Genomic DNA, 248931 nt, shown 5'->3' with positions numbered 1-248931 from the left:
CCACTGGGGGCACAGAAGGAATGAGGTCCCTGTGCTGTGTCGATGGAGAACCATCTCTGCAGGGAAAAGCAGAGGTGAGAGCAGGCAGGGTGAGCTGGCCTCTGTCTGTATACTTGCACCTGTGAAGAGATGGAAGGAAGCCTCATGATGCTGAAGGCAGCCAGGAATGGGGAATCCCTGGGACGTGATGACTCCTAACACATTGGAATAAGTAGAAGATTTCTCTGGGGCAGAGGTTGTGTGTTGACCTCCTAGGGGAAACAAAAACTAAGTGCAAACAAAGCAGACAACAAGCTGAGACGTGCTGTGAGCTAGAACTCAGCTATGGAGCTTAATTATTCCCCCACTTCCCTCTTGTAGGACCAACATATAAATTCCCTGCCTTCTCCCCAAGCTCTATAAGCAGGGATGAAATTGCCTCTTTGCAATGATGACCAGGGGACAAAAATTCCAGTGCAGATATGTCTGCCCCTACCAGCAAAGACAGTAGAATTAAATACCACCAGGGAGCAGAAGAGCAACAAAAAGCACTGTCAGATTTCAGATGTTTGAAAGATGCTTCTGTAGTGTGGGATGTTTTTTTCCTCTGGGAAGATAAATATTGAGAATCCAATGGACTGCATCTTCAGTTTGTGTGCATCATGTTCTCTGCTTCCACCTTGATGGGCTTCACACACATTCTGGGAACAGCTTGAGATGATAGAATTAATTAAATGAAATGAATCAAAACAACCTACCGGAGACAAAACTGGCATCGGTGAAATGCAGAGTTGGACCAAGAAAGGATTCTGTAGTTCAGGCTGATGCCTGCCCTCATCAATAGGTTCTGTTTGGATGAAAGCCCGTGTCACATACAGCTCGGTCAAACATGAGGGGCTCTCAGGAGCTGTGTGCCTCATGCGAGATCACGTCTGTCCGTGCAGTGCAGTAATTGTGCTGGGAACAGATGGAGTCCTGCTTTGCACAGAGCCAGGCACAGCGTGGAATCACAGATCTTGCTTTGATGCTGAATGAAGCTGAACTCCAAATTGTGGTGTGTTAATGCAGAGGACGCAGGAGAACTGGAGCAATGGCTTTTAGAGACGTGATCTAAAAGGGTTCCATGGGTCCAGTGGATGTGTCCCACTCTGCAGACCTGGAAACAGGAAACCTGAAAATTTGCCCAAATGGATTACAGAAATTGGAGATTCCCTTCTGATTTAGTCTCTGCCCATTACCCCAGCACATGTCTGCCCAGCTGTTCTTATGCCAGGTACCAGTTTGGAGGCATTCTTTTGGGTCTGTCCCAGTAATTTTTGTTCTATGCTTTATGAAAGTATTTCTCTCCTCCCCAAATCACACTGCATCATCTTGAGGACCTAAGAAATTGTGTAGGCAGGGTTTCTATCTATTGAGCAAGGATAACAGCACAGTCATAAGAGAGAAAAAAAAAAATCTATTTGAGTGTGAAGTGGTCAGATATATTGTGGGGATGGGTCCCTTATAAATATCTGAGACTAGAGAGAGAGACCCAAGCAGCTTTATGAAGTGCTGTGTTATTGGGGCCACAACCCTGTGCCTGAGTTTATTCTGCAGCCAGCAGAGGTGCATCCATCACAGGGACAGGCAGCGTGATGCAGAGGCAGTGCAGGTCCTGCGGCTTGCCTGGGGAGTCACGGGGAGGGAGCTGTGCATTTCTGAATCAGGGCATGGCTGAGAACAGCGTGCCCTGCTTCTAACACTTGCCAAGTATCAGGGCAGGGAAAACGTGGCCATCACAGTTACCCCAGACAAGTTTGCTTCTGATGTGCTTGAGGGATGTTGGAGTGTCTCTTGAGGAGAACCCCCTGAGCTCCCCTGCCAGTTCAAAATTGGGTGACTTGGCTTTATACAATATTTTTAACTTGGAGTCCCTCAGCTATGTTCAGAACCTGAGCCCTTTCTTGGAGATTTATACCCTTGAATAGGCTTCAGGGAACCAGAAAGTACTTGGCAAGTAGGCTGCAGAGATTTAGGGTGGCAAGATGGGCCTGGTGATGCAGAGCTCACACACTGCATTTGTAGTCCTGTGCTGGGGGTCTGGTTTCTAGCCCAGTCACCTGGTGCACAACGTCTCTATTACTGCCCTTGTCACCCCATTCTCACCTGCTCTATTTCCTTGCCTGTCTCTTAGGAGATAATGGGCAGGTGGCAAATCCTCCTCTGTTCCCATCTTGACTTTTCCACTCAATTTATGTGTGGCATTCCCTCATCTCCTTGTCCCAGGGGCATTAAGATCTCTGGTTTTAGATGACAGTGCTGTAAAAGGCATGAGGAAGCTGAATCACATCTGCTGTTTGTCAAAAGCACCATATTCTCTATTCAGATCCCATGGGGAACTTGTCCTACAAGGTTCCAGGTGCTGTTAGAGTAGTGAAGTGTTCAAGGATTCTGTAGTCTTGCTGACAGAGGCAGGAGAAACCAAATCTGTACCTCTCCCCACATTCTGCAGGCCTGTCATGTGGCAGAGAGGCTGCTGAGTGCTGTGGCCAATCTTCCCAGAGCTGTCAGTTGTTATGAGAGAGGACAGCCATGTAAATGTATTCCGTGGCTCATGCACCTTGCTGTGCAGTCAGACTGAGTCCATCCTCGTCTGCAGGGACAGTGAGGGACTTGTCCTCTAGTGTGCCCTGTGGTTTTCTGGACAGTGAGATGTTTTTTGAAAAGAAAGTGCCTAATATTTATGCTCAGCACTGTCCTTCCCAGACACCCTCCTGCTTCAAAGCCCCTTTTGTTCATCCTGGTGGTCACCAGGCCCCTGTACTCCTAGGAGAACATGGGTTGACCCTTTGCTTCTCTTTTTCCCTGGGTAATGGGAGAGAGGCTTGTAAGGACAGGGGGTGCTTCGGGCTCCCTGAGGAGGGAGAATAGAGAAGTTTGCTCCTACACAAAGATGTCTGCAAATGGGAGATGACAGCCCTGTGCATCCCTGCATGCTCTTGTCTTGTTTAGGTAGAAAGAGAGTGATTAGATCCTTCCAGGTCTTTGCTGAGCTCCAAGGGAACGTGCGGCTCACTGCCTCTGATCAGGAGGTTAGTAGGGAGTCTGAAAATAGCATTATTTCTCCTGGTATCATTTCTGCTTTCTCAAATGATTTACTGGGTGATTGGTGGAGACAAATGCTCCAGAAATGGGAACCTGGCAAGAAATCTGAATGCCCCCAAGTCTGAGATGACCAGAGAGCTGAAATCAGACAGACAGACACGCGCACACATCATTAGCTGCTAGCCTGCATGTGAAATCAATTGAGATTTCCTGAGCTGGGATCCAGCTGGCACCCTAATGAAGACTTCCTTTCATTCTTGCAAGCAGACAATAAAAAACAACCCTGATACACCCCCAGCTTCCCCAGCCATTTCTGTTATATAAGTAGTCTGGGTCTTGATCAGTGGTTCTTTAATTATCTCTGTGCACCCACATAAATATACTGTGTGTGTGTTCACACAAAATCCATCTATTTATCCACCCCACAAGCCATTTTGCTGGAAGACAGCATGGTCTCCTGAATTTTTTATGGCTCTGCTTAGGTTGGAAACAATCCAAAGGTCAAACACTGTGCTGTATCTCCAGTCACCTTGTCAGTCAGCACTGAGCATGGGTCTCTGATACTTTCTGAATCTCCGGATCGCCCACAGGGCACTAAATTACAGCTATTACACTGCAATTCACTGTACAATTTTATTCTTTGATGCACTACCTGCCTTTGTCTATCTGCATAGCAGCGAGAGCAGTATGCATTATTTACCAGGCTAAGTACACTGCTGCTGCTACTGAGGGGAAAAAAATAAGAGAACAGGAACAGGCTTGAAATATAAAAAGATGGCACAAATACAGCTTCCTGGGAAATGGTTTCACAGTTATGTAAAACTTTCTGAAATTTTGCACTGCCTTTTGCTCCCTTCACAGAGGTGTCAGTGGCCTCCCAAAGTTCTTTAGGAAGAACAGGTTCTATGGCAGATGGGATGTCCAGTCTCTCCAGTGCCCTGGCTTCAGGAGGACCCATGGCAAGTGCTGTGCCTGATGGGGAAGAATACTGAAAAGCACACAGTGAGGAGAGCAAGATGCTGCTCCCCTCCTCATGGGATACTCCAAGCCCTTAAAGTTGCCCTGTGTTTCTTCTGTTTTGGTCAGAAATTCTTCTGGGCACTAAGAAGCCATTCCTATGTTACTTCAGTTGATATGTTCCAGCCTTTCTTCAACCTAGTTATGGTTTGTATTCCCTCCAGCTTGTCCCTTTGCACCTTGAACCTACTGGGGTAGGGATCTGGAGAATAAAATCAGTTTCAGAAGATTTCCATTTAGTGCAGAGATCATCAAAAAAGTGCTTCCTCTACTTTGACAGCCTGAGAAAATCAGCTTTTGCTGCCCTGCATTGGCTGCTGTGTCCTTCGGGCTTCATTCCAGGGCAGGAGTCTGTCTGCCAGGCGGCTTTTGGAACGTGCCTGGGTGGAGCTGGCTGGGTGATGCTGCCCCTGGCTGACCTGCTGGGAGGCAGCTCCAGGCTTCCCTGTAGTGTAAACAGCTGGTGGAGGTGACAGGGCAGAGCTGGCCAAATCCTGGCAGGAAGGCAGGAGGGAGTGGCAGAGCCAAGGCCAGCCCAGAAAGGGTAAGCCTGGGGATATGGAGGTTTGCTGTTTCCACCTGGTGAGAAGAGGTGGGATGTGCACGGTTACCCACTTGTTTCTCTTCTTCCCGACAGATGTTCCTTTCATTTTCCCCTCATCAGCTGGCAGCAACAGCCTGACCAACTTGCTGTGTGTCTGGTTTAGGCACAGAGCAATGGTCAGATATCACCTTATCCACCAGATTGTGAGTACACTGGGTGCTAATCCTGCAGGGAGAGTGAAAGCAGCTCTGCACAAGCCATCTGAAGGAAGAATTGAGTGAAGTCATGCACTCAGGCCAGCTCCTGGTCTTTTATTTGTTGAGATAAGCTGCAGACAGAGTGGTTTTAAATCTAGTCTGTGGTCAGGAGTTTGCTTACTGTTTGAATGTCTTGAGGTAGATTTGGAGGGGAGAGATAGCTGGGGCTCTGATTAGTGCAGAGCTGGTTGAAACAGCATCATCCTGTATTGTGGCAGTCACTGTTCTGATTGTTTCCACTCTCCCCAGTGACTGGAGCCTTATTCACTTTCTTTCTATCTGCTTTTCATCTCACCTGGTCCCATTATTGCTCAGCAATATGAAGTAGATTGCAGGTTGCTTTCTCTCTTTGGCCCCCAAAGCAGTCCTTACAGGAGATGTATTTCTGATTGAAATTCTCCCTGTCAATTGCTGCAGGGGTGGTTCCTACACAGCATGAAGACAATTCTTGTGAAATTGCTAGGAAGGGACGGCTGTGTGTTTCCATGAGGCTCAGGCTCCCACTTCCTTCTTTTTCCTGGCAATGCAATAGTGTCCCCATGAGATGTTTTGCACCCCTTTCAGCTTTTGGAGGCTCCTGAAGTGGGAGCATCAAAGCAACCCATGGAGGAATGTCCCCAACCCTCTCCCTTCAACAAGCAAGACTGTAGGCTGGGACACCCCAGATAGGCATCATCCTGAAATCACTGCTGAGAGCTGCGTTTTCCCTTTCCCTGACGAGATAAACTAGTCCTGGGTGAACCCCAAAGCCTGTGTTTCTGAAACACAAACATTCAATTGTCTTCATGTCCCTTGTGGGGAGCTGGGCTCAGGCCAGCAGCTGTGCTGGGCAATGTTGCTCTTACTTGAGCCTGAACAGTTCTGACTATGGGAACAGGAATGGAATCCACACCTGGATGAGCTACAGCTCCCTTGCTGAGAGCCCATTCCACCCTCTCAGCATTTGTTCCACATTGACAGTGTATTTTTTAGCCCAGTCAAAATGTGTTCAGTTATGGGAATTCTTACCATGTGAACCTGTGCATACAGGTTAAACACAGTCTGAAGTTGGGATGGGGTCCTGTGTGCTAGCTGTGCTGGAGGAATGCAGGAGGATCCTTTTTGTTGCTGGTTCTGGAGACTGCTCTGGCAGAGCAATGTGGATATAGTCCAAGAGATTCTTTAGTTCAGCTGGGAGGTGGTTCAGGAACAGTTTTATGTGTTCCTGCCTTGTTTCAAGGGTGACATTTCAACTATGAGGATGCTGGTGTGAAAAGGGACTTCCCTGGGCTGTGACGTTTTCCTTCTGGGCACAGCAGAGGCTGTAGCTGTGTGAAGCAGACTAATAACCTTATTACCTTCTCCTCTCAGACTGTCTGTCTGATGAATGTAAAGAGGTGAAACATCAGCATCATTTTCTCCATCCCATCCTTCATCTGACATTATCTGCTTGTGTCTCAGACCTGAGAAAAGCTTTAGGTGTCCAAAAGCTCATCTGTCTTTTCCAGTTAGAGCAGCTGGAAAACTGATTCTCCAGCCTCACTTATTAGGGATAAAGCAGCTGTCCTGGTTGGGCTGATTCCTCTCCCAGGAAAAATATGGCACCTCCATGCTCTTCTGATGGTTCTGAACCTGAACCAAGCTTGCACATTGAGAAGAGGCCAGATACAGCTGCCTGTGCTGCTCCAGGTTGTGTCTCACAGCCATTGCCTTGGCTGGGGATGTGGCATTGGCAGGCAGAAGGGACACCAGGGTGTGGGGGAAAGAGGCCACAGCACAAGGTTTGCATTTTCTTTTCTAATTTGGAATTTGAGCTGTGTGTGGCACATGCAGGTGGGATTTAAATGCTTTTGATAACTTTACAAAAGGACTCCACTGTTCCTAGATTTCACTACCAGGAAAGAGGAAGCAAATAGACAGGCAAAGCTGTTTTGTGTACCAGCTGCTGCTAAGACTGACAAACATGGCTTAGCCACATTTTGCTCCCAGGTAGAGAGGACTCAGGTGTTTTCCACACATATTCATTCCTGCAGTTTAACTCAAGAAGAGAGTTCTTTCTCTTGGCTGACATGCAGCCCAGCAAACACCATGCCTCACTGACCTCACTTGCATTCCAGATGCTCTTTTGAAGGCTTTATGGATAAACTGACCTGTATCTTACTGGAACATGTTGAGATCTTGGCCTGGAACACCAGTCTCTGATGTTTTGAGATTGATGTAAATTCCTTTAAAGAAGGACCCATTCTGGGGCTGAAGATGTTGAAGTACCATGAAAATGTGAGGCCCCAGAGCACTCCTGTCACTTTGCTTCTGTGATGTTTCTTCCCATGCAGGGCAATTTGAAGATGGAGGTCATGTTGTTCCCTCACTGAAAAAACATGCTCTTCCCCTGTTTCACATTTACTCTGAAGGTCTCTGCCAGCAGCAGAACTTTTAAGGAACTAGAGACAAGGAGCCTGAGGAGAGATCCTACTTCTGGAATTTCCCACATGCATTTCCTACACTTCCCATGGGAGTGTGCTGAAGGCAGCACTTTATGTGCAGGCTGTCCTGACTTTGGGCAGCCCTGGCAGCTGACAGCTTTGTTCACTCTGTTTCATGACACTTCGTCACCCTCTTCCAAGAGCTCTGTGCCCACTGGTAACCCAGTGTGTGGGCAGAAAGAGACTGTGAGACTGTGATAGAGAATCCAGCTTTTGGCAGCCCTAACTCTGTGTGGAGCCTGGCTGCTTTTCCCTGGCTGTCCTGAGGGACTGTGGGGGGTAGTGGAGAATGCAGTTGACCTGATGGTAGGGTGAGAGATGGTCAGGGACGTCAGTGGCCGTGAACCCCTTGGCTCTGTGCTTCCCCACCACAGGGGCAGAGGACCCCTGTGGAACAGTGGGTGCTGCAGAGCCTGGCTGCAGGAGTCCCTAACACCCAGTGCCAGGTGCCTGGAGGAGCCTAGGGTTTGGTTGGGACCTTCTGTGTCTTTGCCTCTGCTGAGAGAACTGCTTTTTCCCCAGCAGACATATATTTGGCATATGAAGGAAGCAGGTACACGAGCAAAGACCCATTCCATGAACTGCATTGAGGCAATGCTCCTTCCTACTTCAAAAATGCTCATCAGGAGACCTGACTTTTAAATTAGCAAGAACAGTGGTTTTGTGACTTCTTTCACAGTCCCTGAGTGGTTGTGAGCCCTGAAATCAGCAGGGACCCCAGGCTGTCATTTGAAAGCCCTGACAGTGGCAAAGTGGTAACAGAAACACTCTGGATAATCTTATTGGAGAAACCCTCAGAACAATTCAGTTCAGAGACTGGTATTAGCTAATTTCTGCTTTCCTGTGCCCTTTATTAGGAGCCTGGAAGCAGACACCTCATCCCTTTGAAATGTCTCCTGACTCTCCCCCTCTAGTCTCCATCTCCTGTCACCAGCAGCCCAGGTACCTCCAGGGAAGTGAACAGAAAAGCTGTGCATGGCAGATCAGCAGGCTTGGTAAGAGAGCAGACACCAGGAGCTGGTAGCAGTTCAGTTCAGAGGTTAATATTCCATATGGGAGCGCTCCAGGAACACAATGTGCACAATACCTGCCATGAAAGAAAAATTTACTCAGCAGGATGGTAGTTGCAGTTCAGGAGGAGCCAACCCCTCATTAATTTTGTGCTGTGTGTAAAATAAAGCTGTTAATGATATTTAGTCCTTCTTTTGCACCTTCCCTTTGAGGAGCTTGAAAGCATTTTGCAGGCACTAATTAGTAATGGGCTGCAACTCCTTGGGAAAACACAGCAAAAACTTAATCTTTTATACCTGGGGAAACTGAGGAAGAAGGACAAGACATTTCCTACGTGAGCCCAGGAGAGCACAAAGCAGCAGGTAACTAGGCTGGAGACACAGTGGGGGTGTCTGTGTCTGTGTATGTGGAAAACAGCCAGACCTGTTCACTCAGAACAGGCCAATGTGGGAACACAGGACAGACAGCACAGGGCAATCTGCAGCCATTGCAGGCTTTGCAGAAGCAGCTTGCAGGACTGTAGGAAATCCTGACCCTTGCTGTCTGCCTCTCAGCTTGAACTGCAGTAGCTCTGTCTGCCTGGCTCTGGCAGAAAGATGGAAGCAGAAATGGGTAAAACTGTTTTGTCTGTTGAAAGGCAGGCTGAACTGAGTACCTACCAGAATGCTTTGGAAGCTTCTCTGCTGAGGGTCAAAGAAGAAAAGGGGAGTGAGGAACTGAAGATGCCCCCATGTCACTGGGTGGCTGATGCCTCTCCAGAGTTTGTTTGTGCAAGCTTTTCAGATCAGAAGATCATGACTTTCCAGCGTGTTTCTATTTGCTGGGCTGCAAACCCAGCACATTCAATAGCAGACAAGAAACAGTCAAATTTCCCTTGTTTTACCCAGCAAAGACACCAGAAGGAGTGCTTTCAATTGGAAGAGGTCTGGGAGAAGGACTATCCTCCAGGTGACCAGGCTCTGCTCTTTAGTGGGGTTGGGTGTACTTGAGTTTGACTCAGCCTGTGCTTCAGCCTGCGTGTGAGAGGGATGTGTGGATGGGTCACAGGCAATGACTCTTTTGTGGCCACACTGGAGATTGTTCTTTCAGAGCTTTACAGGCACAGACAATAATTTTTAGGCCTGGCAAGCCAGTAGCTCATCCCATCTGCATAAAGCAGGCTGTAGAACTTCCTGCTGGTCCCTTCTCTTTTGTCCAGCTGTGGAAACAGTCGCACACATTAGGCATTGAAGTCCACTCCCCTGCTCCTCTCCACTAGGCTCTGTTCCTCACTGCCAGCTGGGATGATTTATGTCTCCTGCAGAAATATTCCCAGCATTTTATTCTTGGTTTTCTTGCCTCTGCAGTGACAGGCTTGGTGTTTCCCTCCTGCCCTTTTAACAAGCACTGCTTCTGCAGGAGCTGTTCTCCAGGGGTTCTGCTCCAGTATGCTCAAGATGCAGCATAAACCCTGCTATGAAGGACAGTGGGATTTTGAACACAGAAGGAAGATGGGAAGTTATTTATTTTACTTTTTTTTGCAGTCTTATCTAAGTTCAGTAAAGGTGACTTTTAATCCAGGGAAAAGGCTAGCTGTCCTCTACTTCATTCAAGTGAGAAGAGATTCTCTTGGAACAGTGTATTTTCTACTTAGAAAAATATTTGTCAATTATTGTTATTAAGGCCTGGTGAATGCATGGCAGCTACTGTGTGAAATGAGTTTGGCAGGCTTATTTCACGTCCTAGACTGTAAAGTATAGGTGTCAGAATCCAGGAGCTGTCTCTTTCCTGGCTGTGGCCACTAAAGAATTCAACAGCCTTTGAGATCTGGGACCTTAAGAACTGCCAAATCAATTGCAAGGCAAGGCAGAGGGAGAGGAGCAGGCAGTGTTCTTTTTCAGCATCTCTGCAGAAAAATTACAGGCTTTCTGTGGGTTTCAGCTGGCTGCCTTTGTCTGGGGCTACAGAAGAAAATGAGGAAGAGGCATTTCAAGGTCTGACAGGCACAATCTGTAAGCAGTTCACTGACACCGTGCCTTTGCTACCGTTTTAAAAAGGTTGACTGACTATGGGTTAATTGCTGCTGAAAAGCCTCCCCCAGGCAGCTCTTACCCTGATGTAGCGACAGCATGGCTGCAGTATCCTCTGATCCATTAGAGCCTTATCTGGAGTTCTTTATTCATCTTCTAAAATCCCTCTAATTCATGTCTTCCCAGAAGATGATCAGCCATCTTCTGACTTCATCCTACTTAGCCATGTGTATAATCACCTAAAGTAATTCACAAAAACAGTCCTGATACCTTGCTGCATGGGTAATAAAAATCCACTTTATCCTCCACAGGAAGAACTTTTTTATCTCTTTCTTCCTTTTTCTTCAGACAGATTAATAATTTCCTGGGTTTATCACAACCCCCATGGGTGTCAGACTATTCCTCATGCCTGGTATAGACTGTACTGTTCTTTGATGCTAAGTTCAGCATCACTTCCAGTATTTTAGCACTCCATCACAAACAGTTGCTTACTATTTGCTGTGTATTCTGCTCTCAGTTCTTTCCTATTTTTCCCCATAGATTTGATTTATTCCCTGGGGGTAGCTGTGGGATGTGACTTGGTGTATCCCTCAAAAATGCCTGAGAGCAAGGGCTACTGGGTGCAGTTGTGCATGGTGCATGAGAGTGAGCAAGCATCTGCCCACTCACCTGGACCTGCAAGGACAAGTTGACTGGTACCTCCCTCACCTGGACTCACAGGGCCCTGGATTAGGCATCTTGGCTTTCTGATAGGGGGAAAGTCTCAGCCAACACAGCCTTTTTTTGGACTAGTGCATTCACTTCAGCCTCTGCAATCGTCCCTTGAAGGCAGGAAACACTGCCTGAAACACAGCCTCTCCTCTCACCAGCTTCTCATTTATCACTTGTCCAACGCAAGATCCAGGAGCTCGTCAAGCTGTGCTGATGTTCAAAAAAGAAGCCACGTGTTCTTCACACATTGTGTAGCTAAGCAGTAGAAGTCCTTGTCACAGGGTGTTGTGTATGATTAAACTATACTTATGTTCAGGAGAGAATTTGATAGGCTTCTGGTGGCTAGATGGGCTTTGGTGGCACTGAGACAGTTTCAGGGTGTTTCTTAGAGTCCTTGACCCAAAAGGGTTCAGCTCCTTGTGGTGTGCTTGGGATGATCAAGCCCAAATCCCAACAGGAGACACCTGGCTGAACACCAGGGGTGGTGGTATTCCCCAGGCCTTCTCTGGGGAGGGGAGCAGAAGCCAGATGTGGGCTTGCCATGTCTTGGCTGTGCCTGTGCCTGCTGAGCTGAGCTAAGGCATTGCAGCAGAGCAGCAGCAGAGTTTCCCCCAGCTGTGCCTGCACAGTGGCTGGCTCTGGCAGCATGCTCTGAGCAGGCCTAGCAAGGGAAGCAGGCAGCTGGAGGGTTGCCTGGTTGATGTATTGCAATGCACTTAGCTACTCAGGGAGCAATAATTGTGCCTTATAGGCCCTGCAGGGATGTTTTAAGCATTTGCATTTTGTGCTCACACAGGCTGCTTAATTCACATGTTAATTTTTCAGGTCCAAATGGAGATGGTTTTCACCTACCTGCTTCCTTGGTGTGTTGGGCTGCTGAGGCAATCTTAATGAAGCCTTTTGCATTCTTGGGATGAAGATGATCCACAGAGAGAAGAGTTAACGTGATAACTCCTAGGCAGGGGAAGGTGGCCGCAGAATGAAGGTCTGAGAGATTGGTTACAGGTTTTCCCCTTGGGACAGATGGCAAGCCACATTCCTCTGCCACACTCGCTTCTGCTGGGAAGAAGGGATAATGCAACATGCCTCATGGGGAACCATCAGTGCTATCTCAGTGAGCTGCAGTAAGTGAAGCTGAGCTCTTCTGAGTGAGAGGTAAATACTGAATGTAAAATGGCACTGAGACAAGGCTAGTCTCCTCTGTAAATCCCTTAAAGAATCACTCACACCTAAGTATTTACTCTCCAGCTTCAGGTTGGCGTAATTATTTTATAACTGGTTTTTCTATGAAAATACTGAAGTTATGGGTGATGTCAAGATGATTAACTGAAAACCAGCCAACTCTTCTGCCAAGGAGGCATACTTTGGTCAGATTTGCAAGAGCTAAAACAATAGCCTCATCTGGCAGAATGCAGAAAGCAGGCTGAATTCTCCTTTCCTGCAGAGAGATATTAAGCTGCTGCTTTGGCCTTGGGAGCCGGCAGATGGTTGAACAATGCAGGGATGGAAATGGAAAGCAACTAAAATCCTTTCTACCAGACTGCTGGAATTATCATACAAGAGCATCTCTGGTGTCCCTCTGACTAGTTTCTGTCCTCTCTCTCTTCCCAGCTCTGAGAGTTATAGAGAAGGTGGCAGCCACTGTGGTGGACATCCGCAATTTAGAACAGAAAGCATGCCCAGGAGACATCTTCCCTTTCCCTTCCTAGTCAAGCAGCAGAGGTTCTCACTGGGCCTGGAGGAGTTAAAATTCTTTCCACAGAGATTTTATTCTGTCAAGTGTAACGGTGAATATTTTCATTATTCATATCAATGGCTTTTTCTCTTCTGAACGCTGCTAAGCCTCTGTCCTCAGTAAAATCACACGGCAGTGAACTTTACAGGTTAAGTATTCATTGTCTAAAAATAGTTTTTCCTTTTATCAGTTCAAAATTCATTGCCTTTCATTCTAATTGCATGTCCTCTCTTCTGGTAATATTGGGCAGCCTATATGAGGGAACAATTTACTTCTGCCTGTCCAGGGGTTATTTTCTACCTATTTTTCCCATCCCTTGCATTCATCTTCTTTCTATATTACACCACCTCAATCTCCCTATCTGTCCCCATCAGAAGGCTCTACTGTCTTCTAATAGTTTTTGCTACGCTCTCTCTTTCCCACTGTGTCATTTGGCAGAGCTGTCATAGACAAAGCCAGAAGATGGGACTCACCCTTGTGTGTCCCATGCTTCAATCCCAGAGTCAAATAGGGCTGCACTTGGGTGACACAGTGGCAGAGCAGGCACAGCCCATTATCACAGAATCACAGAATCTTCTGAGTTGGAACTAATCCCAAGTTCCACGAGGATCATCAAGGTCGACTTTTAAGTGAATAGCCCATACGGGGATTGAACCAACAACCTTGGTATTTTTAATACCAGGCTCCACCAACGGAGCTAGTCTGGGTCTATCAGGTTTTTGTTGTTTGTATCTCATTCTCTATGCACCCAAACGCTGTCTTGGCCTTGACAGCACACAGCCCAGAGGGCATTTGCCTTGTGAACACCCTTTGGGGTCCACATCTGGCAAGGAACGATGATTCCTGTCAGCATTGCTTGTGTCGGTCATTAAGAGCCCTGCATCATCCCAGCTGTGATCCCCCTAACACATCACAAGGCAAGAGGCAGCTACAAAATGAGCTGGCTTCAAAGTTATGTTGCTATAATTACTTTGTTGTTGTTGAATTTCCTTTTATCTGGGCTTTTAAAATGCTTAGCAAATGCAACTTCCAGCTTCTGTTTCTGTAATCGTGTGGTTTGAAAATCCATAGAGAGATGAGACAAGCTGAGATACTCAGGAAATGGTATGCCAGCAGGAAGTGAGGATTTGAGACTCCCCCTTTCCCTGTCCTTTGAGTAGTATAACATTTATGGGAGAAATGTAGACTGATAGCACAGGCTCAACTGGCTTTCCATGGCTTCCTCCAGGACAGGTGAACACAGACACTTTTGTGTAATCTTGAAGAGGTGGCAGAGGTGCTCTTGTAATAGAGCTACACAAAGGGAGGAGGAGAATGCTGAAGACTCCTTGGGCTGTGATCATTTGTTAATTCTATTGCCCATACAGCTGCTGCTACCTGTGAAATCATTCACCAGATTGACCACTGATTGTGTTTCAGCAGTTCTTTGAACCTGTTTTTGATCTTCAATAGCTGCTTACATCTTGCTTTTGACTGCTTTGCTTTCAAATAGTGCCAGTCAGCTTGAGGAGTGTAGATGGAGGGGTTTTGACAGTCCAAATAAACCACCTCACTTTTCCTTTATCTGCTGTTTTGCTGACATGCACAAAGCATTCTAGAAGTTGTGTGAGGCATGAATACTTTTGCTGAAGCAGTGTTGGTTTGTTCCTGTTATATCACCACTGTCATCTAGATGTTTTATTCTTTGAGTTTTAATTATCTTTTCAGCTAATTTGCCTAGTTCAGAGTAAGGCTCATTGGTCTGTAATTCCCAGGATCATCACTAATGCCAGTTTTAAAGATAGGTATGCTTTTACTGCCCTCTAATCCTCCTTCTATACAGTAGCTTATTTTAATAAAACATCGTAAGCATTAGAAGACCTGGATAAAGCATTGGGGCTCTGTGCCTTCCTGGATGTCTGGATACATTAGGTTGTTCTGGCATCTGCTTTCTGAGCTTCTCAATCCTTTGCAATCCCTTTTCCATTTTGCTCAAAAAGAGTGATCCTGGGCTAGCCTCATCCTCTTACTCCCCGTCCTCTTAGAGTGTGCTAGGAGTGCTGAGGAGAGACCACCTTCTTTCCCTGCAGTGTCTTTCCTTGCTCTAGCAATCTCTCTCAGACTTTTGCAGCTGACTCCTGGTGGTGCCCCCTGCTCCTGGCAGTGCCTTGAACAGAGATTTCCCAGCCATTTTGATCCATGGACTGACAGCTGTGGTCCCTCAGTGGTGGTGCAGTGCCCAGCAGATGTAAGGCCTCAGGTGGCCAGTGTGCACTCTTCACCCCTCTTTACTTCCTCAAAGAGAGCACAAAGGCTCTGCGGGGAAACTGCCTTGTTGCAAATCTCATTTCTCCAAGGCTGAGTTTCTGCTGTCACTTCATGGTTCTCTGCAACATTTTGGGGTTAGCATTTCCTTGTCTCAACTCCCCCATGGCAGCAGAACTGCTGTGGGCTGGTCACAAGGCAGGATCTGCATTTCAGACAATGGAAGCAAAGAGAGGATAATCCTCTTTCATGACTTTCTGGGTCTTCAGGCTGCTGCTGTCTTGTTTCTTGCTTCCTTCAGTAGTGCTGATTTCTCATGAGTTGAGGTGAAGAGCCCCACACAAGAAAAGGCTTCATGATTTGAAGCCTGCAGGGTTTGGTGCCTGACTCATGTGAAGGGCTGAGGGGCTTGCTAGGATTCTAAGCCAGGACAAAGGCTGTGCTGTGAGTGCTTGGGGGGTAAGACAGAAGTCTTTCCTCCTGGGGACTCGAGGTGATCCATGGTACCTCCAAGCCCAGGTGCAGGAGGCTAAAGAAGCTTGGCATGGTTCACATCAGGGTTTAGCAGAGGCTGTTGTTGCCCAGCTTCCCTCAGCACACAAAGGAATGATACACATGCTGAGGCCTTGTGACTAACCTCACTGGTGAACAAAGCCTGAAGCAGATCTCTTAGTAAAGCTGGATCCTTTATGAGGCATAAGGGGAGGCAGGTACACTGCTTTTTTTTTCACCTCCTCCCATGCTGTTCTTTTCAACTAGGATTGATTTATTTACATAAGAATGACATTTAAGGGCAATCTGTTCACATTTGGTACATAGCAATTTATAACTCATATCTGCACCTTGTTTAATCTTGCTGCTCTAAAGCAAGTCTCTTTATCATCAGCTGGAAGGCTCAGTAAGTGAAATGATACATCTTTGCTCATTAAAAACACAACTCCCTTTCTTTGTGATGAGTATGTAGCATAAAATATTTTAGCATCCCATTTGCTTTTCATTTTCTCATGCTCACTATCTGTCAAATGGCTCTTTTGCCTTTTAATATACTGATTTTGTGTATGTAGGCATCTGCCTTTCAACAGCCTTCTCCATTTCTGTAAAGTGCTATGTCAGAAATCACAGATCTGATGGTGGTTTACAGGCAGTGACTCGGGTGACCTCTTGCTGAATTTTCTCCTAGCCTTTCCTGGTAATGTCACACCTAGGGACTTCAGTAAATGTGCCTGAGACCTGAGTGAGTGTGTCGTCTGAGGATGACATCTAAGCTTAAACTCAGTCTTGCTGGCACAGGATAAGCTGTGGTGACTAATAGCACATCTAAATCACACCCTGATCATCAGCAGTGTCAAACCTCTGTGTCCAGTGCTGTCTGGAGATGGGGCAAACGTGGTTTAATGGTATCATCTGCTGTTCCACAGGAGGCAACCTGCTGATAGCTTGGATTGTCTAATGATTAGCAGTGGGATGGAGAAGACACCAATTGTTCAGTGCTAAACAGGGGCTCAGCAATCCCATTTCAGCCAGAATAAGTGGAGTAAAGGAAGCCAGCACTGTCTGGAGGAAAGTGCCACTCAGTGAGCCATGCATCTCTGCAAGCTGCATAGGCAAAGGTAAGATTTAGTTGCTGAAATATAGATGGATTCTTGAGCTGTTTGAGACACCTTGGGGCATCCAGGCTGTTCTCACTGGACCCAGAGCCCCCTGAGGAGCTGCTGAGGGAGGCTGGAAGTTCACAAGTCATTGTGCTAGAGTAATGAATAGCTCAACCATGTGGGAAACATGTTAACTTGAACTCTTACTCTGGGTTCAGACTGATTTTGAGATGGGAAAATGAGTGGTCGTAGGTATTGATATAATGAGAGAAGGCATTCGTAGAATCTCAGGGTATCAACTCAGACAATGGTATCTGAACATCTCCACCCTGCTCCATTGTGTCAAATTGGTTTGGGTGTGGAGAAGAAAAGATTTTTTTAAAATTGCACATTAGGGAGCTCTTAAACAAGAGAGTCCTTATCAATGCCAATAGAAACACAGATTTTTGCAGGCACTGAACAAGCATCAGAATCTGCTTCTTTTCTCAACAGGATTTCTAGTTCAGAAGGGGGGGAAAAAGCCATAAAATAAAGTCATGTTCTGATATCCTCAGCAAAGTGCCAGATACCTCTTATATACCCATCCACCTAATCCCTGCACAGAGTCAGTGTCCTGAGGACATATACTGATGACACAGCTTCTGGAGAGATGGATTATTGCACAGATACTTTATGGACTTGCTTTCTGTGTGTGCATAGAAAATAATCTGGCAGCAACATGTGAGAAACCTGCTTGGGTAGCTAAGGGACAAATGAGGACAGTGTGTTTAATTTTAACTGTCGATGCTACATGCTGTCCTCATTTGTTCCTCAGCCAAGCTACTAGCATGTTTTTCTCTTAATTTGATCTACTACTCCTAACCTACTTTATTTCTAGTACAACCTTTTACCACAACAGTTACCCATCTGCCAGCTGCACAAACATTCTCAATGCAGGGAATAAAATAAAATAAAACATCTCCTTCTGTGCTGGAGCTCCTGAAAGGCCTAGACCAAGCCTGTGGGTGATGCCTGTAGGGAAAGCAGCCCTGATGCCACCTGGAAGAGGCTCTGAGCATCTTGCACCCTCTGGGCATAAGCCACTGGAGGCTGCTGCCATCTCATTCTCACTCTGGCCCTTCTCAATTTGCTTTTCAGCTTGAAGCAGCTGTATTACACCATTAGCATGTTCTCCCTCTTTAGATGACCAGCTGAGAGAGAGCATTAGGTACCAGGCAGTCAGTGATCACATCAGGATGGAAGCAGACTTCAAAGGCTGGATGTGGTCAGCGTGGGTAATTTGCATTTCCAAGCTCTGAAAGACTTGCATGCAAATGAAAAGCATCTGGCTTGGAGCTTTGATGCATCCTTCAAACTGTGAATAACACCTGATTAGAGATTAGCAAAGGTAGGATCTCTAGTGAGTAAGGGTGATAAGTGTTCTCTGGGCATGGATTTGGCCACGTCTTACCTCAGCAATATTTAAAACTTTTGGGCCACTTGTGAAGGATGGACAAATTAGCAGAGGTAAAGGGAAAAGGTCATATAATGAAACATGAGTTTTGCTTATGGCAGATCATGACAGATCAATCTGATACCTTTCTTTGAGAATACAAAAGAGATGTGGAAGATCTATTTATTCTTCAAATACAATTTTGATAGGATGCCACTGAGAAACCGGTGGAAATGAAGTATTTGGAAATCAGTAGATCTGACAAGGTAAAAAGCTAGTTCAAGGGGAGATGACAGCAGAGAGTATTTCCCAAGAATGTACTGACCAGGCTTAAGGGTCTAGAGATGTTTCTTAGGGATGAGTCTAAGGACTGGTCTAATGTTTTCATGAACAGAAACAGTGGTGTCCTCTGGTAGAACTTGATACTTATGGAAAGATAGGAGAATCAGCAGGGCAGAGAAGGATCAGAACACCATGCAGAAGAAATTAGGTTACTTTCAAGTCTAGAGAAGTTTACAGTCTGCTGCTACAAATTGCAGTGTCAGAAAGTCTGAGAAAATGCATATGAAAAGCTCAGCTATTGGCTGGGGTCTGTGTCCTTGAAAGAGTCATGGAGACAGAGATCCTTGGAGTGCTGCTGCATCATATTGGTGTCAAAAACGAACACTGGTTTCTCACATGTATCTGAAAGGAAGGTGCAAAAAAAGCAGAGCAAGGCACTTTTCAGTCATGCTCAGTGGCAGGACAAGAGTGGGAGCAAGCTGGAGCACAGGAGGCTCTTGAACTGCAGGAAACACTTTTTTGCTGTGATGGTGACCAAGAAGTGGCACAGATTTCCAGAGATGTGGTGGAGCCTCTATTCTTGCAGATGTTTAGAAGCTGTCTGGACAAAGAGCAGGGCCACTCTCTCTTCCAAACAGCCTTTCCATGAGTCTGTGTGAAAATGATACAGCCTGGAGAAAGGCCAATGGCAGTCCTCTCAAACAAGGCACTTCCTGCAAAGAGTGGGAGTTACTACTGCTCTCAGAAGGGCTGCTCGCAAAGAAGAATGGGCTGAAGGAAGGCTTTGTGGGCATCAGAAAGCAGTGACGCTCTGGAATGATTTCTCAGCTGGTGTAATGGGGAGAAAAAGTTCCAGTGGAATCCAAGAAGGATTTTGTCAACACATAAGAAAATTATGGTCATTTGCTTGCCAGGGGGGACAGGGGATTTGGCCCAGATACTACAAGTGCAAGCCTGTGTTTCTAAACTGCCCAGAAGGGCAAATATGCCTTTTAGTGTATTTCATCAAGCCCGAAACTTCAGAGAGGGTCCCTGTGTATCAGCAGGCAGCGTTATGTATTCTTTCACTTTCCAGACTATAGTTTTTAGGCCCTTGCTGAAAGTTCACCTCTTCTTGTTGGCTTCCTTGTGGTGTTTGTGAGGTCCCCAGGATGAGGTGAGAGACGAGAATTTGACTCCATGTTCTTAGAAGGCTGATTTATATTATATTATATTATATTATATTATATTATATTATATTATATTATATTATATTATATTATATTATATTATATTATATTATGCTGTACTAAAACTATACTAAAAAAAGAGAAAGGATACCTCAGAAGGCTTTGCAAGAATGATAATAAAAGCTCATGACTGACTCAGAGTTCAACACAGCTGGCCATGATTGGCCATTCATTAAAAGCAATTCACATGTTTGGATAAACAATCTCCAGACCACATTCCAGCACAGCACAACATGGAGAAGCTGAGGCTTCTCATCTTCCCAGGAGAAGAAATCCTGGTGAGGGGATTTTTCAGAAAATATCATGGTGACACTTCCTAAATCGGGAAAAGGTACAGGCATCACAGACTTAAAATACAATCTTCTGTGCTTTTCTAGGTTGTTGTAAGCCTAGGTTTTGGGAAGTCAAATATGTCACTATAATTGGCCTGGGCTGCCTCCCTGATGCTCCCTGCTCTCCACAAGAGATTTGTGCAGTATTTCCTATTATTGGAGGGTCATCCTTTATAATAATATTCCAAATATATTTAACAGTGCACTCTGGGAAAATTACTCCATTCAGCAGTTTCACATTTCTGGGACACCTACTAAGAAATGTCGCACTTTAGGGGCATGAACAGTGAGCTAAAGGCCCTCATTCTGCACATTGGATCAGGAAATGTTTGCGTTCCCACTTTGAATTTTCCTGCTCAGGCATGGTGGCTCACACCCCCCATGGATTGCTCTGCACCCACCTCTGCTCTCCTGAAGTTGTCACTGGCCTGCTGGGGGGCTAGGATGACAGGAAGAGAGGTGAAGAATGTAGGTCTGTGCCACTTAGAGGTGACAGACACTGAGGGAGAGGAGGGTCAGGGACATCTCTGTGAGCTGACTCCCAGCTGTGGTCTCTGATGTTCCTCCCTCTTGCTGCGCCTCTGTATGTGCCTGGCATGAGCCTTGGTGTTTGCCTTGCAGTGCAGGGCCTTCTGAGCACCAGCCAGCCTGCTGCAGTACTCAGAGCATTAGGGAGACAAGGTTTCCTGGAGAAAAGCTGATTCCAGACAGGTCTGCACATACCCACCCCTGCCTCTGCCATGAACTCTAGGCCAGCCCACTGTGTATTGCTAGAAATTTCTAAACACAGGAGGAAGAGAGGTGAAATTCAGGTGCCTTCATTCAGGCAGGCATGTGATGGGTGTGCCCACTGCCCAGCCCTGTACTCAGGTGCTGGTCAGTGAGAACATCTTATTTTGGGCTGATGGAGGAGCTGTGGCATAGACTTAGCTGCAAACCATAGGGAGCAGCACAGCACTGATGGATCTGTCAGTGGATTAGGATAAGGGGTTTTTTTTCTGTTGCAATGTATGTGTGTATTTTACTGACAGCTTCAGCTGTAAAAGAGCAGCAGAAAGATGTTTGTGCTACAAGTCCATCTCATCTGTGACATGCTGGGGATCTGTGCCTCTCTGCTTCCTGCATCATAGATAACAGCAATGTCACAGTGCATCTCCACAGCGCAACAGAAACAGCACCACAAAAGCTGCTGCAGCCCAGAGTAGTGATGCCATTGCACTTATAACTATTGCTCAGAGATATTCCCCTTTCTGTGAATATGCTGTGTGCATTCAGGCTTTCCCAGGTGGTTCATGTTCTGGTCAGCTGCTGAGGCAGGCTTAGAGAGGCTGAGAAACTGGCTTTTGGTTCAGCTTCCTAGTGCTGCTGGGAACACACAGAAACTGTAAAATGAGAAAGGATCTGGCTTGCATTGCTCCTGACACTAATGGCATTTTTTTTTCTGGTCAAAGTCCCACCTGGCCAAGCTCACATTGGTGAGAGATGCTGCAAGATGTACCATATTTTTAGCCAATGCTAAGAGTTTTTCCCAGCCTTGCCTTGCTCTGGGAACCCTGTCAAATCTGGGATTGAAGCAGAGGGGGCTTAGAGGTACCATTCTTTCCTGTGCACTGCAAGAATGTAGAGGAAGCAACCCAAGAACCTGGCAGTGTTTGCTTTCTGGAAAAAGCTGGGCCTTTTGAGATCTTGTGTTCCTGGGCTAATTTTTGTTCCCTGAGCAAGGCCTGACAGACACATTTGTTGTGCCAGACCCCCAGTCAGAAAAAAACGGAATAATGAGTCCACTAGCAAATACTCTATTTCCCCCTTGTTTCGCCCACACTGGTTCCAAGTTGCAGAGCTCACTCCTGCCTGTGTTGCTGACTGACTTGTTCAAAGTGCTACCCTAATGCAAGCAAGTGACGGTGACAGGCAGAAGGTCACCCAGCACAGCCACCCAGCAATCTGAAGATTCCTCTTCAGTGGGCTGTGACTGGAGCAGGCCTGGCCCAGGAAGCCTGTGGAGGCAGCAGGGCACCCAGTGTGGGGGTGAGGAGCTATCACTCCCTTGGGTGCTCCTCAGAAGATGGTTGCACACCAGGGCCATGAACTCAGCATTTCTCTGCAAGCTGCCTGAATCCTTGGCAGCTGCATAGGAGCACACTAAAGCTTTCCAGGTGAGAAAGACTGTGCAAACAGCCTATGATGCTGCTGCATCTCCTAGCTTAGCTCAGAAGGGGCTTAACTGAGGAACAAAGTTCACCCATGTACCCTGAGGGTCACTGGTGCTCACTAGAGCAGCACAGGAGCAGTGCCTGAGCTTCTCATTTGCACTCAAATCATGTTTCTAAGGATGGAGTCTGGAATTTGTCTGTGCCTCACTGAGCTGCAGCCCAAAGGCACTCCTGGCTTGTCCCCTGTCTGCACTGTAAACTCCAGCCTGGGCTGGGAGACTGCCTTGGCATAGTCAGCAGGCTGCTGTTACGTGCTGGATAAATGGACCCCGTGTTGGTACAAGGGGTGTCCCAAGCTTGGTACCTCCCACAGGCACTGCAGGTGTTTTAAGCCTGAACTACCAGCAGCACCATGAGAAAAGGCACGTGGATCACAGAGCCTTAAGGACTCATGACCCTCACAAATCTCTTAGCTGCTTTTCTCACAGCATGTAATATGGGCTGATTGGAGCGGGAGAAACCTCCTCAGGGATACATTATAGCTTCAGGTTTCTTCTGTTTCCCTTGGAAGAGTACAGCACCAACCAGTGCCAAGAACTGGTCACACTGAGCCCATCAGCTGCTTCTCTTTCTTAGAAGCAGGCTGAGCTGCTGCTTCTTAGGATTCAGGAGACTGTAGAGAATATTTCAAGACTCATTGCACCAAAGCCTCCCTTGCTTCAGAGCTTTGATACGCAAAATATAGAAACAAATCCAAGCTTCGCCTTTTCTAATTACTGCTCAGTGCCTGAGATGTGTCTCTCACATTTCTGTCTGTCATGGGAAGGTGGTGATGTGGAAAGCTGATGTATATTTAAAGAGCTCTGGTTTGGCTCCCTGTTGCTGCTGGCGGTGCTTCTCTGAGAGCCTGCAGTACACCCTGAATTTCTGTAGATGTTGCTGCATGCTTGCAGTCTCCCAGCAAAGCTTTCCACAGAGGGAAGCTCACAAGTCCAGAGTGTCTGGGGGGAGCTGCACTTTCAGAGGGGCCTTCTCTTTCCTCCCAGGGCTCCAGAAAGTGAAGATAAGGGTGTAGAGGCTGTTCTTGGATGGCTGGCAGTGGGCCTTGAGGAGCCAGCTAGCTAGGATGGAGTGGGATGAGTGCTGAAAGGTCACTGGGGTTAAACCTGGTGGAGTTAAGGATTTACTGAAAATCATTGCTGATCTGTGTGGCATCGCCTGTGCCACTGGGTTCCTCAGCACTGGCCGTACAATGGTGGGTAGGGCCTGGTGTGGAAACATGGCTGTTCCTAATGCCATCCTTCCATCCTGGGGAGTCAAAAGGTTTGCAGGTCTCAAATTTCCCAGTACATGTCCCAGAGCATCCCACAATTCTGAGCCTGGCCTTTCTCTGCATTGTATGTACCCACCCTCTTGTGTTACAGGAGCCACCCAGCTCCAAACACCAGGTGTCGGAGCATGGGAATCCCTGGTGTGACTTTAGGCTGCCATGGCCTCAGCAAAGTCATGTGCAGAGTTACCAGCTGAAACTCTTGATGCGCAAGCCCATGTGCTCCCCGCTGCCCTGGGGATATTAGCTGAAGTCACACTAGAGATTGATGTGACTACTCTTGATTGAGGATGGGTAGGCAGGAATCAGCTGGGTCCCAGGAACCTGGAGTAAATCCCAGCAGATGGGAAATACTCCTTTGTGACAGATGCAAGACCTCAGAAGCAAGGAGCCTTCAAAGATGATTACCCTGAGATGTGATCTGTGCCAGGCACACACAGAGTGACTGGAAATACTCACTGCCCTCTGTGCCACATGTCATGGGGCTCCTCAGCCCCATGGGATGGACACAGTGGGTTGGGGGAAGAGGGGAGGGAGTGGGACAGCAGGCTTGCAGCCAGGGAAGCAGATAGGCTGCTGCACAGCTCTCGTCCCCTGCTACCACCTGCAACAAGCAATGTGCAGGGTAATGGAAGCAGTTGAGCTCTGCCTCCTTTTTCTATGCCACTCTCAAGTAAGTCCACCTTGTTTTATTAATGCAAGTCTGTAATTTGCAAAGAAGGGAGAAATTTCTCATGGGAGAAATTACTTTGGTTTAAAAAAGCAGACAGAGAAACATGGTAATGGGTTTAAGGAAACAGACCTGACTGAAAAACCCATAGAGCTGGAACAGAGAACTGAGATATTCCTGTCAGGATCTGCTGGGGCTGATCTGCAGTACATTCTAGGCTTGGCATGAGATTTTGGCATGTTTGTTTTTAGGTATTGTTTCTTTTCAATGTTTATGTCCTGAAATGAAAGGTGCAGTGTTTTGGGGAATCTGACAAGTCACTTGTCACTTGTCACTGTCCTGGAGTAGGGGCAGAGCTGTGAGCCCAGAACAGAGGCCAATGGTACTCAGAATAATCAGTCAGTTGCAGTGGGGATGCTGCTATAAAGTTATGGCTCTGTCCTAAAATGGTGGTAGCCAAAGGTTTTAGCAGTAAATGAGAGGAAGTATCTGGAGAGGAAGCATCAATATGTTGAAGGGAGTGCAAATAGTTACAAGGCCCAAGGAGTGGGCAGTGCCACCTGCAGCAATCAGGACAAGGAAGAAATGCACCCCTCTGCCTCCCCTTCTCTCAGTCCTTTGCTCCCTGCCCATGGCAGAAGTCATGGATGTTGTGAAGGGTACAGCAGTGACCATGGGGCTGTCAGGCTGCCCAGAGCAAAGCTTGGCTGGTTTGATAAATTTGCCACTTTTTGTGGTTTGACCTTAGCTGGCAACTAAGCACCACACAGTTGCTGGCTCACTCTCAGACCCTCAGTGGGATGGGGAGAGAATTGGACAAGTTCATGCACTGAAGCACAGGCTGTTTAATAGGATGGAAAAAGAAGGGAAAAATAATTGGAATATACAAAACAAGTGATGCACAATGCAATTGCTTACCATCCCTTGACTGATATCCAACCAGTACCTGAGCAGTGGCCCCTGGCCAGCTTTCCTCCCAGTTTATATCCTGAACATGATGTCATAAGGTATGGAACATCCCTTTGGACAGCGGGGATCAGCTGTCCTGGCTGTGTCCTCTCCCAGCTTCTTGTGCCCCCCAGTCTCCTGACTGGTGGGGTGAGGTGGCAAACTGAAAAGCTCTTAACTCCTTGTAAACACTGCTTAACAACTTCTAAAACATCAGTGTGTTATCAACATTATTTTCATCCCAAATCCAAAGCACAGCATTGTACCAGCTACTAGGAAGAAAACTTTCTCTATCCCAGCCAAAACCAGAACACATTTCTGGCTCATCTCAAATCCTGGAGCATTTGTTTTTCCTGCCTGCCCCAGGCTTGCAAGGATGTGTGGTTCCTGTGGAGACTGAATGCAGGAGCAACCAGCAGAGCAGAACTGATGGCTGCTGTGAAGGGGGCACAACAGGGTGTTCATGCCCTACATAAGTAAGGGTTCACATGCCATGCAATGTGCAGGACCCAGATAAATGGCAGTCCAGCTTGGCATCTCACCAGCTGGTCAGGTGTGCTTGGGATAAGTGTGAAAAGAGACAAGTGTGTAGTGCAGCCTCTCCAAAATACTCCCTCAGATCCCAGAGACCTGAATTCAGGATTCTCTGATCAGGGCTGCTTGGTTAAGCCAGTGGTAGGTTTCTCTTCCTTGACTTTGGTCCAGTGTCATTTGTAGCCTTGTTGAGCATCCCCAACACCCTGTGGCAAGGAGTCCCAAAGCCTAAGAGAGCACTGCATGAAGAACCACCACTTCTTTCTGGCTTCAGACCAGCCCCTTCCCTCTGATGGTCCCCCTAGTTCTGGTAGCAGAAGGGACAGTGAACATCTCTGCCTCTGGCAGGTGCACTGAGATCTGCTTGGCTTTCCCTAGATCCTGGCAAGTCTAAGGGCTGCCTTAGGCTACATTCAGCTTGCAAGCTGTAGATTGCCCATCACTTTTAGAATTTTCAGTTTTTGGACTCAGATGTCACCCTACAGCTTGATCTTTAGCAAGGAAAGGGAGCCCTCATCAGACATATCTGCTGCCATGAAATGCCAGGGTTAAGGCACAGGCTGCTCAATAGGTCCTTGCTCTGCAGACAGAACTTGCAGGAGGACAGGCTGAGACCAAAGCTGTTCTGAGCTCCTGGTGTTGCAGCCCCCTTGCTCCTGCAGGCTCTCTGTCTGACTGACACCTGGTGAGCAGATAGGATCCCAGTCTGGCTATGCCATTCGTGGGGCTTGGATTCCTTGCCCCAGACAAGGTGTGATGCAGAGATAAGCCTGTTCTCATTGGCATGTGCATCAGGGAGAGAGAAGGCAGTGAGCTGATGGGACTGAGCCAGTCTGAAGGGCTGTGGCTGGGGGGAAAGCATCCTTGCCCTGTTCACAGAGTAGCAGCAGCAGCAGTAGCAGCTCATCTCTCCCGGGGTCTCCTGTCCTTTCCCTGCACACAAAGGGAGGCTGCTTTGCATGCCAGCAGGAGTGAGCCTAACCTTTGATCAGCACCATTGGCTCTTCCACTGATTTCAGCTGCCTTGCTCCTCTCTGTACTCTCTGAAGGGCTGGAAGCAGACCCTGGGGCACTGGGGATGGGGACCCCTTGGCCTGGAGAACTGCTGCCCTGGTTATTTGAAGCAGCTGCTTGGCTCCCTTCAGATAGGCAGCTCTTTCTACCAAGAGCTGCAGCACAGAAACAGTGACACAGCAGCTGGGGTCATTGCCTGTTGTCACCTGCACCTCCCTGTGCTGGCACCCAGAAGGCCAACAGGTGCTCAGCAGCCCTGCCAAGCCCAGTGCTTTGACCTGGCTGCCAAGATGTGGCACCCCCTGTTCGGGAAAGGTGCTCTGGTGTGCCATTTCACTCTTCAGGGATAGGGAACAGCGATCCAACCCCTCTCCCTGGCCAGTCTGTTATGTGACAGCCTGGCTCAGAAAGCACTGCTGCTCAGGACAACCCCTTCTTTACTCTTCCCTGTGTCTCAGGTTCTCCATTCACTCTCTTCCATCATTCATTTCCCTGCTTTGACATGTTTTAGAAGTTTGCTCTCAGTTTAGATGCTCCCCTAGAGTACCCTTGCTTCAGAGAGGTGTACCAGGGAGTGAGGGATGTGGGGAGCAGCTGGTGCCAGCATCAGTCAGGCTGCAGGGAGGGCAGGTCTTGGCAGCCAAAAGGGTATTTTTTTAAAAATAAAATTAATGAGTACCATAGAACCTCTAAATCCTAAATGGAAATCTGCTTTGTCAAAGGCCAGCCCTGCCTCCCAGAGTCTGCTGCTTTCAGTTTCTTTGTGCTCCTGTGCAATCTGCTCCTACATGTTAAGAAGTACTTAGTAAGTGACTAAAAGCCTCAGAAAAGGAATAACCTAAGGATTTAATAAACTGCAAACAAAATTATATGAAAAGATTTCCCAGGCAGTTGAGTTTTCAGTGATTAAGAAAATACAATTTCCTGTAATTAAATCTTAACAAGAAATGTTATTAAAAACACTCTGTCCCGGCTTTTGTAATAATTGCCCATTCCCCCAGAACAGTAAACAGAATTAGAGTCTGCAACACACACTCTAATCCATGTGTCATTTTGATCAAATTTACCTTAATAACTTTATCTGGAGAGAAAAGTTGAATCACAGCGTCTGAAATGGAAAGCCCTGCACAGCAAGTGCAGCATGTGTCTGCTCCTGGGGGCTGGGGCAGCAGCCAGACTCGGTGGGTGATGCTGCCACAATGGTTCTGCCCTTGTGTGGGCTCCCTCCACAGCTGCTGTGGCATCCTGAACACTGGGGATAAACAGGCTTGGTGCTTCTCTCCATGTCATGGCATGTGTATCCCTCAGGTGGCTCTAGCCCTCAGCATCCCCATCCCAAAATTCCTTGATGCCCCAGAATCCACCATGGCACCCCAAACCTCCCTCCTGGGAAGCTCTGCTCTACAAGGGTCATTTGTCCACATCTGTGGTTTCAGTCCCCTGCCACAATGTCTCTTGTGCCTCATAAAGCACTTCTGGTGCTCTCTTTCACATGGTGTTTGACAACACCATGGCCACCTGCATTTTAGAGCTGCTCTGGGGCTCTGTGCCAAAATGTCTCTGTCCCCGTTTCCTTGTGTCTGGCTGCTAGGGGGCTCTGGCTGTGTGGCTGCTGCAGCCTTGCCCATGCTGCTTGACTCCCCTTCCCTGTCCTTGCCCATGGCTACAGCCCGCTGTGCCATTTCTGCCCCTGCCCCCTTCCAGCAGCAGCTCCCTTCTTCCAGCCCTTGGCTATTCTGCTTTCCGGCTCCCCAGCACTCTCCTGTCACCATCTGGCCCTGGCTGCTGGCAGAAGGGAGGTTTTCTCCCTGCCCAAAAACTCTCCCCAGTGTAGCTGACAAGGTGTCATGCATCTCCCCTCCTCCAAAACCTTCTCCAAATGCCAGGTTTGGCAATAAAATTTGAGTGGAGCACAGCATGGGGAGCACTGGAACATCTTTCCCAGGCAGCAGAGACTAACCAGGAGCTCTGTCAGCTGGCTGACAATTTCCAGCCTAACCTGAAATCAGTCTGACAGCAGCTGGGCAACCCACTCACCTGGGGGGGGGGGGGGGGGGGGTAATTTTTTAAGCCAGTAATTGCCTGTCATTGCTGCTGTGCCAGGCTGTGCCATTGCCCCTGCAGCAAAGCCTGGGGAACAGATGAGGATCCTGCTTGCAAGAGGATGAATGTTTCTCGTGTGTGCCAAGGGTGGCCATGGTAGGCATGGGGCAGTGCCTGCATATGCTGGGTCAGGTTGTCCTGGCTGCTGCTGCTCTGCATCTTGCAGCACTGGGGAATAATACAGTCCCTGCTATGAAGAGGAGCTGTTTGAGGCAATGTGAAAGGGGCCTTGTGAGAGGCTTGCTGCAGAGAGATGCTAGAAGGTATTATAGGAAGGGCAGAAAGACTTGGAAAGTGATAGTCTGGTACAAAGGAGAGGGGTGTGGGACTGGATTCAGACTAGTCCAGCTTCAGGTTCTTCTCCCAGCCACAGGAAGAGGCTGGTTTCTCTTGGAAACATTGTGCAGATGTGCTACAGGGCTGAACTGCCTCTGCCAGCAGGAGCAGAACATAGCACTGAGCAAACCCTGGATCCAATAGCTGCTGCAGGGACTTCTAACATTTCAGTGGTTGCTTACATTACTAGGTGGAGGTGAGTGTAGAAACTGGGGAGATTTGAGGGGAGCAGAGAAGCTTTTGAACTACAATTCCTTTTTTTTTTTTTTTTTTTGTTAAGAGACAAAGCACCTGGGCATGCTGTACAGTTTTGTCCAGTAGGATATTGCATTTTCCCACCCAGCTTCATTGTCCATTTGAGCAGCAGTTTAAGATCCTGCTGTCTTTGCTCCCCTCTAGTGATCCATGGCAGGAGATGTAGGCTAGCCCAAGCAGACAGGATTCAGCTTCTCAAGGAGAATCTGAAGCATGAACTATGAACCCTGCCAGGGTCTCTACTTGCAAGGAAGAATGGGTTCAAACCAGAAAGACCTAATGAACCACTGTGTCTCCTGACCTAATGATTCCACTTTGTCTCCTTTCCCTGTCAGTAGATTCCTGGCTGTGAGAAAATGACAGATCCTGCCAAGGTATTGCTGGCCAGCCAGCATGGCAAATAGGAGAAGAAAAATTGTGGAATGAATGCTCTTCCCCCCCGACCTACTGACCTACCTATTTTTCATTCCAACCTTCCTTCTTCTACAGGCACACCAATCCATCCATCCATCCATCCATCCATCCATCCATCCATCCATCCATCTCTCTCTAACAGAGAAATTCCACATTACACTGTTTGATGGTAGCATGTCCCTCTTTGAGCAGTGTTTCTGTAGGGACAATCATTACAGTATCATGCCATCACCTACCTACAAAAGACAAGTCTTGGAAAGGCTCTGCACCTGTGAAATACAGTGATGAACCATTTTCTAGCTTGGAAAACCTCCAGACAAATATACAACAGATGTTGTATTTTTAAGCAAAGGTTTCTTGCAAAAACTAAGTTATTTGCTGTATGGGACACAGCAGCCCTGCTAGCCTGAAAAGATGCACGCTCCAATGGGACTGAGTCCTGCATTATTTCAGGGAGGTGGCAGGGCAGACTGCACAGTCCACATACTCCATCAATGCATTTTGCTGGCCAATTTCTTATCTTTCAGAGTCTAAAATGCCTGCTGCTGTCAGAGTGTTTGAACAAACTGCCAAATCCTCACTCTGTGTCTCACTGCTGGCATCTGTTGCTTGTTCTGGCAATAAACCAGTTTATACTGTCATGATCCAGCCCAACGGTTCTCCTGAGTCAGTGCAGCATGGCTCGGGAAGGCAGTTTCCTTTTCATAAGGTTTTTATTAAAAACAACATTGGAGAGTAGAGTTCGTGTGCTGAGATGGTGGAAACAGCTGGGGGATTGGTTTTTTTCCTGCACACCATGCAGCAAGTATTTTATGTGCATTCTTCCTGCGGGGGATAGCCTTGATTCTTCTCTTCCTTCCACAGGTGTAAAAGAGGAGCCTTTTTAATGGAGTTACCCTGCTGTGAAGCAGGTGTAAGTGAGAGGAAAATCATGCCCCTTCTAAAAAGAATTGGCAAAGTTAAAATCTTTGGAAGCATGTTGGAGATTGCTGCTTCAGTAGGTACTTGAGGAATATTCTCTGTCAACCCAGGCAGCAGGGCCTCTGACAGTAGAAGCCAAGTTTAAATAAAAACTTCCTCACTATTCAGAGAACAGCAAGGCTAGGGCAGGGCTAGGCTTGAAATACAAGGGCAGCCTCTGTGGGAATCTCTTACCTCTGAGGGGAGGACTCAGTGCGACCAAGCAACTCTGATGAGAAACCAGGGATCCTGAGGGTGGTTTGAGCACCAAGTGGAATTTGAAAACAGGCAGCTCTGAACCTTCCAGCAAAGGAGAAATAATTTCAAAAGAATCAGTGTCATGAGTGACTCAGACACGGTGCTTTGAATCAGAGCATCCTGTGGCATCTCAGCACCCGAAATCTGTTGGGAGTTGAGCTGTTTCATGCTTGATGTGTCCATAGCAGAGCCTTTAGCTGTGAGCCCTCAGAAGTACAGAGAAATGCAGCAGAGCCTTGCCTGGAAGTTGGGATCCAGAGGACTGGGAGAAGTTTGTTCAGAGCAAAATCAGTTTGTGGTTCTCTCATTACGTCCTAGAATTCCAACTCCAGGGGATGAGATGCTCCTGGTACTTCACCTTGTACCTCTATTTTTGGAAGTCTGGCCTCATTGCCTGCTGGGGAGAGAAGTGATTGGAAGCTATCTGGCTCGAGCCACTGAAGTACTAGGCTTTGTCTGTAGCAAAGGAAGGAGAAGGCATCCAGCTGGGCCACAGGAAGTGTTCCACAAGCCCTGTGGATGGATTATGAAAGCTGGAATGGTTACACTGAGACCTCAGATAGGACTTGTGAGGGAAGCAGGCACTAGACATTGTGCACACTTTTGCTGGAGAAGCCTAATGGTCACCAGCTCCCTGAGCTAAAACCCCCAGCACCTCTGCCATCTTTAAACAGGACAGTGAACATCTAGAAACTGATCCTAAATTCTTTTCCACCTAGTGATCCCACTCTTGGAGACCCAGCACTGGCAGATGTAGTCAGACCAGAGCTGTGCTGATACAAAATGTGACATCGGAGGCGTTTGTCCATCAGGAAATTGTCACACTGATTTCAGCAGTGAGGGGGTTTAACAGCACCTCTGTGGTCCTGCCCAGCTGTGTACAGGCTTCCCACCTCAGCTCTTTCCCCTGGCCCTGCAAACAGCTGGTGCCCAAGCTCACTTGTCTTACCTCCAAACTTCGGTGTCCATTGCTCTTCCTTCTTCTTGGCAACACAGTGCCCTCCCACCTCCACCTCCTCTAGGGAGGGAACAGCATGATGTGATTAAAAGCAGAAGGCTGTATGGGAATGTGGCTTTTCTGTAATAGCAGATACAAAGAAGAAAATCTACAGAGATGATGTGGCTGGCTCAGTTTCTTTAAGGCTTTGAGCTTTTGGCTGATGACAGGTGTTGAGTTAAATCACTTTGGTCATGTTTTATAGTCATTAAAAAAACACCCCAAAGATAAAAAAGTGAGAGACCATAAGCAATTTTCAGGATTTCCCCTTCCTGGTATTACTGCAAAATTTTAATTCTCTCTCTCTGCACTTTGCACTGATCTTTGGATGTCAAGAGTGAGATCCTAAGCTAAGGATCGTGATCTAATTTGGCATCACTCTTGCATAGTATTACAGCTCCCTTGGCACTTTTTGCAAATGTTGAAATCTTCTTCTAGAAGCTACACTGGCTGTTGGTACAGCAGAGCTCTCTGCTTTGGCCTTGGCTCTTTTGAGCATCATTCACTGCACCCACCTTGCCCTAGGAGACCATGCAATCAAAGTGACATTCTTGAAAGTCAGCCTGCCCTGCATTTGTATGCATGCAATTAGTAACCTCCCTGCATTTTTGGTATCAACCCTTCCTTCCCTCTCAAAACACCTCAAGAATGAGTCCCTGTGATCTTTATCACCCACATGAGGCCCTGAGAATGGTAGAGTCCAAAGAAATGTGAAAATGGCCTGTTTTTTCCTGAGTGGACCCAATGCAGTGAAGATCTGTGGGGCTTTGAAGATGAGGAATTTCTCGCCAGAGGATGTTAAGCTGCCAAAGTTTATATGGGTCTGAAAGAAACTGGACCCAGAGGCAGCTCCCAAGGAGGATCTGTGCTCCTCCCTGGTCCTGACACCCCTTCCTTCTGGCTGATGGGTGGGCTGGGCTGATGCCCACCTTGCAGACACAAAACTGCTGCATGTACCCATCTCCTGTGTCTCTGCCCATCTGAGAGCACGTATGTTTCTGCAGAAGGGTGAGATGAGCAGGCAGGTGCACGAATGTATAAAGTAGGAGCATGTCAAAATTACAGCACTTGCTTTCCGAAAGCCACAGACAGACGTTAAAGCAAAACTGTGCCTGTCTGCTTCCATTCATTTGAATTTTGCCTGGCTGTTTTTGGAAGGCCCTGGAAGGGCTCTAACTTTGTACTGTGTTATGCATGTTCAATAATGCATTCCCTGCTCACAATGTTTAAATGGTTATCTTCATTGTTATTTATTAAAACATCTTCAAGAATGTCTGGACATTCATGGCTCTGCATCTCAAATGATTCATTAAAATACCCACTTTCCCTGTCAGAAACTCCACTCTTGCATTATGTTTTTATCTCCACCACTGAGTGAGTGAAAGGCTCGTGTCAGATGGAATAAAATCTTTATCTGACTGCACATCCAAAGGACAGAAGTGTCTGCAGTTTTTTGCAGATGGAGGTGAGCACAGACGTTCAGCTCACCCCTCTAGGTTACAGAGAGCCAGCCTCCCCTCCTGCTAGCCCCTGCTAGCAAGGTGCTGGGCTGCACCTGCCCTGCCTGGCTCTGCAGCATGGCTCAGGAATTTCGGTGTCACACCTTGGTAAACCATCTACACTGCTTCTGGGTGTGAGCTGGCTGGTGCCAAGCTCACAGCACAGGCAGACAAAGCTGGCTGGCAGGCTGCACTGCTACATGCAGTAATCATGATGGAAAGCTCCTGCAAGTGTGAAGATGGTATTTGCAAGCCCAGGGAAAACGTGCTGCCTTCAGTCATCCATCCCCTCTGTCTGGCACTTGGAGAGAGCATCTGGAGCACCAGGTCCAGTTTGGGGCTCCCTAGGAAGAGAAACCAACAAAGTGGAATGAGCCAAGAGGGGGACATGTTGGGGGCTGGGGCACCTGGCATGTGAGGAGAGTCTGGAGATTCAGGGCTCTTTGCTATCCTCTGCTATGTAAAGAGCCATTGCAAATAGGATGCCAAGTTGTTCTCAGAGATACACAGCAAAGGATGAGGGACAAAAATAGCTCCCAGGAAAATTCTGATCAGATATAAAGGGAAAAAAAAATCTTCCCTGTGAGAGTGGTCTCAGCACTGAAAGAGGTACCTGGAGAGAAACTCACAGAAGGCTGGACTAGAAGACTTCAGAGCTCTCCACCATGAATTATTACCTTTTTCATTTATTGGTGGCAACATTTTATAACCAGCTGCTCTTGTAACAGTCTTCTCTTGATCTCCCGACAGGGCCTGTTTTTAAACAATACATTTTTGCCTCCTGTCACCCTTACACAAAACACAGTCAAGGAAGATGTGTCTTCCTTCCCAATGCCCAGGCTGCTGGCAGATTTCTCTTCCTAAGTGTTATCTCCCAGACTCTGCCTTGCTCTCTTGCAGGTAAGACCACCCTCACCTCAGCCAGGTGTCCCAGAAGGAGCTTTGCAGGTCTGGGAATCAGGTCACAATGTTCCCTAAAGTCTCTGGAGGAAGAGCAGTGCCACCAGATTTTGGCTTGTTCCCTCTATCCTCTAATTCAAGAGCAAGTATCATCAAATAAAGCTAGCGGGAGCTGGGCTTGAAAGAAGCAAAAAGAAGCATCTCTTCCCAAAAGAGATAATTACTTTCCCTGACTCTGCTGAAGGAGGTTATGATAAAGTTTCCACTAAATCCAAAAGAAGAGAACCCACAGCTAATTACTAAGCATGACAAAACGACCTCTGTTTCAGCAAGTCTCTGTGTTGAAACTGCATGGAAAATAAAGGGATTAGGAGCAAGTTTTAGTACATGACACTCCTGCTCTGCCCTGGGCCCCTGGTCCCTGACTGGATCCTGGAATCCTGTGGGATACCATGCAGATGTTCTTGTAGGGGGGGTATAGCATTTTCCTCACTGCAAAACTCACTTTATTGCAAAATGGCAAATAAAAACCTTCTGTCTTTTGTCACACAATTAGCTAAGACAACGAGCAGCCTGGGCTTCTGTGTTTCTTGGGAGAGTGTGCTGCTTCCACCAGCAGCTGTGCAGTCTCTGGCTCTTAACCTGCTCTATTGAGATTTTTCAGGGATGTAACATTTGACCATAGCTGTGCAAATAAGCACTGCTTTTGCTTGCTACAGGAACAGCAGCATTAAAAAACCCCAACAAAACAAGCCCACAACTGGGGGTCATTGGGAAATTCATTATTTTTCCGTTTCCTGCTGAAATGAAAAGCAGAAAAATCATCTTGTGTTGAGTAAATTACTCAGTTTGAAAGCAAATGTTCTGCTTAGGGATATATAAAGAAAGGTCTAATGGGCTATTAGAAATCTGTAAAAATAAATGGCTATTTCAAGAAGCTAAACCAGCTAATTCAGAAAATGTTGAATTGGAGTCTTTGAACTTCTCAGTTTTATTCCCCTAAGTTGAAATAATTCACTGATTTTTGCAGCCATGCATGACTTGGTTTGATCAATGCAAAGCAGAATTTTTCAGTGAGAAACAGTGACCCTGAAAGTTGTCTCCTTCTCCTCCTCAGGATCACCCCTAAAATGTCCTCCTGCTCCTACCACACTGATTTTCAATTGTTGCAGCTTCACTGCTGTCCTTGCCACTAATCAGCTCTCTGGCACATCCCTGAGACACTGCTTGCCTGGTGAAGGTCCTCTAAAAAATAAGCTGTTACGGAGTTGTCTGCCTCATTTCAGCCTTCTCCTCCTCAAGGGTCTCCATCATTTTTTTTCCTGAGGTGACTGGGTGGCTTTAGGTGTGCTTTCATCTGGACAGCACACAGCATTTACCATGGTCCCTGCTTTCCTGCTTGACATGGAGTGCAAAAAAGGCAAAAGCAGCAAAGGTTGCAAAACTTTTTTGGACGCCTGTGTTGTTTAAGAGGGGTGATAGTGGGTACATCATCTGGCTGAAGGTCCTAGGATGCTACAATGCTTATGTAGTAGATCCCCATAGCTGGGTTCAGCTGCTTTAAGGGAGGACAAAGTGGATGCTAAGCATTTGTTTTTAATCTTGCCGTGCCAGGTGGATATGGAACAGTGGGATGCATGGAGCTGTGGGTTTCACTCAACAAAGGAACCTTTCAAGCACAGGTAGGACTTCTGGGTATGTCCATGCCATCATGGTAGCTCGGGGCTTTACTCTGCATGCCAGCCCAAACTCCCTGGTTGTACCTTATCCTTGAAGCCTGGCTGGCATGGACACAGCCAGCTGGAGCCCATGAGGTGATGAAGGTGGGGGAGGTGAGCTGGGGCAGCATGAGATTTTGCATGCTCTGCTGCAGATGGGTTGCATTCCTCAGGAAAGTGATTTCCTCCTTTGTCTCCATCCCCTCGAGTGGGACAGGGAGGGTAACCTGTTTCCAGGGGCTGTGAGTGAGGCTGAATTCAGCAGTGTCCATGGGGAGTCCAGAGGTGGCTGTGGGGAAGGCTCTGGGGAGGGCATGGTGGTGATCAGTCACTTGTGAATGCCCCCATGGTCACAGGGATCCAGGCACTTGCTAAACCCCATTCCAGGCAAGCAGAGTCCCTTCTCTCAGCTGCTCTTCCTTCTCAGCCCCCTCTCACTGCCCAGAGATGAATGCAAAATGAACACATTTATCACACACAGTCTGAAAAAGCAGAGAGTGATCGGTTTAGAACAGGTTGTATTTGCAAATATCTGAGCCCAAAATAACACAAACAAGCAGTCTCATGACAACTCCATGGTTGCTTTTCATCTGAAGCCTTTCCCTGAGCTGGAGCATGCCTCTTGCTTTGCTTTTCACTGTCCTCTGGCAGGGGATGCAATACATTTCCACACTCAAATATGCAGTTAATCCAGCAAAAGCTCTTTAAGGGGCAACAAACAGGATCTCAGCCAGTGACCCATGCCCACTGCTGTCTGCCCCACCACTCCTGCCTGCTGCAGGCTGCTTCCCAGGGTGGTTTTCTCTAGGCAGCTGGGGTGTCCTTTGTGCTCTGATCCTCAGGAGAAGATGTTTTTGTCCACAGTGGACTCCCAGTCTGAACTGGAAGAAGCTGGGAGTAGCTGCATTTCCAGGCTGGGACACACTTTCTCCTCTGCAGTAAAAAGCAGAACCTGATTTTACCCACATTTCCCATTAACAAACAGAAAATGTGGTGGTCCTGCAGGTAAAGGCCCTACCTCTGTGAGAACATAAATTGCAAAAAGAACAGGCTCCTCTTCCAATATGGCCCTGCTGGTACATCTAGCCACACTTTCCAGAGATTCTGGCGTCAATGAGGAGCAGCCCGAGCTGCCATGGTCCTCAGAGCTCCCAGCAATGCTCTCAAGGGGCTGTGCTACCTAACATATGTTGTGGTGGGATTTGTTTTGCTATGGTGTGGGTCACTAGCCACATCTAGTTACCCTCTCCAGAGATTCTGGTGGCAATGAGGAGGAGCCTGAGCTGCCATGGTCCTCAGAGCTCCCAACCAATGATCTCAAGGGGCTCTACTCCCTACCATAAGTCGTGGTGGGATTTGTTTTGCTGTGGTGCGGGTCACTCCCATGGGGCTAAGGTCTGGTGAGGTATCTGCAGTGGAAGAGACTCTCTGTATGGAGATCTTGGAACATCTGTGTGAGGAAAGGCAGTGACTTGGGAAGGGAGGAGACCTGTGGGGTGGATGGGACAGTGTGTTAGACTCCATTCCCTGCCGTCACTGACCCATGCAGTGACACTGGAAGTGTCACTCTCAGGGGGTTGTTTGTAAAGACAGGAGGGGATGGAGGTGCAGTGACGTGTGGGAAGAGCTGTTTATTTTTAATCGATGCCAAGTTTTCAGAGCCAACTCCCTTCTCTATGCTTCTTTCTCAGCTCTCCTCTCATCCCACCTTTCCTCTTGTCACTGTCAGAGGCTCGCAAGGATGATGGATGAAAGGCCTTAAAAGCAGCTGGTTTCACTTTTCATCACTGTCACATAACTTGCTTTCCTCTTTGCCTGAAATCACTCCTGCTGCCAGAAATGCCCTTGGCATCCCAAGGTGTTTTCCCTTGCTGGTGCCCAGCCAGGGATGGCCTGCTGGAGTCAGGTGTCTCTGTAGTTTTGCAGGGGCCCTGGATGCCTTGAGAGGAAGGATTCATCACAGCCCTCTGCTCCTGACAGCATTACTTTGATTGAGGGAAGAAGGAAAGATTTGAGGTTGGCAGGATTGGCCTGGCAGAGGTGACTGAATAGCTCTGGTGAGGGAAGGAAGGGACCTGGCATGGGAAACCTTGGTGGTCCAGGGACACGTGGGAATGCCTTTGGGACTCTGTGTGCTTGTGCAGCCCAGCCTCCCGCTAGCTGTGTGCTGGGCAGCTCTGCTGTGCCCACAGGGAGGTGTGCTCCAGGTGCAGTGGGCATGATAGTGACTCCTCTGGGGATCAGCACTGGGTGTCTGGGGTCCCCTGTGGCACCAAAGAGGGTTCCTGTCACAGGCAAGAGCACCCTTGATGTGGGGAGCAGAGGGAAGCAAGTCCCAGGAGGACTGCAGTGCTAATGCCCTGATGCCCATGGATAACCACACTGCATTCCCATGCCATCTCTCAGTGCCTGGGCACGGCAAGACCTTGGCCTATATCCCCTGTGCTGGCAGGCTCAGGTCCAAAGCATGCCTCTCAGACAAGCCTGATCCTCAGGATGGATCTGGGCAGGGACTAGGTAGAAAATATTTATACAGTTGCTCCTCAAATTTGCTCCATTTACAGTGCAAGCAGGTGAAAAGCTGAGTTACAACACCTCCCCCCCACCCTTGCAGGCAGCTGTGATTGAATGCCTAAGGAGAGGAGGGGAGGGAAGGAGAGGAGGACAAGAAAAGAAATGATTGAATAAAAAAACCCCAAAGTAAAATAAGAATCAGAGTGAAGCGAGAGAAGACATTGTAAATCAAATTCTGCAAAAGGAGGCAGAGAGCAAACACTTCAGCCAGGTCTAAGCCACCACCAGTTATTTATTCAGATAACATATTATTAGTGAGGAGAGACACTCACATCTGATATATATCTCCCAGTCCTAGAGAAATATGAAAAGGCAGCTGGCTCTGCTCCTATCAGAACCATTCCAGATGTTTTCAGCCGGTGTCAGATGTGCTGCTCGGCATGACAAAGCAAAGGGGGGAAAAAAGCAGAGAGAAAGAAGGGAAAAGAAATGTCATCAAATTTTTTTTTAAAACACAGAAGGAAAATAAATCATGGCTTCACATATTAAATGTTTCCCCTGGCAGCTCCCGGTGTAGTTGTCATTAACAGTTGAAGCAGCAAGGGAGATAGCAGAACGCAAGGCTTCTATTTACCATTGTTAATCAAGCACTAATTGGTAGTTTAGACATTCTAAAATTATTGTGGGGAACATTTCAAAAGTGTCAAGAACCTAAGATCCAGTCTCAGAAGTGTCACCCAAATCTCATTTCCCCATCTGAGTCATTAAAATGCTTTTGGAAATTTTTACCTTAGCAGTCACAGCTGACACTGGAGCATAAATTCTGGTGCCATGCACTGCAGCATGGATCAGTGGCCGTGCCCCAAAGATTTTGACCAACATCCAGGAGGAAACTCAGGCACCCTGTTCTACATCTTAGGGGTTAAGTTATGCAGGGTTTAAGGGTGGGATCTATATTGCTTTCCTGGGTAGTCCTGGAAACCACCCAGGCTGGTGTGTGTGCACAAGCCAGCAGTGCCACCCCACCTGCCCTCGCAGCACGCCTCTCGTGTGGCACTTGCTGATGCCTGCTGGCACCTCCAGGCTCCTGCCAGGCCTCCAACACCAATGTTGTACTTTGGTAATTAACCATGCATTGTTGATTCACCATCTCTGCTGAGGACCCATGGGGACTCCCAGGTGATGAGCAGGGAAGGTGTTGAGTGAGGTAATGCTTTGTCTGTGGGGATCTGTTTGCCTGTGGATAACACAGTCTCTGGGAAAGGAGGCTCGGAGCTGTTACAAGACCTCACTTTTTGCCTTTGGTCATGAGAAAGAAGGAGTAAGCTGCAAACAGACCATGGAAGAGAAACACAAGCACTATTGAGGAGAGGCAAACATGGAGCTGGGATGCAGCCGGAGACAGTTACCATAGTTACTCCCCATCCCTGCGAGGAGGGAGGCTCAGGCAGCTGCCCACTGCTTTGGCACACAGAGCAGAGGGGGCTCCCAGAGCCCAGGGGTGCTGCTGGCAGTGGGAGTCAGCTGAGGGGAACATCAGTCTGCTTGTCCTGAGCTTAACCCCTTACCTGTGCTGTCCTGGGCAAGGGAAATGTCCTGACAGCTAGCAGCCTTGGGGGTGGTGGAGCACAGCTGGGCAGGCAGGAGCGGGGCAGGGGTTTGCTGAAGGATGGGCAAAGCTGCAACAGTGCAAAGGGCATCCAGAGGTTGGTTGCAGACTTAGCTGGGATGCTTGTGTAGATATGGGCCTGGGAAACTGAGGGGGAAAGAGGGCTTTCCTTGAGATTCCTGACTGGGATCAGGTCAGAGCAGGGCAGGGCAGGATAATTGACATCTCCCAGTCTGGTTGGGGGATTGAGTTTAGATCTCCTTAGGGCCATTGGAAGAGGTGCATGCAGGATGATTATGCAGATTGATGGTTGAGATGCATGGAGATGATTACACAGCCCCAGCTCAAGCTGTGCTTTGAGCTGTCAGTGGAGTGACATGGCATGGATAGCATGCTTTACTTGTATTCAGTATGAGCCTGAACCCCAGAAAAGCCAGCCAGAAGCTTGAGTCATGCTACTTGGTGACTACAGAGAAAGAGCAGTCATTTTTCCCCATCAAGAAAAAGCCTTTTAATCACATCAGCTGATGCACAGTGACACCTCATTAGCCACTAGCTGGCTTTTCCTCTTAGAAAGAGTAAAGAGAGAGATGCCCATGCAAGAGATAAGCAGCCTACAAAATGAACCACAGGGCCCTGGAAGGTGCCTGCTCAGCTCCAGCCTACCAGTGGCCATCCACAGCATGTCAGCTGGGGCTTGTCTGCAGATGGACAGCCCCAGCATCAGCCAGACCTGCTTATTCTGGCTGCCAGCAGTCCCTCTGCTGCTTCCCTTGGGTGCAAGGATCACTGTGGAGCAGGATGTGCTCAGTGCTTCGGTGCAGCAGAGATGTGTCTCAAAGCCAGAAGTCTGCAAATACAGGGAGCTGATGCAGAAATGGCAAGAGAGGTTGCCAGTGGAAGGTGGTGTTAGGCTGCCCTGTCCCCTGGGAAGAGGTCAGCACGGCACACAGGCTCCCAAGCCCAAGGCTCAGCCCACTCCGGAGGGAGCTCACCCTGGGAGCTGGATATTGGCTGGTTGGGACTGTAACCATGGCAGCAGCAGCTTCTGCATCACAACATGGCTTGGGGACCAAAAAAAAAAAAAAAAAAAAAAAAAGAAAAAGGACAAAAAAATAAACAGAAAAAAACAATTAGAAAATCTAATAATTGTGTAAGCCTGTTGGCAGATCAGGTTTGCTGAATGCCTTCCACCTAGGCAGGACCCACCCCTGGGCACCAGCTGAAGGAGTGATTTCTAGTGGAAGCCAAGCATGTGCTCTGGGAAATCAGGTTGTGAATGTTCAGCTGGTGCCTGGAAAGGGGCTCTGCTGGCTTCTGTGCTCCTGCAAGCTCTCATTACACTAACAGGGAGCATCGTGGGCAAAGACATGGGTACCAGCACCCTCACTGTGCTCTTAATAAAGTGCCTGAAGTTCCTCTACGTATTTTTATTAAAAAAAGTGTCAGTGCCTCAGTGAAAGGCAGGAGGGAATGACTAAATTGCTGTTAAGTGACATGTTCAGACACCAAATCAAGCAGAGCGCTACATTTTTTAATTAGTTTTTGACAGTCTTTTCCCCAGCATCTCACCAGGCTGCAGCTTCTGGGAAGATGTGTCCAGTCCCTCTCCTGTTCCCAAAGCACGCAGCTACATCTCAATCCCATTCCTTGATTGGGACCTGCAGTACCAGTTTCTCCTTTTGTGGAGGTGAGATGACCCCACTGCCTTATGGACCTGTGCTCCTGGAGTCTCAAGTGCCTGGTGAGAGCTGGGACAAGTGTGGTGGGTGCTTCAACACGTGCTGGAGCTCCTCTGGGCCTCCCCAGCTCATGTGGGTGCACAAGCAGCCGTGTGAGTGACCTGTGAGTGCTTCATGCCATCATGGATCTCATGCCAGGGTGATGGGCTCTCTCTGGGGCCCTGTCTCCCAGGAGCTGGCTGTGATGACCATGCCAGACTCCTGCTTGACCTGAGTGACTCAGTGATGATCCCAAGTTTCATGACTCCTCAGTATGAGACTCTCTCACCGCCAAAAGCAGCTCTTGGTCCATGCCAGCCCAGCCCAGGCCCAGCTGCCCATCCCTCGCCCCAAGCACATTTTGCCATGTGCCTGCTCTCCTGTATGGCATCAGGGCTTGGGATGATGGGTAAGATACTGCTAGGGAGAATATAGGTGTGTTGTACTCAAGCAGATTGAACTCTGCATGTGGAGAGGCAGGCTTGTTCATGTCACTCAGTACAAGAGAACACCCCCCTACCACCCTCTCCTCAGCAGAGGGGTGAGGGTTCAGCCCAAAATTCTTGAGCTCAGTTTGCTTCAGCTTGTCTGGAATTTTCATGTAGGAGATTTAGATTGCAAAAAAAGGGCTTTGCAGGAAGGAATCAGGGTCAGGAGCCTCATTAGCTGTTACAGCAGTGACAGAGTGGGGGAGGGTAGAGGAATGAAGAGTAGTTCAGAGAGAAGCTGTGAACCTGTGTAAAACACTGGATGTCTTCAGGGTCACTCTGTCCCTCCTTTCCCAGCCCAGCATGCTGCAGGGGTTCTGTTGATGTCTGTGAAAAGTAGGAGTTGTGAGCAAGGGGCTGTGCTGCTTTAGCATATGCATGCCAGGTAATGTGCTGGTGGATACCGAGGAAGAGCTGATGCGAATTCAGGGATGTGCTAATGCAAACTCAGGGATAGGCATGTACTTGGCCAACCAGGAGCCAACATGCTCATCCCCAGTTCCTGCATCTCAGCGTGTGCACAGCCATGGTACGTCTGCTGCAGTGGCACAGCGGGGCAAGGGGCTTTGTGGCACACACACCTTCATCCCTGGCAAGCAGTCCTGGAATTTAAACCTACTGAAAGCATAATGAGATTTCTCTCTGAGATTTTCCTAGAGCTCTTGGGCTGCATTTCTGGGTGCAGGAAGCTCATATGTAAACTCAAAAACTCACCTGCAGTGCATCTCTTGAAAGCCTCTTGTGTCAGAGATGTGAAGTCAGTCCATGGAGGGAACAGAGGGGGCAAGCTGTCATCTTGGATGGGCAGGGCATTGCGAAGAAAGGAAGAATTTCCTGTCTGACACCCGCTGGTTTCTCCAATCCAGTCCATCGCTTCTGTTATGGACTATTAAAAATTAAGCGAATCCTGTTCATCATTAGCATGCGCTGCCTTTGTTCTCCAGGCTCCTGGTACCCATTTGTAGGGCTTTTGTTATGTATTTTTCAGCACTTTGTCTCTTTAATTGCTCACTTCTCTCTGATGTGCTGGGCTGTGGTTTGCAAGTCAGCTGGAGGGAACAGAGGGGCATTTTTATTGCTGCAGACTGGATGTCAGTGAAAGGAAAGGCTCGGCAAGCCCCGGCTACAGCAGCCGAAGCTGCTACAGACCCTGCAGTCTCTGGCGCCTATGCACCAGATGCTCCTTGCTTCCAGGCAGGCAGGCAGACAGCTCTGGAGCCTTTAATCCATTACCGGGGAGAAGCAAGGAGGCTTTGCTGAAGCTTAGGCTGCCTTTGCTCCTTTTTTCCCCTTTCCTCCCAGACAGAGTCCTGCTGCTTTTCTCACTCTCTGCTCTCAAATGATGCAGCTGGTTTTGGCACCCTAAAGTGCGGTGCAGGGCTGGCTGCAGTTCTGTGGTGCTGGATGCCCTGGGCTCTGCTGCTGGCTGCGCTGCAGGGGCTTGCATGGCTGTGGAGATACCCCTAACCAGGACCAGGCTGGAGGTATCCCCACAAGCCTTTCCTGATATTAGTCTCTTCTTCTGAGCTTAAGTGCTGCCTTCACTGGAGTTTAGCTGGGCCAAGCAGGCTTCATAACAGCTTGTATGGTGTGAATCTCCATAAAAATGGATGCAGCTTGGTAATCCCACCAGTTGGGCTGAGACTGAGCAAATGCCAGCAGGAGGTGTGAGCTTCTGCCCCACTCTTGAGGCTGTGGTGTGGGCATCACCGTTGCTAAAGGAAGGTGGGCATGCAAGACCATGGTGATCGTGAATCCTGAGGTGCCTCCTCCTGCTGAGAGCTCCAGAGAGAAGGGGTGAAAACAGAGAGTGAGCTCAGTAGTAGGCACATAGACTGCTCTTGTTGTCAGGGGAGCTTTCTCCTTTGCTGACCTGGGAGGAAGCCAGGAAAAGAGATTATAGGATAGGGTACTATTGCTGAGTCTCCTGGGGCACCCGTCACTTGAAGCTCCAGTCATGCTGGCAGTCAGCTGGAGAGCACCAGAGATGGGTCAGCTGTTTGATGCTCATGCACACTGAGTCAGTCCTCTGCCCACAGCTCCCCAGTGGGATGCTGAGCAGAGCTGACAGGCAAAAGCAAAACATCTGCTTCCAGCCCTTGTTCTTTTTAAGCTCAGAAATTCTCAAACCAAGAGCTCACCTCGTGGAACAGAGGTGCCCAAGGGAGAGGTACCAGGACCTGGGGTCTCTGGTTTGGGAACAGGGGTCTGTTTGGCACTGAATCCTTCACTTTTGCAACTTGGCTGGGAAGAAAGACTCGGTTTCCCTTTGGGTATGGACAATTGAGACTAAGACTGGGACTTACCACTTTGATCAACAAAAAAAAAGCCTAGACAGTATGTCTGCAGTTCAACAAACCATGCTATTAAGAAAGGCAAAGATATTAAGAAGTTTCTTGTGCCCTGAACCTCTGTGTAACACCCTGAATGGAGGAAGATTTTGGTCTCAATTACGCTGGTTAGTCTCCTAATGTTTCTTACCAGAGAGGTTGTAGATCCCCAAATCACTGATGTGTAAAAGTACATCAGAAGGACTCAAGTCCTTCTGAAAATGATGTAAATATTTCCCTTGGCTTCATCAGTCTTTAGATCAGGATTGGACTCGTTGTGGTCTCTGCATGGCCACTGTGATTAAAACACCCAGCTGCAGGGGTGATGGTAGGAAGTGTTAGAAGGGGAAAGGTTGGTGTCAGCATTCCCTCTAAGAGCTTTCATGCCCAACATGTTGAAATTTAATAATTAAGGAGTTACTTTCAATTTTTCTTTTTCTTTTTTTTTTAATAGTCTGACAGCATGAACTAAGCCATTCAATAATTAATTGATAACTTTGAACTGCACATGCCAGCAGCCGAGCTGAGGGTGTGGGCTCAATCTTTGCAGACAAATGAAGTGAGAAGCAATTGCTTCATGGAGAAAAGGATGATATTAACATAGGATTTGTCAGGTCCCTCATAGGAATTCATCATAGTGGGTCTGGGGCTTCAAATGGGATTTGTGCTGCTAATTAATCACTAATTAACACTCTAAATTGGCCCAAACATGAGGGAGGGAGGGAGGGAGCTGGGGCGATTCTAGACTACAACAAGCGGAGGGAGAGAGAGAGAGAAATCTTTTCTTTGTATGGCGGATGATTCAGAGGGAATAAGGAGGAGATAAATATGGACTGCTCATGCTGGACAACATATGCACACGTGTGTTTGCTGTTGGGACGGATTGAGGGATGTCCACAGGGATGATCCCAATGTCTGGATGGAGACAGTCCTGAGGAAAGGACTTTCAGTTCCACTCCTGGCTGACTCCAGTCTCCTTCCTTCTCATGATTCTCAGGATATCTCTGCTGTTGCAGATGTTACATCTTCTCTGTCTGGGTGAGATTAGCAATTCAGCCTCACTCTGATGCTCTGCTGCCTGAGCCTCTGTCCATGTGAGCAAGCCTGTAGAAAGAGCAAGGTGCCACAGCAAGGGGAGGCACCTCTCCAATGCAGGCTCAATGAGGTGCTCCTGTAATATGGGAAATAACAAATCCTCCCAGCTGCCACCTACAAATGGCAGCTCTACCTACAATAGGACGTGACACCTCAAAGGTGCAGCAAAAATTTAAATCTGTCTCACCAGGCTATCTGTCTCTGTCTGTGTGCTGTGTGACTTGGGTCTCTCCTTGTTACCACGTGGGACAGCTCCACAGGGAGAGACACTGAGGGCTCAGTCAGTGTGCCTGAATCTGGCAGCTGGGTACTAACTAAACTTGGGATGCTCTGTTCCCCTCCATGTACTCTGATCCTCCAGCTATTAGAGGAGTGTCACCTCTCCTGTGATATTTTCTTTTTTTTTTTTTCCTTTATGAAAAAGCTCAAAAGCTTATTTCAACATGATAAAACCACAAAAACCTTGAAAAATGCTTCTAAGAGTACAACTTTCTCCTTCCCATCTCCCAGTTTATTCCCAGGACAACAGATTAGTAGCATTGAGAGCTACAAAGGATCACTGGTTTAATCAATAGATTAAAAAAGATCACAACTGTTAGCGCCAGACTTTGATTTTTACACTGTCACTACATTTTATGTGGCTGCCTCCCCCTTTTGTGGAATTTTATAGCACTCAGGATACCTCTGTGTTACCTCAGTCCAATTTATGCCCTAATTTTATGCTATTCATCTATTCCTTTGCTATCCCTCATCTCCTCAGATCTTCCTGGATCCATGTCCTGCTGTGTTTCCATCACTCACAGGTGGGAAGCAGTCCCTCGAGAGACTGGCAGCGTTTGTGTGACATTTCCAAGGCGATGCAAGGGCAGGCTCTGTACTGCCTGCTTTTCACTTCAGGACCAGCAACTCCTAATTTTGGCTTGAGGCTGACCAGGGACATGTGATTTGTGTCCCCAGGCACCACAGCAGAGTCCTGAGCTGAGCCTCTTCCCCTTGAAGGTGATGATGCGGACAGAGTGCCAGCCACGCTCAGAGCACCTGAGCAGGCTGCCGGCGTCCTCTGAGATGGGACTGCCAGGAATGAGGTCACTTCCAGTGAAGAAAAGGTATTTCTCTCCCCTTTTCACTGTTTACAGCAGCTGAGCTACTTACTCCCTCCCCACCCTGCATGTTTTTGATCTTTGTCTTGCCCATGGTGACAACTCTGAAGCATCCTTACTAAGGACAAAGGCTTCAGGCAAAACGTGCTGCTGTCAGCTGCTGCTGCAGAAAGGGCAGTGGCCAGAAGGGCCTCTGTGCCTCATGTTTGCAAAGAAAAATAAATGGGTATAAAGAACAAACTTGTTTCCTCAGAAAGTCAGCTGTGAAGGTCCCCTGAACTTGTGTAATCATTTTGCTGCCCGAATGTGACTAGATATGTGAGTAGATGGATTGAGGTGCTGCAGCAGCAGAACAGGCTACAGACAGAAATGAAGGCACTGACAAATTACAGTGATTCTATGGTGTGGTTTATTCCAGAGACCTTGCTGCAACTTCTAGGAAAGGAGTTACTCTTGAGGGAATGCAGCAAGTTTTCTAAAGTCTCAGGAGATAAAACCTTCCATAAAAATGCTATATTGGCTTCCAGCCAAAACCCCTCTAAAGAGTGTCTCAGTACCTTTTGGGCTTTGAGTTATCCATGGATTGTATGCACAAACATACCCCTTCCTTGTGTCATATACCCTGAAAAGGAAAATTTAGGTGTCAGCTGTTTTTATGACTTTTGGAAATTCTGAAAGATAGAAAAACATAGGCAATTTCATTGAAGAGAGCTACAAGTCCACTCTCTGACTTCCTTGTACAAGTCCCTGAATGTGTTTTCTCTAGTTCTGTTACACATGAATGGAAATTTCTATCTCAACCTTAAATTAATTTGCATTGTGGGTCTCTACTCCATTATGTTTACAGATGGGAAAATGAAAAATCCCCACATGAAGTCTCCAGCTCTGTATTTCTGTCTCTGGAGAGTCAATCTTCATGGCATCCCCTTGGACATTGCTGATCTAGTAGAAAGCCCCCCACAAGATTTTGTTTTCTGCTGATCATCAAAGCTTCTTCTTCACCAGATTTTCTCTTTGGGTTTCAGGGTGAGTTGGGAATCTTAATCTGAGCATTTGAGCACCATCTGTAAGCCCAGAACAGCTATGTCATCTGATCAAACACTTCTTGTTAGTCTTCTGTCAGCCACAGAATGATTTCTGCATTGGCTTGTGTTTGCCCAAGTGATGATGTGAGTTCTACCCTGTTTCCCACGCATGAATAATCAGACATTGATTTGAGGCGGGTTCCTGCAAACACTGCAGCTTTTGTGACAATCCTCAAGATTCTAGGAGGTCAACACCTCACTTGTACCTTGATGAGGACACTGAGGCCCTTTGTCCAGAAAACAGCAGAGGAACCTGGATGATTGTCAGCTATCAGTGCTGTAACTTCAGGAGAAAGTTTCTCTCTAAAGCTGATCTGGGAGGCACAAATCAGTACTTACCCAAAGGGTAACCTCATGGCAGACTAGAAATACCTGTTAGTGGATCCCCAGAAATACACATACCTGTGGCTTCTGGATTCTCCTGGAGGGTTTCCTGTCCCAGAGCCAGCCAAGGACTTAGCTGAGGGTGTGAGCATTGCCTCAGTGTGTACATATGCTCCAGATAGTGCAAGCTTCCTTCTTCAGTGAGAACAGCAAGTAGATGCAACCTTGGAGAAAAGATCAACTCCTTTACTTCCCCAGCAGGATTTTTTAGACATGAGAGCCAGAGGATGGGCTGTGCTCTGTGAAACTCCTTTGGAATTGTGTCTTGCCACAGTATTGAAGCTGGGCGCAAGCTGGGAAGAAGTGCTTGGATAGAATGGCTCTGCTTTTGGTGTGTGCCAGGTATATGGCAACTGGTGGAGAAAAGAATGACACAACTGTGGATATTCCTGTCCCTTCAGGTGGGATTTCTGCTCTTTGCCACATGCTGTGTCCTGCAGCGTTTGAGAAAAATGTATGAGGGTGAAGGTCTCTGATGCCTGGAAGGCAGAAGATTTCCAGTGAATGCTTGGACCAGACAGAATTCAGTCAAACTGGGGCCCGTTGCACCATAAAATACTCCAGATTATGAGGTGGGACTGTGCTGGCTAGCAGGGATTCTGCTCCCATGTCTTTCACACCCTGGAATATTTCCCTGGTCTCACAGAGTTCCAAGATGTATTTCAAAGTGCTATAAATCCTGAACCTTTTTCACTCTAAATGGTACAATTCAGATTTCCTCTTTCCTAGCAACATGGAGGCTAGAGAGTCCTGGTTGTATTATTGCTTCACTGTGCCAAGGACTCTGCATCAAACCTATTCCTTTTACATTCCTGCTTTCTGAAAAAGGGATGCAGGTAGCAGCAGAGAGTACCTGGAAAACACATCTGCAATGTTAGTTTAGGCTTGTGGCTCCCTGGGAAGTCCTAGTGAACTGCAAGCAATAGCAGTGCATCAGAGCATTGCAAGAAAAGCAACACATCAGCTCTGAACAAGCGACTGTTTTGGCTGCAATAGCCAGCTCAGGCAGCTCTAGCAGCTTTGCACTGACTTTCTGCTGGAAGAATGACTCCTGGCTCGAACAGCAGAGATGTACCTGTGGCCAAGGGTGGTTCCCTTGTACCAGCACCTGCTGGGAGCTCTGCGAGGGACACTCCAACACTTTCAAACCAGAAAAACCTGCAATCAAAATGACCCTAAAATACCCACTTCAGTGACATTGAAGAGAAACCTTACAGCTTCATAAATCAAACTGTGGTGAGGAAAGAAGTGGAGGTTCTGCAGTCTGAGTCTGGAGGGTATAAACAATGGAAGGAGTACCTTGAGCCAGAATGCTCGGGATCAGTTTTATCAAATGTTTAGGGGCAAGCAATAGTGTCCTGGCTGTGTCTGATAGTTAGAGAATGGATGGCCTGGTACAGTCCAGGACAGGCAAATCTACAGCTGAGCAAATAGAACTGAACATGCAATACATATCAGGCAACTCAACCTCTTTTCCTCCTGGGGGGAATGCCAGCCATCTGCCATTTCACTAAATCCTGTTAGCATACAAAATAATGGGAGTGACTTGCAGAGTGGGGAAATGATCACATTTTTTGTAAGTGACAGCAAAAGGACCAGCTGCGAGGGTCTGATCTGCCACAGCTTGTGGCAAGGCTCTGTAAACTTTTCCTGCCATCCTTCAGACACATGTGGTATCTGCTTTGCTTCTGTTGGCTACTTAGAAAATTGCCTGCCTTATATAACCTGTCCATCTGCCCTCCACTGGGGACTGGTGCCTTCTTCTTCCTTCCAGGATCAGGGGTAGAGCACAGTGGGGGGATGCTGCTGATACTACACAGAGCCATGGGGATGAGTCAGTAAGACGTGGAAGAACATCCCACAGGAGGCACCACAGAGCTGACACTGATGGGCAGACTTATCAGAGCAAGACCAGACAGGGAGAGCACAAAGGTGTCACCTGTTGTGGTGTTCCCTGGTCCCCTCCACAGCCCTGGCTGGTGCAGCTTGGGAGACATCATGCTGTGGGGTAAGGCACCAAGGGCAGGAGCCACCCAAATCTCCTTGGTCCATCACCTCTTTACCTCAGCAGAGCATTCCCTGTCCAAGAGGTGCTAAGGTGGAGCGGGACAGGGATGTGATGTGGGGAAGGGGTGACCCCGCTCCCAGCCATCAATGCAGTGTGCTGCCAGTGGCAGCAGGGCTGTATCTCTCCCCCATGCAAACACTCAGCGGTTCCTTCATTCAGGCAGATGTAAAAGGAAATCCAATGCCGTTTACAAGCTCCCAGTCCATTACCGAAGGGGTTCATAAAGCAGCGAACAAAGGCTAATCAATATGCTGAGTGCAGGGGAGAGGGAGCCTGAAAGCATTGGCTAATCAGGGGGTTGCTGCCGGCCTTATAAATAAGGAGGGTGTCTCTGATGGGGAATGGGCCCAGAGAGCAGTTTGGCACCTTTCATCTCCAGTCGCCTCTAAATGTCTCTCTCAGTAATGAGCCCGGCCCTCCCTTCCCTCCCCAGCGCGGAGCGGAGCGAGGAGGAAGAGGCAGGCGGAGCTGCCGCTAATGGTAACTTGCCACAGGGATCAATAGATGGGAAGCAAATTAACTAAGATCCCGTGGGAAGGGATTTGTTGATATGCGGGGTGACATCGGATCGGATGGCTGTGCCTTTTCGGAAATACCAGCCTGTAATGAACCCCCGAGGGAGGAGGAGGGAGGGGACCTTCCTGCCACTCTGGAATGCTGTCTTTCCTCACCTCATCCTTCCATTAGCATACACACCGCTTTGATTTTTTCCCCCTAACGAGTTCTCTCGCTGCCTCTCTCCTTCTCCGAAGTGCTGCTCTCTCCAACAAAACTTCTTCCCCAGATGGTCCTGGAAATAGGGTAGGATCCTCAGAGCCCACGGAGGGTGACCTAGGCAGCTTTGCCTTAGGATGTAACTGCAGCCCTTTCTAAGAGGCTTGCAGCCTTCCTGCCCTGGAAATGTGGCATGCGCCCTAGAAAAGCCCTGGTCTATTTAGCTTGCCTCACTGTCGTGTGGGGCACTGTGCTGTGAGGTGGGCAGGGGGCAAGAGAGGGCTCAGCCAGGTGTTGCTCACCCCTTCCTCCTCCAGCCCTGGGGAACGAGGCACTGCTTCTCCAGGCAGTGATGCTGGCAAACCGTGCTTCTTTTCCAACCAAGCCTGGCAGCTTGGTCAGTCTTTGATTCCTGTGTGAGCACTCCCAGAGATGGAGATCTCAGGCCCCTCTGCCAGCGCAGGAGGCTGGAGGAGGAGGCTGCTCCCAGACAGCGGCTCCACACAGCAACCTCATGGCTGTGCGACTGTGACGAGGCTGGGATTAAGGAGCAAGCATCTTCAGCAGAAGCTGATGCAGCCTGTCCAGACTGCTAGAATCAGAGAACCATTTAGCTCAGAAAAGACCTTTAAGATCATCAAGTCCAACCATTAATGCTGTACTACCAAGTCCACTGCTAAACCCATGTCCATAAGTGCTCCAGCTATAACATTAGGGTAGCAGCCCTACTTGTAGAGGACTTCTCCTGCCTTTCCACCTCTCCTGCACATGGGTAGTCCAGCACTGTGGGTGTTACACTTGTCGTTCTGCACCTCAGCTGGAGCCAGAAGAGTGGGCAGGAGGAAAGGTAAGGCTCAATTGCCTGCTGGACCAAGAGTAGCTGGGAAAGGGCAGGAGCTGCAAGTTGTGGCACCTGCTGAGATGGTTCAAACGGGAAATCTGTGTGCAAGTAGTGCTTTTAAGAATTGGAACAGCTTTCATTACCTTCATGCTCATTTAAGGGAGGCCTGGCAGAAGGGTGGGTGGATTGGAAGTGCAGTAGCAGGGGAAAACAGTGGGCTAAGAAAAGCAAGTCCTGAGCACACACAGAGGGCAGGATGACCCTGCTGGAGCGTCAGTCACATCTGCAGAGCAGATCCATTTTTAGTATCTCTCATTCACTGCATATCTCAAGGCACAGCAGAGAAAGGGATCAGTTGTTTGCTGAGACAGCCAGGACCTGGATTTCCCAGCATATTTGCAAGACAAACTGTGGCTTAACAATGCTGAGCATTCCTCCTGGAGCTGACCAAGGAGACCCTCTTCGTCCTGAAGCTCACTCAAGGCAGAAGTCATCAGCGAGCCCTGAATCCAGTGAGTTTTTTGGAGGACACCCAAGTTCCCTTGGAAGTCTGGGGATTGGGTAGCCTGGAGATGTATCCCCAGGCATGCAGAGGTGCCTCTCGTTCTCAGCACTTGGAGGTGGCAGCAGGACAGGGTTCATCAGCCTGTTGTGTGGCAGGCAGTGCGTTCTGGCAGCTGCTGCTCTGAAGGAGCGGGGGCGATCTCCTGGCTGCGCTGCTCCGGCAGGGAAAGCTCTCGCTGCGCTGGCGGCCCCGCCTCGCTGCCTGACAGCTTGTGCCCCGGGGGGCTCATTTGGTGCAGATCCAGCAGCGAGTTCAAACCTCATTTAATTTTGCCCACACGCACATAAGAGAAATTCCTGTTGTTTCTGCTGCTAGCTGCTTGATTGGCTGCCCAAAAAACAGGGAAGATAAAGTGACCCTGGGCATCTCTGCTAAACCATGGCCAAGGCTCGGTTGAGCAAATGAACCTTCAGAGAGAGAACAGAATATGGCATGAATTTGCTCTGCCTTGGCTGTCCTCCCCGCCAAACACTGCTGGCACCCAAAGGAGTGGAGTTTCCTGGGCATCTTTCCTGCTGGGAGTCTAGGAGAGCAGGAACAGCTTTCCAGGGTGGGGAGGAGTGAAGGGAGTCCTCATTTGGGAAACCAGAGCACTGAGTGATCAGCAACTCACTTACAAGGTCAAGAACAGAATTTCTTTGGGAGGTATGATCTGTCCAGCTGCTGGGACTGCAGCTTGCTCATCTGCCCCACTTCTCTGCTTTCCTCTCTGCTTATGGCTGAAGAGTCCAGTGTCTCTGGGCACACTTAGGAAGGTAGGCTCAGGGCCATGCTATTAAAAACTTGAAAATAAACCTTCCATCGCTCCTTCTATCTCCTCCTCACTGCCTTCTGCACCCTGCTTTCTCATACTTCCATCTTTCCCTCCTGATCTCTACCTGCCTTCCTTATCATCCTTCCTGTCTTTCTCTCGTGTTTGATCTTATCCTCCCTCTGCAGTGGAGCTGTGCCTTTCAAGCAGCCTATTGAAGGGACTCGCTGAAGGAGCCATTAGCTGCAGGAAAAGCGGAGGCCTGCGGTGGAGGGCGGGGAGGGAAGAGCTGGTCTGCACAATCCAGCTCTTCTCACTGCCAAGCCAGAGTGACCCCCCTCGCCAGGCATCACTCAGCCACGCTGTGACAGCCCTTTGTGAAGGAGTTCGAGCATTCCCATCTGCATTCCCTAATGAAGACAGAGACTCGCAGAGCCCGGGGTGCATCACAAGCATGGGTACCTGCTGGAGTTTCTGCTCCCCTGGAGGAGGCTGGCTCTCACCAGGAGGTGAGAGGAAGGTGTGTAACATGAGAAGGGACCCAAGAGAAATCTAGAGGTGACAGCAGAGGCTGGCAAGCTCCTGACTCTTTTAGGCTGTTAGAAACAGGTGACAATGACTGTATTGTCCCAACAACAACACATTGCCTTGTTGACTATCAGGGGCTGGCTGTGAAGCTCTCTTGCCTCTTCGTCACTGTTGGCAATGACAAAAGAAGGTCTGTGTATAGGAATGGAAAATGAGATTGGATTGGAGTTCTGCCTCTCTGTGCTAATGCCCTTTGAGGTTAAAATGATGTCTGGATTTAGGGACAACTTCTGTTGGAACTGCTTGGCAGGATCTTCTGGGTGCTACTGTTCTTTCTGTAGCAGTGAAGCCTGGCTGTGTCCCCAGCACCATCTGAGCACTTTCCCTGCACAAAGCTCTGCCCCAGCAAAGAGCCAGTGTGTGCCTGCAGGACTGCTTGCTCTTTCCGTGGCATCTGTGGTCATGGAGTGTCCTTGCTTGGGCACAGAGAGGGTGCCTGCAGGATGGCTGAGTTCTTGTTCTGGGCTTGTGCACTGCAGCCAGTAAAATATGGGAATGCTATAGATATAATTTCATGTAAGCAAATGCTAAGATTCCAAAAAGGCATCACTGTATCACTCTCCATCTGTTAAGTGCTTTGAGATCATTGGATGCAACGTTTGATATAAATGCAAAATAATTATTATTTTAAAAATTATTAATTTCTTTCCATTATACTCAAACGTACCAAGAAGTACATTGCCATTGCCAGGCATTTGAACACAATCTCTAGAGAGTGGCTTGTCTGATGTGTTTATTCAGTGTAAATAAGTTAAATGCTGGAGAATGAATGGTTCTACTAATTGAATTTATTCTTGTAAATTTAATATGTCATTCTTGCCAAATGTGCCATCAAAAATGTGCATTATTTGTTCATCTGCATGGTCATCATTGAAATTCAGAGAACACATTTGAAATCCTACTGCATGGTTGGAAGAAATGGTCTTTCCAGCAACCCATAGAATTACTGTGTGGGATTTCAATATTTGTATATCCAGAATGATGGCAATTGTAATGCTGAAATGTGCTCACTGTGAGGGAAAGTACAGTTTATCGGCTTTTCTTACTCCTTGCATATTGATTCCTTTTAGGCTTAGAGTCCCTCCTGTGCTTGGTCTTTGCCCAGAGAGGATTTTAAAGCACAGAGGAAAGGGACAAGGAAAAGCTATCAGTTTGTGTGCTTTGCACACATTGTAAGAATTATATCTGGATATAACTCAGCATCAGTAAGGCATCTTTTGCTCTAATTCTCCTGCTCTGTAGCTCTAATGGAGAACTGACTGCAATGAAAGAGCTGTTTGTGAGGACACAATTGGTTTGGAAGACCTGAGTGTAGGAGTTTCTTTTTGAATCTGAGTGCTAAGAGGGTCCTTTACATTTGTTTAAGCTCTTCATCCAAATCTTGCACTGCAGAAGGTCATGTAACTGCTGCAAACTCGGTATCACACTTTCCAGCCTGTTGTGTGGCAGTTCAATAAGATGGTTCAGAGTTGGAGGAAGCTCCTGCTAGCCCAGCCACAGGAAGGGAAATAAAGCAAAGCAGAGAATGTCATTGTGGCACTGCCCACATGCTGAGTAGGGTATACAGCTCTGGCTTCTCCAGCTCAAACGCCTTTTATATAGTAGAGCTAAAAACAGCTCAGAGCAGCAAAGATGACCAGAGGTGGGAAGTGACCTGGGTGTGGAAAATTATTAACTGGGCTAGGACTCCCCTGTGTGGGAGAGGCTGGTGAGGAGATGTGGAATTGTGAGTACCACGGAGAAGGAGAACAAAGAGCAGTTGTTGTCCCAGCAGCAGGACTGGGCTGGGGGTAGGAAGGAACAGGCAGGTGGTCTTTCAGAAGAGACCAGAGGATGTGACTCCATGACAGGGGCATGGATGAGCTGTGAAATGCCTGGCAGCAGGCATCTAGAGCATCCCAAATGTGAGTGGACAACTCTGTGGTGAAAAATCCAGGAAGTATTAAAGACAGGAATGACACATGTATGTCTGGAAGCCAAAGGTGGCTGGGAGAGTAATGTGGGTAAATCCTGTGGCATGCTTGCCCTGCCCTCACCTGCTGCTGTTCTGAGGCAGGCTGCCACCTGAGATGGGTCTCTGGTATTACCCAATATGATCATTATTGCACTTCTATGTCCATTGCCCAAAAAACACCCCGTAGTAGTCAGTTCAGCTCTCAGACCACTCAACTTGAGAAAGTTATGTGACTATTAACTGCTTTATCTTCATGCCATTAAGTATCACTAGGTCCCTACTATGGGTTTAGCAGAACCCCAATGAGCCAAGAGGGAGAAATAATTGCAGCCCATATGCTGAAATCATCCATCCCACTAAGGACTGCAATTCAGCTTATGAGCTGTAATCACATCAATTAACCTTTGTTCCATTGAACATTAGGAGGGCCATAGAATTACAGTTTTTGTAATTAACCTCCTAAATAGGGATGTATCCAAAACAGAGAGAGATCCCTATGTCTCCCAAGCCTGTGCAAAGACAGGGAGAGGAGGAGAAGAGGATTACAGAACAAAAAGAAAGAGGGATTAAAATGCCCACTGAGCTCTGTTGTTGCCTTGCAAAGGGAAGGGCTGCTCTGAGCCCTCAGGTCTTGTGAGCCTCCCAGACACGTGGCAGTTCTGCAACAAGGGCCTTGGATCCAGTGCCAGAGAAAGGAGAGATGTGGGATCAGGAGTGGGGGAAAGAGGAAGCACCCAGACCTAAGTAGGGGTGAATAAAGGAAACTCCTGCCTCAGAGAGCCAGCCCATGTGGCATCACAGCCCCCTGAGATCAAGTGCTGAGCTGAAGATGCATGGGATGCTGGAGACCTGGTCTCTGCTCCTCTGTCAGAGGGTCAGACAGCAGAGCTGGCCTCAAGGGGGAAAAAACATGGAACAGCCAGTTAAAAGAAAAAATGAAGAAGATTCACTGAGCAGTAATGGGAAAGTAATTGAGCTAAACTGAAATGTAATTGGAAAATAATCATGGTGAGCAGCAGTTGAACACATTTTATTGTAATCTGAACAGAAGGTGCTTTAAGAGTTTGTGTTCAGCTCCATCTTGGGGCTTGTGGTGTGTCTGTGATGTAGACAAAATACTTTTCCTGTGGCTTGGAACTGAAGCCAGAAAGAGACTCTGTTCCCTTATCCTCACTGCTGCCTCTGTCTCCACATTCAGCGTTGAGGCAGAGCAGGAGGAAGAACCTGGTTTCCCCAGCAGTGTGGGAAAAGGACGGTGATACCACCCACAGCAGACCGTGGCAGCTGCTGGCCTGGGGGGCAATGCTGGGAGACCCCACTCGCTTACTCCATGTGAGTCAAGAATATTTTCCATCCGTGCTTCACGTGAACTGCTCTGCTCCAAAGCTGCTTATATAAAGTGTTCAATAAACACCCCTGAAAAGTGGAGGAGATGAACAAAGTAATGTGAAGATTAATGAAATGTCCCTCAGCCTCTAGGGAAGCAATATTGACCAGCTGTGGAGAGAGCTCATAATGAGCCAACTTTACCCAGAGAGAACAAAAATAGCCTTCCTTTCTGTAGCCCCTGCTTGCCATCCCTCTAAATTGTGTTTGCTCAAGAAAATTTATTTGTGCAGGAAAGGAGCCAGGCAGCAAATGTGAAGTGGAAGGGACGGTGTGGAGGGAAGGAGAAAGGTTGCAGGGGGAGTCATGGCTTGGATAGGCTCTGCACAGTCACTGCTGCAGACAAGGTCTGCAAGGTGTAAAATGCTCCTCTGGACCCTGCTGGCCCAGGATCCCGGGGGAAGGAGGCTTTGGGGTCTGGGAGCCAGAAATGGCAACAGGGGGTGGATGCTGGGCTCAGTGAGTGTGACCCTCATCCCAGTCATGGCTTTTCCTTGCCTCATCCAGCTCTCTCTGTCCAAACCTCAGTTCTTTATGCAGGTGGTGTGATCTCTGCACTGGCCACACTCTGTCCTGACAGTCACTCCAGGTCCTGAGCAATGCCCCTGCTCCCAGCACCTGTCTGGATGGAATCAGGGAGCTTGCATCCTGGACTCACTGACCACTCTCCCCTGGCCCCTTTACCCACCACTGTGTCCCATGGAGATCTCCTGAGCTGTGGCAGAGCACCCAGCTGAGATTGTGTGTCTGGGCAGATGATCAGCCCCACAGGGTGTAACTCAGAGTGCCCAGTGACAGAGCTGCAGTTTCCCAACCACAGTGGCTCTTGTTTTCTAGCCCATGACCTGAGGTTCCTGGTGGCCTCTCCAGCACTACAATGTCTCTTGTTTCAGCAGTCATGGAGTTTTCTAGAGAGCACCAGCTGCTCACCTGGTTTTAACTGTGCTATCTGTTCAGTGCAGCATCCCAGCTACATTAACCTTGACCACATCATCCCTTCCATTCCTCATTTCCATTCCTTGCCCCCTTGTTATCTGGGGAGGCAACAGGTCTGTCACTTTGCCTTTCTGTTCCTCCTATTAATTTCTCTGCCTTTTACTGTCAGAGCTTCCTTTGCCCGCTCCCTCCTTGAGCAGCATGCCAGTTGGGACCAGCATCTCATTAGACTGCAATTCCCTTTGCCTTGGTCCGGTGTACAAAGTGCCAGAACATCTCAAATTGAGCTGGGACTGTTGCCTCACAGACAGCAAGGTCACTGCAACCCAAGGAGTTCCTAAGCTTGTGTGTATTTGAGGTGGCCCACATTCACACAGTGCAAAAGGCAGCTCTGCAAACTGTAGAGCTGTCTGAGTCCTTAAATGGGTGCATTAAAACAATGCATCATTTCTTTAGCAGATTTGGTTTTATTATCATTATTATTGTATCATTTATTTCCTCTCTAATGCCCAGAGGAGAGACTCCTTCCTGCTTCCATGGCAGCTGAGAAAAAGGGGCAGGAGAAATCCCCAAATGGTTGAGAGCTGGGATAAGGCAGGGAACTGATAAGGGTGACTGGTGATACAACACTTGATGTGTGGTAGATCACAGATACATGGTGATCTTCTCCCCTGCTGCACTCTGATGTGGCCCATTGCATGGCCAAACCAGGCTGGGTTTTTCAGCCCTTTTTGTTGCTCTCCATGGTCTCACCACAGCCTTTGTGACAAGGGGTTTCTCCCCCTGAGCTGTGCACAATCCCACCCTGGCACCCTCATGGTGTGTCCATCATCCTCTGCCAGGCAACAGAGGGGTTAGGCTTCACTGTGCCCTGAGGAAAAGTCTCTGGAAGCTGTCAGCCTAAAGCAAATTGGAAGAGCCCCCCTACTGTGTTCAATCTGTTGATTAAAGCATAGCTGATCTTATTGTCATTCCCAGCAGATCAGCCCGAGTTTTCCCAGGCTGCCGCTGAGCCCACTGTTAGTTTGGCTGGTTGCAATGATCTGAATTTATCCTAAGGGTTTTTGGTTTTCCCTTCTTACAATTTTGAGTCTGCTTGGAACAAAAACTTCTTTTTCATTTTGTGTTCATTGGGATTTCATGTGGCAGAACCTGCCAACCTGGCAAAAACCTTTGATAATGAGTTGCTGAGAGCTGCTGAAGCAAATCAAACTAAACCAAGCCGTGTGAAATCCAAAAACTCTAAGCTATGACCAAACCAGACCAGATTCAAAAAGACCCATCAGATCAGCCTCAACCAGAGCAAACCAGAGACCTACTTTACCTTGCCCAAACATAATTGAATTAGTATTTGAGTTAGGGGGAATAGAAAGGTTCTTGGGCAGAAAGGTGTTTTCTTTGCTGCATCTACTGACTCCAGGAAAAACTGCTCTGCTTTTCCCAGATAAATGGGCCTTCTGCTCAGGTGCAGAGCTCCCTAAGGTGAGAGAGTTCCTTAGAGAACTTGCCACAATGCCACAGCATTTCAGCAGGGATGTTTTTTCTATCCATAGTAAAAGCCAAATAAAAGCAGGGAATAGTCCTTACCCAGTATATACTTCCTTAGGAGTCTCCGGAAAGAACATAGGAAATGGTCTCTTGTTGTCACAGCACTGACTATGACTTTTCTGCTGTGGCTGACACCAGAGCTAACCTGGATTTCCTCCTGCCTGGAGGTGACCCACAGCTGTGATCGGAATGAAGGGATTAGGAAGCTTTGTGCCTATCCTTGTGCCTGTGCTACATGATCACAGTCAGCAACACCAACTCATGGCCTTGCTGCTGTCCACTCAACAGGTATCCAGCAACAATCCCAGTCAGGAACAGTAATTGTCAAATGGAACAGCTCTTTGGAGACCGGGTATTTACCAGGATGTGACTATCCATTGAAGTCCGTTATGATTTTTTTCTCATAAAAACAAGGAAACAAACAACCTAGAAGAAATAATTTTCTGCCATCTCAACAGTGAGGATAAAATGTTTGTATTTAGACCTCCTCTTCTTCCCCATGCCTTAGGTTGAGCTCATTACTCTCCCCAGCTAATTAGCATGCAGCCTACAGGTTCCACAGCATCAGCTAAATATAAACCATCCTTTTATTTTTTCTTTTTTGTTTGAGGGCTGTTGACAGAGCTTTTTGTTCACTTGAAAGGTAGAGGATTAGCCATGTGAGGTTCATTCCTCATGTCTGTCTCCTGTCATCTCATTAGCCAGGCACACATCCAAGGCAATGCATTGAACAAGGTGTCAGACAGGAAAATGTCACAGCCGGACTCAAGGGAGTGAGTGCCTGGGCTCTCATTTGGCCACAGTCTAGTGCTGAGGACAGGAGCTCAGCTCTCACCACTCCTGGCTTCTCTTGCCTGCCTCTTGGCTGTTACAGGCAACTTACCTCTCCTCCAAGTGCTTTGTGTTCTCCACATTGTTGGTCTGGAACAAGCCTGCTTGGGGAGAAGAGTGGCTAAGGTCTGTGGATAGAAGAGTTGGAGTGGGATTGATCACAGTCATCATCCTTTTGGTTTCACCAGCCAGTACCTGTAAAATTCTATGAGATTTGCTAAAATATTAGTCTCCAGCATTCATGGGGCAATGATATGTGTCCTCTCCATGTCCTTTCATGCTTCTACCAACAGAGCTGGCCCCCATCCCTCTCTTGTCTGCCAGTTTGTAATGTTTTAGGAGTGATGACGTTCCAGACTGAGGAAGAGTGAGCACAGTTTCTGATGTTAATTTCTCATCATTTGGTACCCCCTGTGTCCTTTTCATACCCCATTAGGAGGACAGGGTGACATTAAGGGAGCCGCAGACCGCATTTCAAAGCCTAAGGGATCCCATCTTGGCTGAACTGTAGCTGACATTTCACCCACCCTGGGCTTTAAATTGCAGCCAAGACCCTCTGGGCATGATACACAACCGTTTTATAGAGCACTGAAACAGCATTTTCCAGCTGGGATAATAAAGGAGGGGATTCTTTTTTTCCAATGGCTCCTGTTGGAACACATTATGAAATCCTTTGTGAGAGGCTTTGAAAAGTGCCTTTAAAATTAATTCAAATGGAGTGAGACCTGGCAGAGTTTGAAGTGGAAGAAAAATGTGGGGGAAGGAGAATCTCCAAACCAAGGGAAATCATTCCAGAAGCATGGAGAAAGCTTGTCAGCAGGATTAGATCTCTTTCCTCCTCCCAAACAATGAAGGAAGACTCAGATTTCCCTCCCTGAAGCTGACACACAGTTGTCCAGTTCATCACTGAGTCACAGGTTTGGTCACACATTTGCTACCCTACAACCACAAACAGCTTGGAGTGGATCCTCAGAATGTGCTTAAAATGTTAAGATTGGTAGAGCCAGGGCTGATGTGTTAGAGGCTTTCTGGGGCCTCACAGTTCTGCTGTGAAAGATTCCTGTCAGGAGAAAGTGGGTGCTTTCTGATAAGGACTCTGATTAAAGGGGTTCTAAAAGGAGTAAGGGATGAAATTTGAAGATAGGGATGAGTGTGAGAATCTGTATGGTAAGGTCTCTCCTACGTATTGAAAAATGAGAAAAGAGATGAAAATTAGTCCATGTTTGGTGCACGAGAGAGCTGGAGCTTTCTTTGGCCTTGGGAGAGGAAGGGAAGAAGGGAAGAGTGTTTAGGGATCTCCACAGTCTGCCAGTGAAGACTTCAGGTGCAATACAGGTCTTGTGTCATTGCTGTGACTTCCAAAAGCAGCATGATGGCACTCAAAACAAAAAGAGAAGCTAGAAATCCTGTGGCTTGATCGCTAGCTTGGCTCTGGTATCTTTTCCTTACATCCAGACTCATTGCTACACTAGAACCACTAGTTTCAAAACCTTGATTCCTCTGTGCCTGCTCCAAAGTTGATCCATATGTTAACTGTGCAAACTGGGGTTTTCAAAGCTGAAAATATGCCTTGGGCTGTTTTAATGTTTCATCTAAATTGGGTCATTCATTTCTGAAGAGAAGATTAGGGAAAAAACAAACACCGCTGCTCTGACCACACTGAGCAAAATTCTGACAGATGGGTGGTTGGGAAGTGCAAGCCTACATGCTGGAGACAGGAATCAATGTTTGTAAAATTCCGCTCAAGCTATCTAGAACTGCCCCAGTGAAAAGCCATGCATCTTTGCAAACTACATGGCCCATCTATTTTCTGTAGAGACTGGCTGTATCTGGACTGCTCTGTCCTCAGAAGCACTTGTGTTTGCTGAGCTTGCTCTGCCTTCCTATAGCTCCTGCGGCCCAATTTGACAGCACTTCCAGAGGGTGATTTTTCTGGTGCAGCTGCTACTTTGCTGTATCATGGTAAAGTTTTCAGTCCACAAAGCATCCTACAGTACTACTGCTGAAAGCTGTTTCCCCACTTCCCCTTTTTCTAGAGGAGTATTCCCTGGGATGCAGGTGAGGGTAAGGCTGGAGGAGGCTCCCCCTCCAAGTGCTGCCTTAGCTACAGCTCATGGTGAATATTAGGAAGGACTAAATGAGGGAAATGCAAGATGCAGAAGAATGATCTCATGCTGCCCACCCCAAGAGAGTGGCTTTTTTTCTTCCTCTGTCACTCTGCTCCTTGCTGTCAGGGAAAGGTGGCATAAGGTAAGACATTCATGGAGAGCAACTCATTTCTCCTTTCCTGAATAATGAGCCTGATTTGTGCTGTTCCTTATTATAACCAGATGGATTCATGCTTCAAACACATAAAATCCCATGTAAACCATGAAAAATCAGACTTCAAGATCTTTGCAAATCTAGCATCCCAAATTAATGATAATTTTGAATGAATTTGGCTTTTTTTGTGTCCGTCAGTTCATCAGGTGTGAAGATAATAAAGCCACCAGATTCAACAGGGGAAGCACTGATGGATAATTCATGAATACCTATGGCACTCAAATGCTGTAATGAGCAGAACTTGGGAAAGGCTTTGAGGAAGATCTTGACTCTGCTGAAGGCTGTGAATGAGCTGGAGCCAGAAAGGCAGAGGGGAAACTGGGGGGGTTGGAGCAGTGGGAGTCACCATGAGCAAAGAGAAATGACTGTCTGTCATTGTGATCCCTCAGCCTGGAAACCTTCTCCCTGGTTCCTCTGAGGGGAGAAGACATGGGGATATTTGTCTGGGTGTGCTTGGTGATAACACTGGAAGTGCTGAGGAATAACCATGCCCTGATAGTCAGGAATGGGATCCCCAGATGGGATAAGTGGGTCATCTCTGTTACAACATTCCATCATGCAATTCCCACCTATAAAGAAGCACCAAGCTGAAGAGACAAATGGGTGTCCTTGTGGGAATGTGGTACTAAAAGAGGAACTCCACCAAGCCCTGGCTGTACTCTGTGTGCCAAGCTGTACAAGGCAGGACTGTGTCAGCTGGCTTACCCTTCTCCATGCTGCTGGTCCTCATGGCTCCTGCTCCTGGCCACCGTGCAACTGGCATTGGGCTGGGAGCAGGCAGCTTGTGCCATCAGCCCAAATGCGACTAACCTGCAAGGGAAGGAAGAACATGTGTTAAATATTAAATAGTGCATGGCCATTAAGCACTTCTGAAAAATTCCTGCTTGGGTGTGCAAACTCACATAACTGCGAATTAGTGGATGATCTCCCCAGTGGTAGTTTGTGTCAACAGAGTGGATTAAATGCTTGTGCAAGGCAAAACCACCCCTAGAGTTCTGCTCCTCAGATGGGCTTCCTCCTGCTGTTTCTGACCTCACATACACAGTTTTCTCAACGCTCAAACTCTGTGTCTTTTCCCTTAGTGCCTCGAGGTGCTAAGGTATTGCAGGGTTTAATTTCAAATATCTGCACTACAAAAGGACAAGAGTTTTCTGAGAGATGGCTCACATACACAAAAAAAAAAATATTGGGTTCTTTGGCTGTAATGGGGTGGTTCTTCAGTTGCTGGGTAATTCAAAGCATCTGACATGGCACAGTGGTAGTATGAACTTCCTTTATGCCACAAAAGTCCATACCTTAAAAAAAAAAAAATCAAAGTGACCTAAGTGATGAGGATAATCCATCTGGAGGATTGGTGGAGGTAATACACATCCCCAGGTGATCCAAGTGTCTGAAACCCTGGTCACTCCAACTTCTTCCATGGTGTATCACCAGAACATCAGGACATGGGTCTGTGAGTGTTTCTTGACTGTCTTGGCTCCAGGTGGACAGGCTAGGTCAGGTCAAGAGGTGAGATCGTACTTTGCACTAGGTCAGAAGTTACCTGATTAGGATAGAAGTATACTTTGCAATGACCTGAGCAGTTTGAGCTAATATTTGATCAAGAAGTGCCACAGCAATGGTGTTTTCCACTGGAAAGATCCAGTTTATTGAAATCCAGAGTGTGCAGCAATAAGAGCTGACTTCAGTGATGGGAAAAAAAAAATATGTGCAAGAGCATACATTTGTAGCAAAGGAAAAGTTCCTAGACTGTCAAAACCACAGTGAAATATTTGTGGCTTTCAGTTTGCAGCAGCTTTCCATTCTTGAAATGTTATTTAATTCATACATAGAAGAAGAAGAAAAAAAGCCTTGAAAACAGTAAAGGTTGAAGAGGCTGCATGAATAGAGGTCTGTAGCCTTGGAGCTGCTGGAGAGGCACTTTTGCCACACAAGAGCCAGGCAGGAGAACAATGTCTCCCTGCCTGTCAGGAGAACAATATCTCCCATCCCCTCAGGGGAGTGCCTGGGCAGGCTCTCAGCCCTGGAGTGGTGGCCAGCAGCTGGCTGAGAGCTCCCAGTCCGAAGGGGCACCTGGCAGAAAAAGGACACGTTTCCACTAGACAAAGGGAAAGACACTGTGACTCCCTCTCCCTGCTGCTTTCCCCTCCCAAGCCACAGCTGGATCCATCCCTCTCCCTCTCAGGCTGAGGGGAGGCAAGGGGAAGATCTGGCAGCAAGGAGGGCTGGGTGATAGCAGTCTGTTTGTAACCCTCGATAAATGCCAGAGTGCAACCAGCGTGAAATGAAGAAATATTGCTTCTGGTAAATATTTATTTTATATCAGAAATTAGCATACCAAATGTAATTAAAAACAAATTTATGTGCACGTTCCCTCCCCCCTCCCCAAGTCTGTCAAATTACAGCTTAGAATAACTAGTCATAAAGAATGTGGCCTAATTAGCAAGCATCCCAGCCTACTGCTGCTGTTTGATAATTACCTTACAATGAGCTCCTGAAATAGGGATTTCATTCCTCCTTTCTGCTCTCCTCCAGACGAAACCAGCTCCTTTCTCTTGGTGAATACCCCAGTGTTACATGCCAGAGCTATCCTTGAAATCCCTCACTTTGCTGAGCTGGGGACAAGTGAGTGACACCTGCCAGCAGAGCCACCCCTGTGACATGGGGCAGTTTTGGCAAGGCAGGCACTGGGGTGTCACCTGCGCTCCTCAACTCTTTGTCCAGGCACCGGGGGCTTGCCTGAGGTGAGAAGAGTGATGGGATGGGAGGGCTTGGATGAAGGGAGACTGAAGAGAGGCATGGGGAAGAGCAATTAGAAAGGTCTCAAGACAAAGAGAGAAGCAGTTAATCCCGATCTGGCGTGTGGCTGCTTAATTGCTTATCCTGGGGCTGCTTGGGGAGTGCCTGCGTGCAGTGAGCCTGCTGCCTCTGTTCACCAAGGCATGCTGGAGAAAAAAAAAAAACAGTTTTAAAGTCTTAAATCCCCCAGAAGTGACCCGTTAGTGGCAGGGGAAAAACAAAACAAAACAGCACAATAACAGAAAAACCCCAAAACAGTACAAAACAAAACAACAAAATCCCAAAACTAAGAAACAAACAAACAAAAAAGCCAAACAAACAACAAAAAAAAAAAAAAACCCAAAAATATCCCCATCAGATGGTGCCTTGTGAAAGACAACGTGGTTGCCACGGTAAAACCAAGGCTGCCTTCCCCAGCCCTGCACAGGTTGAGCCTGTGGAGGGGGGCTGCTGGCTGCTGGAGACCAGAGGTTTGAGAACGTGGGTAGCTCATTTTCTCCTCCTGAGATTTTTTACTCCCAGTGATCCCTGCATCTTGTGCTCATGTGCACCCCTGTCTCACTCTGGCCCCTTCCTTGCAGATCCATTCTCCCCCCACAAGCATCCTCAGGCTCCCAGGGGCAGGGTGGATGGGGGACAGTCTTTGAGGCTGGTCCTCAGGGCACTCCCTGCCTCAGCCTGCTTGTCTCTGAGCCCCTTGCTCCCCTTCTCCCTAGGGCAGAGGACAGGTGCTTTTAGGACCTGCTTTGTCTGACGAAGTTTAAACACTGACCTTAGTATGAGACAAATGATGTCATGGAAGAGTCTGTTTTCCTCACCTGACCAAGCAGAGACCACAGGGTTACTTGCTGAGATAAGAAAAACAACAGTGAAATGAATCCTGTTCTGAGATGTTGTTTTCCCACAAACAGAGGCTAACCAAGACAAAGCAGAGGAGAGGGGCAGATAGGCTCAAAGAGCAGCAGAATTAACTCTGATGGGAAGCGTTTCCCAAGAGGCTTTTTGAAAGATGCTTTTCATCAGCACACAAGAGAGGCATTGCCTTTGTCTGCCTTTGTCTGGGACACTTTACTAAGAGGAATGAGGCCACAAAGAGATGAGATTTTGGAGAGAACCACAGCTGAAAGGGTCACACTGGAGCTGAGTTCTCTGGAAATTCAGAACATTCATTGGTGGTGGTTTTGATAGCTTGGTTGAAAGGAGGAGTTTTAATGGAACCAGAGGCTTTAGGGAGAAAATTTGTGCATGTCTGGGAAGGCCCTAGAGACTTCTGTTCAAGCCACCCAGATCTCTAAAGGCAGAAGAACAGTCTGGAATGGAAACATTGTCTTTCTCACTGCTTCCATCCCAAATGGACCAGAGACTTTGGATGCCCTCATGGGTTAATGGCTGCTGGGGCTCTTTGGGTGCGAGGAACACAAAAAATGCTGCACTGCTGCTGGGCTGAGACATGCTGAGGGAGGGCAGGAACAGAGGGAAAGGGACCTGGATGGCTCAGGAAAGCCTTCCTGAAACTCTGCAGTAGCGTCTGTCCCTGTGCTGACAGTGCTCCCAACTTTATGGAGACCTCCTTCTGTTCCTGAAGAGGGCAGAGAGGATCTCCATGCTGACACTGCAAATGCAGCAGCCCCAGGCATGGGTTTCCTAATTGCTGTGCACGGCAGGGTCCTCTTGGGGATCCAGCAAGGAAGGTTATAGGAGATAGTGAAGGCTGGTGTTTCATTTAGAGAGAATTCCTTAGGGAGCTGGAGGGAAGACAAAGTGAGAGGTGTGGTGGGGGAGAGAGAGGGAGAGGCAGCAGAAGAGAAGAAAAGGAAGGAATGAAGGAAGGTGTGGGCAAAACCTGATGGAAATGTGGTGAAGTATCTGGAGAGTAGAAAAAGAAGAAGAAAGATCAGAGAGACAAGAATGGGCAAGGGAGGTGGGGGGATGTGATGGAGGAAGAACACCCCCATGTCTGAGGATGAGGAAAAAAACCCTGGTACTTACCAAAGTAAGGCACAGGAGCACTGCAAATTTTTCCCCTGGTGTGTGCTCAGGTCCTGTGGCCACCTGCTTCTTCCACCCCTCTTCCCTCTCTTTTACCCTGCTCTTTGTGTCACCTTCTCAGTGTTTCTCTCCTCAGTTAGTGCTCTGCACCCATCTCCCTCCCCTGAATTGGCAGATTTTTAACCTTGGAGGTTTTTATTTTAATTTCTTACAGCAGTGAGAGCAGCATGGTCTCTTTCACTCACTCTCTATTTTCCTTCTTTCTTTATTTTCTTGTTACTCCCTTTCATCCTCTTTTCCTTTTTTTTTCCTTTTAGTTTTTCTTCCTTCCATTTTTCTTTCCTTCTTTCCCCCTCTCTATGTCTCTCCCTGCTTTTGAAATCCTAAAGTCTTTTCCATCCCCTGCTTCCCTACCCTCAAAGGCAGCTGCTTGCAGAGCAAGGAAAGGAGCTGACCAGCGGTGGAGTGAGCTTAGCATCACAGTCTGTACTCTCATGTAGTTCTAATTGGAAATAATTCACTTGTTTTCTTTGGAAATACTTTCTTATGAAAAAAAATAAAAGCAACCCACTTTCTTATGCACTTTTTTTTTTGAGGGGGGGCAAATTGTTTTTTCTATTAGATATCATGCTTTGTAGATGGAGGAAAATCACAAATTTGTATAACAAATATCTACTCTCTTCCTCTATTTCCACACAGGGAAAAATTACATGCCTGAGAAAGTGAAGTATTTTCATGGATTCTTTTGAAGAAAGTAATCTTTTTTTGTGTTTGTAGAGCAAAAGATAAAAAAGGATAGTTTTAACAAATTCTGCTGGCATTCTGAATAGACAAAGCAAAATAACCTCACTGTAGCTGTTTCACTGCTGTCTTTTAGCAGGGGAAACTGAGACATGCCCAGCTTCATGGGCTGACTCAAAGGCAAGCTGTGAGTCTGCAGGAAAGTGAAACATCATTCCTGGCTTGGAGGCAGTGCCACACTTGAAATGACTTCCCTGCTGGCCATGAATCCCGTTCAGCCCAGCAGCTCAACATCTCTGTGAAGCCCAGGAGGTAGAGGGAACCACAGTTTTGCTTGCCCTGAGGATGGGGGAATGGGAGAGGGGCTGGATTAAACTAGGCAGCTGTGCCTACTTGCCATACAAACAGCTACCTCCTCCCAGGCTGAATTGCACCGTGCTGTCTCCCCACCACCCTCAGTACATTTGACCTCACCTGCTCCATCTGCATCCCCCCCAGCTCAGCTGCAGCCTTGCCCTCAGGGCAGTGGGCACACTGGCTGAGAGCTGTCCAGCAAGGATGTTTCTGCAAATGAGGAGGCTGGGGAGGAATGGGAAGAAGATTTAATTGCTGAAACTCGGTATGTTTTCCAGAGCTTGCAACACGGACTTCTTCAAATACGGGATGCGTCAAACCTAATTGCTCTCCAGGCTGGCCTGCTCCTTAATTAGAAAGTGTTTTAAAGCCCCATGTCAACTCCCTGCTGATAAAACTGCTTTGCAGTGTGAAATGAGATCCAGCTGCTCCAGCACCTTGCAGCATTGCTAGGACAGAGGCAGGAGCCCAGGCTGCCCCCAGGGCTGTGGTGTTGTGGGGCTCAAGGGTGGCCTCTGCTTCTGGCTAACTCATCTTCCCTCAGCCTGTTTCCAAACAGAACTGTCCCACAGGATGTGTGTCCTTCCCTGGCATAGAAATTCTCCTACTAGAAACCCCAGGTCAGTGAGGACATGAGTGATTGTCTTGGGCTCAGTCTTGAGGTTGGACAACAGGAGAGCATCAAGGGGCAAGCAGGGGAGTTGCTCCCAGGCTTTCCCTGGCATGGAGATGCCACTGCATCAGCCCTCCTGTCTGAGCTTGTCCAAGCTGCTGCAGATCCATGGGAGAAAGAGGAAGCAAATAGTTTCCAGCACAGTTTCTTCCTTCTGGATGTGCCCCCCTCCTCTGCCTTTCCCCAGTCTGCCATTGTCATTTCCCAGTTGGCCGGCTCCACAAACATCTTAATTTCATGCCTGCTTGTCAGGGCTGCTCTGTGAAACATCTGAATGACATTAGCACAGTTAAGGAGTGTGACAGACTGAGGAGCAGCAGCCTCCTGTGATCTCCTATTCCAGATGGTTAAGTGACAAATCTCACTTCTGATATCTTAACTAGAGAGGTGCAGGAGGAAAATCTCTCCAGGGAACACCAACACCCCACCCCCAGCTCTGAGCCCTTACTGGGACCAGGCAGCGGTTAATCCAGGCAGAGGGAGACATGCAGCAGATGCCATGTTCTTTAGGGACCCTGGAAATATTTTCCCCTCCCTCTGACTTGTTGCTGTCTCATATCAATTACATGGACAGCCATAAACAGCTCATCCATACCCAGTGCTTTTTCCAAGTGTCTCTCACCCAGAGACTCTTCTCACTGGAGTGATACCCTATCACATTCCTCTACAGTCTCATAGGAATGCTCCAAGCCCCAAGCCATTGCAGGACATTTGGGGAATGAAACTGCATTCACAGCAAACCCTGCTGGGGGTGAGTTTAGAGTCAAAACTTGGGGGGTTTGTGTGTAAGGGTAGTGTAGCAGAGGCTGGTGAAACCCCTGGCTCAGAGCACCTGCTTGCAGCTTAACTGCCTTGCTGCTTGCAGCTTCACTTTCCAGCATAACCTCTCCTGGATCTCTCATTAGTGTGGGAGTTTCCTACTCCCACCACCTCTGGGAGTGATAGAAATGCACTGTGTGACTAGTGCTGGCAGGTTCAAACTCTGCCAGCAGGAAAAGCCAGAAGTTTCTGGGTCAGCACAACAATCGCGTGTGTGAGTGTGTTTATGGGTTGCTATTCTGACTCTTGAAATGCAGCTGACTGCAGCCTGGAGCACAGCATCTGATTTGGAAGGATAGGACAGAGGTAGCAGGGCAGGAGTGAAGCAGAATACTGTAAAACTGGGGAGGGCTACTTAATGATCTCCAATAGCTGGAGTTTTGTGCCTTCTCTGTAGTACAGCAGCGTTACAATGCTTCCTTTTTTCCATGCAATATAATGTGAATTCCCATCCTGGCTCAGGATCTGGATCCTGAGGTGATGCTGTTCTTTCTCATGCTGTAGCAACAAATGTATTCTGGGTCTGCAGGCCACAAAAAATTCAACACACAAGGTCAATATTGAGAGGCTGTGTCTTCCTATGCTCCCAGTTCTGTTCCCATTGCTATAGTTACAGCATCTGTGTATTTGCTTCATAAATGCCCTTGCCTCCCCTAATCCCTGCTACCCCCAGCCTCTACTCCCAAGCTGAGACACCTCAGGGGCAGAAACTCACAGAGCCTTTGCTGCCAGCACACCTGGCTTGCTTGTGTCAGTAACCTGGGCAGGGAGCTGAGCAGCTTTACTAGCCCCCAGGCAGGGAAAAGTGTCCATCCTTCCTGCCCTGATTCAGCCTCCCATCCCTGAAGAGAGGCCTCCCTGCCTCCTGAAGCGAGAAGCTGAAGTCATTAGCAATTGGTCTGGGCAGTGGGAATGAAAGACAGCAGCTGATCAGAAAATAAAACCAGAGACTCTGGGGAGAGGAACTAAATTTGGCTTTTACTGATCTTATACAAAATAGCAGCAACCTTGTAGTTAGATAATTGCTTTTGTAAAATACTTGGATTTGAATGTAATGGTTGAAGGTTTCCTGGTGATGCCACATGAATAAATTTGGAGTCAATGCAGGTACTGCTTTCGTCTTGATGAGATGTTTGCTTTTGGTGGCAGGTGACTCAAAATTGCAACTAATGCTCTGTTCTGTGCTTGCACTCAGCTGCTGCAGTCTGGAGGCAGGTCTGACTTGCAGACTCCTGGGAAGTGCTCACAGGAGGCATCCATCAGCATCCTGGTCTCTGCCTGCCTTCCTGCTGTTGTGATGGAGCACATCTGTTACTTCAGAAATATCCTTTGAGCCTCTTAGAAATAGAAATACTTGGGAATTAGTGTGTGCCGTTGAAACCCTATCTTCTGCCCTCTGCAGATAGGAGGCAGAAATGGGGTTGGATCCAGACAGGATTACTCTGGATGGCTGAAACCATCCCCAGTCTGGTCCCAGAAGAATGATGGGCAGAAAAATGAATGCAGGGGGAACAGATGTCTGAAACCTTGCCAGTGGAGAAATATTTCCAGTTAGACACTCAAGGAAGAAATGAAATGTTCAAGGGCCCAAGATAGGTGTCCTGGCCTGATTTAGTTCACCTGAGTGGCTCTGGGTGTAAGGAATCCCCTGCCCCAGCCTTGCCTGGGACATGGTGTTGCTCATTACCTGCAGCCCCTGCTTCCCTCCCCAGGGATCCTAGAGGAAAGTGACAAGCAGAACAAAATGAAACCTGTGGGACTCGGGAAGACAGCAGCAAAGTCCCCAGCCATGAGTAAACTGTGCATTTCTCAGCGCTTTTAATCTCCTTATTATGGTAATGGGCTGATAACTGATTGTGTAGTTAAAATGGAATTTGGCACCAGGGCTGCCTTTTCTCTGACTTCAGAGAGATTCTGCAGTAAACAACCTGGTAAAGAGCTATAAGAGCTGATGTTCTGCTTCAAATCTGTGCTAATGGGAATATGAAGAAGTGCAAGAGAATAAAGGGAAGCTGAATTTATGTGGATAGAGGCATCAAATGGCCCTGGATAAATAAAGCATTTCTTGGCCTAGAAAGGGGATGGTAAGAGAGGTCACCCTGTGGGTGGAGATGAAAAGGCACGGGAAAAGTGGGAGCTGTGCAAATAGAAAAGTGTGGGGCCACTGCCTTCAGTGTACAGCACCTGCACAATGCTGCTGCCATGGTTGCACACGTAGGCTCAGCAGGCAACTGCCTGAGCTGACATTGGTGGTCCCATCATCCTCTTAGCCCTGCAGGGGCACATCACATTCTTCTGATGTGGCTCCCCTCTGTTAGTCCCAGCTGCTCACCAAGTCTTTTTACTACATTTCTTTTCTTTTTCTTCTGCTGTTTTATTAATTCATAGATGCTGATTTTGTATTGTCTGCTGTATTGCTTGCTATCAGGTCCAGCGTGAGCCAGCATTTTGGCTAAGCATTTGCCTTCTATAGATTTCCTTTGAATTTTCCAAACATTTCAGGAGTTAACTCTATTGCTCGACATGATCTGAGAGCTTTGCTCCTATCCTATCCTATCCTATCCTATCCTATCCTATCGTTCTGCACATCCCACTGTTCAGGGTAAGACTTTCCCAGCAAAGCACAGACTAATGTCCATGGCTTGTGATTTGTTCTTGAATATTCACTCCTGCCATTGATTTGTCATCAAGCTGTGTTTCTGCAAAGGAGGAAAGGGATTTCTATCATGGTCCTAGCAATTAAGTTGCAGAGGATAAGAAACACCAAAGTGGCAGGGCTGCAAATCTATCTTTGCCTCTGTCCCTATAAGCACACTTCTTCCACACTACAGAAAAAGAAAGTGAAGAACTTCTTGCCACTCACCCTTCTGAAAAAGGTGACAGCTGATAAGGCAAACTGCAACCCCTTTGAACTGGTGGACTTCTGGTGCTTTTCCGGTTCCTTAATTCTGAGGGATTTCAGGTTGATGACTGCAGGGAAAATCCTTGAGCAGTCCTGCTGGGTTTACCCCAATGAAGATCTGTAGTCATGCTCTACCAATTACTTTGCCTGTTCCATTCTCCCTTTGAAAAACATAAAGGAAAAAAACATCATGATGAGGATCTGCTTTTACTTTTTTCTAAATTCACAGTCAAGTACATTTGTAGGGGACAAAAGACCCATTGAATTTCAAGGTCTTGGGCAGCAGCTATTTCCTCCATTAAGCAAGTGGACATGGGGAAATGAGGCAATGTGTATTGATTGATTTTACCAAGGTCCATTATAGGTTGTGTGGATTGAAATATCAATCTGACTCTGACATTAGGCAGAGAGGAAGCTGGACTCCAGAGAGGATGCTGTAATGAGAAGGCACAGCCTTGGGTTTTTTGGTGGGCTCAGCAAGAGGAGGACAAACAGCATCCCCAGGTGCCAAAACAGGCTGTCCTCAGATGCTGCAGGTAGTCATGATGTGTTCACAAGCAACCTCCCAGCCCATCCTCTTCCACCTAGAGAGCCATGGATGGTGTAGCCATGGGGCGTGTGAAGCCTCAGACCCCAGCATGAGCACACAGGGATGGGATGCCCTGGCTCCTCAGGCACTCTCTGCCCATATGCCAGAACTGAGAATGACACTAACACGGCTCCTTCACAAGAGAAGCTTGGGGACTGCACTCAGCCTGTCCCTGAGTGCTGGATGGCTCTGGTGCTTGATAAAATAGCAGTATTTATGGAGGAGACCACTGGAACCTCCAGCCTGAAAGGTGCTTCTTGGGGAAAGCACTGGCTGTCTGCTATGATTAGCTGGGAATGCCATATGGAGGCTTTTATCCAGCTGCACGTAGCATCCTCATGTAATGAGAGCAGGCCTGCAGAAACTCCTTGCTGGCCCTGCTCTGCAAGTGCTGGGAAGCAAGCAGGTCTGAGGGCATTACACTGTGATGCCCAACAGGGTTCATGGGCTAATGGATGTCTCACATTCACCTTTATTCTTGGCATGTGTAGAATAAGGAGAATGTACTGTGTAAATAAGAGCAAGTTCAGCTCCTTTAGGCAAAGTACTACCCCAAATCAAGCTGTGCTGATGCACTCAGCACATGCTAAGATGTGGAACTCCTTGACACAAGAAATTAATGGTGAGAATAACTTCACCAAGCTTGATGACACACACAGATAGGCAAACCAGCAGATGTAGTAATACAATATTTTGGTCCATGGCATAAGATGGAGTTTTTGTTCTAGCTGTTAGGTCTAGAGGGTTTTCCCAGCTGTTTTTTCAGCCTGCTGAACACATACATCTTTGCTATATGCATGCTATATGCATGCTTCTATTTGCACTAATTTTTCAGCAGGGGATTAGAGAGGTAACAAATGTTTTTAATCTGCAGGATACTGCTTGGCTGATGCACCCTGAATCAGAAATGCAGCTCACAGGAGTCTGTGTGATTTCTTTCCTTCCCAGAGCTGTCAGTAAATCCAACAAGACTGTCCTACAGGTCAAGCCCCTTAACCAGCCTGGCTGTCGTTTGGCAGAATTTGTGACCTTCTTCAGTTCTGACAGTCAAAAGTATGCTCTACCCTTGTGCTGGGAGACTCTCCTTGTCCTTTTTTGTCTACACCCCAGCTCCCTCATCCCAAGCTTTGAACTTGTCAGACATTGCCCATCAACTCAGAACAAAGAGAGGCTGTTTGCTGCCTGCTTGGCTGCCTTCTTCCTAGCCCTGTCACTGTGGTTGCACACCAGACTCAAGGCAGTGTTCCCTGATGGGAGCTGGACTCTCATCTTCTCCTTCCCCTCCACTGCACATCATTTGTGTCCTTGTCACCTCTGTGATGCCATGATGCCTTCTCCCTGGCCTCTCCTCATTAGATGCCACTTCCAGCCATCCCTTCCCTTGACACAGTCCAAGGAACACCCATTAGCATGAGACTTCCCCTCCTTTCAGGTCACCGGCAGACCCACTCCTTTTGGGCTTAGTGTCTAATTTTAGCATTACTTTTTCTTACAGCTACTCTTCCCACAAGGTCAGAAGTGTCCCTGCCCTGTCAGAGACATTACTCTCTTGGCAGCAAGCAAATATTTTGCCTTCATAAAAGCCAGGCTTCTCAGAAGCAAGCAGCCCTTCTTAGGCATTAGGGATGCTGTGTTGTAGGCTGGGCTGGCATGGAAAAGCTCTCACACAACAGCTGGGGGCCCCTCCCCAGCCCTGCCCTGGGCAGCAGAGGGGTCTCCCTTTCCTGCCTGGCACTGCTCTATGACTGTGCCTCCCAAGAAATTCCACACAGACCTGGACTAATGCCATCTAAGTGCTGCCCCTGCGAGTAGCTCCCTCTTTTTCTTCCCAGTTCCCAAGGTGTAGGTGATCCCTGCAGACTCGCCTGGGTCCTTGCCCAAAGGTTTTTACTCTGTTTTTGTGTTTCAGAGAGCCATTTAAGTGCTGGGGAGAGCAGAGTGCAGCAGAGGTCTCCCCTGGCTCCTCTGGGAGAAAGATGTGCTTTCCTAAGCAGGCATTCCCGGGTCATTGTACATCTCTGTGAGTATGGCTTTTCACAGGAACTGCCTCTGTCTCTGGGCTGACTGACACCCTCTGTGAAGTGAGCTGCCTTTTGGAAACACTGCACTCATGGTATGACAGGGCTGTGTATTGAGGTTCTTCGTGAAGAAAGGCAGCCCATGAATTATTTAAGCACCTCTGTTTCTGATTAGCTTATGACTAATGCTCATTGCACTAACCCCTGAGACACAGCACGTTAAAACTAATGCAGAAAATATAATGGATTTAATTGCTTTCTAGGTAACAAGGTACACACGGAGCTTCTGTGGACTCCTGTGTGTTTGTTTTGCTTTTAGTTTTAAATAGGTATGCTGAAAGAGAGCTCACAAAGTCTGCTCAGGGATTGGGAGTCCACAGTGGGCCTGAATCGTTTTTCAAGGTCAACAGGGAACAACAGGGAGTGAATACCACAGCAGACAGGAGAGAAATCTTCTTCTGATTTTACATTAAGGTTTTAAAAGCCTTAAGACCAGGAGCAAGGAGGAGAGATTGCCTTGAGATAGCCTAGGGAATGAAGGGTGCATAAGCAACACCAGAAAATTTTACATCATGTTGAAAAAGCACAGAAAATAGTGTTGGTGGAGCTCAGAAACCAGAGCCTGATGTTAGAACAAGTTAATAAATGCCTGGTGTGTACCTCTTTGTGTTCTGTGGCTGGAATTGGAGGCCATTTCTCCTGCTGGAGTGGATCTATGACAATCCCAAGTACTACCTGTTACCAGAGAGTGTGAGACTTACCTCACAGCTCAGCTGCTGACTGCTGCATGGATTGAAGACACCAGCTCAGGACCTGGAAATTCAGATATTTAACCAGCAGTTTCATGTAAGATTTGGATTTTCAGCTACAGTTTTCCAAATTATTCCTGTACCTATTAGCGTACCCCCTTGCCAGGCAGCAGAGCTATCTTTGGGTTGCTGGAGACCCCAGATATCTTTTTGTCTGCTTCCCTTCTTTCTATGCGTCAAATGAGTTGAAAACTCTCAGACTGTGCTTCTTTATTCACATGCACTGACTGTTAGCTGTGTGTCCCTCTGGATACCTGTGTGCTGGCTTATTAATCACCTGAGTTATATTTGCTAACTATGAATCTTCATCACAAAACCCAAGCAGCAATAAAAAAAAAAAGAAGACTTCATTATTCATTGTATTATTCCACAATTACAGAGCCACCTGTGCCATGTGTCCCAATGGTGTTAGTTTCCTGCAGACCTTTTCCTCAGCTGAGCTCCCAGTTGAACAAAAGCCACTTAGAACAAAAGTTTGGGGTCCAGAAGGAACATCAGGGTATTCCCTGCTGGGAACCTCAAACTCCTGCAGGCTCCTTCAAGACTTGCATCTGGTTCCAAAACTTCTTTTTTTCCCTCCATATAGGTCCTGTTTGGGTTCCTTCCATCTGAAGGAGCACTGTTTCTTGGGTTTAGCAGGATTGTCTGAGACCCCACATAGCATCAAGAAAGACGAAAAAAAGAAATAGGTTACCACAAAGAAATAGGTTACAACCAAACAAGGTCTCAATAGCACAATGTGCTATTCATTGAACTAAAGAGAATTTTCAGTGGGTGCTTCATCTGTTCTCTTCATCTGGAATACATAAGATTTTTCTTGTCCTTAAAATTGCTCTTCTCCAATGAGAGGATGCTGGGGTGAATATTTCACATGGAGGCATTTGCACAGCAGACATGCAGAGGGAGAGCAGGAGGGGGCAGATTTGGCCCCTGGTTACAGAAGCAGATCACAAAGATGAGAGCTGTCACCCAACTCTTCTACCTGCTGCCCTAATAAGCAGTAACCAAAGTGGTGTTTTCCTGAACAGACCCAACCAGTGAGTCCCTGTTTACACTTGGGAGCTTACAGCTTCTCCTGGAAGCAAAGGTGGTTTCAAAGTGTCTTCCAAGAGCTTCTCAGTGGCTCAGTTCATTTGAGGGATCGCACTCTGCAGTGGCTTGGTGTGCCTGCAGCTGACCCACAGCCCATTTCCCTGCCGTGGGTGCAGAGGGTGTGGAGCACAGGCTCTCCTATCCCTGCCCCCTTGCCTCAGAGGAGGCCAGCTGAATCCCAGCTCTGAATTCCTGTGGGTGCCTGTTGCCAGTGCTGCCTCACCCATCAAGGCATCTCCTCACTGTGTGCTGAGTGCTTGTTTTCCTGCCACTTTGCAGAGATTGCATATCTCAGGCTAAGGCAATAGATGTGGAATCTACTTATGCTTGCTCCCTTCTCTGTCTTTGGGTGGCTGACTAGGTCTTTCTAGCCTTCTGAATTCACCAGAAGGTCTTACCAAATCCTGGATTTCACCAGATTTCCTGAAACAAGTAGGATTTTGCCTGGTCAGTGTCCCTGTGGGAAGCCTGCAGGGCACGTGCAAGGAGTTAAACCAAACAGCAGTGGCTTTCAGCGTCACTGGCATGGTGTGACATGAAAGGAGGCATCATGACAAGATGCAGGATGGCCAGTCTTGTAGTTAAATCCTGAAATGCCAGCTGCAGTGATGCCTTGACAATTTCCAGCCCTGATTTTATGACCATACCACAAAGTTTGTGAAACTGCTTTGTGCACCATAGTTCCCACTGGGGCATTCATTGCTGCTTGCCTGGTTTCTGCAAGTGCTGCCCCCCAGCCCACCCCAGGGGCAGCTGCACTGCAGCATAAAGGGACCCCGTTACTTCTGGGAGTCCCTGGAGAGGGGAGATGCCACAGCAGTGTGTTGATGGTGGCACAAGAGGGGCTGTTGTGGAGGACCAGCTGCTCTCCCTCTCTGCCATATGTCTGTTTCTGTTTGCAGCCTGAGTGCAAATACATTTTATTAAATAAAAACGCCTTTAATTCAATGAAACTTCCAAAGCTGGTAGGACTCCAAAAGCAATGTCAGCTCCAGGCACTGCTTTCCTTTTGTCTTTGACTTTTACCCTCTGAAGTCCAAACATCTCTCAGATATTACCTCTTCTGCATTTTCAATTGGCAGGGCTCACAGGTTTAAAATATTTCTGTGCTCAGTTCAAGGAACACCATGGCCTCAGGACTGCTGCCAGCAGGATGCATGCATGAGGCCATTCTGCTTTAGGAGGTGTTGGTTTAGCTGCATGGGTGTCAGCACCACACCATGCTGTGTGCTCTCCTCACCAGAGAACAGGCCTTGGTCTCTGAGAGCAGGAGAAAGGGTGTTTTGTCCTAGCACTTCTGCTCTCCTGGTGCTCCCTGCCGCTGCTTCAGAGCATTGAAACTGGGCTGGCTATGGTGGGAGATACTTCATCTCCAAAGCCACCATCCTAGGAAAAGGATGGATAGAGCAATTGTTCAAGAAGATGAAAGCACTCAGAGAGGAGATGTACAGTATCACCCTCAACAACATCTTAAAGGCATGGCACCAGTGTGTGGAAGAGATTCCCCTTCTCCAACTGCTGCTACAGAAGCAATTTTCCACTCTGTAGTGTTATGATCACTTGCAGGAACATCATGAGTCTTGTGCATGCCTTGTGTTCCTTTTAGCTTCCTTCCCATAGTGACCTTGCTACACAACATCCTGCTGAACCTGTCCTCTCCTTCATCCCTTCAGTGTCAGCTGCTGTGAGAGGGTGCCTGTCCCTTTGCTGCAGCCCACTAGGGAATCTCTCCTCCTGGAGCCCTGATCCCCACTGTACACACAGTGTGCTGAACCAGCTGAAACACAGGCAGCTGCAAGGGACACGTGTCCTGGGGGTGGCCTTATGGGCTGGAACCCCTGTATGGAGACTTTGAAGGATGACCAGACTCCAGCAGGGCATTTTCTTCACTCCCATGTCAGTCTGTGGCCACCACACAAAACTCCTGGCTGTGCCCTTCCCACAGACACCCAGTGCTGGAGCATTACAGAGCGATGTGCTCAGGCACTGTGCATTAGGCAACCTTGACATACACTTAACTGTTGTTTCCAAACAAAGACAAAGGCAGTCATTAGTGCACAGACATTATCTCATCCATCCTAGCAGAACCCACTCTGGCTTCCTCGGCGTTCCTCATGGCAGCCTTTCCACCATGACAAGAGGATGGCTCATCTGTCTGATTCCTCTTCATTGCACTTAACTGCTGCTCCCTGCAGCCAGCACCACAAAAAAACCTGTTTTCTCCTCACAATACTTTCAGGTTTGGGATTAAAGCAGCAAGAAGCCAGGGATATTTCCCTTCTATACACTGAGGCTGTTGCCATTGAGAGCCTTCATTTGACTGGTTGAAACTTAAGAGCGGAGTTCAGGGATCTGCAATCAGAGCCAATTGCTTCTATCACTGGATGCTTTCAGCACTCACCTGGACACAGTTCCCAGCCATTGCTACCAGCATCATTTCTTGCACTGAGAGCACTTTGCTTTTGACAGTTGTCCACTCTAAGCTTTTTGCAAGACTCTTGCTTAATGCACTGCACAGATCATATGATACTATCACAAATCCCTGGCATCTTTAGTGCTTGTTTCTGGGGTATTCCAATTTCTTGAGCAGGTTTGGGGTCAAATCAGCCTCACTCTATAATCACTGGTTGGGGGTTGTTTTATTTCCCTGAACACAGAGTACCCAGTTCCTTCATGTATCATTTATATTCCCTGCACCCTGGCAAAGCTCTGGCCATTTCTCTATTCCAGCCACGTTTTCAGAAATGTTCATTTTCTTTCAGATTCTCTTTATAAAAACAGAGCTCCTCTATCATCTCCAATGACTCTGAGGATAGGTGATTTTATGAATTTTCCACAATCTCAGCAAATGCTTTGTCTGCAGATTTAATAGACACTGTTAAAGTATGCAGTAGATTATAAATTTTAGCCACGATTATGGTGAGTAAACTGCCAGAATTTTTTTAGATGTTATGCATTGTTTCCTCTCATAGCATAGGGAGAGCAGTTTTCTCCCAAGACACTGGAAAAGCCTGTTTTGCCCACAGCTGAACATATTTAATCCTTTCTCCTTTGCATGGGTGAATTCCTCACATCGCTGTAGCTGCCCTGTGAAGATCCTGCCCTGTGCTGTATGAGGGGGTTTTGTGGCTCTCCTCATTCACCAGTAGCCTAGAAACAGAATTGAGCTGAGATGCAAAAATGAGTGGGGAGAAAATGGCTGTAAGTCCTGAGGGCTGGTTTGTATCCACAGCTTTGCGAAGAGATGATTTTGTGCACCCATATGGGGGGAAGAACTGTGCCTTCACCTTTTGTGCTGCTACCCAGGTCTCCCTCTACCTTTTCTGTCTTGCAAAGTTACAGCAGAATCTCTGGCAAATCCTGCAATGGTTTTGCATGGCATGGACCATGTTGTGGTTTAACCCCAGCCAGGAGCCAGGCCCCCAAGCTGCTCACTCACTGCCCCACCAGCAGGGCCAGGGAGAGAATGGGAAGGGTAAAAGCTGGAGAACTCGTGGACTGAGACAGAGAGAGTTTAACAGGGAAAGCAAAAGACAAACACACAGGGAAAGCAAGACAGGGAACTCATTCACCAGTTCCCATGGGCAGGCAGCTGTTCAGTCAACCCCACGAGAGCAGGGCCCATCACAGGTGCCAGGGACTTGGGGAGACAAATGCCTTCACTGCAAATGTCCCCCCACTTTCCTCCTCCTTCCTCCAGTTTATATCCCGAGGAGGATCTCCTATGGGCTGGAATATCCCTTTGGTCAGCTGAGGCACCAGTCCCAGCTGTGTCTCCTCCCAGCATCCCATGCAGGCCCAAATTCCTTGCCAGGCATGGCAGCATGGAAAGCAGAAATGGCCTCAGCTCTGTGCAAGCCCTGCTCAACAATAACAAAAACATCTCTATGTTATCAGCCCTGTGTTCAGCACAAATCCAAAACAGAGCCCCATACCAGCTACTGGGAAAAAAATGAACTCTACTGTAGCTGACACCAGCATGGGCCAGCACCCTCAGCTTGGCTGGCACCCCAGCTGCCATGGCTCAAACACTGCCAATCTGCAGAAAGGTTGCTGTCAGGCTGCTGACACTTCTGTGCTGGAAGAAGGACAGCCTGTTGGGCTCTGTGCAGGCTTTGCCTCAGCTGGACTGTGTTTGAAGCAGAGGATGGCTGCAAACTGAGCAGGTGAGGCATTACCTATACCTCCTTCCCCAGGCCCAGGTTTCTTTCTGAAGGCTGGGTGCTGGCTGGCTCATGTGGCTGCTCTGTGAGCCTGGACATCTCTAGCCAGGACAGAGCTTCCTGCCTCTCAATTGTATAGGCTGGCTGATGAGGATCTGAGGATGCTCGGCCAATTAGCTGAGCTAATTAGCTCAGCTCCAGGAGAGCTTCCAAATCCTCTCATTCTCTTCTAACTCTCTGCCTTCTGATCCCTTTGTTTCCACATGACACTTCTGACAGCTGGATTTTTCTCCTGGTCAGCTCTTCTCCTCTTTCTGCTCTCTGCAGCTTGCAGACAGTTCAGTGGCTGGAGGCTTTGGGACAGGAGTGGGACAGGAGCAGGAGCTGGATGGACAGAGCAGTCTGTGGATGTGAGATCCCTATCCTCAGTGTCTTCTGCAGAGGGTGGGACCTAGGAGTTATGATACTGTCCAGCATCAAGAAGCTGGACACAAAATCCCTTCACTCCTGTGATGTAGGATGGAAGCTGGGGTGGCCAAGTGGTCTCTCAGGCAGAAGCAACTGAAGCAGGAGGGGAGGGCTTTACTGATGTCTCTTCAGACCGTGGTGCTGAGGTTCCACTGACCGTCCCAGTCCCAGTGCTCCTCCAGAGAGCTCTCTGCTCTGGGCTGAAGCTGTCTTTGCTGAACCATTCAGGCCCCTGGAGTCCTGGGAGAGAGGGATTAAAGCAGAGCACGCCTGAGCTGTGGGAAGCCCACAGGCCCTGATGCAGCTGAGCAGAAAGGCAGCTATTGAGTCTGCTGAATGTTTTATAGTGCATTCAAGTACTGAGACCACTCTCAAAGCTGGACATTATCCATTTAGAGCCTTGTCTTCAAAATAAATGATAACCCTTTCAGGATGAGCTCCTGACTAGTGAGGAAGAGAGGCTGTATGTCTGATATGGGAAGAGAAACTATACCAAGAAGGCTGAGCATTCTCACCTGAAGGGCAGAAGAGATGGAAAACGAGTTCACAGAGTGTAGGCATCCCTCAGATCATGGCATCATCCAAAGCAAATTTCCCAGCAAACAATATTTTTGTGTTAAATTGGAGAATTTTGAAACCAACACTCCCCAGAAGAGAGGGTTAGCATAGCACAGATGGCTTGAGAAAGAAAGAGGAAATCAAAAGGACTGTGCTGAATTGGGAATGTGATGCCATAGGCACTGGCATGCAAGGGAAGGCAACATGGGCCTGAGGAATGTGAGGAAGGAGCTGTGCTCTTAGGGAATTTACACTGGGTGAAGATGTTGTGGGTAAAATGGAGCTGTAGGTGTGGGGGACAGGTAATGGGGTATGGGAAGATTTGCAGAGATCTGCAGGGAGAAGTGGGACTCAAGAACCCTGGGAGGGAGGGGGACAGCAGTGGGAGAGGGCAGAGCTTCCTCCTGCAGGGGGTGTGTGGGGCAGGGGACATCACCCACAGAGCAGCAAAGCTCACTGCCTGCCCAGCCCTGCCCAGACACACAAACTGACAACTGCTGCAGAGAAAAACACATGAGCCATGAATCCAAGCAGTAAACAAAAGTGGTGAGGGAAGGGGGAACAGGGGGCCACTGTGAGCACAGGAGATGCCACACTGGACAAGATGAATGTCCCTTTAGGCCCTTATCTCAACCCTGACAATGGCTGATATCAGATGCTCCAGCGAAAGCTGCAAAAACTATCTTCACAACACATCTGGGCATCTGTGTGATAGCATCCCCAGAGGGGTTCTTCCTGCCAGACCCCATTTGCTGATCAGCCTACACATGGAAATCAGAAGACTGAGAGCTCTTGTCAGTTTTGCTCTGGCTGATGTTGCAGCCAGAAGGACTTTCACTAACATAGCCTGCTAGCCCAGCTGGTTTCCTTGCCCACTTGCTCCATTCTGTGTGTGGTCTGGGCCCCTCAGCCCTTGCAGCAAGCACAGACCCATGAGCTGTGTCCCTATCCCCATGGTCCTGCAGACAAGCACAGCCCAAGGTGGACTACACCCTCTCTAGCTCCATCTAATTGCCATGGGCTGGGGGCTCACCCATTCTGCATCCTGCTGTTTTAAACACCTTGCAGCAGCATGCCACCACTCTTTCCTTCTGTGGAGGGCCATTCCTGAAGGATGGGTTTGCAGGAGTGCGAAGGACAAACCAGGTGATCCAAATACCACTGCCATGGAAGTAATGGAAGGCCCAACAATGCTGCATGGCCCAACTGGGGGGTGTATGCCAACATTTCCAGGTGCTTGAAGCATTAAGTCTGCTGCCTTCATTCTGCACTTGGCAGGACTGATGAATAGAGGAAATAAATTTGAGGAAGGATCCCAGGAACACAGGACAAGCATCTGGGATTTACTGACAATTGCTATCTGGGATTTATTGGCAATTGCTGAGCAAGTTGATGGAGTGCAGCATTGTCACAAGAGATCTGTGACAGGCTCTAAGATGACATTCCGTAAGATACTAGAGTATAGTCTACAGACCTATTGTCCATAGATCTCCTAATGGAAAACCCAGACTATCTGTTCATACTCAAAGTACAAGGAGACCAAACAATGAGAGAGAAATAAAAATGGAATAAAAGAGCTTTAAAAGTTTTGTTTGGCTGTAAATGAGAGTTGCTCCTGGCTCTCTGCACATGATGCTCTTCTGGAAAATTTCTCAGCAGCTTGGGTGGTCACAAAAATCACAGGTGATGAAACACTGATCTAATAGATTTTCTGGGCTAAGTCCTCCCTATGGATGTTATTAGACGTGAGCCTGGGACTGCCTTCAGAAAGACCTTCCCTCTCCTCAGCACTGCCTGGGAAGTTGGAGCACAAACCACAGGGGACCTCCTGGCTCTCAGCTAATTCAGTTCCTCTGACAGAATGCTGGTGACACTGGGAGGTGTGGGGCTTTGTTTTCAGCCCTCCTGTCCCTTGCATGTGCACACGTGCATGCAAGTGCACAAGTGCCAGTGGTTTCCAGGTGCTTGAATTTGTGATTTCACCCAGCTGCAGGATTACATACCCTGCCAGCAGAAGTGGTTTTGCTCTATTCCCCATGCCCTCTCCCAAATAACTGATTTTGGGGAACACACTGCACCAATTCATTGCTACTCATTGATGTCTCTACTGTGCCATCCTTGACCATGGATCACGGTCAAGGGGCAGGGGCTGCATCTCACCGTCCTTGCTGTGCCCGCTCCTGGAGGAGCCCCAGGGAGGTGAGTGCTTGGCTGCTCACTGCTGCCAGCTCTCTGGACACCTGTCCCCATGTCCTCTCTGCCTTCCCTGTCCCGCTGCAGCCCCCAGAGGAGGCGGCTCTCGCTCCCTGACTGGCTGCATCGCGGGGTCACGGCTGTGCTGGCTGTGCCCTGTCACTGCACGCCATGTGGGACCAGCTGGGCACAGCAGGTCATTCACAGGAGTGCCAGCATGTGGGACTTGGCTGGCTCCTCCAGCTGCCTTAAAGTCCATGGGCAGATAAATCAATGCCTCTCCAGGGAGGATCTCTCCATGTACTGGCCCCTTCCCTCTTTTTTCTCCTGGCCTTTGTGGTGAACTCTCAGCATCACAGAGAGGTAAATAAGGACACTTGAAATCTATGATTCACACTTGTAGGCCTATGCTGCCTGATTTTTTAAGGCTCTTTTTTTTTTATTCACTGCTGGGACACCTCACTTGTACTGTCACAGTTTCTTTAGTGCAACAGTGTTCATCACACAAAGCACTGCTCTCCAGGGGTTAACACTGCCCTTCCTTGGGAGCAGTGGCAGCTCTGCACACTGCTCTTTGAAGTTCAAGGCGACAGCAATAGGTAACACTTCCTGAGCTGCTAATGGCTCCTGGTTCAGTTCATGTGAGCTTTGTGGTTTCTGGTACTTGGTTTGTAGTGTGGCTTATAAGGCCTAACAAAGAGCAGGGAGCAAAGCTTGCCCAGAGACCACATGAATGCTTGCACTTTCCCTTTAAATTAACACTTCGACAAGTCAACATGGAGCTTTCTAGTCCACAGAGATTCAGGGACTTTATCCCCGCTTTATTGTAATTTTTTCTTCAATACTCATTGTTAGTTTGTTGGTTGGTTGGTTTAGGGTTTGTTTGTTTGTTTTTTAGTTTTTGTGTTGGTTTGGTTTGTTTTTTAGAGGTAGCAATGCTTATTTCTAAGCTGCTTCTCAAACAAACAAACAAACAAACAAAAAAGCACCTTTAATCAGGCTGGGAAAACCCACAAATGATGCAAAGGCAGCTATGGGCTGACAGAGGTTACTGAAGCACACTGGACTTCACCACCCCTCCTTACAGGTGCAATGTCTGCTATTAATACAGAGCACAGATTCATGAGGTATTCCTTACACAGTTAAAATAATCTCCGCAAAATATCCTCCCCTTCATATAGATTATAACTACCCCTCCCTCCCTTGCCTCCTCCAAAGTAAAAGCCCAGTTTGGATCTAGGCGAACCCCACTATCCACACAATGCAGTTCCACAGCTCAGGGACTGCCCCAGCCAGCTCTGCACTGCTGCTCTCCAGGGTTTGCAGCAGGGCAGGGGTGCCAGGGGAGCGAAGGTTGTTTCTGTGAAATGAGCTGGGAACAAAACCTTAGATTTTGAGCTTGGGTACTCAGGAAGTCAGAAAAGGTAGAGATGGGAGAAGGGCATAATTGTGCCTCTGGCAATACAACCATGTAGAAATGTGTTTAGCTGAATAGAATAAGATCATCTCAGTGTTACAGAATATGTGCCTGTGTCCAAAAAACTTACCTCCAATGCTGCTGATGCACACCCCGATGTGGAGGACTGAATGATGGATTTGTAGCTCCCAAATTGCTCATAACAAAGATCCCAGTAGTGATCCATGCAGTGTCTGTTATTTATTCTGTGCATAAACAAAAGAATTCATCCTCCAGGGACTCTGAGTCTAGTTTCTTTCATTAAGAATAAATGAAGTATTAATAACAACAAAAAAAATTACAGAACAAAAATTTCTAAAAGTGTTTTTTTGATTGGAACACATTTCTGTAAAGCTCTGGCTGGAATAAGCAGATTGTAGTGCAATGTATTTCAAATAGATAGAAATAATGCCCTAAATAACTGGGCTAATTAGATGTACTTTCTCCACAAAACCACAATTCTAATGTTCCTGTCTCGCTGTAATTAAAGAAGCATTTACCATGCATTGGAACTTTTAATTAGGTCTAACATCTAATAAACTTGGAGTAAACTAACAAATATTTTCTCTGCCAGTGGGTAGTTTTTAATCAGTGTTTAGAGGTTTAAAATTTCAGATAACAGACATCAGCCAGCGTCTAAAGAGCTTGAAGAGGCATTTGAGCATAACCATTTGAGTAACTGCTGTGCTCACCCCTGTAATGTTGAGGGAACCAGTTCCCAGCTTTTTCCCTTTGGTAGTTTAATTTTTGTGGGGAGAATTACTCTAGAAACTGTATTTGCACAAGGTTTTCTAGGCTATGGAGTGGATGTGGGTACCTGCTGGGTGGCAAGTGTGGGTTCCTTCCCCCTTGCAACAGGTGTCCAGAGGCCAGACCAGCACTCCTGCTGTAGTCAGTGGAGGAAAAGTAGGCTCATTCCCTCCCAAACAGTGTTTAAGAGAGGTGAGGCCAGCCCCCTGCCAAAGATTCCTCTCTTCCTCCAGCAAGACAGAGCACCTTAGTGGCCATCCCAGATTAAATGTCTGAATTTTAGACATCTGAAGAGAGGTAAGAGGCCTGTCCCTGTCCTGTTCCCCAGGAAAGCCCTGCTAGTATGAGATGGAGTTGTGAGTTTGCAGACATGTCCCTGCACAGAAATCAGAGCATGGCCCACAGGAGAGCTATTGGGGAGGAGAAGACATCTTCTGGTGGCAATGGGGTTACAGGAATCCAGTGAGGACAGCTTGTTCTAGCCATGTAAAGAGCTGTGTCCCTTTCCTCAGGAGAGAGGGACAAGGCTGGGGAACTGGGACCTGGATGATGAGGAGGACAGGGGGACTGGGGGCAGAGCTGTATCCGTGTGCTGTGCCTGTATGGGATAGGGAAATGGACACGTCTCTGGGTGACCAGAGGCTGTGAGTAGGAGGGCTGGCAGTCCATCCTAGGCAGTTTGCCATGGCTGTGTTGAGGTTCACATGACAGTAGGAGAGAAAAGACATTGCAGTGGCCAGGCAAGTACACAGATGGACAGCACAAGTGCACAGAGCTGTCTGTGGCTGACAGGTCTGAGTCCAGGGAAAGAGGTCACCTGAGATCATTAGGACAGACTTCCCTGGCAGAGGAGTAGGGTTTGCAATGGAGGAGTGCATCCATCTGCTTTTCTGTAGCTGTTTCAGTGGGATCAGACAAGTGTAGATCCTTTAGGACTTGCCCTCTGAGGAAGTTTCCTGTGCAGCAGGACAACCGTTTTGAATCATAAAATACAAATAGTTTATGTTTTCCTCTGGAAGGTGGGGCATGATGCTAGAGCTCCAAAGCATAATCAGCATATTGTGTCTCTGCAGCATCCTAAACTGCCTCCAGGAACCAGGCATGCTATCTTCCCATGATGAAATAGCTCAGAAATTTCCACATTCTCTGCAGAGGAAGAACAGGCAGGGGAGCAGAGTATAGGAATATATATTAAAGGACCAACTGAGGAAACAAACAGAGAAGTCAGGAGGCACATGCACAGGGTAAAGACGGGGTATGCTCTTTAGAAAGAGAGTGCTATGGAGGATTTGTTACAGTGAAGAAAACTGGCAAGATGTGAAAGCGGTAAAGACTTTCAGATTTCGTCATGAGAATGGGGTTAGGACGCTTTGGAGGGGCAGGATGGAGCCCAGGAGCTGCTGAAAAATGGGCACACCAGACAGTGCCTGTGAAGGTAATACTTGCTTCAGCACAACTGACACGTGCCTGTACTTGTGGAACACAAGGTCATGCATTTTATTTTCTAAGTCTCCTGTGTGTAGGGAATTACTTTGATGTAGCTTGAAGTACCGATAAGTGGAATAAATATGTGCCATTACCAATAACAATAACAGCCCTGGAATATTTTCTATCCAAAGATCTCAAAGCACTCCTTTTTGTGATTTATTCATTGACTCTTTGTGTCCTCAGGGAAAGAGGGGATTATCATATTCACCCACTTTGCAGGTGGTGAAACGAAGGGCAAGTAGCTGAGCTGTGAATAGAGCCATGACTGTTATCTCTCAGCATCAAGTTCCCAAGCCAGTGGTCGGGAAGGAAAAAGTTACAGCAAGTGCCAGGAAAGGCCCCTGGCATCACAAGGAGCATGGTGAGAGGCACCTGTTGAACCTTCCTGATATGACTGTGATGTGAAGACAGATATTTGGACACCGTGAGGGCAGACCCAAGCAGGCTCAGTCTTGTGCCAGGCAGGTTCTCTGGTGCCCTGGCTCCTGTGGCCTGGATTCCAGCACCATTTGGAAGTGCTCAAGCTGAAGACCTGTTTTTGAAAAATCGATTTACATGGGTGAACCTCAGCTCTCTCTTCCCTCATTCCCAGATACCAGGCTGGTTTCTCACCCACTCACAGAGGACAACTCACAAGTCAACAAAGGTGTTTGGTGTGATCTGATAGTGTGGGGAATATCTGGGGTCTGCTATGTCTCTCTGGCTATAATTGATGTTCAGGCTGGATTTTAAGCTACAGACCAAAGAAAAGGGGCACAGGTCCATACAGCTATGAGTGACACAGTGTGTGTGCTCTATATGCTGTAGTGTGTGCAATACATACAGATTTAAATATAAATTTGATAGGGAATTTCCCATCTCTGTGTATATCTTTAAGAAGCCTACTAGGAACTTACTGGGAACTTCAATGCAATAGACAACTTCCCAAAAGGCAGCTTTCCACAGTTGTGCAGACGGTTGTCTCCAGGTGCAGAGCAGAAGTTTAAAACATTCCTGTTGCAGAGCGGGAAAGAGCTCAGACCCTAACTGCACAGGATACAGTTAAGTTGCTTGGCCACAACCTACTGGCCTAGTAGGAGGCTAGTGAAAATCTCTGTGTTGGTGAAGCCTTTGTCTTGCATCTGTCTTACCTCCTGACCCTTTCCATCAACATGACTCCTTCCTTCCCTTACTGCCTTTACTGGATCTGGCTGAAAACACACACAAGGAAAGCAGACCATCACAGCCAAGCTCCTGAAGAGGCTTTTCCAGTGGGGGCCAGCAGACCAGCTCACCCTGGGGTGGAAGGTGGCCTAACCTTGCTTACACTGGCTGGCTCTGTCTCTCAAATCAATAAAGGCTAAAGTGAAAAGCCTGAACTTGCCTTCTGCAGCCGAGGAGGGGCTGGGGGAGAAGTGTGGCAGCACTGAGAGTTATTGCTGTGGCATTTATGGAGCATGTTGCTATGAATCGATATCTCACCATAATTACCTCATTTGCCTGTTTTTCAAATTAGATAACAAGGTTCAATGCTTGACCAGATCATTCTTCATCCATTTGCATTTCCTGCTTTCCTTTGCAGTGGAGGGGAGCCCCTCCTATTAATCAGCAGACCTTGGGGTGAGTGGGATTACACCCTGAAAACTCCTTTTGTCTCTTATGCTGGAACACTGTCATCAGAAGGTGGGAGGCCAGGCCAGACTGCCCACTCTGGAGGACAGGGGGCTGTTTGTCCAGCTGGCTCCATGCTGAGATGGGAGGCAGACAGCAATGAGCTCACGCTCTGCTCAGACACTGACATTTCCGTGGGGCTGGGCTCATCCATCATGATGTGGTGACTGAGGAGAGCTGTTAACTGTTTCGAGCTGGCTGCCTGCCTCCTGTGCTGCTGCAGCTGAGGCTGCTCCCATAGGGAGCTCAGGACCTGCAGCATCCCTGGGGAAGCAGTGTATGGGTCTGGGGAGAACCCTCCTGAGCAGGGGACAGTGAGGAGGACAGGAGAGCCGCACCATGACTCAGTGTTTGGGGAACAGAGAGAATCCTTTTGTAAGGCAACTGCTTCTGTTTCACTCCCAGCTCTGAGATTTCTTTCCCCTTTGTACCCACTGTTCTCCTTGCAGAGGACAGGCAGACTCCCCCCAGCATGTTTCCTGCCTGTGCAGGAGCTCATGGTTTGTATCACAGACATGCAGCCTCTTATCTCAGGGGTGGATTTCTGGCTGAACCCGTCACCCTCCATGTTGTGGCTGGGACTTTTTGTTTCTTTTGCTCAGCAAAGCATAACGCTCATCTGGGTGGTGACTTGGCTTTTGTAAAAACAGCACTTGCTCAAAATCAGAAGATTATAATATCCTCAACCCCTCTTCATGCCTCATTCTCCTGAGCCAGCCTCCAAGGCAATACCTATTACCAGGTATTACAAGCAAAGCAAATTCTTGTAGTCAGATGGCTCATTAGCTCCTGCTTCTCTGGGGACGCCCCTGTGCCTTTCCTCTGCTCTCTCTCCCCTGTGAGGAGCAAAGGACTCCACCTTTGCCAGGGCAAAATAAAGAACAATTAGACAGTCATTAATCTGCAAGAAGGGAGGGCAGGAGGAGCAGCAGCAGCTGCTGAACTGCTGTTGCACAGCTGAAGTGTGGTTTCCCAGGGGCAGGTGGGAGTGCAGCTTGGATCAGAGATGGGAGAACTGTCTTGTGCCTCTCCCTTGCTGTCAATTAGTACAAGAGGTTGGCCTTACCTCCAAGTAGCCAGAGACCTCAGGAGCAGCTCTCAAAGCTGCAAGCAGACTCTTTGGAGACTAATTGGGGTCTTTCACCTCCTTTTAGCTGCTTCCAGCAATGCAGTCTGGAGTGCAAACAGGAGAACAAATGCTTATTTTGCCAGGGAGTCAGCAGGGCTTTAACAATTCCCTGGAGCCTGAGGGATGATAGAAAGAGACCTGGGAGACACAGCCCTGAAATCAGCAAGCCACTTTCAATCATTTACCAGTAGTCCTGGCAAACTGGGGAGGTCCCAGATGACTGAAGGTTGGCAAATGTGACACCCATCTATAAAAGCTAGAGGCATGATCCAGGAAAATACATGCCTGTAATCCTGATGGGAGTACCAGGGAAGGTCATGGAGCATGTCATCCCGAATGCCACCATGCAGCGTGTATGGGACACTCAGAGCCACCACAGGTTTCTTGAAGGTAGGTGCTGCTTAACAAACCTGATCTCCTTCTGTGACAAGGTGACTGCTTGGTGGACAATGGAAAGGCTGTGGATGTATCTGCCTGGGCTGCTGAAAAGCCTCTGACACTATTTCCTCCAGGAGAAACTGGCTGCTCATGGTTTGGGCAGGTGCACTCTTTTCGGCAAAAAACTGTCTGGATGGCCAGGCCCAGAGAGTGGTGAATGGAGCCACACCAGCTGGTGGCTGGTCACAAGTACTGCTCCCCAGGGCTCAGTGTCAGAGCCAGTTCTGTTTAATCTTTATTGATGACCTGGATGAGGGCATTGAGTGCACCCTCAGTCAGTCTGCAGGTGACACCAAGGTGGATGGAAGTGTTGATCTGCTGGAGCATAGGAAAGCCCTGCAGAGGGATCTGGACAGGCTGATTGATGGGCCAAGGCCAATTGTATGAGGTTCAACAAGACCAAGGCTGACAACAACCCATGCAGTGCTACAGGCTGGGAAAAGAGTATCTGGAAAGCTGCCTTGGAGAAAAGGACCTATGGTGTTTACCCTGGAGAAAAGGAGACTCAGGGGGCACTTTACTGCTCTCTACAACTGCCTGAGAGAAGGTTGTAGTGAGGTAGGGGCTGGCCCCTGCTCCCAAACAACAAGTGACAGAAAAAGAGGAAATGGTGATGAGTTCTGCCCATGAAGCTTTAGATTGGGTAATGGGAAAAAAATTTACTGAATGGGGTAGTCAAGCATTGGAAGAACAGACTGTCCAGAGAAGGGGTGAGGTCACCATTTCTGGAGGTGCTTAAAAGACATGTAGATGTGGCACTGAGGGACAGGGTTTAATGCTGGACTTGGCAATGTTGGGTTAATAGTCTGACTCAGGGATCCTAAAGGTCTTTTCCAGCCTAAATGATTCTGTGTTTCAATAAAGTGCTTTGTGGCAGGACAGAGACCCTTGCATAGCAGGGTGGTACCTGCAGTGGCAGCCAGCAGGGAGGCTCCCCATCCCCAGCTTTCCAACCCTGCATGAGACTCCCTGCTCATGTCCATCTCTGTGCCCAGGTCCTTGGGCTGATGCTCATCCAACCTGTAAGGGACCACCTGCCTTCCTCTGTACCTTCTCTGTGGGAACTCAGCACATCACTCCGGATGTCCAGAGTTACCAAGACAACCCTTGGGGAGCTCGGGAATCCTGGAATGTTGCCAGAAGTACCTGGTGGCTTGACTTTGACCCTTCGAGGGATGTGCCACCTGTTTGAGGACATGAGAGTCACTTAAGAATGAGTGGTGTAAGAATGATGTATTTACAGGGTGAACTATAGATTTTAGGATTTTGGTACAGGGGGGTTATGGAGAAAAGATGGAGGGATCAGGGCGTGTCTTGTCCTTCTTTCTTCTTCTTGTCTTCCATTTTCTGTGGTGATGTTGGCACTTTGGGACTGGTTCTTGGTGAAGGTGCACTTGCTAATATGGGTGAAAGGTGTTGGGAAATAAAGGTAAATATGATGTACGTAGTTTTTAGTATAAAAATAGACGACCGCCCAGTGGGAGGTCAGAGTACCCTTGGCTGCTTTGCTGGACAGACCTCTGTCGGGCAGAAAGAAAATTCTATAGATAAGAAATAATAAACAATTCGAAGACTGAAAATCTGAAGAGTCCAGACTCATCCTTTGCAACGTGGGCTGTCCCAGAGCCATCCTACGCGTGACCGGGCAGAGACAGACAGCCGAACCAGACACTTCTCCTCCATGTAAACATGTGTGGAGAGACCTTTATGCATGTGGGGGAAGCTGCTGTTTTGCCAATGTGCTGCAGAGCAGGAAGGTGTGCATCCACGTGGAGAGGCCCCCCCTTCTCCCTCCTGCTGCAGGCTCATGGTGGCTTACATGAAACAGTAACAGAAGCGTCCTGTGAAAAGGAAAGGGAAATGACTGCCCAGAGGTCTCCTGCAGGAAAGGTGTTTCCTCCTGGGGAGAGCAGAAAGGGATGAGTCCAGAGCCTCTCTGAAAAGATGCTCTGGACTGCAACAGAATCCGCCATGCAACGAGTGTGAATGGCGGCTGGTTATGAGCCCCAGTGGGGAGGGCAGCAGGATTCAGGCTCAGTTATTAAGACCATAAATCATGGAGACAGTCATGGGAAAGGCTGATGAGAAGAGGATGTGCAGCCAGGAATGCCAGGAGGGAGACAGTGGGCATCAGAGGCACAGAGCTTCTACACATTCTGTTATTTTAAGAATTTTTCTTTTTTATGGCAGTGCTGTCATTTTTATCAGAAGAAGGGACCAAATGATTTTAAGTTCCCATTTCCTGAAGACCCAGGCATGAATTCCAGGTTGCTCCTGATAAGAGCAAAGGCTTAAGACCCAGGCATGAATTCCAGGTTGCTCCTGATAAGAGTTGGGGGTGAAACAGCATGGGCAAGGGCTGCAGGGCAACAGTGAAAGGCAAGGACAGGGCTGGAGTGAGGCTCCAAAATACCAGGAATTTTTGAGGCAGGGGCCAGCCAGGATTTGGCACTGCAGTATTTTCCCTATCAAAAGCAGAAGGCAGGTTTTGGTGAGGTGGGGAGGTCAATGGACAGCACTGTCTGCAGGGGAAGGTGGGGCTGTTAGATGGGAGAGAAGCTCTGCACAGCCAGGTGTGCTGCAGCCCTTCCCCTTGGGCAGCCCGTGTGGCACCGATGGCTTCTCTGCTGCCTGAGCCCTGATGCTGGTGCTCAGCTATGGTATCTCTGTGCTGAGCTGTAGGTGTGATGCATAACTACCTGAAAGGTACAGCAGGCAGATCCTTGTCCACTTGCAGCTGTCCAAGCCTCCCATATCTCCTCAGGAACCTTCAGCTCTTTCTGTTTAATGCTGAGGTCTCTCAGCAATATCTGGGGCAAGGAGTGGCAGTCCCCCACAGTGTGCCTGGTGACTGCACTTTGCTGTGGGGCTGAAGGAAACTGCCTGGCTCTGGCTTAGCTCTGACTTTGGTTTTGGCTCTCACCCAGAACATCAGGCACAGCTGGAGCTGCACAGGGACGTACAGTGAGCTTTAGGCACTACTCATGTTCTGACAGCAGGGCTCTGGCTCGCTGCAAAGCCCATTCAGGGCACTGGGTTAGAAGAGGCTGAGTCTTGTGAGTGTAAATCTACTGGATGAAGGATACCTCAGAGGTTTTACTCTGCTGTGTAGCTCTTTTCAGAGGCAGATGAAGTTGAAATCATCCAGGGCAGCCCATGAGAACATAAAAACTGGTCCTGGTGTTTTGAACAGGTGAGATGCCAACCAGGCTGAAACAGGGCAGGAGCCTGTCCAGAGGCTGCAGCTCGGTGTTCAGGCATGGGATGGGGCCCCCTTCCTTCTCAGTAGTGTGGAGCATTTTCTGATGTTTGCACAAGCAGGAGGTGATACCTTTGACCTGCTTTGTGGTCTGCTGGCAGGCTTCACTTGCAGCCCAGCACCCTGCAGGAGCAGCCCTGGCCCTTCCTCCTTGTCTGCTCTCAAGAAAGGCCTTCAGGGGGATGTCAGTCTGGCTTTTGCGTGGAGCAATCTGTGATGCATCTGCCTTCCCTCATGCCCAGGGCCTCACATGGGATGTGGAAAAGCCCTGCAGGAATGGATAGGTCATCTCTGAGCTCCAGCTGCCAAACCCTTTGGCCTGCCCTGGCATTCCCCATCATAGCCACCAGCTGCAAGCCACCAGACTCTGAGCTAGCCTGTCTCCTCTCAAGGCAATGTGAAATAATTAGCTAATTAATCCCCATTCCCTCTCCATGGCAGGGAGCAGCACTGGCTCAGTGCCAAAGCAGAGCTACAGGAGCAGGCAGTGCTCTTGCCTTATGCTGCACGAGTGGAGCCATGCAGGAGGAGGGCACAGCATCCCCAGCCCTGGGTGCAGCAGTCACAGGGCAGCGAGCCCAGGGACCACACTGCACCATCCGCCTCTCTCCACTAAAAATCCTGAGTGCAGCAAGGAGGATCAAGATGCAGCCAAGGGAGGCTGAAGGGAGAAAAGGGGCTGTCCTCACACAAGGTGGGACAGTGCTTCCACTGAGGGAGGAGAGTTTCCCAGAGATCAGAGATGCAGCGGTAGCGAAAATTCAGGAACAATCTGTAGCTGGCATCAGTACAGGGCTATTGCTGACAGAAAAGGGCTGGGGTGGGGAGTCAGGCTCAGTCAGAGCCCTCATGGGGATGAATGTGTGCCATGTACATGGGTCCACACATCGATGGAAGAGTGTGACAGTGCAGAGAAATGCAGATGGAGGGAGGTGCCCCCTCCATCTCCAGATATCTAAGCATATTCTAATCCAACAGGTCTCCTCCTTGCTGTCCCCACTGAGCTGATGGACAAGGCTTTCCCAGCCAGACTCAGGACCCAGCTCTGCTCTGGGCTGGCAGGATGCTAATGTGGTGGGCTACAGCTGCAGCCTGTATCTCTAAATCTTCTCAGCTTTTTAGGTCACTTTGTTCTGCTTATAAATCCTGGTCTTGTCTTACAAACCATAAATCTTCCTCTACAGTCAGCACCATTTATTTTTTCCTCTGGTCTTAAATAACAGGGTCAGAATATTTAAAATCCAGATTGTTGCATTTTCTGTGGTTTTTGCTCATAACAAGTATTCTCTTCCATTCTGGGAAAATGCCACAGACCTGTGGCCAGATAGCCTTGCTTAGGAATTTGTAGGAAGAGAGGAATAGGGAAAAGGGCTTCCAAAGGACATGCTGAAATAATCTGCCACTCACACAGCCCTTGCATGTACGTACAATTCCATGCATGTGCTTGGCACAGCTGATGCACCCATGTGCAGGCATCCTTACCTCTCCTGCATTCACACACACACCCCCTTGCTGGCACCTGCCTCCTCTCTTCACCGAGGCACAGCCTCGCACAGATCAGAGCTACACCTTGTCCCTCCACCTCTAACCCTCATCCAATCCCAGGCATCTGGCAGGGAACAAGTGGTTCCCATCCTCTCCGTAACCAAGCAAGGCCATTCACACAAATCTGGTCTCTGCCCCCGCAGCTTGGTGCTCTGAGCCTTGACACCCTCCCCAGTGTCAGGAGCTACTTCTCAGCAACCTCCATACCCAGCTGTGCTCCTCACCCCTTCCTGCAAGGTGCTGGTGGGTGTTCCCCTGGCAGAAGCAGCACCTCTCCTCTGCTGCCTGCCCAGGGTGGGGAGAAACTCTGTGAGAGTTGGGTTCCTGTGTTGGCAGAGCGGTAAACGGGCTCTGCCAAGCACCAGGACAGCCCTACATGGGACCAGGAGCCTGCCAAAAAGTCGTGTGTGATGGTGCAAGGCCAGCATTCCATGCTCAACCAGCCTGGAGCCCACAGATATGCAGTGAAGCATCCTTGTGTCTGCATTACAGTTCTCTTCTTAATGACTGTACAGCTCCTGTTTCTGCAGGTTTCTCACAAAGGACTCCACTCACTTGAGCATGCAGTCAATACTCCTTTCCATCTTCATCACTCACTGTCTGGCTCCAGGCTTTATTTATTGCACAGCATCAAATCACCAAGCCAAAGACAAAAGTGGCTCGCTCCCTTGTGGCCCTTTTGGTGGGCATTCCCAGTGATCCAGCTTTAACAAAATTAGCATTGCTTCTACCTTTGGAGGTGATTTTTCTGTCTGCAGTGCACACAGGAGGGACTGAGCTGTAGCAGCTGTACAATCAATAGTACAGACCTTGCAGGAACAGCCTGAACCTCAGCCTGGCTCCTAATCTGCCAGCACATCCTCATCTCCCTTAGGGAAGAATTGCAACATAAAGCTCGGGAATGTATTAGTGTGTAGGTAGCCAGAGTGACCACAGATGGGGTGTCAGGCAAACACAAACTAAACAGTAAATTCTGGGTTATCAGGGGCAATCCCCAATGGTGTTGCCTTGTCTGAGAGAGCCAGAGCCCAGGCTTTTACAGTATGTGTCATTTTACAGCTGACAACACACTAAAAAATTTGAGTGCTTTTGTAAAGCAGACCTAGTGTGGGGACAACTAGAACAGCAAGAATTAACAATTAATGACAAAATGCAATGTTCCCAGACAAAAGGTAAGCAGCTGGAGTAGACTCCAGCTCTCTGGGTGATCTGAAACAATCTTACATCTTCCTTCTTTGGCTGCTCCCCTCTACCTCATTTCCTTCCCAGCCTGTGCCTGTTCCTTCAAAATGCAGCCTGCTTTCCTGCCCAGTCCCTGTGCAGCCTCAGACCTGCTCTGGCCTGTGTGGGAAGGGAGAGGGACTCTGAGGAGGAGTCATGGCAGAGTGGGACTCTGTGTCTCAACATGTGCATGACAAGGGTGGGCTGAACTTGGGCAGGAATGACAGAGATGAGTGCTATGTGCATGCATATATATGCAAATATAGAATATATATGTATGTTACATATATATATATAGACACATACACACACACACACACATATGTATTTGTTTAATAGTGCTTTCCAGTACTTTGACCTGAATCACCACAGCAACTCCAGTATCCAGCTCCCTTCAGACTCCCATCTGGAACAGTTATTTTTCATTATAAGAGGGAAAAAGGAAGCATTTACTAGGCATGATTACTTTCATAGACTCATAAAATCAAACATCCTCTTTGCCGGTGGGTTTCACAACTGCTTGCTGTGAGGGAAGCAGAAGAGGCAGAAATGCTGGGTTAGCTTGGAAGGCCCTTCTGCATTGCTTTGAGCCCTATCCCAAACTTTCTCCTGGCAGCTCAAATGCCACGGAGTCATCACCATTTACACCAGCTGAAGTGGTGTTAATGGCAGGGATATGGCAGGTCAGGGTAGGCACCTGGGTGCTGCTTTTGTTTTAGAGTCTGGTGAGGTTCAGCCGACAGCAGCTTGTGGCATGTAAAACAAAACTATGTTAGACTTTCACACACAGTTCTCTTGAGTGTTGCTCTTAAGGGCTCAGATGAGGCAAAGTTAACTTTGGGTCTGAGCTGAGTAGCCCTGCAGATTTCATGGCAGAGAAGATACATTCACCCAAGAACATCTTAGGCATCACATGGGTCATGGTTGGCATTGCCCATTCTCTGATGGCTCCATGGAGCAGCTGGACCCATGGGGGAGACTCTGAGGTGGAGAGGAGTGCCAGGAAAAGGGGCCCTGGCACCCCACTGACAGCCCAGGGCTCTTGGCTTGTTTCACACCTACTAGTTTTGGAGCTGCTGCCTTGGCTCATTTTCTTGAGGGAGAAATCAAGAGCAAAGGGCAAAAGAACCAGTTTTGAGTGGTGTCATCAGAAGCCAGCAGCCTCAACAGCTGCAGGTCTGGGATGGGAAGGAGAGGTTTAGAAAAGGCAGGAGTGCTGGGTAAGGGAAGGGGAGGGCTCTGAGGCACTCCCTTCACAAGGGTTCCCCAACACTCACTGCCCCAAACCTGCCTGTGCCATGTCCTAGGCCCAGCCCTTGTGGTGGGGTTTGAGCAAATCTGAGCAGCCTTCCCCAGGGACTTTTAATCAGATATTTTGGGAAAGACTCAGGGTCAAATGCTGCCCACACGTGCCTCAGTGCTGGGCAGCAATACAAGTTCCTCCCTGCCCAGACACTGTGAGCACCAATTGCAGGCTGCACCTTGTCACCCCAACCCCAGAGAGAGGGACACACAGGCTCACCCACTGGAGTACTGCAGCTTTATTTGAATGAAACAATCCACGCTGAGAGTCTGTAGGTTACACGGCAGGTGCACTGGGGCTCGGGGAGGTGGTGGATGAGGCAATGATTATAAAACATCTCACCCTGTTTGAAAGGTTCAGTTCAGTCCCTTTGTGTTTTGTGCTTTTTACGTTGTGGACAGCTTGGCATCATGGTGGCAAGAGGGCCCCAGCTCCACTCAGTGTGGCGATGGCACACTATGAGATGTGGGGTGGGGATGGGACAAGACATGGCGGCAATGAGGGGGTGGGTGGAGATGAGGCTGTGTCCCAGGATCCCCACCTACGACACTGATAGCAAAAAACCCAAGAGACACCAGAGGACCCCCCCTCCCTCTTCCACAGTATCCCCACACACACAGACTTTGTGGGGGCTGTTTCCAAACACTTCTGTCAGATCAACCAACACTTTCTTACTGGCCTTGGTAGGACGTGAGAGGTGATGCAATCCCACTGGAACTAGATCCCACTGAAGTGGCTCACTGTTGGGCCTGAGCTGGTTCTCCCTGCACCCCAGAAACTGAGGATGGGATTTTGGTGTGATCCCCTTCTATGGGATCCAGGGATGAAGTCTGCTGCTGTCTCTCCAGGCTGGAAATAAAACACTCAGTGAGGGTAAATAAGGGGGATGGAGTGAGGAGGAGTGTGGAAATCACTGTCTGATGCTCACTTCTGGCCAAAGGCAGATGCCACAGTTGTTTCCCCATGAACCAGTTGTATCTTGGATGATGGCTCCTTTCCTCTGCTGTGTGTATTGTGATACAGGCAGGATGGTTCTGACTGGGGAAAAGACCCCAGCAAAACCATGCTGGCCAAACCAAAGTTCCCATTCCATCCAGAGATTAGAGATTGTCTCCATGCTGTCAGGCAAGGGCTGTGAATAAAACCACAAAGAACCACGTATCTGCAGCATTCTCAGCTTTTAGGGAATGTCTTGAGATGAATGCATGCTGTGGAACGCCCTGCTGTGGAATGAGATGATACAACTAGAAGATCCCAAAAAGTGGAAAGCAGGCCAAACTCATCTATTTGAAAGCATTGACACTTTACCCAGCTTTAACACCAACAATTACATTAATGTGCTGAGAAGCTGGGGATGGGCAGCAGAGAACAAAGTTTGACGAGAGGAAAAGGTCACCTCTAGCAAACTCTGAGAGAGTCTTTTTGTCTCAGGATGCTACATGCATAGGGAAGCTTTGCTCCAAGTCTGTAAATACCTTCCTCATCACCATCTGAATTTTCACAGGGAAATGTCTAGTGCTCACCAGTCCCTTGCTCAGTTTCTGTGTGGTTCGTGCTGCCACCCACACAAAAGACCCAAACACTAGTCCAGTCAATGGCTGTGGCATTTTATAGACAGAATGGTATCTATATTCTCCTCTCAGCACAGTCTAGGTGCTGCCTGAGCTGACCATGCTGCTACAGCCTGGCTGTCACTCTGTTCACTGATACCCACAGCTGGTTCTTGAGAACAAGGCCCAGTGAGACAGAATTTACCAAATGCCCCAGCTCTGAAGGTACTCTGAGCTGGAGCATGGACTGTGGGGAAGGGAAAGGTGGGTGCTCCACCAGTAAAAGGGGTCCTATCCCCTCCCTGCTGCATTTCTGGCAGCTGCAACACACCCACAGCTCAGCTTTTGGCTTTGATCCCTCTACAGGCTGCTAAGATAAACACCTTACCAGTGCCAGACCTAAGTGCAAGCAGCACCTGGAAACAGCTTCATCCCAGCACCACATTGCTTGTCAGGGGCACCAAAAGAAAACCTGTTGGTGCCTGCCTGCAGAGGCTGCAATGCAGAGCAGGAAGTGGAGTTGCACTTGCTCTTGGCTGGTTTGGGCTCAGCCTTGGGCTGCTGGAATGCTGAGAACAAAGGAGGTGCAGCTCACTCAGTGGCAGCACAGCACTGCTGACATCTGGGACGTTCCAGCCGTACCCAGGGCCTGCCTTTGCTGATGAATTGCGGCTTGCTGTAGTTATGGAACTTCTGAAGATCCTGGAGCATCTCTCAATTGTAACAGCTGGGATTTACACAACTGGAAGCCACTTCACTGCCTAAACAGCAGGACCAGAGCCCATCTCCCCCAGGCAAAGCTGATCCCCACTGGCTCACAGCAGCAGCAGGGGGGCTTTCATCTTCCCACAGACTTGGCTGGCAGACAGGACAGATGCACATGGCTGGCAGAGCAGACAGGTACCCTTCACTTGGCTCCAAGCTTCAGGGAAGGGCCCAGCCATTACAGCATAAGGCACATCCATCACTATGGGCTTTGGGCACTGGCACTGCCTGGGGACTGGCACTGTATGACAGCTGTCCAGCTGGCCCTGTCTTCTGCTGATTTAGGCCATCCTGGGGGTAAAAAAATCCTACTCCAAGTCAAATATTCATAGCCAAATTTGCTTTTAGAAAAATAGTTAATGGAAGCACAAAATATTGTCTCATTCCATAGGAGCAAATTGTTTATAGGCTGTAGCAAATGCCAGCAAAACCTGGATTTACCACAGACTTGCACAGCTTTCTACAAAAATCTCTAATCACCCAGCTCTACCTTTGAAACAGTAAAGACAGCATCTCTCCCTTTCCCTTCTCTGTCCCATGCTGGAAACCCCTCACTATGAGAAGGACAGTGCTCACGAGCTGGGACCAGCCCTCTGCAGCTTTCCTCAGGGATCACCCATGAGAGGACAGTGGCTTGCCTGGCTTCTTCATGTACAGATGTGCTGAGGATCTGGAGCTGGACTAGTGCATTTTACTGGGAAATCTGGTCTCAGGATTTTCTTTAGTCTGCTTGCCCAGCATCTGAGAAGCCTCAGGTCAGAGCCTGCTGCCTGCCATCAGTGAAACAAAGGACAATGCACTGTGGAGCTCATCTTTCTCCTTTTCCAGAGGACACAGACAAGTTCTGTTCCATCCTTTCAGCCATGCATGGGGCTGTTTGTGAGCCCTCCTCTGCCTCTGATGGAGCCAGGACATGACCCACACCAGGTCCCTGATGGAGCCAACACATGCCCTGAAGTGCTCCTGCTCCACCACCACCACCCAGGCAGCCCCTCGGGCTTTGCCAGGGCTGCAGGGAGCAAGATGGAGAAGGTGCCAGAGCAGATCTAGGTGATCTGGACCCAGCCCCCCATTCCCTGCAGCCACAGAGCACAGGGACACAGTATGTCCTGTTGACTTGCTGTCTCTGGAGGTCTCTCTCTTTTTGGGAAAGGATCCTTGATGGCAAAGCCACTGAGCATGCACCTGAATCACAGCCCAGGGTCTGGGTGTGAAGCACACATCTCAGACAAAGTGGAGTGGGATGGCACTGCTTTTCCATGGCCAGGAGGTTGTCCTGCAGACTACAGCTGCCTGCAAGCTGCATCCTCCTCCTCTCTGGGATGGTGGGTTGGTCAAAAGGGGCCCTGGGCTGTCCCACAGTGCTCCTTGGGGTGTTTAAACCCTCCAGGGCACAAGTGGTCTGATGTGACCATACCAAACTATAAATAGCCATCAGAAGACCCCAAAACCCCCTGTGGTGCACTGGGTGGTGGCAGATGGTCACCAAACTGACATGTGCCTTAATCCCAAGGGAAGAATTGAAAACACCCATGGACCACAACCATCATTTGGGATGCTGGGAGTACCAAGGCCATTCAGCTCCCTGCTGGAAACCAGCAGCTGCCAGGTATTACCATGTGATCAGGTTAAAACGCAATGTCCAGAGCTCTCCAGCACTTTTCTTCTGTAAAACCTTTTGTCACAGGATGAGCAGCTATCAGTTGGGCCAAAGCAAATACAAATTATGGAAACAGCTTGCAGAGGGTCCTGCTGCTGCACACTTGTCATTATGAACAGGGATGCACCCCCATTGAGGGCAGCCTGGAAAAGACAACATATCAGGGCAGTTTAAAGGACCAAGAGTGGTCTTTCCCAAAGCCAGGAGTGCCAGGAAGCCTATCCTTTGCACAGGAAATACTCACAGTGCAATTGCTTGTCATCATTGAAAAGTGGGGTCCTTCTCCCTGGGTGCAAGAGCTGGGCATCAGTAGGGGCATTGGCACCGTGCCCAGCTTGAGGCACAGAGCCCATGTGACATCCTCCAGTGACATGCCACAGATATGCTCCTCTGTGCCATTGCTAGGACACCCAAAGGCACCCAGGAGGCAAAGGGATGCTGCAGCATTCCCAGAGAAAAATGGATATCTGAGTGGTGCTGACAGACAAAGGTGACTGAAACAGCAACATCCTGAAGCAGCATCTTCCTGAGCTCTCTGCTTTAACAAAAAGGTTTGTCTCCAAGTGGGGTGAGGTGCCACCATTTACTCTATGGAGGAGGGAAAATTCCCTGGTTCCTTTGCCTGTCCCTGCCTGGGGCAGCATGAGGACCCCCTGGCAATTCCCATGGATAAAATTCCCTGCCTCAGCCTTGCTGAGAGCTAATGGGGAGCAGGCCTTGCTCCTGACAGTGCCTTGAGGGGACCCCTTCATGCTGGAGACAGGGTTCAGGGCAGTGGTGGAGAGATGCTTCTCCACCAGCACCACTGACTGTCCCCCCAGGCTGAGCAGCACCCAGCACCAAGCCAAAAGCTGGGCCCTTCCTGATAGGGACAGGCTGAGGAGGAGGAATCCAGACTCTGATCTCCCTTTGGTAGTAAAGCAATGTTTTTGTAATTCTGGAGTAGTGCACCCACAGGATTTTGTATAGATAGAAATTAAATTTCAATACTTTGGATAGCAATAGGGAATAAAATATGATTATGATATGATATGATATCTCTAAATTATTTTTGCAAAAAAATTACCAGCCTAAATATCTGAAGCCCCCCCACCCAGCAATTTTTCCCTGATTGCTCCCATACTTCTTTCCAGAAGAAAAGCAGTTCCCAGAAGAAGGGCTCCCTATCACTGTTGCTACAGCCGTTCTCCAGGCAGCACACTGTGCAGCTCTGCTGGAGCAGCTCTGTGTGCCTGCCAATCACAGAATCCCAGAATTTGCTGAGCTGAAAGGGACCCACGAGCAGTTCCCAAACCATTTGTGCACTATGCAAAGTTTTTCATATACATGAAACAATTTTTCACTCTCATACAGCTGGGAAGAGTTGCACTCAGGTGCTCCTAATCACTTAACTCCAGATCAAATGGAACATATTATGTCCATCACTTTCCAGTGGCTGATCTTTGTGGAAGAAAAATAGTCTATTATTATCACCAGCCAGGAACTGCATTTCAGGGCAAGCAGCAGGAATTGATGTTCAGATTGTTAAAAGTCATGGATTAAAGTTCTGTTGATGACCTGCTATTTGGACTTGCACGGAACTGTAGAAAATTAAAATTAAAAAGTATATTTTTCAGAATACGATGAACAACTACAAAAAGAGATTTCAAATGTAAAGTTTCTTTGTAAACCCCACTTGTAACTACACAGTAGCATTCACTACTTCTAATATCTACAACTTATACCCAGGAGCCTGCACACTCACATATTTTCTGTTCTACACCCTGAAAAAAAATGAAATTGAGTATATATCGGCTAACACCCACACAGCATTCTTCCTAATGTATTTCTACAACTACCAAGCAGAGGTCTCCTTGTAAATAAAAGCAGTCTCTTAAATTTATATTGCACTTTTCTTCTGCAGGGACTTTCATACTATATACAGGAATAATATCCACCGTTGCTGAAATGCAGCCACTTCTGGAGTGGAATAAAGCAGCTACTTCATAGGCACAGAGCAACATAAAACATCAGGAAGAGAAACATAACATTGGGACTGCAGCAGATATTTAAGAAGACAGACAGTAATTAAGTTTAAGGACTGTAATTTAGCCAGAACAGTGTGAAAAATGTGAAGGGATCTTTAATTGGAAGGGGTAAGGAGCATGGCTTTACATCTCACCTGGGATGCATTACCTCCACAAGGAGACTTGCCTCTCAAGCATGGGGTAGAAAACCACAAGTACCACTACCCTCAAAGAAGAGGGACCCTGCCTCCCCTCCACCCCATCACTGCACATCTTCCCATCCCTGCTGCTGAAGTGCCTCTTTCCCCTGGTGCCATCTCTCAGCACATCTGCCAGGGAAATGAAGTCTCTCCTGTTGTCCTCAGTACTTCTAAAAAGCAGGGGCACTTGTGTTAATGACTTTACCCCAAACTCACTGCCAGCTGCTTTCTAGCCAGAGATAAAAGAGCAGAGGTCAAAGTGGGAAGGGGCTTCCTGAGACTTTTACTGAAGCTGAAGGACACCTGACAGCAAAAGGCTTCATCTCTGGCTGAGACAACCTCCTTGCTCTGCCCTGCACCTACAGCCACCAAAGGGCTTCTTGCCCCCTGTGCCATGGCTTGGTGTGGTGAGGCTCTTACAGCTTTCCTCACAGGGGCTGGCAACAGGGCATGGACTCCCTCCCTGCAGGCACCCCTGTGTGGTGCCCTTTTGCTGACACTTGCCTCACAGGTAATGCTTTGTCCATCATCCTGAACCTTCAGGCTGCACCTCCCCAGCCCCACAGCACCTCTGATGCCCACTAAACACCAGCAAAACCTGGGTGCTTGTGCAAGCTGGGCTGAGCAGTCTGTAGAAGCAAACTCACAAGGCCTCTGCCTCAGGGCTCAGAAGGTGAGATGGTTGCCCTGGGCTATCTCTTACTGATGGGGAAGCACTCCTGTCTCCACCTTCTGCCCAGCAGAAGCCTCCTGCAACCAGCAATGCAACACAAATGTTCTGCTGCTGGCAGATCAGGAGCCATTGCGAAGCTCCCAAGCGCCACTGGAAAGCACGGTCTCTCTCCTAGGAGTGAAAGTGGACTCCTACCAGGAGTGGGGTGATGACTTCTGACCTCCAACAAGCACAGAGGAAAAGAAGAGCACAGGGCTGAAAGAGCTCAGCCTAAAAAGGCAGCCCTGGCTGCCCATGAAAATGGCAACAGGCAGCAAGACACAGAATTGCTGTTGGCACCCACTGCACTCCTTGACACTGCCTGGCCCTGGGCAACAGCCACGGCTTTCCTGGTCAAATGTGCACTGTGATTGAGGTCTGGGCTCTGGAGGGAGGAGTGGAGACAGAAAAGACACAGTCCCAATTCTTGGAAATGGAGAAAAGCAGAATGAGCTGGGGAGACCTATATCATGCCCTCTACTGTCTTGCAAGGCCTCCTGCGAAGAAGGTTCCCTTGTCCCTCAGAGCTGATGTCCTTTCTCTCTCTGATGGTGGCTGGATCTCCTGGGAGTTAAGGAAGAGCTTTCCCCCTCCATCAGTGAAGGCAATGAGGCCCCAGCCATGGCTGGAAACTGAGCAATGCAGGAGGCAGTTAATACATTCAGGTGATTTCAGACAAACATGGCTGTCTTAGAGAAGCTGATATTTAATCAGAAATGGCTAAGGTGCCATGAGTACTGCAGTGAAACAACTATTTTATCTGTGGTGCTCCAGATAGGGATTTTGGATGGGGTATCCCTTAGGAGGAAGAGTCACACTTAATTAATTGCGAGTGTGGGCTAGTAAACCCCAATTCACAGCCTTGTGGGGCTAACTCTGCCCTATGCAGGGAGGTAAGTCATGCCCAGAGCTGCCTCCAGATGCAACAAGGCTATCACAGCTCTTGTTTGGCTGGTGCAGGGCAAATCCTTCTCCTGGACGTTCATTTGCCTCCACCTTGAGGAGGTTTGGCCAGACCTGCTGCAGGTCTGCAGCAAAGAGAAACACCACCTTTACCCACTCATGATCCCATCAAGAGAAAGGTGAATTTCCCCCATCCCTGCTCCCTTGTTCCTCAGTGGCAAACAGCACCACAGCTCAGCACAAGCTCCTCTTTCAGGCCAACTTCCTGCCTGAATCGTTCTTGGAGCAGTTTCTGGCCTGTTCCACATTTCAGCTCCTCTGCCCACTGCCCTGGCAGTGGAAGCTGAGTGCCTGTGTGGCTGCATGTGCTGACAAAATTCAGCAACCTCAGCCCTGAGCAGTGATGCTGTTGCCACCTTTTGCCCACACTGCAGTGAATGCACTGTGCATGTAAAAGGCCTTGGGAGGTGAGAGGGCAGCATTGGAGCTGCCTGAACTGCCAGCCCAGGGGTTGGATCATGAGCACAGGACTTGCTGCCTGGCTAAAGAACATTTAAATGCCTGAATCTTCCCATAATCCAGGAAACTTGAGGTGGAGGAAGTAATGGAATAAAAACCAAAATAAATAGGTAACAAAATACAGGCAGAGAAGCAATTGTGGGTTTGGGGCTGAGGCAGTTGCCATCCCAATATTCACAGGGGGAAGCCAATGTGCAACTGCTCCACCCTTCCAGTCCCATCCCATCACATCCCATCCCTCAGCCCCAGAGAGACCAGATTTTCTGTCTGCAGCTCAGACCTGATCCCTATCCAGCAAGAGTGCTGAGAGACAGACAGAGGCTCTTGGAGGGCCGTGCTGCAGCTGGATCCAGACAGGACTTCCCCACTCAGCGTGGTCCATGCCATCGGTCCCTTCCTTGCTCCATCTTCTTCAGGCTAGGGGATGAGGAGAAGCACAGAGCGGTGGGGAAAGGCCAAAGCAAACCACACTGGGGGCAATTAAGTACATGAGAGCCTGGGAGATGTGGATGGATGGAGACACTGAAGCACATGCGGTGCGAGGAAAGGCGCTCCGGCCGCCGGCACGCGGGGCGGCTGCTGCCCCACAGACGGGGCCGGTGCTGCAGCCGGAGCGGGGCAGCCCCAGCCAGTGGGAAAGCATGAGGAGACAAAGGGGAGTACTGCAGGATATCATCCACTAAGCTGTGGGCTCTGCAGCAAAGAAGGTAACTGTTCTGGTAGAAATTTGTGCTTTAATATATTTTTGTTTGTTTGTTTAAAACAAGTTCTCACTTCCCTGAGGAAGCCCTGTCCGACATTCCCAAGGAAACATGGGTGTGTTTTTTTTCTTCTTTCATTTGCTCTTCACATTTCTTCATTCCCATTTTTTTGTGTTTCGTTCCTTCTTTTCTCCGTGTGTGTTTCTTTCCTTCCTCTCTCTCTCTCTCACTCTCTCTCGTGCACGTGCTTTTTAAAAAAAGTTTTGTCTTTATTTTTAAATTTTGTTCTAGACATTATGACTTTCTCAAGGAGTGCTCCAGTTCTGAACCAGATCCCTTTGCATGGTCATGCCTGTCAGTCTTTGGTAACATATGGACACTTTGGTGTGCCAGTGAGGAGGGGAGGAAGGAGCAGAGGTGGCTGAGTAGGAAAGGAGCAGGAATGTCTTGGTCCGAAGACAGGAGCGCTCGCTTGCCATCATCTGAGCAGCATGTAAAGGAAGAAAGTCAATGGGCCACAAAGCCAAGGGCTGTGCAGGGCTGGGACACCGCTTCCTGGAAGAGCAACAGCTGCCAGCCAAGAAGGGAGAAAGAGAATTAGTGATGGGACAGATACAGACCTCATCACACAAGTCAGCACACATCTATGTGTTCTACAAGCCTGAAGGACAGAGAGTTCCCTGATCTTTTGGAAGACGCTTTGAGACTTTCCTGCACATTTTCAAGGTTCCCCAAAACTAACTTTGGAAAAAAGGTTGAGTCTTAGACTCTTTTGCAATCCAATCCTTTCTTCCCCAGAACTTTCAATCTGAGTCAAACAAAAGACTCTCATTGTGTTATGGTTATATCCCAGGCTAAAATAAACCTTTAATTGCACCTAAAATTTTGAAAATTTTACAGTGCTCTGACTTTTGTTTCCCTCTTCACCTGTGGAGTTAAGAAAATTGCTAGAAATGACTCTGAAGTTTTTCTTGCTTCAAAAATAAATAAACCAAACTGAAGCTTGTTCTCAGGTGCCTGTCTGGCTCTGGTTTGCATACCCTGAACATCTGCTCTCTGGCCCAGCTGGGGCATACTATCAAGGGCACAGGCAGGACTAGGGCAGAAGGCACACCAGGAATTCCCACCCCATGCCTATATACTGCTTACACACACCTCGCCGTGGCTGCAATGCATGGTGCACACAACAGTGGAGCTGTCTCCATCACTGCAGCGCTGGCATCACTTTATGTGGTGGACTGGAAAGGGGCTGGTGGGATTTAGCCTGGCTGCGCCGCTCTGCTCAGATAGCAATGGAAAGCAGCAGAGTCCTCCCTTGTTCCAAAGAGCAGATTGTTTTTTTTCTTAGAGTAGGACTGACTGAACACTACAAAGGCCATTAAAGACTGCAGAAGGTCCCTCTCCTTTCAAAGTTTCCATAACTAGAGTTTCCAGGAAATGAGGTATTGCAGAAGTCATTATCTTATTGGGGATGACACCTCCTGGTTGTGGTTGTTCCTTTGACTCTTGCTAACTCTCAACTGCATAGAACAAGCCCAAGAGTCTGATAGCCCCTCTGGTGACTCCTGCTGGTGGGGTCAACCACTCCGTTGAGTCCCACCAACACATCAGCGTGCTCTGAAATCAGCTGTGCAGTGTGTGAATGCACTCCTACTAGCTTGTTTGCCTCTGAGACAGACACAGTCTCACCCTTATTCGGTCCAATTGGCTTCCTTGGGCAGTCTCCCTTTTTCAGAGTGACGTCATCAATGGCAATGTCCCCCTCGTAGCTGGTGCCCCGGACACCTTCAAAGATGATCTACAAGCAAAGCATGGGAGAGAGCCCAGCGTGAGGCTGCAGTGTGGAGGGCCCCTCCTGCACTGCAGGGCTTTGCAGAAGTCAGCAGGACACAGAGCAGATCTTATCAGGCCCCTAAGAGAATTATTTCCTTCCCATTTCTCCAATATTCATAGGCTCTGGAAAGCCAGATCCCACTGTTTATGGGACCAACCTCTTTGTACTGAGCGTCTGTGCAGTAGTAAATGAGCATTAGAGCTCTGCTTTATTACATGTCCTGCTCTAACAAGCCAACCAATACTGAACAGAACTTTCAAGAGTAACTACATTCTTATTTACTATTTTGAAGTGTCCAAAAACACACTGGGCATTTTGCCACAGTGCCACAACTTAACCAGCCTGTACAGGGCAGCTCTCACAAACAACTCTACAACAGCAAAGTAGCCTGTTGGGTAAAAACCTCAGCCATAAAAGCAGCCCACTGTCTGGGTACACATGAACAACTCAATGAGCACATGCAGAGTGCCCGGCTCATTTTCACAAGAGCTCCCAGTGCCCTCCCTCGTGCCCCACCAGCCCCTGTGCTTCAGAGGAAGATGTCTGCCAGGAAATCTACATGCATGGCCCACGGACAGGGCAGGTGGCTCCTTGACTGTGGGCTTGGCTTACCTGGAAGGGCCCAGGGGGGTTGATGGGCACATGTGCTTGCTGCCACACGTTGCCCCGATTGCCACTGAGGGACCAGACCTGGGTGTCGATGGCTCGCTTGTTCCGCACGCGAACTAGCAGGTTCAGGGAGCCTGTAGGAGAGAAACAGCCCTCTTGGCATGCTGGGGCAGGCAGCCAAGCCTGCCTGCTGGGCTGGCTCCTGGCACAGCTCTGGGCTCAGCCCCAATCCATGGCTGTAAGCCCCAGCTGGCCCAGGGACAGCCGGCAGAGCCGCAGTGGCCATCTCTGAGGGGAGCCAGCTTCCTCCCGTGTCCATGGGTAAGTGCCACTGGCAATGTTTCACCCACCTGGCCTTTCCTAGGGAAGCACAGACCCAGACAAAGAGGGGCAGGATGAGGAAGTAGCAGTGTGCAGCATGGCTGGGGTGGCATGAGAAGGGGCTGGCAGAAATGCTAGCTGCCAGGGACCTCCTGCTTGAAGCTGTCTCCTGCTCTCCATGAAGACAGCATGGTTTTGCCTGGCCAATCTTGAACTTCCCTGAGGAAAGCAAGTTCTTCTACTGTCCAGTATGAGCCTCCAGCACTACCAGTTGTGGAACACTGTTCCTTGTCATATAATCTAATACTATGAAAAGATTTTGGTTCCATTATCTTTGAATTTGCCCTTGAAACAGCTGGGGGCAAACGGCCGACAGCAACCTCCTCTTTGCCAGACTGAGCAAGTCCAGCTCCCTTAACTTCTCTTCCTAAGGACTTCTGCTCCTGGCCCTTGACCATCCTGATGCCCTTCTGCTGGGTCTCACCAATTTCTCCACATTCCACTTGAAATGGGGAGCCCAGAACACGTATTTGCCTCCCCCTGTTCACCACTGACACCCAAAATATGCAGTGCAGCTAACAGGGCTCTCCCTGCTCTTTCCCTGGCCATCAGCTGTGGAAATATAACCAGTGTCCCCATTCACCACTTGCCCTGGGAGCAGCCTTGGAGTGAGCAGCTGTTCTTTGAAGCACCAGACAGTGTTGCCTGTTCCACACCACCTGGTACCATCCCAGCCCAATGTTTTCAGAGGTTCACAAAGATCCTGCAAATCAATGCCGACTTCAAGTTCTTTCAAAAAAAACCAACAATTCCCAAAAGGTTTTGTCTATCATTAAACTAAAATCAAAGCCAACAAATCTCAAAGCATTTCCAGTTCTCACTTTGAAAACAGTGTCACAGCTTCCTACCCTACACCCACTCACAAAACCATCTCAGTTTGTCTTACTGAAACATTTTGTTAGCATGCCCTCAGATTACTTATTTTCCTTTTTTGCTTCAGTGAAAAACATTCAGAGTTAAACATTCAGTCAGGGTTGACCTGAAACACTTTTTTTTTTCTCAAGAAATCAATCAATCAATCACAAGTCTAGTCATGCTGTTGCTCATCAGGGTTTCTGGTCTCCATACACAGCTATATTACACCTGAGAATATGGAGGAAATAGTAACCCTTACTTATCCATCTGTAGTCTATCTGCACTTGGGATGCTGCCTTCCCACATGGCTCTGCACTTTGGAAAAGCAGCAGAATGAGGTCAGGGGAAGAGACAGGGAAACAGACTTTGCTGTATAACCCCCCTCCTACACAATCCCCCCAAATCCTTCATTCTTGGCACATCCACCCTAGGGGCACTGTGTGAAGGACGGGCACCTGGAAACACTCCCATCAAGCACCTGGCTGTCAAAAACTGAGAGATACATTGCAGGGAGTTCAGGTCATGATAAAGATGATGAAATGTTTAGATTCTTAGTGAATGACTTACAAGAAAAGGTTAAAAAAATGAAATATGTATATAATTTAGCAAAATGAGGATAGAAAACACATTGTTTTCTGGAAATATTCAAAAGCATTAACTGTAAGGCGAGCTGAGAAGACTAGATGAAGTCCTGACAGGACATAGACAGCATATCCAATCCCCTTCCCTGGTGGTACTCACTTTGGGATGCACACCATACCCTAGGGCAAGGATAAAAATAGCCTCTTTCTCTGTCTCTCTTGACCAGTTGGCACCGCACAACCTCGGGAGATCCAAGCCAGTGAGACCTCCCTCCTGGAAACCCAGTGCCACAGATAAGAGAAGTCACTATAGGAATCTCTGGCAAAACCAGCTCTGAGCTGCTGATTTCTTGGCATCTTCCCCACCCTCAGCAGCTTCCTATGAAGGAAAGTCTCTCTAAGGATACCCAGCCCTCATGGAGCCCCTTGTCCAAACTGACAGCTCAGGCAGGAACTGCATAACCCCATAGATCAATGTCAACAGGAGTGTGTTCAGAGCAGCTAATTACAGACACCAGGGCCCGTGAGGTGAGGGATTGAGAGCAAATGAAGAATTAATATGGAGCTGCTAGCAAGCAAGGATTAAAAACAACCATTGTCTATTCTATCCTCATTTGGGGACTTGTAGCTAGGATTTGCTGCACAATAGCCTGGCTGAGTAGTCAGCACTGGGACAAATCACGCAGCAAACGAACTTTGATGCCCTAGGAAAAAAGCAAAGGCGAGATAGAAAGAAACCCAGAGAAGCATCTGGAATGCAAATTAGTGCCTCCAAAGCACTGGCTGTGAATGCCTGGCCTAAACCCAAACCAAGCCTGAGCACATCCTGGCTGACAGCTCTGTGTCCTTGCAGCATCAGGAAAAACAACCTTTTGGCCCCCGAATTCCCTAGCACAACAATACTGAATATGAGCAGGCATTCTTCAAATGGTTTACAATTGGAAAGGAATCTCCCTTATCTGCTCACAACATGCAGTGTTTCACTACTGTCTACACATGGAAAACTGAAGGTCAAAACAGAGGAGCAGCAATCCCATGGCTATCTTAGAAGTCAGTCAGAGTTGTGAAGGGCAGTCAGCTCTCACAGCCCTACCTGCAATCCCTGCTAAGTTACAGAGGTTTCCTGAGACTGGGAAGGAACTACAATACCTCCATTTTCCAGTAACTCTGGGAGGCATGGAAGAGGCTCCTGGATGTGAAACAGTGATGAAACCTCTATCCCATCTGAACTGAGTCCACAGTGTTGTAAATGTTAAATTTGTGCAGCTCTTCTACTTTACACCCTTCTACCACCTGTCAGTCTGCCACCAGTTGCCAGTAAATTTAAGGGCACATAGCCTGTGATGGAGGTACCTGTAAATGAACCTCCAGATCTGCACTCTAGGCAGAGCCATGAAACATTGCAGACTTGGACTATGGGAATCTCCAAGTCATCTTCCTTTCCAGTGCCTACAATCTGAAGAAGAACCGAACTGTGACCTGCTCTCCAACTCCTCATCAGTGGAGGTGAGAAAGACCCATCAGTGCCAGTTGCCGCAGTCACCTTTTTTGCCTGGTTTCACACTGCAGCCATACCTGGTTTCCTCTATCAGAGTCCAAAGCCAGCTGGACAGTTTTGTTCCCTATTTCTCTCCTTGTTGCCCCTTCCCCATCTCCCCTGCCTGGCACTTTCTAAGGGCACCTGCTGGTGAGGCACACAAAAAGTTAGACCATCTATCTGCTGCTATATTTCTCCAGCCAACCAGAGAAAGACAAACAAAAGGGAAATCCCAGGACACCAAGAATTCTGTTGTTACCTCTTCCCATACACGGAAATCTTTGCATTTGTCTTGTAATCTGTATTATTCTTTCTTCCCAGTCAAAAGGGAGAATAAAGGCAAGTGATGAGTGATGAGGAATTAATAACAGGCAGAGCCAGCTGTACCTTCTGCTGGCTGCCTTGAAGACCAGAGCTGGCATTTCAAAAGACCGGCACTCACACAAAAGACCAGCTGTGCTGCCAGATAGAATAACCCAAGGGATGCCTTTAAATGTTACCTTCTCACAACAAAAAAAAAGTATTCACTCATTTTCCACAGGAGGGGGACTTGACTGTCACGCTGAATTGCAGAGTAGCTCCAGAAGAGCTGGTGCAGGGAGCTCTGGGAGGGATGCAGGGCCTGCAGGGGCAGGGCCATCAGCACAGTCGGTGCAGGATGGCAGAGAAGGTAGAGGGTTCCTCAGGAGCTCTCTTGGGGAGTTAATGCAGGGGATGGCGTGGGGAAAAGGCTAAGGAACAGCTCAGTTTACACAGCTCAGATGGAAGGCAGGCAGCTGGAGCAGTCAGGAAGCAAAGGGAGCATGCCACTATGCACTGAGAGATGGGGTGCCATGCCAAGTGCAGCAGAGCTCTGTGGGATGGGTAGGGAAGGCTGTTGGATCCACAGCCTGGAGCTTGCACACAGCCTGGTCTCACTGCATCTGCCTGCTGCACTCCTGTAAGATCCTTGCTCCAGTATGGGGCAGTCTCAAGAGATCAGCTATGGATGAGAATTCCCAGCTGCAGCTCCAGTTTAGATTTGGCACACAACTGGGAATTCAGGGCTGAAAGCCCTCATGGAAATTCCCATGGCATTTCCAGTCCAGGCAAGACAGATTGAGGCAAGAAGCTGACTGATTGCAAGAGATATCCAGTAGCTAGAAAGAGATTCACGGTGTGGAGAGGACTTAGACCTTGCACAGCTTAGCAGAGTCATCTGTAGACCCAAAATGAGGGTTAAAACCAATCCAGGGAGAAAAGAGCTCTTACATTTTCTAACAGGGGCTCTGAGCACTTCTTTGAGTGTTTAATGTTAATGCCACTGATCAGAAACTAAAAGCCCAAAGCTCAGTGCAGGCAGATACCAGGAGTCAGTGACAGTCTCCAGAAAGAACCTATTACCGTTTATAATCTCCACAACAAACACAGGTCTCTCTCCCTCTCATTTAAATGGATGCTAATGAATAGCAGTCAGCATCAGGCTGGTTACAGAGCTGGGGGGAAAGTTATTGCTCTGAGAGCTAGAGAGCACAGGGTAAAAAAACAATTGTAGCACAGATAGAGATGCAGAAATAATACCAAGTGGTACTGACTCATAATTTCTAGGAATGTAAGTTGTCTTTGTGCCATGGTAGGATGTATTTACTCATTCACAGTCTCTCAGGATGCTTCACACATTAACATATGAGGAGTAAGACAATTAAAGCCTCTGGGCTGCTTTCCACTTCTGACTGCAGAGAACTTGTATTTCTACATGTCTGTCACTGTTCTCAGCTTGGTGTGCAGGGTCCCCTCTGTCCAGTCCTAGGGTCACTACACAGACCTGTTTCTGCAGCCACTGCTTAGCTAACTTCAGAGCAGGAGGGTTCAGAGAGCTCATCCTGGTCAGAGTTTGGAAAGCTCCATGATCCTACCTCTACGCCCAAGGATCAGCATTGGGGCATGGAGAACATTCAGCCTGTGCTGCCAGCTGATTGCTGTGGGACACTCAGTGCTCTGGTACAGTAGGGAGGCTGTGGAGAAAGGAATCAGGGGAATCAAAGCCTCCTGTTTCCTGTTGTATCTAGGACTTTCTGGGGATATAAACAGCAATAAAGTAAGTTTTGATTGGCAATGTTTCCCCTACAGCAAACCTGTGAAAATTACTTATATATGGCTACAGGGAATTTTCTTTGGAGTTAACCGTGGATTTCAACAACCCAAAGAAGCCAACACATTTCCACCTCTGACCTCCTAAACCATCATCAAATGAGGCTGGGCTTGAAGCAATATTCCCTGACATGGCAAAGCCAATTGCACAGATTGATCTATGATCCATCACTATCTATCTGACCAGTCTGGCATCTATGGGAACTTCGGGACGGAGGGAATGTGCCAGCAGAGAAGCAACAACACTCTAAAAAGGCAAAGCAGACACATGGCTGGGCTCCTGGGGAGACACACTGGGCAGGGGGGACCTGGGCCCTGCAGACAGTGGGGTAAGTGCAGTGGTATTGTCGTGGCTGTCTCGTGATGGGGAATAACGGGAGGAAGGCAGGGAAGCTACAGCTATAGCTCCTTCTCTCCAGCATATCCCCACCTGTCTGTGTACATAGAGAGCAGATGGTGATATGACAGGAGCAGACTCACAATGGAGCTATGCTTGAGCTCCTTTGCTCATTTGATCCACCAGTCTAATTAGAGAAACTGTTAGCATAGAGAGATGAATGATACAAGACTTCTATCTTTGATACTGTGTTTATAGAACAAAATCCTGGCACCCCTTTTCATGGAAAATTCCCTGAGAAACTGTGACCAGTAACAGACTTTCTATGTGTGGGCAACAGGATGTGGTTTAAGAAATTCAAAAGAGGGAGAAAAAAGATCTCCACACTCCATGCACTCCATCATGTTAAATTTATGCTATCTCAGAAGAACAAAGGCCCATCTGATATGCAGCTAGAACAAAGCAGAGGGAGGGCACAGGGAGGGTGACTCAGCGGTAAGTTCAGAGCTGGTCACTTGTTGGGCCATGGCTGTGTAGGAGCCCAGTGCTGCTGCTGACCCAGGTGCTGGGCAGGGAAATGGATGCTCTCATTCATTTCTCTGTGCAGCTGCTGGCAAGCAGGATGGGAAGATGCTGATGGGGGCAGCTCCTTCCCTCTTTCCTGCTGTGGCTGCGGGTCCCCAGAAGTGCTGCCTTACAGAGGAGAGGCCAGCCTGGGGGAAAATCATAGAATTGTTTACATTGGAAAAGACCCTCAATATCAAGTCCAACCATTAAAAATAAGAGTTTGATAATGTCTTAGGTTACAAATGCATGATGTGGCCGGGGAGGGGGGGGGGGTGTGTGTGTGTGTGTGTATTCTATTGCCATCTGTTGGAGGTGGGGCAGTCATCTTCTGTTAATTGGGCTAGCTGTTAAAAACAGGTAGGGCAGTTTTCTTTACCTCTTCCAGACCAATCCTCCCTCTGGGGAGATATTTTCTGTTAATGGGCCACTGAGTCTCACTGCATGACTGATAAAATTACATCATCCCCTTGTGAGGTGCTCCACCCAGGGGGAGGAGCCAAGCATTACTACCCAGATATAATCTGAGATTTGGAACATGAGAGCAGCCTTTTTTCCCCTGGATTCCCAGAGGAAGACCAGGCCCCTCTGCACCACCATTGGCCCTTCAGAGGAAAACTGCACCCTTCCACAGGATCACTGCTCCAACAGAACCACATCTGCCACTCCAGGAGGACTGCAGCCACCATTTAATTGGACTGCTACCAACATCCTGACCAACAGTGTCAGGTCATATTCTGGCTCTGTCAGTGTTGTTCGGCATTACTGCATTTTTATTTGTTTTCTCCTTTGTTATTTTTCCTAACAAAGAACTGTTATTCTACTCCCATATCTTTGCCTGACAGCTCCTTAAGTTCAAAATTGTAATAATTCGGAGGGAGGGGGTTTACATTTTCCAATTCAAGAGAGCTCCTGCCTTTCTTAGCAGGCATCTGCCTTTTCAAACCAAGACAGACAAATCTAGCAAGCAGTTCATGTGTAGGCAACTTTTCCCACCAATTTTGTAGACTCAAGAAGCAGAGTGAATCATAGTGCATTTGTGAGGTCTGTTTGCTCCTTGTTCACCCTCTGTTTCATGACATGCCCAGATGCCTTCAGGCAATGCTGTCTCTCCTCCCAGCTTTGATAAGGGGCCCTTTGATCTTTGGCACCAGAGACAGCTGGGTCCTTTGCGGAATTCATGCGCTCAGCTCTCAGGCTGAGAGCGGCACTGTGCTCAGCACTCTCCAATCAGCTGAAACAAAGTCTGCTTCATAGACACTGCCAGGTTTAAAAGAGCACAACAGTCAGACATGGGACTCTGCCTGTCTCCCTTCTGAGGACAGGCTTTGCAAAGACCTCAGCAAGAAAGGAGGGAGCCTCCCAAACGCCCAAAATACAAAAGATGTGTGTGAAGGGGCTGCTGACAAAACCCCTGCAGACACTGATGTACTTATGCTGAGGAAAATTTTGCCTGTCTCCTCTCTATCCCTATTAACAATTTCCCTATTTCCCCATCATCACCCTGTCCGTGGTGTCTCAGTCCTGGGAGCCAAGCACAGCAGCTGCAGGGCTGCAGGGCTTGGAGCAGATGGGCTGTTTTACTGCAATGCTGAAGCCAGTGAGACAGCAGGAAGGAGCAGCTGAGATCACATTTCTTCCTGCTGAACTGAGGACACCACTCAAAAGCTGTTCTCTGGTCTCATCCTCTGCCTGACCCAGGGAGATGTGAGAGGATGAATGGTTCAGGCCTTGAAAGTGATTGCTGCAGGAAGGCTGTTTGTTAGAACAGGCTGTGCTCCCAGCTTTGAGCTCCTTATAGCTGGGATGCATTATAGGCTGCATCATAGCAAGAGACTTTCCCCACTTCATGCCCTGTGGTTTTGCACCACAAAACTCCAAGGCAACTAGCTGAGACAGTGAGACTCCAAACCTGCAACTGCAAACGCCTTCAAGTGTTGGGGTGTCTGTCATCCTTACAGAGCTCTCTTTGGGAGACAAAGTCACTCCTAGAATTGATGGTGGTGACTGACACTTGTTGAGCATTTCTTTGATTTTCTGGGATGCATTTCCATACATTACAAAATCACCTCTGGTTGAAGTTCAAGTACAGATAGGGATGGATGTACAAGTAGGGTATCATGGTTTGCACTCTGTCCCCATAGCCTTGCTCCTGTCAGAACACCCAGGGGAGTGTCCAGATGTGCACCTGCAATGACCAACAGTGAAATAATTAATGGTCTGTGGAGAGAATAGAAGAGTGCTGAAGACAAGGGAGTGCTGAAGAAGTAGCTGGATATGCTCTGAGAGCTCCTGTTTCTTCTTCAGGGTGTGTTAAGTTTTGTATGTATCAATTTCAGAGTCTGAATAATTGATGCAACACCTGATGTCTCAGGAGATGATCAGGTTGCAGTGTATCCTTACAGCTCCTCAGCTTTGCAGAAGGCTGCTGCTGTGATTGAAGTCTAAATGGAAAGATGCTCTGCTGGATGAAGGGAGGGGGGATCACAGCAAGTGTCCATCAGAGGAATAACTGTCTCCAATCAGGTGATCAGCAGCAAAGAAAATCTGTGGGGATTCAGGGCAGCTACAAATGAATGGGTGCCAGCAATCTGTGCTCCAGCAACCTTCCCGACAAAGTCTGCAGCAGTAAAGTAGTCAGACATTCAACTGGTAAGACAGAGGAGGGTTTTTGAAGAAAGTAACATTTCAGTGCCTCTCTGCGCTGGGAACTTGATTCAGTGATACCCTTTTAGTGAGGGACAAGGAAAGGCAGGGATCAGTGAACCCACATTCAAGGTACTAAACAGAATGCCTGCATCAACATGAAGACACAATGTTTGTGGAATGAAAATTACATGTAGCCAATCCACATCTGAACACCTTTCCTTCACCTTCATGTTTTCTTTTTAGATGTTAAACTCTTTGGCTTAGGGATGATCCAATCCTACATATCCAATATTGGTGCTCATTGTAAGTAAACATCTAATGAAGGTATAGACACATAGTATTTACTGGGCTCCAGCAAAAGTAAGTGAAGAGAATTCTCTGGCCTTGGTTATGCAGGAAGTTTGATTAGATGATGTATCAGTGCTATTGGGTCTTAATAATCTTTAAATCCATGCCTTTAATCCAAAGTTCAAAGAATTCTTTAGAGAAACAATGACTTAATCTGTCTTCGCTTCAGAGTCACTGCATTGAACTTACAGAGGCTGAATGACACTTTACAAATACATGGTCTTCCTGCTGGGTATTTACAATCCTTGTTCATGATCATGGTATTTGACTAACCTCCCAAAAAACCCATGCAGATACTACTAAAAGAGACCACAATCCTTCCAAAGTGTCCATACCACAGCCCACAGAAAGGTGCTGGATCTCTTATAGATCATTAGTCAAACAGGAATTTATCAATGGCCAAAACCACATCTGAGTAAGTGGAAAAAGGATGAGCATTAAAAAAACTGAATGCACTTTTTCATTACAAACTCTTCACTTAACTCTAACTGCAACTTGTTTTCAAGAGCCTAGAGGGAAGTGAATCATACTCATGAGGAAAATCAGCCTCTCCTCAATCAATCCAGTGATGTAATCCCTATTGCGTAGAGTAATTGTATTGAGATAATGGCATGGATTTAATGAATGACACATTTCTATATAAGGCAAACTTCTATATTTCTATATTTCTGTGTAAGGCAAACTTCATGTATCCAAAAGAACACAGCTACCTCCAGAGTGCCACCTGCATTACTGTGCAGTGGCAGGGTGCTGTGTTTATAAACAAAGTTTGGGTAGGAACAAGGGACCTATGGTGGTGAATCTCACTAAAATGATGTCTTTGTGGTTCAAGCTGCTTTTTCAATGACAGAACTGGTACCACTCAATCTGTGTGACCTGACAGCTCTGGCTAACATGACTTGTCAGAAACAAGCCACATGGCACCCACTGGCTTCTACGTGTGATCATCCACCATGGCCTGTTAGACACACTCTGCACTGATTGTCTGATCTGAGCTGAAGAAGTAAAGAAGCAATTCAGTTTGGCAGGCCTTCCAGACCTGTGATTCCTCCTCAGCAGGAGGGCTTCAGTGGTGGCACTGCCCACAACACAATTCCCTCTGTGAAACAGCCACGGCTTTCTTGAACTCAAATGCTGCAGCAAGCACTCTGATCAGGTCTCATTGTTTCCAGTGATTCAGAACCAAAATCCTTCTCAATCAGTCCCCAGCACTGTTCCTCATGGGATCTTAGAATAGAGTAGAAGAGAAAAAAAAGGAAAGGGATATGAAAGAAAAGTTGGAAAGGAACCTACAACCACCAACTGCCTGACCACTTTGATCACCTCTCTAGGAGGCCCATTCCAGTGTCTGACCACCCTTTAAAAAAATAAATTTGATCCTCCCCTGATGCACTTTTGAACCATTCCCATACATCCTGTATCAATGGGATTCAATCGATCGGCACTTTTCAACCCCTTTCCTTCCTCAAGAAGCTGTACAAAGCAATGAGAACTTTATAATTTTATTGGAAGCTTCCCATCCAGATTATACACAGACCAGACTTAGGTGGGGTGGTTAGGTAAGGTCTGTGTCAGCACTGGAACAATCACACCCTTAACTCTCCATTCAGTGGCTGAAATTTCCACGTCTCTCTCAGCAACCTTCACACTGTGAGCTGACCATGAAGACATCTCTTGCTTGCAGCAGCATCCATCAGTGAGAAGGAGGCTGCACAGATCATAACGTGGCTACCACTGAGTTAGGGGACATGAGAGAAAGGTGGCAGGGGACTGTGGTGGAACTAGTCTGTCAGGAAAACTGTCCTCTTAAAGCATCCCCCTCTGAGGCAGCCCCCGGGAAGGGAGGAAGAGGAGTCTGATGGCTGAAGCAAGGACTTGAGGATTTGCTCCCAGCCAACTTGACAAAGAGGCTTTTTGAACTTGGCAAATACTTGCTAGCTGCCATGGCTAGTTTCCTCCCCTGAAGAAAGCAAGCAATTCCTCAGAAACACAGAACACAGAACATTCTGAGTGGGAAGAGACCCACAAAGACCATTAAGCCCAACTCCTAAATGAATGGCCCACACAGGGATTGATGCCACGACTATGGCATCATTAGCACCAGGCTCCAACCAACTGAGCCTCATTTGACATTTCCACACCAGCTGCAAGTAAGATACTCTTGCTCTTGAATGCCTGGTGGAAATGGGGTTTCTTTTCTTCTCCTCTCCCTGATTTTTGTGTTGGGGCTGGCAGGATCATAGGGCAATGTGAATGCTTGCTACAGAGGGGGCCAGAGGAAGAAAAACAGATGACCAAATAACTTCAGAAGAACGGGGACTGCCTCCAGGGAGCTCCCCTTCATCCTGCTCTCTCATCAGCTGAGAGATATTCAACAGCATCCTACTCTGCTAGTCACTGAATATTTTATATCATGGCTACAACCGGTGCATTTGTATTCTGTTTCTCTCTTTCATCATATCTATTATAAACGAGTAGTGTCTGGGAACTCTCCCAGGGAAGATTTGCCTGGATGGCTACGGATATTTTATAGTCGAATTGTGAGAGTAAAGCAGCTTTCAAGTTCTGTAGTGGGGGGGAAAAAAGGTAATAAAAGAGTTATTAAAAAAATAAATAAATGTTGGGATTTTATACGGCTACTTTTTGTAGCGGCAGAGCTTCAGTTTGCTCCACGATGGAGCTGGAGCTGCTGGAAGAGGCTTGGGATGGGAGACACCCTCTTGCTGGCATTCTCTGCTGACAGGAGCAATCTGATACACTCTTGCTGGCACCTGGCTTGGCAGGACTGTGCTGGCACTAGTGAGCCAGGGGCTGTGGCTGTGACTGCACAAGGGACAGCCGGGTCTATGGGAAGAAAGACATGGCTCAGGACTGCAGCAACCCCACCTGTGCCTTCACATTGTTGCACATGTGAGATGGATGGGAGGGCAGGGTCTGTCTCCTCCTTTCCCCCTCCTAGGACAGCGGAGGTCCTACTGAGTCCTATACCCTCCTCTAACCCAGGGCTGAAGAAGAAGAGCTGAATAAACTTGTTTTGCCCTAAGAGTTCTCTCAGCCAATAAGGCATCAGCCAATAAGGGCATCAAGCCTGGTATCAAGGCACTGAGTTTCAATAGGCAGGCAGATAGATGGTGGGTTTGCTGGACCAAGTCATATATTTCACAGAGAAAAAGAACTTTTTTCTCATTTCATTCTCTTTCAATCTCTGTCTAATCAGTCTGATTTTAAAATTTGCTCTCAGCTCAGCAGCACCCACCATGGAAATCATATGGCATTAAGGAGTCTATCCACCTCACAGAAATTTATCAGCCTTTGTACAACAAGGGGAAAAACAGGGATCAAACAGGGCCCATACCATTGGGTATGAAGGGAAAAACCAAAAGATATAAAAGGTGTCTGAAGCTGAGGAACAGAAAATGGCACTTAGAGGCTTTCTTAGGTCTCAGGAGTCACCATCACTTTTGGGTAATTTGTGCATAGAGCAAATCAGTAAAGAGTTAAAATGCTAAAAGAAAAAAAAAACTGTAATGAATTGATTCTCTGGCATGACCAGTCCATCTCATCTCCAGACAGACCACCAAAAAAGAACTATTAAACCAAGCACTTTTCCAAAATCAAGAAAATGTTGATGAGCTTTTACTTCACCTGTGAAATGAACGGGGAAATCTGACACAAGAAAAAAAGCAAGAGAGGCCTCCTCTCCCCACATCTTTTTTTTTGCCAATCTCCCACCAGCCTGGGCCACTCTTCACCAAAGAATGAGACCCCTTTCCCAGGCTCCAGGAGAAGACAAGCAGGACTTAGGCAGCAGAGCTGACTTACCATAAGGCAGGGAACACTTGAGTTTGCAAGCCAGCGTTAGCAGCTGGACTCTGTCAGCCAAGCAGGACCAGCAGCTCCAGGAAATTCTGGTGTGAGCCAACACTGACAGTGCTCTGCCTGAGCAAGCTGCCACTGATGGCATGACTACAGCATGGAGCAGCCTGTCTCCAGGGGGAATCCAGGTGTGTGAAAACACCTCTGACCTAGCCCAATTCCAAGTGCAGAGAGCAGATATGAGCCCTCAAAACACAGACACAGATGGAGACCTGCTCAGTGAACTGCAGCCCAGATCCTAGCCCCGACAATCACGGTGTCAAGGTTTCAGCCTTGCCCAGATTTTGCAGTTTAACCTCTCAGCCTTGCCACATGTGCACAGAGATGTGGCCAGACTCAGCAGCGTGTTCCCTCCCAAAGACATCTGCAGTGCTGAGCAGAGAGAGGTTAATTAACCCCGCTTATTGAAGGGCGGACACATTCCTGCCTGGGCCCTGATTTTGCAGTCAGGCTCTAGTCCAGCAGGTGATTAATAACCCTGTGTGCTGTGTGAAGAGTGCATCTATTATTCAAATTAATGAAATTATAATCAAGAGGTGACGAATTAGCAGTTGCTCCTTGACTGGATATGGAAACTCATTAGTGTGCCAGCCTCTGTGGTGCTCGCTGCACTTGAGGCCTACAGGAGCCAGGCAGAGCAGGCAGCCCCTGGCCCGGCTGGGGAACACACATCCTGCACACCCCAGTGTAGCTGTGGCCACCACAGAGCTCTCTGATTCACAAAGTCCCTCCACCCTCTTCTCCTGTCCAATGGACAGACTGACTGTAAGGTGCTGCCCCAAGGACAGGCTGTGACAGCCTCACAACCCTGACACTGCTGGGCTATGGGACAATATCTGAGTGCAGCAGCCCACCCTGCTGCTTGGAGCACTGGAATAGGACTCCCACCCTCTGGAATTGCTAGTCACAGGCACAGCTGCTGGAGCAAGAGTCTGGAGATGCTCCCCAAGAGCCCACATGAGGCTGAGCTGACCCTTGCCCAGAGGGGACTCACCAATGTGCTTCCCGTACATGTGGTAGTAGAAGGAGACGCAGTAATACTTGGCAGTGATGTTGTACAGGGGGCTGATGAGCCGGGCTTTGTCTCCTGTCACCCGGGGCCGGGACGCCTCGATGAACATGTAATAACCTGCAGAATGAGACGGAAAGGTGGGCAAAGGCAGCATGCACTGGCTCTCCCTTCCTCCAGATGATGGGATACCAGTGTGGCTGGGAGACCACCCCTCCTCAGGGACACACGGCCTTGCTGTGCCCACCTGCTCTGTGCCCACTGTGATCCCAGCCAGAGACACTTGCAGGATACCCCCAGTGCCTCCCCTGCCTTCCCCTAGGGAAGCACAGGACAGACAGGCATCTGCAGACCTGCTGTGGGCACATGTAGCAGGTGAACCCTGCACATCTGTCTGGGTGGACAAAGAGCCCCAGAGCTGGCAGCACTGTGCAAGGAGAACACCAGAAAGAGAAACCATTCCAGACTAATTTCTCTGCCTCAAGTAGAGGGAGAGAGGGTTTGGTACATGTAGCCTGAACAATATTGTTGTCTAAAGAGAACAATACCAAAGCAATTGTTAACAGCCCAGGGAGGAAGAGATTAGCCATTTTATTTGTTAACAGCATTTTCAATGCTCAGTCAGGTTGGGTGTACTGAACACTAAAGGGAGAAACCATTTCCTTAGCAGGCCATTGGATGTTTCCCATTTGTTTTTCTGAGTTCAAAGATAGGCATTTGCCTACAAATTTACTTTTCTTATTGCAGGAAGAGGGATGTAGTATCCACTTAAACAGGGAGCATATGCTCCACACATAGCTAGGGTGAGCAATACATAACACCAGTTTCCTCCTCCAGCTACAGGTGAGGCTTCCTTCTGCCCCACAGGCAGCTCCTGTCTGGTCTCTCATGTTTCTGTGCTTGATACTAAGGAGATCTGTTTGCATCCCTGAAAATTTCTTTGAGAAAACAGCTCGCTAAAACCGACAGGGCCATTTCTAGGTGTTAGAGATATTCTCCTAGTTATTTATCCATGCTTTTCTTCAAAACAAGCATCAAACAGTGCAAGAGCATTAGGCATCAGGCAATTAGCTGACAACAAGAACTAATGCTCACACTATTCCCTTCAACAAAGTTGTGGGTGTTTTAATTGGGTGTTTAATTCCAATCAGCAACATGCAAATTAACTGCCTGCTCCCTGCACCCCATGTGAAGCAGAAAGCAGATCAGCTTTCTCCCAGAGCTGGGAGGCTCCTGTCAGGAGATGGTGTGCACCTCCCCTCCCTGCCAAGCCGAAGGAAGCCCAGCCGTGTGCCGACCCTCGGGCGTGCCGCTGATGTCCGTGGGGGGCCCCGTGTTGACGGTGCGCTTGGGGTTCTGCGTCAGCGCGTTCTGCCGCGTCCAGTCAAAGTTGTCCATCTTGTCCTGCACGAAGCCGCAGATCTTCTCGTCCTCAAAGCGGCAGGTGTTATCTGCGGGGATGGGAAGGGAAGGGCTGCTCAGCTGCTGCTTTTCCAACACCCTCCCCGGGCTGCCTGGGTGCTCACAGCAGCGCTGTGCCGCCACTGAGGCTCTGTGTCAAGCCAGGGGCAGATGGGCAGCCCCTGGCCTCAGGAGGAGGCTGAAAAGGAAGGCATCATAGAAATCATAGAAATCACAGAATGGGTTGAGTTGGAAGTGGCCTCAAAGTCCATTCAGTTCCCAACCCATTGCCATGGGCAGGGATACCATTCACTAGATCAGGTTGCCCAGGGCCCCATCCAACCTGACCTAGACCACTTCTACAGATGGGGCACCCATAACATCTCTGGGCAGCCTGTTCCTGTGCCTCACCATTCTCTAAGTAAGGAATTTACTCTTAAAATCTAATCTAAATGTCCCCTCTTTTATTTAAGAATGTTCCCCCTTTTCCTATCGCTGCCCATAATACATCAGTGATCAGTGTTACTACAGAAGTGTTAATCCAGCCTGATAAATGTGATGGTCTGACACAATGGAAAAAAGCTATTATGGCTAAAGAGATTCTCTGAGAGATCTGAAGGGGCAAATGTAGAGGAAGGTAAAAAGATCACCAAAGGCAAACTGGCTACAAGGGCTTTTATATCAGAACAACTTGATGGTAGAATAATTTCCCCAGGAGAGAGGAAAAAGTAGCAGCAGATGACCCCCCCTTCAGGCTATATATTTAACTAAACTATGACACACATGAAAAAAAATCAGCTGTTGAGAAGAGGTCAGCTCAGCACGACAAACGTGTCATTTAGCCAGAGTACATCTAATTTATACCAGCAAAAAAGCACATTTGATTTTGCAGCTTATGCTGGTTCCCCTAACAAAATAAAACACGTAGGTAAAAGATTTTTATGTAGGATCAACCATATGTGCAATAGGGCTCACTTTTATTGCTGCCACAAGACTTTTACACCCTACAGCAATATTGTAAGACAGATGAAAAATCTCGTGCATAGACATAACCCAATATGGACTTGCAGAGATTGGAATGAATTGGACATGACCAGGCTGAAGATTGTAACCTTTGTGTTAAAAAGGTAGTTTTGTGTCACAAAAGCAAAGGTCAAGAACCGGCTTTACACTGCTGACACAATAGGAGAGGGATGGATAAAACAGGCAAAAAAGAAAGAGAAAACAGGTCCAAGAACCAATGTGAAAACTGCTGTGTGTTTTAAAAGGTCCCTGGGAAGAAACCAAAATTGGAGAATGAACTGGAAGTGGGATCTTGGACCTTGTGAGTGATGTAGATACAGCAAGCACAGATATCTTTAATTGCTGCTTTTAAGTAAGAGCAAGGAGGTGTGCTATGGAACTGAAAGATAAAGCCATGAAAGAACACATACACAAAGGAAAACAAGGCTCTCGATGAGGGCTTGGAATGTGCTAGGAGCCACATCCATGGCATGCTGGTGCAAGACTCAACTTCTGGGGGTTTACCTCCCACTATTATTTATTGTGCCTAGATGAAGAGAAGCCCAAATACCTCAGGCGGCTCCTTCATTCTTGTATCTTCAGTGATGCCTTGCTCTGGTTCCTGGGCAGGAGGCTTTTTCTCCTAGCATGCATGACTCTGGCAGAACATGTGGGACACAGCAGGGTCCTTAACCTATGGGCTGGGTGCCAAGGAAGGGACACACAAGGGAAGTTTTCTGCAATGCCAGGACCAAAAGATCCAGAAGCAGCACAATGTGATGGCAGGAGCTTCATACATCTACCACACACAACAAAATCTGTTCTCTTGTACCAGAGAAGAGACTACCCATGAAAGGAACAGAACCTTGACTCTGAGATGCTGCACCTTCTGGTGGCTAGCATCCTCCCCATCCCCTCCCATTTGGAAATGAAGACAACTTTAATCCAAATGGACATCAAAGGTCTGCATACCCCTGGGGTAGGGAACTGGGTTCCCCTTCCTGCCCATCTCTTTCCAGCATCCCATCCAAGCAGTGAGAAAAGAGGATGCAGCCCCCTGAGGTGACCTGCAGAAATGTCTTTGCCAGCACAGGCTGGACAATGTGAGGCAAGCCAAGGGCCTGTTTCACAGACCAGGGCAGCTGGGTTTTCAGTAAACTCAGCAGGAAACGCTGCATGCCCACTCCTCTGGGCTGAGCACAGCCTTCGGGAGCTTGTCTGGGCTGGCCACTTAACTGCTGATTAACCCTGGCTAAGTGCTTTCCACTCAATCTGCTCATTTCTAATTAGCATCCAAATCCAAATTAGTCACTGCTCTGCAGTGCCTAACACAGGGGGCTGAATGGCATCTGGAGCTGGAGGAGAGGGATCAGAGGACAGGGCAGATGCTTGCTGGGTCTGAGACAGGCTAACTATGTGGGGGCCTCTTTTATTCCCAGAACAAAGAGATGGAAGGAGAAAAGATTCAGAAGGCAGCTCCTAGGGGTCCTTCCTCAGCTGTTTTGGCTGAGAGAAGGGAGTTCCTGGCTGTACCAGAGCCCCAGTAGTCCTGAAAGGAGACGCTGGAGCCCACAAGCTTGCTGATGTTGCTGGGTGGTGTAATACCCCCGCTTCGTCTCCACTGCACCAAAAACATCTGCATGACTCCAGCTCCTGGGTTGCCAGCTGCAGTTACAAGAGACACATTTTCTCTCAGAATGGCATTCTCTCACACAGCAGGACCCACAATGACTGTCCTTTTGCAAAAGCTCCAGGGCGGTTTGCACCTCTGACCCTGCTGAGAACACAGACTTCCAAAGAAAGATGACATTGTTCTCCAACACAGAATTACCTTAACAGGGAATATCAGGTGGAAAGCAGAGTTGGAAGCTGTAACACAGAGGTCAGCCAGACAACAGATTGAGAGGGAACAAACCACAAATGAGAAGGCACAGAAATTAAAGGAAAGGCAGATTAAGGAGAAAGCACAAGCTCAGGTGGGTGTCAGAGAGAGTTGTGCAAGACAAGAGGACCTGAGGACAGCATTCCAATCTTAGCCCCAAGGCCTGGTTGTGCCAGCCTGTGGACTGTGGTAGACTACTGTGCCTTCATTTTTAAGAAGCCACACACGTGGGATGAGATTGCTCAGGGAAGTTGACTCAAAAGTCTATAGACAGCTCTTTTAACATCCAAACAGGGCCCTGAGTGCATTTTGTCTTCTCACTCCAATGCAGCTCCTTCCAGAAGGCAATGCTTCTAGCAGAGTACATAAAATAGAGAAGGGTCCCATGCACCACAGATCAAGCAGTGCTTAATCAACAACCTGATCCATATTATGTGCAACACCACTTGCTGTGCAGGAGTTTGAACCTCCAGCACATCGCCTCTGCTTAGCTTGGGAGCTAAGACACTTTGAACAACTAATGAACAAGGCTTTTTAATTTCTCTGCGGCATAGCAATGACTCTTTCTACGTAACTTCTGCATTACATGGGGGAAATAGATGCACAAAGTATAGAGAGACACATTTAAGGTCACAGCAGGCAGTGCCCAAGCTGGAAACAGAATCCAAGTGCTCTGACTCCTGGTCCTTTGGTATAAAACAAGCCACAGGAAAGCAAAGCTCTGTGGTTTCTCGGAGCTACAGTGGAGGCGCCATGAATAACTAGGAAGTGTTCAGTGTGGTTTGGGACACTGGCAGCATGTCACCTCTTGGTGGTTATCAACAAGGTTTAGCAGGACAAACCTGGCAGATCCAGCCAAGAAAAAAAATCTTTATATCACTTGCTGTACCTCAGAGACCACAGAGGTGATCTGACTTTTGACCTTGACTGTGTGATGCAAACCTTCTTGAAGACTTTTGCCATTTGCCAGGGATCCTGGATCATCCTCAAGGAGTAAATGAAGCTTCCTGTTTAAAATTTAAGCAGTGGATTTAAATACTGAACACAGAAGTTACTCTCTGGATTGTTACAGTAAGGTGGAGGTGGCAGGGGAGCTGGCTCCTCAAAATCTGGATTTAGTGCTGTCTTCACCACACAGATTTCCTTGGCAGGCTTTGCAGTGGTGGCAGCTCAGAGTGCAGAGATGTTTTCTCTCAGTTACAGACACCTCCATGCATTCACAGGGGAGAGATCCTCTGCTGTGGCTATTAGCATTTCTTGTTGCTTTGCCTCCTTGAGAAACATAATGGAGGTTTTCCTTTCAAGTCCTTAGGGGAAAGCCATCCCTGGTTCTGAAATTCTGGCTGCCAGATGAATGCAAAAAATAATACTCCTATTCTAGCAGCAGACTATGGGTGAATAGCAGTTGGAGTGCACTTGAATAAAATTGCCTTCATCATTTAGCTGTGGTTTGACAACTGGCACTGGCTTGGGGCATAAAGGACCATGCTCTGAGCCCCAGCTCTGTTGCAGACCTGCTGTGTGACCCACAGGCTATCATTTTTTGAACATCAGTTTCCCCATCTAGAAATTGAAGACAATGAGAACTATATTGAGACCTCAACGTATGTAATGATCTAAGAAAGAATATTTAACAGTCTCTCCCATTGCAATTTTCTAGGGATTCTATAACCAATAATGGGAGAAAGCTTCACAATGCTGTAACTGTTTAAGTCCTCCTATTTGCCACCAAGACACAAGGAACTGTCACCTCTTTAAACCTTTGCATTACAAAACATTCTTGAAGAATGGGCACAAACTCGAGTAATACAACTCTAAACACAGGCTGACATCTCATTCCCACATGTTCTCACCTGAACAAACTTGGATTCCTCTGGACTCTGAGCATTATCAGAGACCAGACACCAGCAATAGATGGCAAGCAACAAGCCCGGCTAATCTGCAACAACCAACATCTGCCACGGATCACCACCCACTGTACCTGCCCATGGTCCCAAAATCATGGGTTTAGCACCACACACAGCCAGACTGCAGGTATGTGAGAAACAGTGTTGCTGCTCTGAAAGAGCAAGACAGGCTGGCCGACCAAAAAATAAACCAGCAATCCCATATATTTCTTAATGACATCATCATCAAGGTTACAAGGTCTTAATGACATCATCATCAAGGTAATAAGATTACATCTGACAAAACAAGGGAAACCAAAACACCCAGGGAGGAGGAGCTGGAATGGCTTTTGGGGCAGCGCTCCATACAAAGCAAACATTATATCCAAATAAAATTTTAGACGAGCTAAGGACAGAGCAGATTCCCCAGCACTGGAATGTGGTCATGATATTAAAACAATCAGTTATTCTAAGAAAACGTTAAGGTAAAATCTTAGAATTCAGATAATTCTTAGGCAGTTTTTAAAATACAAATTCTGCTGTTTAGAACCAGATTAACTGATTTTTAAGATTCAGTCTTACTGGTAACCTCTAAATATTTGAAATTCCCAATGTCTTTTGTTCACTTCCTCTGTTCTTCCTTTGCTTTTCCTTTCTAACCCAATGCCTGGCTCTGTAACCATGCCACACGCATGCCTGCCCCAATGTTATTAACATCTTATTAGGCTGAGAGAGAAAATGCATGAAGAAGTAATTGTATTAAGTGACTCTCAGAGTTTGTAAATTAATCACCATTGTGCATGCCCTTGGATCAGGCTGCCAGAGGCATTAATCATCTAATCTTTGCCTTTCACTCCAGAGCTTTCAATGTTTGCTCCCAGAATTTGGCTCAGCAGCCTACTGTGAACTTTTCCCTGGGGATGACTGTAGCAGGGGAAGTATGAAAAGAAGAGGTAGCAGGAGGGATTTCCGTGTTTTTGGGATAAAGATTTGGGGAACTCAGCTGTGGTCCAAAGAAAGAGCAAAAAACTTTTGAGCTCATATTTCACTGGCAGCAGGTCTGAAAGGGCAAATCTGAGAGCAAGTGTGGTAGGTCTGATTTTATGCAGTCAGTCTCGAGGTGTGAACGCACAGGCAAGAGGTGGCCCAGAGGTCCCAAGAGCCACCAGAGGCTGGGCACTTTATATCAAGAGGAAATCCTAACTGTTGGGTTTACTGCATGAAAAACACAAGTGGCTGAGTTGTGTTCCACCACAGGCAAATCTCCTGCAGCTGTTCTGGACTCAATAAGGCTGCCAAAGGTACCCCAGCCAGGCAGTCTGAAGGCTCAATTTACAAAGACCCCAAGAGATTCACACAATTAGGACTGAAGTTGCTCTGGGTTTCCCAGTGATTTATGCAGTGTAAAAGCAAGTGGCAAAAGGCCAGACTTTGTCACTTCCACCTGTGGGCTGGGATACTTACCTCCTCCTGCAAGTACTGAGAGAAACATTCTAGAGTAGGTCCCTGGCAATATGCTCCGTGTATCCCAGTGAGTCTTTTATGCAGAATATTTAAAGTAAATCAGGAAGTGAGGAAAAGAAAACAAATAGAATCAGGAATTAGAGCCGCAAAATCTCTCTGACTCTGTAAGGAACTCCAGCTCTCAGGCACAGTATGGTTCATCAAACCATCCTCAGAGTGTGAACGTGCAAGAATTAACTCTTTGTGGCTGCCTTAACAAGAGAACTCCCTATTCTGCCATCGCTAATCCTGGCTTCTCCTCTCTACTGGTACCCTGCAGTGCAGTAGCAATACTTACCTACACACAGAGTAACACATAAAACCACTGAATACTGACTCAGCAGCTGGAAATGGAGAAACAGCCCCATGCTCTCCATGGAGCACTAGCAAGTAGCCTGCCCAACTCCGCCCAAGAACTTTGCCTGGGTTTACATCCTACAACCAAAATGAAGACTTGGGGGTCTTAGAGCAAGGTAGAATTCCTCTTTTATGCTCAATGGGCACTGTCATCTTGGTGTTAAAGAACATCGTCCTTAGACATTGTGTATTCAGCTTTTAAAATCAATGGGAACTCTGGATGCTCAATAGAGAGGGACCTGCATCTTGCCAGGAATAACCAGAAGGTAAAAAAGCAAGGTAACAGTGATGACAATGAAGGGGAGGAAGAAAGGGACTGTGCTCAAAGAGTTTGTAAGAAGAGACAGATCTGAGCTGGAGACTGCTCCCTACAAGCCTGCAGAGATACCAAGTGGTATCATTCCTGGTCAGAAGAGGATGGGGAATATTTCTAAACACAGATTTTTTGTGAATATCTGCTTACTGGGAAGTAGATTGCTTGTGCTGGAGCATGGGAGTGCATGTTCAAGATCACAGTCTGCCCCATCACAAAGATACCAGGTGTGAGTGAGAGGCATATCCCTCGCATAAATCTCCTGGCAATAACTCAAGGTACAAAAAATGGCAATATTTACTGGAAGCTTTAGTGTATAGAATTTCATCCTCTTTTGGGGAAAAAAGATTTGACAAAGTCAGCTGTGTATTCCAGCTGCTTGTCTTGCCTGATCTGCTGGAGCACTTGACTAAAGTACATTACATTCAAAGCATCAATACAAAGGTCTTGTTGCTTACCTGTTGGATTGGGATAGTTGATTGCTGGAAAAAGAAATAGAAAAACAAGTCAAAACAAAAGCATGAATCATAATCAAAGTCTGAAAATAAAATAAACACATAAAGAAAGGTCACAAAAGCACAAGTTTCCTGGCAGCATCCCTGTGAGAGAGCAATGCCCGGTGCCTGCTTTGGTGATGGAAAAAGATGTGGATGCTCTGATTCAAGCAGCAAGAGACCTTGAGACAACCCCACCTAAGGGGTGATCCTAGGATCACAGGAAAACCCTTCTGCAATCCAGTTTCCTTCTGAAGCACCCAGTGGGACAGCACCCACTTAGATACCAAAGCTTGGTATCTAAGGGGGACATCAAAGCTGTTTGATGCACTGTGGAAGAGTGACAGGACAGGTATGCTGGGGACACCGGACATGCTGTCAGTCCGCGGGACAGGAGGGATGTGTGAAATCAAGCAAACATAACAGGGGAAGGATCTGTACTTTCTGCTGAAATAGAGGGTCAAAACTTCTGTTGGAGAGTAAAGGAGTCATAGAGTTGTGGGAATAGAGAGAGCTGTGAGTTGTTGGGATGATGAGAAGAGAAGTATGGTCAATGCATACCAATGAGATAATCTGGGATTCAAGGTACTGGACAAAGCTACAGCTTTAGGGGTGGCTAGCTAGGACAGGAATCATGCATCCAGCTCTGGAAATAACAAGTCTCCCGAAATTCTTTTACTTTTATGGGAGTGTGGCTAATACACAGCATCCAGTGGCTATCTTGTATTATAAGCCACTGTATCACAGGGAGCTGCAGCATGGCCTGACTGGGGTTTTGGGCATGTCCTGCCCACAGGGTGCAGAGTGCGAGTCAGAGCTGCTGAGTGAAGGATGAGTGGAGACTGACCTTCAGAGATCTCTAGCGCTCTGCATTGATGGCAGCATCCAAAATACAGTGGAATGCGATCGTGCTGTGCCATCAGAACTCCTCAGAGCACAGAGCCCCACCCAAGGGTGACAGAAGAGCACCTCTCTGCACGCCCACATCCCCTGAGGCTGGGCCTGCCCTCGTAGGCAGGATGGAGGAGGAGACACCTACGTTCCATGTACCGGATGATGCGGGCGGCCATGTCTCCGGCCCCAAAGCTGGTGATGGGCGTCAGGCGAACTTCATAGCTCTGAGGCACTTTCAGGTTGGGCAAGATGTGCTCCAGTAGCAGGCCCTTCTCCATTTTCTTCACAGGAATGAAGGTCTGGATGGTGTTTCTCTGAGACAGCTGCACAGAAAAAGACCCTGTAGTGTTATGAAAATCCTGAAACTGAAAACCCGAGCGATCGTATCCATCATCTAACACCCTATTTCTCCTCTTTCTACACAGATATACACCCAGTTGTTCCATGAGCTCTCCATGCAGTATTGGTTTGAAAATTAGCATCCCTGGTACAGACCAGTGATTAGGAGCCCAAGTTCCCCCTGAAGGGAAGCCTTGGTGTCCTCCAAGGGAGGGACTGTAGGGACAATTTGAACTACAGGTCCTGAACCAACTTTGAGTCAGAAGCAATGGTTTCAGGAGGGAGAAAATGAACCCAATTCACCCCTGTTAGTGCACTCAGGTTCTGTGCAAACACAGCATGGCATTGCACCAAGATACCCTTCAGTTCACAATCACTGCTGCAGAATTCATTCATTTGCTGCCTGGGCCATGTGGCACGTCATTTGATGTCTCACTACTGCCAAGCAATCTACTACCACACTGCCTCAGAAACCTTCCACAGGGTCCATCCTTGGACAAACTCCACAGACCAGAGCAAGGGGTCAAGTTGATGGTTCTCTGGGGTCACTCACAGACTCCCCCCTCCTCTGTTTCCCATTGGAAGGGGCTGAATTATGTCAGCTGAACCATACCAGCTAAACACTATTCAGTTTGCCAAGGCAGCAGGGAAGTTTCAAGAAAACAACAGGGAAAATATCGTTATCAAAATCACCACCACTAAAAATGATGAATTACATGTCAGCGAGGCTTCCCTGCCATGGTCATGCTTGCTTGGCTGGGAAAGAACAAGAACGAGGATTGCATTGTGAAGATACAATTTCTTCCTGTTGCTGTGCAGTGCCTGGATCCTTGTGGCAAGACACATTACTGGGGATGCTGGTGATGGGAAAAAGACCATTGGCAGGACTTTCCATAGTCCAGTGTTAACTAAGCTCTCCCTTGCCTCTGATATGTCCTCTAGGCTGAAGTTTCCATAGCAAAGGCCGTTCTCCTGCCAGGCAGTCTCAGTGTTCATCATTAACTCTGAAGTTGCAGGATTACTGGAATTGGGATGCATGGAGGAAGGTCTACAGCAAATGTGTCAGTGGGCCAAGAAGATGGAGTGAGGACACAGCAGAAGTGAAGGCCACTATCAAAGCAGGGCAGGGGCAATGCTGATGTGGTGCTTTCAAAAACAAGTGCATGCAATCCCTGCTCTGCCTGCCCCCAGCTCTCACATATGTAACTCTAAGTTCAAACCCAGAAGAAATGGCTGCCACTGTAGAGCTTTCTGTGCCAAAGCCCCATTCATTTCCAACACAGTCAGGACCCATGGACTCACCTCCTTGATCTGCCCACAGTTTGGATGCTGGTCCCAAGTGAAGGGGCAGGCACTGGTCCCTGGGAATCTGTGGTTGCATGTGGTTCTCACAGTGACAAACAATTCTGCACTTGCCTTACAGATTGCACCTAAAGGAAACCTTTTTACCTGCACACATCAGGGTGTAAGTTGCTTGAGGAACTACTTGCTGCACTCTCCCCCTCCTTCCCAGGCAAGCTGGAGCAGAGAGCTGGGAGCTGTCCTGGTGCCTTCCCCCAGCTTGGTGCTGCCCTAGGGAGCAGTCCTAGCGGGCAGGACCAGGGCAGAGGCTCCCAGAGGCACCAGGATGCTGCCAGGATCTGTTCATATCAACAAGGCCCTACCTGCACACATGCCAGCTGGGTTCTGACCCAGCTGGTGCTCCTATTGCTCAGCCCTCCCATCTGCCAGCCCTCCACACCATTGCTCTGGCCAAGCAGTGGCAGAGCTGGCTCCCTGGGACAGGGACTTGAGCTGGGCTCGTTAGCACCAGACACCCAATTATCTGGGAGAAGAGGAGCAGTCAGAAGCCAGAAGCAGAAGGCTGGAGTGGTACAGTTCCTAGCCTGGGACTTTTTGGGCAGCAGAGTGTGACTGGGAGGGCGGGCAGCAGCTCCTCCCCACAGGCTGCCATTTGCTGGGGTGTTAGGAAGGCAGCCAGCAAATAGGAGGAGGTCAGGAGCCATTTCCCTTGTCTAGACATAACCTTTAGAAGAGAAAGAAAATGGAGAGTCAGAGAGAAACTTGAGGGTGAGACTCAGCCAGTGCAAATTCCACCTCAGCTGGGAGTTAGGTGGAATTTGGGTATCTAAAGCTTCTGGGAGCAAGGTCGAATCACATACTCTCCCACATCATCTAATCCAGGACAAAATGAGAGATCAGCCTCCAGTCTGCACTGCAAAGCTCTGGATACCCTATTTAAGTCTATCCTCAGGGACTTGTGTAACCAAATAAATAACTGGCTGCCACCCAGGTTTGGCTGCAAAACAGAAATAATTAAAGGCACATATGCTTCCTGTGGGTTGCAACCTCCCTGCTTTTTAGAAGAGACCTGGATCACTAGGTAATGGGAAAGGCACAGCCAAGGCTCAGCATGTATCTGCTCCTGGTGCTCAGAGGTAAAGTTTTAAGAGGTCTTTTCCCTCCACCAAATATTTTGTAGCTGTATCTTCTCCCAGCATATGTCCTGTCTCTATCCAATATGCAGCTTGGACTGACACAGAAACTGGCTGCCAGCAAGACTGCCCTCTGCACATCTTTACTACACTCTCTACAGTCCTGGCATCACAACAGAACTGGCCCTGGATGTCTTTGAAAGACTGGCTTCTCTGTGAAAAGCAGCATGGGCCCTGAGCTAGCTGCAGCTGTCAGTAGAAAGAGCCAGGTGCGCTGCCAGCACAGCTTAAAGGGCATGAAATTAGTGCCAGGGAGAGAAGGTGGCAGCTCCAGCCAGCTGCTTGCTGTGTGCATGTGGAGCAGGTGCTGGCTTACAGTCACTAGCACAGGTCCAGCAGACAGACACACAAAGGCCAAAGTCTGCCTCTGCATCCCCCTCCTTGAACATGCTCTGTGTCCCTGACTGCCAGCAGCAGGTCCGTGCAGAGCCGCGTGCATCAGTCCAGCAGGAACCCATTTTTCAATCCACTTCAATTGCCAGCTGTTTCCCTGTCTCCTGCTCCATGTGTTCTGTGCTATCCTGGTATCTTCTCCCTTCCACCCCCTTCTCAGCATCTCTCCTCAGATCACGCTGACCCCGTGCTCCAGTTTAATATTGCTGCAGTGCAGTTAATAAAGCAGAGGCTGGCTCAGAGGACAGGGAAACACTGGCCACCTTATTAGAGACGCTGAAGCCTCAGTGGAGGAGCTCATGCTACAAGCTCATTCATCACCAGGCTCAGCAGGCTGGCCCAGGGGCCAGAACAAGAGCACTGCGCAAAGCACACACTCGCCTCTGCCTTCACCTCCTTCCATTCCCAACACTCTGAGCAAGGGGATGGGAAAGGAAAAAACCCAAACAAATCCATAGTTCCTACCAGCTGGCTGTGAATATTACACAGGGGACAGAGGTGAGAATGTTCTTGTAGAATGGGTTCTCTAGAAACACCCTACAAAGGGCAAAGTCAGCCCTGTGTGGTTTGTGTGTATTCACGTGCAGTGTAAGCAACCTGTCCCTTTCCCTGTCCCTGTCCCTGTCCCTTTCCCTGCCCCTGTCACTTTCCCTGTCACTGTAAACAATATTAGCTACCAGGGGAGAACTCACTCACATGCACTCAGCCACCAAACCTCTGGGAGTTGCAAACTGGGGCTGCCCTTCCTCATTCCTCACCCTCACCGGCCCTGTTCTGCCCTTTCCCCTGTCATGTCATTTGAACCAGCTTGTGATGCTTGCAGGGTGCTTGTCCCACTGTAGCCAGCCAAGCTGGCCCATGGACTGGGAACACACACCAAGAGTCTCAGGGACAAAAGCAGGATGCCACAGTACCCCTGCCCCTGCTTCCATCCCAGCTGGGGCATTGTCATAGCAGAGGGCCCAAGGTATGACACTGCCACATCCTCATTTTCTGTTTATACAGGCTATTAAAGGAAAAAACCAAGATGATGTTTTTAGACTGAATGATGTTTATTGCAGATATGTACCAGCTAGAAGCCTTGATAAAGCTGAAGGATATTAATAAACACATCTGTCAAGAGTTACTGTTGTGGTTCTGCTCTACTCCACCACAACAATCTACCTGTACTGAGACTGGTGTGGCTTGTGAAGCCATGCATGTGGTCTCACAACTGCATATTAATGCTTGTTTGAAAGGAGAAATTAGAAAGAAAATCTGTTTCATCACCAAGTCCCCAGGTATTTTTAACAAACAACAGCTAGAAAAATGAACATTAAAATCAGGTAGGCCCCCTAACAAGCTGAATGGAGCAAAGACTCTGTGACTGTTTTGCAGGCATCCAGCTTCCCAGCATTGCAATTCACTCCTGATGCTCTCTCTTTACTTGTCCCACTTCTTCAGCAACTTCTCAGCTCAGGGCACAAGCACCAGCTCTGCTTTCCAATATCTCCATTCAAATCCTTTCCACACACGCTCGCTCTTTCACTCTTTTTTCTCAGCCTCATTCAAATTCCCCTGGCTGCTCCTTCCTGCAGCACAAAAGAGACAGGGATGGCTCTCTGCATTCCCTCTCCAACCTCCCTAACTGCAGATATGGGCTGCAGGGACAGCTCCCAGCTTCTTCTGCAGCCTCTCCAGCCTCTGAAGGCAGAGGAGGCAGCAGAAAAAGGCAGGCTGTTGTGGCACAGCAGCCTTGCATGCAGGCTCCATCCCTCTGACAGGCTCTTCCTTGCTCCCTGTGCAGCTCTGCACACCAGACAAATGCTGTCTCTGGCTTGTGTACAAGGCAGGGTGTTCTAACCTCCCCCAGTCTCTCCCCGCCCTCATCTGTGAGTGTCAGGAGACTCTGGAGATCAGACATCCACCAGACTAGGTGCTGGGGAGAGCCTGGTGGTGCAGAAAGCACAGGTATCTCACAAAGGTCTGAAAAGAAGCATGGGGCAATAATCTGGACAAAATAATCTTCAACTGCCTATGCAGCTGGTGGGCTGTACTCTTCAAGCAACCAGGAATCAAGGTGGTCTTCAAAGCTCAGTGCCAGGCTGCCAAGTTTCTCAGCACACATGGATATCCCTGTTTAGCAGGGGGTCAGGAGAAGTGAGAGTAGCAGAAGGGCACTTCTCTCCTGACAGGCAACACCACCCAGGGTGTGACAGAGCCTCCCACTTGTACCATTTCAGCCTGTTTGCACAGAATCTTGGCTTCCTTACACAGCTTTGTCCCAGAGTGCTGCAGGCATCATCTCTTATCAGATTTTCCCAGTGGCTGCGGCTGCAATGACCTCATCCCAACAAAGCCCAGCTAAGATACAGCTGCTCCCTTCCTAAGGGAGTGTTGCTCACAAGCACCAGAAACAATCACACCACTGCCCTCACCACAATGGGACAGCCAGGACAGATCTCCCAAGGTGCTGGAAGGGGCTGAGCTTGTTTATGGCACTGGTGACAGCTCTGGGATGAACACGGGGCTCTGCAATGCCAAACCTCCTGCTACTTCATCAGACATTCCCTGTCCTCAATTCCTGCCCCAACTCTGCCTCCAAAGGCACAGGATATGTGGCAGAGAGGCAACCTCAAAGAGTTTAGAAGCCATGGACTTCTTAAAGTTAAAAAAAACCCAAGGAAATATGATTACAGAATTTATGTATGTTGGAGTTTATAGTACCAAAGATTGAAAGAAAATTATCCAGTTCTCCATTGCTGGAGAGTGAGAGCTCAGCATGTAAGTTCCATGGGTAGAAAGAATTTCTTGGGAAAGTGGAATGAAAAATTCTCAGGAGCAGGGTCAGGAGGGAGGGGGGGACAGGAAATTTTAGGGAACTCTCTTGAACATGAGGCTCCAATATGTTCCACACAGCTGGAAAAATGTGCCATAAATCTGGCCTTTTCTTTCCCCTTCTTCCTATTCACTCTGACACACAGCAGTGGATTGAGGTTGTGATCCTTGATGTCACCTTGGCACCACAGGGCATAGCAGAGGAAGATGTCTTTGACATTCCTTTTGAACACTATGAATTTTGGATTGGATGCTTGATCTCTGTATTTTGGCAGAGGGATAAAATCCCAGAGTTCAGAGAAGGGCAAAACATGGCTACAATCTGGGACACAGCAAGGGATGCACACTGCTGCCTGACAGGGGCTAGTCCCCTGTCACCAGAGGGGCTGCCTCTGCTTATTAATTTTATGTATGTATCACGTCTTATCTTAAAAGTGGTTTGTTCCTTTTGGGCCTGCTCTTCCCCCTGGACATCTGTTCCACAGCCTGACTGCCCTAATGTTCTCATTTCCAGACTGAATTTATTCACATGCAGCCTGCACCCACTTATCTTGTGCCAGCAGTGTCCTTTAGCTTCAGTGGCTCTTTTCCCTCGCTGCTGCTTGACCCCCTGATGTTTTACAGACAGGAATCTCACCACCTCTCAGCCTCTGCTTTGCTGGGCTAAGACTCTGTGACTGCTCTTGTAACACAGACTCTCACTTTCCAGGATTGACTCTACAGTGTTTTTCTGCACAATCCCATTTGCTGGATCAGTGCCCAGCCTGCATACAGGATGTAGTGGCACTTCTCCACCTTGCCCAGAAGTACCTCTAGTTTCATCCAGGAGTGCATTTGCCCTTTCTCACACCTGCATCTCATCAGCAGCTCCTTGAAGTCAACTCAGTTGAGCACTGCACTCATTTTCCAAAGATGAGCTTCCAGCCTGCAGCACCGTCTGCATCAATGACTCTGCCTTTGTACCACTGCATTTCATCCCACCAGAACCACTCAATTGGTTTTCCATCTTTCAGCTCTTTCTTCCAATCTTTCCTAACCCTTCACCAAGGTGGCATTGTCTCCCAGCCTGCTGTCAGCTGCATAAAATTTCAAGAGCACAATCCTGGCAGAGGATTCTGAACTCTGGCTGGTGTCAGCTGCAGGGAGGATGCCTGCCTACTCTGGAAAAACTATTTGGGTAAGTTTTGGGTAGGGAAGACATTTGGTTTGGATATGAAGATAGTCATTGTGATGCCTCTTTATAATCTCTCATCAAACTTTCTCTGTCTGTCACATTGAATTAAAATATTTTCTTTGGTTAGTACTTAATCACTATCTTGGATAGAAATGATGTCAAGCATTAACCTCATCAATTAAAGGGTTAAGGTAAGTTTAAAGCTGGATTTATTGCATTTTCCTTGCTTGACAGCCATAACTCCTAAGGGGTTTCCAGAACAAATAACCACATTGCAAGCACAAAGCTGGCATTTCCCAGACAAGCACATCAGTGAACTGAAATTCATGCCTATGTTTTTCATCAGCCAAGCACACAGGTTCAGATCCTGGGATTAAGCAAGGATGGATGCCCAACCCAAACCCATTATTCAGTCTAAATGAGGAGTCCTGGAAGCTTTTTATACTGAATTGTCCTTTATCAGGAGGCCCAGTTTCTCGGCTGAAACATTCCCAACTCCAGAGAGAGAAGCAACTGCAACCTTCAGTGGCTTCTGAGGACAGCTGGAGCCATCAAGGCTGGGAGGCAGTCTCTCTCTCTCTTCCTCCTGCACAGGCAATCAGCTGCCCATCCTCATTAGGTGCCAAGAGCAGCAGTTTATGGCTTCCTAGAGAAGCCAAATTGGTGCTGTCATGAATTACTGTAAGTGCTTGTTCCACACTCTTCAATAATGTCTTTCATTAGGATCTGATCAGAAAGCAATATGTATTTTATTAGTGTATGTTCCCTGGTCTAAGGAAGAACAGACCTAGCCTTCACTCTGTCAGACAGGCAGTCAAGCACAAGCCTTAGCTGAGGCTTGCTCCTACTGTCTCACAGCCTTATTTTCAACCCTGAGGACATGTGCAGTCCTTCTGTTTCAGACTGGAAGCTTCTCTACTCTTGCTGCAAGTTCCTGCCTGTACTGACTCTTGACTGTGCACAGCAGAGCCTGCGATCACCTCTCTGTCTGTTGTATGGGCACGAGCTGGGTAAGAGACACCATCTCTCATGCTCCTCCACATCCCCCTCTTGCAGAGAGCAATGGTGCCAGACTCTTTTGAGCCTCACATCTGAAAATCAGCACTGCTCGGTGCCTTACTGATCCAACTTTATACCCATCCCTACATTAGTAAGCACAGTCTCCTCTTCCACCAATTTCCTTGCACTGGACACACTGGCTGCTTACAGCCAGACCCATGCATGTGTCTGTGCACTGTGCTGTCAGCACTTCTGACTCCAAGAAAAAAAAAGCAATTTGGCTCTGCACAGCCCAAGTCTGCCCAGCTGCAGTTAGGCTGAGCTCTGAGCCACTTTGCCTAAAATGTAAGTGCAACTTGCAAGCAGGACATGCTCCACCAACAGGAGCTTCATTTCTTCCCCACAGACCCTGGCAGAGCCCTCTGTTAGGGCCCCTTCACCCTTGAAAACAACTAACAAAGGATGGGGCTGATGCTTCCTGGAGCAGAAACAACCTTTTTGTGTGACTCTGAACTTTCCAGCCTGGTACCTGTAATGAAGGTTTGTAGGTAAGTATAATTCCAGAGCCTCTAGGCTGTCTATAAAGAAGAGGCAGAGGCAGCACAGGACATGCAGGGAGACCCATAAAGCCCTTCACATTGCTCCATGCTGGCCACTTCATTTCTTTATGATACACAGCCAAAACATCCATCTAGTGCCTACTCCTTCCATCTGTGACTAGCTATGGGAGTGACTACATCTCTCTTCCAAACCCTTCCCCTTCACACACTCTTATCTCTTATGTGTTCTAGGAACTGAGAGCCAGGGGAAAAAAGAAACAAAAACCAGAACAAACCCAGAAAAAGGAAACAGAAACAAAAGAAAGAAGTGGTAGAATATAGGAAGGGGAGCAGGAGAAAGCACAAATGTCCACAAAGAAAAGATGGTGAAGCAGCAGGAGGAACATGGACTGACTACCGAAAAGAACAGATGAGCAAACATGAGGAAGCCACATCACAGCCTACCAACAGGGACTTTCAGAAAGACTCAGTACTCAAGCATGTACCCCTTGAAGCCACCGAAGGAATGTGGATAAGAAATGCACAAAAAGGACTGACTTTGATACTGGGCAAGCATCTTTCATTCTGTACTCAGCTCTGTAAAACACAAGCCAAGAGCCTGCTGGATACAAACAAGCACAGTGATGTGGAAACAACTTCTGTATCCTGCAAAGCTGCTATGAGGGGTCTATTGGTTTGGGGAATCTGATTACCTCCTCTCTCACATTTTTCTTACCCAAAATGAACACTGAACAGTGGTGTTAGGAGCTAGAAAGACATGAGATTTCCCTTCTAGATGTGTTTTAAGGTCATATGAGCCTTTTCAGCAAGATTATTGGAATTGCTCTTCTCAGTCGCTGTAACTGTTCTGAACACAGCTAAAACTGGGACATCTGCTGGAAATATTCCCTTGTACTAGGAAAGCTAAACAGTATCCTGCTTTCCCTCTTGCCCAGCTAAGTTCTTGAATGGCATTAGGAGCAGTCCTTAAAAAAATTAATGCAAAGACAAAATCTCTCTGCCAGGCACCTGATGAATGGCCAGACACCTTGAACACTGTCACCTACCCTGTTTTGGGCAGGTTACCTTAGGCTTTGGATCTGGCTGGGACAGAGGTAATTTTCCCAACAGGAGCCCTCACAATGCTGTGCTTTGTGTGGGCACCTAGAAAGAACTTGGTAACACACCAGTGGCTTGGCTCCTGCTAAGCAGAGCTCCCACAGCACCAGCGCTGCCTCTCCACACTCTCCCCTCCCCAGCAGGCTGGGGGTGGGCAAGATCTTGGGAGGGGTCATATCCAGGACTGCTGATTCAAATTGGCCAAAGGGATATGAAAGTATGACTGTGATGTTTGTCTTCCAGAGCAACTGCTGCATGTACTGAGGACCTGCTTCCCACGAAGGGATTGGACATTGCTTGCTGCTGGGAAGTAGAGAATCAATTGTTTTCCTTTGATTCTGCGCATGGCCTTAGAAGTTGGTTATTAAACTGACTTTATCTTGACTCACATGGCTTTTTCAATCTTATTTTCTCTCCCCCTGTACTGCTGAGGATAGAGCAGTTTGGTGGGCAACTGGCATCCAGCCAAGGTCAACCAACTACACTTCAATTACTGTGGATAATCACAGAAGGGAAATGATACCTTAAGACTGAAGCATAACTGATCTGCCCCTGCTCATATTACTAATTTTTCCAACTAACTGATTACAAATGACCTGTGGACTAGGGAAAACCAGCTCAGAAAAACCACATATCATACTGAAGAGCAATTTGTGAATGCAAAAAGACAGAATTAATCAAACTAATTCAGTAGTTAAGCATCATTTGCTAAGCTCTCATGGGAAAAGGGAAGAAGTCCCAGTTGTGGCATTGGAAACTGTCAGACTACCAAAGGGGGAACCCTTATCCCATGGCTACCAATCATTTCCAGTGAGATCACACCTGACCCATCAGTGGTGGTCAGGCCTGTGCCAAGCTTTCCTGGCCATCCCTGTAGAAAACACTCTGATCCTCTGGCTGACAGGGCCAACAGCAGCCACGGCCAGGCAGACATCTCCACCTGCAGTGAGTGGGGATGGCCAGGGGAAAACTCCCTTCCTTTGTGCTGGTGGAGGCTCTGCTGCTGTCAACTTAGCCAACATAGAGTACAAACAGGAAACATGGAAAAAGCTCCTTGTTTCCACCCCCACCAAACATTCAGCCAGCCTGGGATCTTCCCTTGTAACAGAGGTGGAGAAGACCTTGTTCTAGCAGCCCCTTCTGTGACAGATTGCTAGGGATGAAAAGAGAGATGGCTCAATGTGCTATCAGCTGCAGTGACTGACGGTGTGTCCCATTTCCAGGCAGAGAGAGCATAGCTGAGGTAAGATCCTGCTGTCTTCACTCCCACATGCCCGTGGCAAAGTCACTGCTTCACTTCCAGGTCCTGCACAGCGATCTTATTAAGCTTCAAGGACTGCTTGTCCACCATTTGTTATTGACCAGCCCACTCTCCTTCCAGGGGCATGCAGCTGACACTCAGTCCCAAACCCCTCCTCCTCTGCAGCCTAGAAAGGCAGAGCCTCCTCTCCCCCCTCTTGCTTTCCCTGGCTTTGCATCATGATGACTGTTCAAACCATCCACCAAGCACACCTCCCACTGGCACTGGCTTATTTCTGCATCCTTTTCCACCTCTTCCTAAGGGATGAATCCTGCCCAGCATCACGTAGGCCACTAGCACAACTGAATGCAATTGTCTTGAGAGCACAGATATAATCTGCCTATTCTCATTGCCTGAACAAAAGTCGAAATAAAAAAAAGAGCATCCGTAGGGAGATAGGATAAAATACCTTTTCCACTACAGAGGATGGTTCTGCAGGTAGATGGAATTGTGTTGATTTGATATCCAATATGACAGCAGCCTGTGATCAAACATCAAACTGGCAGACAAGGGAGGCAAAAGAAGGAGAGAGGACCAGAGAAGCTTTCTGACAGACGTGACTTAGGAGCCATCCTGTAACAGAAGGTCTGCTTTGAGATTCAGTGCTGGGCAAACATTGTGAAGCTAAGTCACTGGAGTCCCCAGTCCTAACACCAGCAAAGCCTGTATCAAGTGCAATGTGCTGCTTCAGGAAAAGCCACACTCCCTTCCTGGTTGCAGCCAGGTGTGACTGTGATGCTCTGGGTAAAGGGACTCACACATCCCTGTTCCATGTGCCCAGTCTGTGTCCTACCCTGGACATCAAACTGGGCTGTCTAATTAAGCAGCCTGTCAGCTGGATCCATTTTTTGGTGGATGTGGCAACACATTCTCTCTTTCCAGGTAACACCAGGCCAGTGCACCACACAGCATATTTTACCCAGAGCAGGATGGATACCTCCCTAGCTCAAAAGCTGCAACTCTTCTTTAAGCTTTTCATCTTCTAGTATGAGAACTAGGATAGCCCTGACTGATTTTTGGTTAAGTCCTCAAGCAGATATCACCTCCTTAGCTCTTGCAGCATCCCCCAGCTGAAAACCTCCCTGCAACAGTACTGTGGGAATGCACAGGATGGGGCCAGTGGGGTCACAATGCACCAGAGAGCCTTGGGATGAGGGCTGTGGACCCAACCTGGTGTGTAGCGGTTGCCTTGGCAATGGCAGCACTGTGCTGTGGAGCCAGCAAAATGTCAGAGCCTCTGTAAAGCGAGTTCTGCCACACTGGACTCTGCCTTGTGCAGAGCTGCCTCCTCACCGAGCCTTTGGTGTCCCGTCCTCCCCTCCCTTGCTCTGAGGTGCAGCCCCCAGGCACCCCCTAAGGCACCAGCTGCTCGTTTTCCGATCCTTGCCTGAAGCCATGGCTGCATGTGCAGGAGAAAAGGAATCCTGTTCAAGAAAAGGAATTTTGTTCACCTCCCAGGATACGCGGCTGGGCAGCTGCAAGAGCCACCACTGCTCAAGTACATCACCTTTCTGCAGCCACAGCATTTCTAACCTGGGACCCAAAGGCATTCTCAAGCAGACATTCACGGGAAAGTGTGGGCAGGTGCACTGCTGTTCACCCTCCTGTGGTGCAATACCACCCCTGCTCAGTGCTCAGAGGGAGAGACCCCCCCTGCCCTCCGAGGGCTGGCCGCCTCCGGGAGCCCATGAAGCCAAAGACAGGCTGCAGCAGACAGACACTGCCCAAATGGGCTCAGGGGAGAGAAAAAGAGCAACTCAGAGGCAGAAATGAAGTGATACAGATCCACAGTCCTCAGACCTTGGCATAAAACCTCTCCCGCTGTGTTGGGATGGCGGTCAGCAGAGTTAACCTTCCACTCTAATCACAGTCATTAAATTCCTGCTAACGCCCCTGTCCTGTGTCTGTCCCAACAGCTCTGTTATCTGTCACCTCCCCACATGGTATGCAGGCTCCCCACGGCCGCAGCTCTCATTAATGCTGCTCTGGCTGGCTGATGAGGCAAGTGGCAGCCGGCTCCCAAGCCCAGATGAGTTTTGTAGACAGCAGGGAATATTTATCCAACATGGAGGGGATGTAAGTACAAACAAAGAGGGACCATACAATTACTCAGGCATTGCACAGGGCCAGTCTCATTAGACGGTCTCCCTGACAGGAATTAATCTGAAGTGACAACCCAGGGAGCAATTTAGCAAATAGGTCTGGGGCCTGGCCCAGTGCAAATTTCAGGGAGACCCCTGAAATTTGTCTGGCATGTAGACTCAGCCTGCTCTGAGGAGGGGAAAGCCAGGAATAAAGCTGGCCCAGTTCTGGCCTGAGCCTGTGCATGAGAAGGTACAGAGGAGACAGCAGCCTCAGGTCGCCTTGAGGGGAACAATGAAGATTAAACTTTCCTGCTGCACCAAGACCTTCTCCTTCCTCTTTCTCTTGCAGCCTCAGGTCACAGATGGGTTCCAGCTCATTAAGTGCACAGTTATTCTGCCACAAAAATCCCCCAAAACCATAACCACCAGCCCAACTTAGATCTTTCCTCCATGATGAAACCTGCTTGCAGAATTAGATGGCTTTTCATTTCTCTTTAATGTTAGAGCAGAGCCCTGGGACGGGTATAAAATACATAGAGAGAAACAAGCAACTTAAAAGGCTTTTTATTTTTTAAGCAAAGATCTGGTTTGGGGAGGCTGCTTTGAATCCCCAAGCAATGAAAATAATTTTCAGTTGGAAGGCAGTACTTCAGAGCCTTTTCTACACAGCAAGAATACATGGAAGAAAAAGAAGTTGACCAAACAAATAGCCCTAAAGCCTTGTGGCATCTGCCCACAACCAAACCACCCAAGGTTGTGACCTCATCGAGGTCCCTGGGTAAGGTGGAGCAAGGTGGTTGGCATTTGGATCAGTTGCCTTGCAGCAAGAAGGAAAAACCAGCCAAGCTGTCAGGACAGACGGCTGTGAGGCCCTGCTCTTCTTCACTGGGCACGTTTTCCCCTCTGAATTGTGGTCAGCAATGCCACTGCCTAAGCCCACCTGAACTGTACCCTCCAGGAAATGACAGCCTCTCTGCTGGGACATAGAGTAGAGGCTTCACAAGAAGCTTGCTCCAAGTTGCTATCATATGCACTTTGCCGGGTCAGTGGCTCCAAGCTGTCAAGCTGCTTATATGGTTTTAATCAAAAGTTAATTCTTATTCTGCTGGCACCGGTGCGTCTGTTGTGCCACTCAGCCTGCTCTGCAGCCCTGGGAACAATCAGCTCTGGTGGAAGGGCATCTGCCCATCTTGCTGGGAGCCCCCACACATTGCTTAGGAAACCAAATTCCCCCAGACTGCTTGCAATCCCCCCAGTAATGCCCTAGGAAGCTTCTGAACAGGAAGAATTGGAGGAGGCACGGTGCCAGCCAATTAATAAGCAGCACTCTGACTCTCACCCAGCCCCAATTTCAGCAGCTGCAGCAAGCAAATTTAATTCAAGCATTCCCAGGTGCCTTGCAAAGCATCCTGCTACTTGGGCATCTTCACATTACATATGCCAAGAGCTCATTGAGCAAGCCAGGGAGTGTGAAATGAAAACCAGCAAACTAAATTGCAATCAGTGGGCATCCCAGTAGGTTGCCTTTTGGATTCCAGCTCAGCAAGAGTTAATTCTCATCTTTTCATCCCCTCTTCCCCCTGACAGCCCCTTACTAACCCAAGACTGCAGGCTGCCACGTTCATTCATCCTGAAGAGCCCTTGCCATGACCACTGGGGCTGCAGAACTCCAGGGACTGGGGGAGAAAGTGGGCTGGGCTGGCTGGGTGAGCTTTCCCCAGCTTGATGCTGGCAATAAATCACTTTTGTCTGGCCACGTGTAAGGCCTGTTTCACCTAAGGAGAATATTCCACTCCAATCCGAGCTCTCTAGGAGGATTTTTGTGCCACCACAGCTGGTGCCTGGAAAGCCAGCATGTCCAGCGAGGAGTGCGCACAGGCAAACAGCAGCTCCACACTCAGGCAGAAAAATCCCCTTTCTTAAGAGCTCTCCAGTCAGTAACACTTTTAGGCTTTTGGGCTTTTCAGTTATATTCGCTAAGGCCACTATGTTTTGCAGTCCAACAATGGAACAGAAGGATGCACGGCTTAGTCCAGGGGCCCCAGCACAGAATAAGATGTGATAAAGCAGCAGAATCTGCAGGACATGGGAGAGGGTGATGGAGCAAGGGAAGGAGTGAAAGGTCAGAAGGTGGCACAAGGCTGGAGCCTAAGTGAGATGCCACAAATGAAAACACCAGGAAGGCAGCACATGAACAGAGGGAAGCAGCAGGCTGGATGTGATCCTCTGGGACAAGGAGATGAAAAGGACTCCATGAGACCTCAGTATGGCTCATGGAGGTGGAGAGCTCACCATGAAATGCAAGTGTTTTCATTGGAGAAAAGCCAGGAGGAGGCAATACCATGAAAACCTTTTCCAATGTGTCTTAGTTTCAGCCAGGGAAGGGTTCATTTTTTACAGCAGTATCACAACAAAGTGTTTCCTTCTCGTGCTTGGTGGAAGTGGGATCAAAGCTTTCCTCACTCCTCCTCTCTCTGCCTTTCCTTATTCAGTCCCAGGCCACCAGGATGACACCTGTAGCCATTTCTAAGAGCTTTCCCATACAAATGACTGGGCTACAGCTGAGCCTCAGTGTCATGCTCCTCTAAAACACAACACTCAGCAGTCACAGCTACATCGTGATGCTGCAAAGCAGTAATAGCAGTAACCAGTGGGGTATGAACCAAACTGGGTGAGTGTGTTTAGATTTGCACGGCGCTCAGCTCCCTCCATGTTGTAACTTAAAGCAGAAAAGGGATTTTCCCTTCTCTTGATCCCTTTTAGTAGGAGCTCAAAGAAGGATAGAACCAAGATTACTTTTAGACACTGTGCAAACAGGAAAAAACCCTCAATTTACTGGAGAAGGATAAAACCCACAAATTTGTTCATTGAGTTGCAGTGCTGATAATAGCAAAACTTGGCTCAGAGGGAAGATCTACTATGACAAACTGCCTTCATTATTAGAGGCTCCCCCGGGTCCTGTATTATTATTAAGTACTGACAACGTGCTCCATACGGTGTGAGTAACAAACAAAGGCTGTCCCACCCCAGAGAGCTCACAATCAAATGGAGACATAAAACTGGAGCCTACTGTGCAGAACTGGAGGAAAGAGACACTTGAATCTTTTTAATTATTTTGTTTTCTATCTACAGTAAACAAAATTTTCCTTGCAAAATGCATTTGCTTCTCAGCTACCAGTGAATGGTACGAACTACCAATTTCACGTGTCCCCATTTCTCAAAAATGTTGAATGTGGGCGCTTTGCTGGACGTGGATGAAAGCACCTGGCAATCCTGCTAAGATAATGTGCTCCTTAAAAACATCAAACTCTTTTCCCTAACCTTCTCCAACCAGTGATGTCTTCAGATTTCACTCAGTTCTCTACCCCAGCCCCCAACCCCCAGTATGATTTTCCTTCAAACTCAGAAACCTTGAAACCCACTTCTCTTCCCCTGCAGAGTTCATACAGTCCAAACAGCTTAGTTAGTGTGACAGGATGAAAGCCCTTCAACACAAACAGCCATTGACTTTTTCCTGCAGTTCCTGCCTGGAGAGCTCTTCAGCTTATTCCCTTTTTTCCATATGAGTGAGGAGGATGGAATTCCACTCGTTTGAATCTTTGGCCTACAAAATCTACACCACCAACTAATGACTATAAGGCATTGTTCCCACTAAAATCTCATTCAAAACACTGAGCATGAATAGCCCAACGGGGGCCACAGGGCTTTGAAAGACCTCAACTGTACCCAGCCCCAGAGGTGAAAGTGAACACTGAGCTGTGCACTTGGCCTGTCTCTTCCATTCAGTGGGGAAGGTGCAAGACCACCAGGATCTGCCAATTTCATCGCTTTCAACTCTTAATCAGCAAGAAAACATTGGTGTAATTGCCTCCTGAAAGGCCATATGATGGGGCTGCAGGAGAGCAGACCTTACCTGCCGGACTTCCAGGCGGTACTTGAGGATGGGATCCACAGCATCAGGCTCCTTCTGGGTCCACTGCAAGACGTAAGAGTAATTCTTGGATTGCCTCTGGCTCAAGGTGGGGTTGGGAGTGTCATAGTAAAACTCTGGGCTATAAGCTTTTGCTGGAGGGGAAAAAAGAAAAAAGAGGGAGGAAAGTAAAAGAGTGGGATCAAGGGGAACAGAAATTACAAGGAGATGTGGTGAGAGTGGAAGAGCTTCACTCACCCAGCTTATTGACCTGCCTCTAACACAATGGACACCTTTACTTTGCACAAATGTGCCACTGTTTTCTGTGAATCACTACTGCTTTCAGAGCCTAAACTGCTGGGAGGATTAGCAGCCCTGCCACACCAGTGGGACATGACCAGCACCTGAGAAGGTGGGAACAACTCCAGTTCTCCAGCTGGAACCAGCTCTAATCTTTTCTCTCTTGCTTTGTAGTTTAGATTGAAGTAACAGCTTTAAACTGGCATTTCTCCTGTTTCATCTGCTGCTTTACAGAGACTCCTGCTAACAAACCCTGAGGAAAGATCATTTGGCCAGTAGGTCATAGGAAAAGTGTTATTTATCACACAGAGACCATGGCATTAAAAAGGAGACCTTGCTCCTTCTGCATCTCCCCTGCCTTGGCAACACAGCGCTCCAGCCTCTTTGTAACACAACAGTCAATTCGGCAGCAAAGAGGACACTGACCTCAGCCTGGGTAAAAGCAGTGGGAGCTTTGGCAGGGGCGGAGATGTCTTTTTCAAACCCACGTCTCTCCTTAAAAACAAAGTGCAGCTGGAGAAGGGAAACACAGAAGGAAAGAAGTACCAGAGAGAAAACGAGCAGTTCAGAGAAGAAGGGAGTACCTGTCATTTGCCCAGCAGTTTCTGTCCTGAATCACGACCAAACAGAATGTGAAGGCTCCTGCCATGCAGCCCAGCAGCTGGAGGACTAATGCACAGCGAGCACAGGTCTTACCCACAAATGGTTTTGCCCTATTTGAAATCACGATCATTTCGATCATTTCGATCATTTCACCCAGTGAACTTCAATTTTTGCCAGGTCCCGTCCTGAGCCAGGCAGGAGTTGGACCTGAATGAAAACTCAAGTGTCTGGGTTCAGGTCCAGTGTGAACCAGCAGAGACCAGAAAGATGTCTGGGTAGCAAGGGATGCTGGAGAGCAGAACAGGAATAAACACCATCTCCTCAGGAGGTCTGCTGCACCCTTCCATTGTAATCACCGGCCCTGCCATTCTGTGTGGTTATAATTAGGCTCGACAGGATTCAATGTTTATTTTTTATGAACTCAGATGTATAATATTGATATTTATTTCCAAGTCCTTTTTCTCTTATTATTTTTATTGACTTGAATTTTTGTGCAAGCAAGAAGTTCAGAACCACCTCAGAGACTAATTGCTGCTTATTCAACTTGTATTGACTATGGAAGTCAAGCTTTATAATGGATTTTGGAATAAAATCAGAACTGATGATAATCATCATCTTGTATGATATTAATTCATTATTAATTGATTACAAGATAGAAATAGAAGTTAGAAAAAACAGGTGGTTTTTGATAGAATTGCTGCATATCAAAATACTTACAGAACTTCCTTCTGGAAGCTTTTGCTACTGCTGGAAACTTTTGTCTTTTGCTTACAGCTGATGGGAAAAGCTGAAGATTATCCAAAGAGAAGTCTCTCTTTGAGGCTCTTCTGTGCTTGTGGCCAGTGAGGGAGCAGATGATGAACAGCAGGGGCTGCCCTGATAACTTCCTCAAGAGGAATGGGTTGGATGTTTCACTATCCTTCCAAAACATTTTGGAAAGCTAGTAACTCATCCATAGAATAAAATAATCCTATCCTGGTCATACATGTACTGTATTTTCAGTGCACCTGAACACCCCACAGTCAAAAATTAGTCACTTTCTGTCACATAGGAAGGTTTTTAGTATTTTTTTCCACAGAGAAGAAACAAAACCAAAAAGAGACCATGCCACTTTCTCTGCTCAAATAGGAAGGCTGTGGCTGATGGGAATTAAAACCCCAGCAATCCTGAGTCCAAGTAGAGCAGTCTAGTCACTGGAATATTTTTCAGGTTGCTCTACAGGCTCAGAAGGCCTAATTAATTTGTAACTGTCCAGGACACAGGCAGAGATGTCTGGAGTTGAACAGCTACAATCAGATATCAATGTCTTGGAAAAGGAGAAGGGATGCAGGAAAAATAAAGGCTTGCTGCTTTCCTGATCAGTGTCTCTAGGCATGAATCCTGCTTTCTGCTGAGTGGATCTTATCTGAGGCACAGCATGGCACACGGGATGCCAATGAGTATGTGTTGCTGCCACCAGCAAGAAATTCCTGGGAGCATTCCCAGGCTTGACAGGGATGCAGTTCTGTGATGGCTCATAGAGGGATTTGGTTTGCTGTCACTTAGTGATGTGAGAGTTACAAGCATATGAAAAGGGTAGAGAGGGAAAGCCAAAGCTTTCAAGCAAAACTCACTGCAAGACAAATGGCAGGAAATCTTAAGGGGTGAGAGCAAGGTCCTGAAAAGGGACCCAAATAGTAGAAGTAGTTTGGGTTCCCCCATTTCTGTAAGCATCCCAGAGTTACAGCATACCTGAGCTTTCCCAAACCCTAGGAAAGGCCTGCTTCAAAATCAGGCCTCTTTGGATGTCACTCATTCTCATTTTTTTCAACCCAGGCTTGAAAATATTATAAATTGGCCCTGGACTCAAACCTGAGTATTTGGACTGAATTTATTGCTTATTAAGGCAACTTCATGGGAGAGCTCTTCTAGAAAATTGTGCCCAAGTCAGTTGTGGGGTCATGGGAAAAGCAGATTTAATGATCAGCTGGAGAGGCCAGGTCAGATGTGCAGTTTTAGATGCTATAAGTCTGCCGTCCCTCTGTGCAGTTGCAAGTGCTGCAGAGGAGCCCTGTTACAGGGGATGATGGATTCAAAGAAAACTGTGAGCAGCAAATCTACTGTATACTACTGACCATTCCCAGCTCATGTTTTTTCTAGGAAGCACTGTATGATGCAAACAGACAGGAGTCATAGGGAAGGCATGGGAATACATAATACAGGTTTTATTTATTTCTTTTTGTTTCTTTCCTTGCTTTTAAAGAGGAAATCAGATGGTTTGAAGCCTCTTGGAGGGATGTACAGAGCTTTTCACTTCCCCTTGGTCAATACTTATCGATGATAGAGGTTGTCCAAGCTTCAAAGTTGATTGTGGCCTTGAGTTTAAGTCCTGTAAGTGGTCAAACACTGCTAAAATCTAACAGAGGTGAGCACTTAGTTGTTCCAGGTCCATCTGCCTAAATGATGGAGACAGATCTCCCTGCTGGCTTCTGGAAAATTATTCCTCTTGAACAGAATGCTGGGCACACAGGAAGCAATAAAGGCATTGTAGTGGCACCAGTTTATGAGGAGCAAGCTTCCCATGACTGTGGTATTCACATTCTCTGAACAGAGAGAGACATAATTCTCTCTCCCAGGATTTTTCGTGGGAAAGGCAGCGAGAAGCTCAGAGAAGAAGAGAAAACAATTCTTATCTCTTCTTGCTGCTCCTGTTGTTTGGCACATGTGGAATGTGTTATGGAGATTGTTTACTGAAGGTGATGGTTTGGATTGATTGGCCAATTAGGTCAAAGCTGTGTCGTGGCTGTCTCTGGACAGTCACAGGGTTTTCTTGAGAATCTCTTTAGCATAGTTATAGTACAGTATTAGTGTAATATAATACAGCTTAATAAAGCAATTGTTCAGCCTCCTGAATCATGGAGCCAGAGCACATTATTCCCTGACTGGGGGTCCCCTGCATCAATACATGACCCCATCCAACAGCTTGCTCTGATATGCATCCTGTGACTTACCAGACACCTGGAAGAGGCAGGTGGAGACCCCCACGTCATTGGAGATGCTGCACTCGTAGTTCCCGCTGGTCTCCCGGCTGACGCTGTCCACCCTGAGCTCCGAGTAGTCCTGCTGCTCTGCCAGGGGCTGCGCCAGGAGGCTCCCGTTGAAGCGCCAGACGGAGGTGGCCACCTTCATGGGGCTGCCCTTGAGCATGGTGCAGCGCAGGGTGACGCCGTGCCCCATGCCCTGCCGCACGTCCTGGAAGGCCGGCTCCACCACGGGTGGGACTGGAGACCCAAGAGAGCAACAGACAGGGATGCATCAGGGAGCAGCTGCCTCACCCAGCACGGCCACCCCGAGCACCTCTGACAAGACAGGTACCCATGATTTCCAAGGGGCTGGAGCCAGGATCCATCACACCAAAAGCAATAGTCATCTGACATTCCCTTCTGACTGGGCTGGGGCCACATTCTACCTCTCTCCCACTTATGAGGCAGGGGTGACCTTTAGCAAGCACTCATCCCACACTGAGCACTGCTTGGAGGAACTACCAAGCTCTGCTCTCTCAGGTGAGAACTGCAGCACCAGCGGCTGCATCACAGCTTGGGTTCAATCCTCAGATCTAATCAGAATGACTGGTCCTGTAATACAGCACAAAATGCACTCCCTGAGCAGGCAGGTAAGTTCCCAAGCAGTCCTTTCTTCTTGTCAATATTTGGCAGGGTTATCAAGGACACTGTGTTTAGATGGAGGGATCTGCACCAGCTCTCCCCATGGACCTGAAAGGGTTTTGGAGGGCCCCTCCCAAATACATCAATACAACACATCACAGACTGGCTACAGGGACTCTGGGTCCTATTTTTATCTCTAGCAACAATTCCCTGATGTTGGGAAGTGAGTCACATCTATCCATGTCAGCTTCTCTGCCAGTAGTGTGAGAATGGGAATGGTGATGTGTGCTCACCTCCTCAGCAAAGGGAGACTACTATGTCTTTTGCAGTTTTTTAGCACTTGTAAAAATTTATGGGAACCTCATGATTTGGGCATGGTTGAGGCACAGCAAGGAGAAAGTCGAATTGGTACTGTTTGGGTTATTCCTTATTTAACGCAATGAGAGAGGACTTAAATCCCCACTGTCTCTGATAGACATGTTTCACTTGCAATAAACTCTTAATTAAAACTTTACAGTGTGGGGATAAACAGAAGCTCTCCATCTAAAATGAGAAAAGCGTCCTGAACACAAAACAGCTGTTAGCCTGAATGTGAGAGGGAGAACTGATTTACAGCCGTTTCAGCACAATCACAGCTGACCTTCTCCAGGTTCAAAGCAAGTGCTCTTCCACAGTTTCTATGCCCTAGAGATCTACAGAGCATCTGCCTCCTCTAAAGGTCCACAGAGTTGCCAAGTACAGCCCAGCCCAAAAACATGCAACCCCCAGCATCTGCAGTGCCCCAGACACGGGTGCACCAACAACCATGGGTCCCTCTGCATCCCTGCTGCCCTCAAAAGAGCTGTGCTGGGAAGGGCTTCAGCACACCAGTCTCCTCCCATAGCCTGACCCCAGCAAGTCCCAACAGCTCTGTGACACCAGTGACATCTCTATCTTCACCACAGATGAAGGTGCTGCATGCACGCAGTGTCCCATCTCCAGGGGGCACAAATGCATCTGTGGGTATCCCGTGTACAACCACCCCCATCATCCCCTCCACCTGGCACCTGACGTGGCTGATTGCCTTCCAGGTACCCTGTTCTCAGCTCTGTCTTTGGGCCCTTTGCTGTGCTTAGGTGGATTAAAAGCAGCCCTGCCCGAGCTGGGGCTGCCGTGCTGAGCGGCACGGTCAGCTCATTAGGGATGGCTTTCCTGGGGATGTGTCTCTGCCAGTGCTTCGAGTGCTGACTTGCCTTTGGCTCGCACGTCTCCCACCTCACAGTGAGAATTATGTGAGAAGTTGTTTGATTAGACCTAGTGCCGTGCATGTATCATCTCCATCCCTAGCTGCTATCCCATTTCTTCAGTCACATCTGATCCTTAATTGAAGCCAGTGGGGTCTCACATTATAATCTAGGACAGCTGGTGATATAGGGAAAAGAAAGAGAAAAAGGGGAGAGAAGAAAAAAAGAAGGCTCAGAAAAATGGCACAGCCACTTCAGATGTACTCAGAGCAGTCTGTCTCCTGAGGAGGAGAGAGAGGGGTTGGAAAGCAGCTTCCCTCACTGAATCTAACTGTGACAGGTATGGGGCTGGGACAGAGGAAAAGGTCTGAAACTGGACAATGTGCCACCTGCAAGGATGTGCTGCAAGGAAAGTGCCCTCCTGGGCCTCACTGTGGGAGTGTCTGGGGCTGGTAAAGGGTCACAGAGGAACAGGGCTGGGAAGCTCCAGAGGCTTCCTTAGGTCACTGGAACACCAGGGCAGCCAAGGATACAGAAGATATTTCGTCTTCTTCAGCTGGAAAATGGGATTTACTTGATTTGCACTGGGACAGGCTCCAGGACTGTGTTACCATCTTGCAAAGGGAATGTCTGAAAGTGTCTATCAATTAAAAATTGATTATATTTTCTCCTCTTGTCTCTTGCACTAGAAAACACCCAATGAATATTAACTCTCCAGGTAGTCCTGGAGTTCCTGGGTTTTCTGGAGAGACAGCTGAAGCAGGTTATCCCATCACTACAAAGTATAAAGAACTACACCAAGGGTCAGTTATTCCTTAAGGTTCCCAATGAATATGAAAACAAAGGAAGGTCAACAGCAATTACAGAGCCAGACATCAGCTCTGGCCTCCAATGCCTACTGGGGAGCTCACACTTGTTCAAGGAGGTTAAACACAAAAGGCAGACTCACCACAAAGGCAGGGATTCAGTCCATAAAACCTGACTACTAACAACACAGCCTTTTCTGTTTCTGCTCTTTTTCTCTAGCTTAAAGGCAAAGGAAAGCTTGTTTAAATGAGCTGGTGCTGCTACTCCCCAGAACTGGGAACTGAACAGCTCCAGTACACCTGACATGGAGGGCTGTCTTGGAGGAGAGACCTGTGACATCAGCCCTGCACAGACACCTTTAGGGAGCTGCAAAAAGGATAATGATTTTCAAGGTGCTTCTTACACTCACAGGGAAGCAGCATTTTTGCTGGCTGTAAGGAAGTTGTATTTGGCTATTCTGGCTTGCTAAGCTGCTATGATGCTCTTTAAGTTTTTAGCCCAGTTCCAAAGGTGAGTCCTCGTCCAGAGGCTCCTCAAATTCCTTCCTGTATCTCCCTTGAAATCCAGCACCTGTATCAGAAGTGCTCTTTTAAGCAGCTTCCACATTGCAGGCAGCAAGTTGCTAGGCTTCCAGAAGGTAAAAAAACCTCTGTGCACATAGAGAACTTCAGGATCCCTTGGCAAGAAACACAGCAAACAATTATAGACAATTACTGTTCTCTCTCAGCACACAGCTTAATTCTAGAAGAGCTTGCTGGCAACAGCAGTGATGAAAGGGGTAAAGAGGCAGTGTTGAAGTGAGGGTCCTTCACCAGCCTTGTTGAGATGCTGCTGCTGCAAAACACAAGGCAGGGTGCTCTGCCTTTGCAGCAGAATTAGCTGGTTAGGAGCAATTCCAGTGAGCCAAACACAGGCAACCTACTCCAGTGTGCCAGGCAGCCTAAAGCAAAGCTGGGCTGCAGGCAGCTCCTCCTGTGGGCCAGAGCAGATGCTCTGCACCGAAGGGCTGGTGAGCTAACATGGCTCACAGTGAGGAAGGGCAGCGGAGAGGGAAGTACAACAGTGAGATGTCAAGCACCAAGGAGTGCTGCTTTGCGTCCCAATAGCCTCTTATTTCCTTAATTTTACTGCAAATAACCAAAACAGAAATGCTGATCCTGCTAGGTGAGTCAGAAGTGTCTTCTCACAGTTTATAGTTATAGCTGCTTGGTTTAAGTCTGTTTTAGTTTTAGCCTTGAGAAAAGGTAAAACTAAACTGGGGATTTTCCTTACAAGAGCTCAACGGAGAGACCACAGTCTCTCCTTTCACTGTCACTGTGCTGTCCTGCTTGGGCATAGCTCAGCAAGGGATACTTGGCCTTTGCAATGCTCTCAGATTGCTGCAGGTTCCCATCAAATTCAGATGCCCCCCAGAAGGCAGGGATGTTTTTTTCACCAGTGATGGAAGTCAGAGCATCCCAGGATAGCAGAGATGCACTTTGAACCTTTTTACTTGTGGGGTAAATAGAGAGAGAAAAAAAATCCCTTGAATTAGAAACTGGCAATGTTGTCATGAGGCTGCTCAACCCAGTATGGATGAAAGGCAAAGAAAGGCTCCTGTTGAAGAGGACTTATGCATAGAAATCAGTGACAAGCTTAAAGACAAACCAGGATCTGCAGAACAGGGGAGCATTGAGTGAACGGACATCACACAAATTGTTCAGGCAATAGTTGAGAAGGTTGAACATCCCAGACATCACAGGACAGCACTACTATGCAAGACACATGTAAATTCCACTTCCCCACTGCAGTTTGGTAACAGTGAATAGCATAACCTGACCAAATCTCAAATGCTGGCTTGTTTTGGAAAGGTTGTCAGAGCTAGGGAGCTCTCTCATAATCTGCTTTCTGACTCACAAGCAGCCCTGTCCCCCATGTAGCCATGTACAGCTGACAACAGCCATCTCTGTGGGTGGTGAGCTGCCAGCATTGTACCACCAGTGTCTGCAGCTGCCATGGGCTGCTACATTCTTATTTTGCTACAGGAATTTATTTCCCACAACGCCCCCTCTGCTGCAGAGACCACCACAGCACAGCAATGTCATGGGGAAAAGGAGAGGCATGAAGAGAAAGATGCCCTGATCAAGGTCACACACATACACAGATCAGACAAAAGCAGCGCAGGAGTCCATCCTTACTTTCACTATCCCTTGCATATTGGGATCCATATTCTGGTCCTTCCACTCTTAGCCCAGAACTCCCTGTCTGTGAGAAATACCCTCTCCTCTATCCTCCAGAACCAGTCTTTAAATTTTTATTTAAATCTAGACAGTGCAGTATGTGACACGAGTGATGAAAATAGCAAGCTGTGCTGGATTAGAAAGCTGCTTAATTTCAGCAGCTCTCATCCCACCCTACTGACTGACTGCCTCAAAGCTTAGCCATGCATCACAGCACCAGTGGGACTCCTGACCTTGGTCTTCACCATGTGCCTTGGTGAGACCCAGCTGACCACCCATTTGTAGGACTAGCATTGCAAACAACACACAGATAACCTGGCATGACAGACTGCACAGAGTGGTTAGTTACAGTTCTTAGCTGTGTCTCGTTATCCAAAGAAGCTAATGACAACAGGGAGTCATTTTTCTCTAGAAAGCAAATCAGCACAGGCAGCAATTTGGACCTTTTGAGACCTATATGAGTCTATCCAGCATCCATTTAATTTCTTATAGGTATCCTTTTGCAGACTGCTGGATGCAGTCTTCCTTAATCTTCTCTAGGCAACCAAAGCAACCTCAGCAAGGGATGCCTCCCTTTTCCAACCCTCAACCCCATAACCTGGGGCAAGAAAGATATCACAGACAGCAAAGATGCTGCAACCCTTTTCTCATAGCAGGAAGAAAATTCCATGGTTTCAGTCCAGGAGAGACCAGAACTCTGTACCTGAACAAAAGAGAAGCTCTTTTATTGTCACAGGGCTGGGAAATCACAGCTGAGCAATTCTGTTTCTTGCAACTGCACCTACACCCCATACCCTAGGAACACACATTAGGCACCAACAGTTTTCCATGTGGAGACAAATATCCAACCCATATTTGCAAGCCCAGTCTCATGTGCTTGTTTAATATATAATTGAGTAGTTAGAAGAAGGGAGATACAGGAAGGCTTGCTCAACCTGCTTCAGCTAAAAGCCAAATCTCATTCTTTTATCTTATATGGCTTTTACCTTTGCACTTCAGTCTCTCCATGCATGAAGAGATAAAACATGTGGGTTTTGCATAGTGCTTGAAAGCCAAGTTGCAAATATTGTTATTTCAAAGAAAACAAATTTGTTTGAGTGAATTTTCTGCTAGACAAGTGAGTGCAGGGTCTGAAGAGGAAGGGCTCAGAGAATGCTTAGTTCTGAGCTAGTTGACTGCTCTTAAAAGAAGAGCAAATGAAATGTATTCACTACCAGCTTTTCTGCTTTCCTCTTCCCTGAACTTTCCAAGCCAATTAGCTCAAACAGTCTTCACCTATTAATAAAGAGGGATTTACTAAAGGATTTCCTCTTCTGCATGATGAACTATGCTGGTTAATACATGAGACCCCTTGCTTGCTTTACAGAGTGCTTTGAAGAAAGTTCATCCTGGGTGGGAATTTCCAGACCTTTAGCCTCACAGATAGGCCTCCTCAAAAAAAGATCTGTCCCAGACATGCTGGAATGCCACTCAGACTCACTGCCCAATTAATTCACACTAACAAGATGCTACAAAGACAAGTATTCTTCTGCAGTGTAAAGCCACCCCATTCCCATGCCTCACCTACCTTCCAGTGTCTCATTTTAAAACAGTGCACTTCCCTAACTGAAAAAGATAAGTAGAAAAAGATGCTGCATGTACAGAAAACACATGCACATTTATATGTGAACTGCATGCTGCAAAGCCTTCCCCCCTTGCTGCATACACCACCCAACCAGCCAAGCTGTTCACTGGAGAAATACAGAGGATGAGAGTGGACATTTCAAAACTAATAGCCCAAAGTACTGCCAGACCAATGGCATAACCCCAAACTTAGATTTTTTTTTTCCCCCAGATTAACATGAAAATATTTTCTCTAGCTCCCAACCAAGTTCACTAATTATAACACAGTGAAGCAGCATGACAGCCAGGGTGGTTCTGCCCAGCCTTCATTCTCCTGCCCACACACATACCCACAAGAGGGGAGCCCTCCCATGTGTAGCAGTGCCAGACCACCAATGCTTCACTCAGGTTCTGCCCGTCTTCCACAAGATAACAAGGTGTCACCTCATACCCATGCATCTGTTATTAATGCCTCTGTTTAACAAATCGGGCTGGCAGTGACACGCCACTCCCAACAGCATATAAATAGTTTAGATGCAAACATTCACTAACAGCCAACCAATGATATGCTTTGCCCAAAAGCATCCTATATGCATTAACTTTTGGCAGAGAAACAGTTATCTTACTATTCAATAATTCATAGGTGAGCTACTCAGCTGGGCAGTTCTGGGAATAAAGCAACTCATTGCCAGTGCAAACGAAGGAAAAGAACAAAAACCCAAAACCAACCCCACAAAAAAGAATAAATTAGGTTTTTCCAAAGCAAAGAATCCACATATTTCCTCTTACTTCAGAGTTTATCAGTAATTTTTCTTACTATCTAACCTAATTCCCTTGCTGAAGTTTAAGCTTACTGCAAGTCCTCCCCATAGGTGTTTTCATGTCCTAGTAATCAACTCTGTACTATCCCCAGGGTGTAAAGAAGGGAAAATAGAGGGAAAACAGCTAATCTATGAAGTTCATCATCCTAGTACAGGCCCTCCACATTCCTGAGAAAGATTTGGAACAACTGGGAAAGGACTGATAACCTCCCCTCCCCAAGTTTGACAGCAAAGCTGGTGCTAGCTGAAGCAGGACTTTAAAGCCCAAATTTATCACATTTTAATTCACTGAAACTATCATCTTAGGAATGCCATCTTCTTCCAAGGCTGTTAAGTGAGAGGGACATCTCCAGAGGATGATTCAGATGGCAGGAATTCCTAGCTGGCATACGAGCCTCTGTCCTGCATGTGCACAGGGAGCTTAAGGTGATGCCAGCCCTCCCAGCTCTGCTAGGTGGGATGAATGCAGAATGAATGAAATGCATTGATGTGGCCAGTGCCCCCCTTCCCCATGAATCTCTCACGAACTCCCAGTGCCCCTTGTTTGATGAGTTGATCAGTAAGCTGAGTCTAACACACACCTGAAACCCAGGCAGTGTATCCTGCTCTTGGACAGGAGACACCTCCTGTGCTCCAAGTGCTGCGTGCCACAGCAGAGCTCACCTGGCCAGGAAAACAGGCACCAGCCTGCACATTCCCCATAGCAGACACACTGAGAAATCTCTGGACTCCAGGAAATGTCCAATTAGTGCCACCACCGGGGCTCCTGTCCAGAGAATGCAGCTGCCTCCTACAAGGAATTGTCTGAATTCCCCCTTGTCTCCTGGAGGCGAGAGCACCCTCAACCAGAGGAGCAACTGGGCAGAGGTGACTGCTGCCTCCAAGCATCAATCCAATAGCTCCTGTTCCATTGCCAGCTGCCATAACAATTCAATTACTTCCATATATTTACACCCCTTTAATAAAAGAACTGAAATTTAAAAGCAGGGAGGCTGCAGGAGAAAAGTACCTCTGAGGACTGCAATCCTGTCAAAATAGAGAAGAGCCCCTGCCTTAGAAATGCAGTTATTGTCAGGGCTGCAGGGCATCAGAGTCTTCTGCTCACAGCTGGACCACAGCATTACATCAACTTCTGTTTTCAGTTTGAAAACTTAAATTGAGACCACAAGACAATCCCTCCACAGCTGCTTTCCAAACAGGCAGGCAAAGTGAGAGGCAGCACAGCCAGAATCAGAAACACTGATTAAAAAATCAGACCTGCTTTAATGTTAGTGAGGTGGGACCAGAGCTGGAAAGGGAAGAGATCCAAGTCAAAAAGAGCCCAGTAGGGGAAGGAAGGCCATCCAAAGCAATTAATATAATCAAATACTAACCACCACTCCTTAATATGTTTACTTTGAAACCTTTGTTCACAGTAACAAACAAAAAGGATGTGTGGGGCAAAGCTAGACCAGGAAGACTTAATATAGGGGTTCACCATTTATCTACAGAGTGGAAAGAAGACAAGCTTCCCCACACAAAACAGGCTGTTCCTCAGCTTCTCCTTCAGGCCTAGTGGGGAATTTGGACCAAGGATGAAGAATTCTGTGTAGAGCAATGCTCAGTTCTCCATCACTTCTCTATCTGCTACCTCAGAGTTCTGCTGCCAGTTGTTTAATATCCTGCTCTACAAACTGCCATCATTACCCCAACTTTCCATCCTTCACCCTTGATTGGTCTTGATTCATCTGAGGAAGATGACGACAATGAAAACGTAACTGTTCCGAAAGAGGTTGAAAGGATGCTCAAACTAAAAGATTTATGGCAAACACTCAGGCTCATAGATGAAACAGCTGAGGTCAACAGATATCAAAGCAATTTTTCCCATAAGAATTAATGTAACAAGGGGGGCAGTGCATACAGGAACTCAAGAAATGCATGCAATTTAAAAACATGGGATCAGTATATATAGCAAAGAGAAAGGAGAGGCAAGAACATTTTTTACTGTAAGCATTTTTACTGTCATTCTCTGGATGGTTACTGCTTCATCATTGTCATCATCATTTTGGGATGAATCAAGGTAGATAAAATCAATCATGGGCAAAGGATGGAAAAATGAGGATGGGTTCAGGAGGTCTTCAGATGAAATGGCTGAGGTCTTTCAGAACAGTGACTGACTTCAAAAAGCCAGCTGCCAAACAGCCACAATCTGTGCCATCTGTACATCCTGTTTTTCCCCTCCATGCTTCACGCCATCACCTGCACACATTTAAAAGATGTGACATCCATAAGGACCTATGCCCAACTCCTCCTCTATTAATTAATTACTAAAAAAATACTTTATCTGTCTATTAGTACTGTCATAGTTTTTCATGAACGTACCTTCAACAGATTGTTGGTTACAGAGAATCATCTCCCTGCACTTTATTCCACAAGATGCTGCCTGCCTTTGGAGGCAGCAGAGGATCTGGCAGTCCCATTTCTTCAGGAATGGGTAATATCACCCACCTCAGAGAACGATATGGACTCAAGCTGTAGAGGACTTACTCCTGCATTGGGAACTCTCTGTTTTCTCTTGATGCTGGCTCCATGTTTCCCAAGGCACACCAGCTCTGCTGCTGAAGCAGGTGCAGCCCTGCAGCCCCTGTCTTTCCTGCATGAGGGAGACCACTTTCACTTCTGAACTCACATGTGTTGTGGGCTCCCAGAAATCACTTTTCAGGGCTTGGGGTCTCTTCTGCAGCAGAAGGCACAGAAAGGAGGCCAGTGAGAGAGCTGGCAACCATTCAAGGACAGCAGCCTGCTCCTCAACGTCCCCATCTGGCTATCGGCTCTGTCCCATCTCCTCTGGACCTGGATCAGGAGAGCAAAGTTTATTAAAAGTCTCATTCACAGGATAAATCTGATCTGACATTCGATTTTCCATGGCTGACCTCAAACTGGGCCAGTACAGCAGAACTCTTTGGATGAGCAGCATCCCTGCAATGTAGGCCTAACTCCTACATTCACTTCTTTGTGTTGGCCAAGGAGAGCTTCAGTTCCAGCCAAGGTGAAACACAGGACGAGTGGGAAGGGCGACCTATTTCTTCTTCCAATTCTTGGATTTTGGTCCAACACATACACATCTGAAATTGGTTCCATTAGTTTTCATTATTCTCATTCTCAACTCTCCTGGGACACAAAAGTTAAGGCTGTTTCCTTCCTCATTCTGACTCACTGCATCAGGATCTGAAAGTGGATCCTGGCCTGAGTCAATCCACCAGCAATCATCATTCTGAGGGGCTGCACCAGCACACACTGCAGCACAGCATCCTGCTCCTTCTGCCCTCTCTGTAATAAATAATAATATCTCCCAGAATCAGCTATCCCAGGTAAAAAGGACATTTGAAACCAGCTTCAGCAACATTTGCTGAGACATACCACTGTAGTAGGCAGGAATTAAATATAATTCTGCATACAGCTTTGGAAAGAACATGCGTGGACTTAAATCTGGAAATACTTGTGGCTAAATCTGTGATACAAGCCAGAGAAGTAGGAAAGACAGACTATGTCTGTTTGTAAGACTCTGGCTAGGTCTATGTACCCTGATCTGAATTCATCAGTACAAAAATGGTAGACTATCAACCGATCATAAAAATCTTAAAAATGACACAGAAAGTAGTAAAATATCTACTTTCTGTAGAAAAGGGATCTTTTCTGTAGAAAAGGGAAAATTTTGTCCAGCTGGACCATTGAGGGAAAGTCTGTGATAGCACCCTGTGAACACCAGAGGAGATAAAATTATTCTGTACCCTCCATGCAAGCACTGCCTATGGAGGTACAAACCAAATCATTGGGACAACCTGAGCAGATGAAACCTCAGAACAAACAGCAATAAACCTCTTTATTCCTCACTGATTCCATAAAAAAACTCATGGAAGATGAATGTGGGATGCAACCTTCCAAGCTAAAAATGAATGATGATTAATATGGTTTTATGGGTCCTTGGCAGACAAACCGGGTTGTGTTTGAGAAAGCAACAAGAAAAGTAACTATCTTGTCATAACATCCTCAGGCTTTGGAAAGAACCTGGCTTACTTCCACACGACAGACTAATTGAAGATGTAATACTACTCAAATGCAGCCCACATTAAGCAGATTAAAAACACATTAACTGAGAGAGTTCAAAAAGAAATTTTAAATGGCTACATGCACCACTGGGATCTCTCTAGTGAGAGGGAACGCCTATTCTAGGAAGACATCTCTAGAAAGAACCCACATGAACCTCTTAAACTGATGCTGTTTCACATCTCCATCAAGGTCAGAGATCCAGACAGCAGCTTGGCAAAGCTAAAGGATATCAATTATAAAGCACCCTGTTCAGGCTGTGTAGCCAACATCACACATGACCACCTTTAGTTTTTGAATGACCTCACATCTGTTTGCAGCTGGTGTGGCTGGGTGCACACTTTTGCACATCTGGCTTGGGCTGTGCTTCCTCCCCTCCCACACAAAGGCAGCGATAAGTGGCAATCACCATCCCTAAGCTCCTGTGTCAATACAAGAACCAACATTTCTAGAAGATACAAAGCACATAGCAGTAAATGATAAAGAAGTACCTCTTACAGGACAATTTGGCTTGCCTGATGGAATAATCTTTTGGGAACTTCATTCGATTTGTCCTGGATATTGGCAGAACCACAGAATATTTGGGGTGGTAAGGACCTTTAAAGGTGATAATGTAAAGGTTCTTGAAAGAAAACTGTTGAGGAAAGAATGTGTCACTCTTGCAAGGAAAGAGACAATGACTCCAAGAGGAGCCTGAGTTAACATAACCCATTAACATCAGCTTTCAGCTTAATTCTGTGGTCCAAAGATGTCCAAATCCTTGGATGATTAAGCCAAAGCTCGCTAAACATATTGTGAGATGGGCATCACATCTGCACTGGTGAGATAATTTCTGAAAGCCTGTTTAATACATGTGGCCATGCTGACAGAATGATGTTGAGAAAAAATGAGAAGAGGGCTATAAAAATAAATATAGGGTTGGAAAACATGCCTTGTGGTGAATAGCTAAAGAGACTCTTTCTGGATTGCATACTGAAAAGGCTAAGAGATTACTTGTTCTGGTGTCTGAGACTACATGAGGAAGAGACTGCTGATAACAAATAGCTCGTTATGTGAGAAGACAAAGGCATAAAAAGAGCTTGTAGCTGGAAACCGAAATGAGACAGGCTTAGATTAAGTAATGACAACAGAACCACAAGAGTAAAAAAACACTGGAACAACTTACTGAGCAACACATTGAATTCTCTGTGACTTCAGGGTGTGAGGAGATGCTGCACTGAAAATGTACAAATAATCCAAGTTTAGATGTACAAAGGTAAACTCTCCTTGTTCCTCAGCTCCATCAGTGATAGGGACTATGCCTGGCATATAAATAAGTCTCCTGTCCAGACAAACAGCACAAAATGATAAGAAAGAGATTCAAAGAGCTCTTGTTTTCTCATAGTGATTGGGAAGCTGGAGTCACGGCATTTTGGAAAAGCAGATTGGAGAACATAAGCTTCCCTAAAGGGTTTTTTAAAAAAAAAAACCAAAAAAATCCCAACACAAAACCCAACTCTTTCTTCCTTTCTTTAAAATAGTTTCATTTGCATTTTTTCATTATATGTGTAAGATGGTTCCTAGGAAGTGAATCAGTATGAAAACTCACCCACTTCCATGCATAAGTTTGGACTTTTGCAGAGCCTCGTTACTAGCAGTCAAAGGGGAAAAGAAAGATTTCCAAATCACAAAACCCTATTTTGAGTTGCTCTGTTTTCCTCTGGTTGAGCCAACTGCTGCCATTTTCTTGTCCCTTTAGATCTACTACAGTCTCTCCAGCAACCACCTTAGATGGAGGGCTGCTCACTTTCCCTCCAGCCCCATTTCTCTGTTTTACAGCATGCCAGAATGTTGGCTGAAGGGCCTGTATTATGCATAAATAATGAACTGCTCAGAAAATCCCAGCAGACTCAGTGCTATTAAGCTCATCTATATTGCATTCAGTTATTAGATACTGTGTTCTAGCTTGTGATTAGGACAGCAGAGTATCTCCTTGCAATCAGCACTTCCTAAGGAAAATCCCTGTTCAGTGCAAATGCTACTGTCACTCATTGTTCTCTTGACCTCAAGCACAGCCACTGCTGGGAACCTCTATTGGTTCTGGCATTCCCAACAATTCCTCCTGTGAAATGCTTGGCTGAATTTGCCCCAAAGTTGTAGCATATTTGCATGAGATTTGCAGCACTGGTTTCATTGCCTGTGAGAGCAGGTCACAATAGATCAAGGATCTTATTTTTCTTTCCACCTCCTTTCAATCTGGACTACCTGTAGAATTTGAGATCTCAATCTCAATCCCAAATTGCCATTTCGGTCTAGCAGTAGGTTTAGGGTACAGGGAAGAACTGTGAAGGCTACACCTGCAGGGGTACTGGGACTGGAAAAGGCTTGCCAAGTAGAGCACAACACTGCACCAACATTGATCTCTCCACATATTTCTTAATCTGTGCCACCCATGGTACTGGGGGCCTCAGGCTCTGTCCAAAGCTGCAATTAGTGGTAGGGTTCAGAGAAAAAAAATGCCTACAGGTCCAGGGATACTGGGGCTGGAAAGCCTGCATTTCCAGGAATCAAAAAATCCCAGTCACAAGTGCTGCTCCCCAGTGCTCAGCGTCAAAGACAGCTCTGTTTAATCTTTATCAATTATCTGAAATAGTCAGATTGCAGTCAGTTTGCAGACACACCAGTTTGGGTTGGGGTATCAATCTGCTGGAGCATAGGAAAGCCCTGCAGAGGGAAATGGACAGGCTGGATCAATGGGCTGAGACCAACTGTAGGAGGGTCAACAAAGTGAATTTCAGGTCCTGCCCTTGGGTCACAACAACCCCTTGCAGCACTGCAGGCTGGGGCAGCGTGGCTGGGAAGCTGCCCAGCAGAAAAGGACCTGGGAGTGCTGGTTTACAGCAGCTGAACATGAGCCAGGGTGTGCCCAGGGGGCCAAGGAGGCCGATGGCATCCTGGCCTGTACCAGCAGTGGTGTGGCCAGCAGAACCAGGGCAGGGATTGTCCCCCTGCACTCGGCACTGGTGAGGCCTCACCTTGAATCCAGTCCTCAGGTCTGGGCCCCTCACTACAGAAAGACATTGAGTGTGCCCAAAAAGGGCAACAGAGCTGGTGAAGGGTCCAGAACATAAATCCCACAAGGAGTGACTGAGGGAGCTGTGGTTGTCACATCTGAAGAAAAGAAGGCTCAGGGGAGATCCTATTGCCCTGCAATTATCTGAAAGGAGGCTGTGGCAAGATGAGGGCCAGTCTCTTCTCCAAGCATGAAGTGATAGAAACAGCAAGAAGATGAAACAGCCTCAAGTTGTGTCAGGGGAGGTTTGGGTTTCGTATTAGGAAAAAAATTTTCCCCTAAAGGGTGGTCAAGATTGGAATAGGCTACCCAAAGAAGTGGTGGATTCACCATCCCTAAAAGTAGTCCAGAAATAAGTGGATGTGGCACTTTGTGATATGGTTCAGTGGCCATGGTGGTATTAGCCCAGAGGTGATCTTGAAGGTCTTTTCCAATCTTATGATTCTAAATGAGCAGTCTCAGAAGTCAGCTTCCTCCCAATCAACAGCAACAAAAATTTCCACGGTTTCCTGTGACCACATGTGACCCTAGAAACAAGGACTACAAAATGAAACAAAATGCAACAGGTAGGCATTCAAATACGAAATGTAGGCATGTCTGTCAATTCCTGGGATCAATGATGGATTTGCAGGTTCATTACTGGGGTCATGAAAGAAAACCAACTGTTCTACCTCGAGTAATGGAGGCCAATTATATTTGAATCAGAAGTAATAGCTGACAAAGGGAAGGAGTGTGTGTGCACACTTGTGCTTATTTGTGTTTGCAATAGAGATGCAAAGGAGAACGGAAATCAGGAACTATACGAAGTGAAATAGGGTGAAAGGGGTGAATGTTGGAAATATGATTTCTGCTCATTGAGAAAACACTATTTCCTGGCTTCAAAGAAAAAACAGTTTCTTGCTCAGAAACTGGCCCAAGTAGAAAAGCCCAAAACTAGTCACTGAGCAGCTCCACAGAAAGCTCCAAAAAGTTCTATGACCTTGCTAGAAACAGAGCCCTCAGCCTCCCTGTAAAGCATCCTAGCACAGAACTGGAAACAGGGAGACTCACTGGGATGTAGAGATGCCTGAGCATCTCTGAAATTTAATTCTCATTCAAACAGTTTCCCTATGGGGTGAATGTAATTAGTGCTGTTTCAGAGCTCGGGGTCAGGATGGTCACAGCTAATTCAGAACACATCCAGGATGTACAGCTTTCTACTGGGGCTTTTGTTTATATCAGGAATGTCTCAGGGGCTTCCCTGCATAAATCCTCTCCTCAAAAGTGGCACCATTATTCTGTTCATTACTTCCACATGCCTGCCACAATCCTCTAGTCCTCCTGGGCTTGAGGAAATAGCTCTGCTCCAATGCCAGAACTCAGAGAGCAGGTGAAGAGTAGCATGGGATTCTGCTCCTGCACAGTCATGGGCGCTACATGACATGGTTCACAGCCCAAAAATCCTGATAGGCAAGCAAAGGCACAGGCACAATGCCATAGCACCACATAGCTCTCTCTGGAAAAGAGGCTGGGGGAAAAGGACCTCTGCTTCCCTGGCAGAGCTCCTGTGTCAGGTCTGACGGCCCATGCTGCTATGCAGGTGTGGACAGCTGTTTTCACTTCTCTGTGCCTCAGGCCCTTGTGCAGAGGCTGAGAGCTAACAAGAGAAAATGAATCACAATTTTTGTTTGCTTGGTGACTTCCTGATTTTCCTAATGAGTTCTGGTCCATGACTTCTTTCTCTTTCCACCACCAAGAGGCAGAATTTGATAGAGACAAGCCATTCCCTCTTTTCCTGTCCTGTGACCCCTGGCTCAAAACATGAGAACTGACAGCAGGTTTCTAATTTGCTCCATCTTCCACTTCCCTTGCCCCATGACTGCTGAAAGCCAGTGCATCCTTGTTTCAGCTGGCACAGAGTTCATTTTCTTCATAGTAGCTGGTATGGTGCTCTGTTTTTGATTTAGGTACAGTGATGTACTTAGGACGAGAATAATTTTGAAAATGCACTGATGTCTTGGTTGTTGGTAAGCAGTGCTTTAACTCATTTACTTTTCATTGTCTCATGCTCTGCCAGTGAGCAGGTGCACCAGGAGCTGGGAAGGAATGTGGCCAGGATAGCTGACCTGAACAAACCAAAGGAATGTTCCAAAGGAATGTCATGCCCAGTATATAAACTGTGGGGGAGATGGCTGAGAGACATCAATGGTTGCTTGGGAATGGGCTGGGCATTGGTCAGTGAGCTGTAATTAACTGTACTGTGTTTCACTTATTTTTCTTGAGCTTTACTCTTTTTTTTCCCCCATCTCTCTCCCCTTTCCATTACTATCATTACTACTAATATAATACTTTATTTCAATCACTAAATTTTTCCTACCTCAATCGACACGTTTTACCTTTTTTGGTTTTGGATCTTCCTTCCACCCATAAGAGATTCCCCATGAACTCAGATACCAGTTCTATTTATCACCCTTAGCAGTGAACATCCCATCACCCCACATTCCAGGATCCACAAAGCTTTCTCTGCCTTGGCCAAGTTCCCATGTCTCCTGGACCTTTACTGGTGCTGCATGGGCCCAAAGAGAAAACAACACAGCTGCAGTGCCAGACTCACTGTGTCTGACCTAGTGACTGGAGATAAGCATATGGCAAAAGTACTCACAGTGTTTGTTACATCCCTGTGCAAACAGAAGCAGAGCCAGGACAACCTCTCCCTCCAGCTAGGCTATCTTGATGCAATCTGGGAATCACCAGCTCTATTGCACTTCGGAGAACTTTGATACAGGTGGTTTTACCCATGGTCTAAGGCTAGACAACAACAGGACTCAAAAGCAAAGCAGTTTCCTCAGAATGGCAAGATGGGAGGCACTGGGAAAGTGTCTGACAGTCCTCTGGCAGCAGTATGCTCCCGTGACTTAAAGAGAATCACATGTGTGGGTGAGACCCAAACATGCACAGCCTTGCAGGATGCTCAGCACAAAGCATTTGAGTGGATTCTGGAGTTGTTTCTTATCCCAACAAGTTGATATATACCTAGGTCCTACAGGGAAAATAGCTGCCATGGCAGGAAAACCTTAGAAGGAATGTCTGCATTAGAACAGTATGAGATTTGGTATTCAGCCCTGAGAGGGCCACAGGTGAGCAAACATTTACAGAGAGATGACCAAGACTGTCTGCCATCCACTGTGTCTATACAGCTCTTGTCTCTCCCTTCCTGACAAAACCGTACAGTGTGAATGTGTCTCTCTCAATAAAGTTGCTCTTCCTGCAGAGTCTGGCCAAAAACCAGGATAATGGCAGATTATGGAACTGTATTTGTTTCTCCCAACAATATCTGAGAAATGGATTAACCGATTTAAACCAGTTCTCTTCTGAGCAAACAAATTCATCTCTCTAGGCGACGAGCTCTCACACAAGCTTTTACTCAGCCTATTATTGCAACCACAGAGTTGCTGAGAAATGAGCAATGAGCTGCACAGAAGCTGAATGGCAGTGCAGGTGGGCTGCAGTCTCACACAGCAGACCCAGGTTCCAGCTTTAAGGCAGGCTCCCACGTTCCTGATGTGCATATCTGGGGATTTTCCTCTCTCCTTTCATGGTCTTTTACGCAGGGCACAGCGAGGAGGCCTCACTGCACTTTGCATCTGATGTGTGGTGCCACAGACTGGACATGCCAGCTTTGCAAAATCTGCTCGACAGCCTCCGAAATCCCCCTGCCATCTGGGCCTTTTGCTTTATGTCTCAAGTCTCTTGTATCTCCTGGCCACCACAGGGTGCAGACATGCCCTGTCAGACCAATTTCAATCAAATAGGTGAATCAGGAAAGCTCTCAGGGCACAAGGGAGGCTTCCCTTCCCAAGAAATCTGAGTGAGTGGCAGCACATGGGAACCATCCCCACAAGGCAGCAAGCAGAGAAGAGACCACAGCTCTTGCAGGGTAAGACCCAACTGTTAAACACTGATGACAAAAATTCAGACCAGCCAAAACTCATACAACTGCTTTACCCTGTGAAATATGGGTTGTTTGTTTGTTTGTTTGTTTGTTTTTTTAAAACTGGATATAACAAATGCTACAAAAAAACCCCAGCCCTGGGAGTCCTGGGGCTTTGCTGTATGAACATAAAGGCATTCCAAAGAAGAAGGCTTTAGCTAAGCATCCTTAGCCTGCCAGACTTAAAGGCTTGAGGTTGGCAGGAGGGCAGGACCAATGAGTCCTACACAGTAATTTTTGGTACAACCCCATGTGAGGACCCAGTCCTAAACTGATGTGAGCACTGTCACAAACTCCATCTATCAGGCCCCAGGACCAATATATGGTAATTGTTATGACAAATCTGAGGCCAGCTGTTAAGTGTCTGTGATTATTACTTTGTTCTGAACTGTGGCCATTTGGGTTTACAGTCATGACAGAGTAAAACTTCAGCCTGTCCTGAGACTGACAACTCTAATTAGTTGTTAGCAGCCTGGGCACTGGGAAGCAGAGAGAGCAATCCTAATGCCATATCACCCAGGACAGGGCTGCATGCACAAACATGAGCTCAAAGGAGCTTCATCCCAAACAAGATACTGCAGAAAAAAAAGTGTGTTGACAATGAGGAATGAAATCCTCTGCTCTTAAAAAGGGGAGCAGAGGGGTGCTGTGTATTGAGAGAAATGCAGAAATCACATGTATACTTTCAGTTCAGTCACATAAACCTCTTATTTGGGGAGAAGCAAGGAGGATTTCCATCAAAGTGAAACCTAACTACCAGGTCAGGCTTTGTTCAGACTGGTGGTTCAATATCATGCCCATTGCTATGAGTTATTTTATTCTTTCTACCAATTAAAGTCTCTAAGGTTGCAAACACTGAACTTGCAAAAGGCACAGCTTTCCTTTGGCTTTGAATACAGACACACTTGCCCCAGAGCATCAGTTCATTCTTAAACCTTTGATGGTGTAAAATGATCCAGAACACACCAGAGTTGTAGCTGGCAGGAGAGCCTGAGGTTCCCCTCTCTTGCCAGCAACACGTGTACCATGGAGAACAGCAATAATGAAACACGAATGAAAGAGTAGGAAAGCTCCACTCTCTACAAGAGCAGAAGAACCATCTTCTGCCCCCAAGTTAGCTCCTGAACTGCGCTCCTCAGCTTGGAGGAAGGTATCTGGATGAATTTCACTAATGAAAACAATAAAGAAAAACAAAGCCATGACTATAAATAAATACACTCAGAAATTAAACCAACCAGGTCTAAAATTCTTAGCAGATGGCTCCACAGTGCAGCTCACATGGCCAAGCAGCAGGACAGATAAGCCAGCTCAGCCACAGACGGAGGGGTCAGCTCTGGCCCCTGACAGCCTCATTTCTCTTAGACTCCCTTCATAGCAGGGAGAGCTGCAGGGAGCTCTTAGCAGCCAAAAGCTCCATCTTAGCCACTCTGCAAAAACATCTCCATGCCCAAAACACGTCTCAAGAGCACTTTTAAGAGAGCAGTTAATATCCAAGCTTATATTTCAGGAGGGGGCAGGGCCCCAGCAAGAAGCACTGACATTGAGCTATGGCTCCAACAGCTGATCGAAACAGTTTAATGCATTTCCATTTCCAGTTGCATGGAGCCAGCAATGTTTCTTACTTATTTACAGTATCCCCCCTCCCCTGCTCCCCGCTCTTGTGTTTGCTACACAGATAACACGGGGAATTGATGCTGACTATCGCCTGCCTGATGTACAGCCGATGGCTTCAGCAGGATTTTAAAGAGGAATGAGTCAACAGTGTGTGACCAGGAATAACATTTGCCAGTGTGTGAGCTTGAATAGGAAAACATATCTGTGCCCACCTGAACATTAGTTAAAGTGACAGTGGCAACAGATGCCCCAGCAGGACGTGCTCTGGCAGTCCTCCAGGTGAGGGCAGAGCCAGACCTGCCAGCCACCAGCCCTACAGCAGTGCCTGTGTCTAGGACTGTAAATGGCTCCTGAAGTCCTGATACCCATCCCTCCAAAGGGAATGCCAATCTGCTCTCCTGATTACACCTAGGATTCGCTATGCTTTGAAGATAAAGCACAATAACCCACCGGCTGCCTAATGTGGCAGAACTTTATCTAAGGGCAGTAAGCGTAATCCTTTGGAGATCAGCCACAGATGATTGTGGGCTATTACTTTAGATCCAGAAGAGGTAAATTCACAGGCCATGTTATTGCAGAGAAGGAACTACTCGGGTGAATTCCTTTTCTAGTCTTTCTTCCTGCGAAGATTTCACCTGCTGTGTGATCCCAACATGGGAAACAGGGCCAACTTTCAGGCTTGACTGCTAAAAACAAAGTCAGCCCCATATAACTATTGCCCTTTCCTCCTACTATTCTTTCATTGGGCACTCAGAGACACCAAAATCTCTGCAAAAGACAAAAATGGCAGCAGCAAAAATCTGCTCATCTCATCTTCAGAACTTGGTGAAGTAATTAACAACTCAACAGAGGACACAGGTGCTCCTCTACCAGGCTTTGATGGTTATCTAAAGAGGGAGAAGCCATTCAGATGTCAATTGTGGCCCTGAGACAGCACGGAGCGAGTGCTGTGAAGGAGGATAAACTCCTCTGCAGGAAAATATGGGAATAGATGTATTGAGGATCAGGTGGGATGAGGAGTGCAGGGCTGAGCTGGACTTGGATGGAGCTGTGCAGTGGTTTATGAGATGTTGTCCAGGACTGGCAAAGCATCAGAGATGACATGATATTACTCAAGCAGGAAAATGTAGTAAGATTTTCCTAGTAAGCAATTTTCACCATACTGTTTTATGAGACTCTAAGAGAGCAAATGTCATATTCACCATTTGTAAGACAATCATCTCAAGGGCTGCCTCTAGCAACAGCCAGAGCTTAAAGTCACTACCAACCTTTGTAATTCCTGCAAATACTGCTTTGAGCAGCCTTTTAGGTTACACGGCTAATACACATCTTCCAGTTTTTCATTACATACTTGCTAAATTAATATCTAAGTAGCATCCTTTACACTGATCCACACATGCATGTTTTCTTTCCTCTTCTCATACACAGCAGCTCAAATGACACTACTGAGTTCCAAAACTCAGACTGCTGCACGTTTTCAAGCCCAGTGTGTGTTTCACAGCCTTGGACTAGTTCCCCCACACAGGGTGGCCCAGCCCAGATTTTAAACACACCTCTGCAGAGGATTCATTTTTCTGATGGGATTCTCTACAAGTACCTGGTCCTGAAAAAACCCCTTGATAACAGTATCAATGATAGCATTGATATTATTAACAGCACTCTGCCATTCCATTAATATTTTTATTTCAAGCGTTCGAAGTGCTATGTTTATTATTTGTTCCACAAATCTTCGATTAGATGGGTCAGTTTTATTCCTGTTTTGAAGGTACAGGAAAAAATGACAAAACATTGCCAATCCAAGTGTAGATTCCCGGGAGTTCTGACAAGCCCAGTCTCTCGCTATAACCATTATACAACATTTCTTCATCTTAAACACAGACATATATGGCTGCACAGACTTTCATAAACTTATTAATCTTTCAAAGCTCTACACTACAGACCAAGAAGTCCAGGGAACAGATCGTCCATCCTGTCAGAGAGCTGATGATAGACAATTTCAGCTCCTAAGCTAACAGAAAAGCAATTTCTTCTGCTTTCTAAATACAAAAAGAAAAGCAACTTTTTCTGCTTTCTAAATACAAAACAAAATACTAAAAAGTCCAAACACCTTTTTTTGACAGCTGACTTGTTCTTTTTGTCTTCTTATTCTCCTTCCACAATTGCAGTGCAGTTGGGAAAAGCCTATTTCTGGACTAGCTTGTTACAACACAGCACCATATGCATGAGGATGAAGGGAGAAAACCAAGGGAGAAGGGAAACACAGAAACCGGTTCTGACATCTAATCAGATCTGCTGTATTGATTTTGCAACTTTGGCTCTGGAGCGGATCAGAGGAGCAGCCCGGTTCCCGCGCGGCCCCCGGCGCGCTCCCGCGGCCGCGCACACGCGCGGGCTGATGCGCGCACACGCGCGGGCTGATGCGCGCACACGCGCGGCCCCGCGGGGGCGCGCCCCTCCGCAGGGATGCGCCGCCTGCGCCGGGCGGGAGAAGCGCTCATCACCGAGGCGGCAGGAGCCACACGATCTCCATTTCCAGCAAGATGAGAATTCCAGAGCGAGCCGCCGAACTAATGAGCTGCCCACGCTGGAAAGCTGTGTTTCAATTAAGCACAGCAGCCCCTGCTGCACCCACATCCTCCCAGCAGCATGGACAAGGAGGACAGGGATAAACAGGGACTGTGTTGTTTCTGCGTCTGCTTTATGCGTGAAGGGAAAGGGACGAGGTGTAAAAGGGATGAGGGCAATTCTTGCCCTATTTTCTTTGTTTCTTCCATTTTCATACTAATGCAAGGAGCAATCGACAGCACTGAAACCACAGCTGCCTGCTGAGGCACAGAACAGGCAGTGCCACCCTGAAGTCTTTCCATGTTTTCCAGGCAGGAGGAGACAGCTCAGGTGTACAAACACTCAGTATGCACCCAGCTTCCACTAAGGGTACACAGAACAGATTGACAAGGGAAGGGGGCTGTTTGGGTGGGCTGGCATGTGGACTATATGACCATTACTTGGGCAAAGTCACAATAAAATGTTGCTTGGCCATGGGATGAGCTATAGGAAAAGCGTGTTCAGCTACCCTTTACACACACGTTCATTGCATCTTTGCTTTTCTGAGGGTCGCATCATAGTCCCCACCCCAGATAGCTTCTGGCTTGCACCTACCATCTTTCTCATGTGGGGAATCATGTCCTATCCCTTCAGCCCAAGATTCGGGTCTGTGATCCCCCTCCAGACCACCCAGTATGAGTGAATTCATCCCAAGCTCAGCACTGCTGCTCCCTCTGCAGGGGCAGGGAGGGTCAAGCGAGGTCCGCACAGCTCTACAGCTTTCAAACACCCACACCAAACCGGGGACACCAGCCAGTCTGATGGTTCTTGGCTCCCAAGTGAAATTTTGCTGTATCTGTCATTGTCTCTTGGTGTGACCAAAAGTCACCTTCCCTGCCATGTCCTTCCAAGTCCTGTATGACTGAACCAGGCTGTCTTCCTCAGCAGCTCAAACCAGGACTCCCATTTTCACCCTGCTCAAGGGAAGCTTCTCCACATGTACTTGCCAGCATGGAAATCTTCACACATTTCCCTATCTCATCCTGTAATCTAAACCTGCAAGGCTCCTGAATAGACAGAGATAATTTTGAAAGGGGCTCTTCAAATACCCAAAGTGCCTGCAGGATTTCACACACCTCTGATATTGCTGTGCTCCCAGCAGCTCATATCTGTGAGCAGTTTGTCTGGTTGGCTTCAGCCAGGTTGTCTGCTCCGGTCTCACTTCTCTTATTCCTGGGGAGCGAGGCTGGGAGAAGTGTGGCAGCATGTCTAATGAGTGCTGCTGTGCTGTGTCTGGAGGCTTGTCACTCACAGCTCACAGGCAGCATGCCCAGGTGTAAATTAACCTGTTCCCTGCCCGCCCCACACCTGCCAGATCTGTGCTGCTCAGAGCACTCTGCCAGTGCTCAGCAATCACACTGCACTAATGGGACAGGATCTGCAGGGACAGCCAAGGCATTTTATCTGGCTGCCTTCCCCCAGTCTGATTTCAAGTCTTGTAAGAGAGAGAGCACAGACTGCTGCATGTCAAAACACACCTCAACAGCTGAGGGAGCTGAGCAGGCACTCACTTCTCTGGAGGGAGAATCCACTGCAGGGAAAGGATGGAGATGTCACCCAATGCAGTGTGCCCCCCTCCATGTTCACCTCTGTGTACAGATACTGCCTTTAAGTGGGGCTGGGAGAACCACCCATAGCCAAAATCACCCCACATACCTGCTAAGTATCAGCTTCCTGTATGAAAACCATTTGGGAGTACAGATTCCCTGTCACCTATCCCTGCTTTTCAGGCAAAACGATTCAGGCATATCCAGGGGTAACTAAGTTGAAGAAAGCGTTGTGGTGTGGAAATGATCTAAATAACATTCATTTTCCACCTTTTGAGCTCTTGACTTTACAAACTTACTAACATATCCTGAAGGTATTTTACACACATGTAATGCACATAAACACACCTGGTAAAGATGCACTCATCCCCTGACACGGAAATAGAAACCCTTGTACACAAATACGCACAACACCTCTCCCTTCCACTTGCAACATGCTTGCCATATGGTACCCTGCCCTTAGCCTCACGTAGCCTGACCAATTAAATATAAACTGTTCAGGGGTCCCCAGACAAAAGAGATGTGTCTGCTCAGCCCAGTAAGAAAGGTCAACCCTGTCTAGCCCCCAGGCTTTTGTGTACACAGGCATTCAGGCAGGCACTCCAGCGCCGCATGGCTGTACTCACACTGCACGTTGAGCTGCACCAGGGCTTCCCGGGGTCTGATGTTAAATCCATTGTACCTGGCTGTCTGACACTTATAGGTCCCGCTCATTTCTCGGCTCACGCTCTCCAGGTGCAGCTTCCCATCGTAGGTCTCCATTGTCATTGTCCCTGAAGGCATGGGGGTTTCCTTGTCCACCCGGGACCAGAGAATGGGTGGCTTGGGCTTTCCTCGAACCTCGCACTGCAGCTCGGCCCTGGAGCCTTCCCGCACAGTGACGGCAGACTGACCCTTGGGGACACTTATTGTTGGTGGCACTGAAAGAGAGACAAGAAGGGAATCATTTTACACTGCATCTTCAGCAAGGAAGGAATAGTCTTGAGATGCTTCTGATGAAATCACAGCAACAGCCTTGAATCCCAAAGGTTACCGCTTGACACACTGCAGCCCTTCTATGAACACACTGTCCATGCAAGTTATGCTGCAGGGTCTGGAGCTTCAGGGCACCAAGAAGGATTCAGCCTTTCAGCAGTGTCCCCCAATATCACTGCCAAGGGCCAGTTGTATTGGGGCAGACTCCAGGCTCCCATCCCTCTGTTTGCAAAATGCTGTCCAGCTGCAGGGATAGCATTAAGGAACACAAAGGCAAAAGCCTCTTTGATCCATTTCTCAATTTCTGGTCAGTGAATTTCTCAAGTGGAACTGCAGTCTTTTGGCCAAAAATAGAAGTCATATCTGCCGAGGTATCTAGACACCTTATCCAGGTCAGACCAAAACCAAGACTTAAAGGATAAGTGCTTGTAGATCCCATCTCCAGCCTTCTCAGAGGTCCAAGATCCCTGTTTGTTCCTAAACCACAGCAAGGAATCAGCTCTTTTCAAGCGTCTTTGCTTATTTTACTTTTATTGCATATTTAACTTTTATTATTTATTTTGTTTTTATTGGTGAATGCACTGTGAAATTCTCACACCAACAGACCTCTGATTCATCTGAGTGAGAGACAGGTCCCAGCAACAATCACTCCTGGCATCCCTTCGAGGCTGGGAAGAGCTCACCCAGCAGAATTGCTGCCGAGCTGAGGCTAGAGTTGGAGGCACACTAACATTCAAAAGAAATATCCAGCCATTAACTGACAACCAGAACTTAGCTGATAAACAAAGCTTAAAAGAAATCCATTGAATACAGGGTACAGAGATGTCAGTAGGAAGAGGTTGGCTGTTCACATCCCCAGTTCCACCAAGAACCCAGGAAGGGGATTTTTGTGCTAAAGCACACGTAATATTGACAATTTATTTGAGCTAGACTTCAGAGTCAACAGTTCAGCTGAGGTAAATATGGTCACAATCTTTTCTGAAAGCTCCTTTTTCAGCCCTTCCTGCTGACAGTGGCAACATTTGGATTGACACTTCCATAACTGCAAGGGCCATGTACTTCTTTTCCATTTAAATCAAAGTACAGGACTATAGAAGCTGTAACAAGCTGGTCTGACCAACATTAGCTCAATTCAGCTCCAGCAAAGGAGAGTGTGCTATGGTAATTGTACATGTTACAGCCTGCAGCTCTTTATGAACAAATTTAGGATGGATCCAGCCTAATCTCCCTCTGCAATGACCTCCCAATGCAACACGGAGGGCACATTTTCAATTTGCAGATCTCCCGTGGGCTGGGGAATCTCATCACACCCTGTCCTGCACGGTGTGAAAGGACGGCAGCACTCTCAGAGCTAACGCTGCCAGCAGCCGCTCACCTGGTGAGCAACAATTTTCTCCACAGGTAAAGTTGTAAATTACATTTGAAGATTTTTTTTTTTTTTAATTAAAGCTATCACCTTGGAGCTGCTCGGTGGAGGCAGCCACTTTGATGAGCTCAGGCTTTGCTCAGTGGGGAAACATGGAGCCACTGCTGCTGTCCTCTTGCTCATGCTGTTGAGCAAGGTGTTTTATGTGGGAATCACATGTTGGGAATCACGTGTTGGGAATCACATGCTGGAGGTGGCTTGTTGCTGATTATGGGGATGTTGCATGTTGGACAGCCCTGGCTGCTGCATGGAGGGCTGCTCCAGCAGGGATGGCTGTTTTCATTCTCTGGGACACAAAGCAGTCCTGCTGGCCCAGGCTGCCACAGAGAGGATTCAAAATGCCCCAGGCTGCCCTCCTTCCCTTCCTCATTGGCAGCATCCACACAGGCATGTGGGACTCACTCTCCTCCAGACAGGCACAGGGCAACCCATCACCTCAGACACTTCCTTTAAGACAGCAACTGGCTGGTGCTGGGACCAACACCTGCACTGTCAGACACTTGCAAGCCTCTTGGTGGAATCATCCCAGGTGTCCCAGCTCTTCACAGCCTCCCACCCTTGCAGTGTTAAACACAACTGCACTCTGCCATCTAGTGATCTTGGGCAAAAAGAATTGTTCCAGGTGGTATCAGCCATACAAGTTTGGGAAAGCCAATTTTGCACCAGGATTGGCGAGTTCCCCCCAGTTTTGTTCCCTGTTGGTGTAACAGGGTTGGTGTTAGCTGGCATGGAGAGGTCCTGCCTTCCATGGCTGTTCTCAGAAAGGAAGGATCACTCCTCAGTGTTGAGTGGATCCATGGCACAGCCAGGCTCAGTCTCCAGGCTGCCAACAAGAGCTGGATGCAATCCTATCAGGAGCAGGCTGCCCCCAGAATTTCTAATGGGAGACAAGGGCTTCCCAAAGCACCAAGAGTAGTTGCAGCACTTTTTTCTGGGGAGCTGAAGTGAGCAGCATCCAGAATAAAGAGTGAGATCAGCCTGGCCTGTGGATCCAGCACAACCAGGGACTGAGAAGTAACATTCTGTGAAGGTGCAGGTCAAAATCTGTGGGCAGCTGACTCCCCTGAGGAGTCTTCCATCAGATTACTAACACAGTGCTTCTTTGTGCTGCACCCTCATGGTCCTGGATAGGCAGCACAATGACATGGATGAAATGGAGAGCACAGCTGGACCCACCACTTCTACAGAAAGAGAAAGACAGCCCTGAGACTCTATATTTTAGTCCCCAGCATGACTGACAAACACTGACATATTTGTCCAGTCCTCACTGGGCCATGGGGTGAAGCTCTGACCCTGATTTTAGTGGGGAGGCATTTATGACACTGACACTCCTCCAGAGAGGGCCCAAGGCAGACTGCATTTGCCATCCAGCAAACATTAAAAGTCTTCACAGAAACTGTATCCTGGAAACAATGCCAAAGAAAAGAAAGAGCAGCTTTTTTTTCTCTTTTACTCACTTCTAAGCAAAGGGACACTCGAAAATTGCTGAAATACCACCACTTCTTCCTTCCTTCACAGTGTGGAGGTTTGTTTGAACAATCACACTGTGAAGCTGCCTCTGTAGCTGGAGTGCACTTTGGACTTTTCATAGGGAGAAAACATAAAGGAAGATCTACTTGGTACATAATACATCTGACAGAGAAGTTGTAACTATTACCCATCTCCAATCTGAGCCAAGTGCTTTCCTGAGGATGTAAGACCTTCCTCCACTAGCATTCAAGACATGCATGTGAAGTTCTTCAAAAAAGCCAGAGGCAGAGGCTGTGGGGCAGCCAGTGATGCCAAACACTCCTCTGGGGTCCCCCCCTGCCAGAGAGAGGCTCACCTGTCTCCGAGGAGATGTTCACCTCCACACTGAGGTCAGGAATGGGTGCTCCCTGGAAGGTAGCCACGCACAGGTAGGTGCCATAGTCACTGAATCTCAGGTCAATAATCTCCAAGCTGCACGTCACAGGTGGGAGCTCGGGGTCGTTGCGGGTGATGAGCAGCCGGTCTGAGAACCTGGCTGGTTTTCCGTTCTTGTACCACGAGTAGACAACCTTCTCCTGGGGGACAGCATCTACATGGCATGAGAGCTTCAAGTCCTGGCCTAACTGGATGGTCTCGCTCTCTTTGATTACATCAGGGGTGATTTGGAATGTGGCATTCTTCATGGCTGAGATGAACAGAAGTGCAAAACTGGTTAGGGATATCAAAGTATCCTGCGTGGGACAGGAAAACTGTTCTTTGCTCCTCAGGAAGGCAATATTTCCATGCAAAATCTGCCCAAAGACCTCTCCCACTAATGTTCCCACAAAATGTCCCAAGGGCCTCCCACTGGCCCTCTGGGCTCATCCAACTCAGGATAATGCTACAGCCCAGGATGAAGCTGCAAGCAGCACTTGCACAGCTGTTGGTCTGGGAGCAGAGAAACTTGCACAGGCACTTCTCCAGAATATTAATTACTACTAAATATCACATTCGCCCTGAGCTGTACAAGAACAGCCAGGAGGGATGCAATTCCCCCATCCCTGAAAACACACGCTCAGAGAGAAGCAGCAGCTTACACCGCACCAGCAGGTTCACAATCTTCTTTGCTGGGTTGCCCACATTGTTGATGGCCGTGCAGTTGTAGTAGCCCGAGTCCTCCACGCGGATCCTCCAGATGGTGAGGTTGCCTCCTTGCACGAGGCTGTTGGGAGGCATGGGGCCAGGAGAGTGGGACCAGAGCACTTCTGGCTGTGGGTCACCGCCCGTCAGAGAGCACTGCATGGTGATGTTGTCACCAGGGTTGACCACCAGCGTCTCATTGACAGACAGCTTCAGAGCAGGTGGGGCTGGAAAAGCACAAAGAGGGACACTTCAGAGCTTGAGAAAAACCACCTGCCTGTGCACAGCTTCATACTTTTAATGATTTGCTCTTGTTGATGGCTGGTTTGAGTAGGGGCAGCTGGAAAGATCTATGAATTGATTACAAATATGAAGTGTTTGTGAATCTAAAGTATGATCATTACCATATCTTTGAATGAGAACACTCTGCTCTTTTATCGCTAGGAAACAGAGCAGGCAGGACCTCACACTGCCCCAGAAAACACTCTACCAGTAGTGCCTAGGACTGGGGCACAAAGCAGCTATGACATTTTATCAGTGCTCAGTGCAGGTTCTCTATGGCTTTAGGATGCAGGTCAGAAGAAAAGCCCAATAATCCCACTCTACACATAAAGGGGTGGCAAACAGTCAACATTTGGCAGTGAAAAACCCAAGGCCTGAAGTTTCAGGCCACTGAACAACTGCAGCCAGGCCTAAGGGCAATGGAAACCTTTGTAGCCTTGATGGAGAGGAGCAGGAGAAAGGACAGCCTCAAAGGAGCCTGCTTGAACCCAACCACTGCTTGTGCTCAAGGACAGATGGCATTAAACCACTTCTCTCATTCAGATTTTCCATCCCAAGGAGTGAGCTTTAGGGAAGGTCTATCATTAAAAAAGCTTTCTTCAGCTATCCCATGACACAACTCACTATCTCTCACACCCAACTGGACACATTTGAGAAGCAAAGGCTTTGCCAAGCAGATAGTCCTTGCAGCTCAGAGACTGATATGGAGGACCAGGACCTGTCTGCACCTTAACAGACCATTGACAGCAGCTCTGACCTGGCTCCTAATCTCCTTCACCTCCTCAGATGTTTAATATGCTTTTCTGTACACCTGGGGGCCATCACAACCAGAGCAATTCTCCTTCACATTCAGATGAGTTGAGACTGATTAAAAGTGTCTACACAACCTCTCCTTTGAATGCCCTGGCGCCTGTTTTTTTGGTTTTATTTTATTTCTCACTACAGCCTCTTCTAGGAACTGATCCAAAATCCTTCCCTTTGTATTCTCCATTTCATTCCATGAAAAGTCTTTCAAAGCCTCTATGAGCGCTATCACTGGCTTCATCCAGACAGAGCTGAGAAAGTAGCAGTCCCCAGCAAAAAAGCTGGGAGTATGTTTTAAGTAACAGCCATAATAATGCAAAATAAGACATTGTTCCATATTCATGAAGCCTGATTTAACAGCATCATTATTTCTGCCTCTTCTCTCCCTGGACCCTGTGTTAATGAGCTGTGCTGGATTTGTATTGGATCTCTGAATTACAGCCCATACAAACAAGGCAAGGAGGACTCTCCTCTCCTCAGCACCGGTGCCATAATTTAGTGGCACAACTACTGCCATGCTGGGATATTGCTTTGGTGTACTGAATATAATGTCCTCCCTGGCCACTGCACATACTATTTGTGTCAGAGGTGGCCAGCCATGCCTAAGGAAGAAGGTGGCTCTTCTGCTACCTCCACTGACCATTCTGAGGCCAGTGGTTGGAGCCTTTGAATTTCAGGAGGCCACAGCCTGCACTCAAACAGACTTTGTCAGGTCTCTTTGCAGGAGTCTTGTAAATAGTGTGCAAGGGTTAATGGTTATTAAATAGCAAAGGAAGGATTTGTACATCCCCACCAAGCTCCAGATGGTTTCATGAGATAGTATGAAGCCCAGAAACACAATAGCTCAACTCACCGTGCTTAGGCAGGACACATTCCTGTCACTAACTCAGTGTAGCTGACACCAAATAGCTGTTTCTGCCCTTGGACATTGAGCTGGTCTCAGGTTCACAGTGCACAGACAAACTGGCAGATGCAGCATCTTGCCTGGGAATCTCCATCCATCCCTGTCAGAGACAGAGAAAGCCTGAGACCAGCCCATGTCCAGAGAGAAGGTGTCAGAGTTGGGGAGCACAAAGCAGAGGTCCTGCAGGCTCTGGTTAAGATTTAGGGCTCTTGCAGGTTTGGGATTGGATATGCAAATATCTGACCCACACTCATCTTGCCCAGCTCTGGGCAAGGCAACATGGTAAAAAGGTGACATGCTGGTGCAAGCACTGCATGAAGGCAGGCTGTGTGTGTATGCATGAATGAGGCAGGAGAACTGCAAATCCGCCACCTGCCACAGCTCCAGGAAGCGAGCTCCCACGACATGCCCCAGGATGGAGCCTTGGCTGTGGCAGCCTGCGTGGGCTGCCACTCCCCACTCCCACTCCCAACAGCAGACAGAGGTTAACAGGCTGCAGACATTGTTATGCAGGAGATGATTCTCATTTATTTGTAACCTGTGGCAATTCCTTTTGTTCTTGGCTCAGAAAACCTGCTGGTGGAGTCTGCCGAGCAGCGAGGGACCATTAAAAACAAAGAATCGCTTTCAATTCCCTTTGAAGTCCAATTTGCTGCAGTAAAACTGCAGGAGAATTAACCAGCTGGGCTGGTTAATATTGCAGAAATTGAGGAAGGGGGAAAAGTCAGGCTGCCCCTGCTGTAGCGGGTGATGGCAGCCTGGTGCTGAGCTGGTCCTGTGGCTCTGTGGGCCCAACCTGCTGCTCTGGAGCCAGGCAACAGCAGCAGAACAGAGAGGGAGCAGGGACATCTCCTTCCCACTAAGGTTGCAGACAAAGAACCCATTCCCTGCTGCAAGGCCCAAGTTGCTAAGCAGAACTTGGGAGAAGTCCATCTCCTTACCACAGACTATGATCCGCCCAAAGGACACTGAGGAGCCAGCTGAGGAACAGCAAATGAGCTGAGGAGATTCCCCTGGCCTGACCTGACCTGACCCACCAATTCACCTCAAGGCCCGTAGTGCCTGGACTATAAATATTTAAGAGAGAGAAATTTCCAAGCATTTCAGCATCCTTTGGGCCCTTCTCAGTTATAAAGGCAAAGGCTTCCTGAGTGGAGCTGTTCAGGATTCTGGGCACAGCCAGGTCTAGAGAAACTGTGAAAGCACAAGCGCAAGGGGAAGAGAAAAGACCTAGTCAAAATAGGAGAGAATTAAAGAATTTCATTTAAATATTTCCTCACCTATGCACAATACTATCTACAGGGCAAGTAACCCATATAATATTTCATGTTAAATATAGCCATGCTATTTAACATAAAGCCTGCTCCCACCGCAATGCCAGCTTCATTTTCACTGCCAACTTTTAATAAAATTTGCTAAGAACACATTTTCCACAGCCCCTTTGAGCTTGTAGTGCCAGGCTCCACTGTAACTGTGTATAAATATGCATTTATAATTAAAAACAGGAGAAAAAAACCCTAGATAGATGTGCTTAAGAAACTGATGTAAATTGAGCCATATCGCTGACTTGTCATCAAGTACAACCTGAAAAGACATTTTCCCCATGACAGGGGATGGATTGAAATGAGGAGTAGTTTCCCTGTGCTTGGGCTGGCAGGGGGAGTGGACATAAAGAGAAATTTGATTTTCCAACTCTTCAAAGGTAAAGGTACACAGGGAAGAAGAGCTGTATAAGATCCCTTCCTTCATCATGAACAGAAGATAAGTTTTTAGAGGGAATATTTCAACATTTGCTACATTCTCATCCTGAGAGAAATTCAGATAATAAGGTGAGTTGTTCGAGACATGTTTAGAAATCTTGCTACAAAGAGAATACTTTTTTTCTGACATTAGCTATAATTCGCTTTCTTAAGCTCATTATTTTTCTTCTTCCTACATAAAATGAGGAAACTATTGTTCAGCACCTTGGAACTCAACTCAGATCAATAAACATAATTTAAAAAATATCCACAGTATCCTGTCAACAGTTAACAACATCAAAAAAAGTTCTGTTTCCACTGCACTAAGATGGCACAAGGGATGCAAACTGCTTTGTGTTACATTAGCGAGGTGAATAATTCAAACAGTTACAATGCCTTTCTCTCTGATCATGGAATACTCCAGGGCTGGAAGCAATTTCCTGACATTTACTTATTATTTGCAAATATTCAACACACATGAGGGCTTTATGGGTGGGGATTTTTTTATCGTGTGTGTAGTTTTGGTTTGGGTTTTTTTAATGGACAGGTTGCAATCAAGTCCTTGCCAATATTTGCTACATGACACTCAGTTATCGTTCACTTACTGCACGTCAAGCAAGAGGCACCAAAGTGAATCTGCTCACAACTGGAGATGCCCTCAAGCACTGCCAGTACAAATATGAGTGTAAAATGTATTTATTAGGAAGGCACTGGATAGGTATTCTTTCCACAAACACTGTCACCAGCAGAGCTCGTTACCTGGGAGGTGCCTAGAGCACAGCCTGGCAAACCAGGCTGGAGTCAAACACATGGATGAATTATTTGTAAGAACTCCTGCAGCACTGCCCCACTCTAGGCTGTATCAAATCTATTTTTAAAGTCACTTAGAATTATAAATAAATAAAACAGTGTATGAATTAGAAGCTACATAGTGCCTCAACACCTACACGTAGTCTGTTTTAATGATCTCATGGCAGGCCTGGCCACATGCAGTGCTACAAGAAACTAGAGCAGCCCGGGCCACAAGACTTCCACGGGAAGGATTTGTAATCCCAGCAGCCATGTCAATGAGGTCAGGGTGCTGCAGGCCCTGGACAGAGTGCTGGATTATCCTCCTGGAGGAGTAATGGCTGTTGAGGAAGTCAAGGGTCAGAGGGCTGCAGGAACCCTTCCTGTCCCCTCTTACCTGTGGTGTTTGTGAGCTGGAAGGTGATGGATTTGTCAGGAATACTGCAGACATTGCGGACAGACACCTGGCACGTGTAGCTGGCATAATCCTGAGGTCGAAGGTTCTTCAGCTTCAGGACTTTGGTTTCACCCTGGGATTTGGGAAAAATAGGGGCAAGAAAAGACACAGGTGTCCAAAGCACAGACCATCATTCCAAGCCCATATCCTGTCCCAAAGTTTACAGATTACCAGCAGCTCCCATGAAAACCTTAGGGAACTGTGCAGATTTCAAGCCCCCCATAGCTCTATGTAAAGGAGACACAAAATGTTTGCAGTGGTCATTTCACCTCCAGGGTTTCACAAAACACCCAGCAACTGACTGACACGACCTGAGAGCACTGCCAAACAGGTCTGGGCATAATTTCTCCTTAACTACTGCCAGAAACATCTTGTAGAACATAACAAACCTTAACCACCCCAGAACAGACCCTGAGATCTAACTCCGATATGTCAGTAGGAACCCAAAGGAAGTCACTGGGGACTCAACAATGCCATACCAAAGTAAATCAGAGCAGATTGAGGCACTAATACTGGCCTAAATATGACAAATTAACAGTTGTGCTCTAGAAATCTGCAGTACAGGAGGAAAAAAAATTCAGAGAAATACTCAAAGAACTTCCAAAACTTTCTGACGCCTCTTCTCCAGATTCTAATCTCATTAATGCTGATGTAAATCCAGAGTGACTACAGAGAGTTTGATAGCCTTTTCTCATTCTAAGGTAACAAATAAAATCACTGCCTGCACTCCATTAGTTACTGGCTTGTTATAGAAACAGAACCAAGTTGTTACATTAACGACAGAACGTGTTCTGTAGACTTTTATTTATGCAATGCAGAAAGCTCTGAGAATCATCCTATGGTCTGCACACCCTGCAACTCGTATGTCTTCTGCTGACAGCTTGTTGCTGTTGTTCTCCTTGAGTTTGTCTAAATCTCTTTTGGAGAAACCATTCCATAACCGCCTGCAAGTGTGAGGAGGTGTCAGCATGACAAATCCTTAAGAGAACAACCTCAAGGGACTGGACAATGAGCTCAGGAATGCTAATATGCAGAGAACAAGGATGTGGAGTGAGTAAATTAGAATGAAAAAACCCAGGGTAACAGTAACCCAAGAGAGTCCTGTCCCCTGAGAATTGTTGCTATGCCACACAAATGATGGCATTTACAATATGTGTGTCATCTACATACTTACAGGGTCATATGTATCTCCTGTTTATTGATTAGTGAATTTAAGTGCATGGGTATAAGCCCTCAGTGTCAGTAAGTTTTAAAAAGCTTAAACAGTGAAATCTTCACCTCATTTTTAATGTAAAATCCTATTCAAACATGACACTGATAGAGGTTCATCTTTAAGACAACACTGCAAACTCCAGTGAAGGGTACTTTGTTAAACATTCCAGCCAGATTTGCCCCTTCCAACAGTGCTGCAGAGGTGTGTTTTTGTTAACTTCAACTCTTACCAGCCCAAACTTACAGGCTTATGCTGGTGTTAAGGAGAGGACTGCAAGGGCATGCCTGTCTGAGCACAGCAGTCCCAACACCCTCCTTCAGAGCTGGGAATGACCCATCATGTCAGCAGCATTGCCTGACAGGAGCTGCAGCATGCTGGGCCATTTAAACATTAATGCTTCAACATGGTGAATTTTTGCCAGATGCCTTATTTAGCTAGAGAAAATATCCCAAGTCCTAAGATATCCTCTCATTAGGCAACATCTCCTGTTAATTACACTGAGCCTAGTGAAAACTGGAAGAGCCCATGGTGGCTTCCTCCAAGGCCAGGGATGCCCTAGTTGGGAGGCACACAGCACACAGACAAAGCTGTCTTCAGGGCCAAACAGCAGCTCTGACCTACAGTGTTTCTGCAAATCTGCCACTAACCTGCAGCTCTCTCCTCCCTCCTCATCCCCCTGAATATTTCCATTTGGATGCCCATTTCCACGACCTACAGAGATGGCGTGTTTCAATAAAATATGAACATGACTACATTAACTTAAAGGTTGCCTGGAGCATTGCTCAGAAATCAAACTCAGCCAGAATGTGCTCTGGGCCCAGCTTTGGGAATGCAGGAAGGTGCCTGGGATGAAACAGGAGCCCTGGAGAGCTGCCCTTTCAGCCCTCCCTTCCCACTCATCCCTGCCATGTGCTCCCTAGCTGCCTTGCTGGCAGTACTGGGGCTGATTAGTGTCTAAAGTACATTCAGCTCCTGAGCTCAGCTCAGGGTAACATGCTCAGAGTGCCCTGGAAAAAGAAAAGTTCCCTTCCATCTCCCATTGCATGGGCTGACGAATTACTGCGAAGAAAGTGGTGTTTACAGGGAAAACCTGGATGTGCAGGGTAAGTCCAACACAAGCAGGCAGGAGGAGGAAAGACATGGACACCTTGTCCCAGGACAAGTCAGGAAGTGCCCAGGCACTGGGCTCCCCATTATTGTGGCCATTAGAAAAACTCATGGATCCCAGAGCAATGCCTGCCACTTGCTCACACTGCTAAACAGGAAGCTCTTCCCTGATATATGGAGCCCGGGCCCTCAAGTAAGGAAAAAAAAATTAGTGATGGGAGATAGAGAAAATCCAATCTTGGGATTTTTTGGATTTCAGTCTCAGCCATCCAACAGCTGCATAGCCTTAGTAGAGGAACTGTGTCACTGCCATCAGGGACAGTGATAAAAAGGGAAAGGTCCTCCTAGGCCACACTCCCTCCTACTGCTCTGCTCCTCTTGCACCCTGGGAATTTGCATGCAGAAGGAAGGTCTACCCGCCCTTCTAGAGGCAGCCTGCACCTTCTCCCCAGCATCACAATCCATGCAGGGAAGGAAACACCACCCACCACAGTGCCCTGCATCAGCAAGACACTCAAGACAAGCTGGCAGAGGTTTGCTTATTTTCACCTGTGTGTAAAGGGGCTCGTAGATGTCCACCCCATTGTCCTGACTGTGAGAAAGTGTCTCAGCTCCCCGTTTCCAGATGAAGCGAGCGGGCGGGTTGGAGTTGACCGTGCAGCGCAGGAAGACGGTCTTCTCCTGGTAGAAGCTGCCCCGCACATCACTGATGGTCTGGTGAACGGTGAGAACAGGCTCATCCAGATCTGCAAGGGAGGCAAGGAGGGTCGCAGCCGCTGTTAGCAACGCCTGGTCTGCGTGCACAGCCTGCAGGGCAGATGCTGCTCCAGGTACCACTGAGGAGAGGGGAAGGTCCCACACACCTGGCTGATGACAACTGCTGATTTAAGAGCAGTTTTACTACCTGAGGGCAGGTAGTGCAACCAATATGTAAAGGGAACACACAGGAGAAGCCAGAATTCTCCCGCTCACCACACAAACCTTCAGGGAATAGAAAGCAGTCCCTGGTTTGCAGAGCCCCATGCAGTCCTCAGAAAAATGCACCTGCCTGCCACATGTGTCTCAGAGCAGTGGGCTGCCTCATATTCCTCAATGCTACCCCCCTACAGAAAATCACTACTTTCTACTTCAGTGAGAGGATCCCAGGAAACTCTGTTCCATCATTTCTCCATCTTCTAGCTCCCAAATCTCTCCTGAAATCATGGGGCTAAGCCCAGGGCTGTGAGATGTCCACACAAATGACATAACAAACCTCCAAGACAAGGAATGAAAGTAAAAAATCAGGACAAAATCAAGGAGCTGAGTTGGAAAGTCATCTAGACAGAGCAAATCTTGTGAGGAATCATGGTAATATGCTGTGCAAAACACTGTAATAGGTATGCATAATTTTTCTCTCTTGCTATTAAATATCCTCTGTGTATTTTCTTCAAAGTCTGTATCAACTGTCCTTTGGCAACTTCTAGTCACTGCAACACTATTATCTCTCCCTAAACTCCTTTGTTCTCTTTCTTTACAGAAGATGTTCCTTTCAATTCCCTTATTGTACTTGCACCAGACACACAGCCACCATGACTGCATCAATGGTTATCAGTGGCTATATTTTCAAGGACAGAAGCAATAACCCTGCAGGAAGAGGATTTCCTCCATCCACACAGAGCATACTGCCCCACTACAGTTGCCCACCTGCTAAAAAGGGATGATTTTCTCAGAAGTTGCAGCAGATATCAATGTTTGAACATCAAGGTAGCATGGGGGACACTTCAGAGGCAGTGGATCTTTCTCCTCACAAAAGCACTTTGAGATTGATGTTAAATGTAAATATCCCTTTTGACAAGAATTGGCCCTCTAAAATGGGAATCAGTCCCTGTGTCTTTAGGTATGTCTACAAGGCACCTTTTGAGCTCAAGTTGAAGCAATTCTATATTTTCAGGAGCATTATGACGCCATCTTCAGCTGCAAGGAAACTGAGGTACTTGTACCCAGCATCCTCTTGTGCTGCCAGCACTATTCTCTCTGCACATGCTTCACAGGCTCATCGCCTCCTGCCCTCCCATGCCACCTAATTTTCACAATATTTTATTTTACAGATTTGTAAGTTTGGAGATCTGACTTCCAGAAAGGAAGAGGGAAGCAGGGATGAGTTTCTGCTAACATGTCATCCAAACAACGTATGCTCTCTGCTGAATCACAAGTGTCAACTTGTGGGTTTGCTTCTTTTAATGAGCAGTATGCTCGGCAGACAGCAATTGTTATGCGACCTGAAATTTGTCTGCTTGACCATAGTGCAGAGATATGAGTAGAGCCATTAATGGAATAATGACAAGACACAAAATATATCCCATAAAAAAACTCCACCAACCAAAAAACACCCACGGCTGAAGAAAAACATATGCAGATGAGAAAAAAAAGCCTCCTCTCCATACAGTGCTGTCTTCATGTGGCCACAGGATGACTAAAAATCAAATTCGTTTGGACCAGGACCTTGAGCACAATCTATCCTCTTTTCCTCCTTCCTCGTCTTTAACCTTACTTTATTTGTTCAAATTTCTCATGAGTGACTCTGTAGCTACCATCCTTCTGAGATTGTTTCTGGGTAAACACTTGCCTTACTAACTGAAGAAGCAGCTCACCATTCCAGTTTCCTGGCTCCCAGCTACTCCCCACACAGAAAACAACATCTTCTTTTTGGTTGCTAAAACTTTCCTCCTTTGAATTCTTCAGCGCTCTTTTGCAGAAGTCAGCTCTAGGTCTAGCCCTTCTGAGAAAAGCTAAAATAAGTCCTACAACAATGTGTATGTCCTTGATGTACAAGTAATGCCACTGATGTCAGTGAGCTGCTCCAATGATAAATTTGGCCCAAGGCTGTTCATGGAGATGATCACATGGGACGTTTCATGCACAATAAAAGCTTGTAAACATTCATTCTTTTCTTTTCCTTACCTTCTCTCTCTCCCGCGTGGAAATACTCAGAAGAGCAGCCGCCTCTCTGCCAGTATCCAACCAACACTTTTAAGCCTCACTGATGCCCACTTGGGGCAGAGGAATATTATGCTACGTGGGTTAGTGTTCTCAGTTTAATATCCTCTTGGCACCAACGGTGCTCTCTGTGCAACCTCACTGCCAAACACTAAAAGTATGACTGAGGACTAGCAGCAGCTGTCAAGGACACCAAGGTACACATGAGAGTGATTACTTACCTCTAACTACAAAATGGGATGCAGGAAAAGAAGGGGTTTGCTTTCAAATTCTGGTTCATTCAGCTGAGGGTTGCCTGGGTGAGAGTTCAACAAAAACCGTGGCTTTTCCCATGTGTTCCCTTGCACCTACTGCAAATACTGGCAGAAAATAGTCTCTCCTCCCCAAAAACCAAGTGAGCAGAACAGAGGTGCAGTACCAAGTCCATCTGCAGAGTAGATGTTAGTATGAGAAAGCCCTTGGCCACCCCATTAGCCCCACAGTTCTACAGGTCAGAGCTGCATGAGGGACCATAGGATGCTACATCACTCTAGCTCCAGCCTGCACCATGGGAGCACCCTCAGGGCATGAAGAGATTCATGGCACAGTCCTGTTCCTAGAGACCCAGGTCCTGGCAAGGTATCACACTAAGCCTTGAGAAAATCAAGTATCCTTTGCAATGGAGATTTATCACACGCCTCCACTACATGGAAGAGAAGAAACAGGCAGAGAAGCCAAGCAGATCTAGGGAGGGTGCCAGAACTTCTCTAAACAAAGTGATGCAATGCCAATGAGGACAGAGTCATCCTATCCACAGTGACTGCTGTTGAAGCAATCCACTTCCACAGCCTAGACAGGACAGCGCCCACACTACACTACTACAGTAAAGGGTAGGGCAAGGCAGGAACAGATGGGAGCTACTCCAGCCATCCAGTAGGACAGTGGATCATGAACCTGCCAAAAGCTAAGGATGCCCAAGTCTGTGGCACATTTTGTGAGAGTCACATCACACCTGGGCTGGACAGCAGGACTAAAAGGAAGCAGTCAGGCAGCAGCTGCTGGCAGCAAAAAGGCCTGCCCAGACTCCAGGTGTGTACTGAGGTTTTGAATCTTGGAGGTTGTACCACTGACAGATGACCACAGTGCCCTTCAGCTCAGAAGGAGGGAGAGCAGCTAGAAGGAATGTAGAACAGCTCATGACAGGTTCAGCTGCTTTAGCATACTTTACAACTTTTTAGCATCAACCTCTTGCCTTCTCAAATAATATGAGTGAGGAGAGGGATTTGGTGTTATTTGGGCTGGAGAAAATTGGAATAGTGGATAGTCAAGGACAATGTAATGCCTTCTCCAAGAGAGCAAAACAAGTTACCTATATATTAAATCTTGAATTTCTCCCATTTGGGCCTTTGAGAGTAAGTTTAGTTTCTCTCCCTTTTGATCACAGCAACCCAAGAATAAATACTAAGTCCAAGAAGTAAACATTAAGAGAAACCCTCAAAACTTGAAGCCCAAGGTGGCAAACCACTAGCAGCATCTCCAGGACTCAAGAAGGATGGGTACCAGCCAGAGAAATATTGAGTCATCTTCACATTATGGGCACTATGAGCAACCAGGGCAATGTTAAGTCACCTTCACATTCACTCTATCACAGCTCAGCCTCCTTGGCTGCATTCCAGAGTTTTCAGCTCTGTTTCCAGCATGCTACAGAAGCAGCAATGCTGGGCACAGGACACTGGTTTCAGGAATGCTCCCAACATCTGGGGCACTACCAACTTCAAGAAACATCGCTTGCTTCAAGCTCTGCCAGCTTCAAAAGGAAGACAAAGAAAGCAGAAGCCACGCACAATGCTACATCCCGGACACATGCTAGGGAACCCTGTCAGTGACGGACACCACAACACCCACGTAAGAATGAATCACAGGAACAGCACAGCTGTATGCTGCAGGGATGGATCTAACCTCCTAGGCAAGAAAGACCCTTGGGAGAGCACGGATGGCAGTCCCTCTGCTCCTGAGTCAGGTGCAGGTGGTCCTAGAGCAATGCAGCTCCCTGCTGGCCCCGCAGCGAGGCAGAGACACGCAGTAGAACTGTGGGAAGGTCTGGGTTGCCGCTAAACGACTTACACTGCACATCTACTCGAATGGACTTGATGGCAGGGACCCCAACCCCATTTTCTGCTTTACAGTAATAGCGGCCCCCCTGCAGCCTTTGGATCTTCTCAATCCGCAGGGTCTCGTTAAGCACTGACGTCTCTTGGAATTTGTCCGACGCGCTGCCAGCTGTTTTGGTCCATCTCACCTGTGTGGGAAGAACGAGAGAAATTAAATCAGGGACAGAAAACAGAGACACCAAGATTCAGCAGAGCTCCCTTTGTTGCTCTTCCCTAGCTACTTCCATAAAGAGATCCTACAGCACCGCCAGACTTGCCAAAGCTCAACTGCTGATCTCAGTATATCGCAGTAGCCCAGCCACTGATTCTGGTCCAATCCCCATATCCAAGTGTCCAGGGGAACCCCGCAATTCACTGAGACACACACTGCATGTTTGCCACTCCTGCTCTGTTCCTGCAAACCCAGCAGCTTGCTCAGTTTTATGCCACTGTTTGCACAGCACAGGACTTTCAGTGTTCAGCCTTGAGACCCCATGTGGCTGGTAGGCCAGGACACTACAGCAGACATCATCTCACAGCTACAGAGCTTTTACTGCAGTCCACACTCATCTTTTTCTGGACAGCAAGGCTATTTCTACTTTTTGCTTTTCCATGAGTGAGAAAAGGCAGTTGCTATCTGACTCTTTCCCCTTTCCCACTGGGAAACCCTGTGTACTTTATTTTTCTAAGTCATCCTTTCACAGCACACATGATTTTCCTCCATTTTTAAAGATACAGAAAAAAAAAGCAAAAAAATCCCTTCCGATTTCAAGCCACCTTTTTATTTGTTTGCCCTTATGTTACATGTCTCAAGATCCTGGCTTGAAGGGACAACAGAGATGCATGATATTTCATGGTGAATGGTGGCAAGAAGACAGCAATCCCAAGGACTGAAGGGTTTCTCTTTTGTCTGGAATGAGGTACAGCCCTCCCAGTAACAATGCAAGCTTCCCCCTTTTTTTGTGCACTCCACACAATGAAAGAGAGGGACAGCTTTTCTCAGCCCATTGGTTTTCCATATCAGCAACCTCCCTTCTAAAGGCTGGGGACTGCTGGCCTCCTACTCTGGGACTATTTGGACTCTGGAATTGAGATCCATCAAGATCAGCCAGTAGAAAGAAGAGAGACTTTCATTCAGCAATAACCACAAACCAAAAATCTTGGCCACACTTCCAGACTTTGACTAAAGCTCACTGCCGTCACCTGATTGGTGCTGATGCTCTAGAACGAACAGGGCATCTACATCCCATCCCACAGCACTAGGCTGAGCAGATTTTTGGAGCTATTGACCATGGATTTATTCAGCCTTTGTAGGCTTGTGAAATTGTCTGAGGGCTCCAAGACTCTTGGAGTCTCCTGCTTTGAAGGACACTTCAGCCAGCTCTTTAATCTTCTCAATCACAATCTCATTTTAGTATTTTGGCCACATTTTCATGCTTTAATGACTGGTTGATAGAAAGGGAAAGAGAAGATTAAACACAGGTTAGAATAAGAGTTTAGCTAGGGAAAAAATCAATCCATTAGGAGGGAGGGGAGAAATAGGATGCATGCCACATTTTATATGTGCAGGTTCTAGTCTCCCTGGTCATGCCTGGTTCTAGGCTCTGGTGCTCCCTGTGCAGGTCTGGCAATGACAAGCCAGAGTGTTGCTCACTATCATGCTGTCTGCAACAGGCTCTGCTCCAGAAATCTCTCTAGATACTCAGGCTCAAACCCCTGCAACGTGCCAAGACTTTTCCATGCATTCAACAACCTTAGGCAGGGACACTGCTACCAAATTCCCCATTTCTAATGCACACAGGTATCATTTGTCCATCACTGTCACAAGCCTAGGCTGGTTGTTTTTGCTGATTTGGCTCAGGTAATTTTCTTTTTATTGTTTCCAGCATATTTTGATGGAAAAACCATTTCAAATCCTTGCCTTTGTCATCACCTCTTTGCCAAGTAGCTCCTCACAAGCAAGCCCACAGAGGCATTAACCGCATGAGAAGATGCATGGCTTCTTGCCACAAGTGTCTTTGGCAGGACTGAGGAATGGGGCCAAGGCAGCTATCACACGTGGCTCCCCTGAGGGTATTCTGGCACATCCAGCCTCGCAGTGTGCACCAGCTGCCACTCCTAGCACTCTGTCCCAGAGCTGGCAGACCCATGCTCTAGGCCAGCACCTCTACAGACACCTCCACACCAACTCTGAACTGCCCAGCTCGAGTATCTGAAGGGTGCTGAGGTGGCTGCACGGGCCTGAGGCTGTGCAAACCTCTGGGCACCCAAGTAAGGACTGCAATCATCAGCCAAGCTCAGCTTTGTGCCTCCCCACTGGACTGTGTCTCTGACCACAGCACGGATGTGCCCAGTGCTGAGGGTCTGGCTCTGCCTCTGCTTGGTGGTCTCAAAGCAATGAACAGCAGGTTCTGTGTGGGGTTCAGTGAGGGGCACTACCAACAGCTTCCTGAAGCAGCATCCCCTTGGCTGTACATCCAGGGAAGCTGAGAAATGGACAGACCATGAAGGACCAACTCCTAAGGTAAGCACATATGGGAAGCGTCTTCCAGGATGTTCCTACTTTATAGTAAGAGGGTTAAAGATTTGAGATTTCAGTTTGGGCTTTAGGTTTTTGGAGAGACTTCACATACTGAAGACAAGTAGAAGGTTTTTGTAAGCTTCTGCCAAGCTTTGTGGACTGTTTCCCAAGAAAGCAAGCTTAAATGCTTCACAGCTTAACATGCTAAGTGCTTGCAAAATGGGGCATCCCTTCCCGAGTCCAATGCGTCGGAGAAAGCTGGACATCCCACTGCCCACAGTTCCCCTCTACAAACAAGTACCATGGGGTGGCATGGCTGAGAGGCAAGACTGAAGGCTTACCTGTGGCCGGGGGTGTCCTGTGACCAGGCACTGCAGGACCAGCGTGTCCCCCTCCCGAATTGTGTAAACGCGTTCACTGATGTTGTCTTCCTTCACCACGCATGCTTGTCCAGCATGGATGATTTGGGCCTGAGCAGGAGCTGTAGAAAGGAAAGAAGAGGTAAAGATGGAAATGAGCAGAGCCCATTTCCTGATGCCCACTGCCCAGGGTGGCTTCCCCCACCTCATAAGCCACAGAGGGGAAGAGCCAGGAAGTTCTGGGAATGAATCATGGAGCTCTCAGGAGATATACTATTAAGCAATTTTCCCCATTTCCTGAGTGACTGATATCAACTACTAGTTAAAAACCATTGGTTCTGTAGGGATGAGCTTTTCTAGACACTGAAAAGCAGAATATGGCACTTTTTTGGGGTGGACTCTCCTGCACAGGTTGAGGACTAAAAAATTCCTGCTGTCGTCTCTCCTGGAAAGGAGTATGTGCAAGCAGCTATAGCAGGGACCTGGTCAAATCACAACTGCTCCACGCCTGTCTAAAATAAGGCTGATTACTATGATTTACCTTGCAGGGGGCTGGGATAACTACTGAGCAGAGTAAGAAAGGGCCCTGAAGCTCTGTACAGCTATTAGCACATATCCCTAGAACAGGCATAGCAAACACTGCAGGAAAAACAAGTCTTTCCCATATTAAATAGCAGCCTGTCTCAGCCCTGAGCCAGAGGAAACAGCCTCTGCAGGACCAGAGGACCCCATAATCTGTAGAGATTTCTCCACCTACGGCTGCTAATGGAGACCAATTACTGCCAGTCCAGCCAGGAAAATGGGTGAAGACCAGTGCAGTGGAAAAGTACACAGACAGAAAGTTCCCAAAACAAAGATATAAATTGCCCAACGACTCCAAACAGCACCTACATCCCCCAACAGCCCTGATGAGAAGCAGAAAGAAATGAGCTCTAGTAGAACAGGATTTTATAAAGAAAAAAGCCTCAGCTCTGAAATTCTGTGCAAACAGCCTTTGGGTCCCTACTCCAAAGCGTTTGTGTGATCAGAGAAGTGGCTGAGCTGCACTGAAGGTGACTGCACAGCCCAGCTGCACACCTGCGCTTGTTTGAAGGGGAAACTCCAGTTGCACTCCAAGATACAGAGAAACCCACAAACATGTCTAAGAGCTGGTGTCTCACTGACAATCCCCTGGGATACTTACCCAGCTCGCAAGAACGCTTTCAGGTGACTCTGGAATCACAGCTCTAGCACCCACTAGTGAAATACAACAAAAACGAACAAACCACAGAGGAGATGATCAAAGTGCTTAAAGCAATGAGCCTTAGAGAGCCTTCCTAAGCAAGAATGAATTTTGCACAACCTGTTAAAGCCAAACCAAGCACCCACTTTTCCCTGAAGGTTAGTTGAGCTTCAAAGACTGCCTTTTTAAAAATTATTTTCATTGCCTTGGCATGACCAAAATGCTCTACACCAAATCACCTGGGCAAGAGAAGTGCTCAGGTTTTTTCTGGTTTAATCCACCAGCAATACAGGCAGCAGGACAGGCTGGGCTCAGGCAGTGGTAAAGATCTGCCTTTGAGATCAGCCTTTATAAACTGGTGTCACCACAATGCACTGACCAAGCTGCAGGGACACAAGAGTGGACACAGGGCTAGTGGGAAACTGCCCCTGCTGCTGGGGCTTTACTGCCTGCCATGGCTGCCCAACATCCAGGCAGCAGCACTGCACATACAGCAAGCTCATCTCTCATTTTCCATCTCTTCCATGTTTCTAGCATGGAGGCACTTTTTAAAAATTATTATTACTCTCCAAATTGCTGACGAACAGAAGCAACATGTCCATTTGAAGAATACAATGGCACAAACATGGACAAATCCCTCAGTCTCTACTGTCTTCTCCTTCTGCAGGCCTCCCAAGAGGCCTGCCATCACTCAGGCATCATGAAATGCCAAAACTGACTGATAAAACTTCACTGATACAACTGAGCAGGTGAGTGACCTTCCCCTGCCTGGATGGCAGAGAGTCCTGTTGAACCCAGGGGAAAGCACAAACCTGTATATGTGCTCACACTCAAACATGCGTGGACATACATGCAGATAAGTAAATACATTAATTAAAACAGGGGTTTATCAGGAAAAGACATCATGAATGCTTCTCAAGCCAACAGTCACAGGGGAGAAATTCAGAAGCCTACATGACCTTTGCTAATACACCTTAATCCAAATCACAGCCTCTTGTGCTGTTTCAGCCCTCAGATCAGTTTTCTGCAGATCTGCCATAACACCTTTAGCCCCAGTTTACTGCAGAGCACTCCTTACAGGGCTGAGACACAGGCTGTGATGCTGACTCTGTCCCTTCCAATCCTATGGCACATTCCCCCCAGTCCCCAAACTGTGCTGCCTGCATTTCAGCAGGGTCCTGGCACCCTGAAGCAGCAAAGCTCTGGTAGCCTCTCTTGACAGTCTCTGGGCTGCATTTGCCAGCTGGTGGCTCTATTCTCCCTTTGCAAACAGGACTTTGCTGTAAAAACTAATTTCCAGGCACCCCATGGACAATCAGAATATTTATCTGTAGCTCTAGCTCCTATTTAAATGTTGCTCTTAAGTTGCTCTGCTGTATCCCACATGGTATACAAAGTAAGCATTGCAACTTTCACTCTTCCCTTTGTCTATTCCACTTCCATTATTTCACTGTGTTGTGTAACCCTTTTCTACCACTTGTCCAGAGGCACTTCCACATGGGGAACTTCCACAACAAAATCATTAGGTAGAGTGGAACAGGATTAGAAGGCTTTTGTGCAACTATTCTGGTGCCAATATACCTTGGTGTGATTTGCTGGCATATCCCTGAGTTTGAGAGGAACATTATTTAAACTAATCCTTGTAAGGCACTAGACTACAACAAAACAACAGCCCTGGGGATAAGCCATGGGTCGTCATTTGGTCCTCTGCTCCCAAATTCTCCCTGGATACACTGAGCTGTAATGAAGCTGATAAGCAAGGCTGGCTTTGTTTGCAGGTGTCTGAACTTCCTTGTGTCACCATTCCTAACACCTTTCAGCTAAATCATTGGAAAGGGTCATCAAGGGAACCTCCACTGCTTCAGCTGTAACATTTCTCTGGCAATAACAGCACCAGATCCTCAGCAGAACAATCACCATTTTGTAATGTCTTAAACCCCACGTGAACCCACATCTCTCAAAAGGGAACTCAGAAAGCTTGGGGCTGTCTTGGAAAGAAAAGCACTCAGGTAGATGGCACAGGAGCCTGAGACACTGCCTCTGGTTTGGTTATAAATTGACATTAGTAGGTGGGGGCTGAGCAATGAATGAACCCAGCTCTTTGGGGACTGCATTAAGATGGGACTCAGGAAGGTCTCTGTTCCAAGCTCAGCCTGCCACAGCACACAAAGGCTGGGAAAGTCACCTCATGCTGTATTACAGATGGGCAGAGAGAATGCAAGGATTAATTGCACTTTCAATGTGCTTGAACAGAAAGAATACATTATTGTTTGACATCATCCCATGTCTCCTGGAGGATTCCAGCATGCAGACAGCTTGCACACTGCCAGCACAACAGGATGGCAGGACCATGCCTGTCAGAGGAACAGTTCCACAGAAGGCCCTTAGGAAGGCAAAGAAAGGCTGGAGATAAAGGAGTAACCACAGCCATTCTCAACTCTTGAACAGAGTCAGCCTCCCCTGTTGAGTCCTTCTTGGGCAGAATCCCTGACCTCAGGCCAGTCAATTCCAAAGAAGAGGTCCAAGGAAGACCTCTGATGGCCTCTATGGGGGAAGAAGGGACAGATTGTTCTCAAAAATTTTGTGCGACAGAGGTATCATCACTTTTATTCAACCTTCAGCTAAGAGACCAACTTAGAGAAGGCTCTCAATACAAAGTCCTCCAGAGAAACTAGGCCAGCCACATATTGAGTGTCAGATGCTTTAGAAGGGAGAAAAAAATCAGACTGTGAACATGTAGTATTAGGCCCTTGCTCAGAAAATGGCTGGCCTGTAATGTATTTGGCCTCTGCATCTAGATTTCCTACCATGCTTTCATTTGATATATTTACACATTAAAACAAAAGGAAATTGAAGTGGATAAAATAACTTTATTCCCAGTGCAGTGTACTGTACAATGTTATTATTACCATAACCTCGACATTTTATGAGACTCTTGGTGCTTAGAGGTTGCTAATACCATGAAAATGTAGAAAAGGAGAGAGAAATGGTCTTTTGGAGAGGACTGAGTCATCTGTATTTGGTTTACAGGTCTATCCATCCATCTTATTGAACCTCAGATCTCATCAGTAAAATGACAATGATGAGAGCTCCTTCACAGAAAGGATGGTGAGTGACAGATACTGCACTGACACTCCCTCAGTCACTGTCAGCACCACAGGGGCAGCTGCTCCCCTGTTTTCCAGCACAGCACCTACTGCACTTCCCTGCTGCTTTCCCAGTACTCCAACAGCAGCCACCATGCTTGACTCTGTCCCACCACTACCCCTGCCCTCTGCACATCCTGTGACTGCCTCAAGGATGGAGAGCATTTATCTCCAAAGCTGCTGGGCCAATACCTGCAGCTGAATGCACAGGGGCACTGAATCCACCCACCTCTGCTACCATCCTCCTCCAGGCTGGGGACAGAGGGAAGCTGCACCCAGAGCTTTCCTCTTCCTCAGCCTGAACCTACCACCCTGCTTTGCAAGGCAAGAAATGATCTTCCATTCATCTGGTGCAGATATCATTCAGCCTCTCCTGCACATAGCCTAGGCAAAGAAGCCAGGTCCTTCCCATTCCTGTTCACAAGCTGCCCAGACTCACACTGCTTAATTACCCTGAAAAGAGGAGGGCATCAGCTGCTAATCTGCACCTCAAACCACTCAAGAGCCTGTCTCCTTTCCTCACCTTCCCATCCTGAGCAAGTGGCATGTAACAGATGCATCCTGAAGGGAGTTCAGAAATGGGAAAACACACGGTGTTTATAGACCACGGTGGGGTTGAATAAGCATTTCGCTAAAGAAATCCACATGTGGAATTTCTTGCTGAAGAGACACTGTCAGTGACTGCGTCTCCAGGAACTGCCCTGCAGCACTGTTAGCTACAGACCATGGCACAGCACCCAGGGGGCAGCTCAGGCCTGGAAGTTGCTGCTGGAGGTAATGTTTTATCCCTTCTGCTCAGCAGTGCCCGGATCTGTCTGGAGAGCAGGGGCACACAGACATGGAAAGCTATGAGGAAGGGGTCGTGTCCCCTCAGCAGAGCACAGAGGAAAGCCAGCACATGCCTAAAGGGAAGAGATGAGCTGGCAACACTTGGCAGCAGCAAGGAAGGTCTCATACAATGGGAAGGGTCTGCAGGGGCAGCATCCTGACAGCCAAACCAAACACCCTGCTCCAGGAGGGGATGGAAACTGCCTTGATGTGTGCCCCAGCACTGCTTTGCTGGTCTCATTGATTGCTCCACTAGGGATGAAGACCACAGGCTTTGCTGAAACTTTAGACAAAACAAATTAACCAGGCCAGATCCAGCCCACAATGCAGGGCATGATATCGATGGGCCATTTGAAAAGGAGAATTCACTCCAGCTTGAGGACAATTATGGAAATAATACTACACAATCAGTGTCCATTAACACTGTCAGCAGGGCTGTGGATCAATATTGTATTAATGGCTGAAGAAAAACCAGCCACAGCCATCAGTCAACAGTTAGGACCAGCACAAGAGCAGAGGGAGAGGAGGCAGGAGTGGGTGGGTATAATCGAGCTCAATGTTGGATGTCTTTGTGCAGCCTGCCCAGGAGACCCCACTTTCCAAACCAAGGGCCACCACCATCTTCCAAACACATTCCCTGGCACTTCCTCAGGGGCCTCCTTCTCCTCACCCCAGCTCCTCACAGCCTCTTTGCCCAGTGAAGTGCAAAGGGAGCCCAGTCCCTGAGGGAACTTTCCCCATGGGAAGCTTTGTACAGTTCAGTCTGATTAAACTCCAGCTTTTAACACAAGGCCAGGCTGGTCCCGAGCACAGAGTGAGGCAATGCAGAAGGCCCAGGGATAGCAGAGGATCAAAGCACATCCACAGTCCTGGGTCTCCTCACACTCCTTGGAATTCTGTCTCATCCAAACTCCTCCTGTTGACTCTTCCAATGTCATGTGCTGCCTGGGCAGCTCTGTGCTACCACAGCACTGTCCTAAACCAAAAGACATCAGGAAGCCCTCCCTGCCTACTGTCACTAAGGGGTACAACCCCAGACAAGGCAGATCTCTACTGAAGCTCTTTGCCTCTCACACCCCAGTGTTTTCACCGCAGCCCAAACCACATATGCTCAAAAAAAGAAGAAAAATCTGCTTACTGTACACCCAGCCTAAACTTGCCACAGGAAACACATCATATTTCAGTAGCAAAATGCGACTGACTCCTTTGGTGTTTGTACACTGATCATGATAAAAAACATAAATTCACCCACAAAAAACCCACATCCACTCACAAGATATGCAAAGAACCATGTCTAACCCCACACAACACTTCACAGCTACTCTTGAGCAAGAAGAAAAAAAAATTTCAATGAGAAGTGCACAGAGAAATGACAGAAGTGTGGAAAGTAATCACAAAACACGAAACTTGGCTACTTGAAATAGCATGGGTTTTTTTTCACTTGGAAGAGACCAAGAGTATGTCTTTACATCTCTGTCTGATTGCATCTCCAGAAACCAAGTTTCTTTTTGTAAAGCTCAGCTAGATGATTTCCACAGCCTTAAAATAACTTTTTGCTTAATCAATGTCACTTCCTTGAAGCATCTCTATAATTTTATTTTAGAAAAATGCCAGCAACAAAATCATGTGAGATGTCATGAATAGCAGGTACACCCCCCAGCGACTGCAACACCTGCTCCTGAGACCATTGTCCAACTTTAAACAGGATTATGGGCTTTACTAAAGTATCAGTTACCAGATCATCACTGATCACCTCAATCCCCAACTCCACTGCCTGCAGCAGCTCACTAGCTTTCCTACATGTTCCCAAAATTCTTATTTTCCTTATATTCTAAAACATAGGTCCACCTAACTGCAAGAGTGTTAAGTAGAAGAGCAAAACTGATCAGCAGATTTGCTTGATAAGAACCAAGTGACAGAGGTTACACACACAGAGCATTATGATGGCATAAACTCTACATTGCTGCCCAACTCTTATGCCTGAGTGGAATTTCTGTGGACAATTCAATGCCAGCAATATGAAGTAGCTTGTCTTCAATCTTTAGGGGCTCCAAATTGTGGCAGTCAGAGCCTGCACCTCAGCAACACTGTCCTGGAAGATTCCAGCTTTGGTTGGGAAATGAAAAAAGCATGCCTGTCTCATAATGGCCCTGAAAGAGAGTTTATCATTTCTCCCAACCCACTTCCTGCTGTGCCAGCTACAGAGCCTGATGTGAATCTCTCAATCCTGGTGCAAAACCCAATGAGCCACAGAGCCACACTGGGTGAGGTGATGCTGCCAAGCTGATTGCTCAAAATATTGCACATTTCTTTTCTGGTTGCCACTTAAATCTCCTGAGCATTCATTTTAGGGGAAAATACAAATCAGGCAAGCAGCCTGGGGAGAAACCCTCTAATCTAGGAGATGTAGACCACTAACAGATTGACTTGTTTGTCAGCTGGTAAAATACCCCAAAATGAAACAGTCCAGTCAGAGAAAAAAGGGCTACAAAGAGAGGAACTCAACTGGACATGGGTAGCACAGACACTTGTTTGTCTGACCCCTGTGCTGCAGGAACAGGTGAGTACTGCAGGACAGCTGAGCACCAGGCTCCTTGGTAGGTCGATCATTTGTCTCCTTTATGTGAGCTCACACTAGATCTCCAGTTCCCTGAGTCAATCTCCAGCTGCTCCATATACCCATCACCCTCTGAAGGGCAATGAACACTGCAGGCATCCAGAAGGAATGCAGACCCTCTGGCCTTTGGTTTTAGCTTTCTCTGCACCCATCCCCAGGGGCCTCCAAGTAGCTGGCTCACCAGAGAGCCAAGGCTAGCTCAGATGGAGATGCAACTCACTCTTCTGCTCCCCCTTTTCTGCCTCTCTGTCACAGCAGGCAGGAGCCACTGAAGCTGCATATCCCCACTCAGACAGGAAAAACGCCTTTCAGAGCCAGGCTGCAGCTTGCCAGCACTGGTAGCAAAGTCCAACAGACGATGTCCCCACCATCTGCTGCTAATAACTTGTGCAGGCAAATGGACTTTGTTTGAATGGTCCCAAGGGCTTTACCCTCTCTCCCCTGAATTCAAGATCAGCTCATTTCTGAAGCACCACTGGTGCTGCTGCTTCTGCTTTTTCTCCCTTTTTATACTTTGAACTCCTTTGGTACAACAAAACTCTTCAACAAAGAGGTCCATGTGCACAGATCTTTAAACCAGAGTACTTTGAAACTCATCTGTTGTTTCATGGCTGGATCATTTGACATAGGACATAAAAGGAGAGCACAACACAGACAGTCCTTCAAAACAGGGAAAAAAAGTCAATTTGCTAATAATCTGTCAACTAGATTAGAAGCAAAGGTGCATGAACTCAAATCAATGAATAACTACAGGATCCTTTTCATATTAAAACCAGAAAAAAATATCAGATGACAGTTGTTGTTCCTGAATCATGAAAAATAAGGCAAAGCAGAGGTAGTGGCTTCAAACTGCATTCCCCATCTAGTGGGACACAGGGAGAATGCTCCAGACTCTGCTGGCGACAACTCTGCCAGAGTCACACCCTCATCCTAAAACCCACTCTGGAAACACAGGAAGAGAAACAAATTCAAGCTCCAGGTATACTAAAAAAAAAAAAAACAAAACCAGAAGAAATAGAACAAAACCAAACCACTATGCAATCAAAGTACACTATCAGAAATGGCATAAGAATGGGACCAGTTCATGAAACACCAGCTGATGCTGTTCAAAACGCTAAACCCTGAGGTGCAAATTCTTCAGTACTGAAGGGGAAACTGGAGGCTGGTGGGCAGGAGGAGGACTGGCAGAGGAGAGGTCTCAGAGGAGAGGACTTCTCTCTATGTGGAGAGCAAAGGGGATGATGTACGCTCAGGGCTGCTCGCCCCAGAGAGGGGCGGACATGGGGCAGCAAAGCAAGGCACTGACTACCTGGTGCCCCAACTCTCCCAAAGACCTCCCTTTGTACGTGACCAAAGCAGACCCACCACTGCCAGGAGACTTTCTGCAGAGGCACAGAGCTCTGTGCAGACCACAAATCCCGGGTTTGTGAAGCTGGGTAAATACTCAAGCACTGAATCAATGCTAAATCCTCACCTGTCACAGCTCCACTGCTGCCAGAGCCCCATCCACATGGCTCAGAGAGAGCTGGGGATGTGAGGGCAATCATGCCATGATGGCAGTGCAAACATTCCCTTCACACAGGAGAGGAAAGATTCAACAAATGTCCATGTTTATCTTCTGCTATCCCCATCTTCCATGGAAAGCAAAAGGCTATTTCAACTGTGAAACACAGGGCAGGAGGGGGGGAGAGGGGAATGAGAGCAGGAGAGAGTGGCAAGAGGCACAAGAAAAAGCCACTGGAATAAAATTCCACTGAAAGCCATTTTAGAACAAAACATAGAAAGAGATGGAAGTACCAATGCCACCCCCTTAATTCCACTGCCTAAAGCCCAATTTTACTACTGAAAAATGGTGGGCAGCAGGCACTTGTCTCTCTCCAAAGCTCCAGGAACAGTGGTGCCCATCCCACATACACCCCAGGTTCCCTGCAGCAAAGTCACCTCCCAGGGGATCAAATCGCAAGATCAGCTCTGAGGTCCAAGCCACTTGGTGGGACAGGAGAGGCAGCCATGGCACCAACCCCAGCACAGCCACTCACTGGCAAACCTGGCAGAGATGCCCGGCACCACGGGCACCACAGAGACTTGGCACCCCTCTGCTGGGTACCCATCTGCTCCCAGCAAGATCAAGGATTGGAGAGGCTGCTGATGATGCATGGAGGCTGCTTGTGACACAGCCCCTCACTGGGGAGAAGCCTGTGTGCTTGAATGAGTTCCAGTGCAGGCTCTCACAAAACACCCAAGCTTTTATCCTCCAGGCAGGGCTGTTAAGCAGGGAAGGGCTGCTATTGCCCTCTGCCATCCTTGGGCAGGAGCCTAAAGCACAGTCTGGGATCAATCCATACCTAATTCCAGTCTACAATGCAAAGGCCAAGCTCCACCCGAAAGGAAGGGAGAGAGCATCAAAAGCAAATGCCAGCAAATTGTCAACAGAACCGAGGGAACAGAGGCTGAGTGACACCCCTGGAAACCAAGCCAAGTAATGTTTTGTCTTGACAGCATCTTTTACGTCTCTGCAGTGCCTTTGGTGAGCAGAGTCCTAGAAAGTCCCTGGTACTTCCCCTCTGGAGAACCAATAATTAACAACCACAAACTGGCAGACAGGCAAGCAATTCCCTCTGGTTCCGATAAGAGGAGCTGACATCTCTCTAGCCGCAGCCACCTCCATTGCTTTATTCTCTTTGTTTATTGATCCTTTTATGCACATAATGCAAATTGACATTTAATAATTCAACCGAGTTAATGGTGCTTAAATATTAAAAGGCTTTTCTCTTTTAATTAGCTGTAACAAAATAGGCAACAAAGGAGTGCTAGATAGACGCCATTTAAAATACTCTTGTCCGAGTTCCTTGGCATTTTTCTAGGGATGGAAAAGAATAGTTCAACAGAAATTTTGTACAAGTCTCCTACTCTCACCAGGAAGGCAACTAACCCACAGAACCATTTCCAGAAGCTTTGATTCATAGGGCATATTCATCTCTGTCAACTCTTTGTTTTCTCTGCCTTCTCCTCTTCTCCCAGTAAAGACAGAGGGGAATGGAAGGAGGGGCAGAGGGTAAAATGAAAATCCTTCCCCATAAGAAGCGCCAGGACCCATGTGAAATGCTGTAGATGTGGATGCAGAAGCCTTCTGATACATCATTGCAAGACCTGTATCCAGGTGAAAACAGAGCTAAAAGGTAGCAGTGCACAAAGCTATTTGAAGAGTTACAAGCAGCACAGAAATCTTGCAATTATTCCCTGGGGCAAGAATAGCTTATTCAAAAAATTAATTGAATATTACTCTGGTAAAAAAAAAAAATCCCATATATAGCAGGGTAAGGGAGGACTCATTTCTCTTCTGCTCATTATTCCAAAGGTTCAGAATAAGAGGGAAAATACATGGTATCTTTAAACCTCCGTTCCATCTCAGCTGGAGCCGATGGCAGTAATACATCTTAGTCATAATGTTGCTGGTGTGAATCACCATCACTGAAAAGACTTGTTATTATTTGGAATGTTTTAACTGTGCATACCTCCTCTCTGAATTAGTGCTCACTTGAAGTCCTCAACTGGTTTGAGTTTGGGATAATGATTTCCCACCTAACCCAGAGGAGAACCACATAGTCACAATAATTAGATATAGAAACTGTTAATAACTTAGTTTAATTACAACCTATTTTCTTCAAATTTAGCCTAGACATAAGATTTCAATGAATTCTAATTATATGCCATGTTTGAAGAGCCTGTGTTATTACATTATTAATTCCAGACAAAGAAACAGACTGACAAACACTAAATTCCTTACTGAGGATACTTAAAAAAAATTAATCTTAATTCAAGTCAATTAATATATTGACTTGCAAATTCTGTGCAAATTCATTCTTTGACAGAGGACTACGCATTGTAAATCTGTAGAGGGAAAGCTGCATTTTTCACACATAACAAAAATATCAAATTCACAGTTTATGCGCAAAATTGAGTTTATCCTTACTACCAGATCTGCTAGGGGCATTTCCACAAAACACTGAGCCACTGTTCTGAAGCTGCCAGGCAGGACATCCTGTCAAAGGGTGTCCTCACATGCCAAGGCACCCAAGGATTTCAGGACCATGGGAGAGGGCAGAGCACTGGTCCTTCTGTCCAGAAGTGACAGGGGTGTGCAAGACACAAAGCCTTGCTCACACCCTGCATCCCCCTGCACACAGGAGAGGGCAGCGCTGCACATCTGAGACCCAGCCCATCATACTTTTAGCACTGACGTCGAGGTGGTGAAATTCAGCTGCAGGAACTGCTACTTTATCTCCCCTTGCACACAAAATCTAGAAGAAGGTCTGTTACAGCCCTCTTGGGCTCTGGTTACCCCCTGCCCATCGCTTTGGCAGAACATGGGGAGCCACCCCTTGGCTCTGTAAGGCCCTGCACAGGGAGCATTTTCCGTCACTCCACATCCACCACATGCAGCTCGTGCACTGAAATACTCTTGACACCGTAACAACAGTTTGCATTGTTTCCCTTTAACAGAATATCCATCTACTCCTCTCCAGCTGTGCAGCACATCTGGCTCACTGCCTCTCCTGGGCAGGCACTCCTTACTCCAATTTTCCATTTATTGTTGCTCAGGAGGCTTAGGAGGTGATAAGGGAGCAAATGCCCAGTGGACAAGTGGCATTTCCAGGCATTTTCAGAGGTGATAAAACACAAGTTCACTTGCAGCCTCTTCAGTTCTGAGCTGCCACTTCTGGCCCTGTGTACTTGTCAGGACTCAAAGAACGCAGTTAACTTGACTCAGAGCACTGTCAAAGAAGGAAGTTTCCTTAGGATAAACCACCACAACTGGCTAACAGGAAACAGGAGGGTGGTAATTTCATGGATCTGAAAGGTTTGGAATTGTCACAAAGGACAAAATTCCGCCATGCATACTGGGGTGAAAGTGCAGATGGCAACACAGGAAGATGCCAGGCCTGGTAAGGTGGATCTGGGTAGCCTGTCCAGACAAAAATTCCCATCATGGCAAACTGTGAGAAAAGGAAGCAGCTGCTTACAGACTTACTCCCCAGTTGTGGGAGTGGCACATACATCTCTTGGATATCTGTGACCTGGACTGCAGAGAAGTGGTACATCCAGAACCTGGGGACTCCCAGCACAGAAAAGACCAGCAGGAACCCATGTGGTGGTGACTACACTGTGTTTACCTCTCTCTAACACCCTCCCTCCCCCTGCCCCTTCCTGTATCTCTCTCTATCTCACATTTACTGTTAAATAAAATCCGTACTATTGACTTTGGCATATAGTCTCGTTTGCAACTTAATTTGGGCAGAGACATCTTTTAATAATCAGAAATTAACATTATTTTGGGATATCATAGCACTATTTTCATGTGAGAAGTGGAATCATAACAGTAGTCTCCCTTCCACCTGCAGCTATTCCCAGTGAGATGGGACCACACTCTGGATGTACATGTGACTAATTAACTGGAACTACTGTGATTAACTAACACACTACTGGAAGTTCATCTCAAATGGGATGAACTTTGGGTTGTGACTATAAAGAGCTCTCCTCAACCACAAGTGCCAGATGTTGGCCTCAGGAACATCCCCCAAACCCTGCAAAATAAGGGTAACTCTGGCAATGCCACATCCTGGCTATATTGATGGAGTTCATTCTGACAAACAGCTGCAGCAGCTCAGACAATCAGACTGGGGGAAGAAGAGGGGGAGAAAAGGAAAAATGAAAACAGATTAGCAAAGAGTTTTGCAAAAGAAAAAAAAATCTGATTACAGCTGAAATAGAGGCAGGCTGATGAAGGCTTGGCTGTTCCCCCGTGAGAGACCAACAGCAATGAACTTAGGAGCAAAAGTTCCACAAAGCAAGGTTATGAATTTATTACTCGGCATCTGTGCAGAGTCAAAAGATCGTCTGAAACACCAGTGACTTGCAGAGGAAATTGGGAAAGCACTAATCCACATGGGATAGTGTTTAAAATAATTTCTCAGCTGGCTGACTGCACAGGGGGTAAGAACAGGGATTAATTCTCTACCCAAGATCATGCATTTGTGCAAACACTGTCGAGCAGCTTGTTCAACAGGGGACTCGGGGACTAATGCAGCCGTATCAAAGCAGGCAGGGTCTGGCTGACAGCTCTGCAAGGGAAGTAAGATGATCTTTGACACGAAGGAAATAAAGCTATGAGAGACTAAAATGCTGACAGGCACCAGCCTCAAAGCTGAAGCATCTCTGAAGAGGAAAGCTCTTTAAAGACTTTTGTTCTCAAGCTCTCTTCTGCAAGGGAAAAAGCTTTGGCCTACTTAGGTGAGGCCAAGGGCAGGCTAAGACCTCAGTATATTTTGAAATCACTTATCTTCAGCTCCATTTGATGTTCCCTTGATATTAGTAAGAAATTTCACCTTATTTAAAACACTTCTGGCCCTTCAGCTGCATGTGGACAGAGAGCAGTCCATCCCTTGGAGAACGAAATGGACCCCTTGGTCTCTGAAGGAGAAAAGCAAGCCCACACAGAGAACAAAGTCTTGCAACCAGCCTCCTTTCTTAGAAGACCTCAACCAACCCAGCCTACTGCAGAACACCCTGGGACAAATGAACACAAAACTAGGGAGTGGGCTTCCCATTTAAAAGACTAAATGTCTGCAGAGGGAAGGATGCACAGCTTCTGAAAATATGAATTTACTGGAATTTCCATCCTCTAGATGAGCAAATCCTTTTTTGGGTGCTGCCCATCAGGCAAAGAATTGTTTTACTTTCTAAACTCTAGTTTTGGCCCGGTATCAGTCTACTCCAATTTTGCACTGAGGGTAAAGACTCCGGATCTGGTTATGCCCCAGAGGAGCACAGCTCTCCAGCAGTCCACATGGCTGACAGGGACTGTGAAGCTAAATCCCAGAGTTTGTCCCACAGGACATGTCACCAACCAGCAAGGAACCACCAGCTGGTCTCACTGAGATGGGCTGCACACCTGTCTTGGGGCACTTTGAAGCTCAACGTGATGAAAGTTTGCTTGGTACAAATTTTGGGGAAATGACCAAGAACCATTTTGAGTCTTGCAAACCACTTTTGCTAATCCTCATCTGGAGGGACAGAAGTTAGCCTGGACAAACTTAGGAAACTGACTGGGACAGAAAAAAACCAAGTCATGTCTTGCTCCTGCAGAGGGTACAACCAGGACTTCTGCTCCTTCCACAGGCCAACAAGCACGCATGCTGCTGAACACCCAAAAATGAGCCACTCTTGTGGCTTGTTGTCGTATCTCACAACCACCATGCCTCCAGACTTCACTCCCTGTTTGATCATATCCTAGAACACGTGGGGAACAACAGGCTGTTATCAGCTATGTGCTTTCTGTGTTGATGCCTGCCACAGAGGAGGCACAAAGTCATCCGAGGTAGCTGGGGAGCTGCTCAATGCCCTTCAAAGATTTCATTTGCAGCAGCAATGTTCCAAACCAGCAGTCACCATCAAGCACTGATGTGAACTCTTCAGGACCCTATTAATCTCAAACTACCCCAACTCCATCCAGGAGACACGGCATCCTCTATTTTCGCTCATTTCCACAGACCTAATGGTCTTCAGATTATGGTCTTCACCCTCTACCACCTTCATATACCCCTGCTCAGACATGACACCAAGGAAGACAGAGAGAAAACAGCCCCCAAACCAAAAATAATCTACAAGGAGTACTTAGTAATTGCCTTGATGTGTGACCCTGGGCAAGCAGGTCCTCCCCTCTTTGGTGCATCTTTGTCTCACCACGTGTTATTTGAATGATTGCACTACCATGTAGTGCAGGGTACTTTAAGGCTTAGTGCTTATGCAACTTTTTGAAGATGCAAAAATCATATCAATGCTAAGTCTTATTGTGATTATTACCTTCCTCACAGGGGGGTTATGAAGCTTTGTAATTAATGTTTGTAAAGCAAATCTCTGTTATCGGATGAAATGTAATGTGCTATAGAAGTGTGAAGGATTAATATCCTCAGAAATCTGATGTGGGTTTTACTGCTCTGTGCAACACTTAAAAAAAAATAATTAAAAACAAACCTAAGCTGATACCGATAGGAAGGATGAGGAAGCAGAGACAGATGCATGTGGGGACAGAATGCCCTCCATTAATTAAGCCCAAAATCATCCATCTCCAAGACACTGCCAAGTATTTTCTTGTGTCTGGTGGTAACCATTCAATTTCAGGCTGATTTTGGGTAACCAGAACTCTTGAGCACCGCAGGAACACTTTCAATGCAGTGAGAAATACCAAACACATCTAAAGCAGCACAGGTCTGACCCACAATTTTACAGAGGAACTGCTGCTGGGGTAGACAGCAACCAGAGATGAGATATGCTCAGAGATATGCTCAGAGACCTAGGAGAGAGCTGAAAGAAAGCTGTAAAGCCACAGGGTCCCACTCCCATGCACTCAAAATTGTGGTCTCCAGTCACTAGCTTGGAGGTGTAGAGAAATTTCCCTCCTGAGGCTGTGCAGGATCCAAGCCCTGCAGCACCAGCAGCTAACAGTCCTATGCATCAAGTGCCACCAGCTCAGTGGCTCTGCAAAAATACATACCAGCTTCAAATTTCTTCAGCATGAGAAAGGTGGCTGCTGAAGTGCTCTGCAGTACAGCTACTCCCAAGTGCACATAGATGGAGAAGCGTCTGGAAAGTCTCTTGAAGAACAATTACCACCAGAGAAGGAAAATTGCTGGCAATTGCTTTAACTGCTTGGGTACCAGCTTTCTCCCCAGCACAGCAGATGCAGCCAGAGCACCTCCCTCCAGTGTATCCATACCTGCAAACAGCCCTCCAGATGTTTCACGTGACTGAGTTCACACCACACATCCCTGTATTTGGGATGGGATAGGTACTATTTATATCCTGTACGTGTACTATTTGTATACTGTATAAAATGATATGGGCTACCCTGCCTTTACACACACAGCTTGCAACAGTAGCACCCTGGCAGACTCCAAAATCAACAGGATGTCCAAGCACTGCAGACTTTTTTTGTGCAACTGTTCATCAGGCTTCAGTCTTATTTACTGCATTTGCCCACATGCCACGGGCTTCTGGTGCCAATTCTCTTTGGTTAATGCCAAAGGGATGAAAGCAATACTGGTTTTCCCCTGAATATGTGTATAGAGATATGTCAACACTTTCCACAGCCAACAGTAAAACTCAGAGAAGCTACAGAAAGAGTTCAAGGAGCCACACATATCTCAGACAGAGCCCCAGCATACTGCCAGGTCATCTGCAAGCCTTCCCTACAGGCTGCTCCACAGTGATCAGCCCAACCAAGCTCTAAAATATCCCCAGAGAAACATCTCCACAGCTGCTTTCACGTTTGCATCAGGACCTTGTTCTTGCATTCAGCCTCAGTTGTCCCTACCGAGGGAGGCTGGAACAACAGCACCAAAGCCCTGTCTATAGGAGACTTGACATCTTTTCTGATTGCCACCTGAAGGCACACAGCAAGGGATCCGAGCTCACATCAGGTATTAGAGTAATAGGTATGATTACCAATAACCATGGTAGTGCCTGATACACGACCACAGCAAGCAAGACACACATCCCTTCTCTTCCCACCAAGTGATGATGGGAAGCAAACTGCACCACAGCAAGAATGACAACAGCCACACAGGAGTCCCTGGGATGGGATGGGGTGGGAGAATGAGAAACTAAACAAACACCCCTCTTCACCTGTGGGACTTCCCTCATTACTCCCTTTTAAATCCTGAGAAGCCACTTACACTGACTCACTTGAGGCTCAAAAGGAATCCAAAGCATGTGGTGCTTCAGAGCAGTGTAACACACCTCCTCTCCCTGCCCCATGCAAAGAATCCAGCCAAATGTCCCTTCACCATCTTTGGTTTCACAGGAGAGAAGTTGGAGGGGGTGTGCTTCATTGCAGGAAGCTCTCCTAATCCTTCTACACATGAGCAATAAGGGCAAAGGATTAGCATCACCAGCTGCTCTGCTGGAACGTGCAACAAGGAAAATTAGATGCATATATGCAGTGTGGAGCCATTAGGAAGAACTGCCTCAAGCACCTCCCCCTCCCCATATTGCAGCTCATCATTCCCCATGTCATGAGCACTGCACTCCCCTTCAATGCTGCTTTTAACTCTTGTCTCCTCTGCACCTGTCACCCCAAATTACCATTTCCACCCCAGAAACATCCCCCACTTTCCCATCAGTTACTCTGATCAAAACCATCCAGGGCAGCTGGTGCAGGCTGCAGAGCCATGAGAGAATTCAGCACCTTCTGCAGCTTGTGGAGATGCCTGACACCCCAGCTGTGAGAAGTGGTCACTTTGCCTTATATTTTCCTATAATTTGTCATATCAAAAAGACTTCATATGTACACAGGTTGGGGAAGAGGGACTGCTCTCATGACAAACAGAGCACAGCTTCCTCTGAGGTGGAGCACAGCTGGTTAACAGGGCTCAGGAACATTATCTAATTGCTGAGGCTAGAAAGGGAAAAGCAATCTAAACTGATTTGAAGCTTCAGAGGGAATTAGGGAACAGAATATAATAACCTAAGTTGGAATTTGGCCATGACTCATGGGAAATGGGAAAAAAAAAGTGATTCTGGTTTTTCACGAACACAAACAAATTGCAACTTGGTGTTTCATTCCTTTCCAGAGTGGTGCAGGCATACATTTGATTTTGTTCACACTAACAATGCTCTTTAAGAAGCAGCTTTGAGGTTAGGAAAAATGCACTGGCTTTACACCAAAAGTAGCTGTTGATTACATTGTGACACTGTGCTACAGAGGTCACCATGTCTCACATTGCACAGCTGACCTCAGCTTTGGGAATGGGCAGATTTTCAGTCCTTGAACTTCACTATTTCTGAAATCCTCCACCAAATCTTCAATAAATCAAATACACACTAACAACCAACTGGAGCCAAACGCTTTTCAGAATATTCTGTATCTGCCACCACAAGACTTTTCACAAAGCACCCATGCAAGAACAGCAGGTTTCCTAAGGCCAGGTGCCAGCTGCACAGCTCTGGATCCCTGGCACAGGACAGTGGCACTGGCCTGGGCTTGCGCCCTGGCTGAGGTCTTGGTGGCAAAAGGCTTGCTCAAACCCCAAATCCCCAAAGCAATGTTGGTACAGGTCCCAGCAGTCCTGAGGCACAGTCAGAGAAGACCAGAAAAGTGCGCATTACCAAGGCAGGAAAGATTTCACTCTCATTAGCTCTGGCACATGGCTACTTTGAAGCTTTCCTGGTATGTTACAAATTGTGAGAAGGATCCAAGCCAAACCCGGTCTGTTTTAAAGAGCAGACTCCCACACAGGTCTGAAACATTGCACAGCTGCCTGCAGCTCACATGAAGTCCACATATGGGACAGGTCATAGCTAAAACAGTGCTTGGGAGAAGCTGTCAGCAGTGCCAGACTGCTCCTTTTCCACCTCCAGCATTACAAGTATCTGTGAACAAGTAAAGACAAGGCTGGCTCCCTTCTGCTTCAGCCTACCCAGAAATGCAGCTCTGATGAAGCCTTCACTGTTCCTGTTGCAGACATGGCAGGAACAACCTGGAGAGCACAGAAGACCCTGGAGAGCAAAGCCCACTTCTCCTGTTCCCCTGAAGAGGTTCTTCCCACTGCCAGCCCTAACTTTGAGAGCTTTGACAGGCACGAAGAGATTACCAAGGCCACAGCCCTCATCATCCCTACCTGTCCTGGCCAGTGCCTGTTTCACTCACTCCTTAATGTCAGCCTTGTCCCACTCTTAAAGAGCAAGGACAGAGCTAATGCTGGGCTGACTGAGCATTTAGGCTGATTGATCTGCAAAGAAATTCATGCTCATGCTTTACTACAGCAAGGTGTGCACACACAGACAAGCCAGCACCAAGTGTTTAAGCCCATGGAAATAAGTGGATGTCACAAGCTACAGGCACTGCAAGGGCCATGCCAACGTGGGCTTGAAGATTAGTCCTCTACTAGGAGGATTACAAAGGGACAGGTAGGACACCAACACCATCTCTGCCATTCAGTAGCAGTCACAAAGCTTTGACAACATTGCTGGTGGGATTGGAGCTAGCTTGGGGGGATAGAGAGGTCTGCCAGGAGGAAATAATTTCAACAGTTTTAATGCTTAATATAATATAAAATAAAAAAAAAACATAAAACCTCAAAAATGCCTTCACAGAATGGAAACTGTCAGAAACTAAAACGCTTAACACTTAAAACCCATGTACAAACAAAGAAACAAAAGAAATTGGCAATAGTCTTTGCCCTCCCCCCGTCACACTTAATGGTAAAGCAGGGTGGTGGGAGACACTGTCCACGGCAGACTGAGTCACAGACACTTAGAAAGTGCACTGACCTTGGAAATAGGCCCAGTGGAAGCCCAGGATGGGTTTTCTGTGTCAAATATGCATGGATACAATTCCACCTTCTGCTGGAAAATGGCAACTGTCACTGCAGTTGATGGGAATTACACCTATTTAATAGACAGACAAATTGATTTTGTGATCTCACACGCCCGGACCTGCAAGATTTCCAGCCCACGTAACTTCAGATAAAAATCCAGCAAACCTCAAGATAATGAAGTTTGAGATTCCGCAAACACTGCTTCACTGAGCAAAGCTCGGATGTGCTTGGAGCTCAGTGCAATCACAAGCTTCTGCTAAATTACCTTGGGCCAGAAGCATTGCAGATCAGGATGTTTCCAGGCAGGTTAGGGACTAACGTCATGAGAATTGCCACCTAAGGGATGTTTTTATCGCTACTGTATTGCTCCTGGGCAAAATGCAAAAGGCATTATGTGTACACAGAGCTACAATTTCCACCTAAGAGCTGAGCCCAAGCTTCACATCAAGCTGTTTGACTTTACACTGCAAGCTCTGCTCGTCGCAGTGAAAAGGCACCGATGTGTAGAAGGAGATCCCGTTACAGACGGACAGAAGGAGTGAGGCAGGCAGCAGGAGCAGCTGTCACCTGCTGAGACACGGCTCGGCAGCTTAGCCAGTGCCACACTGAGGGCTGTGAAGTGCCTGACAGGGGCTGAAAAAGGTCATAGAGATACACTTCACTACTTGATCCTGGCACCTTGATCAAAGTACTCTTGGGAAACAGGAAGACTCCTCAGCTTTGCTCCCCTTTGTGTTCTCTTCACACTCCCCTTGCTGAGCCTCTGAGCACGAGTCAAAGGCAAGAGGCTGCTGCTGCTGGAGCCAGCGGGTGCCTGGCAGCTGAGGGAGTTCAACAGAGAGAGCAGAAAAAACCTGAGGCATGAGGAGAAGCATGTACACATTTTCTCCTGAAATACTTCTCTCTTCTGTGTCGTGGAAAGACTCAACATGCTGGAAGAGCACGAGGCATCCCCACAGCACCAGTGGGGAGCTGAAACTGGAGCCACACTGGCCAACAGCCTGGGAGCTCAGTGGGGCTCACTTAGCAGTGCAATCCCATGGCAATGCCTGTTCCAGACCCTTCAGAGCATTCAGGGAGTGTTAACAGTGTTCAGTTCAGCATCCCATGTCCATTTGCAGTAACTCCACCCCAGGGGACCCTATGGACCATGTATGACATTGTTCCTGCTGCACAGAAATGACACTGTTTAGCAGCACACTGGCCACAAACTGCGTCACTGTGCATTATTTTGTTGGCTCTGGGCCACGGTGATGGTGACCTACTGGGACAAAAGTGGATGCAGCTTCCAGGGAGAAAATCCTGCTCCCAGCCTACTGCTCCTCCCCAAAGGCAGACAGCTGAAAGAGGTACTGTGGTACCTGGGGGGAGCCTGCATCACACCTGGAGAAAGGGACGTGGGAGAAAAGGGAAACAAACACTTCACCTCTCCTCTCTGGAGGGCAAGTGCTTAGACTGGAGGGATTTAGATCACTGCCTTTCCTCTCAGCCTTTTACAGGCTTTGGAAAGGGACAGATGTCCCTTGTCCTTTGGAAAGGGACAGATGCTCATGCCCCCCTGGCAGGCTGGTCAGCAGCTGCATGAGTAAAGGAACTGGGCACAGAGAGATTAAGGATTGCGATGGGATATTCAGGGAGTCAGCTGTTCAGTCCAGGAGCTCACTGTATTCATTTGCTCCCATGGCTATGGCAGTCTTCAGCAGCAAACAGCGTGGAACAGACACTTTGGTGCTCATCCTTGCAATTTCCAGTCCAACAGCCCAGTCACACTTTTACCAGCCTTCCACAAAGGGAATCACAGTATAGGAAACAACAGGGCCCTCAGGGTCTGTTTTCTGTTTGCTATCCAACACAGGTTAGCAAAGGCTGCCTGGTGCATTCCTATGGTAACAGCTCACACCCCACAACACCCCAAGGGCCTAGAAAAAGAGGTGCTACGAGATTGGAGGGGGGGGTTACTCCACTCATAAGCAACCTGATTTGCTGCTGGAGAAATCCAGCCCCTGAGGAATAACACAAGGGAGAGAAGTGATGAGCAGGCAGTAGGAGACTGAGACAGAAAGCCTTCTTGGTGTTTATTAAAATAGTGTCTGCTAGTCACCTCCTCAGCAGTGGTGGCATTTAAGCAGTAAAGCACTGCCTTGAGGCAGAAGCCAGCACTCTTGGTGCAAACACCTGATTCCCACAGAAATGCCAGGTGGGAGCCCACATGGCTGCAGGTCTTTCACTTCCAAATTGCCCAAACACATGGAGCATCTCAGTCTCCTTGAGCCCTGTCTCGCATCTCCACAGCTCTGCAGGCCATGCTGCCTGCCAGGAAAGGCTGCACTGCCTGAAACATCCAGGGGCAGGGAGGAAGGACTCAAGGGGAAAGGGCAGCTGGAGATGCAGGAGCTACCTACCCTACCCTACCCTACATGACACGTGGTCAGCCCAGCCATGAGAACTTGCTGGGACTGCCATGCCCACAGCAAACATGAGCACTGCCCTCCCAGTAACCTTATAACACTCATTACAGTAGGCTGGATCCTTCACCAGGGAAAACATGAGGTGTCCCACACAATTTTTTCAGCAATGGGTTTCATACAGCTGAGAAAAGAAAGGGTGGAAAAACCAACCTAACAACTAATGGCTCAAGGCTTGGAGTGCCCTCACCTACGCAGCCACGGCAGTGGTGCTGCTGGGCAGGTACCTGACACCAGTTCCTTCATAAAGGCATTAGTCAGAGACCCAGGGAAGGCACATTTTCAGTAGCTTTAAGGGATGGCTGGTGCCAGGGGTTGAGGAGGGTGGGAAGCAGTGGGGAATTTCAGCCCAGACACAGCCCCATCCTAAGCTGTTCATTCTCCTGGGGTGTGTGAGTGCTCTGGGAAGGACTCACCTCAGGAGGCCACTGGAAGCAGGCAGGCCTGTAAATAGATCTCTCAGGAGATGCACCATGACAAGTAGAAATTCCAGGTTCATCTGGCTGAAGGCAAACATGCTGCTTTCCTTCCAATACCTTCCTGCCTAATGCTGCTGGCTGCCAAGCCCAAATGAGGCTGGAAAATGAGTGGGTAGTTTCAGCAAAGAGTAGTGAAAAAAAAAGGAATAGCCTGCTTCAGTTGTTTGGAGAGAATTAAGGTTACTCTCAGAGAGAGAACAACAGGGAGCAGCATCAGACCTGCCTGGGGAAAAGCAGGTCTCTGCTCACCAGGGGGATGATATTTTGCTGAAAGACAAGAGAATAGTTAAAACTCAGTTCTGTGCTCTGTATCTAAGACAAGAATAAATGTAGTATAAAGAGCAAGTTTCATCCTGTAGCATGAGAATTGCCTTAAGTTTCCTTGGATTACATTTCTCAAACCTTTTTCTTCCCTCCATGCCCACAATCCCTTCCACAACTAAATCATGCCTCTTCTGCAGATACAAGGCTGGTGAAGAAGCAGCAAGCATCCAAGCTGGGAGCAAAAAGCTCTGATAGAGATTCTAATGGAAATACAATGGGCTACAACGATTTAAAGGGAACATGATTCTAGCTGCATGTCAGAGGAATTACTGCAGCAGGAATTACTACCTGAACCAATGGAAGACAAACCTTTCAAGGAACAGGGCAAATGAAGCAGTGCCATGACCTGAGCTGGCTTTGGTGCCCAGTAAGTCCACGCAACACAGCACATCTCTTTTCCCAAGCCACCACTGAAACAGCTGGAGCCAGGAGTCATGGACTGAATGAACTCAATGGACATTTTGTGGACATTTCTGGACATTCTGCAGACCTTTCATGGGACTGGTCCATCAGCTATGGGAATGGTAACTGTGAATTATACCAAAGGGTAGGAAGAGGGGTGCATTGGATGGTATGGGACCTGAGCATGACAAACAGTATCTTTAAGGGATGAAGAATGTGCTGGGTTTGGCTGGGATAGAGTTCATTATCTTCATAATAGCTGGCATGACCTGGTTTGGGTTTGTGCTGGAAACAGTGTTGATAACACAGGGATGTTTTCTTCATTGCTTATCAGTGCACAACATCAAGGTCCTTCCTGTTCATCACCAGCAAGGGGGCTGGACAGGGACACAGCCAGGACAGCTGACCCCAAGTGACCAAAGGGACATTCCACACCATCCAGCATCGTGCTCAGTGTGTAAAGCTGGGGGAAGAAGGAGGAATTGGGGACATTTGGAATTGCTGTGTTTTACCTTCCCAAGGCACCATTATGCACAATGGAGCCCTGCTTTCCTGGGGATGGCTGAGCACCTGCCTGCCCATGGGAAGCAGTGAATGAATTCCTTGTTTTGCTTTGCTTGCATGCACAGTTTTTACTGTCCCTATTAAACTGCCTTTAACTCAATCCATGAGTTTCCTCCTCTTTGTTCTTCCAGTTCTCCCCACCTCCCTACACAGTGAGAGTGAGTGAGTGGCTTTGTGGTGCTTAGCTGCTGGCTGGGTTAAACCATGGCACAGGGTCAGGAGCAAGGGCCATTGAAGGGAGTTGATCACTCTGGTGCCATGGCATCAGACCCAGGCAAGGAGGAGAGGCAGCCCTACATGTGCATACACACATTGGGCAGCATGAGATTCAGAAATGGAAGAGACTTTGAGTGGAGCAGTGCCCTCCCCCTGAGTCACACCACACCCCCAGCAATTTGGGCAGGCAAGCACATAAATAGGCAGATGTGAGTGGAGCCTGTAAGGAAGACTTCCTCTCATATTCCTGGGGAAATAACCCTGCCAGTGGTGTCACCTCGTAAAAAAGAAATACACCATGCAAGACATTAAAAGGGACACATGAATAGACATCTGCAGGGGTGGTGGAGGAAGCAGGTGCTGTTTGCTGTAGTCCTGAACCAGACAGAGCCTGATGCCCTTTCTAGGAGAAATATGATGAATCTGTCTTGCACAGCGGGAACACCAAGAGGGTGTTCCTCTGGGGGCCTGTCACAAACTGTGCTGTGCATCCCAGGGACACACTTGGCTCCTGTACACACCCCATATTACTTTCCCAGTAGTCATTCCAAGCCATACTCCACAATATATGCTACAAAACGTTAAATGTAATTGGAGAAAACAGTTTCCCTAAGTCGTTTTGATAACTTGTGAGCACTATCCCTCCCTATCCCCCTTTCTTCAGCAAGGGTCACTCCCAGCATTTTCTTCCTAGAATCAAGGCAGCCCCCAGGTGCCTTCCTGCCTGGTGCTATCCCAGCAGTGCTCTCCTGCCAGGCTGCTGCTGGGTGCTGTGTGCCACATCCCTCCATGGGAGCAACAGATAACCTGATACCAGCTGAGTTCCATCTCCTCAGCACACTGCCAAAGCACAGCTTGCTTACTTGGCTACAGGAACCAAAGCTGCAAAGTTAACAGAGACAGTTCAGTTCCCTCCTACAGCCTGTGCCCCAGCCCAGGAGGAAGGAGACACTGGAATGAAAGGGCAGCACATTGAAAGCAAGGCCAAGGACCTGCAGTTTGACAGCTCTGTTTCATGAGTCATTCCCCTTTCTGCTGAAGCCCCGGGCACTGGTCATGCTTAGGGCAGGCACTGGACCAATTAGCTGGCATGAAAGGCTTAAAATCCAGCACCTAATGGGAGCCAATCACTGGTGCATGTCAAGCAAGTGGTACCTTGGATTTTAATTGTCTCCCTGTAGCCTGCTCAGAAAGCCTGGCACAGCAGTTGCCCTGCCTGTTGTCCAGAAAGCCATGATACAAGCTGGAGGAATGGGGCTCTCCTTCCCCTGGGAATGTGACTGGCAGCCTCCTGCAGCAGCCAGCACCCCTGCCAGCTGGGCAGAGGAGCCTGTTCTCTGCCAACCCTCCCCTCCAGCACCATAACAAGCCTTCTGCTAAGCAGCATCAGCTCATTCCACAGCCCCAGCACTGTTAAATACTCTCCTAAATATTACAAAATGCTGCTGTCATTGTCCCCATGCACATTCCCCTCATGCCATCAACTGCAGGGATCTCTTCCTGACTGCTTTAAAATCTCATAAACTTCTCCACTCTTTCTCAAAGCTGGAGTTACTGCTCTCCCTGGTACTCAGGCTGGTTCCCTGAAAGTTATGGCCAAGTCAAAAATAAATTTGCAGCTTAAAAATCGCACAGATTTAAGATTTAAAGTCATTATTTATTTCTGCCTTCCTGCCTCCTTCCTCCCTCTAAGTGTTTCTGTGACCAACACTAAATTAAAGCAAGTATAAACAAGGCTGAGGAGAATTCCAGCTAATTTTGAAAGCTAAAAGCAACACGTCTCCCACCCTGTTACTCCCTCCTACTCTTATCCTTGTGTTTTATACAAAGGATGGTTTCCCCCTCTTCCCACCTTTACTAAACAGATTTTCCAACTCATGCTCCCACATTTGGGCAATTAATGGAAAACAGGCAGTATGGTGTCACACATTAATGTGGAAGCCCAGTACAGACTTAAGGACCAGGAGCTTGGTCAGGGAGCTAAGTTTTGAAGTGAAAAACACTCCTTACATATTTCAAGACACAACCCTGTTGCTTCAGGCCTTCTCAGAGGCAGAGTGGATGCTTGTATGCACATAAAGGTCTTTCCAAAACATTTGCACATCCCTCCAACCACAGCTCTACAACTGCCTCAATGCCACAACAGACAGGCTAAACCAAGCCTGGAGATATCCAAGCTGGCATGGAGCTGGCAGGAAGCAGGTGGCATCAGACCCAAAAGGCAGGGGAAGCCGTGAGTCTTGCTAACCTCATCAGCTTTTTCACCACCGAGATTTCTGGAAGCTCTTGACAGCTGCAGCATCTGGATTTAAGGGACACTGCGACTGTGTTTCCTTGTCTGGATTACTCCCAAAGCAACCATGGAACAGGCAGCCAACAGGGAGGAGTCAGAAGGCGAGTTCCATAACTCTAGGGCACCTTCAGCACAGCTTTGGGGGAAAGCTGGGACCTCAAGCTTCTTGTTATCTGGCGGCTTCTGTCAGACTCCAAGAAAGCATTGGGATCCAGCAACCCCTGCAGCAGGCTCTTAACTTGAGAAGCACCATCCACACTGGTCCTCTCCAGCAGGAGCAAATTGGGGTCAAACCAGTTACAGAGCAGAGCTGAACCAGGCTGACACCCAGCCATGGAGAGAGCCATCCAGCCCCCTCACAGGAAACCTGTTCCTGGCCACACGTGGAGGGAAGGATGGGCACAAGGCAGAAAGGGAGGGCACTTTTGCCCTCCATCCACTCTTTAAAAGGCTGCAGGAAGGGCAGCCTTCTCCTTTCCGGGGCAGCGTGGATGTGCCAGGCCTGTGTCCCCCATGCAGAGGGGAAGCAGCAAGCTGCCCCCCTGCCCTCCCAGGCCTGTGTCCCCCATGCAGAGGGGAGGCAGCAAGCTGCCCCCCTACCCTCCCAGGCCTGTGTCCCCCATGCAGAGGGGAAGCAGCAAGCTGCCCCCCTGCCCTCCCAGGCCTGTGTCCCCCATGCAGAGGGGAGGCAGCAAGCTGCCCCCCTGCCCTCCCAGCCAAGCCTGCACAGCACCCACACAGCCAGGGAGGCACACCAGGGGTGCCCAGCCCAGAGTTCATCCTGTTTTTTTTTTCAGCCAGTTACCTGGCTCAAGCTTGATTCCCACTTGAGAAACACCACCCAGCACACCCCCACGACGGGGCCCCCCTCTGTAGGCTGTGCAAATTGGAATACAAATCAGAGGAAAAAGCTTTCCTCTGTTTGAACAAATTGCTATAGATTCACCCCCGTCTCAGGTCAGAGCCCCCGATGGGAAATATTTTCACTGGCTGACTGCTAATAGACTCTGGAGCAGCCACTGGATCGATACCTGAATAAGAAAATTAGCCAAAGCACACAATCTGATTTTACCTTGTTTTGAATTACAGCAGGTTTGTGTTTATTTCACTCCCTCTTCCCTCCTTCCCTCTCTAGCATGCTTCCCCCATCCTTGCTCCCTGGTTACCTATCTATCAAATCTAGTCAGATTTGTGGGAATATAATAAAGTACGTGCAGGAAGATGTAATGCCTTTTGAAGAATGTTTACATGCATTAATATTTTCTAGTGACACTGCAGCGCTACCGCTCCCTCAGAGGAGAACAGTTCAGGAGCAACAGCAAGATTTCTATACATCCCCCTCAAAAGAGCCATATGTAAACAATTAAAAAAAAAAATCTTCAAAGTAGGATGGAGACTCAGCTGCACACTCCCTCTCAGAAAACTCAAGAGGTCAGTAGCAAGGTTTCAGTGCCAGGAATTTAACATAATAATAGTAACATCAACAACAACAACAACGGCTCAGTCCTTTCATTCGGTGTTGGTAGCAACAGGGATGTGTAACCACACCTGGGCAATATTTCAGATGCAGAGAGAGCTACACAGACACCAGAAGTCATCCTGTTCTTTGAAAGACTTCACCAGCAAAGAGACAAGCAAAATGCTGCCTTTCACAGAGACTCAGTGCTGTGCTTCTGACAGCTGAACACACGAACCACCCCAACTTCCTAATCCTTTCTTGCTGGTTTACAGCCTATTTCATTTTAATCTGGGAATGGCCCTACAAGAAGGGGAGAGACAGAGAAATAGATCGCAGATACTAAGCACATTAAAGAAAAAAAGCAGCCAAACCAACTGTTCAGATAGGGCATGCTGCCCAGATAAAATTCAGTGGGAGTAAAATAATTCCTTCTACTTCCTACCCCAGCATCCCACTCTCCATGCCACCTACAATTGTGTCAAATGAAGAGAGAAAGCACGACTCAATCTTCAGCTTCCTGCTCCTGCACACCACGCTGTGAAGCAAAGCCACCAGCCGGGCACCCATGGAGAACTCCAAGTGCAAAGAAACCCCGGAGCATTCAACGTGAGCTGAGGTCCCCCTGTTACATTAACACACCACAAGGGGCTTCCAACTAAACAGTTCGAGCAGAACCTCACACCATCCTCTTTATAATGCTTCCCTGAGAAACTGCATGTCTTTCTTCCTACCCAGCCACTTACTGCTACCCACTGGGGACTGGACCCTCTCCTTTTCACTTGGTACACAGCACAGAGCACCTGCTGGACATTTCCTGCTTTCTGTTCAAGGAAACAGACTGTGTATCCCAAGGACAAAACAGCAAAATCACTCCTGTGTCAAATAAGTAAATATATATATATTATATATACATGCAAATACACATGTAAGTACATTGATACATACACACACAGCTATTTTACTCCCTGTGATATGTGGTCAAGGGGTTTAATACCCCTCTCCACTGTCTCTAACCCCATATTTTGTTTAATCTTTATGCTATGCTCACAAAAGACTACTAAGTATAACCGTCACCACACATTATGCTGCACATAATGGAATATGTACAAATGTCTACATCTTCAGTTTCCCTCTTTGTCTGTGGCAGACTACAGCAGGAGTTTGCTAATTACAGCATGTTAATCAAGGAACTCTAAAGAGGAGGATAGGCCATAAATACCAAGTAGCAAAGACAATCTCAATGAAAGAAAATAGAAAAGACATTTTTTCAGAAAGCAGCACTTACAGTATGTGATACTGGATAAAGTCCAGTGAAGGACCACCAAAATGGCCGGGCAGGTGGAGCATATAGTATATGAAGAAAAGCTGAGAAAAATGTGGTGGGTTTCTGTGGTTGGCGGGTTTGGTTTTTTCCTAAGCCTTAAAAAAAGACAAGGCAAAACTTACAGGTATTGCTTAACTGGGAAGGGGTGGCTGGAAGGAAGATGGACACAGAGACAGACTCTCCTCATAGGTGCATGGTAAAAGAAGGGCAAAACCCACCAGACACAACACAGGAAATCTGCATTTCTAAAGACAGAATCCATTTCACCATGCAGTTGGTCACACACCAGCAGGGGGCCCAGAAAGCGTGTGGACCCTCCCTCCTCGGGGAAGATCAAGTTCATCTGGATGAGGTATTTAACATCCTGTCTTAGCTTCTAACATCAAAATAGCTCAGCTTTGAGCAGGGGGCTGGACCAGGTGACTTTCAGAGGTCCCTTCCAATGTCAATCATTCCATGAAGTAACCACACACAAAATAGCTGTAAACCTGGTGATGTATCAAAAAAGGTAAACACCAAAACCACAGAAGAGGATTACCATGGACATCAGACTTGTTAGCATATATTTTTCTTCTGACTTACTTGGTTTGGTTTGGTTGATTTTTAAGATTTGTTCCATTATTGCAGATGCTGTCAGAAATGAACAAGGGTTTTTTATGGTTTAGGGCCTCTAAACCAAGCTGCAATCCAAGCAGTAGGAATTTTGGTCAGTCCTTTACACTGAGATCCAGACTGAGGCCTCAATTACCATTACTTTGGTGGAGATTTAAATCTCCACAAATTTAAATCTCTGGACCTTGCTATCTCCCAGAAAAACTGAAGAGGAATGGAAAATTCCATTAACTAGCTGCAAGCTGAGTCACAAAGAAACAGAACTTTTTTTTCTTTAAAAACAAACATATATTTCCCTCCCTGCTCTGTTTACAGTGTTGATTTTCCCCAGTAGGAAGTTACTCTACCATATCCCTCCTTGAGGACCATAAAACGCAGATAGAGCTTCTGGGAAGGTGGCCACAGAGCTCCCAACACAACACAAAATGTCACAGCTTTCCCCAGGCAGGGATTCTAGAGAAATCTAGCAGATTATCAGAGACAAAAGCAGTTATTCCCAAATGGATGAGTGATGCCTTTGCTGCAGTGCCTGCAGCTGCACTGTTCACCCACGGCACCTGGCTGCTCCTATCCAAGGGGCTGCATGCTCCCGGGAAGAGCCTCTAAACACGGGGGAGGAAGAACAGAGCAGCTAGGGAAGGGGAAAAGTCACATTCCTGAGGCTCCTGGAAGATAAAAAAGGAAGGTCATTCTCTGATTTAAGTAGGTGAGAGCCTCGTGCAACTCTTTTCTCCAGTGAAAAGGACTGCGCTTATCGCTACCCAAGCCAAGCAGCCCCAGCTGCTGCAGCAGAACTGCAGATCTGGAAGGACTGCTCACTGGTTACCCAAGGAACAACTGCACACTGATCCAGCTGCAGTGAACATTAGCTGTCCTGGAACATGTGGAAGTTGAGTTTAGGCTTTGCTCCAGCATCAGCACTGGGCTGAGAGGTATCCTGGCCCAGCTGAGCCCCTCCAGGCAGGGCAGTGCTACAGGAGACACACCAGCTCCAGGAGCACTCACAGACCTAGAGCCCACACCTCCTCTTGGAGGGTGATGAGATGATGGACAAGTGACCTGGGAATGTATCTGGCCAAAAAAGAGGCAACAAAAACATTTTTTAAAATAAAATAAAGACAACAGCAGCAATAATGCCTGTGTTAGGAATATCATGGACTTCACATGAATTTGTGCATGTAAATCAACACATTTAGTTGGACAAGGAAGGAGGTGAAGCTGAGAAGAAGTCTCTAGGAAGGAAGGCAGAATAAGAGAGCACTGGGAATCTGAAAAGCTATTTGACAGAAAAAAAAACCAAACCAAAGCAGCTGATAGTAAGTTTGCTCTCTCACTCTTGCTCTAAAATGGAAGCAGTGACAAAAGCTCACACCAGCAAACACTACAGCAGAGATTGCTGCTGTGGCTACAGAAGCAGCCTTGGAAGAATTCAGCCCTGCCTCAGACCACATCTGTGCACACACAGTCCCCAAGAGACCCAGAGCCCTTAAGCCCAGACCCCCAGCTCCCTCACAACCACGGGGTCAGGTTCTCACCCCAGTGAGATGAGATATTTAATGTCAAAAGTGTTCAAATAAATACAAAAACATTAACAGAAAGAAAAGGAGAGACATGGACACAGCTGAGAAGTCCATCCACTCTGGTCAGCAGGGCAAACTAAACACATTATTTCTAGATCTTTCTCAGCCGTTCCTCTGCTGCGCTGAGCTTTCCAGTCACCATTCCTTTAGTAGGTGCTGAAGACACTCTGTGCTTCTCCACAAGTGTTCAAAAGCTTTGTGGAAGAGGGTCAGGAAAATACCCCTCATGAGCACCGTGCCTGCTATTTAATCTTATTCATACAGAAAGATCAAACCAAGCTTCCAGCTGCTGTTTGCCTTCAGTGTTGCAACTCAATATAAAGGCATCACTTGGGTTTTCTTTGCTGCTGCTTCATCTGTAGGAATTTCCATTGTATCTGGAATTAGCATGCAGGAAGCAGGGGGAAAGGGTTTTCTTCTGTTGCAGACCTCTTACAGGATTTTGTTTACATACTCATTTTATGTGCAAAAGCATACAGTCCCCTCCTTTGAAAACCCCTCTCTCACAAATCCAATATGTGTATTTAAAATCATGTACCCTTTAATACAGTTTTTATTGTTCAAACAAGTATTATTTTAAGCACAGTGAATTCAGGAAGAATTCCAAAGGTGAAGCAACAGGAACTGAGGAAAGATAGAAGGCAGATGGGAAGACAGCACTGACAATGGGACAAAGATTCCCCCCCTGCAGGCCCTTATCTCCAAAACAAAGTGAGATCCTGAACACCAGCTCTATTTATGTCCCTTCCTTCTAGCTGCACTGTTTAAGGACACCAGAAAAGTTAGGGAACAAACATAGGTGACAAAGGCAAGGAGAAAAAACTTCAACAACTGTAGTGCAATTAAGCAATAGAAAGGAAAATTTCCTCTTATTCTGGCATAAAAATCCTGTGGGAAAGCAAAGGATGGAGAAAATAAAAGAGAAATCCAAAATAACTCTTGCCAGCAACTTCCAATTCACTTCAAAACATCAAGGAGAGACAGGCTTGCAGTAACTAGAAAAGGATATTTGAGTGGCATCACATATCAGATAAAAGAGCCAAAAAACTCTTGGGGTAGGAAAGACTGCTTTTCCCATTATTCCAGACTGGCCAATGGTAGTGGGAGCATGACTTGCAGAGAGTTAAGCTCTGTAGTTCAAGTATAAGATATATCCCATTCTGGAATAATCACAAGCACAATCCAAGTCCTCCAGAGTAGTGGTGTTTGAAATCCAAGTGCCCAGACACTTTTCAAGGCAAGAGAAACAAGAAATCCCCCTGCAGAAATGACCATCTCAGAAAGCAGATCCAAAACCTGGTGACTCCAGCGCTTGGGCTCTCTGGCAGCACGTTCCTGGCAAGCCAAGCCTCGAGGCACTGCGCTCTGGTGAGCCAAAGGCAGCACACTCTCTGAAGGGGGATCACACTGCAGGATGTGCTGAGCTCTGGTGCCACAGCTGTGGTCAGGCTCTCCAGCAGCAGCTCAGGGAGTGCCTGAGTGACAGCACAGCAGTGACCACAGCAACCAGAGAGTGATGAAAAGATGCTCACCAATGGAAACATCAGCCAAGTGGAAACTGTACTGAAGTTTAAAAATGTCTTCAGTGAAAATTTAATGATTGGGTGGGGGGAAAAAAAATCAGATGTCCATGAAAACTGTACACTACTAAGGCAGGACACCAACAAAAACTGTGGCTGCCCTATCTATGCCCCCTCCCTTCACATCCTGATGAAATTATCTCACTGAAATCACCAACTTCATCTAAAAAATCTCTGAGGCAGACAAATGGCACACCACCTTCCATTCACACAAGCAGAAGGGCAGAAGAAACAAACAGATTTTAACTTTTTTTTTGTTGATTTAAAGTGAGTTTATTTGTTTCTGCTTGTTGTTATGTTTTGGGGTTTTCTTCTACTTGGCTTACACTGAAGTCTTTAAAATAAAAATGTCATAAAGAAAGACTGACAGCAACAGGATCTAAGTCATTATGTGCAGCATTTTTTCAGGCCAGCATTTTTATGAGAGCAACAGCTCAGTTGGATTTAACTCCCTTGTCTTAAAGTTAAAACGCTATCTACAAGAGTAGCACAGCAAAGCCAAAAATAATATCCAGAAAAGTGAATCCTCTAAGATTTCCTCCACCCCGCTTCTTTTTCCTAACTTCTTTTTTCCCTGAGGATCTGAGGAAACTCAAGCATTTCTCCTGGTCAGGCAGTAGCAGAAGCCTGAGTCAGAGTTTGGCCAGCAGCTTTTGCTGGCAGATCACAGCACAAGGGCTGCCTGCTCACACCCCCACAGCAGCATCACTCCTGGGCTAACAAACAAAGAGTCATCCGTGTCATCAAGGTGAGCAGGTGTGACAAAGCACATATGAGAGCTAAGATATCAGCAAAAATCCAATCAGCCAAACATGCCTCCAAAACTAACTACAATGACTCACTGGATCAGACAAAGAGGGAGAAAAACACTGCAGGAAAAATCAGTTAGTTCAGCAACTGATCCCCTTAATTACAAACTATCACTCATTTGACACCACCCTGGGATTTGGGCTCCAGCCTTGGTGTCACCTATGTGTGCTTACCCAGACAGCAGCACTGCTCCCAGTGCATCTGGGATCCTAAAAAAAAGTGTCTAGAATTACATACACAAATGCTGCATTTATCCTCCTTTTTCTTGCAATGGAGGTGCTAAGATAAAACCCCTTTTACATGACCCTGAACTTACAGCTGTTGCTTTCTGGCAGATGTGCAATCCTGTTCAGGGAAGGCTTCTGCCTGATGGGGATGGCAGTTCTCACTTGCTCTTCCAATCCTTCATTTTCAACAGCAACAATGCCATGGGTATAATCATGAGATCAATGAAAGAAAGAAATATTCTCATTCCTCAAACTTACACACCATCAACAGCATCCATTTATATTTTTTTTCTCTTCTCTTTCTTTCCTCTTTTTTTTTTTTTTTTTTTTTTTTTTTTTTTTTTTTTTTTTTTTTACATCCAGCAATAGCTAGAAACATTTCCTTCTCATTTCCCTGTCCACCTCACCAAGCACATCACAGATCTTGTACTTTTTGGCATTTTACCCTGTTTCCTCCTTCTGCAAAGTTTTGATTTAGAGCAGGCAGAAATCTCATAAGCATGGTTTCCTTCCCCCAATATCCTCACTCTCTGCTTCCTCTAGACTCACTTTGAGACAATCAAATGTAATTCTTGAATTAACCTCTATCTCTTAGTATCAGTTCTGCTGGAGCTTTACAGAACACTGTTCTGTGCAAGGAAACAAAGTTTGCAATGCTGTGATGTGGGGCTGCTTCCTCATTTTTCTCTGCTGCTCTTTTAAGTGTCTGCACAAAATGCCCTGCTGAACCAAGTGAAGCTGAGTGAGAAGCAGCTGATCTACTGTCTTTTACCCAACATCTCCTATCTAAAACCATCTCCTTCAGCAAGCCATATGCTGCAAACATACTCTGAAATGTCTCCATGATAATCCAAGAAGCAGAACTGTTTGTCAAGTAGCACACACACTACTGCTGGCCACTTGGAAAAACCATCAGCCACAAGTAGGTACATATGCTCATTGTGATCTGCAAAAATCAGCATGGCATCTTTGCCAAGGCTTAGCAAATGCCAGAGTGGTTTCTGGTTTCAGTAACTAACATCCACTCTGGCTAATTTCTTCTTCTACATGGAGTTCCAAGCCTGATTACCAACCACAAATACATAACAAATTGCTTCTTTCAATTTGTTGTGGTGATATTCATGCCTCTCACCCAACATCCCAACATGAAAGATTTATGGTATTAATCATGCACATCATAGTAAACAGTCATTCTCTACTGTCAATTGCATTTTTCTGCTGAAATAAGGATGAAAGTGCTGAGCTGCTTATCGTTTGACCAGCCAGAACACAAACTATTATTGTGCTATTTTAACCAAAGCTGGGGCTTAGTTTCTATGGGTAACATCTTCATATGCAGCAACACAGTACAGGAGCTTGACTATCCTATTTTGAAAAAACAATTTAGAAACTTAATCACAGCTAAATGCAGGGCTTGTCTATGCAAGGAGTTACTCAGAAATAGCTTTTCAAAATTAAAGATTAATTCCAAACCTGCTGTTCAGAGGTTCTCTTTCACCACTTAATGCGGCAAACTGCATTAAGCCAGTTTACACTCCTGCATCTCTGCTTGCTTGAAAGACACCCCAGATCAAGAAGAACCCTGGCATTTGTCTTGCTGGAGTTTGCAGCTGTGGGATTGCAGCAGCTAAACCGCTGCAGCCATCAAACTTCCAACTGCACCCCACAACACGCCAGCTAGCTGGATTTACAGGATTCTCATGCAGTGGCACAAGCAGGAGTTGAATTGACTCTTCTTGTTCTCACTGCAACCTTGCAAAGGAAGCATGGAGCTGGTGCAGGTGCCCCAGAGTTTATTTATCAAGGGTCAAGCACAGCACGTCGCTGCCCCAGGCACAGGGGCTCAGCACACACCTTGGGGCTCACTCAGGATGCTGCAGGAGGGGCTGGAGCACAGGCCAGGCTGAGCTCCACGCTGCTACTGCTGCACTGCCATCAGCAACCAAAATTGTGAATTTAAAGCTAGCTCAGGAGTGCACCCACAAGTCACAGTCCTACTTCTCCGTAGGCGTTAGTGTGTGTGCACTCTAAGTCAAATTGTCAAACAAATACCACTGACACCAGGTCCTTTTGGTCTTCATTACCATTTGGGAAACAAAAACTAGAAATTTCTCTCTGTCTTCATACTTGTAAGAAAACTAACAATATGGTTTAGCACATACCTAAAATGACAAAATGTGTTGGAATATTCATATATCCCTTTTGCTTCTTCAAAAGCTGAACTCTGCTCTGGCACCCAACCATATTTTAGAGTCATAACACTTGATATCATAACTCCTCCCTTGTCCTAGGCACTGTCCCTAATCATGTACCTGCTTTTCTTCCCATCCCAAATCTTGGCTCCTTAATGGCAAACACAGTCTTTCTGCCTTTCCACTAGATACCATCAATAGTCGTTTAACCTCCTCCATCCATGACAGAAGTTTTCCATAGCAAGAAACACTGCTTCTTTGATCAAGTGCAAAATAATTTAAATTGTTGCAGTGAGCCAACAGTTTCCAAACTGATCCTTCTGCAGATCCAAGCACAGCAAAGCCATGTGTGTACCCACAACTGAAACATTTCTGTCTCTCTGGTGCTCAACTTCTAGAAGACCTCCAAAGGGTGTCCTAACATAAATTCTAACCCATGCCAAAGATGAGCTAAATTGGTAGTGAACGACAAAACATGGTTTTGTTTTCTTACTAAAAAAGCTTGATTTAGTGATAACTGGATCAGAGCCTATTTTCAATGCCCTCTTTTTTAGGATGTATTTACATTGGATCTATCAGGCACAGGGACTGCACTTAATACCAACTGCACTTTACCAGAGAGAAAAGGATGGTTAAAACTTTGCTGATGTTCGATTCTCCGTTCTGCCATCGGCAAATCACTTTATCTCCATCTCATTTCCCCACACACAGGGTGGAATAACCAGGCAGCAGAAGCTTTGTAAAGGTGGAAGCTTATAGATATTAAAGGGATGGGAGACACATAAGCTCACAAGGAATCCTACATGTACACCGTGAGAGGGATTTTCAGGGTCTATCAACTGCAGATGCCCCTACCAGTTAAATATTCTTAACACCCCAGCTGTATTCACATGACTGGCAGGGGAATTCAGCATCCCATCACCAGCTGGCTCTTGCTGCTCAGGTTACTTTTATGAGCCTCAAGTTCTCACTGCTCTGCTATTTTGAGGAATGCTCCAAGTCAGAATAATCCATTTATTAAACTTAGGAAAAGACACTCATTCTTCACTCTAAATCTACAGATGTCTTTTTCTGCTATGCAAGGCATGCAACAAGCACCAGAAGGTGAAACAGTGTTTGTAAGCAAAACCCATTTTGACACGTTTCTCAAACATCTGTCTGAATCACATCTTTGTTTTTCCTTTTTATATCATCACAAAGGCACACAAGAGAGGCACAAGATTCCCATCCACATTTATTTTAAAACAATTTACGCTAATTAGTGAAGGACCATTTCCTTCTGAAACAGGAGCAGCAATAGCAAGCAGTTACTCTTGTATTAAATGTCCACCTGCAGACATCCTAAAGCTTTTCTCACAGCTTGACTTCAGCTTTCAATGTTTTGTCAGTTCTTCTTTAGGCAACATTTGCTTATTTGTCTTCAGAAACTGCCGTCCTTACTGCACCTCTGTCAATTGCTATCCTCACCCTGCCATTTCCATTTACAGGAACCCAGCAAAAGTATCTGGATGCCATTTGTCCTGTGTTACAGCTCGCAGTGGAGACAAACCACAAGCCAGCAGATCACAGCCAGGAGGATTTTTAGTTACACTGGTGGTGTCTCCCTTATGCAAGCTAAAGCAAAGGGTAACAGCCATGAGTGATTTGCAGCAGGAGTGAAAGAGGAGCCACAAGGAAGCAGGAGGCTGGCTGGAGCAATGAAAGCAATGAAAGCTGCTCGAGGTCCCTGCTTGCCGCCTCGATGCACCCTCTCCCTGGAGGCCTGCAGCCCAGCACAGAGCCGTGACCTGCTCACACAGCAGCACTGGTGACTTCTCATCACCAGGCCACTCCAGCACCACAGCTGTCCCCAGCGGGCTGTCCTGCTCTGTTCACAACCACTGAAATGCAGAACTGTGTCTACACAGCTGATCCTTGCTAGCACAATGCTGAGGACACTGAGTGCTCTGCAGGAGCATCCTTCTCAGAGGAGTTCAAGCATTACTAGAACCATAAAGCTCTCTCTTCACTTTGGGAATACAGTCACAAGCACACACTGGAGTAACCACATCACCTAGTCTAGAAGACCAAACGAAAAATTTAAAGATCTGATTATTTCTATTCAGCTGCCTCTCTACTTCCCTGGTTAACTTTGGGTGTCTCCTTTAGCCAGCCATGGGCCATAGTATTTGCACATTAAAATGAAAACTTTAGTCAGAAGCTGACCTTGGATACAGCATGGCAAACACAGTGGTGCAAAGAACTCCCTGCAGGCAGCCACAATGCTCAGAAGGCACCATTGCTCTAGGCTAGGGCCCCTGTAAGCCATGTTTTCCAAGGGCCAAAGAACCAGCATCAGTTCCATACCTCTGCTGTGGGCCACTCAGCTCTGCTGCATCACAGAATCAGGGCTATAGATATATCACAGCACTAATGATCTCAACAGAGGTTTTTAAAGCCCAACAGTCAGACATCACCTTGCTGTCTTTTCTTCCTCTCCCAGAGCAAGGCCATGCATAAGTACTCCTCTTCCCTCATATCCATTCAGATTGCTTTAATCCTACCTTTTTGAGAACAAAAACCAACCAAATAAAAGCCTCAAAAAAAAAAAAAAAAACAACGAAAAAAACAACAAAACGTAAGTCCCCAAACCACAACTCCACAGATATGTTAAGGAAAAAAAAAATAAAAATAAGAAAAGAAAGAAAAGAAAAAAATGAGGGAAAAACTAATGAAGGATTTAAGAGGCCTGCACTCACTTTTTTGAAAAATCTTTCTTTGGAAATGGGCAAGAAGCAGTGGAAGAATAGCACATTCATAATCCAGGAGAAAATGGAACGAGAGAGAGGAAAATAAACAAAAAAGAGGAAATGGTAAAAAAATACCCGGGGGGTGAGGTGGTTATGTAGTGCTTGGGTACAGTTTGACAGGGCTCTAGATCCCAAATAAACCCGGGACAGACGCAAGGCCACACGCAGGCAGCCCGCGCCAAACCTGGCCGCAGCAGCTCCGTCCCGGGCGCTCGCTCCCACAGGCTCCGGGAAGGCGCCGGGAGGAAGGACAGAAGGACAGGAGGACAGAAGGACAGCGGGGTCCCGCCCGGAGGGAAGGGTCCCGGGAAGCAGGACAGAAGGACAGAAGGACAGAAGGACAGCGGGGTCCCGCCCGGAGGTGGTCCCGGGAAGCAGAGCCGCCTGCGGGCGCCCCCCGGCACCGGTGCCGCCCCAGGGGGAGCGTGTCCCGGGCAATCCCGGCCGCTCTCCCGGGAAAGGGCCGCTGGGCCGGCACTCCGGCGGGGCCGCGCTCCGCCTCCCTCTGCCGGGCAGCGTTGGAGGCGCGTCCCGCCGCCAGATGTACTCCGCAGCCACAGCTGGAGGGGAGCGCCGGCAGCGCGGGAAGGACGGGCAGCCTCTTCCTCGGGTGGGAGGGGAAGCAGGAACCGCCTGCGGCGGCGCTTTCTGCGTGGGCAGAAGTCACAGAAAATAAGCGGGAGTCTAAACCTTCGTTCCGAGAAACGCCTGACGCCGGGCACAAAGGCTCTCGGCCTCCCATCATGTGCGCTCCCAGCTAACCTGCTGGTAACAGCCTTCTCACGCCTGAATTTCGTTGAGACCAGATCGGCTGTAGCCCAGGATCTCCGTTTCTCCTCCACTTCTCGAGCTCTTTCCTAGCTCTTTAATGCAGCACTTCTGAGTCTCAGCTGCATGGATTGTCACACGTTTAATTTCTTCTTTTAAACAGCAGGCAAAGTGCTTAGCTATAAGAAACAAACTTTTGTTGTTTCTTCAATCACCTTCCCCAAATGAGGGACAGATGAGACCTCTTTTTCTTTTCAAATTGAAGTACTTTTGATCCTACCAGCGTAGAGATCTCAGCAGTGTAACATGGGCACAGAGACATAAAATGCACAAATTCTCCTTTTCCACTTCTCAACACATCTCTCTCTCTGGTAGATCCTGAAGGCCTCCCCAGATCAGCATTCTGCTGGGTGGTGTCAATGCCATGGCTCTCCCCTTTCCTCCACAAGCTCAGAGGATACTGGCACATTTTACCCTTTTGAATTTAAACCTGTCCCACACCAGAGGATGATGATCAGCAGAAAGTGTCTGGGACACCGGCATGTGGTATGTTCACCTTGACTGCTTGAGAGCAGAAATGGTCTCAAAGTTCTCTTAACAGTTTCAGCATACCTAAGTTCTGGACTACCAGGTATGGCCTAAAGAAACACATACTGTATCACCAGATGTGGGCACCCACAGCCTTTCCAAGAACAAACCATCATTATCCACTGTCTCTTGTCTAGAGGGCTCATCTTCCCCACAGCAAAGCACAGCCCCTTCTGACAACACAACACAGCAACTCCTCTGCACAAAAACCACCAACATCTCACCTGATGAGAATTTTACCTATGAACTGTCTGCAGAGCTAACACACAAACCAGTTGCCTGCGGGCTTACCTTATACCTAAAGAAGCCTTTTGCAGGTAGGGTTTGGGACATTTCCATGAACAGAGTAAGAAACACCTTCCACCCCAAGCTGTCTTTCACAAGTAGAAATGCATCTCTCTCTATTGCTTTTATCAGCACACTGGCACCGGGCAGAAGGCAATTTTCCCCCACCCCCCTCTGCCCTCCTGATAAGAAGCCATAGCCATGCAGGCATGGTTCTTAGCTTAATGCTAATAGACTATGCTTAATGAACCAAGAGAGCACAGTGTGTATGGAGGGAGGGACTGGAAGCCTGAAACCACACTATTCAAGCAAGCAGAATGGCAGTAACTCATCAAAACACAGGCAAAACTGTAGGGCTTCTGGTTGATGGGAAGTGTCACGAGATCCCTGAGTTACCAGCATGAAAATCATTTTTATCTTTACTTGAAAATAAGAACAGCAGCCTCAGCAGCACAGCACCCCTTACTGCCACTGCTGAATTACTGTCTTGAACCTCCAGGGCCATCTTCTGCTGCATCTTCCACTTACTGGGAGTCACTTACTACACCCACCTCCCCCCCTCTTTCAAACTCATCTGAAATCATATATATATATATCAGAAACTCCAGTGTGAACCTGACACGGTGATAATTTTAAAAGCTGTGCTGCTCATGTCAAATTATTCAACATCTGTCTTCATGTTCCCACAAAAATTAGCATAGGATGGTGGTTTCTGATGACACCTATAGTGAAATATTTTGACTTCATCCAGCAAGTTGCAAACAACCTGTCAAGAGGATAATGTCAGTTTTCTAGAACTGCATATTAAAGTCAATTGAGGGCTTATCTGGTGTGTGAAGCTACTGACCTGACCTAAAACCAGAGGCTCTAGTGTCACAGAAGAGTAAATCTGACACATTACAACTAAAGAACAGCAAGGTATTCTGAGGCTGGACAGATTTAATGCCTTGACCTATAAGAGCTGATCAAGAACTATGCAAACCTTGGACCAAGCCAGTCCATTGGTGAAACTAGTCCTATGGCACTGCAGTTAGATAACTCATTCCTCAAAAGACTGTACAGCCTAGGCCAACACAGATTTAAGAGCTGGACAGCAAAGAGAAATGACTGAGCACAAAGAATGTGTGTACATCCTTATATATGTATGTGTACACACACACACACACACACATACACATATATATATTTAGTTTGAAGTGCCACTGTGCTCAAGCATTGCATTTTCCCAACACAATCAGCCAAGAAGTGGCTCACAGGAGCCAGCTCCATCATCCCTTTAGCCAGCAATCTCTTCAGCCATTTCTGAGGACACAGGGTGCACTGAGATGACAGCAAGGTACTTGAGGAGCTCCATGTCTTGGCCCCCTGTTACTGCTGGCAAAATAGCTCTAGGCATAGGAACCTGAGAGGGATGGATTCAGATCAGCAGGCTCCAGGTGACATTAGAGTGCCTGTGCCCCTTTCAGCAGAAGATATGGATGCATATAGGTTGCAAGAGGGTGTGAGGCAGTCTATGTTAAAAAAACTCTAGGAAAAGTGTTTTTACTTTAAAAAAAAAAACCAAAAAAAAACCAAAACAACAGGTAAAAGGAGCTGGAAACAAATCATGTCATGTGTACATGAAATGAAAAAGTGTGGATGTTTATAGCCTAAACACCAGATATGTTTTACTATGACACTCCTCCATCACAGACACAAGAAAACAGTCTTCCACTAGTTTGGGGTTTTTTTTGCTGTCTGAAGTGGCATCTCAGGGATGATTCAATGTGATGGTGTCTCTTAAAACAAAGAGCCTTAACAGGTCATTTATTCCCCATCTCCAAAGGCAAAGGCAGGACTATCCCACCGGTTTCAAGTGCAGCCCATCCAGTCCCTGTGATCATGGTGCCAGGCAGCTTTCCTTGCTGCCCAACCTAAACATTTCCTTTCATTCCCTTTCCATCACCTTGCTGTATGTAGCCCCTCACCACACACAGCAATGCCCATTCCTGCAATGTCTTTTCTGCAGGTGAATTAGGAGAGGCAGGGGACAAAACACCCCACTTTCTTATTCTGCCTGAAAGGCTGCTGCTGATCAGTGGGACTGTGCTAATTGCAAGACAACCCAGAAATGTTAATTATAGACTGCACATGGAGCAAGCACAGCAGCAGCACTGCACACCACACCAGAGCTACCCAAGTCCTGGAACCTAGAAAGCAGATTGGGAGGCAAGAGGCAGGCCTTTCCCTCTGACTGCCACCACGCCCCAATCCTCCCCTCTCAGGCTAACTTACAGTCTTTAAGTGTTGATAACTACAAGCCTTGAAAGCCAAGTCCCCTGTCTCTTTACCTCTTCCTTCCTCCTCCTCCTCCTCAATTTTGACATTTTCTAGAGATCTATTACAGTTGGCTTCTCATCCTGACCAGCAGCATTAACACACCAGGACTGAAAAGCACACGCAGTCTGGGAAATAGGCTACCACAAAAGGCTGATAAAAGTTGCCTCTTGGCAGCCTGCTGAATTGCCTTCCCCATCAGGCCAGCCTTGTCTCACTGCAACAAACAAGGCCGAAAGAATGGGATCAGCTAATGAGAAGAGGGTTTCAGACACACTTCAGTCATTACAACAAATGCCAATTTATATAACAAGCCTCTTCAGGTAGCAGGCAAAAAGCACCTTGACTCCTAATTAAATTGCACCTCAATTGCAAATGCTTCTTTCCCAGAACCCCCCTTATCCACATTTTATTTATACCATTCATCTCAATAAACCTCTCCAACGACTCTGCTTTCCCAGACAGAGGTCTTTTGTGTGCATCCATGTGGGTGTATTATTTAAAGGGTACATCACATGGATACTTTATCTTGTTTAATCTGATTTAATCTCAGGAGATTTGCTAAAGTAAAATATATTTATAGACCAATATAGATGCCTCCCCCAGTCTCCACTGCCAATAGGCAAAGGCAGGAAAAGAGATCTGAACCGTGACACACGAGTTCCCATAATTTTTACATTAGGTGCCACATGAGATTGACATTCACAACACAGAATGCTGAAGTACAGCTTAAAGCTATGGCAAGAGACCAATACAGAGGAAAAACCCAAGTAGAGGGGGGGCAGTGGGACTAATTTCTAATCCTGCTTTTTATTTATCCTTGCACATATAACAATATTAACGCAGCTCTGCTTGAGCCATCAGCAACAGCAACCTCACATCCAAAGAAACAGTGCTGGCTGCAGAAGGCATGGAATCAGCCCAGGGTAGTGGACTGAAGGCAGAATTGGGGAGGACAATATGAGAACTATTAGTCACCGTCCAAGTTTGCAGCGTGCTGATTCCACGAGACACTGCTCTGGGCTGCACTCAGCGACAACTGCGCATTAACGCTCCTGTTGTTCCATAGTTTGAAGAGGCAGGGGTGGGAAGAGGAAGGGAGACACTAGATTTCCCCTCTGTGTAGTTAAGTAAGAGAACAGATAGAAATAGTGGAACATTTTGGCTTAAAAGGATGCCTTCATTTTAGTGTATGTGTGCATCTGTGCTTTCTTTTGTATACAGCTTCTTCAATCTCTCTCTGAGAGAAAAAGACAAAAACATTAGTAAGTTATTCTGGAGATCTAATAGCAGCAACTCTGTCAAATGCAAGTTCACTGAAGTGTATGAAAAAATACAACAGGCAACCCTCTAAAGCACATTCAAGCAAACCTGGTTTTAAGCTCTGTCCCTTTTGCTACAATCCTAGGCAGTGAGTCCATTCTACAGCAACTGACAGCAAAAACACTGATGTGAAATAATAAAAGTTTAGCTAGAAGCAGATTACCTGTTTTAAAAGATAAAATTATATGCCCTGACCAGGTTTCTGTACCACAAACTCATTCTATTCCTCATCTTTCCAGCGTTTCAAGGGTCATAGAATTTTTGTCTGGATATACAGACTGGGAGAACAAAACACAAATACTGAGAAGAAGAAAGAAAAAAATAAAGGAAGCTGAGCACTCTATTTAAAATGGTTATTTTACAAAACAGACCCAAACTCAAATTAACATCCCAGTCTTCAAGGAGAAAGGAGGAATTGTTTCCATTAAAGAAATACATCATTAAAAAGTGACCTACAAAGACTTACCCATAGTCAGTGAGACTGAACTGATCTTTGCCAGAGCTCACACAAGAGACTGGCTGCGTGCTGTTAAAAAAGAGGGAGCGGGGGGGCTGGACTCTCTCACTGGGGTCTCTCTTCAGAGCTCAGAGAGCTTGGCTTGTTAGAGGCAGTGGCATGCCTTCCAGAAGGACTTAACAGCAACGCACAACTGAGTTGTAAGCCAAGATAAAGCCGGCTTGTTATGAGAGACAAGTCTTGTGGGTTGCTTTTATTTATTTTTTCCCAGTGTATTGGAAATGCAGATCTTGTAAAGCAAGAATTCAGAGGGGGCTGGGAGAGGGAAAGGGGGGCTGCACGTCTGGCTCAAGTAAATCCGGGGTGCTCCCTCAGCCCGGGGCTTGTGCTCGGCGGCACGGGCGTCATCCCCCGCCTCTGCCCTCGCACTGAGGGGCTGCGGGAGCCAAACCTCTCCCGAGGAGACCACCCGAGCTCGCCATTCGCCACCCTGCCTGCAAACAGGGAGAGGAAGTAAGCTCCGTAAATGCAAAAATAATAATAGTAAAAAAGGAAAAAAAAAAAAAAAATCAAGCAGCTCGGCATCATCCCTGCCACAGACCACCACCCACCCATCTCCATCACCTTCAGAAGAAAATCAGCCGCGAAGTTCCACCCCCGGGCAGCCCGGCCGTGGCGAGCCGAGCCGGGCGGAGCCGTGCCGGCGGCGAGAGCGGGCAGCCCCCGGCACGCCGGGAACGAGAGCGGGCAGCCCGCACGCCCTTCTCCCTGCTTCCCGTGTTCCTGAGAGAAAGGAACCTGCGAGCGCATCGCCGAGAAGGGACCCTCCGTGCTCCCCCTGCCCCAAAGACAAGGCAACTCGAGGCGCTCCCAGGGCCGCCCCCGCCGGAGCAGCGCGGCGTCCCCCGGCGCGGCGGGAGGGACGGGAGGCAGGGCCGGGGCTCCGGCAGCCGCTCCCCGCGGCGGTCCCGCCGGCGCTCCCTCCGTGCCATCGCGGCCACTCGTACATGGGAGGCGGCCAGAGGTTACGGCGAGAAATTACGAAGTAGCTACAGGCGCTGGAAGCCCTATTGCTGCGTCAGTCTCTCCGCTCAGGCTGAGGCGAGGTTCGGCGGCATCATTTACTTTCTCCTGCAGGTGCTTTTTAACTTTGATCCCACCGCCGCCGTCTGCGCCCTCGCCCCCCACCCCTCCCTCGCAAACAGCGACAGCGTCTCTTACCGTACACCCCTTGTCCCCTGCTGTACACCGGCACCAGAGACAGGAATAAAAAACAGATCATGTCCATCTTCAAGGCAGAGCCTTCATCGCCGGCGAAGAAAAACAGCCAAAACAGCTCAGGCAGCATCCGGCGGGGGAGCGAGGAGCAGCCGAAAGCCTCCCGAAACGCCGCCCCATGCGCCCCGCTCCGGGCACCGGCGCCCCTCGGGCGGAGCAAGGGACCCCCCACACAGGGGCCACCTGGGGGTAAAATTTAAAATTTAGGAGATAGGAAAAAAAAAAAAAGAAAGAAAGAAATAAAGAAAGAAAGGAGGGAGAGAGCGAGAGAAGGAGGCAGGAGGGCAGAAACGCGGAGTACCGCTTCCCGCTTCCCCTCTCCACGTTGCTCGAGGATCTCCAGGCGAACAGGCGGCCGCACCCGCACTCGGGGTACGGGGAAAGGCCAGCCCGGGGGCACCGGGCCGGCACCGGGCAGGGCGGGAGCGGGACCCGGGCCAGCCCGGGCTCCTTTGTTCCGCGGGAGCTGCCGAGCGCTGCCCCAGTCCCGCGCTGCCCCAAGTGCTGCCAACTGGGGCCAACTTGAGTGAGTCCTCACCCTCCCTCCTCCTGACGAGGCTCTGGCCGCAGCCCCCGGAGCGGACGGGGAGAAGGAGAAGGAGGTGGAGAAAAAGGGGGGAAGCGAGGGTGGGGGGTAGGAGCCAGCTGCTGAAAGGCGGAGGAAGGGATAGGTGATTCTCGCTCCTCTTCTCCAGATCTTCTGAGGAGGGGATTGTTGTAATTAATCAAATCCAGGAAGGATTTCTTTTTTTTTTTTTTTTTTTTTTTTAAAGCGGCTCCCAAGAGCTCCCCCAGCTGCACTGCACCGCCCCAACCAGCCTGAAGGGAGAAGCAGCCGAGGAGCAGACAGACCACGCACCCTCGCAGCGCCTGCAGCTCAGCCCGGCTCTCCTCGCCTCCTCCCCAGCCTGCCGGGTCCTTCGCCCTTCAAAACTTTCCCCGATGTTGTGTGCCAGCCTCGTGTGGGTGCGTCGCCTCCGTGCTTGCCTGCTCCGCCCGCCTCGCAGAGGATTTGCAGCTGCACAGGGGCCCGTGTCTCTCTCCCTCGACGGCTGCCGGAGCTCCTAGTGGGCACTAACGGGCTGCAACTGGAAGGTAGCCGGCAATGAGGGACAAGAAGACGGACAAAGTTGAGCTACTCCTGCCAGCTGGAAGCCGCTTGGGAGGTCTCTGCCCCGCCGCTGTTTCCTGAAGCGCCAGAATCTCCCGCAGAAGTTGCCGGGATCGCCGCCGCTCCCCAGGCGGCCCCGACGGAGCGTCCCGGGCTTCCCGCGCCCGCCGGCGGGGCTGGCCCGAGGCCGCCTCCCTGCCTCCCTCCCTCCCTCCTGCCTGTGGCTCTGCCAGCCGCGCCTGATTTTCTACTCTGTTGGCTTTCCAGGTTTTCCCCCCACCCTCTTCACCATTTCATTACCCTTCGCTAAAAAAAAAAAAAAAAAAAAAAAAAAAAAAAAAGAGAAAAAGAGCCAATTAAAGCGGGCGTGCTGGGAGAGCCCTGCCTCCTGCCCAATTCCGCGAGCTTCCCCGCGCCTCGCCCCGGCCCAATTATGGACAAGACCGCAGGGATGGGAGAAAGAGGGACTTGCTTCGGGCGGGAGCCCGACTGTCAGTCCGGGGTGCTCTCTCTCATCCTCAGGACCCTCGCGGCAAGGTCGGCTTCTCCCGGCTGGCACCTGAGTGAGGTGGCAAGGGCTGGGGGGCAGCGCAGGTTTCCGGGGTGCCTCCCGTGCTGGTGCTCGCTGGTGCCAGCAGAGTTTTTGGGGCCCCCCAGGTAGGTTGCAGCTGGCGGGGCTGCCTGGTGCATGCTGCGGGGGCGCGGGGCTGTGCGGGGCCAGCCCGGTGCGTGGCTGCCGGCCCGGGCCGCGGGGAAGCTGTGCATGCCCCGCTCCTGTGCCCCCGCGTAGGGCCCGGGAGAGAGGAAGGAGGAGGAGGAGGAGGATGCTGAGCGACCCCGAGCATCACCACCGGCAGCGCGGGCTACGCGGGGCCCTGCTTTAGCATCTTTATCTCCGGCTGCTTTGCTAGGGAGATAAAACGCTGTTTCTGGGAAGCCCAGACCTGCTCGCCCCCCAGCTGGCGAGCCCACCCGTGCCTGTCCCGGGTCCATAGCAATGAGCCAGCGCCGTGGAAACCCCTCTTAGGGGCGCGTTCTGCTCCCGGGAGCCGGGCTCCGGCTCGC

The 248931-nt window shown here is 47.7% G+C and overlaps 1 protein-coding gene across 1 annotated transcript; it reads right to left on the bottom strand.

The window, feature by feature from the left end:
* Window positions 1-108298: 108298 nt before the first annotated feature.
* MDGA1 (MAM domain containing glycosylphosphatidylinositol anchor 1) lies at window positions 108299-246825 on the bottom strand. Its single transcript, XM_054280137.1, has 17 exons — window positions 246699-246825; window positions 200217-200356; window positions 197329-197503; window positions 192799-192995; window positions 189870-190002; window positions 184912-185181; window positions 184191-184520; window positions 180591-180884; window positions 155766-156035; window positions 151876-152027; window positions 134849-135026; window positions 133774-133797; window positions 126270-126422; window positions 124957-125091; window positions 110708-110838; window positions 109951-110059; window positions 108299-108831 (listed from the first exon to the last, which is right to left on the bottom strand). Exons 1-17 carry the CDS (start codon window positions 246823-246825, stop codon window positions 108740-108742), a joined length of 2910 nt encoding a protein of 969 aa, XP_054136112.1. The 3' UTR covers window positions 108299-108739.
* Between the last annotated feature and the right edge of the window lie 2106 nt (window positions 246826-248931).

This window comes from Melozone crissalis, unplaced genomic scaffold, assembly GCF_028551555.1.
Source record: "Melozone crissalis strain CALT ecotype California unplaced genomic scaffold, PUWL_Pcris_2 ptg000027l_1, whole genome shotgun sequence".
NCBI classification, from domain to species: domain Eukaryota; kingdom Metazoa; phylum Chordata; class Aves; order Passeriformes; family Passerellidae; genus Melozone; species Melozone crissalis.
The sequence above is the reverse complement of the archived record's forward strand: the minus strand, read 5'-3'. Positions and strand labels throughout refer to the sequence as shown.

Excerpts from the sequence above, each read along its gene's own strand:
- MDGA1 (XM_054280137.1), bottom strand. The coding sequence starts at position 246,825 with ATGCTGCCTGAGCTGTTTTGGCTGTTTTTCTTCGCCGGCGATGAAGGC. Across the intron at positions 184,521-184,911 it reads TGTGAACCTGCTGGTGCGGT|CCATGAAGAATGCCACATTC; the intron begins GTAAGCTGCTGC and ends TGTTCATCTCAG. Across the intron at positions 180,885-184,190 it reads GAACATCTCCTCGGAGACAG|TGCCACCAACAATAAGTGTC; the intron begins GTGAGCCTCTCT and ends TCTCTCTTTCAG.